Raw genomic sequence first — 288,358 nt, 5'->3', positions numbered from 1 at the left:
CAGTGACTTTCTATCTGAAGACCCATGATCAACTCAAGAGATATGTTAGCTCTCTCATGGTGTATATTCCCAATACACAATGGTAGTCCAGAGACAGGGTAACCCCAATAGACGGTGGTCCTCTTCACAAGGGAATGAGAGGCACATAGCAGTGTCTGTTCCATCACAGTTTTAAAATTTAGCACCACATTTTGCCAGTTCCTTGATTATGGCCCAGTCTTGCTCTCTAGGAGGGGTTTTTTCATGGCTCTTTGCTCTACCTTCTGGGTTTTGCCAAAATCATTCTCCCTGTTGTATGTAGCCCATGTTTGAAGCAGAGTAGTTCTGCCAACCTGCTTCCTGCCTAAGTAGGTTGGAACTGAAAGGCATTTTTTTCATTTTGAACTGATTCTGTTCTTTTTTAGTCCAAGCTCATAAAATTCCTCTATAAACTTTTTGGGTTTCTTCTGTATTAATTTATAATAAACTTCTTTGGACAAAAGCTATACCTTTTCTTTCTTAGGTCCTTCTCTACTTTCAGCTCCCTCTGAGGCTGCTATGGGATAACACCCTTAGGATTCTAAAAAGCCCTAGTGCTTAACTGAGAAGGTCTATGAAGTCTACCTTTTAGATTCTTAGAAGTTCTCTTAGGCACACTTTTAAATACTTACGAGGTGTTTTTTTTTTTTTTTAATAATTTTACTTATTTATTCATGAGACACACACACACACAGAGAGAGAGAGAGAGAGAGAGAGGCAGAGACACAGGCAGACGGAGAAGCAGGCTCCATGCAGGGAGCCCAACACGGGACTCAATCCCAGGTCTCCAGGGCCTGAAGGCTGCACTAAACCACTGAGCCACACGGGCTGCCCTATTTCTGAGGTCTTAACAAATGATCTTGCAGCCATGTCTTGAAATCCTTACCCTGAAGTCTTGATTTACTGATAATACCCTGGGCTTGATCTCTTGCTCTGAAACTATTTCCTTGAGAAGATTTTGCTGGGAGAGATTGAAACAATTTTTATTTTCAAACCAAGCAAGTTCTAGTTTCCTCCTATTTTCTCTAACTTCTGCTTGAAAACCTGAGAGTTCTTTTAAAAGTTCACCTATCTTTTCTAGTATGTTGTGATTAGGCATCTAGAAGAAACATGGCACTCTCTACTTTCTGTCTGGTAATCTCCCTGCCAGACCTCATGAGTTCATTAGATACTTTGTTTCCCACATGACCATAGGCACTAGCATTGCCAAACTTTCTATCACCACATATTATCTTCCCTACTTCCTTCAAACCCCTACCAACAGGTCTTCCTAGACTTTTTGAGCTTCTGCTTGTTGCCTAGTTCCAGAGCCAATGGCACATATTTTACCTTTGTGTTAGCATTACATTTCCTGGTACTAAATTCTTACATTTCCTCCATATTTATTGCATAATCACTGACATCATTCCCTTATACTTATTTCCTTCCACGACTTGATAAACTCTTTCTACTGTACATACACACAATTTTAAAACAACTCTTCTTATTTTCTCTACTTTGTCTTCTGCTACAATGGCCATGTCTTTGGAATATTCAAATTGGGTTAAGATTTATGTGTTAAAGAATCCCTAAGTCAAATAAAATTGTTTACACTCAAATTATTTCTTAGGATTGCTTTCTTCAATCTCTTTTAATGCTGCAACTTGACAGGAAAAACTTGAAAAAAAAATGAAAAGAAATTAAATATAAGGACCAGAGAAAGGTCAGAGGCAACTACTTTTCTTTTTTTTTTTTTTTAATCTCTGGTCTAGTTTATGTAGTACTTTGAAAAGTGCTTGGTAATTAAATATATCATTATAAATAGCCATCACATGGACTCTCATTCCTTTTTTTTTTTTTGGTTCTCCAGTCTCTCGCATCTTCCAACCTAATAGATAGACAAGACTGAGACAATAGTGGGTAAATGTGGATTGTTTGTCGAAACAGCCAGTTGTTTTTGGGTTGCAGATACTATTTTATTTCAGTAAGTTTTGTGTTAACTTAATTCACTGCCACCATTTTTCTCAGGCCTAATAAGGTGGTGTTTCTTGGGGAGGGTTTAGGATGAAAAAGGTAGGGAGAAAAGAAGTAGAAGGAATTAAAAGTGGTGTGTATATCAGAAACAATATCACCTAGAAAGCTTTTCCCAAAGTATACATACCTAGACATCTTGAAAGGAATCACTGGATTAGGGAGGTTGTTGTTCTATCAATGGACCTTTGTAGTTTGAGAGACAGGATAGTAGTATTTTCTTCAATAACTGGACTTTTAATTCTACATTACCAGACAATTGCACCTGCTTCAAAACTTTTTCAACTTATGGTTGGGCACTGGATTTGTGATCAGAAAAACTTTCTAGTACAGAACTTTGAACAACTTACTTCCACATCTTTGGGGCCTCATTTAGTACCCATCCTTCTTATCTTACAGAGGAATTTCAAATACCATAATGAATGTAAGTAAAGTACCTGAAAACTCTAAAGAGCCCTGAGGGTCCTTTCAAAGAGCCTTTGAAAGGCTTTCCTCTGGAAGAAGAATTGTCCATGTTGCCTATGTTCCTATAGATATAGCACAATTTCAAATGAAATTATATCAATTTTACTGTCAACTTCAGCCCCAAATGTGAGTGGCCAGCTACTCTGTATTTGAGAGTGAGGTATTAAACCATCACAAAAGACTTCTAAGGTGGTGTTCAAAGTCCAATCAGGCAACTGTTAGCTTCTTTTTCTTATCAAGGAAATAGAAGGGTTGAGTTGGAGTGTTAAGACGATTTTTTGGAGAGAACCTTTAATATGTTTTGAGTTTCCACTCTCTTGGTGACATGGAACAGGAGTAAAACGAGTGTTTTTCTCTCTTCTCAAGTCCAGGAAGAGGAGCTTCAGTGGACCCCTGTGAAGAACGAGACATGCTTCTCTTGTCTATTTATTACTGAAAAATATCTTCTTGGCTGATGATTAGGGCCATCTGGCTATGACTGTAGAGAGAAAAATGGCAGTAACCAGCTCATAATTTGGGATTTTAATGCTATTTGGCCAGACTGTTGCACTTGCTCATCCAGTATTTGTCTAGCTAAGGGTGCAGGAGTATTTCTTCTGAATTGGTTGAGGTCATATATTGAGGGATCAGAAGAGTGTTATATTGGGTCTTGCCCAAGGCAGTCATAAGAGAAGGATATCGGGTGTCCTTCAATTGCATAGAGGCTGAGAGGACAGTAGACGTTCACAGCTTTCACTGTATCAAGGGAATATCCAATGATGGAATGCAAAGGGGCTTCAAAGAATCTACAAAGTGTGTTATGAGAGAAAAGCCCAGTTTTAAACATCTGCCAAGCTCAACAACACCAAAATTATATTACTATAACCTCGAGGAGGCAGAGGTAGCTTACTGAATGGCTGGGAGAAGTGCCATTCAGGAAAAGAGAACATGATGACCATATCATCCCCCTTTGCCACTGCAGGCTGCTGGCCCAAAGCAGGACAAATTGTAGCAGGGGTTGGAGGGAGCAGGGAAAAAAGCTTTAACTCTAAATGAAGCTGTAAGTTTCTTCTTACTATACAAGTATACATATATTATATCAACACCCATATAATTAATATATACTATATATTATATAATATATTATATAATTAATATATAAATATATGTTAATATACTATGATGTATTATATGATGTGTGTGTGTATATATACAGATGCGTGTGTGTGTGTGTGTGTGTGTGTATATATATATATATATATATATATATATATATAGACAAAGGTTATGAGGATCTACTAGGTGTTTATAGAGACAGGAAAAGGAAAGTAGCAGCCATTCAGAGTAGGCTTAAATGGGTAGTGGGAGGAAAGAATAAAGTTCTTTCCTATTATACCTTGAAAGTCTTACTTGTTCAATATACTATTCTCTACAGTTATGCATGGAGGATGGTACTAGGACCTATGGATGGAAGCTGTAGGGCTTATTACTAAGAAGACATCTGTAACTCTGAGAACTGTCCACAAAAAGTTGCCAAGCTTTCTTTGACAATTATAAAAGCTGATGATTACAAAATCAGGTCTAAAGAAAATGTTATATAATAAGTTTGTTCATTGTCAGTGCTTGTCAGTTCTTTTTTCCCTCACCTTATTTTGTAAGTGACATCAGCTGAGGCTAACATGAAGTGCCACGTTATTCCACATTATTTTCTGGTCCTACCTTCATGGATGATATATTGGTTTGGCTACTGAGGTGTTTTTCTAGCTTTCACATACATAGGCAAAATTTGGAAGCTATATCTCATTTCAGGGAGCCTACCAGCTCTTTTAGGGAGTGAAATCATCCATGGATAATGAGGGCAGAACCTTCTCCCATGCTCTGGATACTTTTCAATTCTCAGTGATCATCTGATTAATCCTCACCTAACACATGTGGACAGTGAACATGATAGTCTTCTCACATGGCACAACTTCCTCGAGTAGGTCAAAGTAATGATCTCACATTCATCAGGACAGAAACTGATACAGTCTGTAGGAAATAACTTTCAGAGACTATGAAAAGTCTCTTATTTTGAAAGACTCTTCTTTGTAGCTGTTTCCAGGCACTGAATACTGCAAACAGTTTTCCAACTGAACTCAGCTGATTACTTGTAAAAAAAGAAAAAAAAAATCTAGGAGTAGAAAAAGAGATGTAGAATTATTTTCCTTTTTTTTTTTTTTTTTTAATGATCCTGAGCTTTCTGGAATGGTTTTGGGCTTTTTCTTTTATTACATGCCAGCTTTCCTTAGAGGAAGGAAAAGGTGTGCTGATGTTGAAAATCAATATGGACACCACACTTTCCTGTAGAGTCTCCTTAGCCCCTGGTGTTGCCATTTATAATGTGGCTTTTCTTTTCTTTAAAGGGACTGCAGACAAATGATTCCTTAGTTTTAAAATAATCCTGTCTTACTAATTTTCTTCACAAAAATGAATGTAAGTTTGACCAATTCTCTAACTTTATAGTCTTTAATACAAAAAAAGTTCACTTGAGTAGATGCATTTTTTAGTAGAGCATCTGCCCAATTCAGTGTCCTCTTCCTCTGATAGCTGCACTATCACCACCCACCTACAATGTCTTGCCCTTGGGCCACAGCAGACTGGACTGGACTAGGGTAAACTTCTAACTCAGCTGGGTCAATTTAGTTTTTTTTAACTGGAAATTTGGCATTGTACTTCAGAAATGCTAATAGTTAATTTCTTCAGTTGTCTTGCCCAAGGTGACACAAATTCCCAAACAAATGCTACTCACGTGGGTTGGCCATTTTGAATCTACTGATTTTCTGAGAAAAGAAAAACTAAGCCAACATCTGAGAGATAAAGAGATGAAATCACATGGGTAAAGAGAGTGAGAGCAAGAGAATGTGAGAGAGAGGCTAACGGTTAGTTATCTTGTTCTTTGATGGGCTTCCTTTTCCTGGTCCAAGTCTATTGTGATCCCAACAACAGGCCTTTGGTTCCATGGTCCACCTCAATAAATTCATAATATTTTGTTCTTTTTGCTCACTAGACTACCTGGGATTCTATTAATTACAACCCCAAACTGAAAATTTACTGGGATATCCAATTACAAAACCAAATTTTGATGGCTCAACAAATTATTTGGTTTCCATTAACAGTAGATGGTCGCTTAGAAATGTGCCTCTGAAGCCAATTTGGTAATCTCAAAGGATAGACTTTTCATATTCTCCTAATCTCCATTGTTGTTTATACCTATGTCTTGAAACCTCAGTAGAGGACACTCATTATTATTATAGGAAAAATATATCATTAACCAACATTCATTTCTATCACTGGCACCAGAGCTTCTCTAGACTGTCTTCTCCTGTCATCACCAACAAGTCAGAAAGGGGAAGGTTCAAATCCCACATTTTCTACTTACTATTGTGTGATCTGTGGTAAATTATTTAACATAAGATTCAATTCCTGCATATGTAAGATAAAAGTGAGATATTAACATCAACTCTAAGCAGGTTTGAGAAGAAACACCCTCATCATACCAAAAACAACTCTGGATTATCTAGCAGTATGCTAACTGGTTTGTAGAGTGAAGCCAGGATTTCTGTTACCAATGTGCATTTTCCCTTTCCTCTTTTAAAATATAAGATCTTTGTAAAAACACAGAGAACAAACTGATGGCTGCTGGGGTGACGGGGTGGGATGCCTAAAATGGGTAAAGGAAGTGGGAATCAGTTTCCAGTTCCGGAATGAAGAAGTCATGAAGATAAAAGGTACAACATAGGGAATATAGTCCATGATATTGTAATAGCACTGTATGAGGACAGATGGGTAAAGACTCACCTCACTTGTGGTAAGGACTACATAATGTCTAGAAATTTGAATCACTATATTGTACACTTGAAACTAATGTAACATTGTCAACTGTACTCTACAATGAAAAAAAAAAATATATAGGGTCTTTGTTGTTAGCGGGCTTATGGTCAGCTAGCTGAATAGCACATTTCTCAGCCTTCCAATAATGACGTTGTTCTTCTATTGTCCATGCTATACACAGGCATCATTTCAAGGAGTTTACATATATTACCTCAATTAATACTCATAACAACTCTGAGATGGTTAATCTTCATTACAACCCTGTGAGATAAGTACCATTGTTATTCTCCTTTTACAGATGAAGAAACTGAGGCCTCTGGCCTCTGGCAAAGCCAGCATTCAAAGCCAGGCCTGTGTCTTCACTCCTGAGTTATGCTTCCATAACTTCTATAACTTCCATCTTCACTGTAGTAAGATGATTGGGACTTCATAACCTCTGCCTTCCACTAGACATAGAGCAAAATCCAGCCTGCAGAGAAGAGGAGGAAAAGAATCCCCTAGGTTACTTGAAGATAGAAAATTACTTAGGTTTCAGTTGTTTTTGTTTTTGTTTTTTTTTAATTTAGAAAAGTAATCCATACAATTCCACCATTTGGAGAGAACCATTGTTCACTCTTAGGAATCTCTCTTCTGGTCTTTTCTCTACCTTATGTATAATATGCTTGCATCTGTAAATATAAGGCTTTTATGTTTTCTGCGAGATGCAGCTAATCCCAAAACCCCCATAATTTAAAACATAATTCAAGACTGATACTGACAAAGGATGGCATATAGCACAACATGGCACCTTCATGTGGCAGTAATATAATTGTGGTTTAAATTTGATCTGAAAAAAAAATTTGATCTGAAATTATGTACTCCTTAATAAATTTTTAATTTGAGGGAAATTAATATTATTTCAAATTATGTGCATAAATTGATACTTTATTAAAAATTTTATGTGACAGTATTCCAAATTCACTTAATTTACGTTGAAGTAAATTTATGATCTATACAGACATCTCAGAATATTATTTTTATGTTTTCTTCTTCTTAAATTTGTATTTACTTTTTATCTTCCCACTTTATTTTCATTCAATGTATCCATATTCTTCCATTGGTTTGAGTCAAAATTCTTAGTATTTTTTTCTTCTTCGTTCCTTTCTTAAAATAATAAAATCATTTGCTACCAGGAATTGTTCTTTAAACACAACTTTGGCAGTATCTCCAAATTTTGATTTCTAATATTCTGATTGTTTCACTTCATAAAGCATTTTGGCAGGGTGCCTGGGTGGTTCAGTGGTTCCAGTGACCAACTCTTGGTTTTGGCTTGGGTCATGGTCTCAGGACTGTGGGATGGAGCCCTGTATCAGGCTCCACACTTGGCATGGACCGTGCCTGAGATTCCTTCCTCCTCCTTCTCCCTCTACTTCTGCTCCTCCCCTTGCTCCCTTGTTCTCTCTTTCTCTAAAATAAATAAATAAAATCTTTAAAAAAGCAAAACATTTTAGCAGTTTTATTTTTCTTTTTACCATAGAAGTTATTTAGAGCATTTTAAGTTTTCTATGTGGTTGAGTTTTAAAAACTCACTTAATATTTTAAAAATTACTTTTTTGGTTTTTGCTCATTTGCTTCTATATTGTCTTTCCTCTTCCAGTAGATAAGCATGGTGAAAGCAAGGACTTTGCTTATCTTATTTCCTGCTATCTCTTGAATGCCTAATCAAGGATCTGGATATAATAGGCCCATAGTGAATATTTGTTGAATGGAAAAGTAATTTCTAGCTTTATGTACTATCACCATAGAATACGGTGGTCCAGTTTCTGCTTTGTGGAAATATTTGAGACTTTCTAAGTGGTTTATTACATGGTCTGTTTTCAAAATGTTTCAAGATCACTGAAAAAGATATATCCCCTAGATCACAAAATTTAGTGCATGTCTAGGAAAGCAATCCTATTAATCATATTATTCAGATTTTGCATTTATTTATTTATTATTTTCTACTGGTTTTCTCCGAGATTGGGAGTTATGTTTAAATTCATCCTATAACATTGAAATGCTCTTTTTTTCTTCCAGTTTTTCCCTTGAATTTCTAACACTTTTTATTTCTTCAACCAATATATATCAAACTCTCAGCATGTTTCAGGCCTTGTACTCGGCCCCGGCTATATAGTGGTAAACAACAAAGAAAAAGGCTTAGTCTTGCTTTAACTCAGGGAGGTGGGTACTAACCACATAAACAAGCACAGCAATCATTACCAATGGTAATTAGAGTTCTGAAAGTAATGAACATGATGAACATATGAAGATGTGGAATGTAACAAAGGAAATCCAGTGGCTAGGGTGGTCAGGAAAGACTTCCCAACAAAGATGATATTTCAGTCATTTTGGGGAGACTAAAGAAAGAAGGAAAGAACAGAAATTTGCCTCTGGGGTGTGTAGCAGGCATTTTAGGATTTGAGGGAATGGTAGAGAGCAGTAAACTTCACCAGCCCATATAAAAACTATGAGTTGGGAAAAAGCTTGGCCTCTTGGAATAACTCAAGAGATGCTAATGTGGAGCCCTTTCATAACAAATATTTTGCAGTATCACTTTTACTATCCTGAAATGAAGGTCACATATAATATATTTTTGTAAATAATTAAAAAAACCAATATAATGCCCTAACTGGAATACAAAAGAAAAACAAAAAGAAATAAATATATTGTAAGTTAATAATTTAATGTGTGAACTCTTGGCTCTAAGTATCCTAGGTGTTATAAAGTTGTCATGTTGTTTGTATCCAAATATCAAATCTCCATGAATGCTCCAGTTAAACTGCAGATTGATTTCAGAAGTATTGGTTGGTAACACATTCCATGAACTGAGTTGCTATTGATAATTTGATATTCCCACATGGTGAATAAATTTTGGTAAAATTCTGAACAAAATGAAATACTACTGCCCTTGATCAATGAAAATCATTTATATTAAAATCCTCCCCAAAATAGTTTTCTTGGATAAAATTTAATAATAAACTTAAAACAAATTGTTTTACCTACATTAATATCTGGTTGGTTATTCTAAAGTTGTATAGAATCTAGACTATTTCTATACTATGCTGGTCCCACCCATTAAATGTCAATAGTGGCCTCCAATTCTATGAGAAACAAAAATGTACTTCCCAGGGACTGTACCACACCTTTGAGAACCAATTGGAGTAGAGTACTGTGACTAATTGCGAGTGATGTTCAAGATGAGGTTGAAGAGATGGTCTAGCCTGGGGTATCCAGAAAGAATATAATCCAGTGGGATGGTTAAAGTGGTACCGATTCCTTCCTTTAAGATCTGGTAGGTCTTTGCATTAACTTTTTAACCTTTAACTTTTTTGCATTTTGGCCTTGTTTTGTTTTATGACTATTTCATATAAATGACATATTTTTTCCAAATAATTTTTAGTCCTAATTTAAGGGACAATATCTACCACTTGGTCTCTTGATTATGAAGCACTATCATAAACCCACAAACCAGAGCAGCGACAGCAAAAAGTAGTTGCTCAAGAGAATGTCTAGCAAGTGAATAAACTATTTTCTTTCCTTTAATCTTCTTTAATATTTTGGAAACTGTATATCTTATTTTCATTTCATATGTGATTATTATTAAGTTTTTCTGAAGCATTAACATTTTCCATAATTGTAAAAATCAAGAATGAGATAGTGTATTTTGAAACCTTTGTTTAAGAAGATTTCTATTCTTCCAGGGTGCCTGGGTGGCTCAATCAGTTAAGTGGCCAACTCTTGATTTTAGCTCAGGTCATGATCCCAGGGTCCTGGGATCAAGCCCCATCTCTAATTCCTTGCTCAGCAGGGAGTCTACTTAAGGATTCTTTTTTCCTCTCCTTCTGCTCCTTCTCCTTGCTTTTTCTTTCTCTAAAATCAATCAATCAATCAATCAATCAATCAATCATTTAAAAAAAGATTTCTAGCCTTTCCTCATTACCTCTCAGTCTTTGTTAATAAAATCTTGAATTTATTTTTTAATTTTATTTTTTTATTTATTTAAAGTAGGCACCACTCCCAATGCAGGGCTTGAACTCATGACCTTGAAATTAAGAGGCATAAACTCTACTGGCTGAGCCAGCCAGGTGCCCCTAAAATCTTGAATTTAGATATATATTATTACTAAGACTTTGTTCCAGTAAGAAATTTTCTCTTTTTGACATTTGCCTCTAGTTTTGTAACCAGATTTACAATTATTTAAATAATCTCATTTTAATTGGTCTCTATATTCACAGCCTATTTGTTTATGCTGACTTTTCTGTTCTTGAGATGTTAGTTTTATTTTTTCTCCCTGTTTGTCTTCAAAAATTTTTTTCAAGGATACAAGGGTAGTATCTTTCTAGAGACTGTATTTGATCATCTTTAGTGAAAGACCATTTGGATAAGTCTTGAAATCTGGGTAACAATACCTGACTCATTAGCTCCAAATTACTGAAAGTTGATTAAACACTATTCTTCTTTTTTTTTTTTTTTGATTAAACACTATTCTGAGTATGTCTGTGAAGGTGTTTCTGGTTAAGATGTGCATTTATATTGATAGATTGAGTAAAGCAGCTTTTCTCAATGAGACAGACTTCATTCAATTTATTGAAGGTCTGAACAGAACAAAAGGCAGAGTAGGACAGAATTTGCTTTCTCTGTCTGGTTGTCTTATAGCTAGGATATTGGTCTTTTCCTGTCTTCAGACTTGAACTTTTCTGGAACCATTGGCTCTCCTGATTCTCAGGCCTTGGGACTTGGACTAAATTTAAGCCATTGGCTTTCCTAGGTGTCCAGTTTGTTCACTGCAGATCTTATGACTCAACAGCTTCTGTAATCATGTGAGTCAATTCTTTATTATCTATTATCTATCTATCTATCTATCTATCTATCTATCTATCTATCATCTTTCTATCTATCTAGGAAATGAATGAGTTGAAGGATTTGAATTTGATAAAAATCAATGTCCCAGAGGCTGAGGAGTGGATTGTACAATCTCATAACCTAGACCTGAAGGGGTATTTGTATTAGGTATCAATGACTCTGGTGAATAATTAGCAAGAATTGCTTCAATGATGGGAAAAACAAAAACATGGAACCATATTGGAGTCTTTAAGGGTAGGGACAAACTTTGTTTATCTTGGAAAATTTCACAGCCCCTAGGCTTTAGTACATTTTTACTGGTGTGTACTCAATAAAGGCTGGTTCCATTGAGCCATATCCTTGATGATGGGGCATTTCTCTTCCTGTGAAGGTTTTTCAATAGCAATAGAATTGTCTAAGAAAAGATGAATGAGTGGTAAAGTGCAGTGTTCTAGCAAACTAATAAAGTAAGTTTATTTATATCAATCTCCTTACCCCAGGATAAACACTTCCTTGAGTGGCAGTGTTTTTTATTTCATAACTGGCTTGACTACCAGTAAGAAAGTCACAGCATGAAAATTCTACCTTGATGTTAAGTTTAGGAAAGTACATGGCATCTTTGCCTCTGTTTTCTTTTTTTCTCCCTTCAATTAAGTAGTATAATCATATTAATCAAAATCATCAGACTATTATGAAAAATATTTTAATAAAAATATCCCCATACCAGTGCATCCCTTTGTATATTAAAAAACTTGGCACAATGAGGTAGTAATCTTCAGCTCTGCAGGAGGGAGAGAACTGTAACAGGAAGATCTGGAATTTTTCAACCTCACCTGGGAACAATTAAAAATAATAATTGTAATAACAGTAATAGCAAAAAACCCAGTAGTACTTATCGTTTACATGATATAAGAGCCAGACATTCTGTGTAGAAGAAGGGTGACAATCTAGTTGGAAAGGGATGGGGAAGCTAGGGTATTGTCTTGAGGTTGCACCATGTTATCTAAGATTGAGAGAATGACAACTATCAAAAATCACAATTTGGATGGGGCAGGTGCAGGGAGGAGGGATAGTGGGGATGGGATGGTGTCAAGCTGCCTCACTCCTTGATGCTGGCTGATACACGGAACTTTGCCTTTTCAGAACTCAAAGTAATTTATTCATATCAATGTAAGTACAGTAGACAATCCCTGTGTAGTCTTTGTTCAAAGGAAGTGTTATTTGTTCTGTAGTTTCTGTTTCATGTCATTCTCTCACAAGATGATGCTAACCTGTTTAAGACTGAAGTGCCTAAGAAAGGCCTCCATGGAAGTTAATGAGATCCTTTCATGAGGTACACTTCACATCATACATGAAATTGTCTAGTATTAAGTAACAAATGTTTGGGTGACAAGGAGTTCATACACTTCCATTTATATAAAAGTTCAAAGCTTGAGTATTATACATCGGTAATGAGGGCAGGATAAAGAGGGTCTTGATCTGATCAGGATAAATGTGTTCTCTCTGCCCCAACCATTATGTCAACGATGGCTTTATTCTAGAACCTCCTAAATGGTTTTGAAAATTCCCAGTTATCATTCGTAGAAATAAAATATTATCTACTATGTGCATGAGCTCTTGAGAGCTTTCATAGCTGTAACTAAATATGCACAAAAGTACCAACACTTTTAACTCAAATTGCATGCTGGTTTGTTTTATCAAGCATTCAAAAAGGTTCAGATTAGTGATTAAAAGTGGATTAACAATTTGAGTCTCTTTCCTTAGGAGTATCACTCCTATTTCTTTAACAGAGTCTCTGAGACAGGCCTTGGAGCACATGCTCCAAGTGGCTAGATCCAGCTTAAAACTCCAGACTGAGCGTTACATATTAAATGTGAGTGTTTGTTTTTGGATTCTTGAGCTTTGCCTGGGGCACCCTCTCTAATTAATGATCCCACAGGTTTAGAAAACCTCTGACCAATCCTTTCTGATTTGTCAAAGGAAATAAGGAAGGTCTTACTCTGAAAAAGGCTTTTTATGATAGAGTCACATCATGTGTGGATTTTTAAGATTTAAATACATTTCTTTTTAAATGTGATAACTTTACCAAACTAAAAAGATGGGATGTTTGCATATACCTACCATTCATTCACATTTGGCAGAGAGAAAGCTTAATATAGTAAAGGAAAGGATGGCTATTTAATAGTTCTTTTATTTTTCATTCAGATCACATACACTTTTACTGAAAGAGGCCTCACAGCACGGAGTCTGATATTACAGCAGTGTTTTCAGGAAGCAGCAATAATTGAATACTCCTCATTAAACTGGTTCATAAAAGAATCCTATTAAAACCAATACAAATAATAAACCTTGAAAATGCTGCTTTAAATTCCAAGAGGGTGGTGAAGATATGCTACAGTTACAGTCTTCCTGTTCATAGGGTGATTTGAAAATCTTGTGTGTATTTTTCTGAGCCCAGCAGCCACCTCACTACTGAATAAAGGACCCAGGGAATATTTTAAATGTATTTAATCCAAGCCTGCTCCTTTTCCAGTCAGTCTTCTCCAAGAATTCATCCCTAATCCTGACAGGATACCCAACTGAAAGGCTAATTATCTTTAGTCACTTAATTAATAGGCAATTCTTACAAAGAGGCTAAACACCTGAACCCACCAAGTCCTCTTTGCATGGACGAATCCAGCTGGTTCAACGTACTAATTTCACTAAATTTGAATTTGGCCAAACTGTATATTGTTGCAAATAATGGTATATGTATCCAATTCAAAAATAATAATGAAAAAGTTATTTTTCACTCCCATTTTAATCAGAGTCAGCTGTGGAAAGCCCCAAATGCACAGGGCATATGGCTCACCTCACTACCCCAGACAGTGCTGCTGGCCCTGTCTCCTCAGTGTCCACTCTGGCAGCCTTCACTCTTTCTGTTGGCCGCCACCCCTTCTCCTTAGAGTTCTAGATGCACTGCTGCTTTATGCTGGCCCTTCTGAACAGTTTACCCTCATTTTCTGTCAGCGTTTTCTGTTCTTAGAGTTTTTAAAAACTTTTTCACTCCATTCCCAGATCTGTTTATAGTCTGACCTCTGAAGAAGATAAAAATTCATATGGACAGGCATTCGGGTCTTAGCAAAGAGTTACTAATGCATTTTTTGGTTACGGATCTCAGAGAACTGGGATGATACATCTTAGATGTTTATATGCTCTAGTTCAATGGTTTTTCAGTTTTCCAGATCTGGAAAGTATATAAGACTTATTTAGCTAAACACTTTTTTGTTTTACTTTTAATCCTCTGAGCCATGTAGAGATTGTTGTTAACAACAACACAATAGTCATTTAATAGAAAAACTGGAAAGTCTGTAGCATTTCTTCTTGCTCATTTCAATAGGTGTTGTTCTTTTCTGGTACCACACCCCCATCTGCCATAATATTTTAAAATATTTTTGTTACTTTTTGTTAAATCTTGTAAGTAATTATTGTTATACAAAACTCTTATTACTCTCAGTCTTTAGATTCTAGATCAGTGGTTCTCAAACTACTGCTTCAAAATAACTGGAGGGCTTTTATAACTCAGATTGCTAGACTCCATCCTTAAAGTTTCTGATTTAGTAGATCTGGGGCAGGACCAGGGAATTTGCATTTCTAACAAGTTCCCAGGCATTCTGAAGCTTCTGGTCCAGGAACAGCCCTTTGGGAACCACTGCTCTTGAGATAAGAGAAACTAAAGGTGTGTTTAGTTTAGAAACTAAAATGTTCTCGTTTGAGAGTCAGTGACACTGCCTCATATACCACCTTTCCAGTCCGGTAGCCTTTCAGTGGATAAAGCTCCCTAAACTTCAGTTTCTTCTCTGTTAATAATAGTTTAACAAAACATCCTTGGTGGGACTGCTAAAAGGAAGAAACGAGATCATGTTTATTAAGCAATTGAAAGAAAAGTGATTGTGATGGGTATTTTTATTTGTATTTTTAAAAAATTTTTATTTATTTATTCATGAAAGACACACACAGAGAGAGAGAGAGAGAGAGAGAGAGAAAGAGGCAGAGACACAGGCAGAGAGAGAAGCAGGCTCCATGCAGGGAGCCCAATGTGGGACTTGATCCTGGGTCTTCAGGATCACACCCCAGGCTGAAGGCTGCACTAAACCACTGAGCCACCCGGGCTGCCCATTTTAGTTGTTATTACTTTTTATTTCTTCTGTAGAACTCAATTTTCAGGACTTCTAATTGAATCATAAAGGATCTCTTAAGCATTCAATTTGGTTAGGGAAAGTGTGTATCTGTATAGAATATGAGAAAATAAAATCCCTTGGGATGACCTTGAAGAGATAATGATTCCAAAATTCATCTGGACGTGCACAGTAATAGCTAAGCGGGGTTTTGAAAAGAAGCTCCTCTTTTGATTGGGGTTTTACCCCACCAGATATCAAAACATATTGTAAAATCACAATAAACAAAAGAGCATGGTATGGGCTTAAGAAAAAGGAAATAGATTAAAGGAATTCTATCACACACAGACACACACCTATGTGAATATATGATTCCAAGTCTGAAGAAAACATGAGCAACTAAATGATGTTGGAACAATGAGTGACTGATTTTTAAAAACTGATATTTGCCTCATACCACATAAAAATAATTTCTGAGTAGGTTTCTAAATCCTGAAGAGTACTAAAATTTCTTTCAATATGTGTGATACAGTGTGATATGTCTATAATCTTGGGGGAGTGAAAAAAATAAAAGTAAAAATGTCATCTTTGAATTGACATAAATTTGAAACTTCTGTTTGAAAAGGGTATTTATTATGAATGAAGCTGAAGGACAAAACAGACTGGAAGAAAATATTTGAATCATACTATAGAAAAGGATTAATATTGAATTTTAAAACCACCTTTACAAAGTAATAAGAAAACAAAGCACATACAATGCAATGGAAAAAACAAACAAAGCATGTCAATAGCCAATAAAGATTGATAAGATTTAGTACTTTCAAGGCTATGGAAACCTAGTCACTGTCACCTAATGTTCATGGAAATATAAATTTATGGAAATTTTTGGCGAGCAAACTAAAAATGCACATATCCTTTGAAGCAGTGTGTCTACTTCTAGAAATTCACACTTTATACAACAGAAATAATTTCATATAGGCATAATAATATGTTCTCAGGAATTTCTATTGAGATATTACTATTAATAAATACTAAAAAATTAAGAATTTGCTAGAAATCTCTACCTGATAGCAAAGAGAGGTAAAAAAAGATACTTGTTTGTCTCAAAGTGGAATCTGGGAGAAAAAAATATAAAAGAATTCCTTCATATTTATATTAATCAGAAAAAGTAAAATAATCTAACAAAAATGGGAAATAGACGTGAAATTTGTGGAAGAGGATTTGTAAATAGCTGATAAATTTGTGAAAAAATGCTTAACTTCAATAGTGATTAAGAAATTACAATAAAAAATCAAAATGAAATATCTATCAGATAGGCAAAGATTACAAGTCAAAAAAATATATATTGTTTTTTTCCATTTGGGCTTCTATAACAAAATATCACAGACTGAGTAGCTTATAAATACCCAAATTTATTGCTTACAGTTTAGAGGCTGAGAAGTTGAAGGTTAGGGTGCCAGCATGGTCAGGTAAGTGCCCTGTTGCAGGTGGAAGACTTCTTGTATCCTCACATAGTAATGGGGCTAGGGATTCTTGGGAGCCTCTTTTATTAATGCACTAATTCCATTCATGAGGACTCCACCCTCATGATCTAAGTACTTACCAAATGTCCCACCTACTCAATACCATCACCTTTGAAGGTTAGGATTTCAACATATGAATTTTGGGGGAATAGAAACATTCAGATCATAGCACCTATTAGAATACCAGGACCTATATTGGAAGAACAATATGAAACTACTTTGGACAGTAATATGGCAATAACTAGATAACTTTAAGATACAATATCCTATGGATCAGCAATCCATTGCTACATTCGTACCTTAGAGTAGCTCCCATGGAAGCATATAAGATGTATTTGCAAGAATGATAATTTGATAATATTTTTAATAGTAAAAATTAGAAACAACCTAAATGTCCGATTAGAGAAGAATGTATAAATAAATTAAGGTGTAATCAAATAGTAGAATGGTTTGTTGCAGTGAAAATTAAGGAACTAGAGCAATATATATCCACAAGGTAATTCTTACAACATAATTTTGAATGAAAGGTGTAAATTATAAAGGAATACATACAATATGATACCTTTTCTATAGTTTAAAAACATGCAAAACAATACTGAATATTGCCTTAACAGCAATACATTTCTACATTTGTAGTAAAAAAAAAAAAAGGAGAAAAAAAAGAAGAAGGAAGGAAAGAAGGAGGAAAGGAAGGAAGAAAGAAAGGGAAAGAAAGAAAGGTATGTGATGATAGACACAAATTTTTTTTAATTTTTTTTATTTATGATAGTCACGGGGGGAGGGGGGGCCAGAGACATAGGCAGAGGGAGAAGCAGGCTCCATGCACCGGGAGCCCGACGTGGGACTCCATCCCAGGTCTCCAGGATCGTGTCCTGGGCCAAAGGCAGGCGCCAAACCGCTGCGCCACCCAGGGATCCCCTAGACACAAATTTAAAATAGCAGCTACCTTTGTGAGGAGGTAATATTGTGGGGGTACACAACATGGAACTAAACTTGCCTGGTAGAATGGAATGAATGTCGACACAATTCAAAATATTATTTCAATCACCCAAAATGACAATTAGGTAGATTACATATAAACCTGGAGAATGATTTTGATATGATTAATGAAAAACGACTCAAGCTAGAGGTCATAGGAGCGTGTGGACAAAAATTGAAGGGTAATGTGCAAAAATGGAAATAATTTTTTCATTTAAGTGGTATAACTAAGAATAATTAAAAATTAGTTGTCTTTATGGAGCCTGCTCCTCCCTCTGCCTGTGTCTCTGCCTCTCTTTCTCTCTGTGTCTCTCATGAATAAATAAATAAAATCTTAAAAAAAAATTAGTTGTCTTTAATATTGATATATAATTTTCTCATTTTAATCATTTTTAAGATTCACCTAAAAATTAAAGCAAAAACTCCAAGGGCTATGATACTACTGTGATAACTGAATCAGAATCTGAATAAGTTGTCACTTAGGAGAACCCCTACAGCTTGGAGCCAGTGAAGTATGTTAAAGTTTGAAGCATCTACCTTAAGGCACACATAATTTTTGTTATAGCTATGGTATATGTGGGACATCATATTATTTCTTTTTTTTGACATCATATTATTTCAGCAACTTTTGTATAAATTTGAAATTATTAGGGTACCTGCATGGCTCAGTGGTTGAGCGTCTCTCTGCCTTTGGCTCAGGTCGTGATTCTGGGGTCCTGGTGGAGCTTGCTTTTCCCTCTGCCTATGTCTCTGCCTCTCTCTCTCTGTGTCTCTCATGAGTAAATAAATAAAATATAAAAAGAAGAAATTATTTAAAAATAACATATAAAAATATTAGTGTGGAAAAAGTAAATATGCAGCAAAAATCCCCAAAAATAAGAGCAGTGAGGAGAGAATTATTGTTTATTAAAACATATTTAAAGCTTCTATATTAAAAGAATATGATACTGGGACTCACACCTGTCAGGATGGTTAGTATCAAAAAAAAAAAAAAAGCAAAATACAAGTATTTGTGAGGATGTGGAAAAACTGGAACACTTGCGTGTTGTTAGTGGGAATGTAAATGGTGCAGTTGCTGTGGAAAAGTACAGAGGTTCCTCAAAAAATTAAAAATAGAACTACCATATGATCCAGCAATCTTACTTCTGGATATTTATCCAAAAGAATTGAAATCCAGATCTTGAAGAGATATTAGCACTCTTATGTTTATTGTAGCACAATTCACAATAGCCAAGATGTGGAAATTACCTAAATGTCCATGATAGATGAATGGATAAAGAAAGTGTAGTATATACACACACAATGGAATATTCTTCAGCTTAAAAAAAGGACAGAAATTCTGCAATATGCAACAATATGGATGAACCTGAGGGACATTATGCTAAGTGAAATCTGCAGTCATGAAAAAACAAATATCTTGTAGTCTCCAGATATGAGGTATCTAAAATAATAATATTCATAGGCTTGAAGACTGGGATTGTGGTTGTCAAGGGTCTGAAGGAGGAGGCAATGAGCAGTTACTAATGAGTAGGCATAAATTTCTAGTGAAGCAAGTTGAATAAGTTCTAGAGATCTAATTGGCAACATTGAACCTATAGTCGACAACAATGTGTTACACTGAAACATATGAGAGCTTAGATATCAGGTGAAGTGTTCTTATCACAATAACATAAGGAATATGGACACCGACACATGAATAGATACACCATTGGAAAAGAATAGAAAGTTCAAAAACAGACCCAAGTATATATAGAAACTAGACCCAAGTAAATATAGAAAGTAAGTATATGATAAGGTTGTATATTACATTACTATGGTAAAGATGGACTTTTAAATAAATGGTGTTGGAACAATAAGATAATCTTGAAAAAGGGGAAGTAGAGTTCCTATTCAAAACATGCATTATCATAAACTCCAAACCGATCATCTATTTTAGTGAACTTAAGATTTTATTTATTTTTATTTTGTTTAAATTCAATTAATTAACATATAGTGCATTATTGGTTTCAGAGGTAGAGTTCAGTGCTTCAACAGTTGCATACAATACCCAGTGCTCATTATGTCTGAACTTATGATTTTCATTAATTCTCTTTCCTAGCTCTGTCCACTGAAAGGGCCAAGATGCAAGTAGCACCTTGCAAGCACTGAAATGGTAGTTTCTAAATACCATTCCCACTAATCAGAACCAAGACTTTTTTGGAGTATTGGGCGATTCCAGCTCTTGCACTGAGAGAGAGCATAAGATAAACTTTGAGCACCTTGTGTTAGAGATCAAAGAAGTGGTGAAAAAAGTGATGGGAACATGTCAGAGAACACAAGAACAACCACCTGACTGGCTAAATTTGAAACAGTATGAACACTTTAAAAAGTGATGGTGATGGGGTGTCTGGGTGGTGTCGCTGGCTAAGGGCTGACTCTTGGCTTCCACTCAAGTCCTGATGTGAGGGTCTTGGGACAGAACCCTATGTCGGGTTCTACACTCAGCACTTAGTCAGCTTGAGAATCTCTCTCCTTCCCACTCATGCTCTATCTCTCTCTAAAATAAATAAATCTTAAAAATTTAGTAATAGTAATGGATTATAGCATATTGAATATTAAATATATCTGATATGACAAGGAAACAATCAGACAAGTTCAGATTGTGGAACATTTCCTAAGACCTACTGTCCTGGACTCTTCAAAAAAATGTCACTGTGGTAAAAAACAAACAAAAAGAATATGTCTAATTAAGGAAAGTAGAAAGACATGAAAACTAAATGTACAATTCTTGATTGGATCTTGGATTTAAAAACACATTTAGAAAGGACATCTTTGTAGACAATCAGAGAAATTTGAATAGGGACTGTATATTAAACAATATTGTGCCAATGTTATATTTCTTGAGTGTGATAATGGTGTGTTTATGTAAGAGAATATTCTTGTTCTTAAGAGATGTATGTGATGTAATTAGTTGCAAAGGGTCATGATATCTATAATTTACTTTGGAACAGTTTTGTCAAAAAACTGGATATGCCCCTGTGTGTGAGAGAGGGGGAGGCACAAGACAAAGCAAATGTGGGAAGACTTGAACAACTGGTAGATCTAGGTGAAGGACACATACTGTTTATTAAACTATTTTTTTTTTCAATTTCTTATAGCTTTGCATTTTTTCAAAATAAAAAGAAAAGCAATAAAAGAAAATTCACCATCAATTCGTTAAATAGTCATTAGGTATACAGGGATATTTATGCAATTATTTCAAATTTTTTGTAAATTAAAGCAAACATAAGAAACAAACATACAAGTACATTAAGGAGTAAATGATGTAAATAGAAAGCATCTGTCTCTTTACTTGACAGATGAAGACACAGATCCACAAATAAATTAACTTCCCTAAGGTCACACTCTAATGTGTATAAGACTTTAGACTTTTTTTTTGAGTTTTAGACTGCAATTGACCATCAAATATGGTCCTTTGGATACTTGAAATTCTCTTTCCAAGCTATTGGCTTGAGGAAGCTCATTGTAATATACTTTATCACAGAGAACAGACCTTTCAAGGATTTTGTTTTTCTTCTTTTTATATCTGCTATGTTTCTCTCACATTTCAGCAGGGATTAAAATATCAGTAGGGATGCTTTCTATTTTAACCAAGTCCTTCATAAAATGGTGAAGGAATTGGAAGTCCATTAGATCTGTTGAATAAGGCAGTAATGATGCAAAAATGAACAATAAAGCAAGAGTGTTAAGAACAGATTCTAGCCAGGATTTTAATATTTTGAAAATGTACAAACTCTTCTGTCCTTCTGTGCTAAGCAAGGATTCATCTTTCAGCCATGGATCATCATGGATCATGATGTCACTCACCATTATTAATACCATCTGCCTGGACAAAGGAACTGACACATGGATTGTTTCTAAAGTGCTATTGAACTCCTGGGTACATATTCTGATCTGACCTCTATTGGCTGTGTGACTTTAGGCAAGTTACTTAGCCTCTCTGGCTTCAGTTTCCTCAGGTGTAAAATGGGAAAAATAGTATCTAATTCACAGATTTGTTAAGAAGATTAATTGAGACTGTTCGTAGGACGAGATCTTGTACAAAGCAAACCCCAGTTATTTTTTATCAAGCACTATTTTGCTAATTAGATATTTCTCAAATGACTGAAAAGTTTATAATAGTTTATATTTTACAGGTATCATTGACCTAGTTACTTTCATATTTACATATCATGATGACTTGACTAGAAATTATTACCCATAAACATTAGAAGTTTTAATTTTTGACATGAAAATACACTTAATGAAATAATCTATGTATCTGCTGTCCTTCCAGGATTTTTACTTTGGTCACATGCAATTCTTTAACATATATTTATCTCCAGTATATAATATTACCCTGGAAATATTACCCTGATATATAGAAGACAAAGTTAGTTTTATTTATTTGTTTGTTTGTTTATTTAAAGATTATTTATTTATTTATTCCTGAGAGACACAGAGAGAGAGGCACAGACACAGGCAGAGGGAGAAGCAGACTCCACGCAGGGAGCCGGATGTGGAGGTATCCAGAACCACACCCTGGGCTGAAGGCAACGGTAAACCGCTGAGCCACCAGGGCTGCCCCAAAGTTAGTTTTAAATGTTAGATTGAAACTGGTGCTTCAGTGATACTTTTGTTTTTACAGTTTTTTTCTATGAAGTCATTTTACATTTAACTGGCTTTTAGAATGTGTTTAAGGATTTGGAGTTAACATGGACATTTGGCAATGGCAATTTAGAGTTCAACAGGAATAATGTAGACCTAACTCAGCTTCAATTCCTGACCTCTTCTCAGCTCTTTATTCCATGCACATTGGTTCGTGTGTTCGTTCTTCTTTAAGTATTTATCAAGTGCCTGCTATGCTCAATGCTAGGAAAAAAAAATGTAAGAAATAGTACCTGTTCTCTAGGAGGAACCAATATAATTAGAAATATAGATCATACACATAAGAATGGGTGGTAGTATACGAATGGCTAAAATGAGTCATGTAGGTAGGTGAGGGTTAATAAAGCCAGGATCGGATAGAAAAACTCCCTTGTTTATGTTAAAAGAGTTGCTTTTTAAAAGATGGGTAGGAATTGGCTAGGAATGAGGGGAAAGGCTATGTGAAAGGAACTGCAGGACCAAAACTTAGAATGGAAACTAAGCTTGGTATGTTGTCAAAAGAATGAAAAAAATAAGTGATCTGGAATGTAGTGTAGGTCTTGGGGGAGAAATCAGAAATAGGTAATGTAGAGATCAATTATAGAGCATCATAGCTAGAAATACCATGTATTTTTCCCAGAAGGAAACAGGAATCTTTAGAGGATGCTCAGCAGTGAAATAACTTGATGAAAGAATATTTTATGGAAATTGAAGATGTACTGGGAAAACTGAAAGATGAATAAGAAGTTGGAAACAGAGATACCAGATAAAAATATGGCCTGCATTCAGTTTTTCTGCAGAAGATTATTTTGGACCTGTTGTATTTAACATCATAGTAGAACACACACACACACACACACACACACACACACACACACACACAGAAATTCCATACTGATTGTGGCCTTCAGATGGTTCTTGATTCTCATCATCCTGAGTGTGCAAGCAGATCAGCTTGCCTCCAGCCTTCATATTCCTGCCTTCTCATCTGTGAGCTCTGAAAGCACCTTCTCTTGGGCAACCCTGTTAGTTTGCCCTTGGGAGATGGCTGAGAGGACTTATTTTTTGGTAGTTCTGCATGGGCATTGGCTCACACTGTCTGTTAGGCTTATCTTAAGCATGTTCTTTATATATGTTTCATAAGTCCTAGGGAATTACAATGTGAAACACCTGGTAATTTCAACAAGGTTTTTTTTTTTTTTTTTTTTTTTTTTTTTTTAAATAGGCTCCACACCCAGTGTGGAGCCCAATGTGGGGCTTGAACTCACGACCCTGAGATCAAGACCTGAGGAGAAATCTAGAGTTGGATGCTCAACCAAGTAAGCCACCTAGGCAGCCCTCAACGAGGGTCTTGATGGACACTACGGAGGTGCCCAACAGTTGGGGAACAAACATTTAAAATGGTCTAAGGGAAAGAACAGCATTTAAGAAATCTAGTGATAGCTAGGTATTTTTCTTTGCCTTAAGCTATTTAAAGTCAAATGGCTTATGTGTCAAGTTCTCTTGAAGAACTTGGAGGTGCCAAAACAGATGAAAATAACCTCCAAGGCACGGTTTTCTAATGAATATTAAATCTTGCCATAAGCAACTTCTCTCAGTGGAAATACTGGCCTTGTGGAGAGGAGAACTTATATCTTGGTGTGAAAGTCAGGATGATTTTTCCTTTGGGTAGTTTGTTTCCTGGCCTAAGAAACTATTTGCGTATAAATGTGTAAGGGGAATTACGGAAGCAGAGCTAAAATTTACTTTCTCTGAGCATGTATTAATATAATACTACTAATCCAGAGGTCTGACTATCTGAACACATTAATAAAGTATTCCTAGAAGTCTCCATCTCAAAATTGGTCAATACTTATTAAAGTATATCTTTACAACAGAGCAAAGATGAGACAAATACCAGTGGAATGGTTTAACTGGTCCTAAGTGTGTGCATGTGTGTGTTCTCTACATATGCTTCCCTCTTAAGAAGAAATATATTTATTACTCTAAGGGAATGATGAAAGCAAATGGGAATGTTTACGTGTGATTCAAAATATTTTGTTAAATATTTACATCTCTGCCAATGGGTTCCATAAGGAAACAGAAAGAAAAAGAAAAGAATAAATTAGAATCAATGGATTTAGATGACTTAATTTTATTAAAGATTGAGAAATATATGATAAATTGTAAGCAAAACATGGTTAATTTAATTTTTGTTGTCTACAATGAGAGAATACTTCATTCCCTACTCTTGCTGTCTTAGAAGGGTATTAACTGCAGCGTGCAGCTTTCAGAAAGCAGCTGCAAGCCTGGATATCCCACTTACTTGCCAATATTTTATGACCAAACAGATGTGTACGCAAATCACACCTGTTCTAATTCCAGAAGCTCTGCTTCAGTCAATCACTTTAAAATAACTTCTGTCTCTAAGACATAAAATGTACTAAAGAATCTTGAAGGCTGGACAATGAAGGTGTCAGCAGCTCCACGACCAAGGGCACGGCTGAAACATATGGTCACATTTTCCATGCTTTCATGGGACTCTAGGGAGCACTCAATGACAAATCAATGAAAACTTCTCATGGATGGGAAAGTGAGAAGCCCAGAGAATGTGGTGGGGGTGGGGTGACAATATGGCTCATCTTGCTCTACAAATGCTTTCTTTTGCTCCTCTATTCAGAAAAATCTTGAAGCCAGTAATAGCCTTCTGTGAGGTAGTAAGAGCAGGTAAATCTTATTTTGAAAGTCAAACTTATCCTCTGAGAAAGGGAAAGGTAAAGTACTTGCCATTTAATTTTTGATTCCTCTTAAAATATTTTTGTGTTTATCTGGCACAAACCAGGTGTCATAACCCAGAAGAGCAGACTGACACTTTTCCTATAATGATATATTAATAAGGGAAGATTCTCCTGGTTCTATAATCCACATCCCCAGATACCACAGTTTAATTGGAATCCAGAGTGTTCAAAAAAAATTCTGAAGAGATTTTCTTTTTCACAGAGAAATAAATTGATTTTAAATGATGATGGGCATGTGTAAACTGTGTTCTGACCTAAGCCCCTGTACCTTTCCTTTTTTGCACATGGCCTCATGTTGTTTCTGCTTGGTAAAGGCAGGCTGTTGTATATATGGTCAAAAGTTACTATGCTGCTATATTTGGAAACAGCCAGTTTATTTTCCATTGCACTCCTTGCACACACTTAACCGCTAATTGTGGGAGCCACTGTGTTTGCTGTACCTGGTATTTTAATCCATAGTAGTCACATTTATGGTAGAGCCTTCAGTTTCTCAGCTGATTATCTCACCAGTAGGCGCTGTTACTAAGAGTTTCACATCCTTTTTTCTTCAATTGTCCTTTCCTGAATCAGCACTGCAAATTCTTTGGTATAAACAGAAGCATGCTCAGCTTTTATCACAAATATACTCCAATTTTATCCAATAAACTTTTATTGATAAATACTCTACATCATTTCTTCGGACCTCAAAGTTTGCACTAAAGATGAAATCTCCATCAATAAGCTTCTACTATGTGTTCTTGAGTCTTAAGATATAAAACTCCAATTGCCTTGGAAACAGATTTGGGCAGAATGCAGTCTGCAGAAAAGCTGCAACTTCAGTTTTACAGTGTGGGGATTATTGTTATTCACCATGTGTACCTACATCTGCACAGGAAACAAAAAGATCTCGAACAGTACAGGCTTCCAAATCCTGAAACAGTCTGTGGGACTTGTAGAATCCATGATGCTCCTGCGGTCTAGCTAGATCTCTTCTCTGTGGTATCATTTCCAGGAGCGTTGAGCAAGACCAGGGCTCCCCTTGTCTCTGGTCCCTCGTGTGGTGGCTGTGCAGTACAGGCTGGCAAGCAATTTTGAGGGTGAGAATGCTCAACATAATGTTGATATTACCACTGAAACTGTCATGAATTGCAAAGGAATGCTTTTAGAGGAGTTTTTTAAATCTTTATCTACTTGCTTCTGGCAACCGTCCTCACCATCATGGTCAGTTTCTTTGTCTCCTGCCCCTTTCGCATTTCATCTACAAATCCTGTGTTGCTATAGGTTTATAGAGTAATACACCAAAGTAAAACCATTATAGCAGTTTCAGCTAATGTTGTTATGAAGCACTGTGTTTATTACATGTATAAGTTGACAGACAGCCGTACATGCCATTCGTGATTCATTGATTTCTCTGACATCTGAAAAGGATTTGGGATTAGATCTGTACTGGAACACATCACTCACTTGGCTATATTCTGTGGTTACCGGGCTAGAGAAAATAGTATCATGCAACTGCACTTTGAGTTCTGAAAAACAGATAGGACACTATTTTGAAATATCTCAGACTGATTTAGGTGGTCTATTTCAATGGGGCTTGAGGTAACTGAAGGGAGATAAGAAAGTTCTGAGAAAAGGAGCAGACCAATACAGTGGACACCATTGCCAATTACAGGAAATGCCAACATGAGAAGTTACTATGTATGTCTCCTATTGATTTGAAGATACAGTTTTGCTTGCTAAAACACCAGGAAGGATGAACATGTATATAACAAAAACAGAAATGTAGTAAAGGCAGCACATTTTGAGCTTGTCTCTAAACACATCTCCTGAGTCCAAACTCAGAATAACTGTTGAACACCACAAAGGAATAGCTTAGGGAATAGTGCTTTCCCAGACTGCATTAGCATACTTTGGGAAAATAATACTCTTCCCCCCACTTTTCCTAGTCTCAAAATCAACTTTGAAAATAATTAAGTAAAAGGAGAAGAATCCCAGAAACTCTCCTTATCACAGCTGTTCTATACAGAGTCTTTTCAAGCTGAAAGTTACTGGCAGTGGGGGGTGGGGGGTGGGGAAGGGGACGGCAAAGTACGGGTGAAGGGCGTTGGGGAATGGATCGTCCAGATCCACTGGTGTGGAGCCATCACCATGGTTCATTTACCATGCCTGCTGGCATCTCTCCCAGCACGGCCTCTGCTCATTTTGCCATTCTCACACCTGAGTGTTTGAAGAGATCACTGGGAACAGTGATTACAGCTGTCAGGTTTTGGTGTGCCTGGTCAATAAGAGTAAGTCAACAAACATGAGCAAGCTTTGTCAGTTAAATATTGGAATTTTTTTCCTATAACTAAAGCTATTTTCTGTTCTATAACTTATCTGACTATAGCAAATTTATGGCTTCCCGACAAATTCATATTCCTCCAAAAAATCAAGGAAAAGACAGGGACATTGAATGTATTAGGTTTATTTTAGCATTGTTTTTCGTCAGGACCCTGGCTTCAGTGCTAGTGTATTTGTTCTGATTTGTTGTCCTAGTTTGTCGGCTTGAATTTGTTTTCAGTGTTAGGCCTTTGCTTTATGACTATTTTTCTTTTTTCTTTTTCTTTTTTTATGACTATTTTTCATTCAAATGTGAAACAGGCAAAACATACAGAATGTTTTTCATTCAAAAGAGTGGTAATATGAATTTTTAAAAAATTTGACAGGATACTATGGATCTGTGAGATTCAGTCCTGTTTAGTGACATAGATGATGATGTGTGGTTTGAATTGCTCTTTCCGAAGGTACAATATTTTTCCCTTTGCTGAGGGCCTGTCTTTATCAGAAAGTCCAGAAATGGGGCACCTGGGTGGTTTAGTGGTTGAGCATCTGCCTTTGGCTCAGGCTATGATCCGGGGCCCTGGGATCGAGTCCCCCATAGGCTCCCTATAGGGAGCCTGCTTCTACCTCTGCCTCTGCCTATGTCTCTTTCTCTCTCTGTTTCTCTCATGAATAAATAAAATCTTAAAAAAACTCCAGAAATATTCTTAGTGTAACACATGTGACATATACTTGTGTATAAATTTCTCCAGGTATTTTACGTTATAGAATATTATCATTTGGGATTCCCCAAACTCCCAGAAATGTTTTAAGCAGGATAAATAATTTTGACCTTAGCTAAATTTAGACATTTAACATAAAACACGTCATATGTGTTTTATATATGAAACTGAGTACATACATATGGTACAAAATTTGAAAGGTACAACACAGAGATTCAGTGAAATACAGGTCAGTACCCTGGCCATGTTCATATATAAATATATATAAAACATATGTACTATATCTAACTTATTTAATTGAGCTGAGCCCCTATTGATTATATATATAGGTTGTTTTCCATTTTTTAAAATGATGCTTTGATGATGTATGTTTATTTATATAAAGATGTATTTACTTGAGAGAGAGAGAGAGAGAGAATCTCAAGCATACTCCCTGCTGAGCGGAGGGCTTGCTGTGGAGCTTAATATGGAGATCAATCTCACAACCTTGAGATTATGATGTGAGCCCAACTCAGGAGTTGGAGGCTCACGCAATTGAACCACCCAGATGCTCCAGTGATGATGTGTATTTAGAACACTCTTCCCATATGCATCTATATCACTCACTTCCTCATTTCATTTAGATCTCTATTTAAATGTCACTTCCTTACTTATACAAAATAGCATCCTTCTCTCATTACTTCCTACCCTTCCTACCCTATTTTTTATTCATTCTACTGCTTGACATATTCTGTATTTATTTATTTACAGCCTGTCTCTCCAACCAACATGAGCTTCATGAGACTCTACTATGTTTGCTGCTCTATTCCCAGTGTCTAGAATGGAAGTTTACATGCAGCTAATGCTCACCCACTACTTATTAAATGAATAGATCATTTTGTACACTTGTGAGTGTATTTATAGGAAAAATTACTAGAAGTGGAATTGCTGTGTCAAAGGCTATGGGCACTTGTAATTTTGACATGTATTGCCAAATTGCTTTCCCCAGAAGTTGCAGAAATGTATACTTCTATCAACAATGTGCTAAAAATATCAAACTTCAATTTTTTTCCAAGTTGAAATAACCTGTGGTGTCTCATTTTAGTTATGATTTGTGTTTCTTTATTATGAGTGATGTGCAAATTGTCAAAAGCTTTTAACTGTTCATAATGACTGAATACATATCAAGGGTTTTCATCTGAGCTTTCTCAAAGACCCAAGGATCTCCCTGGCATTTGCATTCTGATACTAGAAGTTGCTTAATCTCTGGCCTCCTGGACTATAGGTATTTGGTAGTTCCTGGCTACCTCCATTATGTCTCTACTCACTGGCTCTGAAGTTATAACTTCTATGTATTAAACATTGGCTGATAAAAATCAGGCATTAAGCTTATTTCCTTAATTGAGTTTCCAAGTTTTCTTCTTTTTTTTTTTTTTAATTTTTATTTATTTGTGATAGTCACAGAGAGAGAGAGAGGCAGAGACACAGGCAGAGAGAGAAGCAGGCTCCATGCACCGGGAGCCCGACGCGGGACTCGATCCCGGGTCTCCAGGATCACGCCCTGGGCCAAAGGCAGGCGCCAAACCGCTGCGCCACCCAGGGATCCCCCAAGTTTTCTTCTTATGAAGATGTCCATTTCCCAGATATTTCCTGTTCTAGCCTTTAACTCTTAGGGATCACAGAGTTTCCAGCATCCAGAGAAAGCCTCTTCTCCCAACAACCCTTAGTGTCCTTTCCCTATAAAGTGTCCTACACATCATTGTTGATTGAACAGCCTGATAAGCAAATTTATATGTAAATTTTGGTAGTGAGCTTGACTTCTAGATTTCTTATTCAATAAAATTTATCTAATTTTCCTATTACCTTATGCCGTTTAATAATCTCCTACTTTTAGGCTGTATTTGGCAACTCAGTTTTTACCACCAAGAATACTAGCATCAAACAAACAGTATATCCTACTATAATGCTGAAGACACCAAGGATTTGATAAATAACTGGGTCTGAATAAAAGAGGGGTGTCAATTCATTGCGCTGCTTAATTAACCTTAGCCCAGAATTCTTTAGACTCTCCCTTTAAAAATATTTAGATGTACTAAGCCCACATATTTGGAAAACAATAAATAGTTTTATTGGCAAGCAAAATAGGAATTTCCTGTGGAAATCCATTCTTTGGCTTGTTGGATGAAATCTAGATGCATAAAATGCAGAATCCTCATAGTAAGCAAGAATAAAACAATGTCACAAAAATGACCTTTAGAACTGGATCCTCTTGCTACTGCAACTCTAATAATACCAATATTTGTAAAGGCTCCGCTTCCCTCCCCCCACCAAAAGAATAGAAAGAATGTATTATTTACCTTTTGTGACCTGTACCAAAACTGAAAAATGGTGCCATTACAGAAACACTGAGACAAAGACATCAAAACAATTTTCAGTTTTCCTGAAAACTTGTGCCTTATTTCTAACCAGAAACCAAATGCATCGTGTAACACGTGATTTTCTATTTCTGAGTGTTAGTCTAAAATCCTCTGATTTTACTGTGGTTTGTGCCACAGTAAATTTGCCATGTGATATTTGTTAGATAATACCTTCATTTCTTTTCCATTAGGTGGAGGATTATGAAGAATCATTGTTTAACACATAAATAGCTTGATAAGATCTAGTATTTAAACAATTTAGTAATATATCGACCAAAATACAACAGAAAGATCAGAGGAACATTTTTTCTCTAAAATTTTTTTTCTGAAATTCTCATATCAGTAAATGTGATATTTAAAAAAAAATCACACAAGTCATAAAACATACCATGTGTATTCATGCCACTAGTCAGGGGAATATGAGGTAATAAAGGATTTTTATTTTATAATGATGGGAAAATTTGCACTTATATTCATTTTACATCACCTTGATAAGAAAAATCTTTTAAAACACTGTTTTTATAAGCAGTAGCCATAATGTTAGGGACCAGTGATTATGAAAAACTATAGTGGCTAAGAGAAGATAACCTTGACACCATTATATAAAATCCCCGAAGTGTTATGGATGACTATGTTGTATAAATGTAACTTAGAAATGTCTTCATGCTGAGATTTAATACTTGGGGGTCAGTGTAGTGGTAAAGTTTGAAAAAAAAACCATATCAACTAAACAACCTTCATTATTGTGTCCACCAGGGAGTCTCAGTATGAAATCTTTCGCATCAAGAATGAATCAAAAAGCCTAAAGCATGCAGGAGACCAACCAAGCAATGACAGAATTTTTAAAAAGAAACATGAACTCCTGAACTCCTGCAATAAAGTTTTACATAAATGTACTTAACCATATAAAATTTAAAGATGAATTTTTCAGGTGTACAAGGATATATCTTCTTTGATCACTCACTCATTTTCCAAAAGGCAGCTGAGTTAATAAAAAAGATACAAATTTTAGTTTATAAAATTATCACATAAGATATGTATAAAAATTAAAGTGTTAAAAGGAGTTAAACAACTCATTTTCAAGGTGGTTTTTTGGGGGGCAGTTAAGCTATTCTGTACGATTCTATAGCGATGGCTACTTGTCATTATGCATTTGTCTAAAGCCATAGCATGTACAATGTCAATCATGAACAGTAATGTAAACCAGAGCATTAGGTAATAATAATGAGTCAGTGTAGGTTCATTGGCTGTAACAGATGTACTATCCTGGTGGAGGATGTTGATCATGAAGGCAGCTGTGCATGTGTTGGGGCAGGGACTATATGAGAAATCTCTGTGCTTTCTGCTTGAATATTGCTATGAACCTAAAACTGCTCTGAAAAAGAAAATTTATTTTTAAAATCTCATTTTCTTTTATTTATTTTTATATTTAAATGTCAACTTTTTTGGAGGTATAAGGGATATACAGTAAACTGAATATATTTGTAGTGCATATTTTGGCAAGTGTTGACATTTCATGCACCAGTAGAAGTATCAATGCAATCAAGGCAGTGAACATTTCCATTTCTAAAGGTTTCTTTATGTCCCTTTGAAATCCTCCGTCCTTCTCCTACCAGACCTCAGTTCCCAAATAACCACTATTCTGTGTTTTGTCACTATGGATAAGTTGGTATTTTCTAAAGCTGTTATATTATCTTTTTGTCTTCTTCTCAGAATAACTATTTTAAAAATCATCTATGTTGTTGCATTGATCAATATTCCATTTCTTTTTTACTCCTGAGTAGTATTCCATTGTATGGGTGTACCAAGGTTGTTTACCTATTCAACTGTTGATGGAAATTTGACCGTTTCTAGTTTCTGCGGTCGCAAATAAAGCTGCTATGTACATTTGTGTATGAGTCTTTGAATGGATATATGCTTTCTTTTCTCTTCAGAAAATACCTAGGAGTGAAATGGCTGAGCTATATGGTCATGTATATTTAACTTTTTAATAAAGTACCAGAATGTTCCCAAAGTGGCTGTACCATTTCACATTACCACTAGTAGTATGGTAATAGAGTAATAATAGGTAATAGAGTTCCAGTTCCTTCACATGCTTGCCAACAGAGACTTGGTATGGCCAGTCTTTTTAATTTTAGACATTCTCCTAAGTGGGTGATAGTTTATGATTGTAGTTTTAATTAGCATTTCCCCCTGACTAAAGGTGTTGAACGTGGTTGCATATACTTACTGCCATCCATATGTCTTCTTTTTTTTTTTAATTTTTATTTATTTATGATAGTCACAGAGAGAGAGAGAGAGAGAGAGAGAGAGAGAGAGAGAGGCAGAGACATAGGCAGAGGGAGAAGCAGGCTCCATGCACCGGGAGCCCGACGTGGGACTCGATCCCGGGTCTCCAGGATCGCGCCCTGGGCCAAAGGCAGGCGCCAAACCACTGCGCCACCCAGGGATCCCCATCCGTATACCTTCTTTGGTAAAGTATCTGTTAAAATCTTTTACCATCTTAAAATCTAGTTGTTTATTTTCTTATTACTGAGTTTTGAGAGTGTTTTTTACAGTGTAATGTCGATACAAGTTCTAGATCAGATCTAGATCTGAACATTACTCCTAGTTTGTGGTTTTACTTTAATTTTCTTGTGCCTTTCAAAGAAGAGAAATGTGCTATTCTTATTTTTGCCCTCCTATGAGTAATGTATATTTTTCGTTAGTTGCTTTTAAGATTCATCTTTATCACTGGTTTTAAGCAATTTGATTATGATATACCTTACTGTAGGTTTTTTACTGAAGTTTTTTATGCTTAAAGTTTGTTGAGGTTCTGAATCTATAGATTTAGTTTTTATCAAATTTGAAAAACTTCAGCCATTATTTTTTCAAATACATGTTCCACTTTCTTCTTACTATTCTATTGTTTGGGGACTCCAATTACACATATCTTAGGTCACTTGAGGTTGTCTGAGATCACTGATTTACTTTTCATTTAAAATGTTTTTTTTCCTCTCTGTATTTCATTTTGTATAGTTTCTGCTACTATATCTCTAAGTTCACTGATCTTTTCTTCTGCAGTGTAAATCTGCTTGTAATCCCATCCAGTGTATTTTTCAACTCCAGCATTGTAGTTCTCATCTATGAAGGTATGATATGGATCTTTTTTTCAAGATTTAAAAATTTATTTGTTTAGAGAGAGTGTGTACAAGTGTGTGTGTGGGAAGGGCAGAGTGAGAAGGAGAAAAAGAATCTCAAGTAGACTCCATGCTGAGTGCAGAGCCTGACTTGGGGCTTGATCACATGACCATGGGATCATAACCTGATCTGAAATCAAGAGTTGGCCACTAAACTGACTGAGCCACCCAGGAACTCTGATATGGATCTTATTTTAGATTTTCAATTTCTCTATTTAACTTTTGGAACATATGGAATAGTTATAATAACTGTTCTGATGTTGCTGTCTAATAATTCTAACATCTGTATCAATTCTGACTCAACTGATTTTCCTCATTATGGGTTGTACTTTCCTGTTTCTTTGCACGACTGATAATCTTGGATTGGATGGCAGCCATTGTGAATTTTATCTTATTAAGTGTTGAATGTTTTTGTGTTTCTATAAATCTTCTTGAACTTTGTTCTGGGATATAGTTAATTTGCTTAGAATTGATTTGAACCTTTCATCTTATTTTTATGATTTGTCATGTGGATCTGGGGTAATGATCAGTCTAGGACTAATTATTCTCTACCACTGGGGCAAGACCCTCCTGAATATTCTACCCAATGCCTCATGCATTTTGAAGTTTTGAAATCTGGCTGTTGTGACTAGGTATTACTTCCAGTTATGGGCAAACACCTGGAACTGTTCCGTTTAATTATTTCAGATGGTTCTTTCCCTGGATTTGGGTAGTTTTCTCACATACAAGTGATGATCAGTACTCAGCTTAATACTCAAGTGGGACTCTCTGAAGTTTTCTGGATTTCTCTCTTCATGTAACTCTCTCCTATCTGATATTCTTGTATGAGCTCTCTAGCCTCCTTGGTCTCCCTGGAATCTCAACCATGTCCTCTCAACTCAGAGAGATTATCAAGCTCAGTTTGGTAATTCCTCCTTCCTGGAAACTCTTTCAAGTGGTAAGCTGGACAACCCTAGGGCTTTCTTCACCTGTTTCCTGTCTCTCAGGGGCCACAGTTCTTCATTCCTTGTGCCATATCTTAAAACCTTGCTTCCTCTATTTTATCTATTTTTGTTTTTGTTTGTTTGTTTGTTTGTTTGTTTCAGGGAGGGCATTGCTTAATCTTGGCTAGAAGAGGTCTCCAAAAACGAATTTTCTAAACGTTTGACTTTTGAAGAAGAATAAAATAATATTTTAAGATATACATAAGGAGATAGGTAGATGCAGTATTTCTGTTTACATAGAGAATTTATCCTACGTACAATGTAAATAGTTTGGGCTTTCCTTTAATGTGTTCTGATATTGAAATGGTTATTATTTAATATATGTTAAGCCTTCTAGATATAGGTACTATAGCTATATTTTAATTAATCAAAGTCCTGCCTTGAGGAACTTGAAATCTAATGGCACAAAAGATATACAATATTAGAACTCAAACACAGAATTAAAATGTAAGTGGGCAAAGACAGCTAATGTGGAAATGCACAAGGCTAAAACCTTAATCTTCCCTTTTTAAAACTTTTTTTAAGTGGAAGAGTCAAGCCACAACATAATAATGAAAGGAATGATTATTGAGATTTATGAGAGAAAATAAGTTATGTAAATTCCACAATTGGAATATTATAGGATGATTTTACAGATATAGAAAAGATGAGATGGGGGATCCCTGGGTGGCTCAGCGGTTTAGCACCTGCCCTTGGCCTGGGGCGTGATCCTGGAGTCCCAGGATCAAGTCCCACATTGGGCTCCCTGCATGGAGCCTGCTTCTCCCTCTGCCTATGTCTCTGCCTCTCTCTGTGTGTCTTTCATGAATAAATAAATAATATCTAAAAAAAAAAAAAATGAAAAGGTGAGATGGACCTTGGAACAACCTCTTGAGGTATTTGGGAGGTATTACCTCAGTTTTAAAGAAGACACTGAAATCTTGTTAGAAAAATAGTGTATTCTTTAAAGACATGCCTCCCTGACTGCTGGAATGGCACTGACCACATCTTCCCTGAGGCCACCTAATTGTTTCTTTCTCATACAACTATGAGATCACATCAAACCTACAACTATAGTTCACATGATTTTATCCCTTACTACAATGTATATAGATTGGTCACATGGAAAAAAATACATGTTTGGGAATACACTGTGACTTGGAGGTGGTAGATATTTCCATGAAATGGAAATTTTATGGTTTTGACACTGTTGCTGAACTGTACTGTATCTTACCCATCTTCAAATCTCTATTACTTAGAATGACACTATATGTATAGTAAATGTTCAGTAAATAACTATGAAATAAATGAAAAAATAATATCTGAATTTTGGAATGGAGCTAAAGGATATTAACTTTAAACTTAAAATAGCACAATTTTCCTTTATGTTTTCTTAATATTTCTTTAAGTAGAGTCAAATATTTGCAAAGAAATGCAAGAGTCAGAATCTCCTAATCTCCTATCTTCAATGTTTGAAAGAGTAATAAAGGATATGTTTGATATCCTTTACTCTTTTTCATACCTACTGTTCCTTTTCTTTCCATCTGCATACAAATTAGAAACTCAGTCTAACCACTTCCCACCGTCTCCATCACTGCCTCTTACAGAAAGCCACCATGACCTTACCTGCATTTTAGCAAATAGTTTCTCTGTTTCTAATCTTGTGTTTAGATGATTTGTTCTTTACGTAGTAGCCAGAGTGAATTTTAAATGTATCTCATCATTCCCTTGGTTAAGATTTTTAATGCTTTTCCATCAAATTGAAAAGAAGTTCTAAATTTTATTTTATGGCCTATTAAGCCCAGTAGGGTGTGCTATAGCCCCTGCTGCCAATAGGCCTGGTTCTCCTAGCAAATCTCCCCTGTCTGGCTCTGCTTCTGTTGGTCCGGGTGCTCTCTAAACACTAAATGTATCTTACTTGCTTTCACTCAACTTGGAATGCCTTGCCCTATTTTATTCTGAAGTGATTTGGATAATGATATCCCCAATAGAATGGACATATAAAGCTTACAATGGGCTCCTCTGTAAAACAACACATATTTGTGCACATATGTTGTATGTTAAAGAAACAGCCACAGTCACTTCTAGTTGCAAAGATTTTGGAAATAAAGATGGTTTCCTCTCATTGTATAATAGGGATGGTTTATCAAGGGGAAGCCATTCCATGCCTCATGACTACTTTGGGAGGCTAGAATTACCATTTGAACCATGAATTCCCCAGCATCTATATTGGTAAAACAAACAGCTGTCATTCCTTCTATCTCCCTCAGTGAGTTGTCACCTCTGCAGTCAGCATTTTTTCAGCTTGAGAGTGTCCTTAGGGATGTAACACCTAACCTTCCCTCCAAGGTCAATTGCAGTTCAGTTGACAGGGATGGAGCTATTACAGCTATGTTACACAATTTGTTTTTTACGGAGATCCATTTTACACCATTAATATGGGCACTGCTAAAAAAAAAATATGGGCATTGCTGTTTTGCTAGAAAAAGGAGGCTATGTTCAGGGAGAAGAACATGAAAAATGACCCAGGGAGAAATAGGATCTTTCTAACAAAGAGATATATCAATGTAAGAACTTATTAAAAACATACCATTTATAATGCACAAATTGTAGTCATTGCAATGGCCATCATTGTTATTCTGAACTGCTTCTCCAGACTTTCAAAGGAGACCAGTGTCCTCAGACAGTCTCTTTTGTCAATGATGGATTTTTCTTTTTATGTTGCAGTACTATAGGATTTGTTCCTCTGCCAGTTCAAAGGGCTGCACTTCTGTTCATCCCTGTTTTCACCAATTTTCCTTCCATTTTGTCTCTTCTAAGCTGGTTACAGGAGTTAAGAATTTTTTTCCCTTTCCGAAAATAAACTGAACAAAAATTACTCTCCTGCTTTAGGGAATTTAAAACTTCCATTAAGATATTAATAAAAATATGATCCCTATAGAATTTCTGTAATAATCAATTCTGTTTCATATCAGAATGTTTTGACATCTTCTATTTTAATGTCTATGAGTATTATGCATTTGTATTACACTCAGGAAAATGACACATGTCTACCTCAAGTGGACTTTTTATATATCTGCATGAAGAGTTTTTGTAAGTATTTGGCTTCTCCTTTCCAGGGTAGAAATTGCCACTGGGGCATCATTTGAACTAGCTCAACTGGCATGTTGGGTAATCATGAACAAATAGTGGTTGATAGATTATCCTGGCAACTAGAAATCAGGAGTGGTATTGTTTACTTTGAAGGAAACATTTATACTGGTGTTAGAGCGACAAGTCCAACAAATAATAGTAAACTTAAGGAAGATAATATAAGATATAAAAAGAACTGTGGATAATATCAACTTTTTATTATATAACCATAAACTGAGGGAATAGTACAACTAGTGGCAATACTTTCCAGTGAAGAATACATGATGCCTAGAGCTCAAGTCATGCAAGGTGTTAAATGCTACTTATTTTGTGGATTTGGGGCTGTGATGGACTGAATACTTGTGTTCAGTTCTATTTGAAGCTCTAAACCTCAGTGTGATGGTATTTAAAGAGAGTGCCTTCGAAGTAATTGGGGTTAGATGAGGTCAATAGGGTGAGGCCCTCATGATGGGAGTAGTGCCCTGGTGAGAATAGATACCAGAAGAACTCTCTCTCTTTCTCTATCTCTGTGCACACAAAGGAAGGTCATGTGAGCACCTTATGAGATGGCAGCTGCCTGTAAGACAAGAAGAGAGGCTGCAGAAAGAACCAACCCATCAGCACCTTAATTGAGGACGTTCCAACTTCCAGAGCTGTGAGAGCTGTGTTGCTTAAACCACCCAGTCTATGGTATTTGATTATGGCAACTCAAATGGACAAAGATGGTGTGTGTGTGTGTGTGTGTGTGTGTGTGTAAATTTGGCATAGCAAGAAGAGAACCTAGCGCATTTTTTTTATATTAAATCTCTCTCATGTTACTAAGGTTGACTTCTCTCAGTCTCCCACCATGTAATGAGTTACAACTTGAAAAGGAGCAAATTATAAATCCTGCTCTCCCCTCAATCAGTGCCTGTTATTTATGTTATCTTGGATCTCTTTCTTGTTATTGAGATATCGGTTTTATTTTTGTTTTTAGAGTAATGGGGGCTCAGAAGATGAAGAACAACTCACCACTTTCCTATATGGGCAACTCTGATAAAGTTTTGGATTAACGGAAGTGATGTTCAGTAAGAATTAAGGAAAATCTTACCTCCTTAGGGAAGTTCAGAAATTAGGCAGTGGGTGATTGTTATTGAAGATGGTGGGGGTTGGGAGGAGAGGAGTAAATTGGTTCCAGGTGCTGATATTGGTAAAGTAGGTAGACGCAGGTCTTCTCCAGGCATGTTTTGTCTCTAGCTCCTCTGTGTTTGCCTGGCTTCAAGACTCAATCTTTTCCTTCAATTTCTTTTCCCTATCTAGCAGCTGTCACGAGCCACTGTTTTAATATTTAGCCCACTGGGGAAGAGAGTGCCACCAGAGGTAATCTACCTCTAGATATTTTAAAGGAGATGGTTGTTTTGTTTTAATGGTAGCTTTGAGTTACTCTCATTTCCCCACTACACATAAATAAAAATTAAAAGTATTCTATAGTAGACGTTTATTGAATATCCCCTATGTACCACACATTGCTTTAGGCCTCAAAGTACAAAGGTGCATAAGGGCCAGGCTCTGAACTTGAAATCCTTTCATTCCAAGGTGTTCTAGGAGAGTGGGTGGAGTAACGTGCTAAATAAATAATGATGATGATGATGATAATAATAATAATAATAATGTGTGATGTTTTCCAGTTGAGGAAGAAAAGCTTCTTTCAGGAATGGTCAGAGGGAGTATTTAATAAGATTTTACAGAGGAAGTAAGAGTTGAACTTGGAGCTTGAATAATAAAAGTCTACCAAATAGAAGTTGGCAATAAGAGCCTTCCAAAGCAGATAGGTATGAAAAGATTTGTGGCATTCAGAAGGCTGGCAGTCTGGCTGTAAGGACAATTAAGTGGGTTTATGGAACAGAAGGGGGCAGGGGATCAGCCAGGAAAGTTGGGTGTATCTGGGTTGAAAAAGGCCTTGTAAGACAGGGCTGGGAGGTTCTCCTATTCCAATTTTGGCAAAGGGAAACCACCAGGAGTTTTAAGTAAGAAGATATTTTGAGTGCTCATTTTCTGGAAAACCTACGTAGGCTGCTTGTGAAGGGTGGATTGACAGGGTTTAGGGAGATAAGACTAGAGCTTGTTTAGAGTGTTTAGAGTGTTTAGAGTGATGTTTAGAGTGATGAGGATGCCACAATTAAGGCAATGGGAATGGAGAGAAGGATCCAGAATTGCCAGAAATAGAATTGACAGGGTTTGATGGATCCAGAAAGGAAGAACTGTTGGTTGGCTGGGTTTGCCAATCTGTAAGAGTTTAGAACTAGAGATGTTAGAATTGGTTAAAAAAAAAAAAGAAGGAAATCCATGCCTTCCATTGGGCATGATGAAAACAAACTCTGATAGAATCATTTGTAGCTGAAGACACTTAGATTTATATGATTTAAATATGAATATATACAAATATTTCTATGACATAAAATATATGTAAATTTATGCCATAGGTCATAAAAAATCATATATATCAACAAAGTTGATAGTGCAATTGTGAAGAAGGATGATTGATTTACTTCTGTATCCAAATATTTTTAATGGGTTTTAATGGGTTAAGAACTATATAGAAGAGTAATCTGTGCCATATTGAAACACATAAAGCAAGTTTATGCCAAAGTTAAAATCTCATTTAAATTTAGCTTTCTTATGGAACTGTTTATTCAAAAATGTATTTGAATTAGCCATTAACCAAGGTATCATTTCAATAAATAGTAACCAAAGATTATACTTTAGAGCATCCATCCCCTCTCCAACCCTTTCTTATAAAAAATCTATTGTAATTTGACTTGTACACTTTCTAAAGAAAGAAATGTAACTTGGTAAGCATGCTTTCTTTGGGATAATGGGAATGAAACATACTTTCCAAGTTCCACTTAAATAAACAAAACAAAACATCTCTCTTTTAATTTTGAGAACTCATTAGTCATGAGTTCCTGAGGTTTTCATAAATTTCTGAGCTTGCAGATTCTCTTTGAGACACAAAAGAAAAACTTTATGACATCTTTTTCCTCAGTCTTAATTAAAACAACATAAAATTTTATTTTGTGTTTTAAAACACTTCTTTCTGGAATAACATTTAATTTCTTGCCAAGTATTTTCTTTCATAGGTCTTTATAGAAGCAAAACATGAAAAATAAAATAACATTTGTCTGGTAATAATATAAAAAGTCATGCATTTTATTGGTTGACAAAATTCTTATAATAGCTACCCAGCTACCTAGCCTTTTACTTCATCCCATTTTTTCCTGTTTCACTTTTTAAAAAAATTCATTTATTTTTCATTCATTAAATATTTATTGAATATTTACTCTGGGTCAATAAATTACTATATGTTATCTTCCTGTCTTTCTGTTGTTTGCCCTCCTTTCCTGCATTTTCCTTATTCTAGTCTCCCATCCGTTTTGCCAGGCAAGGTACTAGGGCTGGGGATAAAAATGGTGAATAAAGTATGATTTTTGTTTGAGTTCATGGGCAATACACTTACATACATAAATATTCGCGTTATTCACACTTGTGGTTTCTTTGTGGTCATGTAAAATATATTGATTTTTAAGACTGAAAGTAATTATTACATGCAATTCCAAAAAGAGATCTTGAGTATTAGAGTATGTGGATCATGTCTTATTTAAATTGGCAAAAGTCACATTCTCTGTTTGCTTAGTACTTTTCAAATAAAGAAAATGAATTTTCTTCATTATAAATGAATTTTGAAATTACAAAACTTTTAAGTCATGTACTGCTGGCTTTGAAGATAGATGCTTTGACCTCTGCTCCTTCTTAGACTCTTTTGTCTCCTTAATTCATCTTTTAAGGACTGTGATTTTATTGGGCTCAACTGGATAATCCAGAATGATCTCCTCATCTCAAGGTCCTTACCTTAACGCATCTGCAAAGTCCCTTTTGCCACGAAATGTAACATATTCAAAGATTTGGGGTATTAGGATGTGGAAATCTTTGGGGGTTCACTATTTAGCCTACTGTAATATATCTGAAGAAAATAAGAGTATTACGATGTGGTCATTTAAATTGTTAATTCAGGGCACCTGGGTGGCTCAGTAGGTTAAGTGTTTGCCTTTGGCTCAGGTCATAATCTTCAGATCCTGGGATCAAGCCCCACATTGGGCTTCCTGCTCAGCAGGGAGTCTGCTTCTCTCTCTCTCTCTCTCTTTCCCTCTGCCCCTCCCCAGTGCTCATTCTCTCCCTCTCAAATAAATAAATAAATGAATAAATAAATAAATAAATAAAATAAAATGGTTAATTCTAAAGTCAGACTACTTGAGTGGGAATCGTATCACTTAAACTTACTTCTTTTATGATCTGAAAAAATGATCTTTTATGATTAATGTAATTTTGCTAAGCTTATTTTTCTTATCTGTAAAGTAATAATATTTGTTCTTTATTCCACAGAGGATGATTTCAGGAAATAATAAGATAATCCATATAAAGAGTTTGCACAATTTGATAACTTAAGAAAATGTATACATACTTATAGACAATAAGGAATTCTTGGTAAGTACAATTATCTTATAAATACAAAATTTCAATAGAAGAATTGGAAGAAAAAGTTAAGGACATTTCATAGTATAAAATAAGATGATAAAGGGAAAATAGGAGTCAAAGTTCAGAGATACAGAAAGTAATTCCAGAAATTTCAACATATCATAATAAGCCTTCCAGAAAGAGAGAACAGATTCAACAGAGAAAGTTATAAATGGAGTAAAAGCATGTAGTTTCTCACAGCTAAAGAATGACATGACTCTTCAAAAGAAAGAGAATTAGTCAATACTAAATTAAATAAATATACGACTTCTCAAGGGAAATATTAGATTCTGGAAAGCAGTGGAGTATAGTGTTAAAAAAGGGCACAAAAATGAATTTCAACCTCAACTTCTTTTTGTTTTTCGATTTTATTTATTTATTCATGAGAGAAAGAGAGAGAGAGAAAGAGAGAGAGAGAGAGAGGCAGAGACACAGGCAGAGGGAGAAGCAGGCTCCATGTAGGGAGCCTAATGCGGGACTTGATCTTGGGACTCCAGGATCTCGCCCTGGGCTGAAGGCAGGCACTAAACTGCTGAGCCACGCAGGGATCCCCTCAACCTCATCTTCTATACTTAGTTAAACTATCACTCAACATGAAGAGAAAAGCCATTTTGAGACATGCAGGGACATTTTGTTTTTAATGAAACAAAATAATGAGGGAATGAAATAATGGAGGAATGTGACATTTGGGAACAAAACGAATCAACTAAGAAGAGAAATGCAGGAAGTGTCAGAATGACAGCTATGGATCAGGTTAGAGTATAATGAGTCTGAATTGGAGCAGGAGGAGAGAGGTGTCGTTAATTCAAGATCTTGTGTGTTGTCCTTATCTGTATGGTCCAAAATGGCTCACTACCATATCTGCATTTCATCCAGCAAAAGGAAGAGGGAAAGAGGAGGATCTCTCCTTAATGCAGCTCACATTATTTCTGCTCACTGTTGGCAAAAACTTAGACCTAGCTGAACCTAATCACACCTGCTGGAAGTGAAGCTTGGGATCTCAACTCTGTGTTTTCAACTCTTCCATTATTCCATCCTCTCTTGAATACTATTTATTAAATGCTCACCATGTGGCAGATGCTACGACAAGTTCTTAAATTAACTGATTTTTTCCTTACAAAAATAATCATAGTGGTATTGCCCTCTTTTTAACAAAGAAATGGACTCAGGAAGCTGAAGTTATTTTCCCAAGGTCATACAGCTATAAACAGAAGAGTTAGGACTAGAACTCACATCTATCTGACTCTAGTGTTAATAATCTTACTACTAAACTCTATTGGCTTCATCATAATTGTCAACTGATGCAATGAATTATGGTTCTTGACCACCAGAGCTGTACTTTTGGTGTAACAGCTGAGGATGTGCTGCATCCCTGCCCTGATATCTTATTGGGAGCTGTGGTCTTCTGAATGGATATAAAGAGACACTGATATTAAAGTTCCTTCAGGTAAAGAGCTTTTTTGCACAATGGGGATGGTGGGGAGTGACTCTCAGCTCTCTGGGATATAACTGCAGTTGCAAATGTATAAATTAGGGGTAATGGAAGTCTTTTCCACCTCTTATCGCCACATATGGAAGAGCTTTAGACATGACTCAGGTGCTAATCATTTCTCAAATCCATTAATTTGCTTTGTATTTAGAGATAACTTATTTCTCAAACTGGGTAATTCCTTCGTTGATATTCTTTTTTTTTTTAAAGATTTTATTTATTTATTCACGATAGACACACACAGAGAGAGGCAGAGACCAGGCAGAGGGAGAAGCAGGCTCCATGCAGGGAGCCCAATGTGGGACTAGATCCCGGGACTCCAGGATTGCGCCCTGGGCCAAAGGCAGGCGCTAAACCACTGAGCCACCCAAGGATCCCCATTCGTTGATATTCTTTATTTGAATTCACTTACAACTTTGAGTTTTTTTCTGTTTTCAAGAGTCTTTTAACTGGAAGGCAGGAGAAGGTGAATCAGGTCCAGCTATCTCCAAACTTGGAAATTTACCCAAGGCCAGTCATTGTGCTATTAAGGAAGCCCCTATTAAGAGAAAAGGATAGCTGAGCCATGGCTAATTTATATTCTCAGCAGATCTGAGCAGACATAATTTGACATCAGGGTGGGGAAATTACAAAAAAGGAAACATTTTTACAAAATGACAATGCTGTTTAGTGTGTACTTTCTCACAGAATTAATGCTTGCTTATGAAGAGGTCTCTATACGATTGTGATTGTGTATGTATTTGTGTGTGTAGGTAAGCAAATATTTCAATGGTTGGGAAAGTAAAAAGATGTGATTGGAAGTCACCTGGTGGAAAAATTTTGAAGGGCACAATGCTGGAAGTGTCCTTTGTCCTGGAGGACTTTGGAGTATTAATGTCATATTATATCTCATTCTTCACGCTTATTCTTCAAATCCAGAATGCCAAATACCACCACTGATCACATGGCTGAAGCCCTCCAAGACTTTATTCTAGGTCAAATTAATCTGATTCAAGGGAGTACACTGCATGGAAAAAAGAGATGAATCTGGTTTGAAAACAGTACCTGTGGGCATACAGTGGGATTTGCCATGATGTGGATCTCCAGCCACATGTGTGGCTGGGAGTGGAATGGAACGGAGGTGGAAGCGTGCACACCTCAGAATAGCAGAGAAAGGTTATGAGTGGGAAGTAACCAAGCAAGGAGTCCCAGGAAGGTTTATTTCTCTGGATGTTTTTCCTTTGGACTATCCAAAAAGTCTTGTTTACTATACACTTTCGGTCTTTTCCCATGCATAATTCTCTAATTTCTTCAACCCTTGAGTGAAGTTGAATACTCCTTCTTTGTATGTGGTAGAGCTGTTAAGGGTAAAGTGAGAGTAAAGGAAAATGTGACTTTCCTCACATAAGCTCCCGAGAGATATAACAAAGGAATAGCATCAATCCCAGGGGCCTGGGACGTGCCAGGCCGGTCCACTCTGGTATTCTAAGTGTCAAAAACAGCCCCTGATGGTGATAGCAACCGCGAAGCAGGCAGTACAGGAAGTCTCACAGAAGACCCACCTCTTCCCTCCTTATGTAACAGAGGGAAGTGATGCTTGCAAGGAGGGAGGATGACAAGGGGGGGGTATACTTTGATATAAAGTGCTTGTTTACTTGTCTGTTTTTGCATTGTCATGATTTATGAGCAGTCACCTTGTAAGATTAGAAAATAATAGCTAGATCATCGTGGTGATCATTTCACAATATACACAAATATCAGATCATTATATTGTATACCTGAAACTTATATATGTGTATCTTACCTCAATAAAAAAGATTAAAAGATAAGAAATGGTTTCTTCTGAGAATAACTACCATAAAAACTTGCCTAGGTAATATGTTACTTTTCTCTATATATGTTCTGTACAAAGAAATACATTTCCTATGAGGACATTTGTACCTAGAATGAATGTTCACATGTTCTTTCACAAGTACAATTCTGGTTAAAAACCAATATGCTTAGATTAGCACTTATACTATAATTTGAAGGTAATGATATGTACCTAGCTTCCTATGCCTGCCGAGAAACAGGCTTGGGGAGATTTTGTAAATAATTTAATAGTCTTCAGTAGTGTAGGCTGTGGAGCATCTGGAGTCTTTTCCTCCTTTTTTGGATTGCATAATTTCAGAGTTGTTTTGCTATCTTTCCTGTTGTTTTGCTTTTTTTTTTTTTTAATTCAAAACTTCCCAATAAGGGACGAATTAAAATCTGAAATGCGCTTATCCTCCTGACTGCTTTGTTTCACCCTTCTGACTTCCCTGGCACCAGCTTATAGAAGGATGTTTATTCTCATCATCAAGACACACTGGTCCTAGGGAGAATTCATTCTCAAGGCTAACCTCTTATCGATGCCCCACTGTCAGAAGAGTTACTTGGCACCATTAAAAGCGATCTTGTGTTTTTTTCTGGCTACAGCTGCTGCACAGAAATGAGGTAATGAAGGTCTTGGAGTCATTTTATGGTCTACTTTTCCTTGTTCTCTGAGTCAAGAAATCTCTGGGTCTTGATTAAGATGCTCTCTCTTCTACCCTTAGGATCCAAATTGTAGTTTTAAAGTGCACATTAGATGATATGATGAAAACCTTGGAAATTCCTGCTGTGTTGAAAGAGAACAGGTGTTGTCTTGACTAGGGAAATCCATATTGTAACATTTACAAAGGTCTTGTCCTCGTCTATCACATTTGAGGCTCGTGTGGGAGACAGTGGGTAGCAGCAATCAACATCTTTCCCATGTGGCCCTTCAAGGAAACTGCCCCTTGGTAAATGTATTGTGAAGCGCTCCTGTTGGGAGCTATGCCCTTGCACAGTCTTGTTCAATGGGTGGAGACTATGAATCCACACTGAGACCTAGAGAGTTAGAGATTTATCTGCCCTCTTAATTTTGTCCTAAACCAGCAGAATTTTTACTTTTGCAGAGAAAGAGAACACAGAGATCTTTTCTAGAGTCATCTGCTTGTTTGAATACTGTTAAAAGTTATGTGAGTTAGTGTAGCGTCACAGGCATTGATAAGGAAGATATTTTGAGTGATTCCACTATAAAGTAACATACTTCCAGTTTGCATGTCAATGATTAACTAAAAGCACACTGCTATATTCATGATGGCCTTTGGGTCTTCCAGGGAAAGTGATACTAGTGGTTGCAACAAATAATCTTAAAATCTCTGTGGCACTGCATAATAAAAACTTATTTTTCACTCACATAAAGTCTCTTAGGGAAGGATGAGCTTTGTTACATACTGTAGTTCAAGAATTCAGGCTTCTTTAAATTGTGGGACCAATATCTTCAAATATAGCCTCTAAAGTTACTGCAGAGCGGGAAGGCAGAGAGACTACAGCAGGGTTGGTAGACTTTTTCTGTAAAGGACTGTACAGTTAATATTTTGCATTTTGTGAGTCCCATCGTTTTGTTGCAATTATTTAAATTTGCCATGATAACAGAAAAGCAGTTATAACTGTAGCTTTGTTCCAATAAAACTTTATTTACAAAAATATATAGTGGGCTGGCTTTAGCCACCAGGCTATAGTTTGCTGACTGCTGGATTAGTCTTGTGTGGACTATATTTATGACTCAGGCACAGAAGAGCCTATATTTCTCTCACTCATACTGTTGGCCAAAAGTGAGTCACATGGTCTTAACCAAACTGCAAGAGAGTCAAAAATATAGTTTAGCTGGATGCCCAAAGGAGAAGAAAAGGATATTATGGGCCCCAGGAGTCTCTGTTACACTCTTCAACAGCTTAACATGAATTAGCTCTTCCAGGTAAACCAGGATGTTAGATTATTTAAAGTTATATATTTTCTGCTGTAATTTTTTTCTTTTTCTTTTCTTTTCTTTTCTTTTTCTTTTTTTTTTTTTTTTTTACAATTTTACTTATTTATTCATGAGAGACACACAGAGAGGCAGAGACATAGGCAGAGGGAGAAGCAGGCTCCCTGTGGGGAGCCTGATGTAGGACTCGATCCCAGGACCTTGGGATCATGCCCTGGGTTGAAGGCAGATGCTCAATCACTGAGCCACCCAGGTGCTCCTCTACTGTAGTTTTTGTTTGAAAAGCCACAACAATGATAAAGCTCTAGAAAAGAGTCATTCTACAAGGTACACTGAGAATTGCATTATTTTTGTGATCTGGGTCTTGAAGTTTTACAGAACTAGAGGAAAGTTGCCTTGGATTAAAAGAAAGTGGATGAGTGCTGTGTCAATCCACTCTGGTTGGATATGGATCAGAGGAACTCTATAGTCAGAGGTTTTCGCAGAGACTCAACCTGAGGAGGTTGTCTTAGTATGTTTGAGATGCTATAACATAATATCACAGAATGGCTGGCTTACAAACAATAGAAATTTATTTTCCAGTGTTCTGGAGGCTGAGAAGTCTAATATTTTGGCACTGGCAGACTTAGTGTCTGATGAAGACCCACTTCTGGTTCATAGAAAATTACCTTTTCACTGTGTCCTCACATAGCAGAAAGTGGTAGAGAGCTCTCTGAGGTCTCTTTTATAAGGGCACTAAATCCCATTTGTGAGGGCTCCACCTCATGACCTAATCACCTTCTAAAGGCATTACCTTCTAACACCCTCATATTAGGGGTTAGGATTTTAATGTGTGAGTTTTGAGGGGGACACAGTCAGTCTGTAGCAGAGGGCTAGGAGAAGCAGGGTAATTCTAATCGGGCCTCTCTCTCTTGTGGCTTTTTGCACAGGGTTGGAACACCCTTGTTTATATTATTTTTATTTCATATAATAATTAAGTCCCCAAAGACAAAGTTATATTTTATTTCTCCAGAAAACTTTGTTTCTTTTAATCTTTTAGAGGCATCATTCTCCACCAAGTGGCTAGTTCTAAATGTGTTTTAAATTTAATAAGCTAATAATAATCACTTAAGATAGCAGAGATGTAGAGGACAGCCCACTAATTTCCAAATGCAATCTAAATTTGCCTTGAGCAATTGATGAGATTATTATTATTATTATTTTTTTACGTTTTAGTAATATCCTCTTTTCTCTTGCTAAATTGAGGACTAGATCTTCTCCCCAGTTCTGAAGACTGGATCTTCCCCCAAGGCTAAGTTACCTATATGAGAAAGGTAATGTTTGTTACAAATAATGCAGAAAGAGAATAAGATAATGGCCCATTTTTAAAATGCAAAATGGGATTTTCAAGTAAATCTTGAGATCCAGTAAATCTTGAGATCTTGAGAAAACCACTTTTACAAAATTTATCACTTGTTATAAAATATATAATAACCAAATACGAAAGGCCCCTGTGCATAGAATTCTGTCATAGTTTACCATTTTCATCAATGACAGAAAAAAGCACAAGTCTTGTTGCTTGATGGTAGGAAGGTGAGGCTAGAGGAGATGTTTTCAAAGAAAAACGTAAGGGGATTTGTGGAAGAGGAAAAGGTGAGCAAAACGGGAGTTGATCAGGTATGTGCTCCAATTTCCCTTCCTTGGTTTTTCTGTTTAGATTCTGGAGATTTCAATCTCTCAAATTCTAATTTCCCAATTTACTCTTGGTTTCAGTATGGCATAGTTGGATATAGAAGTGGCTGAGAAGTGGGCCAGGGCAAGGAGGGCTATAGAGTAGATCATCTGGGCTGAGGCCAACTGGGAGGTCCAGTTTACTTATTTTAATTTTCTTAAACTTTTATAGAGGTATACTGATATACAAAAAATTATACATATGTAATGTATACAATTTGATGAATTTGGACATATTGCATATATCCCTGAAACCATTACCATAACTACCACCTCCAAAAGTTTCCTTGTGTCTCTTTGTTTTTTCTTGTATGTGTGTATTAAGAATACTTGAGATCTACCTTCTTAATAAATTTTAAGCATACAATAAATACATTATTGTTTACTACAGGTACCATGTTGTACAGCAGATCTCTAGAACTCATTCATCTGGCTACTGAATCTTTATATCCATTGACTAACAACTCCCCATTTCTCCTACCCCTTTGGCAACCGCTACTGTGTTCTGTGCTTTAATGAGTTTGACGATTTTAGATATCTCATGCAAGTAGAATCATGCAGCCATGTGACTGGCTTATTTCACTTAATACAATGTCTGGGAAGTTCAGTTTAGACCTCAAAGGAGTCTAACCACTAGTGCCAGCTGCGCTGAGGCTGAACCACCCCAGGAACACTACCAGGCCCTGACCTAGAAAAAAATAAACTACAGCTTATACCTGACACAGAGTCGTCTTTAAATACAGAAGGTCCAATGTCTAGTCAGTTAAGGGATATCCTGGTCCTTGACACCAAAAGGACCAGAGTATGATGTGATACAAAGACTCATAATGGATCCAAGAACCACAACTATACGTAAAGCCAAGAGATTCCATGTCTTGCTTCACCCCCAAACTTGAGAGGCAAACTCAAGAAGCAGAGGAGGGAGAAAGCCTCTGAGAAGCACTTTTATCCAAAAGAAACTTAGTGATCCTAAAAGGCACTATTTTAACTACAGGATCAGACATTAAGTAAACAGATTAGGCATGTAGGTTATTTATTTTTTTTCCTTGCCAACCAGCTTGAGAGGAAGTCTGATTAATTATAGACAAATCAAAAAATTACATTTTCTCTGCACATCTGATTTGTGAGTTAAATATTTGCTATCCTGGTACACTGGCTAATGAATTAAAATGAAAAGAAAATCTAAAAAGAAAACCATGTAAAAATTTTATTGCATTTCAAATTCTTAGTTACTTGGAAAAAAATTTGTATTATCCAAACATGTGTGTGAATATATTTTCACATCCACTTATCCTGAAAAAATCAATTATGATAAATAAAAAGCACTTTATCTTGGCATTTGTCCAAGAGACATAACTTGGATATTTTCTGAGCTTTATAATAATATACTTCATAGGCCGAAACACATAATATACATATAATAGTTTAATCTACCTCAAAAATCGAAACCTATCTTTAAAACATGTATCACTATAGGAAAGTTGCTTTCCCTTTTATGAAACTGATAGCATCACAGAAAAAAGGCAAAGGACTCCCTATTTTTGTTAACAGTGACTAAAGTCACATGCCATTCTCTGCACTTAAACTTCCTGCCTATTCTCCATGTTATGACTTTGTGCTCAAGATGGGAATTTATCCTAAAAATAAGAGCCGTTCAGCCTCGCTGAGCTGCCTTTTCGGAGATGGAGCCCCGGCTGCCCGGAGGCCCGGAGGCCCCGGCGCTGTTGCGGCCGCCCCAAGCTGGAGGAGAGCTGCCCGGAGCTGGTGCAAAGGCCCAGCGCAGCCGAGGCCGCCGGCCCACAGCCTGGCGCCGCCTCCCTTGCTGCCCCTGCCGCTGACCACCGTGGGTTGTAACTCAATAGAATTCAAATCTTTAGCTGCCTGGAGCAGCCAGGCAACGCGCCCACAGGCCCTTTCAAATCAGGGCTTTTTACAGTTATTTTAATCCCCTGGAGATGCCAGCATTTCTCTGCCTCAAAAAGACGGGCAGAAACTGTACAGAGAGGCTGGTAAGCTACAACGTCTTGAGGAAGAAGTTGAGCCAGATTCCCTTGGAGAAAAAAATGAGAGTAAATCCATGTGCATATTGTTCATTGTGCTCATCTACTGTCTATTTTCAATTCTCAGGGACAGATTCAGGTAGGAATGATATAATACACAAAGGATGGGAGAAAGTATATGCAAACACACACCATTTCGTGCTACAAGCCTGTAGCAGGCACGCTGCAGATCAGATGACTCTTATTCAACTGAGTGAATATTATTAAAGTCACTTTCTCTTCCTGTTGGATTAAGCTGGACACTAAAGTGATGGTTACAATGATTTAACTCTCGCAGGCCATCCGATTCAGCTCAGCACTAGTTCTACTCAGGGATGCTGAGGAGCGGTACATGCTACTTGGCCTTGGAAGAGCAGTGTATCTTGGTGGTCACAGCAGCACAGACTCTAGGATTAGGCTGTCTGAGTTCAAATCCTGCTTTGCCATTTACTAACGATGAAAATTGGGGCACATTTATGACCTCTTTGTGCCCTCTGGGATGAGAAAAATGAATCATGGCACCTGTAATGAGGATGAAATGAGTAAACATATATGAAGAGCAGAAAGCAGTGTCTGGCACATGGATAATAATTCAGAGTGTGGTCTGCAGACCAACAGCAGCAGCAGTTTATTAGAAATGCAGATTCCCAGGCCCTGTTCCAGACTTATAGCATCAGAATCTGAATCTCAGAAAAATTCCTGTTGACATTAAACATTTGAGAAGCATTGCTATATAAATGTTGGTGTATGTATTTGAGGCAAGCTTTAGCTAGGTTTAGTGGTAAGGTGAGAAGGTCATCCCTGCTGGTTTGCCTTTCCCTTACCAGGCTCTGAGCTCCAAGAAGAGACTGTCCTCTCTGACACTTGCCTCTGATTATCCCAGCTTTTTGGTGGCCGTGAACTATACTCCTATAAGCCTGTGTCCTATATTATCCTCAACCTGCATCCCGACCTTGAATGTTTATTTTGCACCCAGATCCTGGCGTTTTTGACTCCACCAGCTTATTTAACCCCAAGTCTCCATTAGTACCTTTGCTTGTCAGTTTTATTGAATGTCTTAAATTATAGACTGCATCCTGATGCCTTTGCAGTTCAGCTGGGTCTGTGCCTAATCACCCTCCCTGAACAAAACAAGAAAAATATTAGGAACATGTTGAAAATGTTAGAATTATTTAACACTTCCCTCCTAGGCCCACACTATACAGAAACATTCCGTTTTTATAGTTGGCTCCAAGAGGCAATTTTCTAACAGATTTTTATGGCGGAGAAGAGAGCTCAGCCTTTAAAGAATGCAAAGGTCAACAAAGCAAAATTTGCTCTATTTATGATATGGGTGTGACATTTGGACCTCTTAGCAGCCAATATTCTTTTGGCTTTAGGAAGGAGTTCATTGCCACACCTGCTTGCTTTATTTCACATCAAATGGTGTTTAGTAAAGAGGTTTGGAAACAGAGACCTTCCATAGGCATTCATGCCAAGCTTATTACAATTCCATGATGCTTGGCCAATAGTGCAATGAGAATGGATGACACCAGGATGCCAGGGCCCTTGATGTGTGGTGAATTGAAGGGATATAATTGTATGTGAAATGGACAGAAGAAGTGCTTCAAGGGCACACTGGCACCTAACTTATAGTAGCAGAGCAGCCCTGTAGAGAGGCAAGAATTCACAGCAATACACTTTGTATCCTGCTATGGATCAAATTGGAAAAGAGGAGAGGTTAGTTGTTTGTAGACTGTGAGATTAATGTGACTCACAAACCATTTCAATTGTGGATGTCATAGCTTCTGGGGAGGACTACTTGGGCATCCACAATAACTGATTGCCTCCACTGTATATAACTAAGAAAGCAGCCAAGGGGCAAAAAGGAGAAATACAATACTTCTTCCCTCTGAAAAGCTTACAGTCACATGTGGGAAATACATATACATATATGAAATGGAAATAAACCAACGAGGAATAAGTTGAGGACTCTAAATTGGTATCAGAGGAAAAGTTACTTCTGTCCAGTCTAGAGGTTTAGGACAGCCTCAAGAAGGTGTGGCTGGAGCTATCACTTTGGAGGATCAATTTATATTACAACACATACATTCTTGTAAACATAGAGAAACTTGTGACCCAGGTAAAGCCTAGATGGTAAAAGAAGACATATTTTAGAAGCCCAACAAGTAAACCTTTTTTTTGCTCTCCCAAATATATTGAAAGAAAAACATAGGATCTAGGGACACTTGGGGAGATTATCATCTTTTTTTTTTTTTACCAACGGAAGCTCAGTTGGAGGACATAAGTGATGTGTGGCTGCATACATTTTAATACTTTACTACTGACATAGGCAGACTTAGCTGCCCATCACTAGAAGGCCACACTCCACAGAGACAGCCTTATCACATGGCAGAGAGCAGACAGGATGCACCTTGGCTGTAGGTAGACAGCTACAAAAGAGAACCTGAAGTATCATACCACTCTTTGCACTTTCTTAGCTCATGAGTCAGAAAATCCATTTCTCCTCCCTTGGAAACATATTCTTTCCCCTATCCATCTGCCCAGTATCATCCTCTAGGGTTTATTCTATTTTTAAAAAAGATTTTATTTATTTATTTGGGAGAGAGAAAGAGCATGAGCAGGGGGAGAGCAAAGGGAAAAGGAGAAGCAGGCTCCCCGCTGAGCAGGGAGCCCAACTTGGGGCTCAACCCCAGGACCCTGAGATCATGACCTGAGCTGAAGGCAAAGCTACCCAGGTACCCCAAATTTATTCTGTTTTTAATGGACTCTTTAAGTTGATTTTAATACAACTAACCAAATTAACAAACAATAATATTTATCTTTCTTTTTTTAAAATTTTTATTTATTTATGATGGTCACAGAGAGAGAGAGAGAGGGGCAGAGACACAGGCAGAGGGAGAAGCAGGCTCCATGCAGGGAGCCCGATGTGGGATTCGATCCCGGGTCTCCAGGATCGCGCCCTGGGCCAAAGGCAGGCGCCAAACCGCTGCGCCACCCAGGGATCCCAACATTCATCTTTCTTTAAGTCTGTACATTTGTGTGGCATCAGTGTATATACATATTGAATGTATATATTGGGTTTTTTTTCTTCTTGTTAAACTAGTTTTTCTGTGTTTGATACAGTACTATAATTTTGAAAAGAAAGCATTAGAATAAAGATTGTATTACTTAAAAATTATGATCTCTTTCCCTGGCTAGTAATTTTATTACACCCTCCTAATTCCATTGGGTTCATCGTCCTGAGTGTCTCAACATAGATGATTGCTGAAGAGTGCCTTTTCCATCAGCCTGATCGAGATTAAAGAGACTCAGCATGAGAAGACAAGAGAGAAGACTTAAGAGAAACAAGAAAACTGCAGTGTTTGGACTATTATGTGGAAGGTACATGAGATTTACTCTGAATGGCTTCATTGCGTGTAACTAAGAGCAAAGACTACAAGTCACGTGGAGATATTTTGCATACACATAAGAAAATTTTTCCAACAATGTGAACCACTTAACTATTGAAGATGGCTGTTTTTGAGAGATTATGAATTTCCTGTCTCTAGGAATTAACAAACCAAATGATAGGGATTTTTTAGAGGTTATTTTAAGCAGCACATGGACTGGTTGGCTTGATCAGAAGCTCCTGAAAACCTGTTCTGAAGCTAGTGGCCCACTGACTGTGTTAGATTAACCCAGGGAGTGTGTAAAATATAAAGAATGCTGTATAGAGATTCTGATTCACAGAGTTTTGGGAAATCCTCATAATGTAGATCATAGCTTCCCAATGGGTGTCATGAATGGGCTTGGGTCAGGAGTCCCCAAAACTACTCTTAGGCTCATAAGTTGCTAGAAGGACTCACATGATTCAGGAAAGCTGTTATATTTGTGGTTATGGTCTATTATGAAAGGATACAGATTAACATCAGCTAATAAAAAAGGCACATAGGGCAAAGTCCAGGAGAAGCCAGGTGAGCATCCAGGTATCCCTTCTCAGTGGAGTTAGATGGGAATGCATTTAATTCTCTCAGCAGTGATCTCTGACAAAATGTGTGAAGTATTGCCAAACAGGTAAGCTCACTCACGCAAGCCTTGGTGTCCAGGTTTTTAATTGTGGGTCAGTCAGGCATTCAGCGCTTGAGTGACTGACCTTACCTATTTGGTTTCTAGGTGCCTAGAGATCAAACTAAGGCATGCCTAGGGGCTCAGGCATACAAAAAAACTCTTATCAGGTAAGGAATTCTAAGGCCCAAGAGGTTTTTTTGTTTGTTTTTGTTTTTGTCCTTGAGTCTATATTTTAATAATATGACTTCTAACCACATAACATAGCATGCATTTCTGATGATAAGTAAAAAATACTATTAGAGAACAGTTTGTGGCGTGTCGTTGGAAAATCATGTTCACCTCAATATGACCACTTACTCCTCTGAAGTATTATAAGACAGTCTACAGGGTAAGGTTCCTCTGGCAGCCTCCAGCCCTGTCTCTACCTTACCCCCCATCAGTTTTAATAAAAGGTTTCCTTTGAATTATTTCACCTCTTGCTGTTCTGGTAGTTGGATATCACCCCAGCAACTCTATGACTCTGCTTCTAATATAATGTCTCTGTCTCTATATGACCCAGACATCAGTCAAAGGTTAATTCTTTCTTTAGAAAGCTCAGTGTTTGAGCAACACAGGCTTCCTGAGTTAAGTCTTCACTGAACAGGGCTAGCCAGGTGGCTTGAGATATTGATCCCTACAGGCCTCATGAGGCCAGTGCTCGTAGACATGCCATAGACATGAGTAATCTCTTTGAAGCTCTGTAGGCTCTGATGCAAGTGGGTTAGGAAAAAGCTGAGAAGCACTGATAGATAAATAATTCCCCCAGGTGTTTCCCATAAGCAGTAAAGCTTGGCGTCTTTTGGTCTAGATGATTTCTAAGGATTTTGAAACCATTGGTTTCTATGATTCTTGGAGCTAAAATTCCCTGTGGATGCCTGCTAAGTGTTTTTTTTTTTTTTTTTTTTTTTTTTCTTCTTCTTCTTTCTCTGGATACTAATTGGATTAAGTTTAGTTTCTGGCCAGAGATACTACATTTTGGAAACATTTTTCCAACAAATGCAATGGCCCCTTGAAAATCAGAAGTGGTTGTGAGAAGAAAGTATCTCAATCGCCAGAGAAGGTGTTGGGAAATTATCAGTTTAGGATAGGAAATTATCAGGGGGTACTAATGTTAAGAGAGAGTGGAGATGGGACTGTCTCTCTGATAGGCTTTTACAAATAGTTTAGGACGAAAGAATCTTATCATTGAAAAACAGTGTAATGAAGGGATATGTAACAAATTGTTGAACAGTGGAGTTTTCAATTTTATGGGATTTCTGTTTTGTGGGGACTCTCCCATGTTACATATTTCTAGGTTCCAGTTGTCTTACTAAATGGATTAAATGATATTATCTTTGCATGTTTATAGTGCTAAATATAAAGAATATTTTGAGACATTTACAAATATAAATGTTAACTAATTACCAGATTAAAAAATTGCAGTCCCTAAGGCTAATTTATAGCAGATGATATGCCCACATAGGTTAAATATGTTCTAGAAATAAATTTGCATTTCGGTGTCAGCTTTCTTCTTTGCAGTTTGCTACCAGCCTGCATACTAGATCTCTCTTTCTTTGTCTCCTACACATCATTGTATTCTCTCTTGGTTTTGAAGATGTGTCTCTTTCCTGGGTCTCTTCCTTTCCTCTGATATTTTCTTGTTCTTGTTTTTGGAATCTCGACTTTTGCCTGTCTTTACATATAGTTGTGCCCAAGTATATTTATAAGATTCTCCTTTTAGGGATCCCTGGGTGGCACAGCGGTTTGGCGCCTGCCTTTGGCCCAGGGCGCGATCCTGGAGATCTGGGATCGAATCCCATGTCGGGCTCCTGGTGCATGGAGCCTGCTTCTCCCTCTGCCTGTGTCTCTACCTCTGTCTGTCTCTCTCTCTCTCTCTCTCTGTGACTATCATAAATAAATCAAAATTAAAAAAAAAAGATTCTCCTTTTAATGCCTTATTTTTCTCTTTCATGCTCATTCCTCAGAAAAAGAGTTATATAATAAAATTTTATTGAATCCTACGATATGCCAAATAATGTGCAAAGCACTAGGAGCAAGGTGGTCCAAGGCAGAGGCTCCAGACTCTAAGAGTTCGGTCTCTCACTAATTCGATAATCATTTATCTTCACTTCCTCTCCTCTGCAGTCCCAGCCCCAAATCATATACTTAGCATCTCTGCTTGGAAGTCCTGTAGGCACTGCACACTGGATATGGAAGAAACCAGAACTCATTATTTTTCCCTGTAACCCTACTCTCCTGTGTTCCCTTTCTCTATTAAATAGCATTGTCTGAAGCTCTCATATTAGCAAGTTTATCATCCTCTCATTATCTGTTTAGCTGCCACTTCTTGTTTACTTTGCCTCTGATATGTCTCTCAGGTCCATTTCCTTCTCCCTCTTTCCACTGACTTGGTAAAGGTCTCCATCGGCTCTCACTAGCACAGCTAGAGTGCCTTTTATTTGTGTCCCTGCTTCCAGGTTACCATCTGACTCCTGAGCTGTCCTTTTACTCACACTTTCCTGCATCTCATTCTCTTGCTTACTTTCAGTGAAGCCCATAATCATTCCCCACATGCCCTAACTATTCTCCCGCCATTTTTACCCTTGTGCTCATGCCCTAGCAGCACCAGACTAGATGAATTCCTCCCACACTCCCATGTCTTGCATGCCTTAGTGACTTGGTTGACTCCTGGGCCCGCAATTTCCTTCCTCTCCATCTTTGCTTGGTGAACTTCAACCTTCAAGGCTTAAATTCTTTTGGGGATGATTCTTTATCTGTGAAGCTGTCTCCACATCCCCTGTTCTTTGTTCATACTCTTAGAACACTTTCACATATTATTTTATATTCCTGGGATCTTCAATGTTTGGCACATGGTAGATAATCTTTTTTTCTTTTTTTGGTGGCTGCTTAATAAGTAAAATGAAATTTGTTACATTTTTATATCTAAAGCTCTGTCTCTATGTGATCCATAACAACTTATTTTAGCAAAAGACTGGGCTGTTGAACAGTTGATATATTTAATGATGTGAAGGCAATTGTGAAATGCAAGTTTTGATTTACTGAGTTTACATTTAACTTGAAATTACATCTTACTACAAAAAGAGAGTTCATTTTTTTTCATATCTTTAGGCTTTTCTTTCTTAAAACACATTCTGAGGGAGGAATTGTACCCGAAATATTTAGATAGTCCAGTTTGCCTCACTTAATTTTAGCAGATGGGTTGAAGAAACTGAAAGTTCTCTGAGATTTTGCAAAGCATCATTGCTTTAGATTCTAGGTCTACATTATTCTCAATATTGTACTTTGCACTTTAATGATGAAAATACTAGGTAGTAATATGATTTCTTTTTCTTCTCTCATTGATTATTGGGAATATAAATGATAAGAAGGCATATAATTAATTCCATGTATTCTATTAATATATTTATTCATAAGCTAGTTATATAACTCATTATCATTATTTTACATAGTAAAATTATTGAGTTCAGTTATTACGTGATGCTTTGGGTTTTTCCTTTAAGTTCTAGGTATTATAGGGCAATGAGTAGGTTAGTTTATTATTGCTACAGTCTGCTCTAGGAATATCTTCCTAGTAATCTGATTGTCTCCACAGGGGGGATTCTGCAGATACACTCAACTCATTTACAGCTCAGGATGACATGAAAGCTGAGGGACAACAAAAATTTAGTAATGCTATTGGTGTGTTAGGCTGCATGTGGGTATTTTCCCAGGTTCTTCTTGGATTTTTTTTTTCTTGGATTTAATATTATTTCCAAGGGATTTTCTTTTGCAGTGTCTAATCTAAGAAGTGTGGCAAAAGAAGACTTAGGATTCTCTTTTTTAAAACATTTAAATATAAAATCGTTTAGTACAGTAGAAAGCAGAAACAAAAATTGGGAAAAGTGTTAAACTGACTCTGAACATTAACTGTTTTTAGTGATTGGATGGTATACAGAGGGATCTATCAAAAATGGTACTATTAAAACAAAAGTGAGTTCTAAATATCTTTTCCCCCAACCAAGCACATACTATGTTATGGCGCTTTAGCTATTACTCACATCAAACTTAGATCTGTAGCTATCAGAGAAACAAACCACCCTCTAACAACTTGCTAAATAAAAGGTTTTATTCTCTTTTAGTCTTTACTGACCCAATCCCATTTGCTGGAGTCTACATAATTCAGGCTGGTAGTAAGTGTTCCTGATTCTAAGATGTTTCCTATTATCACTAGGCTGGGTTAGGTACCTGTATATTGCACATTTCTATCACTGTATTTTTCCATCCCATCTTTATTATGATTTGTTTCATGTGTCAGTCTCCATCATTAGCCTATGAACTCCTTGGGACCAGGGGCTATTCTTTACTTATCTGTGCCAAACACTGTGTCTTCAGTGTAGTAGTGAATACCGTATGAATGTTTGTTTGTATAATTAATAGTGAAATCAACTCTCAGGGACTGGAATTTTCATTGAGGGACAGCACCACTGAAAGATCTTATTTGAAAAACCGGATTAAATATAATATCACTTAAATTTTAGAGACACATCTGAATCACTGCATTAAACTGCTGTGTTTAATTTAGTTCTAAAATAAAAGCAGTATCTCTTGTCCTCCAGTTATTGAAAGGGTATATTTTTAAAAGAGAAAGTAGAGGTGAATTAAAAAGCATATAGAAAGTCATAAGTGTAAATTGCTTCCTAATATAATCTCTTGAGTTTATGTTTAATAAAGATAAGTTACTCAATCAACAGTTACTCCATGTGTGGGGTATTTGTACATAAATCACTTAGTTTGGCTTGGATCTAACATTGATAGGACATAATTGATCTTTAAAAGTTTTATGAAGAATCACAGACTGTGAAATTAAAGGCAGTTGTATTGCCTAACTTTGTCTTTCCATCAAACAGACACCTGTTTTCTTGGTAGTAGAAATCTTATTTTATGTGTATTATTGACCAGTCCATCAATTAACTCTGTCTCACAATAATTAACTTCTAGTTTATATCAAGAAAACCTACTAGAGTTTTTTAACCTGATAAATTTCTAGCTATTTTTTTCCCCCACCTCCTCAAAAAATGTTCAAAGCAAGCATTAAAACCTGATATTATGTTTCCTGACTCATGATTTGGTAAACCAACTTGTCATTTAGGCTTATGTATTGCAAAATGTTGTTATGTGTGAGAAAAGTTGAAAAATATCCAGTAGGTAAGTTTTATTTTACTTTTCTTAATCTGTAACAAGCTTTCCTTTGAAATCTATTTCCTTCCTTCCTTCCTTCCTTCCTTCCTTCCTTCCTTCCTTCCTTCCTTCTTTCCTTTCTTTCTTTCTTTCTTTTTTTCTTTCTTCTCTCTTTTTTAGAAATGCTACTTCCTGTCAACCTTATTTCTATTTTCTGTTTAAGAATCTGTGGAAGAATAGCTTAGGGCCACTCAGTGGTTATTTTTATTCATTCAGTGACCTGAGCAGTGGGGGCTGCAGACCAATCCTCAATGGCAGCCTGAGTGCTCCAGTCTTCAATAGGGAACTGCTGAATAGTCACAGAGGTCACTTGCGTGCCTTCAGACAAGTCTGCAACCTCGGGTTGAGTAGCAGTAAATTTGGGAGCTGCAGTAGTCCATTTGCTCTGAAATTCCTCCTTGGTCACAGCCTTTTCAACAGTGGTCTACTCTTCCTTTTCAATCTCTTCAGGATTTCTGTAGAAGGAGAGATCAGGCATGTCCTTCCATGGGTGTTCACAGGAGAAGGTGCCATGCATGTGCAGAACTTCCTGGGCCAGCATCCACCACATCAGACCAACTGAGTGAGCTCCATGTTGTTGTATGGGATGACAATATCCACTAGCACAGAGAAGAGTCTGTGTTTCACAGAGCAATGTAGGTAGGTTAACATAAGATGTCTCTCTGCGAGGCTGGTGGTCAGCCCTGGATCAGTAAAGACCAGAGGTCTCAGCTCCTAGAACGCTTCCATTCCAGGATCTGGTTAGTGGATGTCCCAGGAGTGAAGCAGCCAGCAATAGGAATGGCTCCAGTGACAAGCCCAAACTTTAAGCACTGGCTAGTATTCTTGGAGCATATGACACTCACATTAACTGGGTTTTCAATGGCAACCATGGCATGAGATACTGGCAAAAGCTTCTCCCAGATTCTCTTCAGATTTATGATGTAAATACCATCACTTTTCCTTTTGTAGATGGAAGTCAAGTTTGGTGCTACTTAAGTGGGTTCCTGCTGCAAGCAAATTGAGGACACCTTCTCTTTCATTTGCAGGACATCAAGGACTCTGGACATTGTGAAAGTTTCCTTTTAAGTTAGAATGGAAACCCAGAGCAACACAACACAGATCCTTCTCCGGATAGCTTGGAAAGGCTTTACTTTCTGATAATTCATAAATACTATCATTACCCTTGGAAAAGAGAATAGTTGTGGTAAACTGGATAGTACACAATAGTTAAAGTTTGTAATTAAAATATTTGGAAGTATTTTGTTGTATATGTATTTGTCTCATTCATTAAATTTCGTGGTCCCCAAGGTCATCTATATTAGTTTCTTAGTGCTGCCATAACAAATTACCACAAATTTACTGGCTCAAAACAGCACAAACTTACTATCTTACAGTGCTGGAGGTCAGAGTCTGAAATGACTTTCACTAGGCTGAAATCAAGGTGTTGGCAGGATTCCTTCTGGAGGTTTTATGAATGAATCCACGTCCTTATCTTAGGTAGCTTCTGGAGGCTGCCTGCCTTCTTTGGTTCATGGCTCATTCTTCCATCTTCAGAAACAGCAATCACACCACTCTGACCTTTGCCTCTATTACACTGGGCCCACTTAGATAATCCAAGACAAGCTCCTCATTTCAAAGCTTTTAATCACATCTGCAAAATCCCTTTTGCTATGTGTGTTTTGGGTCCTCCTCAGGTTTGATAGTTTGATAAGAGGACTCAAAGAACTCAAAGCATATAGTAATATTCACAGCTACGATTTATTGCAGCACAAACAACAATCACAACAACAAAACAAAGCCAAGTCAATGAAAGGAAAAGGCACATGGGGCAAATTCTGGGGGAAAGCAGGTGCAATGTTTCAAGGGTCCTCTCCCAGTGGAATCACATAGGGTGTGCTTCATTCTTTGGGCAATGAGTTGTTACAGCACATGTAAAATTTTGCTAACCAGAAAGGTTCATTGGGGATTCAGTGCTCAGGGTTTTTATTGGAGGTGGTTATGTAGGCATACTTTGTCTGCCGTGTGTCAGAATCCCAGATTCCTAGAAGGAATGCAGATGTTCAGCACAAACCATATTGCTTGCACAAACATTTTAGACACAGTAAGCCATTCTTACCAGTTAATGGTGGAACCCTCCAAGATCCAAATTCCTAGAGGCTAGCCAAGCGCTAATTTGCAAGGTCTTTTCAAGGATAGACATTTAGAATTGCAAAGCTATGTTAACTCTTTTCTTCATACTGTGTAAGGTAACATATTGCAGGTTTCAGGGATAAGGATGTGGACGTATTCAGAGGGATCACTATCTGCCCTATAGCATATGTATTTTACTTAATTTTGTATTCACAGCTCTAGCCCCAGTGCTTTGCATTCAGTGAGTATGTGGGAAATGCTTCTTGTTTGTGCATTGAGTTGTGGATCATGATTTGTCACATTCCCTGTGTCTCCATCTTTGTAAATAGCATTACCATCCACCTAGTACCTGAATAGAAAATCTATTTAACTTCTTCCTGTTTCTTGCTCTCCACCTGCAATCGATCAATGAGTCCTACTGATTCTGTTCTCTGTTTCTTGATTCTGTTCCATTTCCTTCAAGTCCACTACCACCATTGTAGTCTGGGCCACTGTAACTTCTGGACACTCTTTTTCTATAAACTGTGGACTGGTTTCAAGCTTCTAGTTTGCTTTTCTCCAATCTATTCTTCATATAGAAACAAGAGTGTTCTTTTAAAAACAAAAATCTAATTGCATTACTGCTCTATTAAAAACACACAGTGGTCTCTGTCTACTCCTCCAGATTCAATTTTTACCCTATTTTATCTTGCATATCTATACATCTTACAATCAACTTGAACTCCTCTTGTTTTTTCAAGGAAGACATATTCCCTCCTTACCTCCAGGGTTTTACATGACTTTGTTCCTATGTACCAAATGTTTTCTTCCTTCTTTGCCAAGTTAATTCTGATTATCCCTTCACTTAACTCTCAGCAAAAACATTTCTTTCTCAGGGAATCTTAGCAGGCATCTAAACTTGTTAGGCTCCTCTATTATCTGGCCATTTATATCCTGTACTTTGCCTCTCATTAGGCTTATCCCAGAAGTTATGATTTTGTCTATCTTCTCTGCTAGATTATAATATGGCAGAGACTCTGTTTTGTTTGCCATTATATCTCTAATATAAAGCACACGGATCTGGACATAGTAAGTTTCTAGTAAATGTTTCCTAAATGAGTGAATGAATTAATCCTGAAAGTTTTTAAGAATGATTGCCTGGCTGCTTTGGAAAATGGTCTGGCAGTTCCTCAAAAGGCTAAACAAAGAGTTACTGTGACCCAGCAATTGTCCTCCTACATATTCACCCAAGAGAAATGAAAATGTAACTCCCACAAAAAATTATATATAAAATTTCATAGCAGCATATTGCCAGCATAATAGCCAAAATGTGGAAACAACTCAAATCTCCATCAACTGATGAAAGGATAAATACAATGTGGTGTATTCATGCAATTGAATATTTTTTGGCAATAAAAAGAAATGAAGTGCTGATATATGCTACAACATAGATGCACCTCAAAAATATGCAAAGTGAAAGAGGCCAGTCACAAAAGACCACATACTGTATGATTTTTGAAAGGCCCAGAATAGACAAATCTATAAAGACAAAGGCTAGATTAGTGAGTACCTAGAACTGGGGATGTTGGGAAGAAATGGAGAGAAACTGCTAAGGATTGCCAAGTTTTCTTCTTGAAGTGATAAAAATGTTCTGAAACTGATTATGGTGATAGTTGCACAATCTGTGAATATACTAAAAAACATTGAATTGTAATACTTAAAATTTGTGAATTGTGCAGAATGTGAATTACTTAATATTATTAAGACAAGATTAGAAACTTACCAATGTAAAATTCAACTTTGAAAGAGAGTTAATGGTGATTATGATTAATTCACACTAAGAACATTAAACTCAATAAGTTTTCATTCATTAAGTGAATGGCTTATCATTCTCTATTGACTGAAATGCCTGGCCAACTAGTTCTCCTCACAACTCAAGCAATCACATAAGTACTTTTCTTTGAGGCAACCATTGCATTTTGCTATAGAGCAGAAGGGTTTCATGTATATTTTGTCACTCAAAATGTGTAAAAAGAAGTGAATTTAGGAATTGAGAGTTAATTTTATAAGTTAATATTTTTCACTGATTCATCAAGGACACTCTTAAGCGAAACAACCCTTCCACTCCACTTTTAGGTACAGAAAGATGCAATGATGACTCAAGTCAGTGGTTTTATTCTCTCTCTCTTTTTAAAAGATTTTATTTATTTATTCATGACACACACACACACACACACACACACACACACAGAGGGGCAGAGACACAGGCAGAGGGAGAAACAGGCTCCATGCAGGGAGCCTGATGTGGGACTCAGTCCGGGGCCTCCAGGATCATGCCCTGGGCTGAAGGCAGGCGCTAAACTGCTGAACCACCCAGGGATCCCCAGTGATTTTATTCTTTAACTCATTATTGCTTTTGCACTGTAAGTGCAATGTCAACCCAGTAGAAAAGGCAAATAGCTGCTTCTTATTGTTATAAAAATAGTTTTGACCTAATATTTCTTCTGAAAAGATCTTAAGGACTCCTGGTGGATCTGTAGATCATACTTTGAGAGTGACTATCCTAAGTAATATAAAATCACAGTAGTCTTAGCAACCAGGGTCCAGCATGTATATACAGACCTTCCTAAATTGTGCTCCAGTGGTCCTTCTCAGGGTAATAATCATCTCAATCAAGTTGGAAATTATTTGGTCAAGTTTCTCCTTAATGCGGTATACTTCTAATTAAGGGAACAACATCGCTAATTGTTAAGTGATTAGCATTTCCTTGCTTTTCACTGTCAGGGGATGCATTAACAACAATCACCTCAACCTTATCTTACCTTAACTCTTAATTTTTTTGTCTCTTCTCTGCTCCTTTATCAAGAATAGCCAGAAAAGGTACCAAAGAGGTGGAGATAGAATCAGAGACTCTGTGACAAGTAACCTTCCAGAAGTTCACAAAACTCTTCTCTGAGTATCTTTCCTGGGATGCTTTCTGGATGTTTTACGGTAATAGATTGGAGGTGGATTGAAACCTATTCTGGCTACCCTACATCTGGGAACTGAGAGGACAGCCACCAAATTCTTGATTTGAGTTTAAAAGATGACATTCGGAGTTTAGTTGTGGGCATAGTTAGCTTCAGCACATGAATAATTCTTCCAGGAGAAACTGCCAAAATATTCTATAATTTGGAGTTAGGTTTTCAGATTAAGCAACCATGATCTGTTACAACACTGAAGGTTAGATAATGTGCCAGTGGCAGGTTAGAGTTTTGCGTTGTGTTAACGTTGTCTTTGTTTAGCTTTTGCTATACCTTTCTTTGGGGAACACTGACATTCTTCTTTCTGTTGCAGAAGATTCCTCAGCATGGCCAGGTGGCATTTAAAGAGCCTAATGAGAAAGATGACTTGGCTCCAAGTGGCAATGTCAAAAGACACTTCACAGCTGCCCTGTCACAGAGGTCTGGAATGAGACCGACATTCTCAATTACTGCCCAGTGTTGTGCTGTCACTACCCCCTTCTCAGCATCCACCTTCTCAAGCTGCATTCGTGCCCTCTCTTCATCTGTTCAAGTGGGTGCTTTGGCATGAAGAAAGCTGTGCTTTATCTCTCTAATGCATCTTGCTGTCTTTGGCACATTTGTTGTTTGTTGTTGGTAATGCCAGGTCTCAGCTGTTACATGACAAGCTTTGATAGAGTGAATCAATTGTTGTTGGTTTTTTTCTTCTTGAAATACCCACCAGATTTTGTACTTCCCCTTTAAAAATGAAAGCTCCTTCATAATAGTTACTACTATTGGGAATAAGAAAAATATGACACAAGAAATTTATATCATTTTCACATTTGATCATGTCGGATGAATTGTCAGGAGAAAAATAAGTCTTGCTTTTTCACAGTGTTCATTTAGAGGGGAACAAATGCCAGATGTCCCAGAAATCTCCCTTCTGGAAATACAATATGAAGGGTATACTGATTTAGCCTTAACTTTTAAAACTCCTTAGAAAGACAGAGAAAGAGATATAATTATTTTCAGCTTTCCTCTATCCCAGAAGGGCAGGAACCCTCAAAAGAGTACTTTCTGGGAGTCCAGGAGATTGCTTTTCACTTGAGTGTTATTTGAAATTTCCTGTGGATGGTGAATCTGAAAAACCTTTGGGTCAGGGTTGAGGATTTGTGATCTAAACATTCTTGACCCTCCTTCCTATAAAACCACAAATTGATATTGCTAGGACTCATCGCCACAGGATAGCTATCCAGCTGTCCAACATCCAGATAAAATTGAGTAATAAATTCAGAAAGTCGAATGTTCCCTGTTTTTGAGCAATTGAGTTAAACCTTTTAAGCGCTGTTATTATTAAAACCTGACCCTACTCTAAATTTAAGAAACTACTGTAGAAAACAACTTTGTAAAGTTTTTCAAACAGTGTTTAAAATATTGCTGACCCTAATTTATGGTTTAATTTATGGTTTATGGGGGGGGGGGACTAGAACATATTCATGTCCTATCTTTGTCTGTGGTTTGTATACTATGAGGAAACTTCCACAGCACCGTGCAAACAGGTGTGTATTGGAAAACAGAAGCTTCTTGAGGTCAATGGCTCTTCTTAACTGTACTAAAGGTCAAAACTAGCAACCAGCCAGTTTTATGAGTTATGTGACCTCGGACAATGTCACTTCTACATACCTTGGTTTTCTTAACTGTGAAATGGAGATAACTGTAGTGCTATAGAAGTTTATGTAAAGATTAAATGAGTAAACATAATAAGTATAATAAAGCACTAGAACAGTGCCTGGCACATAACAAACACCATCTAATTGGTAGTTTTGTTGTATTGTATAATAATTGTATAACTGTTGTAGTTGAGGTAATGTTAAGTGTCCAAGAAAAAAAGAGAAGTATAGAGAAGGAGAGAGGGAAAGAGGGAAGGCAAGAGAGAGAGGGTCTTTCTCCTGATGAGGAAGGGGAGAGAGGTTGGTGGATCACAGCCAATGTGTTCCTTGGTACTCCTCCATGGAAACAAACTCTCTGAATGAGTGGAGAGTTTTCTTGAAGGTTGCATGGTTCACACCGGGAGCCTTCATTTTGAGCACAGAGCCTTCCAGCCTTGCCTAAGAATCCCATGTCTCAAAGAAGGGATGATCTCAGCCAGATCTCAGCAGTGATTGATGAAGATGGATGAACCAGGACTGGGTAGTGAGAGAGAGTTCCCTTCTACCCTTGGTGCTTTAACACATACAGCTTTTTTGTGTTCTGAAGGGAAGGAAACCTCAGTAGGCTGGGTACTGGGACTTGGATTTAGCTTATTTAATGTTTTCTGTGCACCTGGATTACAGACTGAGCTTATCCCCACTGCAATAATTGGCTCTTATGGTATTATTTGTAGATATACTCTTTGAATATTTCACACATGTCCTATTTTCCAAAGTACATTATATCTGATAGCAAGGATCATTTAAAAATATCTGTCATCATAGAGTCATTTGGATATTCTTATACAAATTCATGTCATCTGTGAATAATAGCAAGTTTACTTGTTGCATCATTTGTATGCTTCTTAAATTTTCATTTTGCTGTATCATATTTGATAGTCCTTCAGCAAAAAGCTGACTAGTAGGAGCGGTGGTCTCGGCTTTATCTCAGTCTTGGTCCCTGAAGGAAAGATTTCAATTTTATCCCTTTAAGAACTGTATTGACCTGGATTATTTCAAAATACACTCTTTATCCAATTAAGGAATGGTATCTCTATTTGTAGTTTTCTAGGATTTTGTCATGAACGGGTGTTGAATTTTATTGAAAGCTTTTTTTTCCTGTAAAAAAAAAATATCTGTCATCATGTTCCATGTGCTGGAACATCATGCTCTGCACATAGTGAGTGTTTAGTAAACATTGATCACTGTCCAGGGCCCCAGGGCAGTGATTTTCATCTGATGTGCTAGATAGATGTGTACCATATTCCTTCACCAAATTACATGACACAAGATTTTATAAAAATATAACATTTTTGTCTTTGCTACAACTGAATACCGTCACTCAGAACTCTATGAGATGTAACAGAGCAAATGGGTTCCATGATGCAGTTTAGTCTATATAAAATTGCCATTGAAGAAGGAACATGTTTATTGGAACATGTGAGATCTTTTGCAACTTGAGGATATAAGAGAACAGACGACAAGACAGTTTTATCCAAACAGCGATACAGAAAGCCTTATAGGGAGACTACATGAAGGTTATGAATGAAGCCATAACTAGGGAAGCTTTTATAGAAACTGTGAGATGTTGTTATATTATGACAGTGATTTCCATATTATTGTTAGTAGCTTTAATGATGATGATTTTGGTATTTAATCCCTTCCCATATGCTGCCAAAATTCCAAAATTTAAGAGTGTGACAAATTCCAAAATGATTGAGAACTACTCCTTTGGAACAATTATATCTTAAAGAAAATAGTGTGAGGCACTTGTATGAGAAGTTCTTAATTCTTTTAACATCATTATGTAGGGCCAAAAAGAGGTATCTCAGCTGGATTACCTAAATATCTCCTGTCCACTGTCAATTGGTCAAGCAGATCCTAATCCACAGTGACTAATGCAGTTGCTACTTCGAACAGCCACATTTCCATAGATTCCTTTGGTAAAGGGACAACAAGTTAAAATGTGTTTAGACAGTTTATGCAATGACTTAATGCTTACATCAATTTCCCCCAAATTCCATGGATGGTATGGACGTGGTCCCAGGGTGATACTGTGCACATCTGTCACAGATGAGGAACCCTGAGATTTTAAAAGCCCCTATGCTTCTAATGGGCTGCTGACAAATCTGCCCAATGTTTGTTCCCAAGAAGACATTATTTCTATTACCTTGGACTACAAACAAATCTCCTCTGAGGAAAGCAGGAAGACTTTTTTTTTTTTTTTCTAATCTTGGAGTGAGTAAATAGATCTGCTCTCTGACCATGAGAGTGACATTCTCTCTAGTTTCTGTGGCTGTTGGTTATGCAAACATCTTCTAACAAAACTGTTATCAAGCAGCCATCTATGTACAATACACTGGGTTGCATCATGCAAGAAGCATCATGTAAGAAGTATCAAGAAGCAATAGAGCCCATTAGATCTGGATTTGAGTTTGAGTTCTGCTATTTACTAGCTGCATCATCTTGTGTCAGTTATTTAAAATCCCTGTAAAAAGGGTGATAATAATTTCCTCTTTGTAGAGCTACTGAAAAAAAATTAGATTATGTTTTTATAGCACTTAGCGCTGTACTTTGATAATAGTAACACATTGTTATTAGGCTGCATTAGACTGAGAACAGAATACTTAATCAGCAGTAGCTTAAAAAACTAAGGAGTTTTCTTTTCTCACCAAACAACAAGACCAGAGATAGATAATCTAGAACTGGGTCAGTTCCTCACTAATGCTGCCTGTCCCAGGCTTGCTCTGCCTTCACGCTGCCTTAAGCATGTAGCTCTTATCTTTATGGTGGCAGATGGTTGCTGCTCCTCCAGGCCTCTAAATCTGCAGTCCTGAAGAAAGAAGGTGAAAGTCTTCTTCAAAGTCTTCTGCTTGCAAGCTTTGCATTTTTATTCCGGAGGAAATGTTCTTCTTAGGGACTTCATCCACATACTAATTGGCAGGTTCTGGATTACATGGCCAGTCTTCACTGGGAAATTGGGTATTTTTAGTTGGGTATACAGTGGCCCCAAACAAAACAGGAAGACCTGGAATGGGTACTGTAGTCGACTGGCAATGTCTGCCATAGACATGATCCCTGTGTTCAAGCTGTTCTAATATGGTGCTTCAGTGAGCAATAAAAACTTTCCTTCTTGGCAGTCACAGACTGTGGTTGGTGTATGCTTTTTATTAGACATTTATATTTAAATTTGAAAAGGTTAATTCTGTTTGATCCAGTGGTCAAAGGACAGATATATTCCCAGCTTCCAGATTTCAGACACTGTGAATAGCATATTTAGTGAAGCCTGAAATGGAACAGAATGAAGATATTACAGTTAATTAGGCCTACTGGAAAGCCTTATTGCCCCTAACATAGGTAGCCTAATTACTTTATATTTTAATTTCCTCTTCTTCATTAACAGGTACTAAGGGGCATCTTCAATGAATTGGCTCTCAGCATTTTGGCTTTAAGCTTCTGTTTCCATCTTTATATTATGAAGAATTGGTCAACTGGGTATCAAGTCATTCTGTGTAGCCCCGTTTTTTGGATGTGAATTAAAACTATTAAGTTCAGCATTATTTATTTCAGTGATTTTCTCTGCTATAAATGTTACCAAAAAGGACTCAGAGTCCCTAATGAAAGGATACTTACTGTAAATCATTTATCCCAACTTTGATGGTTCAGAATCACCTTTGAACATCAGTCATTATAAAATTTTATAGTTATATACATTGACATAAAACCCTTTTCTTGCTTTTTTTCTCAGAAAATGAAGACTGTTTCACTGTCAGACTCTTTGGGATGGTGCAATATACTCCCTTCAAGAGACTTCATCATCTTGAGAGAAGTTATCAGTGCTTTCACTATTGATCCCTTTGTTTTTGACTTTTCATCCCTGTTCAAACAATTGTTATTTATAATTATATATTTAATAATTCTACAGTTGGGCCACAAGCCCAACTTGCATTCACCCTCCCTTCTGACTTGTACTCATTTTATTGATGTATTGAGAAGGGAAATCTCTCTTACCCTTTCAAAGAATTTTAGAGCTGCTTCAAGTGGGCTTACTCCAAAGTAGAGGTTTGCAAACATTTTCTATAAAGGGCAATGAGTACATATTTTAGTCTTTTTGAGCCATATAGAGTCCCTGTCACATATTTCCCCCCTTCTCCTGTCAAAAACAGGCCATGGATCAGACTTGGCCTACAGCTAAATGTTGCTGAACCTTGCTTCAAAAAATAGTTCTTCACCATTAAAGCAAAGTTTCCAAAAATATTTTGAAAGTTGATCTTTATTATTAAAAAATCTTTGGGAATGTACTCAGAGTACAGGCATTTATTTTTATTTATAAAATGTTTATATGTTTTTATCTAACTGATATTATGTACATCATAAAACATGTACAAAGATAGAAATTAAAAAGCATCAGATAAAATGTGGATATAAATAGAAGCTCTAGAAGTTCTTTCTGTGCTTTGAAAATCATCTTGTCCACTTCCTAGGGAATCTGCATTTTGTCTTGTAGTTCTCTCTGTTAGAGGAAAAAGATGACACTTCTCACATGACTCTAGCCCTGCAATTTTCTAGAAGATCTTAATAATATCAGCTTTTACCTTGAGTCTACTTAAACCCAAGGGAACTTGATTCATTGGAACCTGCCAACGTAAAGGTCGAAAAACATTACAAGAATAGACTTGAAAAAAAATTGGTTCTCTAAAACTATTCAGAGAATAGACTATGATCAAAAAGAAGCTCCTTAAGACTATGAAATTCTCCTTCAGGATCATGATATATTAACTGTTTTTCACTGGTGAATATACAGTCTTCTAATGTGATATCTCACTTGAAATGCCCACCTTTCAGGAAACAGTACACAATGCAGGTACATGCATTTACTTATAAAACTGCATGGACTTTCTAATGAGTGGTAGCCTGGGACCCAAAAAACTTTCAAATTGTTTTTTGAGAGCCATTATTGAACATGTCCTGCATCAGACACTGAGATTCTTAATCTTGGCTTCATGGATTCTGTAAGTGGCTGTAAATGAATTTTAGTGTATTGATGAACATGTTAAAACTTTTATGCAAATGCAGAGTATGGACGATATAATATGACTTATATCTGGGAATATGGCTATAACTATCTATTTAGGAGACAGAAATCACACCAGCTATTTTATTAGAGAGAATTTAATACAATGAACTGCTAACTAAGTGTAAAATTATTAACAAGGTAATTGAAAAAGGCAAAAAAGGGAATTCCGCGTTATCAGAGAAGTAGTGTATCGCAGGAAGCTGCTGCTATTCCAGAGTTGGAGAAAGAGAGGTCAGGGGCTGGGGGAGCCGCTGTTCACATGGTGCTGGGAACCCAGGGAGGAACACCAAACACCTGGTGCGGGGGCTCCAAGGGGGCACAAAGAGGCTGGTTCTGAGCGTGTTGGAATCTCTTCCCTAGACTTTACTGCGGTTTCCTAAACAAACTGTTTCTGCAAGGGAGAGAATGCATTGCTTGGAGTACTGTTCCCAGGAACCACAAGCGGACTGGAAGCCAACGAAGTACTCCCTTCCTTTTCCAGTTTCTCTGAAGCGCCTCCTAGTGGTGGACTCTAATAGGCATCAGTTGACAAAGCAGAAATGTGGTTGGTGGTTATTGCAAAGCTGGATGGATTTAGAGCCCAGAGGTAATAGCTTCATCGCTGAACCAGTGGCCCATAGATTTAATGAAATTATTAAAGGGCACTGGAACTCCAAAGGTTAAAATAGGCTCTGCTGTTTATTTCTTTATACTCGGGGAAGAGGATTATTTTACATATGGAGGTGTTGCTTCCCAGATGAAGATAAATGAAAATCTGAATATTCTAAAGTATTTCTTATTTCTGGTATCACATAATGCAGACAAACTGGTATTTAATCTATCATGAATATTCTGGAACTAAACTTCTGAAATTGTGTGCTGAGGTCCCATTTCGTTTCCTTTCATGTTTTGCATCTTCTCTTTGGAAAGTTATATCATTTCTAAGGACGGTGTAGCGGATGTGATCTCTGGTGGTAACTGGCACCATGATCCCCCAGGGATCTGTGTATGCTGCTCCTATGCCCTGCTGGCCATGGTTAATGCAGAGGTTAGAGAAACTGGGAGAGCTAAGCTAGTCAGGGCACCTCACCCTGCCAAGTTAAATAAGTGGTCTGGGTTTAGCAAGAGGGGATCTCTCTCAGGTGGTGAAGTTGGGAGGCATGAGCTGAAAGCTGCCTGGCAGCTCTGTTCCTCGTGGTGATGAGGAAGCCCGTTTGAAGAAAGAGGCAACTGAGCCAACCCAGTGAGAAAAGCAGGGAGGAGTGACAGAGTCCTATAACTTTCCAGTTGTGGTGCCAGTGTCCCTGAAACAGCTACACGCTTGTGAACACATTTGGCTTACATGAATCACGTCTACCTTCTTTTTCCTTTCTTAAGCTTGTTCAAATTGATTTTCTATCACTGGTACCCAGTAGAGGGCTGCCTAAAGCAGCGCTGCTGTGCTGTTTTTGTGTGTACCATTTAGACAATGGTAATCTCTCAGGAACTCTGCTGCCATAGTGGTAAAGGGGCGATGGAATTTATCTCTAAGATTGTTTGAGACGTAAATGAAACATTTAAATGGTGCCTAGCATGGTGCCTATCATAAAGTATACATTAGAAAAAATTGTTGTGGATTCAGTATTGTATCATTAATAGCCTAGCTTGTCACTAGACTGTGCAGGATATAGCAGTTTCTCCCTGCACCTCTTGTGCTAGTCTACTACATACAGCGTTTGATTTGTCCATTTCATAATACCCTGACACTGTCAAGGACCAACATGGTTCAGGGAGATAATTATTAACCCACAACAGCAATGCATCATTTCTTCAAAGACATTCACCTAAGTTTAGGTAAGTGTCTGTGGAGGCAGATGTCCCTTTAGGCTTTAAAATCATTTAATTTCTCTTTTTCTTCTACTACTTCTTACCATCAGCTATTGAATCCCAGTTGTTATTTCTAATGGCTGAGGTCAAGGCCATCCGCTTGAGTCTGTTTTCTCTTAAGCTCTTCCTTTTGTTATGTTTCTTCCAAATCTTATTACATCTCTTTTGCTTCTTGGCTTTTTTTCCCCCAAGATTATTTATTTATTTATTCATGAGAAACCCAGAGAGAGAGAGAGAGGCAGAGACATATGCAGAAGGAGAAGCAGGCTCCATGTAGGGAGTCTGATGTGGGACTTGATCCTGGGACTCCAGGATGACGCCCTGGGCCAAAGGAAGCGCTCAACCGCTGAGCCACCCAAGTGTCCCTGCTTCTTGGCTTCTCATGTGAAAAGTTTTGTTATGTATCTATGTATTGTATTTCAGAGGATCAATTCAATCATTTCTATGAGAATTATAACATACAGTCTAGCATATTCTTACTGGAATAAGATAGGAAGCTAAATGATAATCAAAAGATTGCTTGGTGATCTAGGAATCAGTGTAAGAGACATGAGATGACCCCCCCCTTCCGATACAGCTGTTTGATTCAGCCATTATTTTTACAGGATAAAAGTACTTTGTTATTCAGAAATTATTTTTGAATTAATATCAAACCACGCAGCTAAAAATTTTGGAATTGCTGCTATTCAAAATGAATATAATTTAAACATAAAAATAGAACAAAATTGTTTTATGCATCTGAGCAAATATCTTTGCCTCTTAAATACAAAGAAATGAGGATATACTCAATTCCCAAATAGAACAAAACAAAAACAAAAAAATCCAAACCAACAAAGCATGTGGGAGTAAGTGATGCCTGGGACAATTTCTTATAACAATTATTAAACAAATTATTATTAAGAAGGCAAATGACTTCCTTTGTCTAAGCTCTACCCAGCTTGGTCAAGTGTAGCATTATCAACTTAATACTTTCAGGCACATAGTCAACTAATTTAAATGAGTTGGTCCAAATTGACCTTCTTAGATGACTGAAATAACTGCTGATTGTTCAGCTATTTGAATCACATAGGCATGATTTGAGACAAATTTCAAGATGTCTTGGTGCACTGAGACAGGGGGGTGCAATAATAATCTACATTTCTGTCCCATGCCCCAACTTGCCCATGCTTTGTAAGCTCATACATTCAACTTGCCCATGCTTTCTAAGCTCATACATTCAATTGCCCACTGGGTAGTCCACATAAATGACAAATAGATACAACAACCATAACATATCCAAAACAGGATTCTAGACTTTTTCCTGCAAATCCTACTCCTCACCTTCCCTTTCCCATTGCACCAAAATTCTGAGATAGTCTTGACTTCTCTAATTTGTTCACCTCCTACATTGACTCCATCATCTGGATGTTTAAAATATACCCCAGTTCCATAAATCCCATAAAACTAAGTCACCTCATTTTCCCCATACTCAAAATGCTCAAGAAATATTCAATACATGCAAAATAGCACCCAGGTGATTTTCTTATTTTCTTATTTACATTTTTAATATTTCCTATAATTACCATACACAGTTTTTACAACCTAAAAAGCAATTCAGTTTTATAATTCTGCTTTTATAAGAAATATGGTGTTTTATATACAAATTAAAGAAAGCATTTCTTGGTACAGCTTTGCTTTCTTTAATCACTTGGTTTGATACACATATTCTGATACAAATTTCAGAGGCTTCCTTTTGTTTTGGCTATTTCTATTGCCAGTTTGATAAAAGATAAAAATACTCAGTGACACTAGGAGACAGCATAGTGGAGTAGGAAAGATGTAGATTTTAAACCACAAGACCTAGGATCTAGTTTATCTGACAGTAGATTGGCCAAGTCATTTTAGCCAGTTGACTTAAAATTTCTGTCCTTCATCTTAAAAGAAAAAAATGGAACGAATACTATTTGGCTTACCTACCACATAGAATTTTTGTGATGTTCAAATAACTATTTAAAAATGTTTGAAGTGTAAAACACTCAATAGATGTTAGTTAGAAATAATGGAATTACTTGATAGTCAAATGGTGAGTTGTAAAATCTACAGATGGAGTGATGAATAATCTTAAAACACCAAAGTAAATTAGGGTTCAATTGAGTATTGTAGTTGTCATATGCTATTTTAACCCAATATCCATGTGTGTAGAGGATGGTTAGATTAGTGGATGTCAAATGTTAACTGACTAAAAATTAAAATGACAGATGTTGAGTTGAAGCAGCCCTGCTCATCAGAGAAGACAGCTATACACAGCTTAGAGAAAGGCTCTGCCTTGTTAAGTGGATGGATTTTCTTATGTATCTTGAGAGAGCACCTAAGAGCTTAGATGTAAGGGTGGAAATAATGCTCAGATCTGAGTGGGGAGAGAGACTGCACTTGTTAGCCCTGTTAGGACAGTCACAGGTTCATCTTGACAAAAGGGGCCCTAATCTTAGCTGGAGGATCTAGGAGAAACTTTGTTTTGCCAGTCCTGGAGCACTGCAGGTAATGGTGATAAGGCTTAAGGGAAATAAGGTCTTAACCCACTGGGAAAATTTAGAGTTGGGGCCTCAGAACAATGAACAAGAGGAGATTTGAGATCTTTACTCAGTTTAAAGCAACCAAAAACTTACTGAGTACCAGGCACATTTTCCATAGTTCCTTTATTTATATGTTATAATATTTGTTCCCTAGCAAGCACTTTTAGATAGGTATTATTATCAATTTACAGATGGGAACTCTAGACTCAGAGGGATTAGATAAATTGCTCAAGATCACCCTATTAGTGACCAATATGAAATTGAAATCTGCTTCTGTTGGCTGCTTGAATGCTGGTGAACTTCCACATAGTAAAGGCCTTGACTCTGTTCATATTAAAGATTTTCAGAGAGTGAGTATTGGCAGAGTCTTTGATACCAGGGAATAATGTCATTGGAAGCAATGAATCCTGGTGATATGTAGAGCTCTTTTCTTCAAGGAAGGACACTAAGATTTGTGGCTTAGCATCTCTGAAAGATTATCATGATTTTTTCTAGACAGATATTTTCTTTTTTTAAAATTTTTATTATTTTTATTTATTTTTCTGCTTTTCAATATTTTCAAATTTCTTTTTTTTAATAAATTTATTTTTTATTGGTGTTCAATCTACCAACATACAGAATAACACCCAGTGCTCATCCTGTCAAGTGCCCCCTCAGTGCCCGTCACCCATTCACCCCCACCCACCTCCTCCCCTTCCACCACCCCTAGTTCATTTCCCAGAGTTAGGAGTCTTTATGTTCTGTCTCCCTGATATTTCCCACACATTTCTTCTTCCTTCCCTTATATTCCCTTTCACTATTATTTATATTCCCCAAATGAATGAGAACATACACTGTTTGTCCTTCTCTGACTGACTTACTTCAATCGCATAATACCCTCCAGTTCCATCCACGTTGAAGCAAATGGCGGGTATTTGTCATTTCTAATGGCTGAGCAATATTCCATTGTATACATAGACCACATCTTCTTTATCCATTCATCTTTCGATGGACACCGAGGCTCCTTCCACAGTTTGGCTATTGTGGACATTGCTGCTAGAAACATCGGGGTACAGGTGTCCCAGCGTTTCATTGCATCTGAATCTTTGGGGTAAATCCCCAACAGTGCAATTGCTGGGTCGTAGGGCAGGTCTATTTTTAACTCTTTGAGGAACCTCCACACAGTTTTCCAGAGTGGCTGCACCAGTTCACATTCCCACCAACAGTGTAAGAGGGTTCCCTTTTCTCCGCATCCTCTCCAACATTTGTGGTTTCCTGCCTTGTTATTTTCCCCATTCTCATTGGTGTGAGGTGGTATCTCATTGTGGTTTTGATTTGTATTTCCCTGATGGCAAGTGATGCGGAGCATTTTCTCATGTGCATGTTGGCCATGTCTATGTCTTCCTCTGTGAGATTTCATTTCATGTCTTTTGCCCATTTCATGATTGGATTGTTTGTTTCTTTGGTGTTGAGTTTAAGAAGTTCTTTATAGATCTTGGAAACTACCCCTTAATCTAATATGTCATTTGCAAATATCTTCTCCCAATCTGTAGGTTGTCTTTTAGTTTTGTTGACTGTATCCTTTGCTGTGCAAAAGCTTCTTATCTTGATGAAGTCCCAATAGTTCATTTTTGCTTTTGTTTCTTTTGCCTTCGTGGATGTATCTTGCAAGAAGTTACTGTGGCTGAGTTCAAAAAGGGTGTTGCCTGTGTTCTCCTCTAGGATTTTGATGGAATCTTGTCTCACATTTAGATCTTTCATCCATTTTGAGTTTATCTTTGTGTATGGTGAAAGAGAGTGGTCTAGTTTCATTCTTCTGCATGTGGATGTCCAATTTTCCCAGCATCATTTATTAAAGAGACTGTCTTTCTTCCAGTGGATGGTCTTTCCTCCTTTATCGAATATTAGTTGACCATAAACTTGAGGGTCCACTTCTGGGTTCTCTCTTCTGTTCCATTGATCTATAGGTCTGTTTTTGTGCCAGTACCACACTGTCTTGATGACCACAGCTTTGTAGTACAACCTGAAATCTGGCATTGTGATGCCCCCAGCTATGGTTTTCGTTTTTAAAATTCCCCTGGCTATTCGGGGTCTTTTCTGATTCCACACAAATCTTAAAATAATTTGTTCTAACTCTCTGAAGAAAGTCCATGGTATTTTGATAGGGATTGCATTAAACATGTAAATTGCCCTGGGTAACATTGACATTTTCACAATATTAATTTGCCAATCCATGAGCATGGAATATTTTTCCATTTCTCTGTGTCTTCCTCAATTTCTTTCAGATGTGTTCTATAGTTTTTAGGGTATAGATTCTTTACCTCTTTGGTTAGGTTTATTCCTAGGTATCTTATGTTTTTGGGTGCAATCGTAAATGGGATTGACTCCTTAATTTCTCTTTCTTCAGTCTCATTGTTAGTGTATAGAAATGCCATTGATTTCTGGGCATTGATTTTGTATCCTGCCACGCTACCAAATTGCTGTATGAGTTCTAGCAATCTTGGGGTGGAGGCTTTTGGGTTTTCTATGTAGAGTATCATGTCATCGGCGAAGAGGGAGAGTTTGACTTCTTCTTTGCCAATTTGAATGCCTTTAATGTCTTTTTGTTGCCTGATTGCTGAGGCTAGGACTTCCAGTACTATGTTGAATAGCAGTGGTGAGAGTGGACATCCCTGTCTTATTCCTGATCTTAGGGGGAAAGCTCCCAGTGCTTCCCCATTGAGAATGATATTTGCTGTGGGCTTTTTGTGGATGGCTTTTAAGATGTTGAGGAATGTTCCCTCTATCCCTACACTCTGAAGAGTTTTGATCAGGAATGGATGCTGTATTTTGTCAAATGCTTTCTCTGCATCTAATGAGAGGATCATATGGTTCTTGGTTTTTTGCTTGCTGATATGATGAATCACATTGTTTGTTTTACTAGTGTTGAACCAGCCTTGTGTCCCGGGGATAAATCCTACTTGGTCATGGTGAATAATTTTCTTAATGTATTGTTGGATCCTATTGGCTAGTATCTTGTTGAGAATTTTTGCATCCATGTTCATCAGGGATATTGGTCTGTAATTCTCCTTTTTGGTGGGGTCTTTGTCTGGTTTTGGAATTAAAGTGATGCTGGCCTCATAGAATGAATTTGGAAGTACTCCATCTCTTTCTATCTTTCCAAACAGCTTTAGTAGAATAGGTATGGTTTCTTCATTAAATGTTTGATAGAATTCCCCTGGGAAGCCATCTGGCCCTGGACTCTTGTGTCTTGGGAGGTTTTTGATGACTGCTTCAATTTCCTCCCTGGTTATTGGCCTGTTCAGGTTTTCTATTTCTTCCTGTTCCAGTTTTGGTAATTTGTGGCTTTCCAGGAATGCGTCCATTTCTCCTATATTGCCTAATTTATTGGCGTATAGCTGTTCATGATATGTTTTTAAAATCGTTTGTATTTCCTTGGTGTTGGTAGTGATCTCTCTTTTCTCATTCATGATTTTATTAATTTGAGTCTTCTCTCTCTTCTTTTTAATAAGGCTGGCTAATGGTTTATCTATCTTATTAATTCTTTCAAAGAACCAACTCCTGGTTCTGTTGATCTGTTCCACAGTTCTTCTGGTCTCGATTTCGTTGAGTTCTGCTCGAATCTTTATTAACTCTCTTCTTCTGCTGGGTGTAGGATCTATTTGCTGTTTTTTCTCTAGCACCTTTAGGTGTAAGGTTAGTTTTTGTATTTGAGTTCTTTCCAGTTTTTGATATGGATGCTTGTATTGCAATGTATTTCCCCCTTAGGACTGCTTTTGCTGCATCCCAAAGATTTTGAATGGTCGTATCTTCGTTTTCATTAGTTTCCATGAATCTTTTTAATTCTTCCTTAATTTCCTGGTTGACCCTTTCATCTTTTAGCAGGAAGGTCCTTAACCTCCACGTGTTTGAGGTCCTTCCAAACTTCTTGTTGTGATTTAGTTCTAATTTCAAGGCATTATGGTCTGAGAATATGCAGGGGACGATCCCAATCTTTTGGTATCGGTTCAGACCCACCCGATTTGTGACCGAGTATGTGGTCTATTCTGGAGAAAGTTCCATGTGCACTTGAGAAGAATGTGTATTCAGTTGAGTTTGGATGTAAAGTTCTGTAGATATCTGTGAAATCCATCTGGTCCAGTGTATCATTTAAAGCTCTCGTTTCTTTGGAGATGTTGTGCTTAGACGATCTATTGAGTATAGAAAGAGCTAGATTGAAGTCACCAAGTATAAGTGTATTATTATCTAAGTATTTCTTCACTTTGGTTATGAATTGGTTTAAATATTTGGCAGCTCCCACATTCGGGGCATATATATTGAGGATTGTTAAGTCCTCTTGTTGGATAGATCCTTTAAGTATGATATAGAGTCTCTCTTCATCTCTCACTACAGTCTTCGGGGTAAATTTTAGTTTATCTGATATAAGGATGGCTACCCCTGCTTTCTTTTGAGGACCATTTGAATGGTAAATGGTTCTCCAACCTTTTATTTTCAGGCTGTAGGTGTCCTTCTGTCTAAAATGAGTCTCTTGTAGACAGCAAATAGATGGGTCCTGCTTTTTTATCCAGTCTGAAACCCTGAGCCTTTTGATGGGGTCATTAAGCCCGTTCATGTTCAGAGTTACTATTGAAAGGTATGAGTTTAGTGTCATCATGATATCTATTCAGTCCTTGTTTTTGTGGATTGTTCCACCGGACTTCTTCTTAAAGGGGAATCTTAAGAGTCCCCCTTAAAATTTCTTGCAGAGCTGGTTTGGAGGTCACATATTCTTTCAGTTCCTGCCTGTCTTGGAAACTCTTTATCTCTCCTTCCATTTTGAATGAGAGCCTTGCTGGATAAAGTATTCTTGGTTGCATGTTCTTCTCATTTAGGACCCTGAATATATCCTGCCAGCCCTTTCTGGCCTGCCAGGTCTCTGTGGAGAGGTCTGCTGTTACCCTAATACTCCTCCCCATTAAAGTAAGGGATTTCTTGTCTCTTGCTGCTTTAAGGATCTTCTCTTTATCTTTGGAATTTGCAAGCTTAACTATCAAATGTCGAGGTGTTGAACGGTTTTTATTGATTTTAGGGGGGGATCTCTCTATTTCCTGGATCTGAATGCCTGTTTACCTTCCCAGATTAGGAAAGTTTTCAGCTATGATTTGTTCAAATACATATTCTGGCCCTCTGGCCCTTTCGGCGCCCTTGGAAACCCCAATTGAACGTAGGTTTTTCTTCCTCAGGCTGTCGTTTATCTCCCTTAATCTATCTTCATGGTCTTTTAATTGTTTGTCTCTTTTTTCCTCAGTTTCCCTCTTTGCCATCAACTTGTCTTCTATGTCACTCACTCGTTCTTCCACCTCGTTAACCCTCGTCGTTAGGACTTCTAGTTTGGATTGCATCTCATTCAATTGATTTTTAATTTATGCCTGGTTAGATCTAAATTCTGCAGCCATGAAGTCTCTTGAGTCCTTTATGCTTTTTTCTAGAGCCACCAGTAGCTGTATAATAGTGCTTCTGAATTGGCTTTCTGACATTGAATTGTAATCTAGATTTTGTAACTCTGTGGGAGAGAGGACTGTTTCTGATTCTTTCTTTTGAGGTAAGGTTTTCCTTGTAGTCATTTTGCTCAGTGCAGAGTGGCCAAAAACAAGTTGTATTGGGTAAAGGAGAAAAGGAGAGGAGAGAAAGAAGGAAAGAAAAGAGAAAAAGAAAAGAAAAAAGCAAGAAAAAGAGAAAAAAGGAGAAGAAAAAGAGAAAGAAAAAGAAAGAAAGGGAAAAAAAAGGGTGGGGGAAGCAAACAAATCAAAAAGCAAAAAAATAAAATAAAATAAAATAAAATAAAATAAACACGGGGGAGTATCTTCTGATTCTGCATACTTTAAGTCCCTTGAGTTCCCCTGGAAGTTGTCCATAGTTGGTCTTCTGGGGGAGGGGCCTGTTGTGAATTTCAGGTGTTAGCACTTGGGGGAGCTGCTCTGCCCCTGCCTGGTGCAGGGCTCAGTGGGGGTTGTTTACCCCGTGAGGCCCCTGGAGGAACAACCACAGTGGCGGGGCCAGCTCTGGAGCCCTGGAGTCAGCCCCCGCAGGAACTCTGGAGCTCTCCGTCTGCAGGGCCTGCAGGCTCCGGGGCGGGGCCGCTGATCTGCTCAGCTCGGGGCAGGAGCGTCCTTGCTGTCCTGGGCCCTCCCAGCCTCTGCCTGTCCCGGGGGAGGCCGGATCCTGGGCTGTGTCCCGGCGCCCTGTGCTCCCGGGGCCTGCGCTGGTGGATTCGCACTCCCGCCCCGCAGCCCCCTCCGCGGAGCCGCCCCCGGGCCCCCCGAGCTGCTCCCGCCCCGCAGCCCCCTCCGCGGAGCCGCCCCCGAGCCCCCCCGAGCTGCTCCCGCCCCGCAGCCCCCTCCGCGGAGCCGCCCCCGAGCCCCCCCGAGCTGCTCCCGCCCCGCAGCCCCCTCCGCGGAGCCGCCCCCGAGCCCCCCGAGCTGCTCCGGGTCCCGCCGTGCGCGCTGCAGCCCTTAGGGAGCTCGGCGCACTCTCCCGGGGCGCAGGTGTCTGTTAGTGTCCCCGGGAGCCCGAGGGCATCCCCGCCCTCCTGGGTCCTGCTCCACCTCCCTGCGAGCCCCTTTCCGCCCGGGAAGGTTGGTGCAGCTCCTGCTCCTCCGGGACGGGGCTCTCCTGTCCTGGGGACACTCGTCCCGGCCTCAGCCCGGCTCCTCGCGGGGCCCCTCCCCCTTGGAGGCCTTTTGTTTCTTTATTTCTTTTTCCCCGTTTCCTACCTCGATAGAAGCGCGAACTCTTCTCACTGTAGCATTCCAGCTGTTCTCTCTTTAAATCTCAGGCCGAATTCGTAGATTTTCAGGATGATTTGAAGGTTAGGTAATTTGGTGGGGACAGGTGATTTGGGGACCCTACTCTTCCGCCATCTTGCCCCCCCCCCCCCCCAGATATTTTCTTGATAAAGAAACATTTTCCTATTTTTTTAATTTTTTTTTTATTTTTTATTTTTAATTTTTATTTATTTATGATAGTCACAGAGAGAGAGAGAGAGAGAGAGAGAGAGAGGCAGAGACACAGGCAGAGGGAGAAGCAGGCTCCATGCACCGGGAGCCCGACGTGGGATTCGATCCAGGGTCTCCAGGATCACGCCCTGGGCCAAAGGCAGGCGCCAAACGGCTGCGCCACCCAGGGATCCCTTCCTATTTTTTTTAAAAGTAGGTTCAACACCCAGTGTGGAGCCCAACGTGGGGCTTAAACTCACAGCCCTCAGATCAAGAGCTGAGCTGAGATAGAGTTGAATGCTTAATTGACTGAGCCACCCAGGCCCCCCAAAACATTTTTCTATTTTAAAGATGGCCTTTACAATATCCCCCAAAACCTTATCAAATCAGTGTATATTAATGTAAGAAACAGATTTTTAGCTACTCCAAGAGCTCCAGATGGTTTCATTCAGCTGTAGGTAAATGGCATAGCTGCCTATAATTCATGACCTGCTTCATGGAGTCAGAGATATTATTTTACAAGGACACTGCTTCATTATCACTTTTCTGCTCCAAGTCACAAAACAGACATAGTTTCAATGAGATCTTTTCAGTCAGGTGCAGATTCTTTTCAAGTGCTTCAAGACAAGACTTTCGTGTTGGGGCAAATCCAAGAGTTAGTAAAACCCCAGCCTTTTCAAATCCAGTTTTCTTTTCATGAAGATTCACATTGTCTAATGTATCATGGACAGACATAAAATACTCCTTTGACTTGTTGGTTTCATGTTTTTATTGGAAAAGGCCTTTAACACCTAAAGCACTGAGACTTTATGTTCAGTTATAGAAGTAAAATCTAAAATTATAGAAAATTTATCATACTTTATTTTCTTTGGTATTTTACAGCTAAGTTCTAGAAAATAATTTGTAAAAATCATATGTCTATAAAAATAATTGCAGTTTAAGATTTCTTTTATTCTTTCTAAAGGAAAATTATTTTATATATCTTAGCAAGAAAACAATAATGGATATAAATTAAATGACCAGATAGTGCACTGCTATTCTATATTATCTAGAGTCAAAAATGCTTTAATAACTTAGTTTGTTATAAATAGAATATATATCACAAAGTCTTGCTTGACTCTTATCTCAAATGTACCTAGAAAAAATTAAAGAAAAGAATTTGACATCTGCTTCATGTGGCTCCTGAAGTCAGTCCATGGACTCCAGGCCACGGTTTAAGAAATGATGTTTGGGATGCATGAGTGGCTCAATCCGTTAAGCATCTGCCTTTGGTTCAGGTCATGATCTCAGGGTCTTGGAATTGAGCCCCAGGTTGGGATCCCTACTCAGCAGAGAGAGAGTCTGCTTCTTCCTCTTTCTCTGTCCCTCCCCTGGCCCCTTCCTCCACAGCCTGTGCATGCATGTGCGTTCTGGCTCTCTCTCTCAAATAAATAAATAAGTCTAAAAAAAAATGATGCTTTAGGGAAAAACCTAATATTAAATTTAGTATAAGAATAGCTAATTACTGTCATCTGTAAGATGTTGCCCTTTCTATTGTAAGAAATCTTAATTGTGTGATTCAACTGTGTAAGTCAATTGCCTTATCTGGTTGAAATCAAGGATAGCAGACTCCCTATTGTATGACAGAATGAAAAATGCCTTTATTTAGAAAATAATTTATAGTTTGAATTGTGTTTTCAGGTAAATTATTTTGTATGTGCTAAAGTTGTGTTTCAGTTATCTATTCTGTGTAAAAAATACCTCCAAATTTGATGGCTTTAAACAGCATTGGTTCTCTCTTGTGGTTCTGTGTGGATTTCTTTTGCTGCACATAGTGTTGGCTGGGATCACTCATACAGCTGCTGGGACACTTTCCTTCTTCATATGGGCTCTCTCTCCAGCAGGATCGCTGGGATTTCCTTACAGAATGCAGCAAGGCTCTCAGCCAAGAGGATGAGACCCAATCTGTAAACTTTGGCTTGCATCATGCTTACTAATATGCCAGTGGTCAATGTGAATCACCTGGCTAGGTCCACACAGGAGGAAACTTTACATGGATGCCCTGGGAAGTGTGGTTTATTGGAGGCTGCCAATGTCAGAGTCTCCTATAGACTGTTATTTATTTCCTAATATCTTTTCACCGCTGCCTTTTTCCTAATTTTTAACAGGATTCATGGCTACCTAGAAGAAAGATTGCTTTTCCTACACTAACACTTATCAAATTGTGGTTGGGAAGCTACATTTTTGGACAATGGGATTCAAGAAGTATAAGTGTTGTGCGTAGACTTTTGGATAGTGTCTTTATCATGCACCTATTGCCAGGTAACAAATTATCCCCAACACTTAGCAACTGAAAGCAACAAACATTTATTTTCTTGCACAGACTCTGAGAGTCAGGATTTGGGAGCAGCTAATCTGGATGACTTCGATTCAGAGTCTCTCATGCGGTTGAGAAGGGTTACTGTCATATGGAAGTTGACAGGCTGGAAGATCACTTTCATGATGGTCACTCATATGGTCAGAAGCCTCAGTTCCTCACTGGCTTTTGGTGGGAGGCCTCAGTGTCTCATGATGTGGTCCTTTCCAGAGGGCTGCATGAGAGGCAGCTGGGCTAGTCTCATGTCATGGAAGTTAGCTTCCCCTAGAGCGAGACAGAATGGGAGAGAAGGAAAGGAGGATAGAGGAACCAAAATATGTTTTATGACCTAGCTTTGCAAGTCATGTTATAACTTCTGTATTCAGTTGGTCACACAGATCAACCATGGGGATGGAGGGAGCTACATAAGAGTGTGAACACCACGAGTCAGGAATCTTTGGATCTCCCTGAAGGCTGTCTACCATAGTGTCGTTAAAGGTAAGGTATGTGTTTCTTCTTATTTTGAGCTTCTAGTATTTGTTAATGGTCTAAGCAGTTATGTGAGACAAAGCTGAGAAAATAAAATTCTATACAAAAGGTTCTCCACAGCGTAGCTAAGCCCCAATTTATTTGTATTCTTCATTCTCATTAGGGAGAAAAAAAACCCCAAAGAAATCATTTCTTAAAACTAAAAACATTTATGACAATATTTACTGAGAATTCTGTTCTCTAACCTGCTAGGAGTGTTTTTGGATTGTTTGAAAACAATTTAGAGAACATGGCCTGAAACGGAAACATGGCTGTCTTATTCATATTCATTGCAAAAATAATTACAGATTATTGTTGGCAAACTCATCTTTTTTTTTTTTAAACAAACTATAAATGAGGCAGTGTAAACTATGTGGTATAAAATGAATTTTTGTATTGACCAGTTGTGCTATTGCTTTCCAGCTCTACTCATGGTGGAGCTGTTGGTTAAATCCTATCTTTAACATGTCCAAGAAAATATGGATACTGTTTACATAATTATTAAAGAGAAAGTCACATCCCTTATGCTGTTTTTCCCAATGTAAATTTTGATGATTTGATTTTAGCAGTGGATGAAAGCATTGACTTTAGGTAAGATATTCATAGTTTGGTCTTTTCCAGTCTGGCCTTTTCCTAGCCATGTATCTTTATATGCTCTAATAGGCAGTTCCCTCATCTATAAAGTAGAAATAATAATGCATACATCATAGGGGGTTGTAAGATACACAAGGCTTATAGTGAAGACACTATAAATAGAAATATTATTAGCTAAATGTTCTTTAAATACTTATTAGATTGAGTGAATATATTTGGCTTTGGTGATTATTACCATATTTCCTATAACCAGACCTTCCTTTAAGGCAATTTCTTGTGTGCATGGGTGTATGCATGTGCATGTATTTAAAAAGAAGACATTAAGGCATTAAGATGAGCTAGGATTAAGACAGCATGTCTCTTCTGTGGGAAAAGTTCTTTTAACAATTTGAGTTATGTTAATAATAGGCAAATAACTAGAAAACAACAATCTATCCATTTATCCATCCAGCCAATCATTTAACCAATATTTACAAAGTATCCATCATGTGGTGAGCATTAAAAATGCAAAGAATAAGATTTTTTCCTGCCTTCCAGAATTTCACAAACTAGTTAATATTTATATTAAAGTGAGATATAAACAAATAATCAGAGCAATATATCAGTTTTTGTATTGGTAACATATCTGCTGCAAGCTACATATAATACTAGTTGTTTGCACAGGAAGGAAGAAGCACTTAACTGCGCAGGAGATGCTTCCTGAGGGGATTGATGCTTCATTTGGATTTTGAAAGATAACAAATAGTTCCCTGGTTGGCTAAAGTAAAGACTAGGGGTGTTGGGAGGAGAGACAGAATTTTCTGGGCAGAGGCGATAGCCAATGAGAAAACAAGAAGGAATGGAAGAGGATGGTATCTTCTGAAGAACCTTTGTAGTTTACAATGTCAGGACTGTGGAGCGCTTGTAGCGTTGCAGTCAAGGTAAAGCCAGAGAAGCAAACAGGCCAGATCATAAATGAGCTCACATCCCATGAGAAGGAATGTGAACTTTACCTTGTAGACATGATCATGTTAGCACTTCCATCCTGGTGGCTGTATAGAAGATATAATATAGGGACCTGGCAGCAAGCCAATACAAGCATCCAGAGAGTCATGACAAGGGGCTGAACTAAGAGGTTGTGGATATAGCAGAAAGAAAATATGTCTGACTGGACTTTTAGGGGGTGGGGAGGGGAATGATGGTAAGGAGAATGGAGGGAGAATTGGGTTTTGGTGTGGGGTACAGGGGTATGGTAGTGTCAGTTCCTGAGAAGGAAACATAGAAAAAAGAGTAGGTATATGCAGCAGCATATGCACAGCATTGACCTGGCTTTTTTTTTTTTTTTTTTTTTTAAGATTTTATTTATTTATTCATGAGAGACACACACATACACAGAGGCAGAGACACAGACAGAGGGAGAAGCAGGCTCCACGCAGGGAGCCTGATGTAGGACTCTGTCCCCAGACTCCAAGGATCACGCCCTGAGCTGAAGGCAGGTGCTAAACCGCTGAGCCACCCAGGTGTCCTATCATTCATCTTTTATGCCAGCTACATCAAACAATATGCAGTGTTGTGGTTTCATGAATACATCATGCTATTCCAACTTTAGTGTGTTCACATCTGTCTTTACTGAATTTTCTTCTTTTCATATCTAATTAAAATTCTACTCAATCATTACTTCCTCCAGGAAACCTGCCTGGAATCCTGTCCTTTTTGGATAACTTCGTATGCACTGCTCTTACGTTGAAGGGCATGACCAACTTTGTATCATTCTAGGACAATATAAGTTTCCCTTGCTATCCAAAAGTAGAGCATCTTTATGAAACATTTTGAAAGCTTAAGTGGTATAAAGTGAAGAAGCAATTGCCATTAATTTTTAGAAAAATTCTTGAGTGTTCCCAGACCCCAAAATTAACCTCTCTTAGGCTTTTCTGATACCTTAGGACACATATTGCTAGGATTCACAAAAACGATCAAGATAAAGCACAGATTTTAATCAACATTTTTTATGAACCCTGATAGAGTTCATAGCTGAGGGGGCTTGATGCCGAGATGCTGAAGTGTAGTTCTTGGGAGAAGCAACGTGGTGGAACCACTCTTGCCATTCAGGTATGGGTGAAAGCTGCCTCTGTAATGGCTCTCTGCAAAACAAACACTGAACGCTGTTTTTTTGCTTTTTGCATTTTTTTTTTATAAAAGCAAAAATCTTCTTGAGATTTCTTTCAGTTAGTGAAAATAGGTACTAATGTAGGGCTTTCCTAAAAAGAGAAGTGGTGTAAATATGAACTTTTGAAAAGTGGGAGTTACCTATATTTATAAATATATATTGTGAATTTAATGTTTTATGTAAATAAATTTACTTGTTGACCACTGATAATATGCCATATAAATGATTTACCTGCAAATATTAATGGAAGTAAACTGTACTTACCTTTCAGGCCCACTTTCTTCAATCAACAATTTTTCATGAACATTTTTTATGTTACTAAATACATGGCTTCACTCTTCTGTAAAGCTACATGGTATTTTGTTTATTTATGCATTTATTGTATCCAGTGGTTTTCTAAATAGTACTGATTTCCCTGTCCTTCAATATTTAAATTTACTTCTCTTTCCTTTCCTACAGATTATAAAATCCTTGCTAGTAGGGGGAAACTTTTGTTGGGAGACAGTTCTGCATGGATTGCTTGTTTTCTATATACATTGGGAGTGATGGCACTGTCAGCCTTGATCCTGGCCTATTTTTTTAAGGATGTGTGTATAGCGAACTGCCTTGGAAGATAGAATGTCTCCCTCTGGAGCACAGGGCAGGTCTGATGACTGATTATAGAAAGGGTAATAGCCCCCTCCTGAGTGAAGGTCAGGCAGATTGGCTTGCAGCCACTACAAAAGATTTGAGTTTCTTAGGCTCGAAGTTTCTGGACTATGAGACAAAGCTCATGGAACTTGAGGAGTGAGTGGAAGTGATGTAAACAGAATATTCAAGCTTCTCACTGTGCTGTGAGTAGCAAAGTCCATTGTCTCTGACAAAGTAGGATAGTGTCCTTTCCCAGTGTCCATGGCACTGGCAGGATGGGTTGTCAGTGTGCAATTAGGGTTAAATCTCAGACCATCCACAGTTTTTCTCTAGCACTTACTGTTATAACTATTGTTAACAAAACTGTTTACTAAGCGCTTACTATGTGCTAAATATTACATGTATCTTTTCTTTCAGTTGTCATACAACCATGAATAGAATGTTATTTCCCCATTTTTTAAATGAACAAGCCAGGAGATATAACTTGCCAAAGTTCATCATCAGAAAATGACTGAGTTAGAAGTCAAACCCAGGTTTACCGTTGCATGTCATTACAGAATAGAATAATGTATAAATCATCCTAGAAACTTCAATAATGTAACTGAGTTAATTTATTAACCCAAATCAGTGAATATTTTGGCTTAAAGAAAATAAACACAGGAGAGGGGCGATATTTTTGAGTAAGGAGGCCTTCCTCACACTTCTCAAATTAGATGACAGGAGACAAATCCTTACTATGGTTGTTCAGCTTAGCTTAAGGAATAGAATATATGTGTTGGACATAACCGTGTTTTCAAAGATCTTGTAGTTTTGTTTGGGAGGTGACATTTGCCCAGAGGAAGCAATTAGTAGGTAAGATAGTATTTAATTAAGCTCTGCATTGAATGGTTCAGGCAATAAGCAAATTACAAGTTGAAGGAGAAGAGAGATCAATGAAAGATTCATTCAGGAGAGACTTAAGAAGGAGGCAGCATTTGAGCAGAGCCTGGAGGAAGGGAAAGTTAGTTCCAGGTTGGGTCAAAAAGCTGAAGAAAAAAAAATCAGGAGAAAGTAACACACCTGATATGTGCTCCTGAAAAAAAGTACTTTCTGTGTCTGCTTTTCTGCATATATGAGAAGAACCATTTGCAGTTTTGTATCTTTTAAAAAACCACAACATACAATCACTGGAAAAAAAGTTCAAAATATACTCACACAAAGAAACAAAACCCACCATGATATTTTCTCATTTGCACTTAACTCAGAGTTTGGGGGCCTTTTTTCCTGGTGTGGATGTTGCCACAGGCTCCTGACATTCTTAACTTGATTGGATCCCTGCAGTGCAGTCTACTTCAGACTACCTTTTTTAGACCACTTGAAAGTTTTTCGATTTATTCAGCAGAATATATCAGCCTGTCAGCTTTGGAGAGCTGGTGCCTGCAGAAGATATATCTTTCCTCTGCAGGTGGCACTGGCTGCCAATTTTTCTTTGGGGTGAGCTCTTGTTCCAAAGAAGCCCTCTGTGGCTTGAGCACCAGTTACATTTGAGTGGATCTCCTTTTCTGTCTACCGCTTTATCTGGGTAATGGCTATACCTGCTGTGTGTGAGTGGAGAGAGGAGCCTATTGTGTTATTTCTTTACCTTGTGATTAGCAAATTACTTTTTGCTTAAACTGGGTCATCCTATCTCTTTTTTTCTTGCCTGAGCAATTTATCTGCCTCTATCATTTCCTAGATGTTGATATCAATGTCACTTTGCTTCAGATGGTGTCCCTTGAGTCCTTGAAGTTCCTGTTATCTGTCTTCTCTTTGATTATTCACCATCCACTGTGCAGAATCGCTTCGCTCTCCTCCTGCTGTCCATCCTCATCACATAAGCAATCTGGTTCAGCTGAACTGCCATGAGCCTTCTCCTCTGGGCTTCAGTGAGGAAGCAGAAAGATTTCCTCTGGGATTGTCAGAGACCTCTAGAAGGTGCCTCCACTTACTCTTGATAGCACACGACTGAGCCTGAAAGTAAAACATACCCACTGCTGTCAGTTTTACTCACTGAACTTTGTAAGGTGACACTGACATCAGAAGTAATAATGGATGAAGGAAAGTACCTCTCTTTTGTTTTTGGGTTTTCCTCTTCCAACCTTTCTCTGTCCTTTGTGAATGTCAATTTCCTTTTTTTTTTTCTCCCTTCTGTACAGAAGTTACCAGGAAGATTAGTTCATTAAAAACTTTTTTTTTGTTCAATGAATTAAACTATGGATCATTGACCTACAAAAATGACAGAAAGAAGAGACACAGTAGAAAATATGAAGTAACCCATATAGTATATATATACACACTATTGGGATATGTTTTACTGTTTTCATACTTACTCTGAATACGAGTGTGCATTATATTTTGGGAATACACACCAAGCTAAAAATAATAAGTCCCACACTGAAGATTTGACTCAGAGCTTAAAAGTTCTAAATATCCCTTTTATCTTCCTTTCTTCAGCACATTTCTCCATTGCCCAACTCAGACTAAATAAGGAACTACTCCTGAGGTGTAAAAAAAAAAAAAACAAAAAACAAAACCCAAACCAAGACAAAACAAAACTACAGCAACTTGAGCTGCAATACAATTAGGTTCTCCTCTCTGGTTCTGATTTAAGAAAGCCACATTTATTTAATCCCAGATTAAAATATGCCCTGAGGAAATATGGAAGTAGTAGCAGGAAACTATCTCTGTACTAACTTTACTGGCTATGCTTGAAATTATGGCCCAATCCATCATACCTGGGGTAGAGTGAAGGAGTTTTCACTAACATTAGTACCTCTAAGGAAGGTTGAGGTAATGGTTGCCATTACCTGACAGAAGTAAAAAGATAGTATAACTAAAAGGTCAAGCACTTCAACTCCAGAAATAGCAAAAAATGCTTATCATAGAATCCCAAACTAGACACCTACGAGCCACTTGTCACCCAAACAAAAGTCTTATGCTTTTATAGAAGTTAAAATATTCTCAGTGAGTTGACCTGTTTACTTTACTATGAGTTTCCCTAAGGGTAAATCTTTAGTAGAAATAATTTGACTGAGGGTTCCTACTCCAAGGGTGGCAAAAACCTAGCTTTCCCTTGCATATGAAAGCTGCCTTTTCTTATTTCCTGTAATTTTAAAAGATATTTTAAAAATGTTCCTGAGATCAGACTTTATGTGCAACATGTCACAAGAGAGTGAATATTTATGATCAAATTGCTCTTCTAAAATGTATCATAAAATCAGGTTTATAGTAGATGTTCTTCAGACCATTAGCCACCATAATTCTCTAGTCCTTTTCTTAGCTGTTTTATTAATAGTGTACAATCCTCATCACTACTAACTGGTACTTGTTAAATACAGAGTCACCTGCTAAAAGCCAGAATCTCCTCCTGCTCCCTGTTTTACAAAACACCTATAATAAATAACCACAAGACTCATCTATCTAAGATTCTTGAGGGCACTCCCTCCTAGGAACAGGGGAAAGACGCTCAACAGTCTCTTCAGGACTTTTCCATTACTAGAACTTAATAAGCCTCAAAATTTGGCTTGGAGTTATAATTCATTGGGTAAAAAAAAAATTTTTAATGAAATAATCTTCCGGTAACTTACTGTACAGAAGGAAAGAAAAAAGGAAATTGATATTCAGAAAGGATAGAGAAGGGTTGGAAGAGCAAAACCTAGAAACAAAAGAGAGGTACTTTCCTTCATCCATTATTACTTCTGATGTTAGTGTCACTTTATAAAGTTCAGTGAGTAAAACTGACAGCAGTGGGTATATTTTACTTTCATTAAGACTGCCAGGTCTTAATTTCTCCTAATTTTCTTTCTTATGAAAAAAATAAACAGAATTTTAATATTTTCTTCTCAACTCAAATGGATTGCCTGAGTACCCTCTGGTAGGAGTGGGGAACACCATCTTGGAGACCATTTTTGATAATGTGATGAATTGATAATATAAAAAAAAAGCTGTCTATTTAAGGTGAGTTTTGCTTTATTTTATAGTAATAAATGTAAAGACAAATGTCATACTCAAAAAAGTAGCTACAACTCCTGACAACTATTTAAAATCACCTCATTTAACTCCACTACTGTATGAATTCCATTAAGGACAAGTTTTTAGGGAAGAGAAGTCCAGCAATTAAGTTCCAATTAAGCTGTTTAAAGTACAGGTTAACTCACATATGCATTTGCTGAGGAATAGTGTTAAACCCATTAAGTAACATCTATGAGAAATGCTATCAGTCTCTTAGAGATCTAATGTGTTCAGGTAAAATAAAATACCCTAGAACTGAACTTGTGAGCTATAAGATGGTTCTAATGAAGATACAGATACAAATGCTCTGAGACTGTTGGAGAGCTGAAACATTTACTAATGTAATTGATCTTAAAAGACTGTAAGAAAAATGGACATAAAAGAGATTAAAAGTGTTATTTTGGAGAGAACACTTAAAACAAAACTTCTGATTACTTCTCCTTAATTTTAGATTGCTAAAGGGACTTGTTTCTTACATAAGTTTGGAAATTACTATTCTACATAGCTATAGCATTAGAACTAATTTCTTTGTAAGTAGTTTCTTAAAACCTCAGGGTATAATATATTTAACTCTGGGAAAGATAGTAATAGCTTTCCTTAATCCGGGGGTAAACATGATACAGTCTGTTTTCTGTATTTTTTTCCTCTAAATATTTTATACTTGCCTTCTAAATTTTGAAGCATAAGCCATAGTAGAAGGAGTGACTATATGTTATAGAGACAACAAAAGTTCCTCCTAATATTATTTGCAGGAACAGTTGATGTTAAAACCATCTTCAGATTATGGCTTAGGAATTTTTGAGATGTATCTGAACTATGCAAGTTTATTTGTTCAAAAGAGGCTAGCATGAGGAGGTATAACTTCTTATGATAGAAGTCTTTTACATTTTTATCCTAAGCCTCTTTTTGTATCATTGTGTAAAACCAGCAAGTGTATTTGGGAATAGATACAATGAAGACTTTTTCTCATCCTTAAAAGCTTCTTGATAATAACATCCTCATCTTTCTGACTTATTTTGTGAGGCTTAGCCATTAAAAATGTTGGATATATTCCATTCACATATCATATATCCCTTGGACATCAAGAGGATTTTGAATTCTCTAACAGTGTGAGAACCACATATTTTGTTTTTGTCAAAGTGCTATTCAGCTTTTGTTCCTTTAGCATTTTAGAAAATGTAAATCAAAATTTATTAATGCTTACTCTGACCTTCCTACAGATGAAAGTAAGGCAATAAAAAAATTCCCCCCCAATCAATTCCAATTATTGTTATGAAAGTACTGTGTGAACTACAGTAGGAGTACGTGTTTCACTTTCCGAAAATTAAGCCTTAATTAATAGGTTTATATTGATTATTGATCAGTAGCAAAACTTTAGATGTGTCCATGAATCCTCATATTCCAGAAATTGCTGGAAATGTGGGGGAGATTAAAATTGAAAGTATTACAGAGGATTCTCATTGTCTATCTCTAATATTTCTTCTCTGTAGTTTATAACCTCTACAGAGACTCCAATTTTATTTTTTTATTTTTATTTTTTTTTTTTTTTTTTTTAAAGATTTTATTTATTTATTCATGATAGTCACAGAGAGAGAGAGAGAGAGGCAGAGACATAGGCAGAGGGATAAGCAGGCTCCAGGCAGGGAGCCCGATGTGGGATTCGATCCCGGGTCTCCAGGATCGCGCCCTGGGCCAAAGGCAGGCGCCAAACCGCTGCGCCACCCAGGGATCCCCGAGACTCCAATTTTAATGATAAAAAATAGTAGTTGCCAAGCATACTTGACCATTAGAATTACAGCAAGTAGGGAATAAGATCCCCAGCTCCAGCATCGGAAATTCTGTCTCAGTGATCTACTGGTGAGAGTTGGGAGGGCAGGAATCAATATTTTAAAACTCTCCCCATGTAATTCTGGTAATAAGCCATATTTATATTTAACTATAGAGGTGGTCATATTTCCTACTTTAGCAACTAGAAAGGGAAGAAAAAAACCAACTTCATGAATTTAGAGGGGCAAAATTTCAAGCAATTATAGTGTCAATACATGTAATAGAGGACATTTGCTTCAATAGGCCTGCTGCTTATTGCAGTATTCCTGGCAGAAATACTATGGCTTTGTTCCCAGGTAACAACACCTGATAGTCTTAATGAAGGAGAATAAGAAGACAGCGGCAGCCCCTCAGAAAAAGAAGTAGAAGAAAACACCACCCCCTTCCCTTTCTGATCCTAGTGGGTTATGGGCAGGAAGACAGGGGGGAGAGATGGGAGAGTCAGTCAACAGGATGTCTGATTCCCTCCCTCCCGTCCTTTAAACTTTGATGTGGAGTAGCTTTACTTTGGTTTGACCAAATAGCGTGGGAAGCCCAGGGCTATTGAAGTGTTTGGCCAGCTTCTCTGAATTTATTAGAAAGACTACAAGAACTTAGGAGAAAATCAGCCTTCAGCTTAATGCCACAGCATAGCATAACAAATGGGGGGATGGCATGAATCAAAGAGAAGAACAGTTAGATGTGTAAAAGAAAGTAAAATTCAGGTATTGGGACTCCCACAAATAGAAATTATGTAAAATTCTAAAATGAGATCCTAGATTACCATATACTGAATTTACAAAAGAGATGGAAAATATCAAATTTTACATCTCATGGGCCCCTCATCTACATCAAGATCAGGAAAAAGGTAGGGAACGTGTATATAAAGAGATTATTGAGGAGGAAAGAGACGTGCATATGTGAGTATGCATGCATGTGTCTGGGAAGGGTGAGATGTTTCTATCTCCTTTGCTTAAGGCTCAGTTTGGGAGGTAGCTTTAATGGGACCACTCAGAGTTTGAAATGCATTCCTAGCTTTGGGTTTTGTAAATAGACTTCAATTTTAATGATAAAAAATAGTAGTTGCCAAGCATAGTTGACCCTCAGAATTACAGCAAGTAGGGAATAAGATCCCCAGCTCCAGCTTCAGAAATTCTGTGTCAGTGATCTGCTGGTGAGAGTTGGGAGGGCAGGAATCAGTATGTCTGTGACAGCAGGATAGAGGTGGCAGTGTGAGAACTGGCTAACCCTCGCTAGAGTTTGTTGGGACAAAGGATGTATGTTCCTGGTAGTAGCCCATATGGAACAAGATCTTGCCCAGGGTTGGAAAGATAAGGGATCTTTTAGTGAGAGTCCAAATTGAATGAGACACTGAAAGTTAGGGGCTTAAAAATGACATCAGTCCATGGGACAGAGATGGAGGTTCTCAGTAAAGGCAATCCCCAAGGGGCACATGTACTCCCCTGTAGAGTCAGTGTTAAACATCTTTCCCAGAAGACTTCCTCACCAGACAACAAACAATGGAGCCTGCTACTGTTTTTAATAATTTCTTCCTCTGGGCTCAACCCTGAGAGTTCTAAATTTTCCTTACTAAACTTGTGGAAGAAAAGGAGTAAGATTAAGCAAGGAAAGATAATGATCTCAACCCTCTTTTCCCACTGCAAGCGGGCAGCTCAGGCCCCAGCAAAAGGGAGGAGAGGAGATGCTAGTTAAAGTCATGTTTTGAGTTTTGATTACTATATAGAATAGCTTAAATTAACCAAATTAGAAAGTTTCATGAGTTGCAACGACTGAAGGTTTGTTTCTAAGTGCAGGGGAGAAGAAGATTTTCTTATTCTAAAAAAATGTTTAAAGAAAAAGATTTTTAAAAAGTTGTGTTTTGATCACATTGGATTTGTTCAATATCCCAGTTTCAGATAAACTGGTTACCAAAGGGACCTGGAAACATCTGTGTGCCCTGGGGAGAGCTGTGGAGGTACAGAGTGGTAGAGTGGAGATAGTAGCATTCAGATACTATATGATTAGAGGCAAATGGGTGAGCTCAAGGACTTCAGTGATTAGAGTCAGCAAGTCATCACTCACACCAAAAAATAAAAATAAATGTGATTAAATATTTGAGTAGTGCAATCCTGGCTCCCTTTCCCAATCTCTAATGCCTTGTATGTTACACCCCTCCTCATTCACCTGATGCCATCTTGAAGAGGAGGAGGGGAGGGATGAATGGAACATGGAAGATTTGTTGGAGTCATAAAAACAGAGGCTGAATTACATAAAGAGAGAGCCTAGGTTATCAGGGGAAACTAAGGTTAATTGCATTGGACTAAATTTTAGTTTTTACATGCTAAATAGTTACCGGTAGTTGTGGTGTTAGTGACAATGGTAGTGAAGAGTGGGTGTTATGAAACAGGTCAGAACAAAGTAGATGGTAAAGAGTTAGCATAGTGTGATGAATTTTTTGCTTTTCTCCATTTCTGGTTCATTTTTCTTGTATTGTTTTATTTGAGGAAGAAGCTGCCAGGCAGTGGTAGAAACTCAATGCTTATTACTTTCACTGATTTTACAACAGTGTTAGGAATTTACATCACTGTGTTTCTTTCTTTCTTTTTTTAAAGATTTTATTTATTTATTCATGAGAGACAAAGAGAGTGAAAGAGGCAGAGACACAGGCAGAGGGAGAAGCAGGCTCCATGCAGGGATCCTGATGTGGGACTTGATCCTGGGTCCCCAGGATCACCCCAGGATCATGCCAGGATCATGCCCTGAGCTGAAGGTGGCGCTAAACCGCTGAGCCACCAGGGCTCCCCATCACTGTGTTTCTTGGGGAAGAGGAGAAAGAATCCACATGAAGGAGAAGAAAGACTGTATAGGCTGCCCCATCACTGTGTTTCTTGGGGAAGAGGAGAAAGAATCCACATGAAGGAGAAGAAAGACTGTATAGGCAAGAATGGAGGAGAAGTCATAGAATTTTTGTTTTTGTTTTTAATACTAAGCAGTCAAAAATAATCAATGGTTCCTTTGAATTAGCTCTGTTTGGACTGGGTCAAGGACTACGTGTATTTAGCTTTCACCATCACATGTCTTTTCAGAGAGAGAAAAATAGAAATATATTATCATATGGAAAATAGTTTTCCTTGATTTTATAAGAATGGAGGCAAAGGTATTGATTTGCAAAAATACATAGTATTTTTAAATCATTTGTATTTAGCACTTCCATTTTCATAGTTTTTCTTTTTCTTTTTCTTTTTTGAAGGGAAAGAAAAGGACTGAAAAGCCTCAATCCACAAAAAAAGGTGACTACTGAACTTCTTGGGTTTCCTGAGAGAACCACAGGGATTCAAGTACTCTGAATGACCTCAGAAGTGCAAGCTACCTTGTAGATGGCTGTAGGATGGCAGGATGTCTATAAGAGCCACAGATATGGATTCTTTTAAGAAATCAATCACTTTGGGTGATCAGACTGTATTACAACAGACAAGGCATGACCTTTCTCCTGGTTAACCTATTTATTTTTTCCTCCTGTGTTTATTAAAGAGTCTATTTTCAAGGTGGGGAGGGTGATAGAAGCATATAATTTAGGCTGACAAATGGGTAGTAATGTGGCTCTTTTTCTAGAACATTTTGATGGATTTTTTTGGTTTAAATTTCAGATTTATTTTTAAAAAAGAAGAAAGAGGAAAAAAAGAAAAGAGGAAAATTACTGTGTGAGCTTATTGGGACATTGTGATCTTGCATCCACTTGTATCTAAAAAGCCATTAAGCATCCTGATTAGTTTAGGAGGTGGTGTAAAGATTGTTACATTTCCAGTTGCTGTAACTGAACACCAGATGTAGTATTTGTCATGGTGAAATGCACCTATCAGAAAGAATGGGAAAATTATTATATACTGCAATGGTTGATTTGGCCTAGGTATTGGACATAATGAGATTTATTTTAAAGGAAAATATTTGAAAAGATAGATACTATAGAAGGGATGGCAGCTCAGTGGTGGATATGGCCACAAAGGAAAGCATGGAATTTCCTAGGCAACATGTCATTTCCTTACCAAATGGTCACACTTTGCATTATATTAATGACTTTCCTTTCATCTATAAAGTGAGAAAGCACCCTTAATGAGTTAAAAAAAATGAAAACAAACCAAAAAATCTCTTCCTTAGTATGCTAATTGACATGTTATGTATTTTGGAAAGTTACTTTAACTGTAAAATTTAGATTAATTCATTATGCTCTGAAATAAGGATAAGATGATGTCACTTGAGTCAAGAATGCACATGTGTATCATCAAATCTTCCTAAAAGAGCCAAAGTGGGCTTTCATTGCAAGCTGATGTTTTTTGGAGGTGGATTCAATGTGATATACTCTGGTACACAACGACTGCTTATTTCAACCTTATTTTTCTACTTGCTTACATTACTCCATGGCATCTTTGAAAAGCTATTGAAAGGATTTCTGACCAAAAAAATGGCCCAGAAATCCAGCTATCAAAACAATACATGTGATCTAACCATGCACTGGGTTAGCAAAGGCACTTGGGAGGCAGGACTTGAGGAGACAAAGATGGGTCCTAGAAGGCTCTCATAGGCTCTGTCCAGGCTCCCTGGCACCTTGGTTTTTGAACTGAATAGGATTAAGGATCCTTATAGGGTGATAGAGGCTAGTTCTATCCCGGGAGTGATAGTATGCCTCAGCTGCTTTGTTACCCAAATGAATGTGAGGGATGTTGTGATTTTATATTTGAGGTTTTATTTCATGCATTTTGGGGACAGAGGGAGGCTAGAATTATTGCCTTGAGTTCTACACGCTTGAATCAAGGACCATGTATTAGGAGATTTTTGAATTTAAAATGAGGATCTTCTTTAAGTTTTGTCTGAGCAAAGAGCAGGTAGGCATCAATCTTGCCAGATGGTAATAACATGAACAGTGGCACATATTTATTTTGAATATATTTAAGCATCAGATATTTTAATAATATTTTAAAAATAACATGATATTATTTATAAAGAATATATATGACATAATTATAAAGAAGATGATTAGAGGATTCTAAATTCTCACCTCACCTTATAACTTATAAGAAGCATACCAAGTATATTAGGATGAACACATACAGTGATTTTAATGTTTGAACTGTGGTATGATTCCAAAAGAATGGCCTAACCATGCAAGGATGTCTTGTTGGAATTTCAGTCATTTTGTTGGGAAATGTAAGCCTAAAGGTGGAGTGAGGTGTTCTCCAGGTGTGGAGATTAGGGAGCATAAATGACGTAGCTAGTCCCAAGGAAAAGTTACATATTTCTTCCATCTTTCTCATATTCTATCTCATACACTGTGTTCACCCACTCCCTCTGGTAACCATTGTTACATGTTTTTAATGTATTTTTTTCTGTGGCAGATTGTGTTTCAAAAGATGGCCACAACATGTACCTCACCTTCTCTTTTGCAATGTGACATTGCTACTCCCCCGTTAAGAGACAGAATCCATTTCTCCTCTGGGCTGCCCACTGTTATAAGCTTTTTATAGGAATTAACTCATTTGAGTTTTACTAAGGTTATATGAGGGGGTACAATTATCACCTCTGTTTTAGAAATGAGACAATCATAGTTAAAAGCCAACAGGTTACTTAGGAGCAGCCATTCATAAAGTTGAAATTACAATATAGACAGAAAGAAATAGAAATTTTAATTTACACCACAGTCTAGTCCATGATGAAGAACATTAACAAATTGAAAGGACTTGAGAAATGTTAATTATAGTTAGATTTCAAGTATTTTATTTCTGCTCTTTTGTGTATTTTAATTTTTTTGTCTTACATTTTTTCTAGTTCTCATAGTATTTTGATTGTTTCAAAAATATATTTCCCATCCTACTGTTGTAGTTTTACTATTATTTACTTTTTTTTAGTACTTTGTTCTGTTGCTAAACCTGAATCCTACATATTTTTACATTTTCTAGTTTAAATTCACATTTAAAAAATCCACTATCTCTTTTGCACTCCTTTTCTTTTTTTATTCTATTGGCATAGACTTAACATCTCAAAGTTCATGTCTTATTTCAGTATTTTTAACTCTTAATATTTAATCCTAATTGTGAATTTAATTTGTCCCTTTTAAAAAAGTTCTTTTACCTATTTTTTTATTGTATCTTATTATAACATAAATATATTTTTAATAAATTCCCCCTTTTCCCCTAGTCTTCATGGTGAGAGTTCTCAATAAAGTTCCTAATTTGTCTCCCTCATTAACATCATCTAGTACACAACAATTATTGCCAGAAGCCTATAAACTTCTACCTTGAACTGGATGAGCTTAGCTTTTAAGATCTAGGACAAAATTCTGTGCCTGGGGCAATGAATTAAACAGATTTTAAGCTACCTGGTTATATATATAAGGAATGTATCCAGTTGGGGTCATAAAAGAAATGACACACTAATGTAATAATATTATTAGAGTTTTTATATCATACAACTATAAGAGAAGATAAGAGGTTATAACATTCAGTTCTCCATATTCACTGTTTTGGGTTTTTTACTGTTTGTGATTGCAGGTAAAAAAGTTGGCTGAGATTAGGATTGGGTTTGCTGTTGAGATCCTTAGTTCATATGACAGGGATTTTTCTTAGCATTTACCACTACAGTCAAGGTGCATTCTGTATTCTTGGCACGCACTGGTTGTCTTCTTGATAATAATTTATTTATTTTACACACTTCTCTGTATTTGTTGTCACTGGTCACTGATTACCAGGACTGATGTAAAAGTAAAGGAGCCATTTCCTAGAGTGGTTGCAGTGGGTCCCATCTCCATGGATCTTCCCTTTTACAGGAAGATGTAAGAACAGTAATAGAGACTTTAGCCACATTTCCTCTCTGAGAACCAGCAATATAGATAATTTAATGTTAAGCCTCTCTGCCTAGATCTTCTTAAGATGGATGCTTTGTACTAAATATCAAAAGACAATATCCTTTATTTTCATCTTAGGAAAAAAGCCAAACAAACCAGAACCAGTATTACTCGGTTAGATTAATGAGATTAGAAGGCAGAGATGACTAAGACAAACAAAAGGGGGCTTTAAGATATATTGGTTCTCCTGCTGTTCTCACAGTCCACAATTGTAGCTTAAAGAGAAATTTCCTATATCCTGTCAACAGTTTGATAACCTAAGGGTGTTTTAATATACATGGTATCCTAGAAAATGTGGAAATCACCTTTTTGCTTTGACAAAGGCTTTTAGGTAGCAAATAAAACAAAAACAATACAAAACACAATAAAACAACAATAAAGAAAGAGTGATTGACATATAAAACAAAAATCAGAAGCATCTACTTGTGATTTTATTGACTTCAAATCCTAAAACCCTTTAAAAAATCTGGTAAAATAAAACAATATGGAAAGCGCCATCAAACTGAGCAATAAGAATGGATTTTGAAATATTGTTACTAGAGGTAGAATTTTGGAAAGTGAGGCAGAGGATTGGTAGATTTGTGACATGTTTATATTTGCCAGCTTTATAAAAGGAAGATTACCTGCCTTGTATTTTGTACTGAACCATTTCCCTATGCCTCCTCATATTCTATCGTGGATTTAAGAATTTAAGTTATTTGTGGGAGGTTTTATGTCTTTTGAATTATTTAGACTTCAGGTGGTATTTTCCAATCCTTGTCAATTTCTTTGTTTATTAATGCAAGATTTTACCTAAATATAATCCATCCTTTTGTTTTTTAGAGGAAAAATTATAGACCTGTTTGTGTGTAATAAATTCCTTTGACAATATAGGCCATGTACTTCTTGGTGAATTGCAAATTTGATTTCTTATGTTAATGTCCCTCCTAAGAAAACAGGGAAGATTTAAGCATAGCTATTCTGTTATTGACTTACACTCTTTACCTCATAGAAATATGTCTTTATGGTAATACAAGATTGTTTGCAGTTTTGACATTGTAGACAATTAATTGGCCTTCAATTTATGGACAAAACGAAATTGATTTCTCTCCCAGTTATTCATGCTTATGTTTAATTTTGCTTTAAATATTATCAGGGTGAATGGACTGCTCCAGCTCCTGCATTCACTGCTACTCAACCTGAAGTCGCAGACTGGTCTGAAGGCATGCAGGTACCCTCTGTGACTATTCAGCAGTTCCCTACTGAAGACTGGAGTGCTCAGCAGGCCACTGAAGACTGGTCTGCAGCTCCCACAGCTCAGGCTACTGAATGGGTAGGAACAACCACTGAGCGCTCTTAAGCTGCTCTTCTACAAAGGCAAAGAAAATGGAAATAAGGTTGGAAAACAGTTTCTAAAAAAAAAAAAAAAAAAAGAAAAATAAAAAGTATTGTGGTGAGAGCTGGGGTTATTCATAATGATCTTTTGATTAATCAGATAACAATTGATTTTCTGCAGATAAGAGGGACAGAGTTCTGATTCTCAGTAATTTGTAACATAATATCTTGATAGCTATTTTGGATTAGAGAAAACCATATCCTCACATAAAAAGAGACATGATGATGATGGTAATGGTGGCAATTTTTGTGAGGGGTATTTAGAATATTGAAGTAAATGAATGACATCATACTTTTGTACTTGCTCAACAAATCATTACCTGATCTAAAGTAGTAACATTTTTTTAAAAAAAAGGGTTAAAACACTGTAACAATAACAGAATAGTAGGCTAGCATTTATTGAACACTTCACATATAGGAGGCATTAGTCCTAGGGCTTGACATAAACTATCTCACTCAATTCTCACAGCAACTCTTTTATTCAAATATTATTATTTTCATTTTTAAAGTGAGGAAACACAGGTAGAGACAGATTAACTATACTTAATGTCACACAGTAAGTGGTAGTGTTAGAATTCAAAACCCAGACAATTTGACACCAGAAAGTAAATACACAGAATGTGATAGAAAGCTAAGACTTGCTAAAAGCTTAGTGGAAAATTAACTTACTTCAAATAAAAATTTGTGATAATTTCATTAAGAGATTCTTACCCTTATAAGAAATTTTTTTGAATGATGAGGTAGTGCAGGACCTCATTAGTAACAGCATCCTTTAGTTGGAGGTGCTTAATATACTATCAGGTTTTTGTTTTTGTTTTTTTTTTTAGGTCCAGTGGAAATGATATGGCTCTAATTTCTTCCTCATCAAAACACTGGAACTATGGTTTATTTCAAAGTCACATTTTAGATTGAAATAATACATTTACAATTTTGTTTTCTTTTTGTACACACCTTCCTTTGATGTTCCCTTCATAGGCAACACATCTGCTCTTGGCTTCTTGAAAGGAAATTTTCACAGACAAATTAGAAACATTATTTGGTATGTCAATGTTAGTAATAATAATTTCAAATATCATATTTGTAGAGGATCAGGCCAGCTTGAAAAATTAATATATTATTCTTCCAGAATAGTTAACTTACTTCTTTCCAGTTATTCCAAACTCTATCCTTATTCTCTGCAGGCTTATTCTTAGCCTTTGATAAATGGGTGTACCATCTGTAGAAATATTATCCTAGTTTTCAGACATTGCACCATTCACATTTAGTTAGGCTAGAAGTATATTTTTTTAAAGATTCTTGAGAGCCAGAAAGAGAGAGATAACGGAAGAGAGCACTAGCATGGAGGAGAGGGAGAAGCAGGCTCCCTGCAAACAGGGAGCCGGAGGAGGGGCTAGATCCCAAGATCCTGGGATCACGATCTGAGCCCAAGCCAGCCACTTACAACTGAGCCACCCAGGCATCCCCAGCCAGAGGTATTTAAAGTAATATTTAAGGGATCATTTTCCAGTTCTTTTAGCTGTATCTCAGTAAGATCTCGAGAAAAAATGACAGGCTCTATTTACAACCAGAAGAGTGTTATTTGTACACTTCCACGATTTAAAATGATACCTTCAAAGGAATTTCCAGCTTAAAGATATTAGATCAACTAAAATTTCCCGAGATATCACTTAGGACATTTTAAAGGTGTGTTGGCAATAGAATGATCAAACTAGTAATTTTATTCTTGCTTTTCTTGGTCATGTATATGTGTTTAACTCTGAATCTGCCAGAATGCTTCTTACTTCATGCTCTTCTCCATTGGTTCTTTTTATTCAGTGCTACCTTTCCAGAGGATGGTGCTTGGGAAGAGCATTCCAGATCATCCAGTTCATGAGATACGTTTTCTCTTATGTTAGTCCTGTTATTGTCATCATCTCTGGATAAAATGACTGAATCCTTAAGTGCAACAAACTTTTGGATCAGGGAGACAGAAGAGATTGATTGATAGGTACTATTGTGCCCAAGATCGGGAATCTGAGAAACCACCAAGGAGCTGACACCGATGCAAGCACACGAGGGTTTATTTACAAGCTCGAGCTTGGGTCCAAGTATACCCGACACAGTGGAGCAGGGACTTGGACCCCAAGACTAAGAGGCTTAGTAGCTTTATAGGGGCCAGTGGCCAATGGGATACGTAGAAAGTTGCACAGTCATGTCCGTCCACAAGCAGGTTGCCGATTGAATTACATTTTACCCTAAAGTATCCATTTGAACTGGCCTATCACTGCGCCGATTTCTGATAGGTGTGCCAGCGCCCTAAGCAATGAGCAGGTCATTTGGGGGCGATACAGGAGGTGGCGGGGGCAGCACAAAATGGAGTTAGTCCTGCTCTGCTTGTCCAGGGGTAGGGGATTTTTGTCAAATTTCCTGGGTCCCGCAGAACTTCAATGGCATTTCTCTTCTTTCCTCTTCATTTCAATGTTCAGTCACGATTTAGACTCGCGTTTTGTTCATTACATGAACATCATCCCCAGCACCTTGAGGCCAACTTAGTCTTACAGGAGGATTCATTTTTAGACAGAATGGGTATCCTCGAGCTGCTGATTTTAATACTTGTATCTGTGCATTAGCACGATGAAAACATCTTCCATGAACGTTCCAGAACGTAATGAAGCATTTGGTGTAGTTTCATTTAGTTTCTAATTCTCGCTCTATTATGTTGAGCAATGACGTGTGGCCTTCCAAAGTCTTAAAATTTCCCGTCCTGTGTCTGTCGTCTCGCACGTGACCTTCAAGATGAAATCACCCGAAACACTGACAAGCCTGGATTGACAACGTGCTTTCCAGGCAGCACTCCCCCGGCACCATCGTGGCTCGTGTGGGCTGCCATATTGCTCCTGCCGCAGGCTCCTCTCTCACCGAGGGGCTGGGTAGGCCCCGCCCTCCTCCACCCGCGGTGGTTGTTGGGAGCAGGGGTGGTGCGTGGGGGAGGGGAGCTGCAGCCGGCTTCCGGCTGCCGGCTTCCGGCCTCCAGCATCAGGGCTGACCTACAGGCGAGCAGGCCGGGTGCTGCCGGGCCTGTCCCCGGGCTGCCCGCGGCGGGTTTCTCGCGGCCCACTCAGCCCGCCTGGGAAGCTTCCCCCGCCCCCCGCCATGGGCTCCCGGAAGGGAGGGTGAAGGTGAGGACACCAACAGGCCTTTCTGTGTGCACCGGAAAATGGCCACGCGGGCCGCTGGCTCGTTTTGCAGCTGCCGCCACCGTGGCCCTGCGCACCCCGCCCGGGCGTGACTGCAAGCCGGCTGCGCCTTTGCGACTGTCGCTGTGCACCGGGCTGGGCCTCTGCTGCGAGCGCCTTCCCTGGATCTCCCACATCTGTTGGGGCCAGGCGGGAAGGGAAACTCCTCAAGATGGCGGATACGCCAAAATGGCTGAGGTTCCTGTCACCACCTCCACTTGGGACGACAGCTTGAGCAGACCCTTACACCTCTCCTTTGGACTTCCCCAACCGAACCCAATGCCCTTCAAACCCCAGAGGAGGAAGTCACCTTTGACTGGTCGAATTGCAATTCTTCCTTTGCATAGTGAGGGTCACTCTGACTGGTTGGATTGCAATCCTTCCTTTGCATATGAGCCAACCAATAGGAAACCGTTCTGCCTTACAACGTTATGTAAACCCCCGACCACCTTGTCTTGGCGCGACTTCCTCCACTCACTCTCTTTCCCCCGTGAGTCGTGGAACCTCGCCCGAGGGTGCCTGCAATAAAATCTGTTCTTGGACCCTCGCTTGCCTTGGCGGTCTCATTTCCATCTAGTTACTAAAAAACTTAACAGTATCCTTGGTATAAAACTGAATCTTCTTTTTAAAATTTTTAAATTTATTTATTCATGAAAGACACGGAGAGAGAGAGAGAGGCAGAGACACAGGCAGAGGGAGAAGCAGGCTCCATGCAGGGAGCCCGACGTGGGACTTGATCCCGGGTCTCCAGGATCACGCCCTGGGCTGCAGGCGGCGCTAACCCGCTGAGCCACCCGGGCTGCCCATAAAACTGAATTTGCCATGCGATTATTAACCTAGTAAGTCCAGGATTGTTAAATATCAGCCGGTTAAATATTGAGGAACCACCATCACCAATGACAGCCTTAGTTTTAGAATAGACCTGTCCTACTCTCCTACTCTAAAACTAGGGCTGTCATTGGTGATGATGGTTCCTCAACATTTAGCCGCTTGTATTTAACACTCCTGGACTTATTAGCAGCTTAGTTCCTTCAGCTACTTAGCACACACTTAGTAACTGGCTTATCTTTGATGAAAAAACAGTAAGTTGTATTGCTCAGCCAGGCGACTCTGACACCCAAGGCTCCCTGGCAGGAGCCCTGTGCACGAGCAGACCCACATCACATACTCATGAAAATGAAGTTTTATTTTATTTTTATTAATTTTTTAAGGATTTATTTATTTATTTATTTATTCATTCATTCATTCATTCATGATATACAGACAGGGGGGGAGAGAGAGAGAGAGAGGCGGCGACACAGGCAGAGGGAGAAGCAGGCTCCACGCCGGGAACTGGCCGCGGGTCTCCATCCTGGGACCCCAGGATCGCACCCTGGGCCAAAGGCAGGCACCAAAGCGCTGAGCCACCCAGGGATCCCCTAGAAAATGAAGTTTTAAAAACACCTTCCCTTCACTGGCACACTGCTACCTGTAACATCCACTTTTGTGACTTCTACTTTAGGCCCCTAAGAACTGTATCTTTGTGACTCTTGTCCAGTTATCTTGCATTGAAAGGCAGTTGAATCCCAATGCTTTAAAGGTTTGTAGGCTGTGCTGTTGCCAGGATAGGAGAAACTACTTTGGAGTGCAGGATTTGTATGGCAGAAAGAGAAAGAAGAAAGAGAGATTAATTAGGTTCATCTAAACCACCATCATTGCTTACCTATTCTTCAGTAATCACATCTACACCTTCCACTTTTGCCTCTCTATAATGCATCTTCCAAATCTTTATAAATCAAATGCTATTACTTACCTAATTAAAACTCTGTAACGGTTTCAGATTCTTCTTGATACTCCTGACCCATATCACCTTGTCCCATGGTATGTCTGCATCCTCATGAACATGATGTTCCTGCAGATTGGCCTTCTCTGTTCCTGGAGAAACCGAAACTCCTTCTTGCCTAAGGGTCTTGCATATATTCACATACTGTTCCTTTTCTTTGAAATGCTTTCCACCCAAATCCTCCATCTCTTTTTTTTTTTTCTTTTTTTTTCCCTCCATTTCAGTGCACTAACTCCTTCCTGTCTTCAGATCTTAGGGTAAAGCTCAGCTCCATGAGGAAGACTACTCTGACATCCAGGTCCAGATTAGGTTCCTGTAATACACTTTTCCATTCTTTTGAAAACTCTTAAATCTGTTCCCTTCATAGGACTACTAGAATTTAATTGTGTAACTTTTTTCCTCCAGTAGTTATCTATTATATTTCTTCCCTACAGATTAAGAGCTCCATGAGATCAAAAGTCCTTTCAGGCAGATCACCAGTCCTTAAATTGATGTCTGGCACAAAGAATGCAGTTGACTTTTTTTTTTTTTTTTTTTATGATAGTCACAGAGAGAGAGAGAGAGAGAGAGAGAGAGAGGCAGAGACACAGGCAGAGGGAGAAGCAGGCTCCATGCACCAGGAGCCCAATGTGGGATTCGATCCCAGGTCTCCAGGATTGCGCCCTGGGCCAAAGGCAGGCGCCAAACCGCTGCGCCACCCAGGGATCCCTAGTTGACTTTTCTTGAATGGAACAATGATTGTGTTGCTCAGCAATGCCACTCAGATGGCCTAGAGAAATGCATGAATGAAAAATGCCACTAACCAATTGTGTGATCTCTGGCATGTCTGAGTCTCAGTTACTTTATATTTTAATTGAAGATGGTAATTCCTATAAAATAGCTACTTTATAGACTTTATAGAATTCTTAGAAAGAGCATTTAAAATTACACACACATACACATACATACCTGGAAAATATTATTTTGATTACTGATAAATGTTTATGTCTGTGCTGTCAAATATGTAGGTATAGCGATAGTTTGGAATGAATATATATATTACTTAGGGTGAACTATTAGTGAACTGAAGTGTGTTTAAAAAATACCGGGATCATTACCTCTTTTAACAAGAAGTCCGTTTTTTGGGAAAGCTCCAGGTGCAGGTTGTTAGGACTCTGGCTCTGCCTCATTGTCATTTATCCTGTTTCACCTTCCTCTGTGGGTAAGCCTTGTTTTCAGACCCACAACGTGATGTCTGTAGCAGTTCTAGCCATAGTATCTAGACTCAACAATATCTAGAGAAAGAATATCTATTTCTATGAGTCTTGGAAAGGAGAGCAGGCTTTCCCAGGAGACTTCCTCTCATCAGAATTGCATCACATTCCTGGCTTAAACCAACTCCAGGCCGGGGAATAGGATTGTCATGATTGTCTTCATTCAAATTGACTTCAACTCTTGGTTGGTATTGGCATCAGTATTCCTTTAATCATGGGGACCTGTGGAGAAGGGTAGCTAATAGAACAATATTATAATTGTTTCTGGAAGGAGAAAGGAAGGATAAAGGAGATGGATTTTTGGGTAGAAAAAAATGTGTATAACAATAATTCTATTGTCTGTTATATACAATATGTTAAATACCTATATTTAAATTTATTTTTCTTATTAATGGAGATCAGAAGATCTAAGACACATAGTGTGGAAAGATGAAATATTGTAGTATCATGCAGTATTTTCAAGTACAGATTATTAGGATTATTAGCAAATGATATCACTAGCAAGTCAGCCTACACTGATATGCAACAATGAAGAAAGTTTCTCTACTGTGTAATTAAACACCATGTCTGATTATAAGGTAGAGGGAAATATCAAATAACAAAGGATTCTATAAGCAGTGACAGCTGTCAGAGATAACATGCCTATTCTCTACCCACTCCCGTGCTCATTGCAGACTTAACTAGTTGATTGCAACAATACTCTTTATTGAGAGTGGACATGATTTGGAGTCCTTTTCAGACAGTTCCTGACTATGCACTGGAGTTGATCCTTCAAAGAAAGCCTACCCACTATCTATGGCATAGGTATGTTATAGAACTAATTTTTTAAAAAAAGATTTTATTTATTTATTCATGAGAGAGACAAAGAGAGAGGCAGAGACACAGGCAGAGGAAGAAGCAGGCTCCACACAGGGAGCCCAACGTGGGACTCGATCTGGGGACTCCAGGATCACGCCCTAAGCCAAAGGCAGATGCTCAACCGCTGAGCCACCCAGGCGTCCGCTAGAACGAATTTTTTATACTAGGATGTAAATCAATATATGTGAAGCAGAATGAAGAAATTTCAAAGTAATTTCAAGTGAAAATCAATAAGGATATGGACCAAAAGCAGAAGAAATAGAAATATGAGTAGTAATTGTATGCAATCTTGGCTTTTGGTATAAGTGGCCTTTCAGTTAGGCCCTGCAAGATGCAGAGGTTTTATGCATCGTGGATGAAAAAAGGAAGAAAAAGAGGAAACAGGTCAGGGCATTAGCAAAGACAGGTAGGCAATAAGATCAGTGATACTAAAATACTAAAATGAAAATTTGCATGCTCCTAAACTTCTTTTCTCTTGCACCCTTGTCCTTCATCCCTTAGCACTTTATCATCCTGTTTGCCCTCAACCAAATCCCTTGGTCAGCAGAAGATCTGACAAACTCATTCAGACTAAACAGCACATGATTGAAAAGGCTCAATGAGAAATAATTCTCTGATTTGTTGTGAATATTTGTTAGCAAAGCTTTAAGCTGAAAGTATGAAGTTAATAAAGTATGATTTCACAAGGTAGTGAAATAGGAGTAGGGCAAGGGCAAGAGATCAGTTCGGGGACAGTGAGTCCTCCCCCCATATCTGTGCAATCACACCATGGAGTAAAATACGGAGTAACAATAAAAAGAAATATTTTGGGTAAAGACAATTTTTTCTGCCTACAGTGTCCAGTGCTTTAAAAAAATAGCTTTTTTTGAGATATAATTTATATGCCATACAATTCAACCATTTGTGTACTTTTCAGTTTTTAGTGTATTCACAGAGTTCTGTAACCATTGCTTCTTTGTAATTTTAGAACATTTTCATCACTTCAGAAAGAAATGCTGTTCTCATTAGCAGTCATTCTCCATTCTTCTTCCCTTCCTGGCAACCAGAAATCTACTTTGGATTTTCCTATTCTGATCATTTCATGTAACTGTAGTCACACAATATGTAATTTTTTTGGACTGGCTCCTTTCACTTAGATGATGCTTTTAAGGTTCATCCATGTTATGGCAGCTATTCATATTTCTTCCTTTCCATTGTTAAGTAATATTCCATTGTATGGATGTTCTGCATTTGGTTTATCCATTCATCAGTTGGTTGGCAATGTAGGTTGTTTTCACTGGCTGTTATGAATCATGTTGCTATGAATGTTCATGTACAAGTTTTTGTGTGGACGAATCGTCTCTCTTAGGGATATACCTATGAGTGAAATAGCTAGGTCCTATGGTAACTCTAAGTTTATTAACCCTTTGGATAAACTGCCAGACCATCTTACAAAGCAGCTGTACCATTTTAAGTTTCTACCAGCAATGTGAGGCTTCCAGTTACTCCATAGTCTCACCAACACTTGATTTTATCTTGTCTTTGTCTTATCTTTATCTTTGAGTATAGCCATCTTGGTAGTTTTGAAGTTGTATCTCATTGTGCTTTTTTTTTTTTTTTTAATATTTTTTTTTCAATTTTTATTTATTTATGATAGTCACAGAGAGAGAGAGAGAGAGGCAGAGATATAGGCCGAGGGAGAAGCAGGCTCCATGCACCGGGAGCCCGATGTGGGATTCTATCCCGGGTATCCAGGATTGCGCCCTGGGCCAAAGGCAGGCGCCAAACCGCTGCGCCACCCAGGGATCCCCTCATTGTGCTTTTGATTTGTATTTTCCTGATGGCTTGTCCAACACCTTTTGCACCCTCCTTCAACCCCTGGTAGACATGTTCCATTGTTTTTGTCAAGTGAAATTTCTTTTTTTTCCCTTTTCTAACTAACCACCAATAGAGATAAACACAATGGATGGTGGCTTCCCTTTAAATGATACTGATCCTGTTTATGATTTGGAAGGTTGATACTGAAGATATATTCAAGGAGTACCTGGCTGGCTTAGTTGGTAGAGCACGTGACTCTTGACATCAGGTTGTAAGTTCGAGCCCCATATTGGGTATAGAGATTACTTAAAAAAATCTAAAAGACCGTATTATTTAAGAATATATATATTTTAAAAATACACACACACGCACATATTTTTTCAGGTCAAGAATAGGAATATTGTCCAAAAATGAAAATGTAACTTTGTGTGTGAGAGGAGCAGATACCAGTGAATAGAAACTGAAGATCACAGCTCTGCTCCACATGTCACTTCAATCTTAGTATATTGCTAAATGGCCCTTTGGTGTAATTTGAAATTGTGGGAGAGCAGTGACTATCCTAAAAATCTTGTGGAAACTGAGAAAGATGAATAGTCTACTCTATTTCCTTAGATCTTCAGAACATTAGTAGCATTTCAGCATTGCAGAAAATCTTCATATTGCTTTCATTTTCATTTATCTCCAGTCAGAATGAACTCAACTGTGAAATGATATCAGAACCCCTGGTGCAGGAGAGTCTCTGTTTCCTGAAGTTTGCTTGGCTGACTTCATTGGGCCATTATCCCTGAAGTGTTTGCAGAGGCCAACAGCTCTTAAGGACATTAGGTAAGTTTTTATCATATCTGTTAACTTTGAGGAATTTCATTTAATTTTGATTATTGTTCTTTTTGTATATTATGTGCATTATGCTTATTAATTTTATTATAATCTTAATAGCTTTCTAAGAAGTGTTAAAGTACAGGAAGGAATCTTTATTTTCGTATTGATATCCTAATGTTCAGAACGGTGCCTGGTACAAAGTACTCATAAATATTTGTTAAATGGATAAATAGATGAACTGAGTGTTTTTTATACCTGGCACATAATAAATGCTCAGTAAATGTTAGCCGTTATTTTACAGTGCAAGTTTTTGGTTAAGCACTTTACAGTGGATGCTCATGTAATTCTACCCAACCAAGAAAGAGAAATATTGTTATTGTAGTATTAATTTTACATATGAGGAAAGGAAGAGCTCAGAGAGTTAAGTAATTTGTTCAAGGTCACACACAGGACTGGTAGGTGGCAGAGCTGTGGTTGGAACCCAGCAACGCTCATCTACTGAGCTTGTGCCCTTATTCACGGTGCTCCTCTGCTTTTGCTATTGAAGTATAAACAATCAAAGCCCTGTGCCCTTTTATCATTGCCTGGCAGCTCCAGAACTGCCGGATGTTACGATTTAAACAGAAGACGAGTGCCGTTGTGTATGAACCACCTCTCCTTGCTCTGCAGCAGACAATCCTTTGAAGTGGAGAGAACAGATATTCAGGGAATAGAAAAAGGAAACTTCAGACTGCTTGAATTTCATATGAAAAGTTGTCAGTTAGTATTATTGATCCACCCCATATGTAGCAGCTGGTAAAGGGTTTGTTTTAACTTGCTTTTCTCCTGATGTTTGGAAGTTTTGTTGCACTCTAGTCACAGAATTGAGAGACTGCTTAAACTCAACCTAATACTTCTGATGTGTTAAGAATTTATACTAATGCTCCCTTCTATTAATAATAGCTATTCCCAAAGGGTGAAAAGAGGAAACAATGTGGTGGCTTCTTCCAGGAGGAAAAACACCTTTTGTGAGAGTCAAGAAAAACACAAAAACAAAAATCAGTGCCGATTTGTAATTTAGAGTTTCTTGGAACTACTTCTATGCTAATAAGTCTCAGTGACTAATTATAGCCAAGAAAAATATGTGATATATGCAGATTTGAGGAAATTAGGCCAGACATTTAAAAAATATATGAGGCTATTGGCAAATGAGATTTTTAATAAAAATTGAGAACAGTTTCAGTCACAAATCCTGATCTGTCTAGAAGAATGATTAGAAATTTGTGGGTTAGTACAAGGATTTTTTTAAAACTTGAAAATTTTAAGGACATTCAGCAAGGCCAAATCTAGTCAGTATTCTTTGAGTAATAGTAGATTTTCTGGGACATGTGTTCCCTAGCTTCATAGACAACTGGGATGAAGTTATAGTGAGTGCTGCATGACTAAAGAAAAACAGAGTATTTAGCAGTTACCAAGATAAAAAAAGCAAAGCTGGAAGATATTTCCCTAAATTCATTTCTTTATCTCAGTTCATTTCCCATATGGTTTTTCAAATGGGAAATCTGACAGTAGTGAACATTATTGTGAGCCTGGCAGGCCTCCATTCCTTTAATTATTATATTTTTGTTGGTGTTGTTATTGTTATTATAATTTTTAATGCTGACTGGATGTGGTTGAGTTTGGCATGCAGCCTGAGCCAATCAGTATAGCTTATATGCTCCAGGCCACAGGCATCAGTTTAGGAATAGGTTCATGACTCCGTTTGGGCCAGTGAAATCAGGGTCCAGGACTTTTGTCCAACCTGTTGGGTGAGAGAAACCCTTCTTTTCTGCTTTGTTTGAGAAGAAAAGAATATGTAAATCTGAAGCTGATGGCAGCCATTTTGTCCTCTGTTGTCACTGTGATAGGAATGGATTCCTGGGGGTGGATTAAATTATCTCAACAAATCTTTTCTCTTCCTTGCAACCAAAGCATACTGATTGATTTGTTGATTTAATTTAATTGGCCTTTACCAGCCCTCAACTAAAGATTCATACACATACTTACACACTAAGGCTATTTACAATGGACTTTTTTTTTTTTTTTTTTTTTTAACAATGGGCTTTATAGCACAATCCCAATCATATGTAAAGGGTATATCTTTTACTTCTAGGTTTCCAATTAGATATATTATTTTATCTGAATATTTGGGGGTAGGTTTTGTTTGTTTGTTTAGTGATTGAGAGAGGTAGAGGAGGGGCAGAGGGAGAGAGAGAGAGAGAGAGAATCTTAAGCTGTGTGCAGAGCCTGACAGGGGCTTGGTTTCAAAACCCTGAGATCATGACCTGAGGCAAAATCAAGAGTCAGATGCTTAACTGACTGAGCCACCCAGGCATCCCGGGGGTAGGTGTTTTGTTTGGAAAAATGACGTGGTGCCTAGGTAACAGTATCCTGATGTAGCTTTATTATATATAGGTTTTCATTTGGTGGCAAATTAAGTAAGTGTGCAGTCTTTATTTTTGGGTCTCAGAAAAACCAGGATGTTCTTATGTCCTGTCTTAGGGCCTATCATTGCTTTGTAGACAGTAAGTATTATGGACTAGATGTCTGTGTGCCCCCCAAATTCATATGTTGGAATCCTAACCTGTGGTATAATGGGATTAAAAAGCATGGCCTTTGGGAAGTGACTAAATGAGGGTAGAGCCCTCATGAATGGGATTAATGTGCTTATAAAAGGGATGGCAAAGATCTCTCGTCTCTTCTGCCATGTGAGGACATGGTGAGAAGACAATCTTCTGTTAATCAGAAAGTGGGCTTTCACTGGACACTGAACCTGCTAGCATCTTGATCTTGGACTTCCTAGCCTCCAGAGCTGTGAGAAATAAATGACTGTAGTGGAAGCCACGTAATCAATGGTATTTTTGTCATAGCAGCCCAAGTGGATTAAGACAATAAGAAATCCATAAATATGTGAATAATGGTTCATTTATTCTTGTTAATTAAAATATGACTTATTTTCTTCTCTCTGGGAAAAAACATATTATTAGTGAAAGAAAATTCAATGTCAGCACTGTCAGAATATTTTTTCTGTTTGTGCTTTGATGTAAACAAAAGATAGGATAACAACCTTCCTTAGCATTTTCTTATTCTTTAGACAAAGATTGTTTATTAGGATTTATGCCCTGCTACTTTATTTTGTCTTTGAAACTATATTTAATATATTTTAGTAAGTTTATATTTAAAAAGTTACACTTTTTTTTTTTTTAATTAGTTTCAGTGATTGAAGCAGAACCATTATGGAAATGAGAGAAGGGGTTTATCAGAGGAGTTAGAACTTACAGAGTTGTGGGAGGAGCTGGGAAACAGAAGGTCCATAAAGGAAATTGAAGGATCAGAAAAAAAAATCAACTAGTTAATATGAAAATCCAAAGTTGTCCAGCTGCCAAAATAAGACTGTGAAGGGAAGGGTCATGGAAGAACCTGTGGGGAGCTATAACTTTGGATAGCAAATGTCTCTGTGCGTCCACTGCCAAACTTCTGTAGGTGGGCCTAGGGATACTGTTGAGAGGAAGTGTCTGTGGAATTGAGGACAGCCAGGGCAAACTGGAACCTCCTGCCAGCTCTGCATCAGTATATCTTTATATTTAACCACAGTGGCTGTCAGAGAATCTTGGCTAAACCTGACTTCCACTTCCTGCTTGTGAACATTCATCTTTAAGCCAACTCCAGTCTGTAAAGATACAGGGCAGGGGATTTAGCAAAGCATAATTTCTAGCTTTATCACCACATTTGTTCTTAACATTTTAATTTATGATTAATTTGGATTTGAATTAATTAAAGTGTTGTGCAAAAGGTGGTTGCAGAAAGGAAACATTGATACAAAGAAATAGCATAATGGTTAAGGGCAGGGACTTAGAGTTAGATGGACCTAAGTTTAAAGTCCTGGCTTCACCATTTTCTAGTTGGACAACTAAAAAATCTTTTCTCTAAGTTTCAGTTTCCTCATCTGTGAAAGGGAAATGCTAATCATATCTACTACATAGAGTTGATGAAAGAATTAAACAGATGTGTTGGACTTAGCATAGTGGATGGCAAATTGCAAGCATGTGTGAGTTTTTGTTATTTCAAAACAAAATTTCAAATTTCATAGAGGAGCTGCAGAAGGCAAGAATTTTAAATGGCAGTAGTCAATTTGGTTGTGGATTCTTCCTCAGTACATCCTACTCTCACATTCTTAATTTACTGATGATTATTCTTGTTCGTTTTGGATTTCACAAAAACAGTGTATGTGTGCTTAACTCATGATAAGCCTCAGGTTTTGTTTTCCAAGTAAGCCTTTATTCATTTTTGTCTTGTACTAATAATTCTTCTCCAAGGTATGATAGTTTAATACTTTAATCAGTTTCAACAAGTTTGGGTAACTTTTTTCCCTTCTCATATACATACAAACATTGTATAATTCTTCCTTTTATATTTAAAGATTTTATTTATTTATTTGAGAGAGTGAACAAGAGAGAGAGAATGAGCGGGGGGGATGGGGAGCAGAGGGAGAGGGAGAAGCAGACTCCCCGCTGAGCAGGGAGTGACAAGGGGCTAATCCCAGAACCCTGGGATCATGACCTGAATCAAAGGCAGCCACTTAACTGACTGAGCCACCCAGGTACCCCTACAGTTCTTCATTTTTAGTGTTTTTGATTGGCCTGTTTCATACATTTTAATTACCTTGGCCACAACTGATAACAGTCTCTTATATGATGGGAACAGGTCTGTAACACCATGGCAGTATTTTGATTTTATTAGATTTATCTGTTGAACTGCCATTTCTTTCTTCTTCATAACTAGCTAATAGGTTTTTTCAAGTCAACTGCTAGTTAGATATACTAAGCTAACTACATTGCTACAGTTGGGGAGAACATCCATTTAGTTCATATGGTTGCTATTATTAAAGTAAAATTTAAGATAAGGGGCTGGAAAATGGTCATATTTCATATTGTGATGAGTTGAGATTTTATTCATCTGAGACTTTCTCTACGTGTTTTATTTTAAAACACATTTTTTTTGAATAATGAAATAGAAGTAAGTTATAGAAGAAAAAATTGGAAACTACAGAAAAATACAAAGAACAAAGTAAAATCACTTGTAATCTCGTTACTTGGAGAAAACTACTGTGAATATTTTGCTGCTTTTGTTTCATTCTTCAGACTTCTGTTTTCATAAATAAAAGTTGATCATGCTATTTGTATATGTACATACAAGTACACAAAAACTCACATTACTGTTATTTAGTTTGGTATCCTACTTCATATTATATCATGTGATTGTTCCATGTTAGTAAAAATTCCTCATTCCCTATTTTTATTTTTTATGTCATTGTTGTATATACACATATATAAAACTCCCATCATAAGGCCTGGGACATAATTAGCATTCAAATGGTAACTGTTATAAGTAGCTCTATACCTAGAATTGCCTTTATTTGTGAAAGTCTTTGGACTTAGAATTATAAATCCTTTAGTATTCTTAACACAAGTTGTCAACTTTTTTTTTCAAAAAAAGATCTTTCTTTTTACACTATAACCAGGAACAGATGAGTATTTTTAGAGAGTTTATTCTCATTTTACAAGGAACAAATGTTCTCTTTCCTTCTACGTATTGTTTAAAATATCTGTGTATTTTTATGTTTACATTAATATGGTCTGCCAGAACTTGATGTTATGAGCTTCACAAATGATTGCGTGCCTATACATTTCTCCTGGTATTTCTTAGTTTTTATTTCACATATCTCATCAAATGAAAGTAAAAAGGAGAGAGGGAAACAAGCCATAGGTGACTCTTAATGACAGAGAACAAACAGGGTTGATGGTGGGAGGTGGGTTGGGGATGAGCTAGATGGATGATGGTTATAAAAGAGGGAACTTGTGACGAGCACTGGGTATTGCATATAAGTGATGAACCACTGAATTCTGCTCCAGAAACCAATATTGCACTATATGTTAATTAACAAAATTTGAGTTAAAAAAAATGAAGTCAGTGCCAAAGAGCTGCTACCAAATGTCATATCCACAAAAAGTTAAAAAAAAAAAAAAAAAGAAAAACAAAGTATATTTCCTTTCCTGTGGATTAGATTTTTAAAATGACCATTTTTGCCTACCTAATTTGAATCTTAAATTTGGCTTTGTCTAAAGTTAATATGCTGCTCCTGGTATTTTTTGTTTTTGTTTTATTTATGCTTCTGTTTTTATTTTTTATTTTTTGGTGTGAGTTTGGTATCTTTCCCATCAGGCTTTTTACTTTTAACCCATTTTAATCATTCTAATTTTAGTTTCTTTTGTAAGTAGTATGTAGTGCCTTTATTATTTAATTGAGAAATTTATACCTTTCACATTTATGGTCTAAAGTGTTTGATCTGTTGTCATCATATTTTATGGTTTACTTTTTCTTACTATGGTAGTATTTTCTTTTATGACTTTTTCTATAGAAAAAGTTGCTTTTTTTCCCTCTTCCAATGATTAGAAGATATATAAGAGGTTCACTGTGGGTTTTTTTTTTTTTAAGATTTTATTTATTTATTTATGAGAGACACATAGAGAGAGGCAGAGACACAGGCAGAGGGAGAAGCAAGCTTCTCACAGGGAGCCTGATGTGGGACTCGATCTCCAGAGCCCAGGATCACGCCCTGAGCTAAAGGCAGACGCTTCAACCACTGAGCCACCTAGGCATCTCTCAGTGTGTTTTTAAAAACAACTTTCCAGGTACATTTCAAGTCTTTATTTTAGTAAGAATTACATAGCATTTTAAATGTCTCTATATGTCACTTTTATTTTGACCCATTATTAAATTCTTGATCTTCATTAGTTTTATCTTGGGTTGTATGTCATATGAGTAGTTAGAGTAATAATTAGTACTTCTTACATTACATATGTTTTATGTAATTTTTTTGAGATTTTTATTTCATTTTGTAATTATGTTTATAATTTTGTATAGTCAATGATTTGATTTCAGTGTTCACCACCAGTACTTTTATGCGGTAATGTTTTTTAAAATGTTGAATTTTTAATTTTTTTAAGATATTATTTATTTATTCATGAGAGACAGAGAGAGAGAGAAAGAGAGAAAGGGAGGGAGAGAGAGAGGCAGAGACACAGGCAGAGAGAGAAGCAGGCTCCATGCAGGGAGCCTGATGTGGGACTCGATCCCAGATCTCCAGGATCATGCCCTGGGCCAAAGGCGGTGCTAAACTGCCCAGCCACCTGGGCTGCCCTGAATTTTTAATTTTGATGTCATTCTTAGTTGACTGCCTTTGAGGTTTAGAAGAGCCTAACCTTCCATTTCTTTTTCTCTCCAAGTTCTAAAGAATTGATAACAGACACAAGGAGCCAGGAAGGATCAATAATGCCTAACGTACTTAGCTCTTTGGCTCTACTAGTAAAAGTTTAGTTCCAGGGAATTCGGTAGCAGAAAAATGAATCTACTCCTACTAGTTTCAGCAGGAAAAAATTGTAATGTATTAAATAGTTTATGAAATATCAGAAAGGCTGAAGAAACAGACTTTAGGTTAAATGCACAAGAGCAAGTCCTAGGCCACAGTCCAGAATTAGTCTACTTAGAAAGCTTCTCCCTCTGTTATAATCAGGAAGCAGGCAGCTCCAGAGTGGTCCTTTCATGGCTGTGATCAGGAAACTGCTCCTATTGCTGCTGACTCTACAACTATGTCTCACTTGTTACAAAATGTGCCAACAAAATGGATGGCTCACGAAGCTAGGGACTGGACTGCAAGTGCTCCCCCAGGAAAACCAAAGGCTTCCATGATCGTGCTTGTCAGCAGAAATAGCAGCAACAGCTGCAGAAGATGGCTTCTGCAACACTAAGCTTTTTCACATTTCTGGTAACTGCATTTGACAGTCCAAACCTAAATCATACCTGGAAACTTGAGCTGCAAAGGAGCCTACAAATTGAATTGTTTAGTTTTCTAGTCCCAACTTTATAGGAGTATTCTCTATAAGGAAGATAGAATTGATGCCCAAAGGCAAATCTTATCTACCACAGTATTATAGCTGAAGAAGCTGAGGATATCTCCCAGAAATGAATTTATCTGTTCAGTCACAAGCACAGATGTACTGCATGCATCCTTTTCTCAAGCCTGGAGGCTCATACTGGCGGCCTACCACTTAAGGACAGGAAGAAGAGGAGAGCATGCTTCACCTGATCAGGCAGTTACAGTGGAGTCAGAGATAAGGATCAGAAAGAATGGGTGGGGCCCATTTATTGCTTTGAGGCACAAGGAATTGTCCCACAGCATTCCCTGGAAAGTAGACATTGAACTGAAGCAGGAGTATGGTTTTTGTAGTTTGAGATGGAAATGTAAGTGAAGGAAAAATGTTCTACCAACCTAACTGCTCTTGATCTTTTAAAAAATAATGGCAGGTATGTTTTCTGAACAAATAAATCCCCTTTGTAGTTGAAAATGTCTTTTTACTATCTTCACACGAGAATGACAACTTGGCAGGGTTACAGTCTTGGGTTATAGCTTTTTCTCCCTAAAAATATCATTGTTTGGTCACTAAATATTTTAAAGGAAAAACATCCTCAGGCCAGACTAATATTTCTTGGTAGAGAAGCCAGTTTGTTTTCTCTGCCTAGAGCTTTATTGGACTTTGTTTTAGCCTATTAATTGGGTACTTTAATAGAATATGTAGATATTTGGTCTGTTAGTTGAAATTTACTTGGAAAGTTATTGGGCTTTTATACTGAGTATAGTATCTTTTATCAAATTAGGCAAGTTTTCTTCAATTCTGTTTCTGACTATTGTTTCTGTTACATGTTTTCTGGTTACAACTTGAGGAAAAACTAGTTCTCAATTTGTTCTCCACTGATTGGCTTCCATTCCTATCATATTTTCATTGTTTTGTATCTTTTATCATTTTTTATGAGTTTCAGATGATCATCTTTTCGATCAAGTCTGTGGTCATCCTACAGTTTTCCAGGAACCTTCTTCTGAAGTAAGTGGATAGATGTTCCCTGCTTGACAATGACTCAATGACATTGTGTCTGTTACTTAGAAATTTCTTTTCCCACATCACCTGAAGCTGAATTGGGCAAGACCATCTACCATGCATCATCAGAGCTTTACTGACCTCTGCCTCCTGGGGATAGTACATCTTGGGTCACCTACAGGGTCTTCATTGTGGCTGAATTTCTTGTTGAAAAATTTGTCTCCTCAGCATGTAAAAAAAGACAAGTACTCACTGAAGCTGCCTCAATAATTATTCTTTTGAGGTAAAGGAATAGTTCTCCAGTTTGCAGGTCAACAAAGATCTTTAATGAAGTGGGAGATAATGACTGGAGAACAAATAACCTTTTGTGCCTATTTCAGGGAGTCAAATTGCCCCTTTTCTAATGGCTAAGTTAGCATAAGACAGCCTGTGTTTCCCAGTCCAGTTCCACTGACCACCTGATGACTAATAAAGATTTTTCCATGAAATTAGTCCTAGCTTTCACTGCTATTGTGTATAGTCTTTGTCTTTGTCTTCAGGGAGATAATTTAGTGGGAACTTGGATTACCCCATTTTAGGAACTTCTAACTCAGAGATTCCTTTTTAACTGAAAGCTAGTAGTACTATATGATACAAGCTTTAAATATGTGATGATACTTAGAATCCATTCTGCAAACAATTTAGTTCATAGGCAGTTCTTGAGATGAAAGTTGGTCATAGAGAGTATCTAGGAAAATAGTAGTCTATAATTTGGGTAAAATGAGGTGTTTCTAAAATTGGGATTGATCTTATTTTTTGTTCTTTGGATATTATACTTGTAAAATTATACTTATGTAGATAGGCTGGTAGAGATGACAAAAAAACTTTTTGAAATGTATGTTGTCATTGAATTCCAACTATGAAAATCGTAGAACCTATAAAATATGAGAAAACAGATGCTAGAACTGGATAGGAGAGTGAGTTGCTGTCTAAATGAAGAGTTGAATACTGTTCTCTACAACACTGTCTTTAAATCTTCATTTATTGGTGAACTCAAATACTGTTGGTTTTTACTGCAATGTATTTTGGGAGGAGTATTTAAAAGTATCTAAGATTATGGACTCTTGGTTTTAGCTGTGTTTCTTTCCTAAATAACCTTTTAATTTGTGAATAAATAAAATATTTATTTTAGAATATTTAAAAATTTACAGAAGAGCAAAATTGATATAAAGACTTGCCATATAATCCTTTAAAAAATGTCAGTAAAGTCAGTAGATAAGAGAATTAATATTTGTCTAATCAGACTATTCACATTTTAACTGATTATTAATATAGTTGGATTAAAATCTATCACATTTGTATCTATTTTCTTGCATTTTTCTGTTTCCTCCTTTCCCTCTTTTTCTGCCTTTTCTGGTTTTAATTGAGCATTTTATATGATTTCATTTTATCTCGTCTTTTAGCATATCAATAATTTCTTTTAAAAATTTTTAGTGCGGGATCCCTGGGTGGTGCAGCGGTTTGGCGCCTGCCTTTGGCCCAGGGCGCGATCCTGGAGACCCGGGATCGAATCCCACATCAGGCTCCCGGTGCATGGAGCCTGCTTCTCCCTCTGCCTGTGTCTCTGCGCGCCTCTCTCTCTGTGACTATCATAAATAAATAAAAATTAAAAAAAAAAATTTTTAGTGCTTGTCTTCTGGTTTATAGTACATAATTTTAAACTAATCTAAATCTATCTTCAAATAACACTATACCATTTCATATGGAGTACAGTTACCTTATAACAGAGTATTCTTAATGCCTTCTGTTTGTTGTGGCATTGTTGTCATTCATTTTATTTATTGATATGTTATGATCAGTAATCACTCAGTGTACTATTATTGCTTTAAAGAAAGATCTTTTAGGTCAATTAAGTAAAGAAAAAAAAGATTTTATTTTACTTTCATACATTTCTTCTTTAAAACACTTCCTTTCTTTATGTAGATCTTGATATATCATTTTTTTCCTGCCTGGATAACTTCTTTTAGCATTTCTTTTAGGGCTGGTCTGTTTGTGATGAGTTCCCTCACTTTTTTGTTTGAGAAAGTCTTTATGTCTTTTTTATTTTTGAGGGATAATTTGCTGGATATAGAATTCTTGGGTGGTGGTTTAATTCATTCTACTTTCCTCTTACTTGCTGAATTCTGACAAGAAGCCTGTTGTAATTCTTATCCTTTATTACTCCATGGGATAGCCCTCCCCTCATTCCTTCTGGTTTCCTTCAAGATTATCTCTGTCTTTGGGGTTCTACAGTTGGAATATGATATGCTGAGGTGTGCTTCTTGTGGCATTTATCCCGCTTGGTGTTCTCTCAGCTTCCTGTATCTGTGGTTTGGTGTCTGTCATTAAATTTTTGAAAGTTCTCAGCTGTTATTACCTCAAATATTGTTCAGCTTTGTTCTCTTTCTTCTCCTTCTGGCATTTTAATTACATATGTTATATCTTTTAATATTGTCCCCTAATTCTTTCATGTCTTCTTCTTGTTGTTTTCTTCTTTTCTCTTTGTATTTCAGTTTAGGCAGTTTCTGTTAACCCTTCTTCAGGTTCTCTGATTCTTTTGTCAGTCACTTAAAGTTTACATTGAATTCTCTGATGGTGGTTTTCATTTCAGTTACTGTATTTTTTATTTCTAGGATTTCCTTTTGATTCTTTTTTAGTTTTAGTCTTTCTGCTTACATTACCCATCTGTTCTTGAATGCTGTCTAATTTTTCTAATATACCCTTTTCATATTAATCATAGTTATTTAAAATTCCCTGTCTAAAAATTCCAACATCTGTGTCCTTTCTGAATATGGCTCTGATGATTGCCTTATTTCTTCAGAGTGCTTTCTCTACTTACATTTGGCATATAATTTTTCTCTGGAAAACTGGATATATTGTATTGGGTAATAGAGGCAAATAGATCTTTATCATGATGATTTATGTTAATTTGGCTATGATTTGGATTATGTTTACTGTTTGTTATAGCTGTAGTTACTAGAGGCCCCAATTCCTCTGGTATCCTTGTTTTTGTCTCTCCTATTGTCTTTAGTCAGTGTTTTACAGTTCTTTCAGCTACAATCCACTGTTAATACTGGAGCCCTGTTGTCATGGTGGTAAGGTCTGGGAAAAGGAAGCATTCCATAATTCATTCTTTTTGAAAGTGTGTGTTTTGGGGCCTTCCAGTGTTTTTTTAGTGTAAAGGAGAACTTGTCCACTACCCTCTTCTCTGGATGAGGTATTTCTGGTCTGTATCCTTGACGTCTTGGCCCCTATTAACTAGGGCTTATTCCCCGCCCCCCTCTTATGTGAAACAGCAAGGCTAGAGCTGGTTGGAAGACCTGGGGTGAGGAGGCCCTTTGCTTTGCCTCACTGGGATAAGGTTTTAGAAATAAACTATGAAAAACCCTTTTCCTTGGAGAGCAGGTCTATTTTATAAAGAAGGCTTTATGGTTATTTTTCCTTTCTCACTGCTCAAGCCAATTGGGGATATTTCTTGGGTCCCTATTGTGAGGGCCTGGTGGTATTCCTGGAGAGAAAGCCTATGAAAGTGTGGGCCTGGTGGTATTCCTGGAGAGAAAGCCTATGAAAGTGTGGTGGTATTCCTGGAGAGAAAGCCTACTCTCCTACTAGTCCACTCTTAGTCTCCAGTAATTTTTCAAAATTTCCATACAAGTATTCCTACCAGTTTGTAGCTTCAGTGGCTACTGCTCCAGGTAACCAGATCTCAGTTGCTTTATCTCTTTGGATGTGCCTATCACTCTGGATTTTGAGGTGGTTTATTCTGTACCTTTAGTTCTTCGAAGGGTCCAAGAAGAGTTACTGGTTTTCAGTTCAGTTTTTTATTGTTGTAAGGGCAAGAGTGACCACTTTTAACCCTTTTCCATGTCAGAACTAAAACCAGAAGTCTCCTGCTGAATTCTTCTCAAGTCTTATCTTGCCAAATTTCTAAAATATTTTTAATTTTCTGGTTGTCTTTGTCAAATCAATAGATAGGAGAATGAATCTTTACCCAGTTATGATGTGGTCAATATTTTTGTATCCTATATATAATATCTTTAGGTATAATTGGAGGATGAAACCACTAAGAGTATATGAATAGTGCTTTAAATTTTTTTAGCACCCATTAATTACAGATATCTATAAGCCGTCATCTCTAGATTAGTTAGATTAGATCTTTAGAAACACTGATCTTTCTACTTTATAATTCCATTTATTCATGTGAGTAGTGGACATATTATGTGATATCTCCTCAGTTTATCAACCCCTTATCATAAGAGAACTTTTTCCCTCCCACCCCTTACACACAGGGAAGGGCCCTGTCAGTCAGGTGTGTATCCTGTGATCCTGTCTTCTGGATCATAGTTACTTTAGATGAAAAAAGCTTAGCCAATTGGGTTCTTCCTTCTAATTAAGAACTGGGATTGAGAGATACCTAAACTCCATAGGTGGGTCACTTGATTTAAAGATAAGTAAACTTGACAGTTGTTAGGTAGAAATCATCTGTTGTGTACATGCTGAATCAGAGAAAGGTATTCACTGAAGAAGTGGACATTCTGAGAAGTAGATGTGTGAAATCATATAGCCTGAGAGAGACAGAGAGAGTAAGAGTCTTGGGTATCAATAACATTCGATGTCTGTCTTGGACTCTGAGTGATACCTGTATTTTCTTATAATAAATTCACCATTGTTGCCTAAACTAGCTTGAAAGTATATTTTTTACTTATGGCCAGGGGTTATTGAAGAGACAGTAGTAATGGGAATCAGAGTGAATTTCAGAGAAAAAGGAAACGTGTATTTGTTTTGAACGTTACTCTTTTGAAGTGAAAAGACACAGAGTCATGTTCAAATGTTTGTATTAATTATTAAATAACACTGGTCTTTTGGAATAAAGATATAAATAAAATTTTTATATTATTCCATGTTGGCTTCCATTCAATATTTTAAGATTAAGATGGCAAACTAATTTGATTCTAATGGATTCAATTGTTGACTCTACTTCCTATTTTTAAAGATTTGATAGAATCTTGTTAATGAATTACATATTTCTGACTTGACTAAAATTGTTGAATTATGAGTTTCTCTACCCAGAGAAAGCTTCTTTGCAGCTTGAGTCTATGGGCTTTCTACTTCAGCTGTCCTAAGGAAGGAAGTCATTAAATAGGAAGGTAGATATATAGAATGATGACAGTCTTTGGAAAAGAAGAACAAATTTGGGTAAAAGATGGGCTGATGATGGGAAATTTTTATTGAGGGTACAAATTTCTGTTAGCCCAGTTCCTAGGCTTTGTGTATATATGAAGTTGTCAGCTTCCTTCAGAGTAGGCCAACAGGACCATCAAGGATAGAGAGTCTAAAGATATTAACAGAGTCTGTTAATTATTAGTCTGTGGCACTAATTTAAGGTAGGGTTTGGATAATTAAGGTCATCCTGCTGTTTTAGTATTTCTTACTTATTTAAATTTTAAAATAAGATGTTAATTATACATAAGAGAAAACATAGAAAATATTAGCAACTTTAGGATTAGCAAAGATTTCTTAAATATAACACAAAAGCACAAGCTACAGAAGAAAAAAATCAATACACTGACCTTAATCAATGTTAAGCCATTTGCTCTTTAAAAGACACTATTAAAATGAAAAGTCAAATGACAGACTGGGAAAAAATATTTGCAAAGCTAGTCTGACAATGTATGACATATGTCATATATCCATAAAATCACATACTATTCTTACAACTTAATGATAAGAAGACAAATAGCCCATCCAAAAGATGCACAAAAGATTTCAACAGATACTTCCCTGAAGAAGATATGCAGATGGGGGCACCTGGGTGGCTTAGTGGTTGAGCATCTGCCTTTGGCTCAGGTCATAGTCCTGGGGTCCTGGGATGGAGTCCCACGTCAGGCTCCTCACGGGGAGCCTGCTTCTCCCTCTGCCTATGTCTTGCCTCTCTCTCAGGGTCTCTTATGAAAAAGTAAGTAAAATCTTAAAAAAAAAAAAAGATTTGCAGGTGGAAGGTAAGCACATGAAAAGACACTCAGCATCATTAGTCACAGGGAAATGCAAATTAACCCACAATGAGATAGTATAATACACTAGAATGGCTAAAATTTAAAAGACTGACTATACCAAGTGTTGGCAATGATGTGGAGGAACTGAGACTCTTGTACATTGCTGGTATAGTGTAGAATGGTAGTCATGTACTGCCATTTTGAGAAATAGCCTGACAGGTTTTTTTTTTTAAGTTAAACATACATTAACCATGTGGCCCACCCATTCCACCTCTGTATTTTTACCTAAGAGACATGAAAGTATACATCCATTTAAAGACTTGTATGTGATTATTACTAAAGGGTTTATTGGAAATAGCCCCATACTGGAAACCATTGAGATGTCCATCAGCTGGTAAATGGATAAATAATATGTAATGGAGTACTACTCAGCAATAAAGAGGAATGAACTATTGCTACATATAACCACATGGATGAACCTCAGAATAATTATGTGGAGTGAAAAGAGACAGATAAAATAGTATATAATCTGTCACTCCATTTACATAAATTCTAATATATGCTAACTAATCTATAGTGCTGGGAAATAGATCAGTGCTTGCCTGGGGAGAAAATAAGAACAGAGATGTGAAAGGAGGGGTGTAATAAAGGGACATGAAGAAACTTTGGGTAATGATGGATATAGTGAAAATAAGGGAAACCTCATTTAAAATAGAATAAGGCACCTTTGCAGGGGGACCTCTCATGTACTACTACTCACTATGAAAAGCATAGCTCGGGGCAGCCCCGATGGCTCAGCGGTTTAGCGCTGCCTGCAGCTCAGGGCGTGATCCTGGGGACCCGGGATGGAGTCCCAAGTCGGGCTCCCTGCATGGAGCCTGCTTCTCCCTCTGCCTGTGTCTCTGCCCCTCTCTCTCTCCTCTCTGTGTATTCTCATGAATAAATAAATAAAATCTTTAAAAAAAAAGAAAAGCATAGCTTGCATTCCCCAACAGGAAGACACTCTTCCAGCAGGAAGAAGGAAGAATTTCTCCTTGCCCAACAGCAGCTCAGCCAATGAAAACTCAGTGAAACAGCCTCTTCCCAGCTTCTTCCTTTCCCCTATAAAAGGAAGCCCTTTTCTTTTGCTCTGCAGACTTGCCTGTGGTTTGCCATAATTTGCTCATCCTAAATCATAATTTCTCTGCTATTCCTGAATAAACGAATTTTGCTGATGAAATAACTGGATCTTTTGTTTTATTAAGCTCAATAGTATGTTTATTGTCTTGATGTGTGGTGATAGTTTCAAAGGTGTATACTTATGTCAAAACTTAACAAATTGTTTACTTTAATTATGTGCATTTTATTGTATGCCAATTATACTTCAATAAAACTTTAAAAAGAAAAAAATTAGATAACATCAGCTAAACGTAAATGAATAAAATAGGCATAAACCTGATATATAAGATGTTTAGCATTAATCATTAGAGAAATGCCTATCAAAACCACAATGAAATATCACTTCACATCCATTATGATATATATTATCCAAAAAAAAGAATAAAGAAAGAAAAAGGGAAATAAAAACCCAACAACCCAGAAAATAAGTATTTAGTGAGAATGTAGAGAAATTGAAACTCTTTATATTGTTGATAGGAATGTAAAATGGTTTAAGTACTATGGAAAATAGTATGGAGGTTCCTGAGTAAATTAAACAGAATTATCATATGATTTAGTAATTCCATTTATGGGTGGGTACACAAAAGAATTGAAAGTAAGGACTTGAAGGGGCACCTGGCTGGCTCAGTTAGAAGAGCATGCAACTCTTGATCTCAGGGTTGTCAGTTCGAGCCCCATGTTGGGTGTAAAGATTACTAAAATAATTAGATAAATCTTAAAAAAATAAAAAAGATAAAATACTGAAAAAAAAGAAAGTAAGGAATTAAGCAGGTATTTATATACCAGCATTTATAGCAAAATTATTCATGGTAACCAAAAGGTAGAAACAACCCAAATGTCAGTTAAAGGATAAATGGATAAACAAAATGTGGTGTATATATATATATATACACACACACACACATACATATATATACACATATATACATATATATACATATATACACATGTACATATATATATACATATATACATATATATATATATATGATGAGATATTATTAGCCTTAATAGGAAATGAAATTGTTACATGCTTGCAAAATGTATGAACCCTAAGGGCGTTAAGTGATACAAAAACAAGTATTGTATGATTCCATTTATATGAGCTAGAATAGCCAAACTCAAAGAGAAAGAAGAATAGTGGTTACTAGGGACTTATGGGAGGAGGGCAATGGGGAGTTATTGTTTGATTGGCACAGCATTTCATTTTGAGAAGATGAAAAATTTCTGGAGTTGAATAGTGGTGACAGTTGCCCAAAAGTGTGAATGTACCTAATGCCACTCAACTTTACACTAAAAAATGAGAAATGGTAAATTTTATGTTGTGTATATTTTTATCACAATAAAATAAAAAATACCTACTATATTAAATAGGATCCCTAAGGAGCAAGCAATTTTTTGTGTCTAAACTTAATGACTTTTGTAAGAATTAGAAGATGCCCCAGGAAGAGAAGGTGCATTCTGTTAGGAAAACAGTTTTCTGAAAGCTGGGTTGAAGAGGTGAGCACATATCACTTTAGGTATCATCTCAGGCTAAAGGCATTATAAACTAAAGAGGGCAAGGAAGGTTCATGTTGAAATGAAGGTTCACCTAACAGTTCACTCTGTCAGCTTGGGGTACATATTAAAGCAGTATCTTCTCTTCTTCTGGCATGTAACTGAGTTCCTCTGTTCTTTTGGAGCCCTGTTTTCCATATTTGTCATGATATGGTGACAGTCTGTTCCCCTACAACTTTATAGTGTCATTTCAAGATAGGCTAAAATTAAATAAGCCTATAAATTGCCTTTAGTTCCTCAGAGACTGAGTGGTGTTATTTCTGTCAGCTGCTCAGCTCTTGTGACTACAGCATTAGTCATTAGAGTCCTGCTGCTGTTTACTACCCAGTGTGTCAAGACAACAGTGACCTATGACCCAGATCATATTTATCAGGGGTTGGAGCTAAAAGCTTTTTCATTTAGAGTAGACCTCATCTCTACAATTTTTTTTAAAGAAGCATCTTAAAAGCAACATACAATAAATATGTCATAGCAGAGGCAGTCTTAAAGTTATTCATGATTTCTCCCCATTTTCCTGCATCATTTCATTACTATAAAAGAAACATACCAGTTTTCTGGAGGGTTTTCCTAGCTTTGGTAAAGGATAAAAATATGATTTTAATTGTGTTTAATATAAGTGTAGGAAAGGAAAGAAACTTTCCTGATATTCTCTTAAGTTCAGTGAATGAGGCTTATGAATTAAACCAACAAATGAAAATTTCATGGGAGGAAAAGGTTGTTATGCATGCACATAGGAGTGTTACAGAAAAGAAGTGAAAACTCTAAAAACATGATTTTAGGTCCAGAACTTATGTACCATTTTAATACAGGGTGATGAATTGTGGAAAGGAGACAAGACGAAGGAAAAGGGATTTGGGATTCCAGGGACAGTAAATTGTGGGAAGGCAAATATATGGAGGAAAGTAATGAAAGTTAAGGGTTATTTGAGTAAGGTTTATGCAGACCTCAAGTCAGTGATAACACCAGAATAAGAGTCATGTCTTCTTTCTTGAAAGGGAAATGGAAAGGGAAAGGGAAATGGAAAGGGAAAGGGAAATGGAAAGGGAAAGGAAAGTTTATGCCCTGTTTTTGGCAGAAAGGAGGAAGTAGGGACACCTGGGTGGCTCAGCGGTTGAGCATCTGCTTTCAGCTCAGGGCATGATCCCACAGTCCCGGGATGGAGTCCCACATTGGGTTCCTTCCACAGGGCCTGCTTCTCCCTCTAACTCTGCCTCTGCCTCTCTCTATGCATCTCTCATGAATAAATAAATAAAATCTTTAAAAGAAAGAAAGGAAGGGGGGAAGCAGAGAGTTCCTCTTGTGTCTGTTCCTTTTTAATTGCCTTCAGCTCAAAATAATGATTTTGAGTTACAAGTTACAAGTCACAATAAAATAAAAAATATCTGCTACATCAAGTAGGATCCCTAAGGAGCAAGCAATTTTTTGTGTTTAAACTTAGTGACTTTTATGTCTCATATAAAATAGCTTATATAAATGGATTGTAACTTGATTGAACAAGTTACAGTCATGCCAAAGTGGCATAATTGGGGGGCATATTCTGATTCCCTTCATAATAAAGAGAATGTGTTTTCTTCTTTCTACATTAATTTTTCCTTATATTTTTAACAGAAGCTAACTTTGGATTATCCACAATTTAAGGACTGTTCCAGATAGCTGTATGTAATTTGCTTGGATATTGGTCTCGATGAGTAACTGAAATCCTTTTTTGTCATTACTTACTTGAAAGTTTTCAAATTTCTCCATTTGATTGTTTGAGAACGTGCATTTATCTTTTATAGCCCCTTGGGTGACAGGCAGCTTTGCTACCTTATTGTGACTAGGTGGTTTCACAGTGGTGGCAGGGATAATTCTCAGGGAAATAAACAAGAAGCATGGTAAAATCAGTTTGGAAAGGTTACTCCTGCTGGTGGTCTTCTGGGAAGGCTGGGTTTTTCTTCTTTCTAAAAACTAGGGTTTCTGGAAAGAGAATCTGTTCCATCCTTCAGAAAATGAGAATTAGACATAGTCAAATCAGTGGTTGGCTGGAATGAATCCATGACCGGAAATACTTTACTGGGAAGATGGCCTTAGAATATGTGAACTTGATTCAGGAGGCATTCAACAATCAGGGATAGTGAAGTTTCATGGCAACTGAATTAAACAGCATGGGAATAGCTTAGAAGAAAAAAGCAGGGGAGTAAGGAAAGCAGGAGCCATATAGCAAATGCATGAGAGCATGCACAAGCAATTAGAGAGAGGTGTTGCTGATTAGAACAGGAAATTTGTAGGGGAAAAGGAAAGCATGTCACAGGATTTATGGTTGAAAGCAAAGACCCTGTGTTGTAAAGAGATGTTTCATTTCTCTGAAGGCACTTGTAAACCTTCTTTAATAATGGAAAAGAAGGAATAGAAGAAGAGTTACCTGATAAAGGGGGATTGAAACAATGACTGTGGTATCCAATTTATAACATTTCCTTTTCTTGAGGAGGGCTTAGGAGGTCAAAGGTAAATTCAACTTGTATAATATATTTGCTACTGGGTTGAAATATCTCAAAACTTGTAATAATGTCATTCAGTCATCCATGAAAATTTTATTCTCACATAAACATGCTACAAGTTGATGTTCTAGGGTCCTAACAAAACAACAATTATACAAACTCATCCTTTACCCTGTAGCTCTTGTTATCTATTTAGTCCAGGCTCTCATGATCTGTCTCTATTTGAGTTTTTGGATTTGTGGCCTATAGAATGTAGAGGAATGTGGATTTATCTTGTTTTTATAAGGAAAATAGCAGTGATAAATATTTTATTACACACTTTTTTCATACTTTTCACCAAATTAGCAATTTTTAAAAAAGATTTTATTTATTCATGAGAGACAGAGACAGAGAGTGGCAGAGACACAGGCAGAGGGAGAAGCAGGCTCTCTTGCAGGAGCCCGATGTGGACTCGATCCTGGACCTGGGATCTGGCCCTGAGTCAAAGGCAGAGCTCAACTGCTGAGTCACCCAGACGTCCCAAATTAGCAACTTTGAGAGTTGTCTTACCTGGATATTTGTTAGTGAAAGAGAAACGGGTACTGGAATCGAGATTCATGCTGACTGTAAGTTTGCCTGTCCTTGAAGAGCTTATGCATCTACTTTTTACCATATGGTCTCTGAAAATATGATGATATTCAGTGTATGTGAAGGATATTTCCAAAATGATTTGGCTCATAAAACTGTCAGTTGATTTCATACATCTAATAGAAATATTTTCCATCTAAGATAGGGCAATTTGCAGAAGTGTCTCTCTAGTTTATTTACATTGCATATTCCCATAAAGCAGCAGGTTTGCAATAAAGCATTTGACACCCCCATGGTATTTTGGAAAAACAATATACAATCTGGCACAAGTTAGCACCAGTATGAAATGGCAGGCTGGGGGGATATCTTAAACAGCAGCAACTTTCAAGACTAAATGAAGTGTCATCTTAAGGAGTCTGCTGTTAATGCAATTTAAATTACTCACCTGAAATTAATATTCTGCTGAGGGAAATAAAGCAATTTAAGGGACTGCATAATATCCGATCACTTTAATGACATTATGTGGTCACGGATTGCTCTCTTATCTAATATAGTAACATTCTAGTTCCTTTTTAACACTAAACACATTTTTCCATTTAAATTACTTGGCTTCTGGAAAAAAAAAGATACACTCATTCCCTGCAATTGGTTAACAATTTGGGATTTATGCTTTGCTTCATTAGAATTAGGTAAACATGACCTTGACATACTTATTATCCTACCTAATATTCATTCCTATAGAGGAAAGTGGAAATCAAAGAACTGTGGCCTATTGTGTGAATTCTTCAAGCCTTTTAAGCCTATACAAGGCCAATTTCACTTTTTTCCCTTTTCTAGCTAGAGGCAGTTTGAAACCTGTACCATTTTACTTCTTCCCTTTTTGGCCTATGAAAATGCTAATGGAAGAGAGCAGTTTCTATAATTAACTGCCTATCTCTCTTGAGGAAAGAAGAAATGCTGGATTCTTTCTAGATGAGGGAGAGATTTGAGGTTTGTAGGTTTCTAGATTGTTGGGTTGATTGGATGAGATAATGAAAGGACAAATGTGTTTGTTTATACATGTTGGAATTGTTATTGTATCTGAGTGAGGATTAAAGGAAAAAGAGCAGCTCTTATTTTAGAGTTGGCTTGAAAAAGAAAGGATGAAACATAGCTAAATACATTATGCCTAGTGAATATCTTCATTTGTTAATTTTTCTCAAATATTCTTTGCGTTTAATCCCATGATTATGGAAGCCTATGCCCTCAGACAGGAAGAAAAGGGTATTACGCTGTTGAATCCCAGGGGTGGTTTTCAGTCTTGGCATATGAGAACTTCTCCCTTACGCCAGTACCCATGTTGCATCTACGAACAATTAAATCAGAAGCTCTGAGGGTGAGATCCAGGCTTTGTATATATGTTTATTTATTTATTTATTTATTTATTTATTTATTTTTCAAAAAGATTTTTATTTTGTGATCTGTGTCAAACTGTCTCATTCTCAGTGCAGGTGATCCCTCCTCTCCAGGAAACAAGAATGGGAAGAGGGGAGTCTTTCATGAGGTCTCAGCTCCCACAAGGCCCCAGGGAAACCCCACACAGTTCTGAGAGTTGATGGGAATTCCAACAAAGACTAGGGTGGGTGAAAGGAAATGACGAGAGGGGTGGTGGTCACCAGTCAGGAAGCTGTGGGTTGGAGAACCCTGTTCTTAGCCCTGCTCAGTTCTGGGGCTGCCATGTACATGATGGAGAAGGAGGAGTGAAAAGATTTCCCTCCTATCTTGAAGCACCCCTTGTCCAGGCATGGCTTTGATTCCGTTCGGGGTCCAGTGAAAGGAACAGGCAATAGTTGTAGGCTGGCTACTTCATAAGATGTTGCTGCTGGTGCTCTGGAGTCCAACACCACTGACAACTGCTCCAGCAGGCCTCCAATAGCACCACAGGGACTGTATGCCGCCAAGAAAGCTGAACGTACTTCCTGCAGGTGAGTCTCCACTCACCTAGGGCTGCAAGCAGACAACTGTTAGGGAGCTCATTGGGGAAGCTGAAAGGGAGAGAGGAGTCTGTGTGCAGGACAGCCCATTCCTGAATACTGCCACAGTCTGTTACCATCTGCCAGCTGCCAAAGTCTGTGGAGAGAGGATCCGGGCAGGGGATAGTCTACTGATCTGGGCTTGGGGACCTCCAGGAGACTGCTACCCATCCTGGTTCGAGGATGAGGAACTAGAAGACTTGGCTTCCCCCAGCCCCTGGTGGGAAGGCAGGCGGTCCTCTGAGGGCTGTGGCTGGTTCCAGAGCACGCTCTGTGGAGAGAATGAATGGCTCTTCCTCCAAGATGCGAGTCTGTGCTCCTGCAGGGAGCAGCTCCACGGCCTCATAGGTGAAACTCCCGGTGGCTCCTGGGGAGCTCTCCATGACCAAAGAGAAATCGCTGCCAAGGCTGGTGGTGCTGCCTCAGCCCTTTCGTCTCAGCATACAGATATCTTCCAGAGTGAAGCCTGCATCCCGGGCTGGCAAACTCTTCCTCCTCTGTGTCTTCAGAGCAGAGAATTCCTCAGAGATGATATGCTTCAAAAAATTGAAGCAGAAGAAGAAAATCTCTCCTTTGCTGAGCCGATCTACCAACATGTGCCCAAAGAGGAACCAGTCATAGGCCACAGTTAGGTAGAGGATCTCAGCAGGCTTTAGGGATGTGTGGATAAGTCCATCAGCCCACAAGGAAAGGCATAGGAGAGACCTGAAGAGGGGGGTCTGATCCCAGCCTGAGATACAGTGTACCAGCAGCCCGCTGTCATCATCGCTGTTAATTATGGAAAGCAGCAGTTTCGGGTAGTTTTGTGTTTGTTACACCAGGTCCCAACTCTGATGCTGGCTCCAGTCAATGTTCAGAGAGCAAGTCAGGAAATCAGGGATGCTCAGTGGGGCATCGACATAGTCCTGCTTCCAGTTAAAAATGAGCCTTTCTGCCATGTAATCCCGATCCTTATATTCCTTGAAAAATTTACAGCCTGGATACGGGATGGAGAGGAGAGTGAAGTCAGCATAGCGCTGGGCTTTGTCCACCTTCTCAGAGGAGGTTACATTCATGCCAAACTTCACCTTCTTGTTCTCCACCATCAGGTCACAGATGTATTTGACTGACAGGTATCGAAGCAGCTTGATGTCATAGCCTCTGAGCACAGTCCTCCTCTGGGATGTCCTCTGAATCTGCCCAGGCATCGTCTGCACCCCCTGAGAAGATATAGTTGTAGCCAGTGCATCCAAACAGTTCTCCCCATCCAGCCAGGGTATCAGACCTGCAAATGTGCTTGCCGTTGAACAGGATCACTGGACAAACCGTCCTCTGCACCTGGCCGTCCTGCTACAGTTGACGAGGTGTTGCAACTTGCTCACCTGCACAGTGCTCTGAAATGTGTCTTTCTCCTTCTCAGAACTTTCATACTCCAGGAACAGGATGTGCTGGGGGTAGTGGCCACAGATATCCCCATTCACATTTTGGATCACACTGTAACAGTAGTCTCGGCCAAACAGCTCCAGACATCTCTCTTCTCCATGCGCTCAACCTTGGAGCCACCTGTCCCGTTGCAGTCCTTGGCCCTGTCCTGAGTCGGGGAGAACTCCTCCAGCAGCTCCCTGAGCCCAGGCTCCCACGGTGGCAGGCTGCCCGAAGAAGCCCACCATGGCCCAGCCCCGCATCCCCTCTGGTGCCCTGCGTCCCCCTCAGCGCGCCTCAGCCCTGCCCATGGCACCTGGAGACACTGACTTGGAGTCCGGAACCCCCCGGACAGCCTCAGCCGCCCTGTATATATGTTTTAATGCTCCGCAAGTGATTACAGGGTGCAGCCAAGGTTGAGAACTACTATGGTATAGAGACTCTGCTGAGGGCAAAGATACCAGTTTCTAACAGTGACTAGCAGATAGTGATTGATTGATCGATGACTATTTCCAAATAAAAGCTTAGTCTCTCCATTTAAGTTTATTTTGATGGAAAGTATTATTGTCATTCAGGGACCTTGGTAATGGAGCATATAAAATAAAAACATTTAGGAAGAGTATCCTTCTCATTTAGTATTTACACTCACCTAAGGTGAGTAAATAAACTTCTTCATTAAAACAATATAGAAATATATTTCCTAAAATAACATCACAATGAGGTAGAATAAATTTTCATTAAGTCACTTCAATGAAGTTAACTTTTGCATTTGGAAACTGTGTTCAAACTAATCAGTAATCTAAGCTTTAAGTAGGCAAAGGTCATGTGATTAAATAAAAGAATGAATGAATGACTTGACAATACTGCAGAGAATTAATATCTTTCTAGGTACTATGATTTTATCATATACAGGCTTTATACATTTAGCCATTTAATAAATGATTCCAGCCTATGTATCTCATGTGAAAATAATTTCTAAGCATCTGAAATATAACTTTATTACAGAATGTGGCTTTTTCTTTAAATTTGTTCTGTCTGGGCAGCCCCAGTGGTTAAGCGGTTTAGCGCCGCCTTCAGCCCAGGGCGTGATCCTGGAGACCCGGGATTGAGTCCCACCTCAGGCTCCCTGCATGGAGCCTGCTTCTCCCTCTGCCTGTGTCTCTGCCTCTCTCTCTCTCTGTATCTCTCATGAATAAATAAATAAAATCTTTAAAAAATATAAAAAATAAATAAATTTGTTCTGTCTGTCCATCCATCTATTCATCCATCCATCCACACACTTACCCATTTACCTACCTATTTATTGTTACCAGAGATTTTTCCTTCACCTTTTTATCTACAATTTCTGCTGAATTCTACTTTTATTTTATACATTAGACTGAGATCTTGGAATCACGTAGCCAAAGATATCCTAGGTTCCTATCACACAGAGATTTCTGTGAAAGCCAAACACTTAAGAAATAAATACAGTGCAGGTTTTGATAATTTTTTTAAGCCATTGTCAGAATATATTGGATAAAATTAGTGGAAACTATTAAATATTACCACTGTGCATGAATGAAGAGACATTAAAGTTATTTTTCACATAAAATTTGAACTTCAAAGAGCAATGTTCAAATCATAATAAAAATAGAGAAAATAATACTGTGCTTATGTATATACCACTAAAATTAAATATATGTTAATAATTTGCCCCTCTTTGCTTCCTCATTCCCCTCCCTTCTTTTCCTTTCCTACCTCCCTCTCCCATCTCCATTCTTCTCCCTCCCCTTTCCTTGTCTTTTTCTCTCTCTTTCCTTCTTCTATTCTTCTTTATCATCATCACAACCACTCTTAATAAAAACATTGCAACTATAGCTAAAGTTCATACATTCTCTCTTGCTCCTTTTTTTTGTCATGGGTGTCACCCCACGTCTGAAATTGATATCTATATTGTCTCTATGCATGTTTTCTGCTATTTACAAATGCAGGTATATGTGAATGAAGTAGATACTATTCTTTGGATATTTAAAAATACATAGAAATAAATATTTTTTTTACAGTGGGTTTTGAAATTTGTTCTTGATATACTTACAGCCATTCACTTAAATGGTTGTGTAATATTCCATTCTTTCTATAATTTACAATTTATTTGATTCATTCCCTAATGAAAAGCTCTTAGGAAAAGAAATAACCATGGAAGGTTTATATGGAGATGAGGTTTGCATTAAATCTTGAAAGAAAAAAAAAATCCTGAAATAGGTGAGTAGGGATTTTCCAGAGAAACACAAATATTCCAGGAAGAAAGACAAATCAAGGCTTAGAAATGAGTCCTGGTTAGCTTTAAGCAGCACATGAAGATGTGGATGAAACTTATCATCACAGGCTTCTATTAAGAAAATGACTGGTAACATTCATATGAAGCTTCAAAATAATATTAAAAATATTTGAAGAATATCTTAATGGAAATATTCTTGGAATTATTTTTCAATAATCTCAATCTCGATATGAGTGCAATAAAGCCATGATACTGTAGATAGCAAGATACCAGTCTTATGTATTATTTCCCTTCACTTTTAATAAGAAAAATAAATTTGACCTCTTCCTTGTAACTATTTGTGCAGTGTGTTTTTACTGAAGTATAATTGACATATATCCTATCAGTTTCAGGTGTACACCATAGTGATTTGATATTTTTATACATTACAAAATGATCCTCACATTAAGTCTAGTTACTACTGTCACCATATAACTTTATTACAATATTATTTACTATGTTCCCTATGCTGTGTTTTTATGTCTGCAGGATTTATTTATTTTATAATGAGAAGTATGTACCTCTTAATCCTTTTTACCTATTTTTCCTACCCACTCCTGTCCCTCTACCCATTCCCTCTCTGGTAACCAAATTTGTTTCCTGTATCTGTGAGTCTTTCTGTTTTGATTGTTTTATTTTTTAGATTCCACATATAGGTGAAATCATACAGTATTTATCTTTCTTGTTCTGACTTCTTTCACTTAGCATAATATCCTCTAGATCCATCCACATCACTGCAGATGGCAAGATTTCATTCTTTTTTCTGGATGAGTAATATTTGATTATATATATATATATATATATATATACACACACATACACTCACACTACATCTTCTTTATCAAGGGACATGGGCTAATTCCATAATTTGGCTATTGTAAATAATGCTGGAGTAAACATAGGGGTGCATATATCCCTTCAAATTAGTGTTTTTGTATTCTTTGGGTAAATTATCTAATAGTAGAATTACTAGATCATATGGTAATTCTAGTTTTAATTTTTTGAGGAACCTCCATACTGTTTTCCATTTGTGGCTATACCAGTTTAAATTCCCACCAATAGTGTATGAAATTTCCCTTTCCTTTATATTATACCTTGCCAATATTTGTTATTTTTTGTCTTTTTGGTAATAGCCAATTATTACACTTGACATATGTGCGGTGATGTCTCATTGTGGCTTTGATTTGCATTTTCCTGATGATTAGTAATGCTGAGTATCTTTTCCTGTGCCTGTTTGGCCATGTGTATGTCTTCAGAAAAATGTTTATGCAAGTTGCCCATTTTTTTAATCAGGCTGTTTTTTAAATATTAAGTTGTGTAAGCTCTTTATGTATTTTTGATATTAACCCCTTATGAAATGTATTATTTGCAAGTATCTTCTCCCATTCAGTAATCTGACTTTTTGTTTTATTGATAGTTTTCATCACTGTGCAAAAGTTTTTTATTTTGATGTAATGCCCTTTGTCTATTTTAGCTTTTATTGCCCCTGCCTGAGGAGTGGGTCCAGAAAAATGCTGCTTAGACTGATGCCAAAGAGCTTACTGCTTATGTTTTCTTTAGGAATTTTATAGTTTCAGAGCTTCATGTCTTTAATCCATTTTGAATTTATTTTTATACATGGTATAAGATAGTGGTCCAGTTTCATTCTTTTGTATGTAGCTGTCGAGTATTCCCAGCACCATTTATTTAGGAGACTTCTACCAACTTTGGATTTTGTTTGTTCTTCTTTTTCTAGTTCCTTACGTGTACAGTTAGATTCTTTATGTGAGATTTTGCTTGCTTCTTGAAGTAGACCTGTATTGCTATGAACTTCTTTCTTAGAATTACTTTTGCTATGTCCCCTAGATTTTGGAAAGTTGTGTTTCCATTATCATTTGTCTCAGGTATTTTTTTATTACCTCTTTGATTTCTTCATTGACCCATTGACTGGTAACATTATTTAGTCCCTCTGTGTTTGTGTTTTTTAAGATTTTCCTCTTGTAATTGATTTTTGGTTTCATATCTTTGTGGTTGCAAAAGATGCCTGATATGATTTCAGTCTTCTTAAATTTATCAAGACTTGTTTTGTGGCCTAACTTATGATATATCCTAGATAACATTCCATGTGTACTTTAAAGAATGTTTATTCTTCAGTTTTTGGATGGAATGTTTTGTATATACATATTAAGTCCATCTGGTCTGATGTGTTATTTAAGGTCAATGTTTCCTTATTGATTTTCTGTTTGGATAAGCTAACCGTTGGTGTGAGTGGGGTATAAAGTTCCCTGCTCTTTTTTTTTTAAAAGATTTTACTTATTTATTTATTCATGAGAGACAGAGAGAGAGAGGCAAAGACACAGGCAGAGGGAGAAGCAGGCTCCCCGTGGGGAGCCTGATGCAGGACTCGATCCCAGGACCCCAGGACCATGCCCTGAGCTGAAGGCAGCAGACACTCAACCACTGAGTCACCCAGGCATCCCAAGTTCCCTACTCCTATTGTATTGTCAGTTTCTTTCTTTATATATCTTAATATTTGCTCTATTTAGGTGCTCCTGTATTAGGTGCATACATATTTATGAATGCTGTATCTTCTTGTTTGGTAATTTTATTATTTATTTATTTATTTATTTATTTATTTATTTATTTATTTATAATAATAAATTTATTTTTTATTGGTGTTCAATTTGCCAACATACAGAATAACACCCAGTGCTTATCCCGTCAAGTGCTCCCCTCAGTGCCTGTCACCCATTCACCCCCACCCCCCGCCCTCCTCCCCTTCCACCACCCATAGTTAGTTTCCCAGAGTTAGGAGTCTTTAGTTCGTTATTTTATAATTGTTATGTAATGCTATCCGTTTTCTTTCATTATAGTCTGTTTTGTCTGATAGGAATATTGTTTTTTCAGTTCCCTTTTTGTTTCTTTGCATGGAATAATATTTCCATGCCTTCACTTTCAGTCTGTGTATGCCTTTAGATCTAAAGTGAGTCTCATGCAGGCCGCAAATAGATAGGCCTTATTTTTTTAATCCATTCAACCACCCAGTGTCTCTTGATGGGAGCATTTAGTCCATTTACCTTTAAAGTAGTTATTAATAGGTATGTACCTACTGCCATTTTGTTAATTGTCTTCTGGTTGTTTTCGTAGTTCTTCTCTTTCCTTTCTTTTACTCTTGGTCTCTTCTATTATGGTTTGATGGTTTTCTTTAATGTTATGTTTGGGTTCTTTTCCCTATTTTTTGTGTATCTGCTGTAGGTTTGGTTTGTGGTTACCATTAGGTTCACATTTTTCAAACTGTATACATAGCAGTCTACTTTAAGCCAATAGTCACTTAAGTTTGAGCATACTCTTTTTTTTTGTGATTTTTTAAAATTTATTCATGAGAGACACAGAGAGAGAGGTAGAGACATAGGCAGAGGGAGAAGCAGGTTCTCTGCAGGGAGCCTGATGTGGGACTCGATCCCAGGACTCTGGGATCACGACCTGAGCCAAAGGCAGATGCTCAGCCACTGAGCCATCCAGGTGCCCCAAGACTGACCACATTCTAAAAGCGCTACATTTTTACTCTCCTCCTTCACATTTTATGCTTACCATTTCATATTCTACATCTTTTTATTTTGAGTATCCCTATCTACTTATTGTAGTTATAGTTGATTTTTGGCATTTTTGTCTTTTAATTTCATATTAGCTTTTTTTTTTCTTTACCAATGAACATTTTTAATTGTGATAAAAATAACATCAGTATAAGGTGGTTGGGGAATAATGGAAAGGAAGGGCTCAGATGAGGAGATATAGCATATTCATCAGGGGGTGGGGTCTTTAGTCTCCTGCCCCCCCCACTTGGCCTTTTACCATGGTATCCAGCACCTGGGAAGAACTTCTCCACACACTATTTCTGCTCAGGCTGTCACTAGTTGACAGGCAGGGGACAGAGAAGCAGCCAGTGGGCCTAACTCTCCTTCCCTTCGACCTTGAAAACTGAAGATGACCGGGCACATAACTCATGGTGGCCTGGTGTCGCTCCACTGCTTTTACTATACATTTGCCATTACCAGTGGGATTTTTCCCTTTCATGTATTTCTTTAATTTTAGTTATGGCTTTTTTTTTTATGCTTAAGAAAACCCTTTACCATTTCTTAGAAGGCCAGTTTAGTGGTGGTGGATTCTTTTAGTTTTTGCATATTTGGGCAAGTCTATTTCTCCTTCAATTCTGAATGATAGCCTTGCCAGGTAGAGTATTCTTCATTCTACATTTTTATCTTTTAGGACTTTAAATATATCCTGTCACTCCTTTCTGGTTTTGAAAAATTTTTTGCTGAAAAACCAGCTTATAGGCTTATGGGATGTCTGTTGGGCGTGACTGTTTATCTCTTGCTGACTTTAAGATTCTCTTTATTTTTCGTTTTTGCCATTTTAATTATAATATCTTTTATGGATACCTTTAGGTTCATCTTGTTTAGGACTCCGTGCTTCCTAAACCTGGATCTTTGTTTCCTTCCCCAGACTAAGAATGTTGGTATGCTTGATGTTGTCCCAGAAGTCCTTCATTCTGTTCTCATTTTTAAAGATTATTTTTTCTTTGTGCTGTTCTTTTTTTTTTTTTAATAAAGGGTTACTTATTTATTTTAGAGAGCACATGCAAATGTGTACACAAGCAGGGGGAGGGACAGAGGAAGAGGGAAAGGATCTCAGATTCCCCACTGAGTATGGAACCTGATGCAGGGCTCAATCCCACGACCCTGAGACCATGACCTGAGCTGAAATCAAGAGTTGAACACCTAACTGACCGAGCCACCCAGGTACCCTTCTTTTTGCTGCTCGAATTGGGTTATTTCCACTATTCTGGTCTGCAGATGGCTGATTCATTCTTCTGTAACATCTGATCTGGTATTGATTCCTTCTAGTGTTTTTTTCATTTCAGTTATTGTATTCTTCAGCCCTGATTGTTCTTTTTTTCTTATTTTTTAAACTCTTGCTGAAGTTCTTACTGTGTTTATCCATTTTGTTCCCAAGCTCAATGAGGATCTTTTATGATGTACTTTGAACTCTTTATCAAGTAAATTACTAATCTTTTTCCATTAGGGATTTCCCCCCCCCCCTTGGATTATGTCTTTTTCTTTCATTTGGAACATATTCCTCTGTCTCCTAATTTTATTTGGCATTTTCTGTTTGTTTCTATGAATTAAGTGGAAGAGCTCCCTCTTCTAGTGTTGAAACAGTGACCTTGTGTAGGAGCATTTCCTGTATAGACTGTGTATGCCTGGAGGCTTTGGCAGAATGGCTGGAGATGGAGAAGGTTATGGCCAGGAGTCTTGGAGTAAATCATGCCATTACCTCCTTGGCAGGATGGCTGCAACTGGAGCAGGTATAGGTTAAGCTGGGTTAGGGGGCCCCAGGTATGCAACCCTGGGTCTGCTCTGGTGGGGTGACTAGATCATGTGCAGCCAGCTGGGGTTCTGGGGCACTTTACACCGTGGCCATTTTGGTAGGACTTCTGGCTCAGGTGCAGGCCAGGTTTTTTCCAGGCACATGGCACCTAGGCTTCCATTGTAAGATGGCTGCATTGGGCACAGGCTGATGGTAGGGGTGGGAAGAGGTGTCTTGGAACACAACCAATTTTACCAAAGTATGCTATATACTATTTTTTTTGTATTGTAATGAATTTTAACTTGTATGAATTAATTTACTGTAAATAATGAAATTGCCATTTGCAATTTTTTATTTGAAAACAGTAAAGTTTCTTTCCTGCCATTCAATAGATAGGAGAGCAAAAATAAGACTAAACTGGTAACATTTGAACTCTGTCATTATACATATTAGAAGCATATATAATTACACATTTAAAAAGCCATTAAGCTGATAACGGGGTCCATAATCTTGAAAGATTAGTACAAAGGAATGAGTTCAATTCATTGAAATGTTATCATAGCATGGGTTAATGATGTACATGTTTTTATATACTACTAAAAAGGAGTGTTATTCCTCAGTGTGTTATAATAGTCATTTCCCATTTCTAAATTTTGTTTTCTTCCTTTGAAAAAAATGATTGCTGAAACCTTCCACACTAGTAATTATCCCTTGCTCAACCTCATTACTGGATGGAATAAAATAAATCATAGACTTGATATCCAAAGGAAAAGCTTGGTTAACCTTCCTCAAGGTTCATGTGGTTGCGTATACACATATATTGTCTCATTAGGTTGTTTAAGATTTCATAAGAGCACAACATATGTTTAGTGCATTATTAGAACTTTTGAAGAGTATTTAAGACAGACATGTATCAGACAAAGGCTAATTGCTAAATTTTCATTCTACTGTTTTTAATTTAGGAATTTAAAAATTCTGAAATGTTATTCTAGATATTGACTTTTCAGGAATGAGCATTGGAAATGAGTACAAATAGATTCTAGATTTTCTATAGATTCTATAGATTTCACAGAGTGAAAACCTAGATATTCATTCAGTGTTTCCAGTTAGATTTTTATCCCACTTTAATTTAAAAAATATTATTTTGAATTGTTTGACATTGTGATGCTATTACAAACTCCTCATCAGGTTCTCTAAGGAGTATCTGCAGATATTTCTGTATTAATTTCCCAAAGCTGATGCAACAAAGTACCACAATCTGGGTAACTTAGAACAACAGAAATTTGTTGTCTTAGTTCTAGGGTTTGGAAGTCCTATATCCTAAGGTATTGGCAGACCATATTCTCTCAGTAATCTGTAGGAGAATCTTTTTTTTTTTTTTTTTTACATTCCTAGCTTCTGGTGGTTTTCTGGCAATCTTTGGTGTTCCTTGGTTTGTAGATGCATCATTCTAGTTCTCCATTTTCCCATACCTCTGTATTTTCACATGGTATTCTTTTTTAGAAATTTTCCCTAGGAACTCTAGTCATATGGAATTGGGCCCGCTTACTCCAGTATGACCTCATCTTGACTTATTACATTTGTAATGCTCTCGCTTAAAAAAAGGTCATAATGTTGTGAAGTACGAGGGCTAGGATTTCAGATATGAATTTTGGGGGAGGGGCACAGTTCAATGCATAGCAATCTTTTGTTCAGGTAAAAATTTGAATGTGTGTCTTATTTCCAGATGAACTTATTCCAGGATGGTACCGCCAGCTAGAAATGATTAGTGCAGAAACCCTGCTTCTCTGGTGAGAAATGGCAGTCACTACAAATATATCAAAACTTGAGCTCTTTCTTTCTGCTTTCAGGAAGCAGACATCATTGTTTGTCTAATATTGTTATTCTGTATGTGGACAATTCATATTTTACTTGTCCATCCAGAAGTGGTCAACATCAAAGTCTGAACTGGTTGATAGGACATTTGCTTCTTGCTAAGCATAATTTATAATTATTTAAAAACTTGTTTTTTTCTAGATACAAAATACTAGCATTTATTAGAAAAGATAATATACAGATCTTTATCTTTAGGATCACTTCCAATTTTATTGTAGAAAAGGGTTTTAGATATTAGGAGCATCTATTATATTTAGGAGATAATAAACATTGGTTTTCTTATGTAGCTTACAACCATCAAAATAAGCTCAATCAGTTCAGTGTCTGGAATACCAAAGGATTTGACTTTCCTGTTCTTTATTAGTAATGAGAGATTTTGTAATTTTTTCTGCTTTATGTTATCTCTGGGCTGGCTGTATTTTATCTCAGTAATATTGATCTAAGATAAAATCACAGAAATCTTGCACACAAGACAAAACATATTCTTTTCAAGTATACATTTAGCATCTATTGGCTCACAAGTAGTCTCAACAGATTTCAAAAAATATGTATCATATGGATTATTTTATGTCATCCTAAAATAACCCGATTAGAAATTAACTATAAAAGGAAAATGGCATAAAATAATACATGTGTTTGGAAACTAAAAAACATATGTATTCCCAAATAACTCCTGGGTTACAAACTTTTAAGAATGGAACAGTAACAAAAGTACATATCAAAACTTGTGGGATCAGATAATGCGGTATTCAGAGAAAGAGTTTATGATCTTAAGTAAGTTATTAAGAAATATTTTATAGATTTCATGTTGGCTGTTTTCTACTTCTTAACCTTTTGAAAGAGGTGCTATTTATCTAGGCTGTTTTTCATTAGACAAGATGTTGTATTATCTTTTTTAGTCTCTATTCATGTGAATCATAACTGAATCCACTTCTCAGATTCATATTTGGAGGTCAGTTTGAGAAAAAAAAAAAACCATTCTCAGTCTTCCATTTGAGGTCAAACTGGTTAATATCTCTTGCTTTGTGGAGATTCTTTCCAGATGTTTGCTTCAAGTTGTCTTAAAACAATCCTAAATTTTAGATGGTGTGTTTTCATCTTTTCCTATGTGTTTATAAATACTTTGGTGAAAATTAGGAGAGGCAGCATTAGGGGATGTTAACAGATGCTGTTTTAATTAAGAAATCCTCATTGTTCCTTTGCTTTTGAAGAGATGAAGTTATGAGCAAGGTAAATTAGGAATTTACCTGTGCTATACTTTGATCAAATTCAGACAGAATTCAGGCAGATGTCAAGGTATTTGGTAATCACTGCTTTACTTGCCTCTGTGCTGGCTTTGTTATTTGCTTATAGAAGGAGCCCAAGCTCCTTATTCTTTGTGTGCCTTAATGACATATACTCCAACAATATAATTTTCTTCTTCATTTTACTTGAAACAAATATACTTTATTTGCTTCCATTCCTAGGCTTACAGATTTCTTAACAGGTTTATTTGCTAGAAGTTCCAGTAGGCTCTAAGACAGTTTCAAATAACATACTAAATAAAAGCTGAAAGTTTAACCCAGGAGCTTCCATGTTAAAAATGAATATAGGTACATATTAATAAATTCTGTCTCAGACTTCTGAATCAGAGTGCTGGGATTGAGATTTTGGCACCTATAGTTTTAAAAAGTGGTTTTAATCCATGACTGGAGAAAGATGACTAATTTGTTATATACTGACTAATTAATATGGTGGATAGGTTCTAACTTATATTACATCTGACTTCATTTCTCCAACATGTATCATTGCAGTGCAATTAAAAAAATTTAGGGGTTGGACAGGACTTGGAACAAATCTCACTCTGCCTCTCTGTACCTTGGGCAAGTCACTTAACCTCTCTGAGCCTCAGTTTTTTCATTTGGAAAATGGGGATGATATCATTTATGACAAAGCGTTTGCTTAATGGGTTACAACCTTGTTGTTTAAGAGTCTTGGATGGATCCTCAATGCTAAAGGTAATAGGTGACAAGATCCCAAACATTCTAAAGAGAATGACTTGGTAAGAAGTGGCCAAAGTCATCTCGATACACAAAGGCCACATATAAAGAGAAAATCTGCAGGCGAACTGATCAGAATAAAAGATTCATTTGAAGGGGTTACCTTAAATGCATGATCCTGCCTTCCTGTTTCAGTACATCCCATACAGATTCTCCCTGATGCTGTGGCCTCAGCCTGAGAGGTGGTTTTTAAGTGGTTCTGTCTTACGTTCTGCATGTCAGCGCTGGTTATTAGGAGACTGTTTGTAAAATAGGAGCTTATCTCCACTGTAACCTACCAACAGGGATGGGAGATGCAAAGAACAGATTGAAAGACAATAGGAAGGAGGGGAAAAAGACAATTTTTAGGTGTATCTTCCTGAATAAGCTTATTTAACACTAGTTATATATATTTAACTCCTATGACTCATTGTTTCAGATCTGGGTACATCTATTATAACATCTCATTTGAGTTCCCTTCTGTCCTTTAGCCAAAATCTAGCATTTTCTTCTTGAGCCTGCCAAAGAACCCTGGGATCTTATTTAGTTCAGAGTGGGAAATGGGAGGAATTAATCTTCTATGTGCTTGAACAGAGAGAGATTTGGAGTCTGACATCCCCTGCTGTCTTTGTTTCTCAAAGTTGGTGTGCTGTTGCCTGGCACCAAGATTATAGATCTTTCTTAAACTTTGTACTCTGTGCTTAGCCATTACTCTCCAAAGCCCAGTGACTTTTACTAATGTATTCAAATGACCTAGTATAATGTCTGATACATCATAATCAGTCAGTAATGAGTAACTTCTTAACCCACATTTATTGGGCTCTGATGCATGTAGAGCTGTACATGTGTATGTTGATAATATGGGACATGTAACTGAAGGGTTTAAAGTTTGTCCTACCATAGGGGATCTCAGTCTTCTCATCTGGTTGATGCAGTTGGCATTGCTCACTGATGTAAGTTCTTTGGGACTAGTTACATAGAAGTGGCTATTTGTTCACAGACTTCTGATGTTGGAGTTACCAAGACTCCATCTCAGCCTTACTTACTTATGTATTTACTTTTCTTCTTTCTTTCTTTCTTTCTTTTTCTTCTTTCTTTCTTTCTTTCTTTCTTTCTTTCTTTCTTTCTTTCTTTCTTTCTTTCTTTCTTTCTTCTTTCTTTCTTTCTTTTTTCTTTCTTTCTTTCTTCTTTCTTTCTTCTTTCACTGTACACTCTCTTTTGGTCATCTTGTGTGGTTTTATGGCTTTCAATACCACTTCTAGGCAAATAACTCAATTTTTTAAAAAAGATTTTATTTATTTATTTATTTATTTGAGAGACAGAGAGAGAGAGAGGCAGAGACACAGGCAGAAGGAGAAGCAGGCTCCCTGCAAGGAGTCTGATGCAGGGCTTGATCCCAGGATCCTGGGATCACAACCTGAGCCAAAGAGAGATGCTCAACCACTGAGCCACCCAGGTGCCCAATAACTCAAATTCTTATCTCCAGCTCAGTTAGCAGTTCCATGGTCCTGATGCTTATACTACACTTCATATATATTTTCGAGATTGAACTCCTGAGTGCCATCTCTCAAACATGCTCTCCTTCCATTTAGTAATTGGTACTATCTCCCTTCCCAGCTTTTCACACCAGAAAATACCCTTATAAAAACCATCATCAAAAAGAAATGAACAAACAAATCACCATCATCTCTTGTCTACAATGCTCATCTTATTTCCTTCTTTGCCTACCTCCGTCCATTTTCCACATAACAACTGGAGTGATCTTTAAAAAAGAAAAAAATTAACCACTCCGGTTTAAAACCCATTAATGATTTCCAGTGGTACATAAAATAAAATCAAATAGCTTGACAGTAGCCTTAAGGCCCTGTATGATTTGATCTCCGAGTATTTATTCAACATTATCTCTATTCTTCCCCTTTCAGATTTTCTCCAACTACTCTCTCTGCTTACCTTGCAGACACTAAGGCACTAAGCTTGTTTCTACCTCAAGGCCTTTGCACTTGTTTTACTTTCTGGACCTCCTGCAGTTACTAGGTGGGTACCCTTTGGGAATGTATAGGTTGCTTTTTGTGCTGTGTTGGGGCACTTGAGTTAGAGGCAGGCAGACTCAGCATGTATATACTTATGACTCAAGGTAAATTATGAAATTCTCACTGTAAAATAATATGTATTTCAGAGATATCTGATGTATCATTGTAAATACATAGAGGCATAGAATATAATGTTCAAAGAAACTAGAAATGATGTAGAACAGCTTATAGCTCAATAAGAAGATTCTCTTTATTATACTCTACTATGTCTCTTAGTTATACTTCCAGTGAAAGGAAATTGAGAACTTTTTAGGATATTTTGCTAATTTGCTTTTAATTTTATTAGAATTTGATAATATGCTTTACTATCTGATAGTTTACACTTCCCCTGATTATTTTTGTGTTCAAATTGGTCTTGGCTGTTTTGTTTTTCTGGGTCCTTTAATCTCTTAGCTAAGCTTCAAAATCATTTGGAGAAGTTCTAAGTTTGTACATTGATTTAGGGAGATTTGAAATCTTTGTAATATTCTTTTTCATTCAAGAGCAGGGTTGTGTCTATCCACTTTTTCAAGTCTTATCTATCCCTCCCAATAAAGTTTTGTAGTTTTCTTTATATAAGTTCTGTGGACTTCTTGTTAGTTTCATATCTCATTCTGTTACTGGGATCTTTTTCTATCTTGTTTTCTAAATATCTCAATAATATATGAAAGCTATTAGAATTCAAGTAGTTGTATTAAATAATTAATTTTATGAATTCTAATAATTTTCTAGCTATTTTTCATATTCTATCTGGATAGAACATCAAAATATTTAAAAATAGTGATCATTTTTTCTTTTTCAAAAGTGAAGAGTTTTCAGCTTTGTTGCATTGATTGGAACTTTTGAAACAATTAAAATAAGGCATTATCTTTCTAATAAATATACCACTCACTTCTACTTTCTATGTTGTGTTGGTTAAAATATTCTCAGACCACATTGCATCAAATTTTGTCTTCCTTGTTTTGAGGTAAATGAATTTCAGGACTCTTTTTCAACTGTCTTACTGAGGCCTCTACCTATTTTATTTCTCCTTATAAATTTTTCAAAATTACTTGGATTATTATTATTGTCATTGTTATTGCTACTTACAAAACAGTAAGATGAGAGGAAATTAACTTTGGAAAAGAGAATAAACCAACTATAATTCCATTACTCTTACATATTAACAATTAGAGTTGGAGGGATATTTCTTTTCTGTTTTTTTATTAAATGCACACTTGTTTTATTTATATATATACATATATATATTTAAATATTTTATTTATTTATTCATGAGAGACACATGGAGAGAGAGGCAGAGACATAGGCAGAGAGAGAAGCAGGCTCCATGCAGGGAGCCCAACGTGGGACTGGATCATGCCCTGGGCCGGAGGCAAACACTTAACTGCTGAGCCACCCAGGTGTCCCTATATATTGTTGAATTTAAATGTTCTTTAATGTTTAGTGATTGATTTAATTTTTATAATTGCAAAACTTCCTTACAAGTACAAAACCTCTCACATTATCTGAAGGTATCTAATTTAAAACTCTAGCTCATTTAAGGTACACAGAAAAGGGATAATATATTACAGTGATATTACATTTTTATCTAAAAATTGAGAGATGATTATAAATAGTAACACCTTATACTTAATAAAAGCACATTGCGTAGAGTAAATATTATAAAAGTACTTTAAAGTATCTTGATTTTATTTTAAAATGTTTTTCATAAACCTTGTTTTTGTAATATTAATTATGACCATAGTTCATAATTTACAGTAGAAAAATGAGTGTAAATATTCTCAAGTTTTATGTGATGTGCCTGTATAGATTGACATTTTGATTGTTACTTTAAAAATTTTGTGTTTGTATGTCATTGTCTTGGGTCACAGGTTATATTCTGGTTTAAGTGTTTATTTGTAAATATACACATTATAGGATAATGCAGTATGTACAGTAATGATGTCTCAAGCACAGTTGAATGAATAATCCACTTTAAATCTCAGGAGATGGGGAAAACTGGGATTTTTCTTTCTTTCTTGACAGACACATTCATCCTATCTGGCATTCTCCTAGTTCCTGTGGTGTCTCCAGGCTAATAGTACAGTATATGCAGACTTCAACCTTGGATGGGAGAACACAGATTATATCAGTTTTGATGTAATAGTATGAGTTCACGAATAAGGAAGATAAGGGATGTTTTTGTGTTACTGAAAGATCATTATCTATGTATTTTAACCACATATACCTATTTCCAGATATTTTTTCTGTGATGGATATTCAGTTCCCACTTATAATTTTTCCTTACTCTTCCTTTTCATTTGTCTTGTCTGTGAAGTTTAGATAAATCTGTCAAGGTGGGGTTGACTTTATGTTTTATGTTGAGTCTGATGTATGCTTGCTTTTGTGATCACCGTGATTACTATTATTGCCACCATATAATTTTAGTACTAGATCTTCCTTGCTCTGTAAAACTAATTATTTTTATACCAGTTCTGCCTGGGAAGTTGGATTATATCCTGCAGAACAGACTTGAGTAGTACAATTGCAGGCCTACCCTGAAAATAAATAGTGCCTATATAGGGAAGAAATGATCATAGCACACAGAAGGCATGAATTTTAAGGGTGCTTAGCTGTTCATGGAAAGCAAGGAAGTTCTCTTCACTCTCTCCTCATCTCTGGTTGATAGCTTAAAAATTTTTTTTATAATAAAAGCTTCATTTCTTTTGGTTTAAGGTGATTTTATATAAAAATCAATTCCCGTGCCATCATATGACTGTGATAGATTTAGATTAGTTTTTTAAAAATTACATTTATTAATCCCCTCTATGTGTTATGAACCAGAGGTATTGCACTATGCCCTGGATATATCTGAATAAATGAACTGGTATCCAAGTTCTTGAGAAATTCTCTAATGGTGGTTTCAAACACTAGGCACTAACTATCTCATATAAAATGTCATAATTCTTTACCAGAGGGAAAGGTCTCAAAAATAATATTATAAGACTTAATATAAAAATAGGTTCTCAGTAAATATTTTTCATAATATTAGCTGTCTTTGTCTTTAGCTTTGATGAGCTGCTTTTCATTAAAGAGAGAAAATCACTACTTAATGCTTAAAATGCCTGCAATTTATTGATTTCTTACTTTGTGTTCAGTACCTTACACAAAATTTTTGTACTTTTTTCAGTTATATCAGTTAACGCATGCTTACTGTAATAATTCTGGAAATTTTCATGCAAGTATAATGAAAACCACAAAATCACCAATAATTCCATCATTCAAAATAATATTTTGGCATAGATCTTTCAATTACTTTTTCAAGTATATTCTATATGTATATTGATAATTTAAATGAAATTAGCACTGTATTCTGTTTTTCACTGAATCAGTTAATCATTTGCTTATTAATTTACTAAATATTTATTGAAAATCATCATGGGTTTAGATATTTTTCTATTACATCTTTAGTAGCCGCATGGTATTCCATTCTCTGAAAGCATGGTGAAACAATCAAATACTGTTGGTCATTTTTGGTGATTACACTTAGGGCCACCATAAATATTGCTGGGTGATTTTCTGAAATTGGAATTTCTCTGTTAGAATGTGCACAATAGGGCAGCCCCGGTGGCGCAGCGGTTTAGCGCCGCCTGCAGCCCAGGGCGTGATCCTGGAGACCCTGGATAGAGTCCCGCGTTGGGCTCTCTCCATGGAGCCTGCTTCTCCCTCTGCAGGGTCTACCTCTCATTCTCTCTCTGTGTTTCTATGAATAAATAAATAAAATCTTTAAAAAAAAAGAATGTGCACAATAAAATATATTGTATATGCAAAAAAATAATTATTCCCTGTGTATGTGTGTGTGTATAAAAGCATAGTTGATCATTTTTTATTTTTTCATATTTATTACATTTTAAATATTCTTTCAGTGATTTACTTGATCATAGTTTATACTTATTTTTTATTGAGTTATTCTTCACACTACTGTGAAATTTCCTGTTATATTAAGTGTATAGCTGTCTTATACCTCTAGCTGTATACCTGGGCTTAACTTTTTCAGTTTATAAGCTTTTGGCTTTTGATATTTATGTATACAAATGAATTTTTGAAAGCAAAATCTATTATCCTCTCTATGTTTTCCACCTTTGTATTTATGCTTAAAAAGTCTTTCTTATCATGAAATCAGAATAATAGTAATGAATATTTTCTTCTAATACCTTTTTATTTCATTGTACATTTTACTTTTTAATATACTGGAAATTGATTTTGGTGTATGTAGTAGAATATTTTTTGTGTCCTTGGTATGACTGAAGAATACATTTCTGTTGACTTCATGTATGAATGTTAGCAGGATTAAGTGTAGACCTCTGGGTCAGACTTTTTTCACCTAAAATTCTGTAGACATTGCTTCACTGTGTCTCACTTTTTAATGAAGATGGCTTAATTCTCCTTTTCTTTTTTGAACTTTGTACATGAAATCTATTTTTTTAATTGAATATATATAAATCATTATTTACTCTTAAAAGTGAAATGTTTACTCCAACACAGTTTTGAATGTTGGCCTATATTCATTGTGTTTGCTTTAATTATGATGAATTCTTTTAAATAATAGATTTATATGTGTTTTCTATAAGTTTAGGAAAATTTTCTTGTATTACAACTTTTTATACTACTTTGCTTCCATTTGTTCTTTCCTCCTTTTTAGTAGCTCTGATTATATGTACTGATGAATCACTTTCCTACATATCTATTTTCTCTTATGATTTTTTTATCTCTTAATTATTCTTTCTGTGTTATAGGTAAAATTCTAAAGCATTTTTTCCAATTAGATTTTCTGCATTGTTGACTCTGATCTTTAGTGCTTTTAAGACATTTAGTTTAAATTCAGTGACTCACCTAGCTCTTCTGCCTTTTTTCAGCAAAATAACCTTTTGGTTTAGACTTTTTTTTTTTTTAATCAATCTTTAGACTCCTCTCATTTTGCAGTCAGTTACATTTAAGAAAAATTGAGGTCATTAAAAAAACACATACTTCTGTTTTCTATGGCATGCTCATCTTTTTATTTTATGTTACTAAATATTTTTATTTGTTCTACGTTTCCCCCCCTTGTCTTAAAAAAGGAGAGGTATATCCAGGGCCAACATATGCTCCAAATGGTCAATAATAATACAATGTGAATAATAGAGATATCTCAATTTCATACCATGGAAGAGATACACTTAACCTAAGTGTCAGAGATACACTTAACCTAAGTGTCATTTCATATATATATGAAATTATGTTGTTATATAACATATTTATGTATGTTCTCCCACTTCCACTATTGTTTACTATCATGAAGTATCTATTCTGATTTGGGTGTTTTACTTTGTATTGTAAGGTGTCAAGTACTCTCTACCTAGGAGGTTTTAAGATTTTTTCCTTCATTTTTGAAAATTTGGATCATTTGTAACAAAATTAATAACTGTACCAGGATGTGGTTAAGTGTATGTCAAACATTTATCATGTTTGGTGAGCTGTTTTAATTAGGAAACTCAGGTTTTTTCTTCAGCTCAAAGAAATTTTGTCTGTTCTCTGTATCATTATCCCATTTAATTTTTCTTTATTCTGAACCACGTATCCTTTGTGATATGCACTTAAAGACCCTTAACTTTTTCCTGAAGATGTTTGTTTTTAGATATTTGTCCACCTGGGAGCTGAATTAGTGGCCCAAGAGGCTAAAAAAAAAGGGGTGGTGGTGGTGGTGGTCCATCTTTTTCTTAAATTCTTTACTAAATTTTTAATTTGAAAATCATGTTGTGTCTTTTGTCATGCTGAATTTAAATCTTCTCACATCTTCTTGTTCTTTTTTGGTTCAGTAGTCATCTTTTCCTCTGGCAGTGCTACTTCACAAGGTAGCCCATGTCTGTTTGGTCTGTGGCTGCTGGTATGTGTTACGGGCAATGGGTGGGTAGTGGGGAGGAAGGCAGTGCTGCTCTGCTAGGGTTTGGAATTAGTAGTTGCATTGATCTCAAGAAGGGGGTGGGGGTAAACAGGAACTTCAAGCTTTCCTAGAATTTTACACAGTTCTGGCATTGGACATGTCTGTTTGTTATTGGTAGTATAAGTATTGTAGGTTTCATTGTAGGAATTATGTACCATTTCTTAATCAGAAAAATTCTGTAGTTTTTACTTAACAAGAACAAACAAAATCAGTTAATGTTTTTCTTCACTTTACTAGGACTGTTTTGCAGTATTTTGTCACCTAAAATTTATTTAGAATAGTGTTAGAACCTAATGACTTTATAAACACTGACAGGTACTATTTTTGGTAGTGAAAGTTTATAGCATAATTCCATATAACCTGCTGTTGTTCACAAATTTTTTTTTTAGTTTGTATTTATTTATGATAGTCACACACACAGAGAGAGAGAGAGAGAGAAAGAGAGAGGGGCAGAGACACAGGCAGAGGGAGAAGCAGGCTCCATGCACCGAGAGCCTGACATGGGATTCGATCCTGGGTCTCCAGGATCGCACCCTGGGCCAAAGGCAGGCGCTAAACCACTGCGCCACCCAGGGATCCCAACCTGCTGTTGTTCAAATACTAATGATTTGTAAAAACTAATGGGGCATGAAGAAAAATACATATTTTACCTAAAAATTACTTTTTATCATCTTAATTTCTATATTTTGCTCTCTGTACTCTATAGATGAGTGTCAGAAGAATAACTATTCCCCGAAAATGGAAACAGTCTTCTTCCAAAGGCATTTTCAAGGCACCTTAATAAATCAGCAAGGAAAGGCACAAGAGTACAGTAAATCAGTACCCTGGGGTTTGTCTTCCTTTCATTATGCATTCCTAACAAAGGATGATAAAGTTATATTTATAACCTAAAACAGGCCTCCTATATGAATGTTTGAAAAAAAATGTGTATTTTTGGCTTGTTGGAAACTTTAGGAATGGGTTTCAGCTTCTTATACCTAAAAATATATTTCTGTATGCATGTTTGGACTACTTGGTACATGAGTACATATAATTGGCCGATATAGGTCTCTTTCTCCTCTCATTCTTTCTCTTCCTCTTACTAGCTGATATGTGTTTCATATCAATTCAGTTTATATTCATTGAGTAATTTCATATATTATAAACATTGTAGGTTCTGGAGATCTAGAAAAAAATATAGCACTGTCCTGTCATGCATATATAATTTGTTTGTAAACACATAGAATATAATTCTGACTAAAACATTTGGTATACTTATCAGGGCACAATATTTTTAGATTGAAAATACCACATAAATCTGGTATCTTCATTAAGTCTTTATAGAGGTAACATGATTTTATAGTTGGGCCATGTGTAGGTAAATTATATAAGACTCTGTACAGATGGGTAAATAAGAATTCTTTTTTCATTTTATCGTTTTACCTTGACCAGCCACAAAAGTCAGTTGTCTGTTTCCCTGGCAAGTTAAAAAAATATCCTAAGGCTCAAAAGGATCATTCACCATGATCAAGTGGGATTTATTCCAGGGGATGCAAGGATGGTTTGATATTTGTAAATCAGTCAGTGTGATATATCCATTAAGAAAGGAAAGATAAAATCATATGATTATCTCAGTAGATGCAGGAAAAGCATTTGACGAAATTCAGCACCTGTTCATGACAAAAAGTCTCAGCAAAGTGACTTTAGAGGAAACATGCCTCAATGTTATAAAGGCCATGTATGAAAAATCTAACACCAATATCAGAATGGTGAAAAATTGAGACCTTTTCCCCTAAGGTCAGGAATAAGACAAGGATATTCATTCTTACCACTTTTATTCAATAGTATATTGGAAGTCCTAGTCACAGAAATTAGACAAGAAAAAGAAATAATAGGAATCTATACTGGCAAGGCAGAAATTAAACTGTCACTACTTGTAGACAGCATCATATTATACATAGAAGCCCCCAAAGACTGCACCAAAAAAACTATTAGAAATAATTGATGAATGTAGTAAAGTTAGCAGGATACAATATTAATACCCAGAAATTGGTAGTGTTTCTATATAGTAATAGCAAAGTAGCAGAAAGAGAAATTAAGAAAACCATCCCATTTATGTTTGGACCAAATAAAATAAAATACCTAGGAATAAACTTAACCAAAGAGATAAAAGACCTGTACTCTAAAAACTGTAAAACACCGATGAAAGGAATTGAAGATGCCTCAAACAAATGGAAAGCTATTTTATGCTCATGAATTGGAAGAATTAATATTGTAAAGATGTTCATACTACCCAGAGAAATCTACAGAGTCAATGCAATCTCTTTCAAAATACCAGCAGCATTTTTGACAGATTTAGAACACTTAATACTAAAATTTATTTGGAACCACAGAGGATTCCATATAGCCAAAGCAATCTTTTTTTTTTTTTTTTAATCTTTATTTATTTATGATAGTCACACAGAGAGAGAGAGAGAGAGAGAGAGAGGCAGAGACATAAGCAGGCTCTATGCATCAGGAGCCCGACGTGGGATTCGATCCCAGGTCTCCAGGATCGCGCCCTGGGCCAAAGGCAGGCGCCAAACCACTGCACCACCCAGGGATCCCTAGCCAAAGCAATCTTAAGAAAGAATAATAAAGCTGGAGGTATCATGGTTCTAGATTTCAAGATATATCACAAAGCTTGTAGTAATCAAAATAGTGTGGTAATGGTACAAAAATAGACACATAGATCAATGGAAGAGAATATAGATCTCAGAAATAAACACATATTTATGTGGTCAATTAATCTATCACAAAGGAGGCAGAATATACATTTGGGAAAAGATAATTTATTTAACAAATAGCATTGGAAAAACTGAATAGTTATAGGCAAAAGAAAAACTGGACCACTTTCTCATACCATATACAAAAATAAACTCAAAATGAACTAAAGGCCTAAATGTGAGACCTGAAACTATAAAGTTCCTAAAACATAGGCAGTAACTTCTTTAACATTGTCTGTACCAGCATTTTCTAGATATGTGTCTTGAGGTAAGGGAAACAAAAGCAAAAATAAACTATAGGGGCTATATAAAAATAAAAAGCTTTTTCACAGTGCGGGAAACCATCAACAAAACAAAAAGACATCCTACTAAATGGAGAAGATATTTGCAAATGATATATCCAGTAAGGAGTTTTATATATATACATATATATGCATATATAAGTATATATAATATATGTTTATATAAAATGCATAATATATGAAAAGTATATATTATATAGATATCTCCAAAACATATAAGAACAAGTCAACACCAGAAACCCAAATAATCTAATTAAGAAATGGGCAGAAGACCTGAACAGACATTTCTCCAAAGAAGACATACAGATGGCCAACAGACATATGAAAAGATGTTCATTATCACTAATCATGAGGAAGATGCAAATCAAAACCTCTGTGTGATATCATCTTACATCTGTCAGAATGGCTATAATAAAAATACAAGAAATAACAAGTGTGCTGTTGAGGATGTGGAGAAAAAGGAACTCTCATGCACTACTGGTAAGAATGTAAATTGGTATAACCACTATGGAATACAGTGTGGAGGGTCCTCAAAAACTAAAAATAGAACTACCATATGATCCAATAATTCCATTAGTGGGTGTTTATCAGTAATTCAAAAAAATATATGCACCTTTACATTAATGTTGCAGAAACATTTATAATAGCCAAGCTGTGGAAGGAACCTACACGTCCATCTATAGATTAATGGATAAAGGAGATGCAATACACACACATACACACACACACACACAATGGAATGTTATTAAGTCATTAAAAAAATGAAATATTGCCATTTGTGACAACATGGATGGACCTAGAGAGTATTTTTCTAAGTGAACTAAGACAGAGAAAGACAAAATAACCACATGATTCACTTTTATGTGGAATCTAAAAAAATAAAATGAATTTACAAAAAAGAATTAGACTTGTAAATACAGAGAACAACCTGATGGTTCTCAGAGGGGAGGTGGTTGGAAGGATGGGCAAAATGGGTGAAGGGGAGTGAGAAATACAGATTTCCAATTATAGAATGAATAAATCTCAGGCATAAAAGGTACAGTATAGGGAATATAATCTTTGGTATTGTAATAGTATTGTATGGTGACAGCTGGTAGCTACACTTCTGTTGACCATAGTATAGAGTTGTGAAATCACTATCTTTTACACCTAAAACTAATGTAACATTATGTGTCAACTATATTTAAATAAAAGAGTAAAAAAAAGAATTGATAAACAATAATCTCCAGCCATGACTGTAGGATCATTGATGATCTTTCTATATTGAGAAAATCCTTAGGTATAATACATTTTGGCAGTAACAACTGTTTTAAAGTATGTATTTGCAATTCCTAATTGAGAATAGGGTCCCAGATATTCCAGATAAAACAATCTTCTACAGCACACACAGGTAGGCAAACTACAGCCCATGGCCAAATCCAGCTCAGCACCTAATTTTGTAAATAAAAATTTTTTGGAACACAAAAAGCTAACCAAAATATCGCAAGGCTTTAAAAATAGTCATTAGTCCTTTCTATGTTTCATAAAATTATATCTAACTTTAAAAAACATTTGTAGTTTAACGGGTAGCATATTATAGTAGGAAAATATATACTAATTTAGGAACTTAGTCACTTAACCCCACTAAAAACTCAAAATTTATTTCAGCTATTTTATGTAGAATACATCTCAAACTTTAATTCAATGGAATGGAAAATCTACTTTTATAAATTATTTAAATCACAGGAAAGCTTTTAAGAAATTTATCCTCTTTGTAAGCTAGTTTTTAAGAAATCAATGTATAACCTATGATTCAGTTTGTTACCTAAAATGATTCAGAGACTGTATTTGAGTTTATAGCAAAAGCTGAGTTTTAGAATCACTATTATGTGTAACAGATTTTCTAAGCATATAGTAATTTTAAAGATGTACCTGTAATCTAAAATAATAATTGAAGTTAAGGACTTTGTTAAATAATTTTAGAAACAGAGTAGCACGGGTAATCTTGTTCAATACTGATATTATTCAGCTTTGGTAAATCAAAGCAGATAAATGACACAGAGTAGAGCAATATTTAGGGATAAAATACCTTTTAAGAGAATAGTTTATAAAGAAAATACTTATAAAACTTCTTATATTATAAAAATGATAAAGAAAGCTAAAGACCTTTGTATTCCAGTCTTCAGAAGACAACAGGCATGTCCATGAACCTTTCAATATCTAAGTATCTGTCTAGACACAAACCTGTCAGGGAGCCTATTTTGAGGTGATCTGTTCTGATAAGGGATAGTGAGGCAGTGCCAGACTCATCAGGCAGACCCTGGCCTTCTGGGAGCTTGTATCTAATTCTGGTCATAAAACCCAGAATTCTTCATTCTAATAGGAAAAGCTCATATCAGGAGAGGCAGGATGTGTGCTTGAGCCATTTGCAGGGACAGAACAATATGGATCTTGTGTATGTGTGTGTGTGTGTGTGTGTGTATGTGTGCTTTTGTATGTATATATGTGTGTATGTGTGCATGTGTGTGCATGTGTGTGTTTGGAGGAAGATGTCTTAGATTAAGGGTTATTATAATATGAAGTATCTTGTATGAATGCTTCCTGTGGTCCCATGTGTAGCTGTGGCATGAAGACGTGAAGTGGGAATGTCATTTTCCAGCACTCTCAAGCATCAGCCAAGAAAGAGCCCAGAGTAGATGAAGACTTGAATCAACTGGGAGGTAACTGGTTTGTAATTGTGGTTGAGGCCAATGATTTAACAGTGTGCTTGTTCAGTCCATTGGTGAGAAAGACAACTGATTAGACTGGGAATGGATTTGCAAAATATTTTACTTTCAGTATTTATCTTAGAAATTTTTTAAAAATTCAATTAGTATGATTTTGCCAGGCTTTCTGTATAACTGTACAGTCACCGCTAAAATTACTTTAGATTTGTAAAAAAGATTTCAAGTTTGTTAAATGGGAAAATAGATTGTGCAGTAATGTATTTTGTTAGAGTTCTTTAAAAGAAACCTCACAAATTATCCATTATAGTATATTTTCCAGTATTTGGGCATTAAGTTATTTATCCAAAATCATTCTTCATAAATAAATTGTGTTTTAGCTTAAAGAATAAGTTTTTTTTTTCACTTTAAAGCCAAATAACTGGGCTGTATTTGACTTAAACTAATTAAAATATTTGAGTCAGAAAAGCGTAGTTTTTTGTGTATTAGTTTGATGAGGGGCAGCCAAGTACTCATCTCTATTGACCTTTCCCCACCTTTTTTTCATGCCCTTGGTCCTTTGTATAACATACCAAATCATACCTCCCTATTATAGATCCAGAGAGTTGTTAGTCTCATTCAGAAAAGATATCAGGCATTTCCTTTCTCAGATTTTAAAATAAAGAGCCCCAATATTTCCAGAGTGAATTTTAAGGTTTATGACTCTGAAAATTGCAAGTTAAAAAGCACATTAGCAATTATTTCTGAATTACACCAAAAATTATGGACCAGTTCAAAACAGATTGTTGATGTTCTAATGTCACCGTTGGTGCAACAAAACTCCTTTGCAATAGAGATTTTTGTTTATGACTATATCCGTGCCCTGTATCCCTTTTCTGCAACATCATTGCTTTTTTCCTTTTTAACAATTTTATTAAAAACAATTCCCTAGGATATAATGTGGTCTGCTGCTTAGAACAGGTTAACAAAAGTGGAAAATTTTATTTTCTATTTCTGATCTTTGTCCATAGCAATTTAGTAGCAAGTTCAATATCTGGGTCTCCCCATTATAAAAAAATGGAAGTTTAATTATTATTTATCCTTGAAGATACTTAATTATCAGTAGAAAAGACTTGATTCTCTTTAGCGATCTTCAGATCAAAGTAGTATAAATATGCATCATTTTAACAGCATACAAGTATAAAAGCTAAGAAATTATCTTTAGTGTGAGGTTAGTCTCCCTACTTTCCATGATTTTGCTCAAATTGCTTGGGTAACCTAAATACTAAAGCTAAGATATACATCCCTTTGAGGAAAAGGAAATTATTTCTTTTGCCTTTTGTTTTGTTTTCTGCATAAAAGGAATTGTAGATGTTTTGTAGATGAAAGGTTTTATTTATCCAAAGATTCCTTTGAACTCAAACTATTTTTTGCTGAAGTTATTCAGAAGATTGTATATGCGGGGAAAAAAACAACAGTCACACTGTAACTGGAAAAGTAGTCATTGTCAGTAGCACTTAGAGGACTGTAAAATGGACTGTAAAAAGATATAGGCCTACTAGTTAGAGGACAATAAAATGGACAAAACATAGGCCTTAAAGTAGAAATAAGGTGCTTGCTTTGATGAATAGTTATCAATGGCTTAATTGGGTATTTCATCATGTGCTATGATGGGCTTAGGTTATTTATCATGTTCATGTGTTCTCTTTTTTGAGTTTTCATACAAATGAAAGACTTCTGAGTAAGTGTCTTTTAAAGGAGAATTCAAGTTGGACTTTGAACAGTGTAATCAATTGTTTAGCCAATAAATATGTAAAAATACAGGTATTGTAAATAATAGTTTGCCTCTTGTTTTTGATCTCCCACTTTATTTCATCTGTTAGCCCTTTAGTGCTGCAACACCCTGTGATTGCTTCTGCCCCAGCCTCTCACAATCATTTTGCTCTACCTACTTCCATTAGTCATTATATTAGCTCAACAGCATATAACTACAGCTTTCATGGTCGATTATTAATGAAAGTTTCATTTTATCTGTAGTATTACTTTGCCAACAAAACTGCTGTGAAGTTAATTACCTGGCAGTTTTTTAAAGGATAAAATTGAAAGAAATGGCTTTTGCTGTTAAATTGTCATGCAGACCTACTTTTGTCATTACAGGATAACAACAGATCCCTTTGATAACTAAGCCAGGTAGGTCAGCTGCTCTCTCTTGTTCAAATGGTTGATGAAATATTCACAAAACTGAAATCTGGTGGGGTCTGGAACCTATGGCTTTGCAATTTGGATGACATTTGATTATGTCCTTTGTAGATTGTTCATGTTCTTTGAACTTGGTTGAAAAAAATGTTTATATTTCAACCTGCTGAGCTCCTCACATTTAAAAGAGAATAAGTGGCTTCTACAAATCAAGGCACCCCAGGTAGCAAAGGCTTGCCTCACAAACAATGGCTGAGAGAGCCACCTGACTGCAGGCACATCAAGAAGCTGCATTGTTAAGCCAGCTGAATTGTGGAGAAGGGATGTTCAGCAAATGACAGTTCTAAAAAGTTAATGTACTTATAGGCTAAAGATTCCTTTCTGTCTTGACTCAGTTAAAAATTACTCTCTGTGAAAATATTGAGGTAATAGCTTTAAGACTTTTAAAAAAGTTTTTATTTTAATCACCTGGTGCTCATCATAAATACACTCCTTAATCCCCACCATCTTTCCTTTCCCCCAGCTACCTCCCCTCTGGTAACCATCAGTTTGTTCTCTGTAGGTAAGGGTCTGTTTCTTGGTTTCTCGCTCTTTTTCCCTTTGCTCCTTTGTTTCTTAAATTCCACATATGAGTGAAATCATATGATATTTGTCTTTTCTCTGACTTATTTTGCTTAGCATTATACTCTCTCGCTCCACCATGCCATTGGAAATGGCAAAATTTCATTCTTTTTTATGGCTGAATAATATTTCATTGCATATCTATCTCTGTATCTATCTATCTATCTGTCTATCTATCTATCTAATCTATCTATCACATGTTCTGGTTCCATTCATCAATTGATGGACACTTGGGCTGCTTTCATATGTTGGCTATTGTAAATAATGCTGCTAATAATAAACATAGATGTACAGACATCCCTTTGAATTAGAGTTCTTATATTCTTTGGGTAAATACCAGGTACTGTGATTGCTCAATCACAGGGTAGTTCTATTTTTAACTTTTTGAGGAACCTCCATACTGTTTTCCAGAGTGGTTGCACCAGTTTGCATTTCCACCACCAGTGTATGAGGGTTACTTTTTCTCCACATCCTTGCCAACACTCGTTTCTTGTGTTGTTATGCTTAGCCATTGCGACGGATATGAGATTGTGGTTTTGATTTGCGTTTCCCTGATGATGAGTGATGATGACCATCTTTTCATGTGTCGTTTAGTCATCTATATGTCTTCTTTGACATAGAAGTAGAAATATCAGTGCATATCATCAGCGCATTTTTTAATTGGATTAATTAGGGTTTTGGGTGTTGAGTTTTATAAGTTCTTTATGTATTTTGGATACTAACCTTTTATCAGTTATGTCATTTGCAAGTATCTTCTCCCATCCCATAGGTTGCCTTTTAATTCTGTTGATTGTTTTCTTCATTGTACAGAAGCTTTTTATTTTGATATAATCCCTATGGTTTATTTTTGCTTTTGTTTCCCTTGTGTCAGGGGACCTCTCTAGAAAAAAGTTGCTACAGCTGCTGTCAGAGAAATTACTGCCTGTGCTTTCTTCTAGGATTTTTATGATTTCAGGTCTCATATTTAGGTTTACACCACTTTGAATTTATTTTTGTGTATGGTGTAAGAAAGTGGTCCAGTTTCTTTCTTTTGCATGTAGCAGTCCAGTTTTCCCAACATCATTTGTTAAAGAGACTTTTTCCCATTGGATATTCTTTGTTGGAGATTAATTGACCATATAATTATGGGTTTAGTTTTGGATATTCTATTTTGTTCTGTTGATCTATGTGTCTATTTTTTGTGTCAGTATCATACTGTTTTGATTATTACAGCCTTGTAATATAACTTAAAGTGTGGAATTGTGATTCCTCCAGCTTTACTTTTTTTTTTTCTCCCAAGATTGTTTTGGCTATTTCAGGATCTTTTGTGGTTCAAAACAAATTTTAGAATTGTTTGTTCTAGTTCTGTGAAAGTTTTTTAAAAAAGATTTTATTTATTTATTTGAGAGAGAGAGCACAAGAGAGCACATGCAGCGGGGAGAGAGAAGCATAGGGGCCTTGATTCCAGGACCCTGTGATCATGTCCTGAGCTGAAGGCAGGGCTGCCCAGGTGCCCCAAATGCTGTTGGTATTTGGATAGAGATTGCATTAAGTGTGTAGATTGTTTTGAGTATTGTAGACATTTTAACAATATTTGTTCCAATCCAATCTATAAGCATGAAATATCTTTCCATTTCTTTTTGTTGTCTTTAATTTCTTACATCAGTGTTTTATAGTTTTCAGAATATGGGTCTTTCACTTCTATGAGTAGGTTTATTCCTGGGTATCTTATTGTTTTGGTAAATGGGATTATTTTCTTAATTTCTCTTTCTGCTGCTTCATTATTGTTATATAGAAATGTAATAGTTTTCTGAATATTGATTTTGTATCTTGTATCTTTACTGAATTCATTCATCAGTTCTAGCAGATTTTTGGTGGAGTCTTTTGGGTTTTCTATATATAGTATAATATCTGCAAATAGCGAACGTTTGATTTCTTGTCAGGTTGGATGGCTTTTATTTCTTTTTGTTGTCTGATTGTTGTGGCTAGGACTGTGTTGTACTGTGTTGAATAAAAGCACTGAGAATAGACATCCTTGTCTTATTCCTGGCCTTAGGGGAAAGGCTCTCAGTTTTTCCCCAATGAAGATGATGTTAGCTGTGGGTTTTTCATATGTGGCCCTTATTATGCTGAGGTATGTTCCTTCTAAACCTACTTTGTACAGAGTTTTTTTTTTTTTTTTTTTTTTTTTTGCACAATGAATGTTTTACTTTGTCAAATGCTTTTTCTGCATCTATTGAAATGATCATATGGTTCTTATCCTTTCTTTTATTATTTTTAATTAGGAACTTTCTGTGTGCTAATAGGGCAAGTATAGGTATGATCTCCATCACAGAGTGGCCAGATTTAGTGAATAAAATTACATGCCCCCCAGCTAAATTTGAATTTCGGAAAACAGGTGTGTGCCATACACCCTGTATTGTATCTGGAAACTCTACATTTGAGTTCTATTTTTTAATTTTTTTAATTTTTTATTTTTTTGAGTTCTGTTTTTTTAAATCTAGCATAAAAATTACATTTATTCTCTTGTCACAGATAATAAGAAATCATGAAAATAGCACAGATGATATTCAGATTGATATGATAATGTTATTTTGCCAAAATTTCGTATAATTTAGTTTGGAGCAGTTTTGAGATTTTTAAAAAAATATTTTAAAGTATTTATTTACAAATTTGAGTACTTAGTAGATTCTTGCTTGGAGAACTGATAAAATCCATTAAAGTATGATCAAGATGGCCCTAACATTTCCCCCTCAGCTTGGCTAAACTTTAGAAGGGCTTCTTCTGATTATGGGTCCCTGATCTCCCTTTTCTTAGAACATTTATTTTGGTAAAATTGCAATTGTAAATTTTATCTTTGCCCTTTTAGATGTAAAACTTATTCCAGCCCCTTGCCATTTTTACAAAACATTAATGTTTTTCTCAAGAACCTGGGAGCAATTCCTTTGAGATGTAATAAGGGAAGAGAGTGTCCCTGTCTCCCAGTCTCTGTTTTAGGGTAAGGAGCCTACCTTCAATAATAGACAATTAGCAAACACAGGTGCTCTAATCACATTGACCAGTTTTTTTCAGTACTTTTTCACTAGCCCACTCCAGTGCCTAAAAACCCTCCCATCATTTGTTTCAGCAGAGTTGAGCTTAGTCCTATACTAAAATCTCTCTCCCTTACTTGCAATAGACCTAATAAAATTGCCTTGCTGTTTTTGTTAAGTATTCAGTCTATTTTTACTTTGACAGGTGGGACAAGTCCAGGACTTTTTTGTTAAGTTCCCCAGGTGATTCTGATACTTATCTAAGTTTCAGAACTATTTTATTTTTAGTGATATATTATAAAACACAAGAAACAAATTTTATTAGATTCCTATACATTATGGTTTAGATGAGAAGACCAATAAAAAAAAAAAAAAAACAATGCAATGGTTGGTATTTGATAAATACTTGGACCAAGATATGACCAAATGTTTCTTTCTACTCTACTTCTAATGACTGTTCATTCTCAGAGATTTTAAAATAATATTTGCTTTTTAAACAAAAAAGAAACAAATGTCACTGGAGTGCCTGGGTGGCTCAGTAGGTTAAGAGTCTGCCTTCAGATCAGGTCATGATCCCAGGGTCCTGGGATGGAGCCCTACATTGGGTTCCCTCTGACTGCTGCTCCCCCTGCTTGTGCATGCTCACTCTCTGTCAAATAAAATCTTGGGGAAAAACCCCAAATGTCAGTATTTATAATTGTCAAAACTTGGAAGCAGCCTGACCAAGATGTCCTCCAGTATGTGAAAGGATAAATATACTATGGTACCTCTAGAAAATTGAATATTACTTAGCACTAAAAAGAAATGAGCTATCAAGCCATGAATAGACAAGGGGCTTATTACTAACAGAAGCCAATCTGAAAGGGTATGTACTATATGACATTCTGGAAAAGACAAAACACATGGAGCCCAGAGCATTTTTATGACAGTGAAAATACCCTGTATGATACTATAAGGTGGATACATGTCATTAAAATTTTGTTCACACCCATAGAAAGTACAACACTAAGAATGAATCCAAATGTAAACTATGGACTCTGGGTGATAATGATGTGTCAATATAGATTCATCAGTTTCAACAAATGTACCACTCTGGTGAGGTATGTTGATAATAGGAGAAGCTATTCATTCATAAAGGCAGAGGGTATATGGGAAATCTCTGTGGCTTCCTCTTAGTTTTTTTTGTTAACCCAAAACTGCTATGAAAATAAGCCAATTAAAAAAATCTTGATAAAGACATTTACTTTTGGTTGACTTCTACTCCAACTCAGTGTTCTAAAAAGAACTTCATTATTTCTTCATTAATTCAGGAAGGATTTCTTGAGTATGAACTTCCTGGTAAGTTGTGCCTAGCATCTTGGGTGCTTATGGTTTTTGCGGCATAGATTTACCCAGACACTGATCTGGCCTGAAGTAGGTGACCAGGAATATGAAAACCAGCACTGTGCCCTTTGTATGATAATATGGAACCACAGAAATGACCAGGCAAGCTGAAATAGTACAAAGCAACCATGTTAAATCATGTGGACTATAAGATTCTGAATGAAGACTTCTGAATGGATTTGGAGTAGGAGATGGAGAAATGGGGAGGTAAAAGGGAAAGAATATTCACAAATTAGCATACATCCTTCATGGACTAAAAGAAGGTTTCTTAAACTCAATACTATTGACATTTTGGGCCAGACACTTCTTTGTTGCAAGGGGCTATCCTGTGCATTGCGATATGTTTAGCAGCGCCTCTGGCCTCTATATGCTAGGAGCATCCTCCAGGTTTGACAAAAATGTGCCCAGATAGGGTCAAATGTTCTGTTTTAGGCAAAATTGCTCCATATTGACAACCATTTTACTAGAAGAAATATTTACATGGACCTCATTGAGATGAAATCACAAAGAATCATTATATTTAATCATCATTTAGAATTTATTGGAATATTTTACATTTAAGCACTGTATTTTTTTTTTTAAGATTTTATTTATTTATTCATGAGAGACACACAGAGAGAAGTGGAAGGAGAAGTAGGCTCCCTGAAGTGAGCCTGATGTGGGACTTGATCCCAGGATCACGACCTGATCCAAAGGCAGATACTCAACCACTGAGTCACTCAGGTGCCCCAAAGTACTATACTTTTTACATGACCAATAAATAGTTGAGCTTTTCATACAAGGGGGAATAAAGCAAGTGTACTGACAATTTTGAAGAGTATCATCTGCTCGTTGAACAATTCACAAGGGTACATCTGTGTTCATTTAGTCACTATAACATTTATGGAAGGGTTATGTGACAGGAATTTATCTCTCATTCCCAATTTGTTATTTTATTTTCATCAGGTTCTATATATTACCTCTAGTCTTATCTCCAAGTTTCAGGCTTATAGAGTGTAAGACTAGATTAAAAACAATGTGTAGATGTGTTTGTGTGTATTTGTATGTAAATATGATATTTCCACAAGTTCTTTTTGAAACAAGCTTCTTTATAGCAAAGCCTGTGTTTAAAAGTAGTAATAACAAATCTTTAAAAATCATTCAGATGGAGTTGTATACATCTCTAGCTGAATATAACAGGAAACATCTTGACACAGTCTCTTTTTCTGGTAACATGTAGTTTCTTTCCTGCTCTCCAGTAGCTCATTTTCTGGATCCATTTCCACTTTAGTAGAGACTTTTTCATTTAGGTTTTCTTGTGTCATACCTTCCTCCACACCATACCTATAGAAGTAGATACCTTTCCTAGATGCTAGTCGCCTGCCTTTGAATCAACTTCCCAAGCATACTCATGTTAATTTTAATAATCAAAAGAAATACTCTTCCTCCATCCTGATTTCAGACATCATTATGCATATGATGCTTATGATGGTATGGTAAGGTAATACTATATGGTATTACTAATATGGTAAGGTAAGAAGGGTTCCTTGTAACCAAATGTTGGTGCTTTCTTTTAAGCACTTTTATAATTTTGTACAGAAGTCTGATTCTGAGATGAGAAATGTGCATAAATTTAATCTGTATGGATTCTTCATGAGACTTTCTCACAAGCAAGACAGTTAAAAGAACACCTTTACCTCCTAGGCTTCTCTGTGTGCTTCTTTTCACATGAAGCAAAGGATGATAACATGGAGCTTGGAAGGAGATGTTCAGTTTTCCCTGGTAGTTCTGACCCAGTGGGTTCTAGTGGAAATCCCTGTGGTCATGCCTGGGAGGGAGATGGTGTAACATGGTGTAAGGATGGAGGGCATGAATGGGAGAAGATGTTGGATGATTGGAAGCTGAGAGTGGGAAAAGGAAAGTTAGGGGAAGTGAGTGCTGTCCTTTGGAGCAGTAAGGATGGGGGCAGTGAATGGTGAGAGAGGATTAACCCAGATGTTTTGCTGTTCATTAGGAAAGACTTTTGGCCTTTTCTCAGGAGACTGCATAGGAGTTGGCATGCTTTTAATTGCTTTTAATTAACTTTTGTTTGCTGGACATTCCTTAATTAGTTTCTCTAAGTGGAATATGGACAATTATTTGTGCCCTGTTGTAGAATTTATGGGCGATAGTGGGACCTATACCTATTTATCAGTTCTGCCATGGTATAGCCCTACAATGGATTCTCACTCTTTTCTGGGAAAGGACAAGTGGAAGATGTCTGTTACTTATCCTGAACATTTTCTCTTTGCTTTTTGGTATGATTTTTAGGACAATGTGTATTTTTAAAGCACATTAAAAATTTTTTTAATGTTTAATACTTTCTTGACCACAGACTTGTACCAGACTTCTTATCTGGTATTTATTCTGTTGTCTCAAATTGTATCAACTTCTGCTTCTATTTATAAACTTCCTAATAAGTAGTTCATTGAAATATTGTCATTTTATTTTTAGATACAACATTTTAGTCAGTTTTGATGCAAGCATGACCATGAGGTCCGTTTCCTTTTTGTTCTAGAATTCTGGACTTTACAAGTCATATTATTTTTTTATAGTTCCTTGAAACTCATCTTTAATAAAAAAGGCCCACAGTCTGCTTTTTTATATTGTGAATGTCTTGATCTTACTATTTTTTTTTGTTTAAAAATAACCTGTTTTTCCCAGAAAAATATTTAGCTACTTTCTAAGATAACTTTCCTTTGCAACTGTTTTCATTTGGAGGACAGATTTTTAAACTTTTGTAGCAAATAAATATTTACATACTTGAATGGAACCAATCAGTGAGAAATGTTGCATTTTGAATTGATTACTGTTGAGTCCATTAATCTGAATGAAAAAAAAAAAAAGACTGTCTTTAATTTTGGAGTTATATGTAAACTCTACTGTTGAAAAAGACACTGGAACAAACCTTTCCTTATCCCTGGTGAATTTGAATATATATGTAAATACATTATACTACATAAGAGAGGTAAGAAGAGGTTTTCTTCAGTGTGTGTTACACACATACACACAAAGCTACCAAAATTTTTTGAGAAGTTTATATTTTTAGGCTTTTGTTTGGTTGTTTCTATACATGCATATATGCATGTTTACAGTACAATTCACTTTAGTAATTTCATAATTTGCCTTCTAGTAAAGTACTTCTTTCTGTTTTAAACAAATTACCTTGGTCTTTTAAAAAAGGATATGGGGAAAATAATGATTTTTTTGTATTTTATCCCCAAAGCTCATTCAAAAGCTTTAGAATTCTCACAGAAAGTAGCAAGCATTTACTCAGAAAGTAAATCCAAAGAAAAGAGGATTTATATGAGACCAACTAACCAAGCAGGCAGTGAATTCCAAATTCAGAGAATAAAAAAGGTTTATTAAAATGTGTCAGCTCATCACTTCTAGGCTATGCTTTTGAAATAGCCAATGGCCCTCTTTTAGGTAATTTCAGACAGTGGTTCATTTTCGTTTAGTTAATAGGAATGAATAAATAGAGAAAGAAGTATTTCTGGCTAATATTTAATCCCTTGATGCTGGCATGTACCATCATGTTATATAACTATACTTCTGTTTATGATTCAAGTTTTTGTTCTGTTACATTTAAATTATAGAAATAATTTCAATCTGTAACCATTTAAAACGTATCCTAGCTGAGCTCAAATAGACAATAAGCCTCTTACTGTTCGCTGAGCCAGTATGCTGGTGACGCATGAGGACATCTGTTAGCATGTATTGATATGCCTAAGAGATTTTGTTTTAGGTTAAAGCAGAAAGAATATATATTTTTTTTATTTTTTAAAACGATTTTCTTTATTTATTTGAGAGAGAGAGATAAAGCATGTGAGCATGAGTGGAGGGAGGGACAGAGGAAGAGGGAGAAGGGAGAAGCAGGATCCCTACTGATCTGGGAGCCCAACTGGGGTGGAGGGCTTGATTCCAGAACCCTGGGATCATGACCGGAGCCCAAGGGAGATGCTTAACCAACTGAGCCACCCAGGCATCCCGAAAGAATTTCTTTTTTAATTGCAAAAGCACCTCAGGCTGAGGTGGAAGAAATATCAACCAAGGAGGGAGCAGAATGGCTACAGCACATTTGGAGTTTTGAGCACTGATAGAGTGAGGTGGAGGAAAAAGCTGAAGGAGCTGCTTTGATGAGAAATACTAGGTACTTGCATGATACCTGTGGGAAGAGCTAGGCTTCTCCAAGGATGATGATAGAGCACTGGATAGAACATGTGGGAAGGACTTCTTTCCAACCTCAACAATAGGCAAAGCTCTGAGTTTTCAGGGACCCACTACTTTGGAACACAGGAAGGTGGCACCTTGACCTGGGCACAGACATTTCACAGGGCACATGAAACAATGGCAGTGACTAGCGATTTTCATGCTGGAAGGCATCCCCCTAGAAGGAAGAATTGGGAACAGATAATGGCAGATTTTTTCTTTGCCTTACAAGGACGCCCACAAATTCCTGGGCAGGGGATCTTTCCAGGGACTGGAGTCCTTCCTTCATGAGTCAGTAGGAATATTGACCCAGAAAATTTTGGATGTCTACTGTTAATGTACTAATGTCAACTGGAGTCATCCATATTGTCTTTTTTTTATCATGTTTCAAAATTACCATGATTATCCTCTTTAATAAAAGATCTTTCTAATTACAGACAAATAAAAAAACTCCACAAACCTGATATTTTCTTTCTTTCTTTCTTTCTTTCTTTCTTTCTTTCTTTCTTTCTTTCTTTTTCTTTTTTTTTTCTAACTGATATTTTCTAATATAGTTTTGCTTCTACAGTCTGGGTTCATTATAAAACATCTGAAATGTCTTTGTACATAATAATGAGTTTAATAATTAGATGAAGAATGCATAGTTCAGGAACAATTAGTCAACATTATTAAAACACATCCTATAAATTGTATCTATATTTATTAGAAAGATTGCATTCTCAGTTTGAGAATTTAAGAATTGTATATTAAATTATCAGATAACTTATTTGATAGCAAAATTAGGATTATAATTCTATTTTTATTTATTCAGTGCTAGGACATAGCATTAAACTAAAGTACACGTTATTTGAATATGCTGTGCTGAAAAATGAAGGTTGTTAGCTAGACAATGAACAATTTTCAACATACCCTATGCTATGTTCTTTTACTTTAGAACTTCAAAAAACTTCAGATTGAGGAATACTATTGCTATACTATGGGATGTTGTGATTCAATATTAATATATTTAATATATTTAAGTTTCATGCTTCTACTCTATTTTATAGTGATTGGGGCTGTGTGGCTCAGAAAAATTTACATTCTGTCCAAAAATATATATTCAAGAGCTGTTTATTTCATTTGCATTCTTTGACTGCTGAAGCAACAGTATGGTCTTCCACTTATTGACTGAAAGATATTAAACAAGTCATTGATTTCTCTTATAGTCTCAATTTTGTCCTACTCTATAAAGACCGGATAAAAGAAGCCCTAATAGTGATGCATTAAGGAACTGAGATATGCTGGCTCCCAGCATCTGGTTGTTGGGCATTCTCCTTCCTTCTTGCAATGCACTTCTTATAAACAGCAAAGTCTTATCCTTAACTTTCAGTCAGTGGTCTTTTTTTCTACTCAGTGTTTTAGGCTGATAATTATATTGTCTTCATATTATAATTCTATATTCTTAGGTTTGCTACTGTTAATGAAACGGGAGAAAATATATCTATTTTTAATTCTAGTAAATCTCCAATTCCATTATTTTCCTTTGAAATGTCTTTTATATTTTTTATTTCTCTGACCTTTCTAACAGCATAATTCTAGTTTGGGTCCTATCCTCCTCATGCAAGGGTTACTGAGCAACACTAGCAGGCATCTATCTCTAACAGCAGATTCCCCCCATTTCTATTTGATGTGCATTATAATGCCAGAATAATTTTTCTTAAAAATCATATCATTCCCCTCATGAACAAAATAAAATTTTAGCAGATTAATAAACATTTAAATATATCATGTCCTAATTTCTTTTCTAGCTTTGATGACTTTTTATGGCAAGAACATCCCCCCACTCCCATTCCCACTAGCTCTCTTTGCATCTTCTCTTCATTCCAAGGAAGAGGATTTTTTTCTTGTGGTGGTTTATTCCAGCTTCTCTGCCTTTGTGTACACTGTTCTCCTTATTCCTCAGTCTTCTCTCCTTCTTCACCTATTCTTCAGGGATCATTTAGATTTTTCTTTGCCATTGAAACTTCCAGTCCAACTTATATGAAAACTTGTAAAATGCTTATGTGTCTAGGACTTCTTTACCAGTGATTTATATACACACAACTTATGGACCCCTGGCCTTTTTTTGTTGTGGTGGTAAAATATACATAAGATAAAACTTACCATTTATCATTTTTGAATGTACATTTCAGTGGCATTAGGTACATTCACATTGTTATGCAACCATCACCACCCACTGTCCATCTCCAAACTGAAACTCTGTACCTATTAAACAATATTAAGTCCCTGTTCCTCTCTCTCTCAGCACCTAGTCACTACCATTCTACTTTCTTTTTGAATTGGACTATTCTAGGTACTATATTTAAGTGGAGTCATACATACAGTATTTGTATTTTGGGGTGTGGCTTATTTTTCTTAGAATAGGGTTTTCAAAGTTTGTCCATGTTGTAGCATGTATCAAAATTTCATGCCTTCTTAAGGCTGAATAATATTCCATTGTATGCATATACCAAATTTTGTTTGTCCATTCGTCTTGTGATGGACAGTTGGGTTGCTTCTGTATTCTGGCTATTATGAATAATGCATCCATAAACATTGGTGTTCAGATTATGTTTGAGTCCTCGCTTTTAGTTCTTTTTTTTGTAACTATCCAAAAGTAGAATTGTGGATCATTCTATGATTAATTTGTTGAGTAATTGTCAGTCTGTCTTCTATGGTGGTTGTACCATTTTATACTCATAGAAGCCATGTACAAGAGTTCCAGTTTCTTCATATTCTTTGCCAACACTTGTTATTTTCTGCTTTTTGGATAACAGTCAACATAATATCATATTGTGGTTTTGATTTGTATTTTCCTAATGATTGTGAAGTCCTTTAACTTTTACTTGCTTATTGGCCATTTTTATATTTTCTTTGGAGAAATGTCTATTCAAGTCCTTTGTTTTTGAATTGGATTATTTGTGTGTTATGGTTTTTTTTTTTTAAACTGATGAGGACCTTTTAAACAGCATATATTCAAAAAAGTATCTTAACAGGTTTGTGAAGACTTAAGTCATCACAGGGAACATAAACTAATGCTCTGTATGTATAATGCACTGTAAACCACTGAGGAGGATAGAACTTTCCATTGGCCTCAGATTCCTTGCTTATTAATTTATTGGATATGTTATTTGTGTTTTCTATTGATTCCTTTGTTTTTTTGTTTTTTTTTAATTTTTATTTATTTATGATAGTCACAGAGAGAGAGAGAGAGGCGCAGAGACACAGGCAGAGGGAGAAGCAGGCTCCATGCACCGGGAGCCCGATATGGGATTCGATCCCGGGTCTACCAGGATTGCGCCCTGGGCCAAAGGCAGGCGCCAAACCGCTGCGCCACCCAGGGATCCCTGATTCCTTTGTTTATAGCAGTTGTTCTCTTTGGTGTCAGCATGCTTGTCTATAAACAACTTTCTTTTTAACTTGATATTTTTCTTGGAAACTATATGATCCAAATTGTTAACAGTTATGCATAAATTTAGACTAAATAATTTCTCACAGAAGCTTAAGAGAGACCCATCTATGGGTAAAGAGGAGGAAGCTTTATAGTATGAAATTCACAATGTCAAGCATATAGCCTACTTTTGTTTCTTATTGATGGAGCTAGATAAAAGTTCTTGATTTTTTTTTTCTGTAGAAGTGAGATTTTGCACTATAAACTTCTCAAGTATAGCAGTTATATTCGGTTCTTACTCTCTATTACTATATTTATCATGTTGAATATTCAGTGGCTATCTAATGCACGTATTCTAGTTGCTTTGAGGTGGGTTCATTCAAGCTATATCATAGGGCAGTTTCCATGGTGATTTTAACCATTTTTTTAATTGATTAATTGATTCTAAAATTATGGTCATTATTGAGGAGAGACCTTGATATCTGTTTTGCCTTAAAAAAATCTCAATTTATCAATAGGATTTGCTGTGCTATAGATAATCTTAAGACTTAGAGGTTTAAAAAGATGTCATTAGCTCATTCACTGATGATTCTGTGGGTTGATAATTTGGGCTAGGTTCAGCTGGGCAGTTTTTTGAGTTCATTTCTATGGATGCAGTCAACTGTCAGTTAGGTTGGGATCTGGTAGCTTTACTCACAAGTGTGCCACTTGGTTTGGTGCCTAAAGTTACTGAGTCACTTATCTACCCTCTAGAAGACTAGGCCAGATTTCTTCTTGGGGTTTCAAAAGCAACAGGAAAGAGCATGCTACAGTGTGCAAGCTTTCTTCATGTCTCTGTCTCATGTTTACTAAGGGTTTCTGACCAAAGAACTCATGTGGCTAAGCCCAAATTCAGGAGAAAGAGAAAAAGATTCTGTCTCTACATGGAAGGAGCTGAAACTTACTCTGATCATTTTTTTGTTTTCTGTCTCAGGTTGTCAGTATCAACACATGGCCTTGTTTTTTTCATGTGGTATAACCCCCCTGTGAAAACTGTATTTTCAAAGTATAACATTAATATGTTTTAAAATAGATTGAAGCCATACATAAAGGATCTGAAATGGCATGAGGCTTGGATTTCTTCTTTGTTTGAATTTATAGTTTAAAATATTTTTCAACAGGTTTTTTTAATCAATTGCTTGCCTTTTTGTCAGGCTTTTTAGGGTATGAAAATTACAAAATACTAAAATCACTGTGCATTAATCATATAAGACAATTGCATTACAAAAATGTTAACATCAAATCACTCCCCAAAGTAGCTTTGTCCTTTTAAATTTTAATTTCTATACAATATCAAAAAAAGGAAGAAGGGAGTAAAAAAGCACATATAGAGTAAAATTGTAGTCATAAATCTATTGAAGTTACCTAAGTTATTTGGAAGCTAATTATGACTGTGTGCAAAGCAAATGATGTGAGAACTGAATTAATGAAGACTAGCTACCTCCCACAAGCTAATGAGGCATACTTTATACCAATAGTGCCACATATTGAAAAATTAAACCTCTTGGTGGAGAGAAAAAAGGAGCAGCCCAAGTTAAGAATAACATGCAAGGCCAAAGAAATCCTCAAAGGCCCTTTCTGCAATTAACAGTCTTTGCTTGCTTTTGTATGATATAGAATATGGAATATAAAATCCTTGAAATTCCCTTGTATTTTATCCTTGCTGCCCCTCCCCCTATAATAATTCATAGACACTGTAGTTTGCTTTAGCCCACAGAATCAGTGTAGTGCTAGCATTCAAATGCATCTCCATTTCTCAGGTATTGGCACTTACCATATATGAAACTATATATATGAGCTTATTATATATAAATTCAAAAGGAATATACATTTGTATATTTCTACATATTTATATTTACATATAATGCAACTTGCTCTGAAAACAATCTAAAAGATTGGCAGAATAGATATTCCACAGTTTTAAACAGAAAGAGAAGGCCAAATCAAAAAGGATAGAAGGGTCAGAGATACCATTGGACACCAAATCTCTAATGTAGTAACCCAAGGTGTCAGGGATATACAGGCACAGAGATCCTCCCTGGGTGAGGAGATCAAGCTCCATATCAGGTACCCCTGGCCCAGGGGATCTATGCTGGGAAGATGAACCTCCATAATGTCTGGCTTTGAAAATCAGAAGGGTTTAACTCTCGGAGAGCTAAAGCACTTTGGGAAACTAGGACTCTATAAAAGGGCCAACATGCTATATCACTGGGTCTGAGATTCAGCATTGAAACAGCAGCTTTAAAAGCATCTGGGTTAAATGTGCAGGAGTATATTGAATAATTTTAGGGTATGTACCAAAGGATCAGGGACCTGTAGGAACTTTCTACAGGAATGGAAGTGCTGGAAAATGCCATTTTTTCTCTCCCTTTCAACCTAGCTGATACTCTGACACTCTTCATCTTCTTTGCTAGCACCATTTACTTTGCCTTCTCATTCTCCTGCGTATCTGTCCACCCTGGCAGGTGCCTCTCTGAAGTGACTCCTACTTGTCATACCTGGCAGACAAACTTAGTTGGGACTGGCATCTCTTCAGAGTAGCTACTATCCATCACACTAGATGGGCACCTCTGGCCAGGAATGATATTCCTCCAAAGTGACTTGAGCCCTGATGTGGAGAAGAATCTGTTCCACTCAATAGCACACCGTGGCAACTGTGGCTAGGCCTCTCAGCTACTTGTGCTGGGGGCTAACCCCACCCACCAGCAGGCCTGCAGCAGTTACAACCTGCCCTCCCAGCCACATGCACCAGGAGCAAACCCCCACCTGCTAGGAAGCTGGCAGCGGTGACAGCTGGGCCTTTCAGCCAGTTACACTGGGGGCCATTCCTGCTTACCAGGGCTCCTGCATTATTCATAGCCAGTCATTGCTGACAGCTAGGCTGAAGGCCAATGCCACCCACCAGTTTACCTGCAGCAGTTGCAGCCCAGTCACAATCAAAGGATATGTACAACCCACCCACAAGGACACCACTGGATGGCCTGGTTCTGGTGGCCTGGGGGCAGGGACCGGGGTGGGGGAGCATATTGCACTACTGAGTCCCATAGGTAGTCTTCCACATAGGCAGCTACTTTCAAGAGCAGATGTTGCTGATCTACTTAATATATAGAAAAAAACATGGAAGATCAGACAAATGAGGAGACAAAGGAATAGGTTCCAAATGAAAAAAACAAAACCTCACAAAAAGTTAAATGAAACGAAGATAAGAAAACTACCAATAAAGAGTTCAAAGCCATCATCATAAAGATGTTCATCAGACTTGTAAGAAGAGTGGATGAACTCTGTGAGAACTTCAACAAAGAGAAAATATAAAAATGAATCTGATGAAAACCAAAATAACTGAAATGAAAAATACACTTGAGGGGGTCAACAGCAAATTAGAGGATGTGGGAGGGATCAGCAGTCTGGAAGATAGGGTTGTGGAAAGAAATTAAGCTGAACAGCAAAAAGAAAAAAATGAGAATAGATTAAGGGAACTCTGTGACATCATCAAGCATAAAAACATCCACATTATGGGGATTTCAGAAGTAGAAGAGTGAAAGAAGGGGGCAGAAAATTTATTGGACAGAATCATAACTGAACACTTCCCTAATCTGGAAAGAAACAGACATCAAGATTCAAGAATCATGGAGAGTCCCTAACAAGATGAACCCAAAGAAGCCCACACCAAGATACATAATAATTAAAAAAGGCAAAATATAATGATAAAGAGAGAATTTTAAAGGCAGCAAGAGAAAAGAAAACAGTTATGTACAAAGAAAATCCCATAAGGCTATCAGCTGATTTTTCAGCAGAAATTTTGCACACCAGAAGAGAGTGACATGATATATTCAGAGTGCTGAATGAAAAAAACTGACAACCAAAAATACTCTGTGCAGTAAGGTTATCACTCAGAAACGGAGATACAAAGACTTTTCCAGACAAACAAAAGCTAAAGGAGTTTATTATCACTAAATAGTGGCCTTACCTCAGAGAAGGGGCAAGATGGCAGAAGTGTAGGGTCCCCAAATCACCTGTCCCCACCAAAGTACCTAGATAACCTTCAAATCATCCTGAAAATCTACAAATTCCGTCTGAGATTTAAAGAGAGAACAGCTGGAATGCTACAGTGAGACGAGTTCACGCTTCTATCGAGGTAGGAAGACGGGAAAAAAGAAATAAAACAAAAGGCCTCCAAGGGGAGGGGCCCCGCGAGGAGCCAGGATGAGGCCGGGGCGAGTGTCCCCGGGACAGGAGAGCCCCGTCCCGGAGGAGCAGGAGCTGCACCGACCTTCCCGGGCGGAAAGGGGCTCGCAGGGAGGTGGAGCAGGACCCAGGAGGGCGGGGATGCCCTCGGGCTCCCGGGGACACTAACAGACACCTGCGCCCCGGGAGAGTGCGCCGAGCTCCCTAAGGGCTGCAGCGCGCACGGCGGGACCCGGAGCAGCTCGGAGGGGCTCGGGGGCGGCTCCGCGGAGGGGGCTGCGGGGCGGGAGCAGCTCGGGGGGACTCGGGGGCGGCTCCGCGGAGGGGGCTGCGGGGCGGGAGCGCGAATCCAACAGCGCAGGCCCGGGAGCACAGGGCGCCGGGACACAGCCCAGGATCCCGCCTCCCCCGGGACAGGAGAGGCCGGGAGGGCCCAGGACAGCAAGGACGCTCCTGCCCCGAGCTGAGCAGATCAGCGGCCCCAACCACGGAGCATCCAGGCCCCTGCAGACTGAGAGCTCTGTAGTTACTGCAGGAGCTGAATCTAGGGCTCCAGAGCTGGCCGCCGCCACTGTGGTTGTTCCTCCTGGGGCCTCACGGGGTAAACAACCCCCTCTGAGCCCTGCACCAGACAGGGGGCTGAGCAGCTCCCCCAAGTGCTAACACCTGAAAATCAGCACAACAGGCCCCTCCCCCAGAAGACCAGCTAGACGGACAACTTCCAGGGGAACTCAAGGGACTTAAAGTGTACAGAATCAGAAGATACTCCGTGTGTTTTTTTTTTCTTTTTGATTTCTGTTTGCTTCCCCCACCCTTTTTTCCTTTCTTTCCTTTTCTTCTCTTTTTTCTCTTTTATTCTTCCTTTTTTCTTTTTTCTTTTTCTCTTTTCTTTCCTTATTTCTCTCCTCTCTTTTTTCCTGTTCACAATACAACTTGTTTTTGGCCACTCTGCACTAAGCAAAATGACTATAAGGAAAACCTCATCTCAAAAGAAAGAATCAGAAACAGCCCTCTCCCCCACAGAATTACAAAATCTGGATTACAATTCAATGTCAGAAAGCCAGTTCAGAAGCACTATTATACAGCTACTGGTGGCTCTAGAAAAAAGAATAAAGGACTCAAGAGACTTCATGACTGCAGAATTTAGATCCAATCAGGCATAAATTAAAAATCAATTGAATGAGATGCAATCCAAACTAGAAGTCCTAACGACGAGCGTTAACGAGGGGGAAGAACGAGTGAGTGACATAGAAGACAAGTTGATGGCAAAGAGGGAAACTGAGGAAAAAAGAGACAAACAAAAGACCATGAAGATAGATTAAGGGAAATAAACGACAGCCTGAGGAAGAAAAGCCTATGTTCAATTGGGGTTCCCGAGGGTGCCGAAAGGGCCAGAGGGCCAGAATATGTATTTGAACAAATCATAGCTGAAAACTTTCCTAATCTGGGAAGGGAAACAGGCATTCAAATCCAGGAAATAGAGAGATCCCCCCCTAAAATCAATAAAAACCGTTCAACACCTCGACATTTGATAGTTAAGCTTGCAAATTCCAAAGATAAAGAGAAGATCCTTAAAGCAGCAAGAGACAAGAAATCCCTTACTTTAATGGGGAGGAGTATTAGGGTAACAGCAGACTTCTCCACAGAGACCTGGCAGGCCAGAAAGGGCTGGCAGGATATATTCAGGGTCCTAAATGAGAAGAACATGCAACCAAGAATACTTTATCTAGCAAGGCTCTCATTCATAATAGAAGGAGAGATAAAGAGCTGCCAAGACAGGCAGGAATTGAAAGAACATGTGACCTGCAAGAAATTTTAAGGGGGACTCTTAAAATTCCCCTTTAAGAAGTCCAGTGGAACAATCCACAAAAACAAGGACTGAATAGATATCATGATGACACTAAACTCATACCTTTCAATAGTACCTCTGAATGTGAATGGGCTTAATGACCCCATCAAAAGGCGTGGGGTTTCAGACTGGATAAAAAAGCAGGAACCATCTATTTGCTGTTTACAAGAGACTCATTTTAGACAGAAGGACACCTACAGCCTGAAAATAAAAGGTTGGAGAACCATTTACCATTCAAATGGTCCTCAAAGGAAAGCAGGGGTAGCCATCCTTATATCAGATAAACTAAAATTTACCCCGAAGACTGTAGTGAGAGATGAAGAGGGACACTATATCATACTTAAAGGATCTATCCAACAAGAGGACTTAACAATCCTCAATATATATGCCCCAAATGTGGGAGCTGCCAAATAGATCAATCAATTAATAACCAAAGTTAAGATATACTTAGATAATAATACACTTATATTTGGTGACTTCAATCTAGCACTTTCTATACTCGATAGGTTTCTAAACACAACATATCCAAAGAAACGAGAGCTTTAAATGATACACTGGACCAGATGGATTTCACAGATATCTACAGAACTTTACATCCAAACACAACTAAATACACATTCTTCTCAAGTGCACATGGAACTTTCTCCAGAATAGACCACATACTGGGTCACAATTCAGAATAGAGAACCCAGAAGTAGACCCTGAACTTTATGGTCAACTAATACTCGATAAAGGAGGAAAGACTATCCATTGGAAGAAAGACAGTCTCTTCAATAAATGGTGCTGGGAAAATTGGACATCCACATGCAGAAGAATGAAACTAGACCACTCTCTTTCACCATACACAAAGATAAACTCAAAATGGATGAAAGATCTAAATGTGAGACAAGATTCCATCAAAATCCTGGAGGAGAACACTGGCAACACCCTTTTTGAACTCGACCACAGTAACTTCTTGCAAGATACATCCATGAAGGCAAAAGAAACAAAAGCAATAATGAACTATTCATCAAGAATAGGGACTTCATCGAGATAAGAAGCTTTTGCACAGCAAAGGATACCGTCAACAAAACTAAAAGACAACCTACAGAATGGGAGAAGATATTTGCAAATGACGTATCAGATAAAGGGCTAGTTTCCAAGATCTATAAAGAACTTATTAAGCTCAACACCAAAGAAACAAACAATCCAATCATGAAATGGGCAAAAGACATGAAGAGAAATCTCACAGAGGAAGACATAGACATGGCCAACATGCACATGAGAAAATGCTCTGCATCACTTGCCATCAGGGAAATACAAATCAAAACCACAATGAGATACCACCTCACACCAGTGAGAATGGGAAAAATTAACAAGGTAGGAAACCACAAATGTTGGAGAGGATGTGGAGAAAAGGGGACCCTCTTACACTGTTGGTGGGAATGTGAACTGCTGCAGCCACTCTGGAAAATTGTGTGGAGGTTCCTCAAAGAGTTAAAAATAGACCTGCCCTATGACCCAGCAATTGCACTGTTGCGGATTTACCCCAAGGATACAGGTGCACCCCGATGTTTCTAGCAGCAATGTCCACAGTAGCCAAACTGTGGAATGAGCCTCGGTGTCCATTGAAAGATGAATGGATAAAGAAGATGTGGTTTATGTATACAATGGAATATTACTCAGACATTAGAAATGACAAATACTCACCATTTGCTTCAACGTGGATGGAACTGGAGGGTATTATGCTGAGTGAAATAAGTCAATCAGAGACGGTCAAACATTATATGTTCTCATTCATTTGGGGAATATAAATAATAGTGAAAGCGAATAGAAGGGTAGGGAAAAGAAATGGGTAGGAAATATCAGAAATGGAGACAGAACATAAAGACTCCTAACTCTGGGAAACGAACTAGGGGTGGTGGAAGAGGAGGAGGGTGGGGGGTGTGGGTGAATGGGTGACGGGCACTGAGGGGGGCACTTGACGGGATGAGCACTGGGTGTTATTCTGTATGTTGGCAAATTGAACACCAATTAAAAATTGATTTATTATAAAAATAAAAAATAAAAAATAAAAAATAAAAATAAAATACTGGCCTTACAAGAAATGTTAAAGGGGCTTCTTTAAGTAGAAGGAAAAGGCCATAACTGAAAGTAAGAATGGTATGAAAGGAAAAAAATTAACAGGTAAATGCAAATATATAATAAAGATAGTTGATTAATCACTTATAAAGCCAGTACAGAGTTTAAAACACAAAAGTAGTAAAATCAATTATACCTACAAATATATCAAGGGATATACAAAATAAAATATGTAAAAATATACTATGAATTGTACATATAAGGTGGAGGAGGAAGTAAAAATTTAATGCTTTTAGAATGTATTAGAACTTAAGTGATCATCAACTTAATATAGACTGCTGTACACATAAAATGTTACATATGAACCCAGTGGTAACCATAAATCAAAAACCTAGAGGTAAACGAAAAATAAAGAGAAAGTAATTCAAGCATACCACTAAAAGTCATTAAATCACAAGGGTGGGAGCATGAGAAGAAGAAAGAAACAGAGAACTACAAAAACAACCAGGAAACAATTAACCAGATGGCAACTGTACATCTATCAACATTTACTTTAAATGTCAATGGACTAAATTCTCCAATCCAAAGGCATGGGGGAGTGAATGGATAAAAAACAAGACCCATCACTGTGCTGCCTATAAGAGACTTATTTCAAACCGAAAGATATGCAGACTGAACGTAAAGGGATATAAAAAGATATATCATCAAATGGAGGAAAAAAAACATGACAAAACAAAAAACAAACCACTGGGGTGGCAATATCAGGCATAATAAACTTTAAAACAAAGACTGTAACAAGAGAAAAAAAAGGCATTACATAATGATAAAAAGATCAATCCAATAAGATAACATTTTAAAATATCTAAGCACCCGATATAAAACCACCTAAATATATAAAACAAATATTAACAAACATAAAGGAAGAAATTGACAGTAATATAATAATGGTAGGGGAATTTAACAGCACTCCACTTACATCAATGGGTAGATCTTCTAGACAGAAATCTATAAGAAAACAGTGGTTTTGAATGATACACTAGTCCAGATGTACTTGGCTGATGTATATAACATTCCATGCAAAAACAGCAGAATACACATTTTTCTTTCAAGTGCACATAGAACATTCTTTAAGTTAAAACAAATGTTAGGCCATAAAACCAGTCTCAATAAATTGAAGAAGATTAAAAATATAGTAAGAATCTGTTCTGACCACAAAAATAGGAATCTAGAAACCAAATACAAGGGAAAAACACACACGTGGAGGCTAAACAGCATGCTACTAATATCCAATGGGTAAATTTGATTTTAATCAAAGAAGAGATAAAAAAATACCTTGAGACAAATGGAAATGGAAACACAGCAGTTTAAAACCTTTGGAATATAGGAAAAGCAGCTGTAAAATGAAGCTGATAGTGATACAGGCTTAGCTTGAGAAACACGAAAAATCTTAATAAACAATCTAACTTTATACCTAAAGGAACTAGAAAAAGAAGAACAAACAAAGGCCAAAGTTAGTAGAAGGAAGGAAATAAAAGATCAGGGTGGAAATAAATCAAATAGAGACTAAAAAAGTAATAGGAAAGATAAATGAAGGGATCCCTGGGTGGCACAGAAGTTTAGAGCCTGCCTTCGGCCCAAGGCATGATCCTGGAGTTCCAGAATCGAGTCCCACATTAGGCTCCCTGCATCGAGCCTGCTTCTCTCTCTGCCTGTGTCTCTGCCTTTCTCTCTCTGTGTCTCTTGTGAATAAATAAATAAAATATTAAGAAAAAAGGAAAGATAAGCGAAATTAAAAGCTGATTCTTGGAAAAGATCAACAAAATAAATAAACCTATAGCCCTATTCATCAAGAAAAAAAGAGACTTAAAATCAGAAATTAAGGAAGTTACAATTGACACCACAGTAATACAAAGGATTTTAAGAGGCTGCTATGAAAAATTATACAATAATGAATTGGACAACCTAGAAGAAATGAATAATTTTCTAGAAACTTGCAGTCTTCTAAGATGGAATAAAAAAGAAATAGAAAATTCCAGCAGACTGATTACTAGTAATGAAATTGAATTGGTAATCAAAAAACTCCAAGCAAACAAAAATCCAGGACCAGATGGCTTCATAGGTGAATTCTACAAAAAATTTAAAGAAGAGTTAATATATATCTTTTTCAAACTACTCTGGAAAACAGAAGAGGAAATAAAACTTCCACATTGATTATACAAGACCAGCATGACACTGATAGCAAAACCAGACATAGACAATACAAGTAAAGGAAACTGTAGATCAATATCCCTGATGACCATAGATGCAAAAACTTCAACAAAATTTTAATAAAGTGAATTCAACAATACATCAAAAAGATCATTCGCCACAATCAAGTGGAATTTATTTCAGGGATGCAAGGATGGTTCAATATTTGTAGATCAATCTATGTGATAACACTACATTGATAAAATGATGGATAAAAATTATCATCTCAATGGATGCAGAAAAAGCCCTTGACAAAATTTAGCATTCATTCATAATAAAAACAGTTAACAAAGTGGATATAAAGTAAACATATTTTAACATAATAAAGGCCATATATGACAAACACATAGCAAGCATCATACTCAGTGGTGAAAGGCTGAAACTTTTTCTCTAAAATCAGGAACAAGACAAGACGGTTCATTCTCACTTTTTTTCAACACAGTACTGGAGGTTCTACCACAGCAATCAGACAGGGAAAAGAAATACAAGGATAAAATAAAACCATCACTGTTTACAGATGACATAATACTATATGTAGAAAACTCTAAGGATTCCATCAAAAAACTATTGGAATTATAAATGAATTCAAAAGAGTCATAGGATACAAAATCAATATATAGAAACCTGTTGTAATTTACAAAAGTAGTAATGAACTATCAGAAAGAGAAATAAAGAAACAGTACCATTTACAATTGCCTTGAAAAGAATAAAATATCTAGGAATAAATTTAACCAAGGAAGTGAAATATCTGTACTCTGAAAACCATTGCATTGATGAAAGTAATAAAAGATGACACAAATAACAGAATGATATACCATCCTTATGGATTGGAAGAATTAATATTATTAAAATGTCCATACCTACAGATTCAGTGCAATGCCTATCAAAATACCAATACTATTTTTCACAGAACTAGAACACATAATCCTAAAATTGTGTGGAACAACAAAAGACACTGAATAGTCATAGCAACCTTGAGAAAGAACAAAACTGTAAAGATATCATAATCCAGATTTCAAACTATACAATAACATTGTAGTAATCAAAACAGTATGGTACTGGCACAAAAATAGGCACATAGATCAATGGAACAGAATAGAGAACCCAGAAACGATTGGTATACCATACCATATGGTATGGTAAATCTGCAGCAAAGGAGGCAAGAATATATACTATGGCAGAAGACAGTCCCTCAAATAAATTTTGTTGGAAGAATTGGATAGCTACATGCAAAAGAATAAAACTAGACCACTTTGTTACATCATATACAAAAATAAACTGAAAATGAATTAAAGATCTAAATGTAAGATCTGACGCCATATAACTCCTGATAGAAAACATAGGTAGTAATCTCTTGGACATTGACCTTATCAATATTTTTCTGGATATGTCTCCTCAGGCAAAGGAAACAAAAGCAAAAGTAAACAATTGAGACTACATCAAAATAAAAAGCTTTTGCACAGAAAAAGATGATGGCTTCATCAATGGAATGAAAAGGCAATCTACTGGATGCTCATGCTTTATTTTCTCTCAAATAAATAAATAAATAAATAAATAAATAAATAAATAAATTCCTTCGAAAATACTCTATCCATTTTTACCATTTGTTTATCTGGGTTTTCTTTTGTCTATCTGTTTTTATAGTGCCTTTTAAGCACCTATCATTTATTTTTTACCATTTAATCCTATACAGGCTGTTCTGTTACATGCTAATAATAATTATTATTTTTTGAGTGTAGTTGACACACAGTGCTAAATTAGTTTCAGGTATATGGAATAGTGGTTCAACTTCTCTGTGCATTGGGCTTTGCTTATCTCAATTGTAGCTACCATCTACCTGTCAGCACTATTACAATATCACTGACTGTATTCCTTGTGCTGTTCCTTTATTCCCATGATTCACTCATTCTGTGACTGGAAGCATGTATTTCCTACTCTTCTCAACCCATTTTGCCCATCCCCTCAGCTCCCTTCCCTTTGGCCATTATCAGTTTGTACTCTGTGTTTATAAGTCTGATTCTGATTTTTTTTTTTTTAAGTTTCCACATATAAGTGAAATCGTGGTATTTGTCTTTCTCAATCTGATTTATTTCACTTTGTATAATACCTTCTAAGTCCACCCATGTTATCACAAATGGCAAGATCTCATCCTTTTTATGGCTGTGTATTATTCCAGTGCATGTGTGCATGTGTGTGTGTGTGTGTGTGTATCATATTTTTTTATCCATCCTACTATCAATGGACACTTAGATTGCTTCTATATCTTGGCTATTATAAATAATACTACAATAAACATGGGGGTGCATATATCTTTTAGAATTAGTGTCTTTGTTTCCTTTGGGTACTCAGTAGTGGAATGATTGGATTATATGTTATTCCCATTTTTAGTCCTTTGAGGAACTTTCATACAGTGTTCCACAGTGGTTGTACCAACTTACATTGCCACCAACAGTGTATGAGGGTTCATTTTTCTTCACATTCTTGCCAACTTTTATTTCTTTTCTTTCTGATAATTATGTTATTAGGAAAACCTGTGAAATAAAAAAATGACATAATTAAATTAATAGGGAAAAGTGTGTAGAAGATCTCATTTATAAACTATAGTTTCAGTGTCAGATTTTTAGTGGTACATTTCAGTAACAAAGATATAGCTATAACTGTACATGTGCAACCTAAACACTATGCAGTCAACCCAGTATTTGATTACATCCATCCCTTGCTATTATTAACATAGCATTTCTTAAACATTCTTATCTCTTGTATCTCCTCCTGTGGTTAAGAGAAACAAAGCACCGAAGCACTCAAATGAAGGGTTTAGGCTTTTAGTGTTGATGCTGCTTCTGAATTTTGATCATCCATGACATCTGGCAGGATGCAAGTTTTTACCCTAATTAATGCTTTACCAATATTCTTTGGTAAGTTGTCAAAATTCTTGCTCTGACTCAGGAGAAGTGTGGATATAGTATACTTCTAAATTGTGTACATTCTATTAGTTACTATGAATATATTTTATCTTCAGGGAATGTTGGGAATCTCCTCTAAAAGGCTGAGCTATTCATGATTTCATTAAATAGCAAGAAAGGGAGAAGTGAACTGCTTCTTGACGGCAATCTATAGCTATCTCTCATCTACCACAATTCCTGATATGGGTAGGTGTGTCATAAGCAATGGGTGTATGTGGCATGTATTGTTATTGCCTCCTAATGTTTAACACCAGACAGCTGATGTAACTAATTGATCAGGAACTTTATATATGGGCATCCCAGGTTGGCTCAGCGGTTTAGCGCCGCCTTCAGCCCAGGGCCTGATACTGGAGACCTGGGATCGAGTCCCACGTCAGGTTCCCTGCATGGAGCCTGCTTCTTCCTCTGCCTGTGTCTCTGCCTCTCTCTCTGCATGAATAAATAAATAAAACCTTTTTTAAAAAAAGAATTATATTTCTATGCCAGAAACTATTCTTAGCAATTTATTTATATTAACAACACTATGAGGAAGGTAGTAAAATCATCCCCACTTATAAATGAGAAAACCAAGGTACACATAAGTTAAATTATTAAACCAGGAATACATAGCTAGTAAACTATGCCATCTGGTTATAGAGCCCACATTTTTAACTACTATGCAGTATTCCATCGCTATATGTAAAATAGTCTGACTCATTTGGAAGAGATAGATTTAATAAGTACAAAAGAAAAACAGTAATATATTGGGCCCAATTCAACCATGGAGATAAAATACTTTCTGGAATAATTGAACATTAGTTTTAAAATGAGAAGAGAACAGCTTAGATATTATCTTATTCATTTAATGGTTGTGTGAACTTGTTCAAGACACTTCAGATAAACATTTCAACGAATGCTGTAAGAGTTTTATATACTTAATTGCATGATAATCCATAGAGAAATACTAAGTTTTTATTGCCATTTATAAAATAGAGCACTGCACTATAAATTGGAAGCCAACTCTAACTCTTATCTTGCAGTAGTTGATTATGATTGGATAAATCATTTAAAATTTTATCTTATTTCTCCATTTATAAAATAAGAACAAAATTTTAACCTTATCCTCTAAAATTATCACAGGGATGTTGGAAAGAAAAATGAGAAAGTAAATGGAAGTACTTTGAAAAGGTAACCTATAAATCCTAACTGGTGGCATTGCTACAAATAGAGCTTAAAATATTAAGTTCTATGTGATATTTAGATCCTTCTTAGGGTCTCTTTTATTTTCAAGTAGGGGTTGGTATGGAGAAAAGTTGGTGGTTATTCAAGTCATAGAATTTCTGTTTTGGGTGGGAGGCTATATGATCTGTTTTATGTACTTTTTCTTTATCATTTACATTAACTTTTCTGAAGTTTCAAAATAGGAATCCAGCCATAATAATGTTTTAAAACATTTTAATATATTTGACATATATATGTATACACATTACACATATATGTATATATATACACATTTGCAAATAGATATTTTCACCTTTAGAAAAGGCACTTTTGGAAGTTGATTTGATTCAAACCCTACATTTTGTGATTGACAGTAATATAACTTGTTGTCATTTAAACACTATTACAAGGTGAGGATAGAACCAAATATTCTCAAATTGAATCCAGGGCATTTTCCACAGTCTATGGTAGTCTTTATATTTTCTATGAATGTTCTGACATACTATTTTTTTTCTTTGATTTTTACCCTTTCTTTTCACTTCCTCCCATTTACTCCACTCCTTTTTTCATCTTTAAATTTCCCCTCTCCCTTATTGTCATAATAACTTGCAGGTCAGAAATTTTTAAAATGCAGTCAAAATTAATCTCAGAAAATGAAATTTCCACCCCATTCAAATTTTGGGTAAAAATATACCATAAAGAGCCCAGATTAGGTTTCTTATGTACTTGGGAACATCTATGACTATGAGGCAAGTAGTGGTTTCCCCATGATAGACATTGCAATGCTCTAGTTTAGATTTTTATTAAGAAGTGCATAGAATCCACATGTCAGCTTCCAAGTAGATAGATCACTTATGGATATAGATTTCCCAGGAAATCATGGTCTTCTTAAAACCTGTATTTCCCCATGACCATGAACAATGAGCCCTTTTCTTAAGTTCTTATGTCCAACTATGGCTAGAGAGGTTACTTTGTTTAACCTTCCGTAGCTTTCAGCATTCTTTGAACACAGATGGATGACAAGATTTGATATGCTCTAACATCTAGCCTACTGATAGATATAATGAAAATATTATATTTCTCTTATTTTAAAAGAAGTTTGTATAGGAGTTATATGAGGACAGGATATACACCCTCTTTGGATTATTTTCCTTCTATTTTAAAAGTTTAAATTAGTGTAGTGGCTTGTTAGATAAGTAATAATTTTATTTTATTTTTTTAAGAGTAATAATTTTAATCAATAGTTTATTTCTTATAATTTCACTTTAAAATAGAACCATGATAGGAAGGGATGGATAGAGATTATGATTAAGGAATTGGATGGGTGAATATAGACTTATTTGCCAAATTACATGTTAGTACTACAGGCACTAACTGTAGTACCTTGAAACTGTAATAAGGAAAGTACAGGACCAATAAACTGAAGTTAAAAATTTACCTAGTGAGTAATTTATTGAGGTCACAGTTCTGGTGAACTTTGTTACAACGGCTAGGCCAGGCCTTTCTAAATTACATGATACTTTCTATAATGATTTGACTCCATTATCAGTGACTGAATATTAAATAGGATGACCAAGGGCCTTACCTGGTAGGATAATCTGTTACTTTTTCATAAGGTTCATAAACAGGCCTGGCTTCTATGATGAACACTGGTAGAAAATCTACTTTTGAGTAAGACTTCTTAAGAAGAAAAATACTTGGGATCCCTGGGTGGCGCAGCGGTTTGGCGCCTGCCTTTGGCCTAGGGCGTGATCCTGGAGACCCAGGATCGAATCCCACGTCGGGCTCCCGGTGCATGGAGCCTGCTTCTCCCTCTGCCTGTGTCTCTGCCTCTCTCTCTCTCTCTGTGTGACTATCATAAATAAATAAAAAAATTAAAAAAAAAAAAGAAGAAGAAAAATACTTGTGGCGTAGGTACACTTTTGAAAGGGAAGTGACATTAGCAGTGCTTATCAGTTTGTTATGAAAATTTAATGGAACTTATGATATAAAATGAAATATTGGATGAACTTCTGACAGGTTGTCTTTAATGACAGTCAGGATACAAATAGCTCATTCTAGAGACCATTTACCTAAGGCTTTTAAATTAAATTTTCTAAGTGCCTTGCATGTTCAACTGTACATTTAAAGCAAGTGGTATTCCAATTCAGGGAAATGAAACCACTTATAGCCATAAAATAATATATTCAGATTGGCCTTTCAATAAAGGGGTGAGTATGCCAAAAATTTGAAGGGTATTACTGTAAATAAAAATCTTTATTAAGAACTAAAGAGTGCAAATTGATGTTAAAGGTTGTCGTCCTTGCTGGCACATGATAAAATACAATAATGATAATATGAAAATACTCTTTAGGAAGGAGGATATTCTGAAATAATACAGAACTCTAGTCCTGTAGACAAGAAAATATAGCTCTATGCCTTTCATGAGGATGGTCTAGTAGATTAAAGTGATGGGTTATTTCAGTTGTAGGGCCATGTGAATGAGGTCCAGGCGTGAAGGCCAAGGGTCAGCAGTTCACTATTAGGTTTATCTGTTCTTTCAGAAATATTATTTTTAACTCTAGAAAGGACTTTTTGTTCACAAAATATTTGTACCTAAGTCAGTTGGTTAGTGTTTATTGCCCACAGAATGTTTTGGCAAATATACTGCTGGATCTAAGGAAAATTGCTTATTAGTATAGATGAGATTAGTATTCTTCTCTCAATTATTTTCTGTATCTTTTCTTCCCTTTTAATTCACCCTTCTTCCTCCATACCCATAAACACTAGTCCTCTGATTTTCTCTTTTCTCTCCTATAATGGAATTAATAGAATACTAAAGCAGACCTAAGGAGTTAGTGACTTTAAGTGACATCTGTTTCTCTTCATCCGTCCAGGGATACTGGCCTTTTAAAAGAGCAGTCAATGCTTTCCTTGAAAGAGAACAACTAATAGTAGTATACCCATTTTCTGTATTATAAAATTGAACTTGATGGAGAATAAACCACTTATTCAAGATCACACAGAAAATTGCAGAGCCAGAATTTGTACACACAACCAATTAACTCCCAGGCTCTTGAACACTAAGCTCTGTTATCTCCCAATCTCTGGCAGCTAGATTGCAGGAGATTCCTTGCATAGGAAGATGAGGAAGAGTTTCTAGTCTCTCACAGACTTGTACTCTGTACCCACCAAATTTGCCTGCATATGAGAGCCATTCTTCTTTAAATCTGCAGCAAGCCTTCATCCTTATGAATTTGACTCCTCTGCATTCCCTAATTCTTGTCATTCTCTTAGGTTATTACTCTCTTGGGGTGACCCATGCCCCAGTTTTACCCCTTTGGTTTAATTACCCTGCTCTTACCTACTTGAGAAATTCTGAGGGTACAGCAAGGACAGAAACAGAGTGTGTAGAAGATGCTTTTGCATGAGTTGTTTGTTCTTACTGATGAAATTAAACACTTCAGTATCCAAGGAGAAAGTATGATATATGAGAATTTATAACTTGGGAATCATTTTTATCTGTTTTTCTCTATGTCCCATGTTCAGCTGAATCCAAGGCTTTAGTTATTTTGGACAAGTCACAGTAACCTTTAATGAAGGTTTCTTCCATCATAGGAGGGAAGAAAAAGTCCTCTATAGAAGGAATAACCTTATAAAAATGACTTCAGACTTTATTTGCTAACATATTAGTCAGGGTTCTCCAGAGAAACAGAATTAATAGGATGTATATATACATGTCTTTATATATACAATATCTTTTATAAAGAGACTGATTATAAGCAATTAACTTATGTGATCACAAAGGCCGACAAATCCTAAGATCTGTAGGTTGAGTCAGCAAGCTAGAAACCTAGGAGAGCTGATGGTTTACTTCCAATCTGAGTCTGAAGACATGTGAATCAGGAGAGCCAATGTTTTAAATTCCAGTCCAAAGGCTGGCAGGCTTGAGACCCAGGAAAAGCTAGTGTCTCAGAGTCCAAAGACTGGAAAAGGCTCATGTCCCACTCAAGGCAGCCAGCCAGGCAGGAGTTCTCTTCTATTTTGAGGGGGGTAATCCTTTTAATTCTATTCAGGTCTTCAACCAATTGCATGGAGCCCACCTATGTTAGGGAAGGTATTGGCTTTACTCAATCAACCAATTTAAATGTTAATCTCACTCAATAACCCTCATAGAAACCCTCATGGAAACCGTCATAGAAATCTCACGGAATAACCTTCATAGAAACACTTAAGATGGCTGAACAAATATCTGGGCACCCTGTGGCCCAGTCAAATTGACACATAGAATTAACTATCATATGTAATATTTCCATAAATGAGTAATGTTTCTTCATTTCTATGTTCTGCCACTCTCATAGCTATAAGTAGAATGAGCATTTATTTTAGTTAATGGATTCAGTAATGCTTGATTGTTCCATTAGTAGTGTCTCCTTTTTTTAAAAAAAAAAGATTTTATTTATTTATTCATAAGAGACACACACACACACACAGAGAGAGAGAGAGAGAGAGAGAGAGAGGCAGAGACACAAGCAGAGGGAGAAGCAGTCTCCATGCAGGGAGCCTGAGGTGGGACTCTATCCTAGGTCTCCAGGATTACAGCCTTGGCTGAAGGCGGCGCTAACCGCTGAACTACCCGGGCTACCTATAGTAGTGTCTCCTTTTTCTTGCAAAAGCCTGGGTAATATAAACACCCTACTTATACAGGAGTTTTCCAGGGCTTAAGCTATTTTTTTCTTTTACAATATGTAGCTTAAAATAATTTTATTTTTCTCTCCAAGTAAATCTACCAATATTTCTCTTGTCACATTTGCAGTTTTGTCTCCACTCTTCTCTGAGTTTATTGCTTCTGACCCCACTTCTATTTTTGATTGTGGACTTTCTTTCCTTCTTTCTCATTCTGCATGTACACATCCATTTAATCATTTAATCAATGCCTGTGAACTTTAATTGGCTGCCAGGGGATTGGTTTCCTTCATGTCTATCAATTAATGCCAGTTATAATTTGTCATATTCAATCAATGCTAGAAAAGTTTGAGAAGGTGAGATTAGCAGGCACATTACTCTTAACCAGATTTTTAAAATATATAATGCTAATTTTATAGCTTTAGCTATTACAGAAAAGCATCCACATTTATCTTTTGTGGTAGTGGCTAAGCTGATTAGTGCACAGAACTAATGAAATCGATAGCCTTGTCTCCCTTCCTAAGGCTGTCCATTGTCCTGGCCTTATCTCTAGCCAAGGCCTGTGTCTGTAGTCCTCCCTCACATCACCAATGAGAATGTGGTTGTTCACAGGGGGCTTGGGTGAAAAAAGAGAGGATCAACTTCTTTTCTGCTACTAACTAAACAACTCATGGCAAGCACTGGGGGAGGTGGATAGGGCTCAGCAGGACAATCTTCTTATGTTAAGGTCGCAAGTTATTAAATATTCTCCATAGGAAGGTGATTGGATTAAATAATTAGTGAATGTAAAGTGCTTAAATTGCTAATTATTATGCTTTGTGAGTCTACTTTGCAGATGATCTGTAGTCAGTGAATCTATCATGAGGCAAGGGGTTCATGATGATGTTCTCTCTCATTTATCTCCACTCCCCCATGAGTATTTATAATTATATCGTGGATGGGTTTTGGTACCTTATAGCATTTACAAATGTAATATACCATTGTGACTTCTTAAGCTTTGGTACCTAAGAAAAACAGGGCAAGATAGCTAAGGAAATCTTTTCAGGGGAAAAGGGAGATTAGAAACACCAGATAGCAGATTGCTCACACTATTAATCATATGTCACCATACCAATGTTAAGAACTATGAGCTTGTGCTGTATAGGGGTAAACCTAGAAATAGGGCTCAGCCACTGATAAGTCTGTTATGGGCTACTTGTTCCAAAAATTCAACTTAATCTCCTGTTGTAGCATGGAGATTTGAAAGGTAGAAAAGCAATTAATCCTGTCCTGGAAGATCAGGCTCTTCTCCATTAAGGAATTATAGCCAGCTCTAGAGATGATTTAAGAAGCTATCTGACATACACAGTATGTAAAATTGAATAATCCATAGCCAATCATATTAGTGTGGTTTTCAATAGATTTTAAATAATTCATCTTTGTTAATAAGTTTACTGTGTTTAGTAGCCCCGCCCTTACTGTGCAAGCCACAAAGAAACATGATAAATTTTAAATAATAGCACTCACTCCAAAGTTGGCATGGAATTAATAAAAAGCACTTGATACTACTTTTAAGTAAAGATCTTTTGAATATTGGTAGGAGAGGATGATGAAATTAAAAGTATGACATAGAGTGTAGAAACGTCACTATATTCCTTTAGCCTGTCATTACTCTACCTCTTTCCCATGTACAATTTGAAAAGGAAAAAAAAAAGGGTGGGTAAGCCAGTGATGGGTAAGCCAGTGAGAAATCATTTTGTATGTCTGTGCTGGCTCAAGTCTCAAGAAAGCTCTGATTCTGTGTGCAGAATTAGGAGAAATGGACTCTTGGGGTGCCTGGGTAGCTCAAAGTGTTGGACTCTGGATTTCAGCTCAGGGTCATGAGTTCAAGCCCCACTTTGGGCTCTGTGCTGGGTGTGGAGCCTATTTTTTAAAAAAGAGACAAACTATAAGAGACTATTAATCATAAAAAAACAAACTGAGGATTGCTGGAGGGAAGGGGGATAGGGGGACTGGGTAACTGGGTGATGAACATTAAGGAGCCCTAGAAGACTGATGAATCACTGACCTCTACCTCTGAAACCAATAATACATTATGTTAATTAATTGAATTTAAAGAAAATAAAAAATAAAAAAAGCCAAAAATTAAAAAAAGAAATTAAAAAACCCCAAGAGATGGACTCTTGAGAGGGGGAGGGGAAGGAAAAGAGGGAATGGGAATGGAGCAAGGAGGGAGAGGGGAGGAGAAAGTCTAATTAACTTTCTGCATCTTAGCTAGAGGAAAGAGAGCAACATCACAACCTCCTTAGGCTATTGGAAAAGGTAGGAGGGGCTAGACTAGAGCTGGAAGTAATGAGGGTGAATGTGGCTCTGAGAGGCAGTATATTCAATGGTTGAAAGAAAGCATGGAATCTGAATCCAGACTGCTTCAGGTCATGAACCGAACTCTCACAGGTACTAGCTATATGTCCTTAGGTAGACTTATTTAATCTTCTTGGGCCTCAGTTTATTGATCTGTAAAATGGGGATGGTATTAGATTGCTATGAAAATTAAAGTACCTAGAATAATATATGGAACATTATAAGCACTGTATAAATGTTTGTCTTATATAAAAGTAATACTAAGATTACTCTTGCTAGTAAAATTAAATTGTTACTAAATAAAAATATAAAAGTTACTATTATCAAAGACCATGAAAGATATGTAAGATCTAATTTCTAAGAGAACTAGTGGACAAATTAACTGTGCTTAACAATTAAGCAATTAATTATTCCCTAGTTAACTTTTTGGAAAAACAATGTGGTACAGCGGAAGGAGAACAGCTTTAGAGACCAAGCACCTGAGTTCAGATAGGGACTCTGCCATGGGTATGTTCCAGATTGGAGCCCTCTTCTCCCACAGACTTACTTTTTCTCTCATAGACCCCTTTTCCTCTTCCCTTCCCTTCCCTTCCCTTCCCTTCCCTTCCCTTCTTCTTTTCTTTTTGAAGTAGGGGAGGGGCAGAGGGACAGAGAAAATCTTAGGCAGGCTTCAGGCTAAGCTGGGAGCCTGACATGGGGCTTGATCTCAGGACCCTGAGATCATGACCTGAGTTAAAATCAAGAGTTGGACACTTAAGCAGGTGCCCCCTCATGACTGTCTTTCAATCAGTAGTACCAACTGTGATTTTCATTTCTTCCTGAATTGAGCTCTAGTCAGGTGGAGCCAAAGTGTCCCATGAGGAACCTCATCGTGCACTGTTATTTCACTTGAATGGAAGATCTGATATTCCTCTGTTAGATTAATTTTCTTAAAGCACCGGTCCTTATGATTCTGTTTCTCTTGTGTTTGACAGTCTTCAATGTCAATTGACTTTTGACAAAAGTCAATTTTTGAAGGGTGCTCCAGACTTTTCATGATATGCTTTCAGTTTAACTCCTCAGCTTTATTATGTACCTTGTTGATGCAACCAAACTAAGCCAAATTAAACTCCTGCTCTCCCCATTGCTCATGCTTCTCTTTTTCTCTCCTTGCCTTCCTAGTCTTCACCACCCAGTTATATATTGGCCTTTCTGAAGTTTTTGCTCCTGTTTCTGATTTTTCCATAGTTCTAAGCTCCCTTAAGATGCTGTATACATTTTAGTTGATCTTACAATATGGCAATTATTATTATTGTTTTTAAAATTTCTTATTTATTTATTTTAGAGAGAGAGTATGTGTGTATGTATGTGTGTGTGTGGGGGGGGGGGCGGAGAAAGGCAAAGGAAGAGGGAGAGGGAAAGGGAAGAATCTCAAGCAGAATCCATGCCCCAGGGCCTGCTGTGGGGCTAAGTCTCACAACTCTGAGATCATGATCTGAGCTGAAATCAAGAGTTGGATGCTTAACTGACTGAGACACCCCAGCTCCCCAGTACAGCAATTATTATTATAGCTATGCGGGCAAATGTCTTGTCTCTGCTACTTGTACCTAAGTCTTACATGGTTAGGCTGTGTTTTTATCATCTTGGTATTCCCTGAATTTTTTTAAGGTTGTGCCCTAAACTTAGTAGGCCCTCAGATATGTGATGACGAAATACATTAATGAGTAAATGCCATTAATAGTGTGACCTAGAAAATCTCATTTTTAGATTAAGTTTTTTATTTACAAAATAATAAAATTGAAGGAAAGTCTCCAGCTCATTTTTATGTTTCCTTCCATCTTATGAAGTTTATGATTCTAAATCATTCCATGTCATTGTATAAAGAGAAACTGCAGGATGTTGGAAATAAGCACAAAAATCTCTTTGAATATAATTACCATGTCAGTTTTCCCAGCTTCACACTTTTATTATTTTTAATTCCTTGCTAATGTTAGCATATTAAGCAAAATTCCATTATTGTTCATAATGAAATTAATAAAAAAAAGTTTTGTCAAATAAACAAATGCATAATGGGATTTTCAGTGGCTGATAGAATCTGTTTATACCAATGTTTTCATGCTCTGACAGATATTACCAAAGTTTTGGGCTGTTCCTGTGTGTTAAGAAGTTTGGAGCTTATGTATTTATTTTTATTTCAGTTTTAGATTAGTTGATTATTGTTAGTGGTGCTTTCCCTTTTTAAATATCTTTAGTTTTTTCATCCTATATTTTCACTGTTTTATTACCAGCTACGTCCAATCTCCTGCAGAGATGTACTAGTTCACTGTTGCTGCTGTTGTCCAGGACTAGTGATGGTACCTTACAGAGTTTTCCATGTTTATAGTGAGTGTGATGCACTCTGTATCTTTGAGCACATAAGGGATGTGATGAGATCTGGAGAATAACTGAATCTGTGGAATAGCAAGTTACTTTCTAATGACATTTTATTGTATTTTTAAAGAATATTATGATGGGATGTCACTTTGAGTCATCATTCAGTTAAACAGATTACATGCATTTGAATTCTTGACTTGGTATGAAAGTTCTATTTCACTTGGCATTTCACTGAATGTTTGAATTTAAAAGTTTTATTACCTAATGTACAAGCAAAATCATTCGTGCTTATCTTGCATCCTACCTGAGAGGGATGATAGGAATTTCTGTAAGTGTGTTTGTGGCAAGAGTGATATTTTGAGATCATTTTATCATACGAATTGACGTTTATGTATATATGACTCTCCATGTATAGGAAATTATTATGTTTTATCAGGAAAGAATTGTCATTGATGATTCCAGTTCCTTCAGAGGTTGGAATAATTCAACATTCACCTTATAATTGCTTCGTTTTCTTTGCTTTGCATTATAAGAATTGTTCTCTTCTAGTTATAATTGTAAGGCTGTTTTGCCGTTCTTATAATTTCTGAACACTCTTAAGCATATATAAACATCTTATGTATTTTTTAATATATAGGGAAGAGAATAAATATTTAACCAATTGCTTAAACTTTAATTCTTAGAATATTATGTTTATCTTATATCAATTATTTAAAAACATTATTTGTATTGGAGTGCCTAGCTGACTCACTCAGAGGAGTATGTGACTCAATCTCAGGGTTGTGAGTTTGAGCCCCACATTGGGTATAGAAACTACTTAAATGAATACACTTAAAAAGTATTAGAGGGCAGCCCTGGTGGCGCAGCGGTTTAGCGCCGCCTGCAGCCCAGGGCATGATCCTGGAGTCCCGGGATCCAGTCCCACGTCGGGCTCTCTGCATGGAGCCTGCTTCTCCCTCTACCTGTGTCTGTGCCTCTCTCTCTCTCTCTCTTTCTGCATCTCTATGAATAAATAAATAAAATCTTTAAAAAAATTAAAAAGTATTAGAAAATGATTTGTATAGTCAAGATCTTTTCAATTCCCAAGCTCATTGACCCTATATTTAATAACAAGAGGAATTCTGACTTTACTAACATTTGTCACTTTTCAAAATAATCAGGGAAATTCTAGCTGGTGTGTTGGGGCTCTACTCAATAGCATGCATTGGAGGAAACAACTCTATTTTTCTTTTCACTGTCTTTAGAATCACATGGTTGAGTCTCCCTTTCATGGCTTTGAATGATACTGTGGCAAATTTCTTAGCTTTTTAGTCACTTTGAAATACAGAATAACCTTTTTTAGATATTGAGTAACCTGTGTAATCCAAATAAAAAAAATTCATTTCATTTACCGTTTAAAGCTTCTCCTCCAGTGTTCATGCCCGCCAACCCCAGTTAGGTATAACCCAGGTTCCATAGCTGGCAGCAGTGAGGGAAGGGAGTAAAGAATAGCCTGCTCCATCACTGAGTTTGTCCTACTTTTCCATACACTTGTTAACTGTTACTTCTGGTTCCGTAAGTGGGCAGGGAGGAGGAACTGGAAGGAAAGGGCAAGATCTTACTTGGTTGTTGCTGTTAGAATCTGGCATTGAGGCTCTCACTGTGGCAGATATTTAAATGCTGACTCTTCTTCTCAAAGGATGCTTTAGTGGACTTTATAGAATCCTTCCCTCCATCCTCCTCTAACTTTCTCCTGGGACCTGTAGTCATGTAGTTTTCTCTACTTTCTGGCTGTCCTGAATGAACATCCATTCCTCAGTTCTTGCTCCTAAGGGTGTCCTCTGCACATCTTTGTTCTGGTAGGTGGTTTGTGTGAGTCTAGTACTGGTCACATGTGTGAAGCCCAGATACTTTCTTTCAGCCCCCAAGAAAACTCTGCACCTTCCTCCTTGTATCCTAACCTTGGACATGGAGTGAGCATGTGCCACTATAGCTCTATCTTTAATATTTGGTATCACAAACAATTAGAGTTGCCCTGCTTTTTTTTCAGGTGAGAAAATGCAAATGAAGGTCTCAAGAGAATTCTCTTTAATATTTCTGATTTAGTACTAACATTAAATGAACCTCTGAATTTTTATATCTGAATAAGCATGGGAGCTGGGGGCAAAGAGAGTGAGGGGAGGGGGTTTAAGATGTCATCTCTTTTGAACTCATAACAGCTGAGGGACAGCTACACCAGAATATAAAACAGTATTTTTAGGTACTAGCACCTATTTACAGTAGAGTACTTCAGATTTGAGGGAAGAAAAATTTTCTATTTAACATTTTGAGATAAACACTAAGTATATATACACATACATACAGAATAATCACAAATACACTAATAGTAAATGCAGACTGATACAAAAATGTTTTGTCTTGGTGACTCAAGTACTACTGATGTCATTGGTAGTGTGGTTTTCTATTTTATTACATTTCTGAATAAGACAAAGTGTAGTGATCTTGAATTTACGTGAGTTGCATTCCTAGAAAACATGGTGCATTTCAGAACCACACTGGATTTTCATTTCCAGCTATGACTGACTAAATTGTGGCAGTTGAAATTTCCTACCAAAATCCAGGTGATGAGAAAAAACTTTTCAAAAGCATCTCAGAAGTCACCAAGGGGGCCGGACTGAAGAAGCAAGATCCTGGAGAGAAGGGAATACACTCTGTACTACCTTCCCCCTCAAGATGTCAGTTAACTCATGAACAGTGAATAGTGAGATCCTAAAAGGCTGAGCACAAACTGGCTGCCAACAAACTGAGAAACTAAGCAGGACTTTGGGAAGTCTCATGGTGATTGGGGGACAAAAATTAGAGTTCCCCAGGCTCTCATTTGGGACCCTGAAAGACTATTGTCTAGAAATAACAGAAATAAATCAGATCTTATAGAGAAGTGATACTTAGTTTTAATTAACTGAATACCTGATTTAAATCCTAGCCAAATGCTAAAATAAATCGTCTCTGGAAAAAAATAATATTCTGAGTTTCTATAGACTTTCAATCTTATGTCCAACATTCAATAAGAGATTATCTGGCATACTGACAAATGGGACCAAAAGAAAAAATAAACATTGAAGCCGACTTACAAGTGATATAGATATTATATATATATATATTTTTAAGTCTTTATTTATCTGAGACAGAGAGCACATGTACAAGTAGCAGGGAGGGACAGAAGGAGCAGGAGAAGCAGACTCCCTGCTAAGCGGAGAACCTGACCCCGGGCTCCATCCTAGGATACCCAGATCATGACCAGAGCCAAAGGTAGATGCTTAACTGACTGAATAATCCAGGTGCCCCTAGACATACATTTTAAAATAAAATAATGTAATCAAGAAAATGGAAGAAAAGATGTAGAGTTTTATCAGAGAACTATGCCCAACACACACACAGAGGCACATGCAGACATATACATACACACCCATGTATATTTGTATTATTAGTATTTTATAAAACAGAATTTCTAGGATTCTATAAACATAACCACAAGCAAACAGGTTTTATACCTATATGAATGTCTGGTGGGTATTTGAAAATCTTGTAGGATGTGGAAATATTTCTCATCATGTAGAACTATTCTGAATATTATAAACTATCTAGTGTCTAGTATCCCAGCTTGTCCAAATGCAAAATCACCTGACAATCATAGTGTCACTCCCATAAGTTTTCCAGATGCACTTTAGGGGAAGTATTGCCTCTATTTGAGAACCATGGTTTAGATGCTCAGTCCAGCCCCTTTCAAATGGGAGGGGTTCAGGGGTACATCCCAGAGAGCTGTGATTGCTATCCAAATATATACAGGTTATACAGCTGGTTATTTGAAGAGGTGAGGTTTGATCCTGGACTTCCTAACTCTTAATATAGTGCTCTTCTACAAATCTTCTGTTTCATGTAAGTATTATAGTTCTTGGGAGAACTGGCTTCGATTTCTGTGACAATCAGCAACTTGAAGATACACACACACATAGACATACAGATTAATGATACAGGTTACTTAAAAATCACTAATAATTGAAAACTATAAGTTGTTTTAAAACTCCCTTTGTTAAAATAATGCAAATTCCTTTCCAAAAGTTTGAAGTATGCTGGGACTTCTTGCTGAGAGTTTAAAGGCCTCAAAACACCTTACCCTGCTTCAGCTTAGGAAAATCAAAGGAATACTTCAAAGATCTCAAGTTTGAAAAATATCAGAAAGTCCTACTTGTAGAATAGTTCAAAGCAATCATAGGTGAATCATGAGGGATTTGAGCGGAAAGTTAGTATCCAAATATATTTTGCCTCTGACATGCACATAGGCTTCTAAATTCAGTTGTATTAGCATTTTTATAAATTCTCTCACAACTCCACAGTTCTTCAGCATCCCCTGAAATCATAGCCTCTACTCCAGCTTTAATGTTGGGATAGCTGTCATGTCTCTCAGACTTCTGAGATATCTGGTTTCTATCCATTTGCTTTTTGCTTCTCTTACAGGTGGAAAATAGAACTTTTCTAAAAGATTTTATTTTTCTCTGCCTCTGTTTTTATAAGAAACTTCAGATTTGCATTTTTATCATTCCTCTCTCAAAACATACTGAAATTGTTGTCAATGATGGCTCTCTATTGGTAGTTCTTAAAATTAGTGCATCATTATTTATTGTTCTGGGTAGGTTTGTATGCAAGCTCCACTCTATTTCTTTTTCTTTTTTTCCTGGCAAAGTAGATTCCTACTATCAATGAGTGAGATATATGTATGTATTTGTATGTGTGCTTGTGTGTGTGTCACTAGTACAAAAGTCCAGTAATGAGCACCCATGTCTACAGAAGATAGTTCCAGAGCCATTAATTCTCTTTATAAATGTACACAAAGTGAAATGGTTCTGTATCTATCACAGCATCATTGAATTCTGCCTCAATGAGTTCTTGCTATGGAGGCACTGTACCCTACAGAGGGATCAGTTCTTATTTGCTGCAACTCTGGGTGTGTCAGGAAGGCTTAGGAAACTGTGAACACAGATATCCCCCTTCAGCTCCTTACCATTTAGCAGTGTCCTAGGCAGTATTCTGTCTCTAAGATTTAATTTGTCTTCATTCTTCTACTCAACAAATATGCTTGAACACTTGTCTAAATATAAAAGGCTCTTCTACAGGCATATATATGAATATTAGGTTTGTATTCAAATATTTCAGTCGTTAGCTTTTTAGATGCTTTTTGGAAGTCTGTACAAATCTTATTTCAGTCCTAATTCTTGGCCTAAGCCCTTTTATGTAGCTGTAGCACTGAAGTGAACCACATGTTCAAAGCAATTGTGAAGATGATAGAATTTAGGAGTATTGTAAAGGTCTCTGACTTCCTTCCTGCCCTACCTGCATTTCCCCCCCTCTCCACCAGTCTCCACATACTTCTCTTACCAGCTCATGAATATGATTATTTTGTTACCTTGAAATCATTTATTTGACTCAAATTTTTTTTTTTTACTAAAAATTTAAGCCTATTATTTCATTGCCTGTTGCTATGACTTTGAACTTTCAGGAGAGCTTAAAGATTCTGGCCTCTTTGAGGAAGAATACCTCTTGGATAGGGAAGAAAGCACTGCTGTGGGAGGAAGCCAGGGGTACCTAGGCCATCTAGAATAGACTGTACTTATCACAGCATAACAAATTGTTGGTTTAGGGAGCTGTTATTAGAACTGTGGTTCTCACTTTGGGTTGGAAGTTATCTCAGGGAAGAGAGAAATATGTGGTCTGACTTCTTCATTAGGTTGGCTAGACTTCTAGTGTGTGCTAGTTCAGGCTAAAGGAAATTACCTAGAACACCAGATTCAACAAGCTTTTATTCTTTTCAGAATATGGAGTGAGTGGTGGACACAGTCTGTGGAAATAGAAGAGTAATGCATTTTTGCTCACTTTATCCTTATATTTTTCATTAATTATCTCTCTGTGTGGGATAGTGTTAGGTGATAGGTATAGACACTAGAATCATGCAGCCTGGTTTCAATTCCTGGCTGTGCCCCTTACACATGGTGTGACCTTGAACAGACTTGCCACATTGTACTTTAAAGCACTTCTAAGTACTGCCTCTAAAATGGGGAGTAATAACAGCAAAAGTAATTTTGAGAATTAAGTAAGAAAGTATATGGTCAGCATTTAGCATAGTTTGTGGAATAATGTTAGGTGTTAATTATATTCAAGTTTAATTTTCCTTTATAACTTTATTTAATTTCAAAATGTGTTTATTCGACATTGCCTTAGGCATTCCAAACATTTTTGATGGCTATTTATTGCAGTATTTTCTTAATCTTTTCACAACCTAGTGTATGATAACTGTCTTTGGGATTTATTGGTTCCAGTGAATTACTTGCCCTTTCAGAGAACTTGCTAGCAACAGCATCTTAACATTACTTACTACCAACATTGTACAGATATACTTTGTGTTTTAGTTGTTTTGTTTTTATCAACTGCTAATCTTATGTTCTTTAATTTAAAAAAGATGAAAATGGTGACAAAAGCACAGACTGAGTTTAGTTTTCCAGCAAATCTTTTCTTTTGACTTTCAAATACAAAGTGTCCTAAAACTCTCATTAAGTGCACTCATCTTCTATTTTCACTAAAGTTAGCTTTACAGAATATATCCTCCACCAACTCTTTCTTGGACTATTTTGAGTTATTTATTTTTTAAAAGTTAATCATACCTGCTCTTCTTCCAAATACATCCACATTTATTAACTGAGACCTAGTCTCTGAACCCTCATTATCATTTCTGGCATATATTTCTAAAATGATGTGATTATTAAATGGGTTTGTGGTAGACCCAACTTAGTTTGGTTGCTTTACTATGGTGACTTCCCAGCTTGTCATGGATATGCTCCTGTCCTTGTTCAGGTAATGAACTCCACTCCTGGCTACAGGTGATCAACCTAGGCCAATCATAGTGCCTCCTACGGCCCACAAGTAATTATAGTATTCAAGAGGTAGTAATAACATCCAAATCTGACCATTCTTGCCTAGAAACTTTTCAACACAAGAAATAACTCTTATTTTTATTTAAAAATTTCTCTTTTCAGTAGCGTAAGATGTTATCTTAGAGCTGCCTGCAGTCATACTTCTCAGCCCCCTGGTGACAGCTGGCCCCAAGAGAAACAGATGAAATTTACAGAGGATGAGAGAGCATCTGGATGGCATTTGGGCCCTTGGAGCCACTGCATGAAGCCAGATCCATTTCTTGTCTTTTCACCCTGCAAATGTTCTGTTTAGGCTTAAGCTTAATTGGGTTGTTTACCGTGTAAAAGTAAAAAATTCTCACCAATACAATTCCTTTAATCTTCAGCCTCACAGTCAAAAAGGATCTTGATATTTTAAATTTAAACGTTAAGCAACTTATGAGTAAAGAATGCTATGTTCAGCTATCCAGGGACAGAGAGAATTTATAAATTTTAGGAAATCCTTTTCCTATTAATTGTGTAAACTAAGTGTGGCAGTAAATGAAAAATTATGATGAGCTGAAACATAGCATGCATCCTTGCTGGGGAGTTGTGCGTAGTATCCTGGACCTAGGTTCAGATCCTGATAAGCAGATCATTGCCTCGGTGGTCTTGAGCCCATCATTAATGGTTTTACTCTGTAAAATGAGGTTTAAAATGATCTCATAGTGTGGTCATGAGAAGTAAGAGAAGATGAATAGAGTTTTTTCCCTAATACAAATACAAATGTATCTTGTGTCTTTCTTCCCTTTTTGTTGGTATTTGAGTTTTGTTTTGCTTCTTATTCTGCTGCAAATATGTATGCATGGGTGGGGGTTGGGGTGTGGTGAAGCTGATCTTGGCAGCAGACCATAAGAGCTTTTATATACCTGGTCTTTTGGTTTATGGAGCTCTCTCTGTTATTTCAGCTCTAAGTATCTAAACCAAAATAGTTGTCCTGATTCTTCCATCTGCACATACGCCCCAAGACCTGCTTTCCATAATACTGTACAACTGCTGCTTATACAAGTAGTGTTTCACAAAGAGATAGAACTGCTGAAAATGGGTTTTCCCTTAGCTGGAACCTTCTCTTAAGCAGTACAATTCTTAGTCATCACCTTAGTTCATCTTGTCGTTTTCCTTTGTTATTATTTGTCCCTCATCAGCTCTAAATAAGGAGTTTCAATTTTCCTTGCCTTTTCCACAACTAGAACTCTTCAGTCAATAGGAAAATCCACTTTCCCTCATTGTCTGTCTTCAACTACACCAGACTTCCATTATTAGTAGATTATATTCAATGGTTTGTTTCCCTTTGATGCTTTGGATCCACTAGGCCTTGACACATTTTAAACACTGAATAAGTGGTACCTAGAATGATCATTTTAATTGTGATGCTTACCATATTTACAAGTGCTAAGGTGTAGGACAACTGACATATAGCACCTCATTGAGCAGCAGATTCCATTCTTTCTTCTAACCTGATTGTTGGGGTGGGCATTTTTCTTCTTCATACCATTTGTGTCTTATTTTAACAGTTCCCTCAAAGAAGAATTCACTAAAGAAGGATTATCTTTCTTCATAGAAGAGAACCTTTTTTGGACAAAAGTATATGAGTTAAGCCTTTTTCCTACTGAAACAGCCAAACTAGATTTTGCAGTTCCAATGCTGTTGTAAGTATAACAATTAAATTTTCTTGCTACTGAACCTGAATATAGACTGTAACACAGAGATGCTAGTAATAAGCGTATAAATAAATTCTTATGTGTTTTATGTTCTTAATAAGAAAGATTAACAGTCAACTATGGTATTTCTCCTTGAAAACATTTCTCATGTTCAAGAATGGTTTTATTATTGCCTTTTTAAACAAATTGAATATTTGGATGAATAGGCAACTAGTAAAATGTCCTTGCTCTAATGCTAACAGACTTTGAAGAAGCTGCTTTGAAGGATATTTTTTTCCTGCTGATAGCTTGTAAGTAATTCAAGTTGTAATTTCCACTGGTGCTATGGCCAAGTTATCGCTTTAGCATGAAGGAGAAAAAATGAAACAATTGATGAATCATCTATCAGAATAAATAGTTGCAACTGTTCAGAGGGGAAGCAGAAGAGACTAAGAAGAAGTGATTTTGCTGTCAATTATTCTGTTTTTGATCTGAAGTAATTACATCTAAGGAAGAACTGTGTTGGACGTTAGGGTCTCTGACCTTCCAGACATACATTGCCCCTGACCTTCTAAGCCTTTCTTTGAACTTAACCCTAGTTGTGAAAAGTCGGCATTATATATGAATTACCTTAATGGTCACCACTTCATCTATTGAGTTGAGGAATGTGTTAGCTATGATAGGAATTTAGGAAAGATGCTTCATGGTAAGCATCACTTTGAGCCATAGAATGTCAAAATAAAAATAATAAAGAGAAGGATGTGATATTGTAGTCAGTCTTGGAGACAACCAGAATACCTTTGGTGGTGAGATATTTTGGTGTCACAAATTGGTTTCTGGACCAATTTATCAGTCTTTCTTAGCACACCATTACTTTGAAATTAAATTGAACAAGGTTTATATGAAGCACTTTAATGAAGATTAAGCCTATTTGTCTTGTAAAAATCAGAGAATGAGGTGATACAAATTTTCTGATTCCCCTTCCTCCAACTGAGGGTCCAGGGAAGATAACTTTCTGTGTTGGTTTTATTTCCTCTGATGGATCTAGATTTCAGTAAATATGATTTTCAAGACTCTATGGATATTCACTTCCATCCTGAGGATAGAGATAGGACTGAATTTCAAGTTATCATTAGTACGAGATATATGTAATGCAATACCAGCAGCATCAGTCTTTGAAGAGGCTCAATCCCTTCATTATGTTTCCCCTCAGCTGCCATTTACCTCTGTAGGGGTAGTGTCTCACAGGTCTATTGTTTCCCAGTTCACTTCCATTAAAGTGTGGGCAGGGTGCTTATCTTTAATTGGCTTATTTTGTCTTAATACCTGTTCATGAAATGTTTGTGGGAGACTTAAAGTCATTTTGTATTCTTTGTAGTCATGTTTCTCAGGTGCTCTGATGCGCATGCTGTATTACAGTCAACTATTAGACAATTTGAGTAATAGTTTGCTTTAAATAATAGTGTATAAATACTTTTTTGAACTATAGTTTGAACTCTCAAATAATTGTGATGTCCAATGAAACTTAATACAAAAGAATGAACAAATGTACAAAGATTCCCTGAGTGTCCTAACTTAGGTTTCTGAGGAAATTGACTAAAAGCGAAGGCAGTTTCCTTTCTAGTTAGCAAAATGGCGGCCTAACTACAACTAGTTGATTCTTACCTCATGGGAAATTATAGCATAATTTTAATAAGTTGTAAATAGCTTCCTGTGGCTGCTATAAGAATTACCATAAATTTGTGGTTTTAAACAGCAGAAATTCAATTCCCTCATATTACTGGAGGCCAAAGTCTGAAATCAGTTTCATATGGTCAAATCAAGGCTGCACTTTCATGAGGCTTCAAGGGACAGTCTATGTCTTGCTTTTTCCAGTTTTTGGTAGCTGCTGGCATTCTTTGGTTTGTGGTTGCATTATTCCAATCTTTGTTCTGTGGTCCCACTGCCTTCATTTCTGTCTGTGGTAAAATCTTCCACTGCTTCTCTCATAAGAATCATGTGATTGCATTTATGGCCCACCCTCATAATCCAAGATAATCTCCCCATCTCAACTTCTGCAGACCGCCTTTTTTTTGTCATATAAGATAATAGTCATAGATTATAGAGATTAAAATGCAGATATCTTTTGGGTATCCATTATTTATCCTGTCACTGAAGTGTTACCAGGATGTGTAATATTTAACAGACAAATAACATGATCTAAATTACTAATAACAATGCTTTTCAAGGATTAGCAATATTTTTCTCTAAGAATTTAGAGAATCTAAAGTGGCAAATTTGGGGACAGCTTGGTTTACAAACCACAGCATTGCAAAACACAAGGATGAAACTTGCAGACTTTGTATAGATTCAGGGTTTTGTGGAATTACATATTAGAGCTTGTATAAGTTTTAGATTTGGTGTTTGTTACCATTGCTTGCCCATACCTTTGGATTTTTCTAAAATCTGGAGTTTGTCTGCTATGTCAGTATTTTCTGGTCTGCATATATTATTGCAATGAGGATTTTAAAATGGAGTTTCTTTTTTATCAATACATAGAATTTATAAACATTGGCATATCCTGGAAGCTATGAAAGAACTACATAAAGCTTTTTTTTTTTTTTTGCCCCCTCCATATAAAGGGTCTTATCTTTCATCAGCATACAAGACTTTGATAACATGAAATTGATCCCTGGATCTTATATTGATCCCAGGCTCTCCTTTTCAGATAATCATACCAAAGATCTGACACACAGTGGTAATCACTGGGTTCTCATGTAAAATCAAAACTTCTTTCCTGGCCCCAGTTGTTACTACATTTCTTCTCTATTACATATTCCCCAACTCTGACACTTTGTCTTATGATTTGTTTCTTGTAGTCCTGAATTGCTCTCACCATTGCTTTTCTGCTGACCATAAGCCTAGAGATGGACTTCTTATAGGTTTTCTACAGATATTCCTGGGCAGTGATTGCTTTCTATTCTCTAACCACTCTGCTTGCCCCAGGTAACTTCTGATATGATTATGCTTCTACAATTATGGCATAGTAAAATATAATAATGTGAAGAAATCCAAATACTATGGTCAGTAGCTTGAAAAGGCTTATTTTCCTTAGCTGAATTATGAGAATGAATTGTTCAGGCTGTAGGGTTCTAGTATATTGACATGCTAAATGGAGAATACAAGAAACAATGATTTTACTGACCCATGTTTTGGAAAATACTGGCCCACAAACATTGATTGATTCATTCAGTCAACAAGATTTTTTTTTATTGGCCAAGACTTTTGCTAGGTAACAGGGATAAAATGATAAAAACAGACTTGCTTGGTGTCTTCTTGGGGCTTTCATGATAATGGGAGGAGTTACTAAATCAAATAGTCATAAAGAATTGCAAATTAAAATTTTGAATGATAAAAGGCTTATTCTAGGAGAAGTCAGAGCATATATACCTAGTTGAAAGGAGGCATTCAAAGAAGGCTTCCAGGGATCCCTGGATGGCTCAGTGGTTTGGCGCCTGCCTTTGGCCCAGGGCGCAATCCTGGAGTCCCAGCATTGAGTCCCATGTCAGGCTCCCGGCATGGAGCCTGCTTCTCCCTCCTCCTGTGTCTCTGCCTCTCTCTCTCTCTGAATAAATAAATAAATAAATCTTAAAAAAAAAAAAACCAAAAACAAAAACAAAGAAGGCTTCCATAAATAAGCAAGGTTGAAACAGGAAGTAATTTCAGTACAGTAATGTTGGGAGGGTAAGAATCAGATTATCTGCTTTGAGGCATTTTAGAAATTTACTCTTACCAGAAAACCATGGGAAAGTATTGAATACTCTAAGCAGAAGTATGTGTGATCAATTTTTGTTTTAAAAAAGATACTTTACTGTGTAGAGGTGAGTTTGTAGGAAAGGAAGAATGAATATAAGACTATTGTAAAAATAGAGATGAAAATGGGTCATTCTGTTTTCCCACATTTTTTGATTTTTCCTTTTCTGGCTTTCAGCATTGTGCTTGGATCACTATGTATTTTTGTTTGAAGAACAGTAAAAGATTTATGAATGAAAAAATCCAGCTATGGTTTGGTGTAGGAGAACTTGAACCAACTGTGCTGTGTTTGTTTGATATTTGTTGTTTGTCACCAATGATCATGCCTAATCTGAAAAACTCAAAAGCTCTATAGCATCATGGAAATACAGAGTTCAAAATGTCCTAAATAGGGGTGCCTGGGTGGATTGGTTGGTTAAGCATCTGCATTTGGCTCAGGTCATCATCCCATTGTCCGGGCATTGAGCCCCAGGTCGGATGCTCTGCTCAGTGGAGAGTCTACTTCTCCCTCTCCCCCTGCCTGCTGCTTCTCTCCTGCTTGTTCTCTGGCTCTCTCTGACAAATAAATAAATAAAATCTTAAAAAAATTTTTTTAAATGTTCTAAATATAGTGAAACACTCATTTATGCATTAGGAAAAGAAGTTAGAGGAGTTCTAAGGATATAGGGCAGACATCCCATATTTCAATCCTTGTGGACCAGAAAGTTATTAAGCAAAATTAAAGGTCTGATTAAGACTGCAAAGGGTATAGAGATTCCTGAGGTTCTTGGTAATTATGCAATAGAAATTTAATCCAAATTGGCAGGAAATTAGTCTTTGAAGGATAAGAAGATGATAACTAGGTCACTTGACAATATGGTGTGAATATTTTGTCTGAGCTTAAGAAGACGTCATTCTAACTACTTCATTAAGACTCGAATGTTCTATTAAAATGAAGATATTCTAAATATGTCAGGCCTTAGAAAAAGAAATCCAGGAATTACAAAGAGATATCTTAAGTTGCAGGTGCTTAATGTCCATCCAACAGTTGAATTAATTGCCACAAAAATATGAAGTAAATATTTCTGCTGTAAATTTTCTCAAATGTACACCAAAAGCATTAAAATATTATGAGTTAAAATAAAGCTGAAGCTTTGAGGCTTTGAAAATGTTCTTAGTTGGTTTTAGGAGTTGAGCTCAATGAGGTCAGGGTGCCTCAGTCAAAAAGCCTAGTGTGCCCTACTCAGTGAAGGGCAGAGGTGCTGCAGCAGCACAGCAAGGACCTGCCTTAATTGGCTTCTAAAGGGAGACTAGTATTTTCCTTTCTTAATTTTTCTTTTTTTTTTAAATTTTCAGAGATCAGATCCAGAGCCTGACAAATTTATTTACCGGGAGAAGTAGATTTTAGTTTCTAGAAGAAAAGATTGAAAACACAACCTGAAGTAAAAGGGTAATCTGATGACACAGATTATCATTGATTAAGCAGCCACTTACCTTACACCCAGTACAAATTCTATGCTTCACAGTAGAATTTTTCTAACCTTGTTGAGAAAGGAAATAGCCTGGCAAATAATACCCAGGGCATTATTTCTGGGGTCTTGTTAACCAAGGATAATTATTTATCTTACCACAACCCATTTGTAGGGCCCACAAAATTATAATGTAGTATATCAATACATAGGCTTTAGAGTTCTACAAATGTGTCAGATCCTGGCTCTACCAGTTATTTGCCATGAGACCTTGGTCACAGTACTTAACTTCTCTAGGCCTTATTTTCTTATCTCTAAAAAGGGAGTAATAATACTATTTACTTCATCAATTATTGGGAGGATGAAATTACTTTATAAACACTAAGAACTTAGTATAGTGAATGGCAAATAATAAACTAAAAAATTATAGCAAGTACTCTTATTAGGAGGCTTTTCAGATAGTTTATGGTCTTAATCTAGTTATCACAGACAGAAACAAAGAATGAAAATTTTTTTTGTAGTGTATCATGCTAATTATGCAAATATAATGAATATTCTACAAAACACAGATTCTCAGACAATTTTAGGGAAAACATTATTTTGAAATTGGCCACTAAAGCATTATTATAAACTTCAATAAAAAATTGTCTTCCCCATCAAAACATTTACAGTATTCTCCCCACTATGAGAGCCATGGGTGGAGAAGTGTTAATGGCATATTGTATGAGTTTTTCTTATATTCAGATGTAATTTATTCTGGGAAAAATATTAACTGTTTAGGAAAATTCAGGAAAAGTTAGTGACTAGTGGGAATAAAATTAATGCACACATTGGATAAAATATCCTAGTATTTTCTTGATTTGTTCAAATGGGAGAAATCATGTAATTTTTTTGAAAAGTGCAATTTATATGAAAATGTAATTTCTAGACATTCAGCAACCCATTTACAGGGTAAAAAACTGTTGTCATCAATCCTCAAAAATGCAATTTTACATTTTTGTGACTGTTTATCAAAATGAAATATTTTCTGCAGGCATGATAGACAACTTATTATTATACATTTGGGGTTTTTAAAGACTCATATTTTGTTTTAGAAACAGGCTATTATTTCTGACTGGCTGCTTTGGATTTTAAAACCAATATTGTCATTAGCAAAGTAGCACACCAAGTTACATAAGCAAAAACAAAATCAAGCTATATTTGAACAGCACCTCAGAGGAAGTTTCTCTAGGAGTCATTTAGGTAATTTAAAATGTATTTTTTTCCTCTGATGTTCTGATATGCTACATATAGATAAAGTTTAATTGCCCTTGGGTGATTATTTTTAAAGGAATCACAAAGCTCAATCGTAATCCCTTAATTTCTAAGTACCTCACAGTGTTTTTCTTGTGATCTTCTGGTTTACTGCTTTTTCCTTAATTAATCCTAGAGAAACTCCTCTAAGAATTTCTACTTACTCTGTATATAAGTATACAAGTATCTGCTGCTGACGGTATTTTGAAAGAACCATTTTATACATTAGGGGGGCATCTGCCTCACCCACAATCTTTTTTTTTTTAAATCTTTCTCCTCTACGTGATTGAACACTTATAGCTATTTTTTATCACATGATGCCCACCGTCTGAATCAAGGCTCAGCTATTAAGATTCTCTTTCCTATTACTTGGATTTCTGAGCTGGTAGCCAGTTGCAGTCTTCACTGGTTGCATTTTTCTATAATAAAATGGGGAAGCACTGATCTATAATATTCTCAAAAAGAGGGAAACCTAGTTTTCAGAGAGTGAGAAAAGAGTGGACAGTTCATGAAGTCTCTATAAGTCAAAGAGAGTAATTTGTGTTTCCTAAAACTTTTCAGTTTCTGGTTCTATATCCTCACGAGAAACACTTATCTATGATTTTCATAAGCTATTCCCATGTTTTTATAACATTCTATTTCATTGAAGTAGCTCATGTAAGTTTCTGCTATATTTATTTTATTTTATTTTATTATTTTATTTTATTATTTTATTTTTTATTTTATTTTCTGCTAACTGCAACCACAAAACCTCTACTATGGAAGTAATTCAAATCTATGGACTTGTGTAGGAAAAAAATGATGGTCATGGTGGTGGAATTTTTTCCTATGAAATTGTGCAAGTCTGAATTTATACATCCTGTAAAAGCATTGGAATTCATTAGTAGCAAAATCTATGAAAAACATGTAATTTCAGGGATTCCTATCTACTAACAAAAAAGTAAAACATGATTACTTCATAGGCCAGGAAAGCTTTTTGTCATCTTTGAGGAAGAACTTAAGGAAATAATTTATAAAGCACAAATAAAAACTTACATGGGGATTTCCAAGAGTAATTTTTACAATCAGGAATTTTTGCTTCTGATTTAGACTCTTTAGATTCCTTCCACTGTATGTATTATCAGAAGGAATTTAAGTAATTCTCCTAAAGTCATGATAGGTGTATGCCAAAACTGAGATCAGTTCCAAGACCATATTCTCCGCTATTCTGCTGTTTTGCCTCCTGAGGTAATCCTACAATTCGGAGGTTGCCAAGCTTAACCTCCCCAGGAAGTACATTTTCCAATTAGAGATGTGTACAAAGGAAAGATATGAAGAAAGGAAGCTTTTGTTATTCCTTTTTTATATCTCTTACTACTTCTAGGTATTCATCTTTACCTAACTCTGCTTATTCCCAGATCCAAGCACACTAGAGAATATAAGATGCTTGAATATTACAATTATTTAGTAACATGCAACTACCAGTCACTCATCTTTATTGCCCCTGCCTGGACTTTTCTTGTGATTTTATAGGATTAGAAGTCATATTTAAGATCTTAGAAAGCAAGATATTGGCACCAAGAATCTTCCAAGGAGAAGAGGCTTCTACTGTAAGATATTTGCTTCTTTATATACTATTTAAGTAATGCCTTTAAGTATTGATGTGGGTGAATGACCATCTTTGTCAGCTATCATAATTTAAAATTGGGCCCTAAAGACCTAATAGTTCTTATTACTTTGAATAAAGTTGATAGCATCAGATGATTCTAGTACAATTTTATTTTAAGTGTATTTAGGTGGCTATCTATAGTTGACAGTGACAAATGAGTATGGCTTAAGGCTCTTTTCATATGCATTGATCCATGCTAAGAAGACCAATACAGCTCTTATTGCAATATGTTGTGTGTCTGAGAAACAATGGACAAATTTATAATGAATCAGTTACCCAACTATAGCAAATTACATTAGCCTTTAAAAAAATTAATGTAAAAATAAATGCTGTGGCTACTATAAAAATGACTAAAAACATCTCTGATAAAATTACTGTAATTTTTTTCACTTAGAGAAATTCCATGCCATGTGATTGGGGGGGGGGGGTCATATTTATAGTACTAGAGATTGGTTTAGATGGAGAGGTAACAAGCAAGTTGCTTAAGTTATTATTGCTTCCATGAATCTAGCAGGAAAAAGGAACAACATTAGGAATAAATGATAGTGAAAGGATGAGGGAGATAAAAAGAGATGGACTGGGAAGAATTTAATGACTCTTTGTGACTTTACATCTGTCACAGTTTTTGTGCTACATTAAAGTTTCATTATTTTCACATTTCATGTTTTCATATTTTTCCATCCTCTTCTTTCTGCTAAATTTACCAAGTAATACAATGTAGATAATGGAGAACTATTTCTACAAATGTCATTGAATGTGTTACTGAAAATGAATAAAGTGTTTCACTGATGCATTTCCTTCAAAATACATTTTCAATTAGCAGCAGAGGATTTGTGTACAAAACATAGTCCTTTAAAAATTACATAAAAATAGACCATTGTATGACAAAAATGCAAGCCTAAAATGAATATTTGTATTTATGTTCAATTTTAGTGGGTCAAATGGTTGTGTTAATCTGCTTTTACAAACTTCATTTTCTTTTGATATTTGGTGTTTACCCAGAAATGCACTCTACCTCTCAGTTCCTTGACCTTTCATTTACCACAGGATATATTTTAATAGTAATTTCTGTTAATTTCATCAATGAACTAAATATATTTTATGTGTAAATATCTGAGAGCAATGATTGAAATGATTTTCATAATCCTGTATTAGCATAATAGGTTTTTAAAAGTAATTCTTCATTCAGAGTTAAGACAGAAACCATGATTGTATTCTCTTTCCAGTCATGCAAGAACTTGTATTTTTGGTGCTTTAATTAAGTAGAAGTGAAAAGATTTTAATATTACCCTAGGCATATACTTTCTATATCTATAGATATGGAATCCTATGGAGGAGGGCTATAACTCAAGATGCCACTATTTCAACTGAACTCTGAATTTCTGTATCAGTGCTGCAGAAGGACACATCTTCATTCACCATATATTTCTTTCACTCCCTATTTTGCAGTGTACACAACCATGCTTAGCTTTGGAAATCATATAGGATTGAGTGTCCTCAGGTGAATATAGTCTGTCTTCATAGAGCTTCCCTCTCCCCTCCTTTCTGGCATAGGGAATATGCTTGTCCATGCTTGTTAAATGTGTTTTTAAATACCACTTTTTAAAAAGTTTTTATCTATTTGAGAGAATGTGCACATGTTAGCACTATGAGCTGGGGGACGGCAGCGGAGAGGGAGAAGCAGAGTGGCTGCTAAGCCAGGAGCCCAACTTGGGGCTCCATCCGAGGACCCTGAGGTCATGACCTGAGCGAAGTCAGATGCTTAACACACTGAGCCACCCAGACACCCCTGAATACCACGTGTTTTTTTAAAGATTTATTTATTTATTTATTTATTTATTTATTTATTTATTATAGAGAGAGAGAGAGAGAGAGAAAGAGAGAGAGAGGCAGAGACACAGGAGGAGGGAGAAGCGGGCTTCGTGTCGGGAGCCTGATGCGGGACTCCATTCTGGGACTCCAGGATCGCACTCTGGGCCAAAGGCAGCTGAACCACTCAGGGAACCCCATACCACGTCTTTTAAATTCAACTGTTTGCTTGTCTTCATGCAAGACATATCTAAAGTAGCACCAACCACACAGTGTGAGTGTTGTTGTTGCTAGTAAAAGTATAAGAATTCCTGATTCCATTGCCATTTGTCTTACTGAGCTAGATCAACATCTCTTCCTTACTTGTCCATATGTTGTGTAATGACAGTTGGAGATATAGTTTATAGAATTAAATGTTGGAAAAAGCTGTGATATTCTGATGGGGAATTGAATTTGTCCTCATCAGGAAATATTGCTAAATTAACATCATTACTTGAAGCATATTGTATTTCTTGAGGTGGGTTTTCATTTGTAGGTAATTGTCTCATTTTTTGGACTGCAATAGTATTTTTTAGTAAGTAATATTGTTAGGACAGTCTGCCTCCTTTAGAAAATCTAAGTTGTATATTATGCATTTACTGTGATAGCTGAGCAAGTTGAAGAACAGTTAAGAATAAAAATGCTTTCATTGACATCTACTCATTGACATCTATATGATGTATTATATAATATCAAGATAGTTTGCTGTGTTCATATACTTGAGCTCATTCAGTTAAAATTTATTATAACATTTCTTTTTGCCATAGAATCCGTGTATAAAATGATAAAACCGTAGCTAGAGCTGCCAAGGATGAAGTGTGCTTTGTGGCTGCCACCTTCATGTACAGTGGTCGCAATCATGTGTACCTGTGCTTGAACTTTCTAAGAAGCTCTTGTGAATGAGGAAGAAATGCAGGCTTAGAGCTGGAAAATATGAGTTCAAATTCAGGCTTTGACTCTTTGCGGCTTTATAGTTTTGATTAATCCCATTTTCTTTGTTGAGCTTCAGTTCTTCCTTATGTCAAAAACAGACAAATTTTGTGAGATAATGCATGAAAGCATTTGTAAACTCTAGAGAGGTTCCCAAATTTAAAATGTTGGAATTATTATAAAATGTGTAGGCAGGTATTATTATGGAGCAAATGAAAAGCACTTTCAATGAAAATGTCATGCCAGCAGGGACTTTGCCAGAATATCTTACCCAGGGCTCCTTTGAAAGCTGGACTCAGATCCTTGATTGGCAGTAACATGCTTGGAGCACTACATGGCCCTGCTTCAGTGCTCCCACTGTGTTTTCACAAAGCTTGCTCATTGTTAATTAAACTGAGCCAAGAGTGTCAGCATTTATTAGGCTAGACTCTGGACAAGCGTGGAACTGTGAAAGCAAAAAAGAATTTAAAATTTGAGAAAGGTTATTGAAAATATATAGGCTTTGAGGTTTGCATACCTTGTCTTCTTGTATATTATAATTTAAAAATAGACATTTGAATCCAAATAAGGAAAATGCAAAATAAATGTCCAGCTGCTAATGCTGATGGACATGTGGGTCTTTTAGTGCCATTGAAGCATTTAGATTTCTATCCCCAAGAGGTGTGCAGTCTTCACTCAGCTGGAACAAGTGGAAAAGGATCTCAAAGATAACAATGTTATAGCTAGAATGTCTAGAGTCATTTTCATCTGGATGATGCATTTTACTTTCTACATCTTTAAAATAGAAAGAAAAAAAGAGCTTCGTTCTTTTTTTCCCCCTAACTGAGAAGCATAGCTCACATTTTGAAAAGCTATTGACAGACTCCAATTTCTCTGATATATTTAACCAGAAGGAGCTCTTGATGATGAGTGATCATTTACAGGTATTTTTAAAGGCAGGAGTATATGGAAGTGAGAATAAAGGGAGAAATTATTCCTATTCTTTACTGTGTCTTCCAGTTAAAAGATTTTTAGCCTTGTCTGGAGGAAACCTGACTCATTCACCTGCCTGGTGATTATCGATGAATACTGACTTATATCTTTACCATGCCAGCATTAAAATGTCCTGTTTTTTCTTTATCTTTGAGAATACTTCCTTCTTTGAGTCATTAAAGTCTAAAAGTGTTTTCTCCCACTCTACTTTAAATAAAAGCATAGTCAATTTTAAGGAGTATGTATAGAAATAAATTGTAATTTGATGCTTCTCTAATAACCAAAAGAAAAAAATGGAACAGTGTTCTTGGAATTAAAGAGGGCTGTGCTCACATTTACCAGTATTTATATGGAATGAAATGATTCTTAAACATATTAATACTGATCAGTGACACATAAGCATATCCCACTGTATCTGAAATTATGGCCAGGTACTCCTGTGTTACTGTGTGAAGGTATTACTATCAGCTACACATTTTTGCCTATCAGCAGCTCCAATTTGTACACATTTTCATGCTTATTTTTCAGAAGATTTGTTGCATATATAAAAGATATTTTAAAATTAGATTGCAGTTAACTATAAGTAAAAAATTATAATGATTGAATTCGTACACATTAAATGATATTAAACATAATCTCCCTTAAAAATAGAAACAAAAGCTGCATAATTGTTTTGCAATTTTTGCTTAATTTTATCATAAGTTAATTTGAGATAATTCTCTTACATTTGGTTTCCTGCCTTACATAAATCAGACAAGATATTAGTTCTTTTCAATGTTTCTAATTTTCAAAGTAGTTAAAATTTCATGTTTCATTGTTATAATTTTTTTAAAGATTTTATTTATTTATTCATGAGAGACACACGGAGAGAGAGAGAGGCTGAGACACAGGCAGAGGGAGAAGCAGGCTGCATGCAAGGAGCCTGACGTGGGACTCGATCCCGGGTCCCCAGGATCACACCCTGGGCTGCAGGTGGTGCTAAACCGCTGCACCACCGGGGCTGCTCTCATTGTAATAATTTTTAAGTACTCAGTCTATTTATAACAATCATTGAGAGAAATAAAATGGATCTTACGAAGAAACATCCATTAATGGGGATGAGAAAAGTCTGTCTGAATCACAAGGCAGAGATGGCATTTAGTATCCAAGTCCACTTCCAGACAAAATTAGCAAAGGCTGCAGTGAAGTTAAAGCCTGCTGGTTACAAAATTGGAAATTGGTTTCCTGGGGCTCTCTGTAAACTCTTCATTACTTTACTCAATCATGGTTCATTAGCAAGTTAACAGACAGAAGACCAGTGTACATTGGGATATATGTAGAGCCATTCCTTCCATCTCCTTGAGCATCACTTAAAACCTGAATGTCACAGTAGATTAGACATTGCATCAAGCTGCATTTTTATACAATGCTGTACATGGTCAGCCCACAGATCATATACACTTAAACTCTAACTATTGTTAAGTGTTTTTGGTCTATCACACATTCTGTAGGGCAGCAAAGCTTTTAAATCAGACTCTGATGGAACAAAAAAATCTCAAAAGGCATCTGAAAAAGAAACAACTTGAAGAAACTCAGTTAAGAGATTCGACTAAAGTAGATTTAATGGTTCCCATTAACTTGGATCTAATTCACTGAAGAGGAAAAAATCCATAGGGACATTAGGGCATTTAAATGTGCTTCTGAAAGTGGTTGGACAAACTGTCTCTTGGCTCATGAAATAGTTTTGCTCAACCTAAGCAAATGGCTTTGACTCTTAGACCAAAACAATTCATTTTTGCAGTTCATATTCCAAGAATGTATTTTTGTAGTGTTGTAACTCTTGAAAAACACTAATTAGGGAATGTACATAACTCCCCAGGACCCACTAGAAGTTATGGTATATTTCTATTTTGGACTCATAGGTATTTGTTTGTGTTATTCAGAGGATGTTATTAGTTGCTGTCTAGACTATCCATTATTCAAATATTATGTGTATTTCATATTCTGAGAGTATTTAATATTCAGAGAGTAGGCCTAATTATCAGATGAAATAAAGTGGGATGAATATTCAGTTTAAGAAGGATTGGCTTACCTAAACAAGGATGCCCACTGTCACCACTGTTATTCAACATAGTACTGGAAGTCCTAGCCAGAGAAATTAGGCAAGAAAAAGAAATAAAAGATAACCAAATTGGAAAGGAAGAAGTGAAAATTTCCTTTTTGCAGATGACATGATATTATGTATAAAAACCCCTAAAGACTTGACCAAAACACTGTTTGAACCAATAAATTCAGTAAGGTTGTAGGATAAAAAATTAATATACCAAAGCCAGCTGCATTTCTATACACTAATAATGAAACATCAAAAAGAGAAATTAAGAAAAAATCCCATTTATAATTACATCAAAAGTATAAAATATTAAGGAATAAATTTAACCAAGGAGATAAATGCCCTATACACTGAAAACTGTAAGACACTGCCAAAAGAAATTGGAGAAGACCCAAATAAATGGAAATATATTTCATACTCAGGAATTGGAAGAATTAGTGTTAAAATGTCCAAGGCAGTTTATAGGTTCAGTGCAGTCCCTTTCAAAATTCCATTGGAATTTTTCACAGAAATCGAATAAACAATTCTAAAATTTGTATGAAACCACTAGAGACCCCAGGTAACCAAAACAATTTTGAAAAAAAAATAAAGCTAGAGGCATCATGCTTCCTGATTTCAAACTATATTACAAATCTATAGTAATCAAAACAGTATAGTATTGGTATAAAAATAGACATATAGATCAATGCAACAGGATAGAGTGCCCATAAATAAACCTAAGCATATATGGTAAATTAATTTCAAAGAGTCAAGCATATACAGTGGGGAAGGAATAATATTTTCAATAAAGAATGTTGGAAAAACTCGACAACTACATGGAAAAGAATGAAACTGGATCACTATCTAACACCATATACAAAACATAACTCCAAATGGATTAAAGACTTGAATATAAGACCTGAAACTGTAGCACTCCTAGAAGAAAATATAAGTAACAAATATAAGTAGTAACATTGATCTAGGTGAAGATATTTGTAAATCATACATCTGATAAGGGGTTAAGATCCAAAATATATAAAGAACTCCCACACTCAGTAGGAAAGAAAAATCAACCCAATTAAAAAATGACAGGATTTGAATAGACGTTTTTCCAAAGAAGTCATACAAATGCCCAACTGGTACATGAAAAAGTATGAAATATTACTAATCATCAGAGAAATGCAAATCAAAACCACAATGAGATATTACCTCACATCTGTTAGAATGGCTACCACCAAAAAGACAAGTGATAACCAGTGTTGGTGAGGAAATGGAGAGGAGGAAAGCCTTGTATACTGTTAGTACACAAGGGAATGTAAATTGGTGTGTCTAGTATGGAAATGAATATGGAGGTACCTCAAAAAATTAAAAATAGAACTATAATATTATCAGTAGTTTGAACTGGATATATACTTTGATATATACCTTCTGGGTATATATCTAATAGAAATGAAAACAGGATATTGAAGAAATTCTGCACTCCCATGTTCATTGCAGCATTATTCATAGTAACCAAGCTAAAAACAACCTAAGTGTCCATCCGTGAATAAATGGATAAAGAAGGTGTATATATGTATGTGTGTGTATATATATATATATACATATACACACACACACAATGGAATATTATTTAGCCATGATAAAAAAGGAAATCCTGACATTTGCAACAACATGAATGAACCTGGAGGGCAGTATGCTAAGTGAAATAAGTTACGGAAAGACAGATACTACGTGGCATCACTTATATGTGGAACCTAAAAAAAAGGTAAATTCATAGAAACAGAGAGAAAAGTGGTTGCCAGAGGATAGTGGTGAGTAGGTAAAAGAGAGGTTGGTAAAGGGGTACAATTATTCAGCTATAAAATAAATGAATTCTGAAGATTTAATGTTAGACATGATTTCTGTAGTTATTAACACTATAATGTAGAATTGAAATTTGCTAAACAATATGACTTAAATTTCATTTTCATACAAAAAAGGTAAATATGTGAGGTGTGGGATATTAATGAACTAGATGATGGGAATTCTTTTATATGTATATGTGTATCAGATCACCACAATGTATACTTTAAGTACAATTTTATTTATAAAAAGAAAAGAAGGATTGGGTTTGCTAAAAGGAAATATAAACCTAAAGGTGGCTTGTACATTTTTTTAAAAAAAGATCATTCTTCGGGCCGCGCTCCTGAAGCCGCCACCTCTGCCGGAGGCCGCAGCATGACCCACGCCAGAACCATGTTTCGCAACCAGTATGACAACGAGGTCACTCTTTGGAGCCCTCAGGGCAGGATTCATCAAATTGAATATGCAATGGAAGCTGTCAAACAAGGCTCAGCCACAGTTGGTCTGAAATCAAAAACCCATGCGGTGTTGGTTGCATTGAAGAGAGCACAGTCAGAGCTTGCAGCTCATCAGAAGAAAATTCTCCATGTTGATAACAATATTGTATCTCAATTGCGGGACTTACTACTGATGCTAGACTGTTATGTAATTTTATGTGCCAGGAGTGTTTGGATTCCAGATTTGTATTTGACAGACATCTTCCTGTGTCTCGTCTTGTATCTCTAATTGGAAGCAAGACCCAGATACCAACACAACGGTATGGCCGGAGACCATATGGTGTTGGACTGCTTATTGCTGGTTATGATGATATGGGCCCTCACATTTTCCAAACTTGTCCATCTGCCAACTATTTTGACTGTAGAGCCATGTCCATTGGAGCCCGTTCTCAATCTGCTCGTACTTACTTGGAGGGACATATGTCTGGGTTTATGGAGTGCAATTTGAATGAACTGGTTAAGTATGGTCTGCGTGCCTTATGAGAGACGCTTCCTGCAGAACAGGACCTAACTACAAAGAATGTTTCCATTGGAATTGTTGGTAAAGACTTGGAGTTTACGATTTATGATGATGATGATGTATCTCGGTTCCTGGAAGGTCTTGAAGAAAGACCACAGAGAAAGGCACAGCCTGGTCAACCTGCTGATGAACCTGCAGAAAATGCTGATGAACCAATGGAGCATTAAGTCACAAACCAGTCTATATGTGTATTATCAAATATGTAAGAATGCAGGAGCCCTTACTGATGACAGTAATCTATACTTTGAACCAAAAGATGCAGCGTGGTCTTCTGGTATGTTTTAGGAATCGGTCCAGATGTGTTTTTCCCAAGTAACTTGTCTGAACCATATAATGGTGTGCATTTTTCTTTGAGAGGGCCTATATAATCATTTTCTAGAAAGTATAGTTATCTGTACTAATGTTTTTAGATGAAGAACATAGTGTCTTTGTGGTTTTAAAGACAACTGAAATAAAATTGTTTCACCTGCCTGTGTAAAAAAAAAAAAAGATCATTCTTCAAACATTAGTAACAAAATAAAAGTAGTACTTTATTAAACATTTACTTTAAATAGGAGGGAAAAAAGAGGACACTGGTTTATCCTCGTTTAAATTTTTTCTTTTTTGATAGGGGAGTTTCCATTTTTTTCACTTTCTTTTAAGTTCTAAGTTTCTTGCATTTATTTATCAATTTCTAGGTCAGCCTTCCCTACCTCATTTTCTTACTTTTTTTCATAGAAAAGTAGACTTTTGTGAAATGCAGCTTGTATATGGACAGGTGAGGACTCAGTTATCTGAGTATTACACTTATCTGATAGATCCAAACATATTGATTGGAATGAGAGGTTCACCATGATTTTTAAAATCCTTGTAAAGTTTGATTTAATAATAGGCAATTGAATTATGTGTTTATTTATATTCAGGCTATAGGATTTCATTGTCTTTTATTCTTTCTTGACACTAAACCTTGTCATAAGGTAAAAATTGCTCTAGAAAATTAGGCTTATTTTGGCCTTCAGATAATTAGGCTTATTTTGGTTTAAATTACAGAGAATAGATCTTGCCCAGAAGGAGTCCGTATTTGTCAGATAATTGGGAGTCTGAGACTCTAGGGACAAGTTAGGGTTGTCTTCTGGTTTATGCCTAGTGGGACACATGGATATTTTATACTGACCTCACATTAGCCTCAGTTCTGAGATAATGATACAGATTCTGGAGGGAGAGAGATTTGAACTGGCCTCAAAACCTGTATTATTAGATATATTTGCTTTATTTTGTTAGGCCTTAACTCTAAGAAAGATACAACATCATGCATTGACATTCTGTCTTCTTCTTTTTTTTTTTTTTGCAATCTGATTGTATAACTTGTTATTCCCAACTGTCCTCTACTTTCCTTTACACCCCTTTCCTAAGGGAATTCAGTAGCACTATGTTACGACTTGAAAATATTCTCAAATAGTAAAATAAAACTATTACAAAAAATCTGCCTTGCATATATCAGGCTAACTTTTTAAATTTTATGCCCTTGGCACTATTGTTTTTAGATCATAAATTCTTAGCAAGCAAGGGCAATGTAACGCTTGGTTAGCTTTTGTCCAATGCCATGTGATTAAACCTTAACATATATTGACTATTTTTATCCATTACTATAATTTTGTTTACTCAGATACATTATTTTCTTTTTTATTTCCTCAATATATGATGTACAATAGGAAGCAAGTAGGAGTCAATAGGAAAACATTTTTTCTTGCACTTATTTTTTGGACAGTTCTTATTATATCAGTATTTGCCCTCTCTTTTTTCATTTTTAGACAGGGTCAGATATTTTCTCCAGTAGCAAAAATATTACTTCATTATTTTCAGCAGGATTATCTCTCAGGTTGCCTTTTAGTTATTAACTGATTTGTTTACAATCATCTCAAGAAATACCATTCCCTTTGTTCAGAAGTGCACAGTCCTTACCTTACAACTCAGTGAAGAATGTGAATGCCATTGCTCTGAAGTTTCTTAACATAATAAATTTATCAGTGTATATATCCCTGTTTGTGGGGCTGTGCCACACTTTGATGGAGTCTGACCTGATTTCTTCAGTGAAAACCCATCTGCAGAGAAATATTTTTATCTTTTTCCCAAAGAACAGTTACCTAATGAAACAATCACCTTCTAAATCAAATGCAAAGATTTCAATTAACAGGGATGAAGAAATGGAAATTATAGGTGCTATATCCTGAGTAGGAAAGTGAGTACGGTATAGAACTAGTCAAACTCGGGATCCCTGGGTGGCGCAGCGGTTTAGCGCCTGCCTTTGGCCCAGGGCGCGATCCTGGAGATCCGGGATCGAATCCCACATCAGGCTCCCGGTGCATGGAGCCTGCTTCTCCCTCTGCCTGTGTCTCTGCCTCTCTCTCTCTCACTGTGTGCCTATCATAAATAAAAAAAAAAAAAAAATTAAAAAAAAAAAAAAGAACTAGTCAAACTCATTGCACAGGCATTGGTGATAATAATATGTTCCAAAGAAAAGAATCAAGTTGCATTCAGAGTAAAAGCTGGACTTGAATCATTAAGGTGGAATGCAGAATAGAGTGAGAAGTTCATCATATACAGCCTTCCCATGTTGGGATGCAGAATGGAATGAGAAATTCTATATATAGAGAATCTTTTTTTGTTTTGTTTTGTTTTATTTTAAGAAAGCCTGTATCTCAAGATGCATATGGTTTAAAATACTAAATTCTATTATAACTCCTGAACTTTCTTGGTCCTGTAAGTGATTGTTTTCTCATTATTGATAGATGGGCATCTGTTAATTGTTTCAGCTCCCAAATGACAGGAGAACACTGTCCAATGTGTCTGTATAGTTAAAATTGGGTAGAAGGACTGATGGCTAAGAGGCAGAAACAGAATAGAGGAAGAGAAAGGCCTGGTAAAGAAAGTGGCTTGAAGAGGTAGAGGATTGAAGATGGGTGTGAGTCACAGACAAAAGGTCAGTTTTAGATACAAGAGTAGAACCAAGAGTCATGGACTATGGACTTGGACTAGGGTGAGCCTTGAAGGATTGCAGAAAGTATACTGGACTGAGACTTATAGACCTAAGTTCTTGGTCTTGTGACATTGTTTATATGATTTTGGGTATATCCTTTAACTTAACTGGTTCTCAGTTTCATTATCTGTAAAATGAATGGAAGGACCATATAGTGTCTAAGTTCCATCACAATTTAAAAATCTGTGATTCTCTGATATGTCTTATTCTGAGCCATCAGATTGTCAGAAGGAATGGGGCTACTTATAGAACGTTAGAATGAAGTTGAAAATGAGCACTCTAGATCAATTCTTTTGACACTGATGGTTGGTTAGTAGTTTAACAGCCACAGTTAGCAAATGACTTCATGAAAAAGATAAAGAGAACATTCACCAAATACACTCTATTAAGAAACTCTGCTTTATGCGATGACAGTAACAGTAGATTAGAAAAGTTACTTAAAGAAGGTAACTTCTGTATTTAAAAAGGTATTTAACAGAGGAATGCAGTGATTTTAGATTTCATTTACTTTCTATTAATAAAAAGCTATACTTGCACATAAAATATTTAGAAAAAACACTAAAAATTTTACATTTTTACTTTTACCTACAAAAGAAATCATGTTGAAATCACATTGAAATTCTATTGAGGGCAGCCTGGGTGGCTCAGCGGTTTGGCACTGCCTTCAGCCCAGGGCCTGATCCTGGGGACTCAGGATCGAATCCCACGTCAGCTTCCTGCATGGAGCCTACTTCTCCCTCTGCCAGTGTCTCTGCCTCTCTTTCTCTCTGTGTCTCTCATGAATAAATAAATAAAATCTTTAAAAAAAAGAAATTTCCTTTATAAAAAAAAAGAAATTCTATTGAATGTGAATAAGGTACATGCACACTGTTTCTGAAGGCATGTGTTGGGATGTACTTTATCTAGACACGAATCTCCTAGGTATTTTAACAAAATATGAATAGAGAGAAAACAGGAATTACTCAGAGGAAAAATTGAAAGCTAACTTGTACTATACAGCACTGAGATAGCAGAAACAGCTGCACAGCAGCTTAATCCTTATGACAAGCCCAGAACTCTACAATAATGGCTGGCACTGTCTGATGAAATTGCCAAGGAGCAGATGCCACAGCTGGGAATATTATCCTTGTGTTTCTGATGAAACTGATACAGCAAATGGTACTCCACTGTTAACTCCTTGCTATTCATAGAAGCTTTCTACAAAGACTTGAGATCTCTTATAAAGGGTAAGTTCCAAAGGATGATGGCAAGGAAAATAATTTATTAGAGAAAAAATCTGAAGAAGATGCTGTAAATATTGCCCAAAGAAGAAAAAATAGAAAAAAAGGAGTGACTTTTAAATGACAAGCTGTAAAGGGTTAGAGGAATTGTGACAGTATCAGGTTGACAAATGCTCTAAAAATTACAGCGCTATTTACATTTTCTCTAACGTAGGTATAGTACTATTTTTGCCAGGGACAATGAGAAAAACAACAGGGGGAATATTTAACCTAAACAGATTATGAGGAAATTTTTCATGATAATGTACTAAATAATATATAAATGTTAACATTTACAATGTGTTTAACTTTGTATTAGCAACTTCATGGACCTCAAGGAGTCTATAGGTAGAATAGTATAGTCTACAGTATAGTCAGTATACAATGTGTAATATTTTATAGTTTATAGTTTATTATCTCGTACAAAGTACGAGACCCTGTGAATTACTGGATGGTTTGAGTCTGTGGTGTATTCTCATCTATAAATATGGCATGTTTTATGTGATGAACTAATAACCCTCATGTCCTCACTATATTCAAATTCTGATTCCTGGAACATATAAATGTACTAGCTTACATTGCAAAAGAGACTTTGCATAATGTGTATGGAATTTGAGATGAGGAGTTATCCTGAAATATTTGGGTGGGCCCAATCTAATTATATCAGTGCTTAAAAGCAGATAGCTTCTGTGGCTATCTTGGCAGAGAGATGATATAGAAGGAGAGTTGGAAGCATGGGAGAGGATCAACTCATCATGGCTGGTTTGAGGTTGGAGTAAGAGTCCATGAATCAAGGACTTCTAGAAGCAGTCCACGAGTCAAGGTAACTTCTACAGCAGAGAATGGGCTCTAGGTGAAAGATAGCAGGGATCTCAGTCCCTCAACCATAAGGAAATGAATTCTGTTAGCCAACTTAATGAACAAGGAAATTGGTTCTTCTCTATACCCTCCAGAAGGGAATGCAGCCCTGGTAACACTTTAATTTTTGCATTATGAGACCTGTGTAATAAGGAATATAAAATAACAAATTTGTGTTGTTTTAAGCTGTAAAGTTTATAATAACTTGTTATAGGAGCAATAAAAATGTAACCCATAAATTATTAATTTTTAAAAAGGGGGGAACATGGCTGTATAAATAGTGTACATTGAAATGATCAAGTCTGATTGCCTACTGAGTTAGTAATTAGTTAGTAAAAGTTAGGGCAACTTTTTTGAGATCCTGTAGGACTCAGCTGGACTGAAAAGTTTTTATAGGAAAGAAATTAAAACAGACTTGGAAGGATATGTAGACTTTGTTGAAAATAAAATGAAGTCTCTGAACATTATGTGTGGGAGAATGACAAGAGAAAACTTTTATTTGTAGGAAAAGTATGAGATATTTTTTGGAAGAAATAGGTGAGGGCCTTGGTTATTTATATTTAAGAGTCATAGAACAGTAGGGAAGACTGGGTTTGTGAAAGATTGTAGAAATTGCTTAGACTTTCTTGGAATGCCAGGAAGACTCTGGCTTATGTATGTAAATATGTATATGTATGTATGTATTTTTTCCAGTAAAATTAACATACAGTGTTATATTAGTTTCAGGTGTACAGTATAGCAGTTCAACAATTCTATATATTATTCAGTGCTGTTTTGATTACTATAGCTATGTAGTAAATCTTGAAATCTGGGACTGTGATATCACCAGTTTTGTTCTTCTTTTTTCAAGATTGCTTTGGCTATTCCGGGCCTTTTGTGGCTCCATATGAGTTTTAGGATCATTTATTCTAGAGGAAGATAAAAAGATTTCCCATATGCAATCTGTGTTTTCACATACAGTGTCCTCCTTAATCAACATCCTCCAACAGAGTGGTACATTTGTTACAATTGGTGAAACTATTTTGACACGTTGTAATCTCCCAAAGTACACATTAGGGTTCAGTGTTGGTGTTGCGTATTCCGTGGATTTGGACAAACGTATAATGACATGTAATCATCATTATAGTAGCATGATGAGTTTTTCACAGGCCCTAAAAATTCACTGTACTGTGAGTGGAATCATATAGTATTTAGCCTTTTCAGCAGTTGCAGCCTTTAATATTTATCCAAAGGTACTGAAAAAACCTGCACATGGATGTTTATAGTAGTATATGTTTATTAATAATTACTAAAACTTGAAGGCAACTAAGAAGTCCTTCAGTAGGTGAGTGGATAAATAAACTGTGGAACACCTAGATAATGGAATATTATTTAGTTTTAAAAAGAGATGAGCTATCAAGCCATAAGAGTCCATGGACTAATCTTCAATTCATATTACTAAGTGAAAGAATCAAGCAAAGTTTTCAATTTTTCATTCTTTCTTATATCAAAGTAACAATGGATATTGTAGAAATAAATTTGAATCCAATGTAAGTTATACTAAATGTGACAGCCCTCAAATCTACACACCTACCCTGCAATACTATGTTCAGAATTCACCTTTTAAACTATTTCTGCTTTTAGGTCCTTAGATTGTTGCCTCCATATGATGTGCCTTTAGGTCCATGAATCAATGAATCAACTTTAGATTGTATTTATTGGTCATATACTATGAAAGATGAAAATTGTTAACTCTCCAATTTAAAATCACTTGCTTATACTTCTATTTTCTGTTCCAATATATACAGCCAAAAGTTCCATACCCTTTTAGAAGAATACGAGTGTCCTACCACCCTTCCCTCTACCTTTTCTCTTCACTTTCACCTTCCAGCTTGTTAGCTACACTTTTACTTTGTCCAGGAGCTCTCCTCTTTCTTTTAGGCATTGACAAAATGTAATTGAGTAGAAAACAATTCAGTTGAAGGGCTGGAAAATAAAGTTGGAAGACTTCTCCCAGGTAAAAGGGAAACAAAACAGATCACACAGTGGCTAATCCAGCCAGTCTTTTATCTGTCCAATAGCATTACAGAAAAAAATAACATTGAAAATATGCCTACTACACTTTACTCATAGATTTATTTCTAAAGCTGGTAACCAATAAATAGTAACTACATTATGTAGATAGTAAATATTATTTACTAGAGAACATTTTTCCCCCTTAAAGTGACTCAATTTCCTAGCTCTTGAAGTTATTGCTAGCAGAGGTGAAATGAGCCCCTTTATTATTCTCAAGGATTTTAATTTTATTTATTTTGATTTTACTGCGTAATAATGGACAAATATAATTTTATGTATTTAAAGTGTACAGTGTGATTCTTTGATACACATTTATATTATAGAATGATTACCAGGATCAAAATAATAAATACATCTATCGCCTCACATACTTAACATAGTTAACTCTTTGTGTGTGTGTGTGTGTGTGTGTGTGGTGAGAAAGCTTAAGATCTACTCAGGAAATTTTCAGTATACAGTATTATGTTATTAACCTTAATTTTTTTTTTATGTTTTAAACACTTCAGTCACACGGGTGATTTAAAGGATTCCCCTTTTGATTTCCGCAAACACATCACCAGGGCCTTTTAATCTCTTGCTCCAGTCTGAGTAGTTACTCAGCAACTTTTGGCTTCTGGACATTTAGAACTTCCCCTTGCTGCTCCCAGTGTTGAGTTCACTCTTTCCTGAATTCCACTTCTTACCTTTTTTTAGGGGGGGGGGTTCCTTGGCTTCTAATGACTTCCAGTAATTTCCTAAACAAGATTGAGGATGGGAGATTACAGTTGAAGGTTAACATTGTGAAGTTCATGCACACTTGAAATGTTTTTATTTTTTCATTTAATTTCATGGATATACCTGCATATTGAATTTTAGGCTCCAATATATTTTCTCTCAGAACTTGAAAACTATTGCTCCATTGCTTTCTGAGATGCAACTTACTGAGATATATTATGTTAAAATGTTGCCCATTTCTTTGTAATACCTTTTTTTCTCCTTCTTGAAAGCATTTAGGACTTTATCTTTGAAATTCTAAATTGTTATAAGGTCTCGATGTGGATCTTTGGTCATCGATTGCTCTGGAGATTTTTGAGTCTAAAACTTGTATACAACATTTCTTTAACTTTTTTTTAATCATCCCTTTCTTTAGTCTTTTCCTTTCATCTCTCTATTTACTATTTCTGGATACCTATTGGTGTAAAGTTGAATGATCCCTAGAGAAAATCTCAAAACAGTAAAAAAAAAAAAAAAAAAAAAAAGATTAAAAATAAGGACAGGAAAAGATTTATTAGGAAATCATACAAAAATAAAGCAAGTGGGACATTATTAATTTTAAACAAAATAGAGTTATGTTTAGGAAGAGCATAATGTATAATAAAGTTATGATAATGTGTTTATATGTACAGAAAAAGATGCATATATCTAAAAATTTGAACTATTGTATATTAAAATAGAAGTAAAAACTACAGTTATTGTGGAAAACTACATGCAGTTTTCTGAGCATATTACTACAGTCCAGGCTAAGAGTTTTATATGCATTAATATTTAATCCTGTAAAAATGCTGAGGCAGATACTGTTTTTCTCATTTTCTTTATGGAAGAAAACGTTAGATATTTTAAGTAATGTGCCAAGGGTTAAATAACTAGGAAGTATGTTGTAGAATTGGATTTCAAGCACAGGTTTATCTGATTATGGAGTCTAGGGTTCTAATACTTTGCATTTTGCCTTCTTTCACTCCCTTCCATAGAGGAAGCAAACAAAACTCAATAAAACATAGGGACTGTGAATGATGTTTATTTGGTTTGAAAGATATATGTGTCAAACTTCTAGCTCAGTGAGTGCTAATAGAGTTAGATTCTTTTGTCACAGTTATTCTTTGTACTGTAAAGTTCTAGGTTTGACAGATGCACAATGTTATGTATCCCCCACTATAGTACTATACAGAAAGTTTTGTAGCCCTAATAACCATAGATTCACCTGGTTAACTTCCTACCAACTCAAGCCCAACTCAAGCCCATGACAACCACTGATGTTTCCTGTCCTCATACTTTTGTCTGTCAGAATTTCATACAGTGTATATCATTTTTGAATCTTCCTGTTTTCTTTTAGGCAATATCCATTTAAGCAATAGTATATAACATTTATCTATGTTGTTACATAGATTAACAGCTTATTCTTTTCTTACTGAATAATATTCAGTAGTATCCGTGTGCCATAATAGTATGCTTATTCATTTGCCCATTGAAGAACAACTTGGTTGCTTCCAGTTTTGGATGAATCCTGATTTTTAAAGGTTAATAGTGAATATTCACATTCATAGGTCCTAAGTAGAAGACATGACAGGACTTGTCATACTATACTATCTATCACTGGTGTATTTAATTTTTAAATTATAAATGAAAAATGATTCAGGTCATTCAGTATGCATTTTAAAGATGCAATAAATCATGCTTTGTTACTAAACAAGGAGGTATGAAAATAAATGAGCTGAGCATTTAGGTAAAGAAATTAGAAACAGAGAAACACACAAGCCAATAGAAAGATGAAAGGAACTGATGATAAAAACAAACATGGACATTACTAAATTGGGAAATACAATATAGGAGAAATAATAAGTAATTTAAAGAGATTTTTACTTGGAGTAAATCCTAGAACATAATACAACTTTAATATGTTTGATCAAGAAAAAGGACAAAGTTTTCAATGACATAAAAAATTATATAATATTGGAATGAAAAAGATATATGCCATGTAAGTGGTTTCAGAGTGTAAAAATGTCTATAAATTACCCAGATAAATTTTATAAAGATAAAATGACACTAGTAATATCTTTTTTAGACCTTCCCCCAGCTATAGAACAATCTAATTTATTTTTGTCAAGAAAACAAAAGCTTACTGGCAAATTAACTTCAACTAGTTATTAAAGGAAATGGACACAACTTAGTATGTTTTGTCCTAGGAATGCAAGGACAGGACTAAAACATACATTTATTTCAGTATGTTAAAGGAGAGAAAAATTATAATTTTTAAAGATTTCCTGAAGGTATTAATTAATAATAATTACTAGCCTTATTAAGTTACAATAATTTCTCATATTCATTAAATGCTTAAAATGCCAGGCACTGTTCCAAGTTCTCCATACACATTAGCTTATTGAATGCTCAAACCAACAAAAAATAAGTACTGTTATCGTCATTTTACCAGTTTGACAGAAAAGGAAATTGAAGCACAGATAGCTTAAATAACTTACTCAGTGCTGAACAACAAAGAAATAGCAAAGCCAGAACATGAACCCAGGAGATAGGACTTTAGAACTGTGCTCTTATCCACTGGCATACAGCTTCATAGAACTTCTGATTCAAAACAACTATGAAAACCATAAAACAATAGCCATTACCAAAGAATCTGCCACGACTCACTACATACCACAACATAAAATTTGGAATAGAAATATATCGTAATAAAGAGGATCTATTTCAACCTAAGAGTGAACATTATAGTAAACCATGAAACACCAAAAGGAGGAGGACAAGTATGCCCTCTCCTCATGTTATTTTACACATTTCCAGAAATTCCAGGCAATTGAATAAGAAATGAAGCAATCACAAAGAAGTGTATCTTTTGGAAAAGAGAACATAATTAATAATCATAATTTTCATATGATTAAATTATCTAGGAAATCCCTTGAATTATTAGAAAGCCTATTAGAAGTAATAAGAGAGATCAGTACATTATCCAGATGGAGAAAAATGGAAAAAGGTCGTTTTATTTGTTATGTGGTAATTTTAATAGAAGGAAAAAAGCCATTCCCAATAGCTAATAAATTATAAACTATCTATGAATAATATATAAGGCCATACTAAATCCAGCTATATACCTTGCTGAAATCTCTAAAAAAGAAGATATGAAATACATAATATTGGATGCAATGGCTAAATATAAATTATTTCAGGGGTACACTGGTAAATTGGCTTTCTGTGATTTTGGAGTGAGGGAGCCATGATATGTAGCTTTTGCTGATTTCTGTGGTGTAAAAACTCCCATCATGACTGATTTCAAGATATCCAGAGTGTAAAACCACTTGACAAATTCCAAAATAATTTAGTAATTAGCTTTCCCTGAGTTGTTAAGAGCTGGTTCTAGAACACAACTGAATTACTACTAATTTAATGTGTATGTTTAATGTAATTACATTCTAAGCCTCATTATTATGTTTTTTGAAGCCAGACAAAAGTAATGAGTAGGCATGCAGTATTATATGGGGAAGTATGTTATAAACTACAGTAACAAATAATGTTGTAGGTACAAAAATCAGATTCATGGCTCACAATAGGCAAGGAATGGATTCCAGCATATGCAAAAAATCATTGTGTGGTAATAGCTAGCTACTTTTAGTTGTAGAACTGCAAACTCCACTTTTTATAACTTAAAAAAGCAGTCTTAAGTGTTGATATTCAGTGTTAAGACATAATGTGATAAAATGAGCACATGTACATTCTATGTGATTATAAGTTTTTTGCAACCTTCCTGGAAACCAATTTATTAATAGATACCAAAAACTTTAAAGACTATATACCTTATAATATATAGTCCATCCTTTTAAAAACATATATTTTACATATATTTTCAAGTTAATGAAAAATTAGTAACAATTTAAATATTTCTTCTCATTTTGGGTCATTTTGATTCATGTATCTGAAACTTACTGTAGCTAGCTGAAGAAATGGGAAAAGGTGATTTTTACAGGCATTCACAGTTCCATTTCATGGAACATAAGAGTAGGAAGTACAGTTGATTCCTTGAGAGCCCAAACAGAAACCTAAAAAAAAAAAAAAGCCACCAGTATCCGGGACAGCCGTGTTCTTTATATTGGAATTTGATGCTCCATGATCTCTTGTCTATGCTTGGTTTTTGTGGGGCTGTAGAGAAAATAGTTTTTTTTTGTTGTTGTTGTTGTTTGCAGTTAGGGATTTTTCTGAGCAAATTTTATTGAAATCTGGGACCTGGCTTAAAAGAGTAGAGGTAATTTAAAACTGAGAACTTCTGAGAGATTTACCTAATTTCATAGGTATGTATTTGGATTTCAGGATACAAAGTGAGATCTGGAATGTGGAAATATCCTTAAGTTGAAGACATTGGTTTTATTTTACCTCTGAATGAATTTATTTGCATTCCAGAGCATTTGAATAGGAACTTAGGATCCTTTCCAAGAAGCAAGGCTTTTTTTTCCTATCTGGAGGGAAAGGGGACAATGTGTATTTTAGCCCTTGGAATCATGATTTTGGCTTTCTTGCCTGTGATATATACCTTATGTTTGTGTTGGGTAATGTCTAGCTTTCACCTCACTGCCTTAAGAAATTGAGGCACAGAGGAATCACGAGGTTAATTGTCATAAAGTAAATAATAATGAAACTACCCTGTTCCAGAAACCCATGTATGCCTTTAAGATAATATTAATAAATATGGATATTAAAAACTTAACACCTTCTCCAAGTTCTCTCTGTACCTTTGCTGATCAGTATGTAGAGCTCTAAAGTAGTCCCCTGGGGGACCTAGCACCTAAGGTAAGTAATCTATTTTTCTTAGTCTTTCAGTTATAAATTTCCTGGAGAGAGAACCAAATCAGGCTCTGCCTTACTACACAACGAAATAATGCATAGACATCTGAGTGGAAAAGAGGAAAAAATGAGTGACTTCTTTAGGACAGCCTCCAATACTAGGAAAAAGGATTAGGTATATCTAATATCATGAATTATTATGCATTTATTAAAACTGATTTTTTGAAGAATCTTTAATAATTCTGGAATGGTTCATGATATGTTTATGCTCTTGAGGGACAGTTGTCTATTTTTTCTTTTCTTATGTGTCTAGTTTTGGTATTAGAGTAATACTGGCCTCAGAAAATGAGTGTTCCTCCACTTCCAGCTTTCTGGAAAAGAACGTATAGAATTGAAAATATTTCTTTCTTAAATGTTTGGTATAATTCACTGGTGAAACCATCTGGGCCTAGAGTTTTACTTGATGGGAGCTTTTTTTTTTTTTTTTTTTTTTTTTAAGACATCACACGTGAATGGTGACAGGAGGAGAGGAAGAGAGATAATCTTAAGCAGGCTCCACACTCAGTGCAGAGCCTGACACAGGGCTCAGTCTCACAACCCTGAGATCATGATGTAAGTTGAAATCAAGAGTCAGATGCTACATTGACTGAGTCACCTTGGAACCCTGCTGATTTAATGGACATATGATTCTTTTTGTTATCTATTTCTTCTTAAGTAAGTTTTAATAGTTATGTCTTTCAAGGAATTAGTACTTGATGGATATTTTTAAAAGGGAAGCAGCTTTAGAATACAATTAGGTATCATTCTTAGAAATCCTTAACTTTTTCTTTTAAAGTTTAATACTGGTCAATAAAACATTTTAGTAGAATTTTCTTTTGTAAATTCCTTGTGCCTAGACTTTCCAGATTCAGTGTCAAAGCAGCTGATATTTTCTTTTCTCTCAGTTGTGGCATGGAATTTTCAGCTAAGGAATTGTTCTTGCAGTCACCTCTTCATTAATTTACAAAAGTAAATCAGAGAAGGACAAACATTATATGGTCTCACTCATTTGGGGAATATAAAAATAGTGAAAGGGAATAAAGGAGAAAGGAGAAAAAATAAGTGGGAAATATCAGAAAGGGAGACAGAACATGAAAGACTCCTAACTCTGGGAAACGAACTAGGGGTGGTGGAAGGGGAGGTGGGCAGGGGGTGGGAGTGACTGGGTGACGGGCACTGAGGGGGGCACTTGACGGGATGAGCACTGGGTGTTATTCTATATGTTGACAAATTGAACACCAATAAAAAATAAATTTATAAAAAACAATTTACAAAAGTATTGTCTATTTCAGTTCTATTCAACCAGATGAGCCTCTAAGGTCTTCTGCATGAGAAAGAAAGAAAAGTGAATGGAGGAGTGCATGTTGTTTCTTTGAGTAAAAAAACTAACAAATACCACTACTACAACCAACAAAATGTTTTTTTGATTGTTACACAATTTTTTCACTTTATTATTGGGTGGAAAATCTCTTCTCTTGCCTTTCAGTCTAGGAAATTGTTTAAATTAATTATTGTGCAGTGCTTAATTAGTTAACTAATAGGTCATAGTGACCAAGTTTGCCTTAGGAACAATTGACATTTATAACTTAGTTAAGCTGTAGCTTGGCGAGAATAATGCTCCATCATCCAAAATAGAACATTTTGGTTAGAAATGTTGAATTTCAAAATCAAGGTTTAAAATATTTCATCACACTTACTATGAATTGAACTTTAATCTTAGTCATTTCAACAACTGGAATTTTAAGGAATTTGATGAATTCTTAATCAAATTTTTCTTGGATGAGTTACTTTTTTTATTTTGTAAGTCAGATTTTACTGAAGGATAATTTATGTACTATGAAATTTATCCATTTTAGTATACAATTCTGTGGGTTTTGACAAACATAATTGGCTTGTGGAGTTGTCTTATTCCTCTCCTTTCATCCTCCTATTTCCCCTTTTATTACCATACTCCTATTATCTTTCCCTACCCCACCCAACACTCTTGAGAATATTTGAAATAAGTGAGTAGGTGCTCTTACAAATTTCATAGCACTATACTCAATATGAAAAGAAAATATTCTCTGGTAGATATACAAAGATGCCAGCTGCTTCCTTAAAACTTGATTATTAGTCTTGAATATGTGGAAGCTTTTTCTTTTGGATTTGTTGGAAACAGTAACATTTCTTCTTAATGTTTATACTGTAATCCCTGAAGCTGCTGTATTTTATGTGAGTTAGTGATCTGTGAGCTTCAGTGCAGACATAGCTACCTCAGATGCATGTGATTCGTATAAACTATGGATCCTGTAGCTCATCTGTCCAGTGGAGGATATGGGGAAGGATTTTTTTTTCTATTTTTTTCTGATAGTGATATTTTCCTCTTTTCTTCTATGATATTTTCCTTTTGCTTACAAGACTTTTAGAATTTTTCCCTAGCAATTCTCTGAAGGCCTCTCTTAAATAGTCCTCTAAACTACTCTGTCCCTTAGTAAATTTGTCTTACAGCAATGTTATGTACATGACCCCAAAGTGAAGAGAATAGCAAGAGGAAAAAAATATTGACATGTACATTTAAAGGAGGAATTAGAAATGTATCATGTAGTGAATATTTTGTGCATGCATTTCCCTTCTTATTAAGCTAAACTTAAGCTTATCAGCTAAACTTGTGGAATTGCTGGATCAAAGAGTATTAGGTTTTTTAAATACATAACCTCAAATTTGTACTCCTGAGAGACTTTGGTGTAAAATTCCTATCGGTATATATGAGAAAAATATTTCTCAACTTTCTTTGCTTAATGTTTGAGACTTCCATGCTTATATAGCTCTGATTTGCAATAGTCAAGGATAAATGTGTGCTAAAACCAAGTTGAACTAAAAATATCTTTGCCAAGGACAAAGGCATGTAATTTAAGTTAGGATGCTCCTGTTATTAAGTTAAAAGAAGAGACAACTTCAAAATGAAATGGAGATTATCTTCCAACTGGTTACTCTACTATATAATAATAAAAATTGTTTAAAATGAAAATGAAAATCTTGTACTGTGCTGATAAAGAGAATGACATCTATAAAATATTAAAATAATGATTCCCACATAAGAATAAGAGTCTGTAAGAGTCTGGCACCATTTTACAAAAGTAATTGCTCAGACTCTGCCAGTCTACTTTTCTGTTTATTATCTCAGGTGTCAGTTCTCATTCATTTCTCTATTATGTGTATTTTGGGAGATTTTTTCTAACAACTGATATTATATCATTCATCGCATTAGTATTTCTCATAAATACACAGTCACCAAAAAAGCTCTATCCCAAAAAGAAAAAAATCGTAAGGACTGTTGAACATACTGAGAGCTTGCATATTTTATGAGCAGTTGACTAAGGACAAATATATTTGGTCGCATTTTGACAAGTTACTCATGTTTGGTATTGGTAGAAGGAAGCAGCCTCTCCAGCCTGCTTAACCTTACCTGCTAATTATACCAACTGAATGGCTAGATTCTTATTTATGATGAGATTTATATTAAGAAACGCTAGGAAGCAAATCCATAACCAGAGAGATGGCTAAATTATCTCTGATAAAATGAGATAATTTTGTCCAATGAGAAAAATCATTATAGATTGTAAACTTCAGCTGTGATTCTAACTTTAGTTGCATAATTGCATACAACATTTAATGTGAAAAATTGATTCAAATATCCTGAAAATTGGGACCCTCAATGCTTTGTTTAAATTACTGAAGTGAATTCATGTGAATACTGGTGTTTAGTGCCAGTTTATTGGATACTTGCTTCAGTGCTTAAATGTGTAAGTATATATGGAAAACTAGAGTATTGTCTTTAACTAAAGAATGGTATATAGAGAAATGGAAAGGGACTTTTATGGAAAGTCCAGTGTTTCAAAGAAAATCTGTGTGAAGTAACTAAGGTGAAACAGATTTTAAGCTTCTAGGGTCTATTTGCTTTAGTAGCTTTAGCTAAAGAGAATAAAAACCTGAGGTAAAAAGCAATAAGACTCCATCTTTAATGCTCAGCCAATCTAAGTATGGTTCTCTGTTCAGCTTGATAACGAAAATCATCTTTGTTTTTACCTATGCCAGACACCTAGCAGGAATTTCCCTTTGGAATCCCTTAATCTCACTCTTATGCATTCTCTTTTGTACATTGCTTGTTTGGAACAGTTATCTTTCTTCTTTGTAACTAGGTAACTTTCCCTAGGTGCTTTTATAATCGTAACTATTCTGTGAGTCTATTGCAGTGACAACCCATCAGAAAAAAGACTGATATTAAGCCAACAGTGAACAGTTAAAAACAAAAACAAAAACGGAAACAATGGACCCCTTGAGGTATAACCTCTTTACCTCAACTATGACTATTAAATCCATTTTATATTTTATCCAGATTCAAACTTCTAGGGGAGAAATAGCCACACTTGAAAAACTGCTTTAAAAAATAAATGGGAAAATCACACCAAAAAATTAGGTTGTGTGTTTGTTGCTATTTTCAACAACATAAATAATTTTGTAAATCATTTCACTTTTGTTACTAAGAAACATTGGCTCCACATAGCACATTTCACTGTCTTCATTATTTATATTAATTCTTTTATCTAAATTAAGAGCATGTGAATGGAAAACAAAATAGAACAAAAGAGTTGGTTATGAGTATAGGTAATTCCTGAATGTACCCACTCCTACCTATTCCCATCTAAGCCTGCTCTTAGGGTCAGAGACTCTAGTTTCCTCCATTTTCCATATGGTTTACTCTTTCTTTTCTTATCAGCTGTAGACATTATTGTCAACTTCCTCTAATAATACATCAGATTTAGCTCATTTTCCAATCCTTCTAACTTTGTTATCTACCTTATTTAATATTATTATATTAGTTCCTCAGTTCCCCAGTTATTTACTGTGTGATTAATAATACACATATTATTTACTTATCTTCAGTTTCTCGTGCCATTAACTATTGGATCCTCAGTTTGTTGCATGAAAAAATTCGTGCCCCTACTTGTGCTTCTGCCTCTGTTTTCCTCCTTCTACTTCCCACTCCTGTTAATTTAGTTTTACTTTTAAATTGGCAAGTTTGAAAAAAAAATTTTTTAAAAAATAAAGTAAGTTGGCAAGTTCAAAAACATTTGCTGTTTTGTAACAACAATTAGTATTTCCATATTTTGTCATTGGTTGATCATCAAAGTTGAAAGCTGGTAGTTAACATTCATATTATTATCACTATGGGAATACTCATTGCAAAGCCAAGTAGTGTGCTAGGATTCCTTTTCTTTCTTTATGGTTCTAGTATCGTGGCTTCTGTTTCAGTCAAAGATGATTGTTCAGATGGGTTCTTCTCCCCACTCTATCAATCATTCCACATTAGACTGTACTTCATATTTGGACTGTGCCTACCTTTACAGTCCCTTTTGACCTGGAACCCCTGCTGGCTTATCCTGCTGTTTTCTTATTAGGGAAAGAATCATAAGTCCTTCTCACCAGTGCATTTAGTTTCTTTCTAAAGATTTTATTTTTATTTATTTGAGAGAGAGAATATAAAAGAAAGCAAAGAGAATAAGTGAGGAGTGGGGAGAGGGGGAGAGGGAAGAGAAGAAGCAGACTCCCTGCTGAGCAACAGGAGACTTGATCCCAGGACCCTGAGATTATGACCTGAGCCGAAGGCAGACACTTAACTGACTGAGCCACCCAGGTGACCCACTTGCCTTCAGTTTTTGCTCTTTTTGTCTTTTGCTTAAAATCCATTGCATTTTTATTCTTGAAACTCATTGATCTTCTCAGAATTCAGATTAACTACTGTTTCATATTTCTGATATAATTTTATTTTAGTGTTTGGTTTTCTCATATTTGAGTTTTTTCCCATAGCATTTTGTGCTTTTTAAAATATCCTTCAGTTTCCAGGTTATCATTCTTACCATATAATATAGGTTGTCCCCTTTCTGCATATCTTCCTCTGGAGTCTGTTGTTTTCATCCTCTTCTCTGAACCTGGTGCTTCCAGCTATCATCTTGATTCTGTCATCTTCCTTTGCTGCTCTTCTAGTTTGCCTCCTCTGTTTTCTTCTTTAAAAATTTAATTAATTAATTAGTTAATTAATTATTTTTTGCCTCCTCTGTTTTCTGAATTCCATAAATTTTCCTATTATGTTTCACTTCCGTGTTTTGCTGGTGGGTGTTCTCAAGTAACTTCATCAAGAGGAATTCTGAAGTCTTGTGTATTTGAAAGTGTCTTTAGTCTAAGCATGCACTAAATGGATTCAGTAGCTTAAGGGATCTGAAGGTCAGCAGCATCCTCCCTCAGAATTTGGAAAGCATTTCTCCATTGCTCACACTGTCCTGCTCCCACCTCACCACTTAACTTCATCATTTCTTTCCTCTGAATCTAGATCCTCTGGAAAGATCTGTAAATTAAGCTGGCTCTAGGGAAAGAATTCCACAGAATGGAAAGAATCCCATTCCACAACCTTATCCTTTTCTCTCTCTGTGTTATAAATAGCCCATGATTTCCTCTCCTTAGCTTCTTTTGTCAATCTTCTTCCACTTACTTTCTATATTTAGAAAACTCAAATTTGCTGATGATTTCTCCCTGATTTTATTTGCTCTTTGGGGTTTCAGCCTTTAAAAAATAATTTACTATAATTTTGGGGAGGAAAAGAGGAAATAAACATACATACTCAGTCATCCTTCTTGAACCCTAAATCTATATCAAGATTTTTGAACACTTAAATTTTAAGATTTTAATATTAATATTTAATGATTGATACATTGGTTTATATTTTTTACCTTTAAACCTCACAATGACTCTGAGGTATTTTCCTCAGATATCAGATGTGGAAACTAGGGAATGGATAAGTTATTCAATTCCTTAGGCTTTTCTCTCTGGTAGTGATAGGTGATATTTACAAATCTAAATGTTTCTGATTCTAAATACTGTGCTCATGCACTCTGCCTAGCAGGTTCTTATGCTGCTTTTATATTGGTAACTAAATTTGCCTCTGGGAACCCTTTAAGAAATATATGTTGTATCAGCACAGATTTCTCAGAGTAGAAAAGAGAACAAAAAGCACCCCCCCTCAAAAAACCCCCAAAACTCCATTCCTCAGATGGATTAAAAGATAGTTAGAATCTAGTTGGGTGCATTGTTGCATCACTATGGTTTAGGATTATTTTAGATTTGGTGATGACCTCCCAGATCCCCTCACAATGTAAATAATGGTGGAGATATTATAATTAATCAGTATGTATCGAATACCTCATATGGGTAGAACATTATACCAGGTACTGTACTAAGTAAAAAAGTGAGAGCAGGGTATAATCTTTGTCATCTTTTAAAAGAAAGATAAATACAAAAGTAGTTATAAATGGAAATCAAGATATAAGCACTGTAAGAAAAGCATAATAAGCTATGAAAATTAAGGAAGGAGAGCTAAGCAAGGGTCACCAAAGGATAGGATGGAGAATGGAAGAATGCTTATGTAAGGCTTAATGGAAAAGATTGAGATGAGTTTTGTTAGATGGATAGGTTTTTAATAAAAGGGAGTGTATTCTAGTCTAAGGGAAAAATAAAAGCAGTAGTAAACCATGAACATATTCAGGAAAGAGGAATATCCATGTTTCTTGATTGTTTGGATAATGACTAACATAAAAACCAGTGCCTCACACAGAGTATGCAATGATTCAGTTAGAAAAATTTTTTTAAATATTTTATTTATTTATTCATGAGAGACATAGAGAGAGAGCAGAGACATAGGCAGAGGGAGAAGACGACTCCCTGAGAGGAGCCTGATGCGGGACTTGATCCCAAGATCCTGGGATAATGACCTGAGCCAAAGGCAGATGCTCAACCACTGAGCCACCCAAATGCCTCTCATTCAATAAGAAATTATTGAGCCCCTACTACGTACAAGAATTGATGGATGTGACAGTGAGCTAAGATGACATGCTCACTACTCTTTGAACCACCATCACATGAAGTAGACAAAATAAAGGAGTAAACACATAAAATGAGTATACTTTGTACCAGATGCCTGGAAGGAACAATGCTGATCTCATAGAGTTGTTGTGTGGATTATATATGCCTATATATGTAAAGTACCTGATGCCCTACCATTAGTACTTTCATGACCATTTAAAAAATATTATTAAGAAGTAAATAAAGTTTGTTACAAAAAATAACAAGGACTATCAACTTTAAATACAAAAGTTAAGAAAATTTTTCTGCTAAAATGGTATACTGATGAACTTGATATAAGAAGCCAGGCTATGCAAATAATCAGGGGAAAGAGTGATTCAGTAGAAAGAAAAAAGAGTAAATGTCCCAAGGCAGAATATTTTAAGGGAGGTTATAGGAAATGAATATTGCCTTGTTTGGCTGAAGCAGTTAAGGGAGAGGCTTATGAGATACAGTTGGAGAGGCAGGCAGAAGTACACTCTGCATATCTATGTAGGTCATCATAAAAGTTTACAAAGATTTGTTGAATGGATGAGGAAATGAAAGAATAAAGATCTGCTGAACTGTGCCATGGTTGCCATGTCTGGAGAAGCACCTGGGGATCAAAATGTGAAAAACTTGGTAGTTTTAGATAAAGTAGTCTCAATAAAGTGTCCAGTAAGTTTTCTCAGGTATTTGTATCTGTATTTCAAATTTAAGTCTGATTCTACAACCTGTGCTCTTTTTACTGTATTACATGGAGTCCTTTCAGCAAGAACATAAACTATGGTGTTTCTAGTTTGAGATATAGCTCTTTAAGTGGGTATTCTCTGGATCTGAATTCATTATCTTTCATTTATTCAACATAAATTTATCAGTGCTAACTATATGCCCATGCTCCATGCTCAGTGTTGGTGATAAAAAGATGAAAGAGATTATTTTCACAATTCTTTTGTAATGTGGTATTCAATAGTGGTGTCCCTCAAAAATGTAATTCATTCTAAAATGTCTTCTCTTCTGGACTATATGCTGGTGGATATATACCACTGATTTGAATTACTGATCCTAATATATTTTATTACTTTATACATACAGATATACGTATATGTGGTGTGGCAGCATAGTAGTAGTTAACTATTATAGAGCCAAACTCTTTATCACTTACTAGCTACACAACTGTGGGAAAATTGACTAGACTTTCCATACTTCAGTTTCCCTCAAAATAGGGATAATAAAGGTGCCAACTTTGAAGGACTGTTAAGAGGACTAGTGAGTAAAAACATACATTACCTTGAACAGTGCCTAGCAGACAGGTGGTATTCAATAAAGATTAACTCTTAGAGTTAGTTACCTACGGCACACAATATTATTTTAGTTATGCCCTAAATTTCAAGTCAGTAAATTTTATGGCCAATATAAAGAAAAGAGTAGATGGAAAGTCACAAGAAAAAGCAAGTTTGTGATTTTTAAAAAAATTAATTACGCGAACTAAGATAATGTAAGAAATTTTCAATGGAGGTATGGTAAGAAATAGTAAGTTGTTATTTTTAAACCAGTAAATCCTAAATAACCAATGTCTAATCTGTTAGTATTTATTCCAGTAGGCATTAGCATGCTCTTATCAATTAGTCAAATAATATACATGTATTTTACTCATGCCTCTACACATACGTATAAGTGCAGGCATATATTGGTTACTAAATCATCAGTGTAGTAAGTGATGATAATGATTATCCACATAATATTCTCAAGAGTTTTTCACATAAAATAAAATTTGAGAAATATTAGTAATTAAGCCATAAATTTGTGCTTGTAAACTTTATTGGAGTCATATACTGTGTACTTGGTAGTTATATATTTCTTCTGTGATATATTTTTTCTTATCTGTCTAGTTAAAATCAGACTATTTTAGTAAGAGCCAAGTTAGCAGTAGCATTATATGGCTCCTAAAAATAGTGCAATAGTGTTTTCCTTTTTAGGTCCCTTAAGTTGAAAAAGAATGGTTTATTTGCATTATGAATTTGTTTCATTGATTTTATCACAAAGAATAAAAATAATTGATTACATCTTTTAATAGTATTGCTGGGTGAGTCATTTTTAAAAAGCATATTCAAGATCTGTGGACTATTTCTTGACCAATTTTATTTTAGCTCTAATACTTTATGTTTTTATCTCCAGTATTAATTCATAAATAAAGTTATGATACCGAGCTTCCTTTCCGCATTTTCCTCTCACAGTTTCTTTTTCCTGGCATGTCTTGTTCTTCCTTCTCTGTAACCTTAGAATTTCCTTAATTACTTTATCCTGAAACTATTTCTTCTTTCCTGTATTTCTCAAATACTTTCTTTGGCATTTCTCTTGTAGCACTTACCACTCTATATCCTATATACATTTTTGGTGGTAAAGGCCAAACTCTGTATTTATGCACTAGACGCTATCAACACTGCCTAATTGAGAGTCTACTCTGAGGCTCATGGAAGTTCTTTGCAGCTTGTAAAGCAAATCTAGTCATGAATTGTTAATGTAAGTGTGTCAGGGGATTCTTTCCAACTTTTGAAACTTGGGGGATGAATAAAGGATAACAAAATGTCAAATTTGTCTTTATATGACAAATACTAAAACAAGGTAAAACCAAAAACAGCCTAGTTTAAAGAAAGAAACTATGGGTCCCCCAAATCTCTCTTCCTATTATTAAAAAATGATCTCCCTTGGCAAGATACAGATTGATCTAATAAAAATTAGTGGTCCACTTGAAATGAGAATTAATTAATTAATTAATTTATTTATTTATAAGATTTTACTTCTTTATTCATGAGAAACACAGAGAGAAAGAGAGGCAGAGAGGAGAAGGCAGAGGGAGAAACAGGCTCCATGTAGGGAGCCCAATGTGGGACTCAATCCCAGGTCTCCAGGATCATGCCCTGGGCCAAAGGCAGGCGCTAAACCGCTGAGCCACCCAGGAATCCCTTGAAATGAGAATTTAAATAAGCTATTTAAATAGCTACTAGAAGTAGATACTTACTTCCAGTGTCATCATCTTGGTGAGCCTTCAGCAATGATGAGTAGGTGAAGTTTGCTTGAGATTGCAGTGGTGGGCAAGGGTACAATGCATGCAAGAGGAATGGGCCCTGACTATGGGATTCTGAATGTGTCAACATGCAACTCCACCTCCTTGCTTCTGCCTTTTAAGAAAGCTCCTAGAAGTTAGGGCCCAAGAGGAGACAGATTCTGTGTCAAGGGCAGTCAGTACAAGCATACACATCATCAGCTCAACTGAGAGAACACCAAGCAGTGGATTATTATTTTTTTCCTTTCAAAGATCTTATTTATTTATTTATTTATTCATGAGAGGCACAGAGAGAGAGAGATGCAGGGATACAAGGCAGAGGGAGAAGCAGGCTCCATGCAGGGAGCATGACATGGGGCTTGATCCTGGGTCTCCAGGATCACACCTTGGGCTGAAGGCGGCGCTAAACCGCTGAGCCACTGGGGCTGCCCAATAACTAGGATTACTATTTTCCCTTTTGTTTATTGCTCTCAGTTAAATGGAGGTTGATTTATTCTCTGTTGGGAGCATGATGTACAAAGGGGGCTTATTAAGAATAACCTTAATCCTCATGGATTCAATAAGTAACCTGTTTACCCATTCTTTAAATCTTCTAATTCAGAGGACAAATTGAACAAGTAGAAGAAGGGACAGAGGATTATTGGGTCGGAAACATCTCTAGAAACTGAGGCAGAAAAGAAATAGCTGAGGAAACTGGTTGTTTAATCTGGAAAAGATAGGATTTAGGGAGTGTCTTGGAAACTTTTCAAATTATAAACTCTTCATGTAAGACATCTGTATATTTTTGTGTGTGTCAACAGAGCAAGCAGACCTAGAACTAACGAAATCCTAAATGAGGAGGTAGATTTTAGTGCCGTGGAAGGGAATACCAGCCAATCAGCAGCCAACTGAAAAACAAACACAAAGTTTTACCACAAGAAAAAAAATTGCTTTTTCATGAAGTAATGAGTTCTGGATCATTGGAAGTGTTCAAGCAGAGATTGAATGACCACTTTTAGGGAGTAGTGCAGAAGAAAGCCCAACATCTGATAATGGTTGAGTTAAATGACCTGTAAGATTCCTCTGAAATCTAACATTTTATGTTTCTAAGAATGTACCAGATTTTATGCCTTAGATATAAGGTTCAGGAAGCCATATTATTTCTACACAGTTTCTCATGTCCCATTTAGTAAAAAATAAAGAAATAAACTAGTTCCTGAATGAGAAAGGAATAGAACTGGGGCCTTATGTTTTTTCTGGTTAAAAAAGGCCTTCAATATCTTTTGTTCTATGGAATCTAAGAAAATAAAGCTCTAAATTTTAACACTTTCTCTTTAATATTTACTTTTATGAAAGCTAGTTTTATTTCTCACCTTGCAAAGGAGTCAGCTCTGAGGTTTACCATCTTTTATGATTCCTTTTACCTCAGAGAGCAAGGCACCATTTAATTCAGACTAACCTGTTGTACTTGTTTAAAATTTGGATTCCTAGTCTCACTCTAGCATGATGAATCAGAATCTTTAGGATGTACCCTTTGAATCCTTATATTTAACAGATACCCTTATGTGATTCCTATGCACATTAAAATTCAAGAATTTATTCAGTTGATCTTCATGATTGGTTTTAGTATATAAGCAGGGTTTATTTTAATGCTTTCAAATATCAAAAAACCTCTCCTTCTTATTCAATACCTTGGGAAAGGGAAAAAGCTTTAAAAGGGAAAGAACCAAGGGAAAAAGCCTTGACAAGAATAAATAATTATCTTCAAAAATTCTTTTTCTTTTGAATTTTTTAAAAATAAAACATGTAGGTACAGTATACACAATATTATGTTAGTTTCAGGTATACAACATAGTGATTCAAATTTTCTATATATTATGCTATACTTACCACAAGTATAGCTACCATCTCTCACCATGTAATGCTATTACAATATCAATGCTTATATTCCCAATGTTTTGCCTTTTATTCCCATGACTTGTTCATTCCATAACTGAAAGCCTATATCTCCTCCTCCTCTTTACCCATTTTCCCCATCCTCCCTCCCCTTGCTCTCTAGCAACCATCAGTTTATCTCTGTATTTTATAAGTCTGATTGTGCTTTTTGTTTATTCATTTGTTTTGTTTTTTAGATTCCACATATGACTGAAATCTTATGGTGTTTTTCTGTCTCTGCCTGATATATTTCACTTAGCGTAATACCTTCTAGGTCTATCCGTGTTGTTGCAAATACCACTATCTCATCCCTTTTTATGAGTGCATAATATTCCATTATATATATATATATACACACACACACACACACATATATGTATTCTATTGCATGTATATATTCCGTGTGTGTGTATGTGTGTGTGTACACACAAATCTTCCTTATTCATCCATCTGTTGATGGACACTTATGTTGTTTCCTTATCTTGGCTATTGTAAATAATGCTACAATAAACATAGGGGTATATATGTCTTTGCAAATTAGTGTTTTTGTTTTCTTTGGGTAAATACCTAGTGGTAAAATTACTGGATCATATGGCGATTCTATTTTTGAGTCTTCCATAGTGGTTATATCAATTGGCATCCCTACCAACAGCACACTAGGGTTTATTTTTCTCTACATCCTTGCCAATACTTGCTATAAACATACTTTTCTTGATATAGTCTTTTCATTTGCTTAAATTCATTAACTTAACAGCAAGAAAAATCATAACATATTTGTTTGTGCATCCAAGCTTATAATTTTAATCTAATAGGAGAACTGTGCCAGAGGATGACAAAAAGAACGAAAAAAAAATTATCCTTTATTTGTTCTTGTAAAGAAGTTGGTGGTAGATTAGCTTATTATTTATAACACCATTCTGCAGAATTCAAGGATATAAGTTGGATACCTACATGATCAATAATAGTGTTGTTTTGTTCCATGATTTTAAAAATTCATGCCCTTATGTGAAGAAATAACTGTGTTCTCCCTGGACTTGTATAGGTATATATGTGCACACACATATAATTGCTAGTGACAGACATGACACTCAAGAAAAAAGTTATAGCTTAAGAAAACAAAACTTCATGTAACTGGTAAGCATAAGAATGAACTCTAGGCATGTCTGGAGCTGAAGCTCAAATGATGTCAGCAGAAGTTTGTCTTGAGCTATAACTTCAGTCTGATTTTTTTTCTGGATTAACTGTATTTTGGTAATGATGGTGGCAAAGATGGCCAGCGTCAATGCTAATTTTATATCATTCTTCATTGGGTAGTCTAAGAGAAAAGAAAGTGTATTTCTTAAAATTCTCCATGCAAAACCCTGAAGGATGACCCTCCTTGATCCAGACTGACACACACCTATTTCTGACTTAATCACAGTGGCCAATGGAGTGAAGTACTTGGAGTTCTCTGTCTGTTCCTGGGCCATACATCCTTCTTTGGAACCATGGTTTGTATCACACCCATGGGAGTCTGAAGATATGTGTGATTATGGGTGTGGTTCCTTCAAAGGAGGAGATGCTGAGCAGAAGAAATTAGCTGATGTCCTCCAATAGAACCACTTATTAAGTCCTTTATTGATCATAGAATATTGGAGATGTAGAGTGGATCCTCATACTGACTTTCACTCCTTAGGCTCAGTCCAGTGGATGGGATTAATCTTTAACATATGCTATGTATGGTGGTAAGGACTATGGTGAGGTAACAATAAAGTTCTGAGAAAGCCAAGAGGAGTGTGCAATTAAGTAGGACTCTGTAATTTAAAGAGAAGATACTAGAATGGCAACTGAATCTGGAGAATGAGTGGAGACCATAAGGTAGATGCAGTGGAAAAGCAGCTCAGGAAGAGGGAACTGTAGGAACAAAGGCATATACTTTGAAATGGAAAGTAAGAGTATCATATTACTTATAAAATGGCTAGCATTTATGTTATGATCAAAATAGACTTTCCAAACAAGCAAGTTGAAAAAAAATTCTGACTCAGGGTAAAATTTGAGTTGTTTGTCCATTTTGAATGGGAGTCAGTGCAACTTACCCTAGGTAACTCAATTTCTGTTAAACTGAACAGTGTTTCCACTTGTAAGAAAACCCTATAGTGGAAATAAAGATTTTTTTTTAGGTCAAGTTGTTAAGATTAAATGTTAGAAAGCTCTTAAAGGCAATTGCAGTGAAGTTTAACAATTTTACTTCTTACTGAAGGAAAAATATACTATGGCAGTAATTTAGAAAAGGCATGCTTAAAATTCAGTGAAGTGGAGAAGCAGTAGAAGTTAAAATTGAAACTTTTTTAAAAAATAGATTTCTGTTGTTTTTAAGGATGACAATAATACCTATTGATCTGTATGCCATTGGTGATGATTCAAGTGTGGAATATTTAATATTGGTCCAAAATGTAAAGATAAAAGTGATTTTAAATATTTTGAAATGGGATGGAGAAAAGAGTACCTAGGGAAGAGAATATATAAAGTGGCACAATAAAAAAATAATGTTTACATACAGTTTTCACAGTGACTCTGTAGGAATTAGGTTCAACAATATAGTCTGCTTTAGAGAGATCAATTATATAATGATGATAAAAGTGATGATAATAAAAACATTGTTTTAAACCCTATCTATATTGTTGAATTTAATCCTTAGAATGACCCTTTAATGTAGGCCCAGTATCATCTCCATTTTAGAGATGAGAAAATAAGGCACAGAGAGGTTGAATAGCATAGTTAAGGAACTGGTGTTAGACTCAAGGTCCTAACTCACGTAGAATGATACTGAAGTCCCAACTTTGTACAATAACAGCTAATGTTTATTTAGCATCTACGACAAGCCCAGAATTATACTTGCTTCATCAATTCTTTCCAGATGTCCTATGAATAGATATTATTTTAAATCTATCTTACAGGTGAAGAAGAGCTCAAGACACTGAGAAATTTGTCCAAGTTAACAAATCCCCATACCTGGACTTAAAAATAGGTCTTCTAGACTTCATAGACTGTATTCCAGTCACTGCTATATATGATCTCTTTCTTGGGCTGGATGATAGTGATTATCATGAACAAGGGAAATCCAGCTTTTCATTTTTTTTTCATGAATCCATAGCAAGTGCCCATTTCATGACAAGATATTAGTCTCTGGAGACCTTAATAATAAAGAATCACTAGAGAACTTAAATGTGGTTACAAAAATAGATGATTTTAAACTAACCTGAATAATCTGTGCTATAAAAACTATGTACAATAATTTAGGATTTTGTTTTATTTGTGAAAAATTGCATTAAAATATGTTCCATATACTGATTCTTAATACTTTGAATTTTTTCTTATTTTTAAAATACCTCTTTGAATTTTGATACTGATTTCAGTTATAAAACTGTTACATTTTTAGTTAAGTGTACCTTATATATTTAAAAGGTTAAGAATTTTAGCACAGGATTATGTTTTAATACTATAGGTTCAGCATGTGCTGATATCTAGTGCTTTGCTCCAAAACTCATTGTAATAAGAATAAAAATGTAGAAATAGAAAGTGGAAGGAGAGTCAATGGTGTGTGAAAGTTTTATCAAATTTAATGAGAGGTAGAGAATGGGTAAAATAGTAGATACTGGTTCAAAAGATTAGAGGAAATCACAGCTTAGAAAATGCCTCAAAAGGGGTACCTTATAGACCTGGGGGAGTTGTATGCAATTTATAATCTACAGATAGAATAGTCAAAAGTGAGTGTAACCTTGAAAACAAGGGGGTGAATGATAAGAGATGGGGGATGGGAACTTATTGTTAAGGAGTACAGAGTTTTAGTATGGGATGATGAAAAAGTTTTGTGGATGGATGGTGGTGATGGTTGCACAACAGGATGAATGTACTTAATACCACTGAACTAATACAGTTAGAAATGGTTAAAATGGTAAATTTTATTGTGGTGTATATATACTACAATAACAAGAAAGAAAGGAGACTTCTTACCTATAGGAATGAAAATTAGAATACTTTCTGTGGGAATTGGCATCCTAGAGTAAAGTTTTCAGTGTTTCAGCATTCATAGTGGCTGACTTGCTATTGACTCCACATAAGATGAAACCTGAAAGTTGACAAACTTGCTCATTGGTACCAAGGACTCATGCAGATTTTCCATCGTCTTAAACTTAAATTCAAACAGACAATTAAGGATGACCAGACAAATGAAGAATGTCAAAAAGAAAGAGCCAAATTAATAATTTGCCACAATGGCCAGAGAGAATAGTTAATCCAGGAAACAGAAGAGAACTTTGATTGTCTCTGTCCCTGTTAGCTTTAGAGATATTTTAGAGAGATAATCATTTATTAAGTAATGATAGTATGCTGTAAAAGGAGGAAGACATAATCTAACTGATGGAAAAATTAGAAAAGTAAAGAAAAAAATAATGTAAATCACCTGGAAATAGAATAAAAAGAACAGAAAAGAAGAAAAGGGAATAGTGAGAATAAAAATTAAAGGCTTAGGGATGAATCCAAGGTTTGCTACCTAAATAGTGGAGGTTCCTAAAAGAAAAACAGAGGAAGGTATATAATCAAAGAAATAATAAAAGATGCAACTCTGTGCTAAAGTATGAGTTTTTATGTTGGAAGAGTTTTCTTTTTTTTTAAATTTTATTTATTTATTCATGAGAGACACACACAGAGAGAGGTAGAGACATAAGCAGAGGGAGAAACAGTTTCCTTGCGGGGAGCCCGATGTGGAACTCGATCCCAGGACCCAGGATCATCCCCTGAGCTGAAAGCAGATGCTCAACATTGCACTGAGCCACCCAGGCATCCCGGAAGGGTTTTCCATGTACTCAGCAAAGTGAGGAAATTATTTTCTAGGCATGTTACTGTGAAAATTCAGAATATCAAGATGAAGATGTTAAAATTTCCAAAAAGAGAACAGTGTTAAAAAACAGGTCACCTTACAATTCAATTATAAAAAGACAACCCAAATAAAAAATGGACAAAGAGGGACACTTGGGTGACTCAGCAGTTGAGCGTCTGTCTTTGGCCCAGCACGTGATTCCAGGATCTGGGATGGAGTCCTGCATCGGGCTCCCTGTGAGGAGCTGGTTTCTCCCTCTGTCTATGTCTCTCCCTCTTTCTCCATGTCTCTCATGAATAAATAAATATATTCTTTTTAAAAATGGACCAAGATAAACAAATGACCAACAAGCACATGAAAGATGTTCAGACTCATTAGCCATCAGGGAAATAAAAATCAAAACCACAGTGGAATACCATTTAACACCTATTAGTATGTCTGTGATCAAAAGACAGATAATAAAAAGTATTGGTGAGAACATGGGTGAATTGAAACCTTCATATACCACTCAACACCTCGACATGTAATAGTGAAGCTTGCAAATTCCAAAGATAAAGAGAAAATCCTTAAAGCAGCAAGAGACAAGAAATCTCTAACTTTTATGGGGAGAAATATTAGATTAACAGCAGACTTCTCCACAGAGACCTGGCAGGCCAGAAAGGGCTGGCAGGATATATTCAGGGTTCTAAATGAGAAGAACATGCAGCCAGGAATACTTTATCCAGCAAGGCTTTCATTCAGAATAGAAGGAGAGATAAAGAGCTTCCAAGATATGCAGGAACTGAAAGAATATGTGACCTCCAAACCAGCTCTGCAAGAAATTTTAAGGGGGACTCTTAAAATTCCTCTTTAAGAAGAAGTCCAATGGAACAATCCACAAAAACAGGGACTGAATAGGTATCATGATGACACTAAACTCATATCTTTCAATAGTAACTCTGAATGTGAACGGGCTTAATGACCCCATCAAAAGGCGCAGGATTTCAGACTGGATAAAAAAGCAGGACCCATCTATTTGCTGTCTACAAGAGACTCATTTTAGACAGAAGGACACCTACAGCCTGAAAATAAAAGGTTGGAGAACCATGTACCATTCAAATGGTCCTCAAAAGAAAGCAGGGGTAGCCATCCTCATATCAGATAAACTAAAATTTATCCCAAAGACTGTGGTGAGAGATGAAGAAGGACACTATATCACACTTAAAGGATCTATCCAAGAAGAGGACATAACAATCATCAATATATATGCCCTGAATGTGGGAGCTGCCAAATATATCAATCAATTAATAACCAAAGTTAAGACATAGATAATAATACACTTATACTTGGTGACTTCAATCTAGCACTTTCTACACTTGATAGGTCTTCTAAGTACAACATCTCCAAAGAAACAAGAGCTTTAAATGATACACTGGACCAGATGGATTTCACAAATATCTACGGAACTTTATATCCAAACACAACTAAATACACATTCTTCTCAAGTGCACATGGAACTTTCTCCAGAATAAACCACATACTGGGTCACAATTCAGGTCTGAACTGATATCAAAAGATTGGGATCATCCCCTGCGTATTCTCAGACAATAATGCCTTGAAATTAGAACTAAATCACAAGAAGAAGTTTGGAAGGATTTCAAACACATGGAGGTTAGGACCATCCTGCTAAAAGATGAAAGGATCAACCAGGAAATTAAGGAAGAATTAAAAAGATTCATGGAAACTAATGAGAATGAAGATACAACCATTCAAAATCTTTGGGATACAGCCAAAGCAGTCCTGAGAGGGAAATATATCGCAATACAAGCAGCCATCCAAAAACTGGAAAGAACTCAAATACAAAAGCTAACCTTACACCTAAAGGAGCTAGAGAAAAAACAGCAAATAGATCCTACACCCAGGAGAAGAAGAGAGTTAATAAAGATTCGAGCAGAACTCAACGAAATCGAGACCAGAAAAACTGTGGAACAGATCAACAGAACCAGGAGTTGGTTCTTTGAAAGAATTAATAAGATAGATAAACCATTAGCCAGCCTTATTAAAAAGAAGAGAGAGAAGACTCAAATTAATAAAATCTGAATGAGAAAGGAGAGATCACTACCAACACCAAGGAAATACAAACGATTTTAAAAACATATTATGAACAGCTATACGCCAATAAATTAGGCAATCTAGAAGAAATGGACACATTCCTGGAAAGCCACAAACTACCAAAACTGGAACAGGAAGAAATAGAAAACCTGAACAGGCCAATAACCAGGGAGGAAATTGAAGCAGTCATCAAAAACCTCCCAAGAACAAGAGTCCAGGGCCAGATGGCTTCCCAGGGGAATTTTATCAAACGTTTAAAGAAGAAACCATACCTATTCTCCTAAAGCTGTTTGGAAAGATAGAAAGAGATGGAGTACTTCCAAATTCGTTCTATGAGGCCAGCATCACCTTAATTCCAAAACCAGACAAAGACCCCACCAAAAAGGAGAATTACAGACCAATATCCCTGATGAACATGGATGCAAAAATTCTCAACAAGAAACTGGCCAATAGGATCCAACAGTACATTAAGAAAATTATTCACCATGACCAAGTAGGATTTATCCCTGGGACACAAAGCTGGTTCAACACCCGTAAAACAATCAATGTGATTCATCATATCAGCAAGAGAAAAACCAAGAACCATATGATCCTCTCATTAGATGCAGAGAAAGCATTTGACAAAATACAGCATCCATTTCTGATCAAAACTCTTCAGAGTGTAGGGATAGAGGGAACATTCCTCAACATCTTAAAAGCCATCTATGAAAAGCCCACAGCAAATATCATTCTAAATGGGGTAGCACTGGGAGCCTTTCCCCTAAGATCAGGAACAAGACAGGGATGTCCACTCTCACCACTGCTATTCAACATAGTACTGGAAGTCCTAGCCTCAGCAATCAGACAACAAAAAGACATTAAAGGCATTCAAATTGGCAAAGAAAAAGTCAAACTCTCCCTCTTCACCGATGACAGGATACTCTACATAGAAAACCCAAAAGTCTCCACCCCAAGATTGCTAGAACTCATACAGCAATTTGGTATCCTGGCAGGATACAAAATCAATGCCCAGAAATCAGTGGCATTTCTATACACTAATAATGAAACTGAGGAAAGAGAAATTAAGGAGTCAATCCCATTTACAATTGCACCCAAAAGCATAAGATACCTAGGAATAAACCTAACCAAAGAGGTAAAGGATCTATACCCTAAAAACTATAGAACACTTCTGAAAGAAATTGAGGAAGACACAGAGAAATGGAAAAATATTCCATGCTCCAGGATTGGCAGAATTCATATTGTGAAAATGTCAATGTTACCCAGGGCAATTTACACGTTTAATGCAATCCCTATCAAAATACCAGGGACTTTCTTCAGAGAATTGGAACAAATTATTTTAAGATTTGCGTGGAATCAGAAAAGACCCCGAATAGCCAGGGGAATATTAAAAAAGAAAACCATATATGGGGGCATCACAATGCCAGATTTGAGGTTGTACTGCAAAGCTGTGGTCATCAAGACAGTGTGGTACTGGCACAAAAACAGACACGTAGATCAATGGAACAGAACAGAGAATCCAGAAGTGGACCCTCAACTTTATGGCCAACTAATATTCGACAAAGGAGGAAAGACTATCCACTGTAAAAAAGTCTCTTCAATAAATGGTGCTGGGAAAATTGGACATCCACATGCAGAAGAATGAAACTAGATCATTCTCTTGCACCATACACAAAGATAAACTCAAAATGAATGAAAGATCTTAATGTGAGACAAGATTCCATCAAAATCCTAGAGGAGAACACAGGCAACACCCTTTTTGAACTCAGCCACAGTAAATTCTTGCAAGATTCATTCATGAAGGCAGATAAACAAAAGCAGAAATGAACTATTGGGACTTCATCAAGATAAGAAGCTTCTGCACAGCAAAAGATACAGTCAACAAAACTAAAAGACAACCTACAGAATGGGAGAAGTTATTTGCAAATGACATATCAGATAAAGGGCTAGTTTCCAAGATCTATAAAGAACTTATTAAACTCAACAGCAAAGAAACAAACAATCCAATTATGAAATGGGCAAAAGACATGAAGAGAAATTTCACAGAGGAAGACATAGACATGACCAACAAGCATATGAGAAAATGCTCCCCATCACTTGCCATCAGGGAAATACAAATCAAAACCACAATGAGATACCACCTCACACCAGTGAGAATGGGGAAAATTAACAAAGCAGGAAACCACAAATTTTGGAGAGGATGTGGAGAAAGGGGAACCCTCCTGCACTGCTGGTGGGAATGTGAATTGGTGCAGCCACTCTGGAAAACTGTGTGGAGGTTCCTCAAAGAGTTAAAAATAGATCTGCCCTACGACCCAGCAATTGCACTGTTGGGGATTTACCCCAAAGATACAGCTGCAGTGAAATGCCGGGACACCTGCACCCTGATGTTTATAGTAGCAATGTCCACAATAGCCAAACTGTGGAAGGAGCCTCGGTGTCCATCGAAAGATGAATGGATAAAGAAGATGTGGTTTATGTATACAATGGAACATTACTCAGCCATTAGAAACGACAAATACCCACCATTTGCTTCAACGTGGATGGAACTGGAGGGTATTATGTTGAGTGAAATAAGGCAATTGGAGAAGGACAAACATTATATGGTCTCATTCGTTTGGAGAATATAAAAAATAGTGAAAGGGAATAAAGGGGAAAGGAGAAAAAATGAATGGGAAATATCAGAAAGGGAGACAGAACATGAGAGATTCCTAACTCTGGGAAATGAATAGGGGTGGTGGAAGGGGAGGTGGGCGGGGGGTGGGGGTGACTGGGCGATGGGCACTGAGGTGAGCACTTGATGGGTTGAGCACTGGGTATTATTCTATATGATGGCAAATTGAACACCAATAAAAAATAAATTTATAAAAAAAATGAAACTTTCATATATTCCTGATTGGAATGTAGAATGGTATACCATTTTGGAAAAGAGTCTAATAGTTTTTCAAACGGTTAAACAGAGTTATCAATATATAACCCAACATTTCCACTCCTAGGTATCTGGTTAAGAGAAATGAAAAGAAATATCCACACAAAAGCTTTGTATAAATTTTTGTAATGATATTGTTCATAATAATCCCAAAGTGGAAACAACCAAACTGATGCATGGATAAAATAAGTATTCCCAACAATGGAATATTATCTGGCCATGAAAAGGAATGAAGTCCTGATACATGTCACAATATGGATGAACCTTGAAAATAGTATGCTGAGTGGAAGAAGTCAGTCACAGAAGATCACATATTTAACATTCCTTTTAAATAATATGACCAAGTATGACCAGAATAGGCAAAGCTATAGAGATAGGAAGTAGACTGGTGGTTGCCTAGGGATATGGGGTGGAGGGAAAATGAGGAGTAATTGTTCAATAATATGGGTATGAAAATACTATACAGTTTTGTGGGAATGGTTGCACAGCTGTATGACTATACTAAAAGCCACTGAATTGTACACCTTAAGTGGGTGAGTTGTCTGTGATGTGTAAATTATATCCCAACAAAGCTATTATATTTTTAAAATAGTGGTCTATCGCCTAATTTTGGCAGAAACTCAAATGTGAGCAAAGGAGTGGGAAAGCTCTAACGTGGAAAAAAGAGGCTCCAGGTATGCTCTGATTAGAGGCTTTTGGCCTGGCTAAGTAGAAGCCAGGCATCTTAGGTGAATGACTGGGGATGCATATTTGGCTTTTCTGGTTGATACTAAAGTGAAAGTGGGAACAAAAATTAGAGAAGCTGTCGGTTACTAATCAAATTCTGACTATTCTGGGCCAATTTATTCAGGGTTTATTGTTTGTTAGAGATCTTGATCTGGCTTCCTACAAGTAAATTGGCTTCTTGGACCAATTGCTGTAGACAGTGGGTTGGTTTCCTAAGCTGGTTACTGAAGATTGTTGGTCAGAGTTCTCTTTTTATATATAATGTGGCCATTGTCCATTTGTATGTTCAGTCTCTCAGCAAAAATGCTCTCAAGATTATGAAGGAATGAAAAAATGAATGAATATATATCACACATTCAAGGATTCATTAACTTTACTTCCTAATAAGCACCTTTCCTTAGGAAATTAATTGAAGATATATTCCAGAAAAAAAGGAAGAAAGGGAAGGATAGGACACCCAGAAAGAAATAATATAATTCAGAAAAGCAGAGACCTGAAGTTCCAGGAAGAGCTTGGTTTGGCACATCTAGAGAAGAACTGCTCAGGGTGAAGTGCAAGGATTAAAGATGCCAGCAGGGAATTGAATTCTGTGTGGGGAGGGGCTGGGAGGGAGTTCCTAAAACAGGTTATGTAAAGGACTGTTTTCACAGGAAACTAAGGATGTAATAAGGGCATGGGGGGAAAAAGGCAATTTAAAAAGGCATTAGTTACCCAGGAAAAACAATAATACAGTGCTCGCAGTTTTATCATTTTGAATTATTTTTCACAGCAGAGCCTGTAATTACAAAGCACATAATAATACAAGCATTACTGTTTTTCTGTAAACACCAAAATGTAAAGTCATTGATTGTAGCAATAAAACAGGACATAAATATTGTCATCCTTGATAAAGTAAAAGTATAGGCGACAGAAGTGGTGAGGTGGAAAGCAGGGAAAAGGTGAAAGAGAGGCAGCCAAGAGATACTGTCTATAGTTGATGGAACAAGAAATAAATGTGTCAGTTTATTACTGAGAACAATAATGCATTCACACACCAGCTGAGGAATACAAATTTTAATCTGAATTCTTCCTTAACAACATAGATGATTCTCTATGGTGATAAATAAATGATATATATTATCATTTGTAACTGCTCTGTGGCATAACATTTGTTATACTGTACCTATAATTGGTAGGTTTTTGCATTGTTTCTAAATATTTGCTATTGTAAACAGTGTTACAAAAATGTCCTCATTTGTGTATATTTATGCAATTTACCTATTATTTCTTTATAATAATTTTCTAAAATGCAACTCTACATCTAAAGTTAACTATATTTGAAAGTTTGAATCTGTGTCCAGATTGGTCTCCAGATATGTTTATTGACTTACAATCTCAATTTAGTAATAGATGATATTTCCTGTGTTCATACATCCTTACCAACACCCACTACTATCAGACTTTTCAGTATTTGTCATACGAGTTCATTGGTACTTAAATTAACATTGTTGGAGGACTCGTGGATTTGTACAAATTTTTATGTTCACTGCTATTTGTATTCCAGTCATTTCTTGCACTTGCAAACATGGTGATATTTCTTTTATTCATAATTAAGATTTGTATATAAGAAGTTTTGAAACTCTCATAAAGAATTAGTTACAAATTTTTAAAAATCATTTTGTTTGGATTTTAACCTTATTCATGCTGCTAAAAATTTTCAAGTAGGCAACTCTTATAAACATTTTCACTTTGAATTTAGGTTCATACTTCGCAAGTCCTTTCTACTTCAGGATTATAAAGGTATGTGCCTAAATATTATTATAGTATTGCTTTTCTTTTTTAACATTTAATTATTTTGTTCATTTAATATTTATTTTGATGTCAAATGAGACAGTGTTTTCTAACCAACTTTTCTCCTAAATGGCTAGTCAGTTCTTCTAGCACTGCTTCTATTTTTTCACTGGTTGAATATCACTGAATTCTTCTACATAAATATATTTTCTTAGTGTTTGTTTTATCTTCTTTGATCTATATGCACTAGTAAAATGGTGTCTTAATTCCTCATATTTTGTTTTCCCCTCCTGTGTCTTTTGGGAAAATATCTTTTATTGGTTCTCTTTTTCATATTGTTTGTGCCTGTTATTTCATAATTATCCTTCTAGATAAAATTGAAAACTCCTCAGTCAAAATTTTAAAATCACTTATTAGAGTTTTGATTAAAATCGCAGAAACATTTAAGGACACATGGAGTGGGTCTACTGCTATTGGAGAAACACTACTTCAGAAAATTCACACATCTCTGCTGAATTTTTTCACCTTCCATTCACAAACACAAACCTTTAATGGACACTCCACAATGCCCAGTGACCCTACCAAGTTGTCTTTCATTATGAATTTCTGAAGAGCTAGTAATTTTATCAAGGTATATTATGTGTTGATAAATTTTCAGAAAATCTGCTCATCATGAATTCCATTCTCTGCATGTAACTTCTCCCATGTACAGCATATAATGTTGTTAAAGATTATTTCTGTCATACTATACACTTCTCAGTATGTTGTCTTTTCAGTGCAGAAAGAAAGATATAGAGGACATTATCCTCTTGTACTGCCCTCCAGGAAATCCTTCTTTGTACTCTAAAAGTTCTTGTTCTTTTTTAGGAGTCCAGTGTGCTTGCTATCAGGTACAATTAAGGAGCTGGAGTTAGTATGAAGGATTTACCTAAATTGTACCTGATCTTGCTGAAATATATCTGCAGCTGACCATGAGAACAGAAACTGTCATGTGATGTTTTTCCTCAAACTCATTATGGGTTTTGGATTTGTTTTGAGTGTTTCTTATATTCTTTTGTTTTCCCTTTATGATCTTTGGGACTTTGGGACTATCCAGTGAATACTCCGCCATTGATAAAACTCTACAGACTTTGCTGGTGGTGGTGTGGCTATTTAATTTTTGTGATAGAGAAACAAATTCTTTATAAAAGTAAATAACAAAAATAAATGTTTCTGAGGCAAAAAACTACAAATTTCTTTGAAGCAGTGAAATTGAGATCCAGCAATTTACCCTCATCTTCTGTATCATAAATGTCCCCTCAACTACAAGAACAATCCCATGAGTATATAATTTCTTGCACCTAAATAAAGGCTCTCTTGTCCCTAAAGGCTTCTAATTCTACCATATCATTTCTCTGCTTCCCATTTCTCTAAGTAAGAGCAAAACCCCTCACTTAGCAGGGCAAATTTTTGTTCTTTCTTAAGTCAGCTTGGAGGGCTCCCTCATGTTCTTTAGATTTCTGTTCCAATTCACTTTCTCAGTAAGACATTCCCTGACCACCTTCTTTATTTATTTTATTTTATTTTATTTTATTTTATTTTATTTTATTTTATTTTATTTATTTTATTTTATTTTATTTTATTTTATTTTATTTTATTTTATTTTATTATTTTATTTTATTTTATTTATTTTATTATTTTTCTTTTTTTTAATTGGAGTTTAATTTGCCATCATATAGAATAACACCCAGTGCTCATCCCATCAAGTGCCCACCTCAGTGCCTGTCACCCAGTCACCCCAACCCTCCACCCACCTTCCCTTCTACCACCCCTATTTGTTTCCCAGAGTTAGGAGTCTCTCATGTTCTGTCTCCCTTTCTGACATTTTCACTCATTTTTTCTCCTTTCCCCTTTATTCCCTTTCACTGTTTTTTATATTCTCCAAATGAATGAGAACATATAATGTTTGTCCTTCTCTGATTGACTTATTTCACTCAGCACAATACCCTCCAGTTCCATCCACGTTGAAGCAAATGGTGGGTATTTGTCGTTTCTAATGGTTTAGTAATATTCCATTGTATGCATAAACCACATCTTCTTTATTCATTCATCTTTCGATGGACACCGAGGTTCCTTCCACAGTTTGGCTATTGTGGACATTGCTGCTATAAACATTGGATCACCTTCTTTTAAATTGCTTTCTCCTCCTTGGCACTCTATCTCTCTTCCCTAAATTAAGTTTCTTCATAGCACTACAACTATCTGATGTATTATAAATATTGCTTAGTTCTAACTCTTCTAAGGTGTAAACCTAGATCAAACTCTATGTTATTTTCTAGAACATGACACCCAAATCATAATTTTAGCCAGATTTAAAAGGGTTATTGTGATATTATGATTTATAATACATATGTATTTGTTCTTTGACCTATTTCTGCCTAAAATCCTTAGAATTTCCTGTGATAAGAGCAACACAGGTGTCTTTTGTTATGTTAGTGAGATGACCTTTGAAAAGCCCTTAGGTAAAGGGACTAGTTGCTGAGGGGGATCAACCTTGTGATTAGAGGGTTGGAACTTTATTTATTTTAATATTTATTTATTTATTATTTAAGATTTTTAAGTAGACTCCATGCCCACCATGGAGCAAAATGTGGGGCTTGAACTCAGACCCTGAGATCAAGACGTGAGCTGAGATCAAATGTGGGGCATTTAACCAACTGAGCCACTTCATTGCCCCAGAAGTTGAAACTTAAGTAACCGCCTCTCCTCCTTGCCGCCCCCACCTCTGGGCTACTGGGGAGAGAGACTGGAGCTTGAATCAAAGCCAGTGGCCAATGATTTAATCAATCATGACTCTGTAATGAAGTCTCCTTAAAACCACAGAAAGACAGGGTTCGAAAGCTCTCGGTTAGTGGACATATGGAGATTCAGAGAGAGAGGCACAACTGGTAAGAGCATGGATGCTCTGGGTCTTTTCTCCATGTCTTTCCCTATGCATCTCTTCTTGAGTTATGTCCTTTTATAATAAACTAGGAATCGGGTAAGTTGGCAGATTTCCTGAGTTCTGTGAGTCATGATAGCAAATTAATGGAACCAAGGGAAGGGTTGTGGGAACCTCAGATTTATAGCCAATTGAACTTGGACTTACCACTGGCATCCTGAATTGGAGGAGGTCTTTGGAACCTTCAATCTGTATCCAGTTGGTCAAAAGCAACAGCCTGGGGTTGTAACTGGTATTTGAAGTTAGGGGTGGGGGAAGGCAGTCTTATAGGATTGAGCTCTCAGTCTGTGGAATCTGATGCTACCTCGACTCTGGTAGTTTTGTCAGAATTGAGTTGAATCTTCAGAGATCTTGCTAATTCTGAGAACTGCTTGGTGTTACATGGGAAGCACACTGGAGTTGGGTCCAGGAACCTAACTTTGTTACCTTATCACAGAGTTAAATTTACTATTAAGGTAATGAAGTCTAAGCTTCAGGCCACTTGTACAGACCAGTGATAATATAGGAAGTTACTGTGAATTCTAAGTGTTCTAGTTGGGAGGAGAAGAACGGTTACTAGTAGGAACATTTCTAAGGCAGTGTTTCCAGTATATTGCCTTCAGAGAGATCAGAAGAAAAGAGATATAAATCTCCAAGAACTTTAAGGAGATTTCTGAATAAATGTATACTATGTCATTAACTTTATATTTTATTTTGTATTATTTTCATAAAGATGGCTTCCAAATTGTAAAAATCTCAGGCTCCACAGAAGCTACAATCTACACTGCTTAGTAAAATTAAGTTTGCTAAACATAGAACTAAAGAAAATGAAGTAGGTTTCCTTGATGCAGAATTTGGGATACTTGCCATGCAAATCTGCAAGTAAATCTCGTAGAGAAAGTTGAGATATGCAGTAATTCTAAAATGTGCACATCCACTTTTTTATAAAGCATCTTAAATGATCAGTATCCTGTGGAAAATACTTTGGAAAGCTCTGCACTGGAAATTTGCCCACTCTCTCTGCTTCCTATCTCATTTCCATCAGAAAGGGTTCTTCTTTAACAGCTTCACTAACCTACTTTAAGTGGCTGGAATGTCATTTAATGACTTTTATATTTGAAGGAAATATGAAGTAGATTCTTTCTGAGATTGATTGAACCCTCTATGTTTAGCATGACTCTGGATGAAATAAGAAGAAAAATGAAAACATTGAACACAATCTAAACCTACCCACAATAGTCACCATTTTAACCCTTATCAAACTCTTGTTGATGAAGGAGATTTTAGGTGCTTTCTTGAAAAGAAGATTACCTGTACCATGATCATATTTTCAGGTTTAATCTGCATTTTCAAATTCCCTCTGGAGACTGCCAGTAACCTAAAATGGTAATCTGAACGATGCCGAAAAGTCATTTCAATTCACTTGCCAATTGAAAGCTATTGCAACCTTCCAAGAATAGTTTTTAAAGAGTTTCAAAATGTTTTAAGTTGCTAAATATAAAATAGAGCCTTGATTTTTCATAATTGAATTAAACTAGATGAAACTCACTCTGAATTTTAGAGGATAGACTTAACAGTTAAACAATCTGTGTTAGAATAGAGAGTGTCTCAGATGGTAGAAGTGAAATTGTTCCTTATCCACACCAGATGTCATTTTAAATAATATTTTCCATGAGAAACTCAGTGATAAATGTGGTGTGTGTGTGTGTGTGTGTGTGTGTGAATTTATTAGAATTGTATCTGTCTTTGTATCTTGCTTTTTTTTCTGATGTACCATCCACTTTTCTAACTTTTCATTTGCGTTCGATCACATTTATAGCATCTGCATTCACAAGATTACTCACTTCCCTACCTCAGATTTCATGGCATTTAACAACTATAATTATACTTTTCAAGTGCTGTACCAATCTTCAGTATTACTTTCACTGGCAGGGATATTAGCTTTCAAAAATGCTGAAAAGATCGTAGACATTTCATTTATAAAGATGGGCTGTACTTAATTTTGATGACAGTTATCTTGTTCGTAACCACATTAAAAAGATCAATCTCATTAAAAGTATATTACAATTGGCAAATCTAAATGTAATGGCTTAAATTCTATCATCAAATTTGTAGAAATGGTCTTAGATGTGAGTTACTTGGAGTTTTAAGAGGACAGGTAATGAAAATAAAATTTTCTTACTTTCTGGGTAAATATTGTTCAAGTTTCAAAGATAGGGGGAAAATATATCCTGGCATAATCCCAGTTTATGCCTGCTGTTTTAGCTTAATTATTGCTATCTTCCCAAACTCTAAGAAATGTCTTGGTATAGATAATAAATTATATAGTTACCCTATTTATAGATTGTTTACTAAATTTGGGACAGTTTGATCTAATTCATTTAGTTCTTTCTCCCACCTTCCTTTGATGCCTACTGTGTTGTAAAGCTTGAATGGATTTATAATAATAGTTTTTTTATATGTATACAATAAGATATAAAAAGTCAGTTTTCAGTTGTACTTAAATGTGTATGTCCTTAAAATAGAATAAAGTATATAGAGTCACAAGGCAAATGACTGCATGTTATTTTTACACACTGCCTCACCTTCACATATCAGATAGAATGCGTATATATTGTATCTTGCTTATTATACCACCATGGATTTTAGGGCATCAATAAAGACAAAATTTCCTGCTGTCTAAATTAATAAAAACCTGTATAATATAAAACTTACTATAACTTTCTTTGCTGAGAAAAATCATATTGTTTAGTAAGGACAATTGAAATTTAAATCATACAACTATTCGCTTTTTTTGTCTTGTTTTGTTTCAAATTGGATGTAATGATAAAGCTTCAACACTAGCAGAAATAGTATGATTAAAGACTAGTAAGAGGGTTAAAATTTTTCTCCTTGCAAAATAACTTCCTTGATTATTGGTGATAGAATTCTTGGGACAATGTATCATAGTTTATTTTTCCTTTTTTTTTAACTTATAGAAATGTAGAACATAATATTTAAACGGCTCATACTCCCACCAACCAGATAACTAATACATGTTGATATTTAAATACCCTCCCCTCACTTAAAATTACATTTTTATACATGGTGCATTTGTTATTATTGTGATATAACTAATTAAAACAGAGATTTTTTATGATTTCCTAGTTCTGAGGGTCAGGAATTTAGAAATGGCTTAGCTGGGTGTTGTAGACTCAGAGTCTGTCAGAAGGTTGCAGACAAGTTGTAAGCCAGAGCTGTAGTCATCTACAGGTTTGACTAGGGCTATAAGATCTGTACTCACATGGCTGTTGACCAGAGGCCTTCATTCCTTGCTGTTTGCTGGCAGTAGGCCTTTGTTCCTTGTCATGGGCCTCTTCATAGGACTGCTTGGATGTCATTAAGATGTGTAAGTGGGCTTTCCCTAGAGCACATGATCCAAGAGATCCAAAAAGAAAACTGCAAAATGCCTTGTGTTACCTAGTCCTAGAAGTTATACACCATCACTTCTGTCATATTCTATTTATTAGAAAGAACTCACCAAATCCAGCCCACACTCAATGGAAGAGGACATAATCTTGACCTCTTAAAGTGAGGAGTATTAAAGGATTTGTGGACCTATTTTAAAACCACCACATATGGAAAAAATGTAGGAAGCTACCGCAAAGTGGGAAAACTGGAAACATTACTGAGAGAAGTTAAAGTCTAAAGAAATGGAAAGATACACTATATTAAAAAATTGGACTCAATACTGTTATGATATTAATTTATTTCAAATTGATTTATATATTAAGTATCATCACAATAAAAACACAGTAGTCTTTCTTGTAGAAGTTGACAAGATGACTCATAAATTATAATGGAAATACAAAGGGCCTAGAATAGCAAAATGATCCTGAAGAAAATTGGAAGGCATATCCTAATATATTTGAAAATTTAATATGAAGTTATAGTAACTAGGACAAGGGTGTTTTCAGCATAAAGAGACAAATAATTTGATGAAACAATAAAAAGTCTAAAAAGAGATACATATTATGTAACTTGATTTTTAGCAAAAGTGCCAGATAATTTAATTTTTGTTTCCTGGATCCTTATTATTATACATATTTTCCATGCTATTACTAATTATTTGAATATATCATTTTTATTGATGGTATAATATAATTTCATGTGGCTATTCTAAAATTTGTCAAATTCTTTTCTACCTGAAAATGTAGGTGGTTTCCAGTCATCTGCTATTATGGGTAATATTGTGCAAGCCGCTTGGCTTATAAAGGTGTGTGTGTATACATGTACACATGTGTGTATTCTTTCCCCTCTTTATTATTTTGCCTTATGATAATTTCCATAAATAACTATTGGGTTAAAGGGATTTAGTGTTGTTTTACTTAAAACTCATTGACAAATTTCTTTATGGATTTTTCTAATTTTCATTGCCATGTGCAGTGTAAGAGATTGAGTTTCTCTTGTAACTCTTCTTAGTTTTCACTATTCTTATTTGCATAGCTTAATTACATATGCTTGAACATTTCACCACATGTCAGTTGTCAGACTAATTTTAAAATTATGTATTCATGACTTTTAAAAAATATGCAATACAATATTATTGATTATAGTCACCATGCTGAACATTGCATTATCCATGACCCATTCATTTTATAATTGGAAGTTTGTACCTCTTGATCTCCCTCCTCTCACCCATATTGCCTACCCTGCATCACCTTCCCCTCTGGCAATCACCAGTCTGCTCTTTGTGTCTACAGATTTGGTTTTGTTTGCTAATTTTCTTTTTTAGATTCTACATATAAGTGAAATCATATAGTATCTGTCTGATTTATTTCAATTGGCATAATACCTTCAAGATCCTTACATGTTGTCTCAAATGGAAAGATTTCATTCTTTTTATGGCTGAATGTAGACCACATCTTTATGCACTCTTCCATTTATGGACTTAGATGGCTTCCATATCTTAATTATTATAAATAGTACTGCAGTGAACATAAGGGTACATAATTCTTTTTCAATTAGTGTTTTTGTTTTCCTTGCATAGATACTTGAAAGTGGAATTGCTGGATTATATGGCATTTCTAATCCTTAATTTTTTAAAAAAGATGTTTATTTGAGAGAGAACAAGCACAAGTGGGGGTGGGGGGTGAGAGGGAGAAGAAGACTTCTTGTTGAGCAGGGAGCCTGACACAGGGCTTGATCCCAGGACCCTGGGATCAGGGCCTGAGCTGAAGGCAGATGCTTAACTAATTGAGCCACCCAGGTACCCTCTTGTTTTAGATCTTAAAGAACAATCTTACAGCTTTTCACTGTTGAATAAGATGTTAGCTGTGAGTTTTTCATATATGGCTTTTAATATGTTGAAGTATGTTTTGTCCATACCCACTTTTTTGAGAGTTTTTAATCATTAATAGAAGTTGCATTTGTCAAATGTTTTTTTCTGCTACTGAGATAATCATATGGTTTTTTTAACTTTCATTTTGTTAATGTGGAGTATTATGTTAACTGATTTGTAAATGTTGAACCATCTTTGCATCCATAGAATAAATACCACTTGATCCTGGTGAATGATCCTTTAAAAGTGTGGTTGAATCCAGTTTGCTAATATTTTGTTGAGGATTTTTGCATTTATGTTCATAAGGGATATTGGCTTGTAATTTCTTTTCTTTTCTTTTCTTTTCTTTTCTTTTCTTTTCTTTTCTTTTCTTCTTTTCTTTTCTTTTCTTTCTTTTCTTTTTTCTTTTCTTTTCTTCTTTCTTTCTTTCTTTCTTTCTTTCTTTCTTTCTTTCTTTCTTTCTTTCTTTCTCTCTCTCTTTCTTCTTTCTTCTTTCTTTCTACTTCTCTCTCTCTCTCTCTTTCTTTTTTTTTGTAGTATCCTTGTTTGGTTTTGATATCAGGATAATGGTGGCCTTGTAAAATAAATTTGGAAGTGTTCCCTCCTTTTCATTTTTTTTGGGTGAGTTTGAGAAGGATAGGTATTATATCTCTTTTGAATGTTTGGTTGAACTCACCAGTGAAGCTGTCTGGTCTCAGACTTTCATATGTTGGGCAGTACCAATTCAGTATTCTTTCTAGGAATCAGTCTATTCAGATTTTCTGTTTCATGATTCAGTTTTGGAAGATTGTACGTTTCTAGGATTTTATTTATAACTTCATAGTTGTCCAATTTGTGTATAATTGTTCATACTAATCTATTATGATCCTTTGTATTTCTTTGGAGTAAGTTGTAACTTCTCTTTATTTTTTATTTATTAGAACCCTCTTTTTTTTAACATAAGCTAAAGGGTTGTCAATTTTATGTTTTCAAAGAACTGGCTCTTAGTTTCATTGGTCTTTTTAAATTGTCTTTTTATCTTTATTTCATTTATTTCTTCTCTGATTTTTGTCATTTCCTTACTTTTGTTAACTTTGGGCTTCAAATGTTTTCTTTTTCTAGTGCCTATAGGTATAAAACTAGATTGTTTATTTGAGATTTTTCTTGTTCATGAGATAAGCCTGCATCTCTATGATCTTCCTTCTTAGAACTGTTTTTACTCCATCTTAATAGATTTTGGTATGTTCTACTTCCATTTTCATTTGTCTCAAGGTATTTTTTCAATCTTCCTTTGATTTCCTTGTCAACCCACTGGTTGTTCAGTAGCTTGTTTTTAAATCTCCACATATTTGTGATTTTTCCAGTTTTTTTCTTATAATTCTAGTTTCATAGACCATTCTGGTCAGAATAGATGCTTGATATAATTTTAATCTTTTAAAATTTGTTGAGATCTGTTTTGCAGCCTAACATATGCTCAATCATGGAGAATGTTCCATGTGTACTTGAGAGAAATGTGTATACTGTTGCTTTTGGATGAATTGTTCTCTAGATATTTATTGTATCTATCTAGTCTAATGTATCATTTAAGGACATTGTTTTCTTATTGATTTTCTGTCTGTGTGATTGATCCAGTGGGAAGTGGAGTATTAAAGTTCCTTACTATTACTGTATAGCTGTTGATTTCTCCATTTAGGTCTGTTAATATTTGTTTTATATATTACATATTTCTTTGTAGGGTACATAAATATTTACAAATATTATATATTCTTGGAAAATTGACCCCTTTATCATTATGTAAATTCCATCTTTGTTTTTTTCATATTATAGTATATACTTTAAAGTCTATTTTGTCCTATATTAGTATAGCTTTCTTTTGGTTTCCACTTGCTTGAAACATCTTTTTCTATCTCTTCACTTTTTTTGCCTATTTGTGTCCTTATATATAAAGTAAGTGTTTCAACAAAATAAATAAATAAATAAATAAATAAATAAATAAATAAATAAATAAATAAAATGAGTGTTTCATAAGCAGCATACAGGTGGGTTTTGTTTTTTAAGTTGAAAACAATTAAATTAATTTTTATTTTATTTTTAAACTATGAGAAACATAGATGGCTAAAAGGATAAATAGGAGAATTTAGTCCTTTACTAAATTCCTATTACTTTAACATTTAAAGTAATTATTCATAGGTATATACTTATTGACAGTTTGTTGTTTTCTATGTGTTTTGTAGTTCCTCTGTTTTTCCTTTTTCTCTTGCTTTCTTCTCTTGTGATTTGATGACTTTCTGTAGTGTTATGTTTATATTTTTTGTCATTACCTTTTGTGTATTTATTCAAGGTTTTTGCTTGTGGTTATCATGAGGCTTACATATAATAGGCTATATGTATAGCAGTTTATTTTAAGTTGACAACAAGCTAAATTTGGAAGCATTCCATAATGTACATTTTTACTCTCCCTACCCATATTTTATGTTTTTGACATCACGTTTTTCATTTTTCTATTTTGTGTATTTCTTAACTAATTATTATAGTTATTATTTTTACTACTTTTGTTTTTTCTTCAAATTGCCTGCATATGTGATTAGTCTACTACCTACCATAATTACCTTTACCAATGAGATTTTTATTTTCACATATTTTCTGTTAGTAATTAGTGCCCTTTTTGTTATCTTAAAGAGTTGCCTTTAACAATTTTTGTAAGGCCCATTTAGTAGAGATGAATTTTTTAGCTTATCTTGAATATTCTATCATTCCTTCAATTCTGAATGATAACCTCGCTGGGTAGAGTATTTTGGTTGAAACTTTTTCTTTCATCACCTAGGTATATAGTACTTACTCTTTGTTAGCAAAGGATATGTTTTCTTTCTTTTTCTTTTTCTTTATTTTCCTTTTTCTTTTTCAGAGAGAATGAGCACAAGCAGGGAGAGCTGCAGAGGGAGATGGAGAAGCAAGATCCCCACTGAGCAGGGAGGCCGACGTAGGAGCAAGACCTGAGCGGAATGCAGATGCTTAACCGACTGAGCCACCCAGGAGCCCCAGCAGAGTATATGTTTTAAAATCCCTAGTGGATGCCTGAAACCATGGATCATACTGAACCCTATACTATTTTTTCCCTGTATATAAATACCTATGATAAAGTTAAAGTATAAATTTGGCATAGTAAGAGATTAACAGCAATAATTAATAATGGAATATTTGTAACAATATACCATAATAAAAGGTATGTGAATGTGGTCTCTTTCTCTCTCTCTCAAAATATTTTAGTTCTTACCCTTCATCATGATGTGAATTGACAAAATGCCTATGTGATGAAATGAAGTGAGATGAATGACATAGGCTTTGTAACATAGTGTTGGGCTGGTAATGACTTACTGATGATATGGCACAAGGAGGATCACCTGCTTCCAGACCAGGTGACCATATTTAACTGAAACTGTGGAAAGTGAAATTGCAGGTATGTGGAGGACAACTGTATCATGTCACATTTTTTGGTTTGCAAATTTCTACTGAGAATTCAACTGATAAGCTTATGGAGACTTCTTTGTATGTAACAAGTTATTTTCCTTTTGCTGCTTTTAAGATTCTCTCTTTAACTTTTGACATTTTAATTATGAAATGTCATAATGTGCGTCTTTTTTGGATTACCTTCTTTAGAACTCTTAACTTTCTGGATCTGGATGACTGTTTCCTTCTCAGGTCATAGAGATTCTTAACCATTATTTCTTGAAATAAGTTTGCTAGCCCTTTTCTCTCTCTTGTTTCTGGGATCCCTATAATGCAAATGTTATTCTGCTGGGTGTTACCTATTGGTCTCTTAAGCTATCTTTACTTTTTAAAAATTATTTTTTTTCTTTTTGCTGCTCTGTTTTGGTGAGTTCCAGTATTCTGTCTTCTAGCTCACTGATTCTTTCTTCTGTTTCATCTGATGTGCTATTGAACCCTTTTAGTGCATTTTTCAGTTTAGTTTTTGTATTCTTCATCTTTGTGACTTTTACTTGGTACTTTCTTATATTTTCTATATCTTTGTTGAAATTCTCACTGTGTTCATCCATTCTTCTTCCGAATTCAATGGACATCCATATAAACATTACTTTGATTCAAGTTTATCAGTAAGTTACTCATCTATGTTTGATTAAGGTATTTTTTTGTTGCTCTTATTTTATTTGGAAATATTTATCTGCTTTCTCATTCTGATTTATTCTCTCTGTTCCTATTCATTAGGCAAAATGGCTGTCTCCCCCAGGACCTATGAGTGTTCCAGAGGGAGAGATCTCAGTTAGCATCTAATTTCAGGCTGATTAGAAGCTAGGCCCTCAATCAGATAGTTTTAATGTATGCAAATAGATATAGTCATGTGCATTGCTGTTGTAAATCCTGGTGGCATCCAGATCAGTGAACTAGAGTTGTACCCTTGGTGACAGTAGTAAAAGTTGGGGCTCCAGATGAGTGTATGGGCTTTTTTCTGGGAGGTATTAGAGAAAGTACAAAGTTAGGATTCCTAGCCTGTATTCATTGAGTGTACCTTCATACTCCCTAGATGTGTGGTAAACCTGTAGCCTATGCCCAGGTTGAAGCTCCAGAACAAGTATATAGGATTTTTTTTTTCATAGGATGAGTGGGGATGTGTTTTGGTGGGCCGTGCCCCTTGGCACTAGCAGGTTAGAAGTAGAGTACAAAAATGGTGTTCACCAGCACCTTAGTCCCTATAGAGAGTTCTGACAGGGTGCTGCCCTTTAGTAGGGCCTTCAAGATTAGAAAATGAATCTCCTTCTCATGTGGTCTGGGTACTTTTCAAACTGCTGCTTTTGCACTGGGTCCTAGGGCAAGTGAGTCTACATGTGAGCCCTTTGAGAGTAGAATCTCTATTCCCTATAGCCTTATGGTTTTTTTTTAGATATGAGTCCCATTGATTTTCAAAGCTAGATGTTTTGTGAACTCATGTCTCTGCTGCAGTTTTCATGGGTTGATATGCTAGATGTGGGGTGCAAACCCTTTGTTGCTCAGGGAGGAGCTCTTGTTTTGTGAGATCCCTCCTGATTGTGGGTTATCATGCTAGGGATAGGACTTTTGGTTAAAATGAGTTTCTCCCTCTCTTACCCATCTAAATGTGGCCCTTTTGTTCTTTATTGTAGATTAGCTGTTTAGCTAGTTTTTAGATCTTTTTCAGAGGGAATTATTGCAAATGTGGCTGTAGTTTTATTGTGTCCTTGGGAAGAAGTGAGTTTAGGATCTTCCTATGCTGCCATCTTGAACTGCCTCCTGAATTCATGATTTTTGATCATTTATTTGAGGCTTTAGGATTTCAAAAATATTTCTCATTATGTTTTATAAAGGCCAGGTTGTTATGGATGCAGTCCATGGACCTTTAGCAGATCCACATCCACTATGGTATTTTCATATGATGTGCCTTTTTAAAAAATAAGCATTTTGCTTTGTTTTGTTTTTTTAATTTGAGTTGCAGTAGCTTTCAATCAACTCTCAAAGTAGGTCATGAAAATGAAGCTTAAGAACCATTAATTAAAAAAATGTAGTACCCATTTGTATTATTTTCTGTAAATATATTCTAATATATTCTTTTTTAAAAATTTATTTTATTTTTTATTTTTTTAATAAATTTATTTTTTATTGGTGTTCAATTTACCAATATACAGAATAACACCCAGTGCTCATCCCGTCAAGTGCCCCCCGTCAGTGCCCGTCACCCATTCACCCCCACCCCCCGCCCTCCTCCCCTTCCACCACCCCTCGTTCGTTTCCCAAAGTTAGGAGTCTTATGTTCTGTCTCCCTTTCTGATATTATAAAAATACTTTTCCTAATTTTTGGTTTTCTATTTATTTTTTTATTTTTATTTTTATTTTTTTTTTCTTTTTAATTTCAACTTTATTTGGTTGAATTTTTAAAATGTAGCCATAGATTTTCATTTTTTGATGAGTTTTCATTGCTTTTAAAATAAGAGTACCCTTACTTGTCCAGATAGTTAATAAATATTTACTTTCATATTTTTAACTTAAAAATTCACCCTAATGTGTAAGTTCTTTGAAGACACATGGAAATTGCATCACTAAGTTATGGTGATTTATTTTCTACTTAATTTTTGTGGAATAATTCATTAAATGGTTTACCTTCTAAAAGTACTTCATTTGTATTTAGGATGTACTGGAAGGATCTTGCATACTTTTTTTTCCAATTAAAATATTAGTGATTTTATTAGCTGATAACCCTGTTGTATCAGTTAATACTTACCTTGTCACTGTACTAATCTTCTTACTCAACTTTTTTTGTCAGGTAACATGAGTAACACAATTTGATATTCTCAACTTAAGTAATGATATTTATAAAATTATTATGAACTTAAAGGAAATGTGATTCCTTTCCTTGAATTTTTTTAATAAGTCCTATTGAAGGGGTATGGTGGTTGAGGACATACAGTGTAGTCAAGTGCATTAGTCAAGTAATGTGTAATCTTTGTTTTTGAAGAATTTTTAATATGATGATTTAGTATATAATGAATATCCCTGAGAAGGAGGTTTATTGGGTTTATATGAAAATATTGTTTTCAGAATGCACACTGTGGTGAATGTGTATCATGCAAATATAGTCATATATTTAGCATCACCTATAGTAGATTATGAGGCCATGTTTGGAAAATGAACTGCTCACAATGGCAAAAACAAACATTTTGAAACAAATGTTAGACACAATAAGTGATACCAGTTTTATACTTCAACTATCAGCCACATTTTCATAGCTTCTCAAATATTTTATTCAAATCACTGATGTGGAACTTCTTGTTCTGACCTAGAACAGAGTCATCATCTCCTTTGTTAGGTTCTGAACACCTAGAAGGCAGGGAGATGGCTTTTTGATCTTACTTGCATCATACCTATACCATCATTTCCTCATATTCAAATGTTTGATTTCCTTAAGATGGTGATATCCCAGAGGGAGGGAGCAGAACTGTAAGAAAAACTGCAGATTCTCTTGTGTAACTGAACCAGAGACTCTGAGATTAGCAATTAAAAGAGAATATCCATATGGCAAATGGATAGCTGGGCTAATTACCCTTTTAGGATGGAGTTTCTTGCTAAATCCTCCACCATCCTGGCCTCTGGGGACAAAAGTCATGGATTTGTTGGCCAACTATGCTTTTCCAGAGGAATATTCTCATTTTTGTCAATTTTAGAAGGTGAGGGTTAGTTTACTGAGTCAGTGGGTTTTCCCTTTCATGAGTCTATTGTTTCCCATTATAGCACTGGATTCACCCTTGTTAAGGTTTTTCAACTTTCACCTTCAAAATCTCTGCCTTCAAATTATAATTCTGTATCTTAAGCTCACTTAACAGAGAAGGCAAAACTGAAATTTAGAGATTAAATGACTTGGCTGAGGTTAAAAAATGGGTCATCTTGAATGTGATATAGAAACCAATACTTCTGATCATATTTCATGGGTTTCTGTCCATATGACTATATCATCTGTTCTCGGCTGATTCAATCCTGCTTTCCTTCTTCACGTTGTCTAGCAGAATTGTTCAATCATTCAATTTTCAGTGACAAGAATGCCATTTGTTCTTACCTGTAATGCTGCCTTTTACTTCAATAGATCTTTAGATGTTTGTTGATTTTTTGGCCACTGGCAGCCATTTTGTTGTTTAACACCGCATTCTCAATTTTACATAAGTAGTTTACTCCTAGTAGTATTTCTATTTTTAAAAACTTATTTGGCTATATAATTGACTTGTCTTTTGCCTTTACTTACTTTTATTATGATATTTGAGTCTTCTTTCAAAATGTCTTATATTTATGTCTGGTCCTTTTTTAAAAATCTCCATTAGTGCATTTGTTACCATAGACCTCATCAATTCCAGTCCATTCTGCACACCACCAAGTTAATCTTTTGACACAAACTTTTTATAATTTTATTCTTTGGTTCAAAAGCCTATAATTCAGCATGATACATGCTAAAGGATAAGATGTAAAATATTTTCAAACCTATTTCTGCCAATGCTTATGGAAGAAATAGTGGATAATAAAAAAGCTAAGGACCCCATACAGAGAACTTAAAACCTCTGGCATGGAATATGGTCCAGGTAGATGAAAGAGAAGAGGACAGGGCTAGGACACAGATGTTTCCTATTTTAACTATATATAAAAAACAATAGGAAAAAGTAGAGTGTTTCAGGAGAGATTAAGGAGAAACATACTGAGAAGATCTTAGCAAATTTTCTGCGATGCCAGAATGTTCCTACTGACATCCAATAAATTATCTCAGAAGTCATAAACATCAGATTTCTCCTCTGTGATACTGTCAAAGGATAATGAAATAATTCCTACAGAATTTATCAGAGATCTTATTGATTACTTATAAGTGATAGACACTGTTTAGCACTTTGCAAATATTATTTCATTTCTTCCTTATGACTATAAGATAGAATGATACTTTACCAAGGCACACAACTCAAGGTGGCACAGTTGTTCACATGTGAGGTAATATGTTGAATGTTCTTGACATTGTCCTTGACTCCCTCCTTCTCTGGAACCCCACAGCCAATATCTCAGAAAATCCTTTGGTTCTGCCTTCAAAATGTATCTGGAATCCATCTCCTTCTCACCACCTCCACTGCTACTAGTCTGGTCCCAACTATCATTACTTTTGCTTAGTTTACTGAAATAGTCCTTTAAAAAAAAAAAGATTATTTATTTATTTATTCATGAGAATATACAGAGAGGGGAGAGAGAGAGAGGCAGAGACAGGCAGTGGGAGAAGCAGGCTCCACGCAGGGAGCCTGACATGGGAGTCAATTCCGGGTCTCCAGGATCACGCTCTGGGCTGAAGGTGGCGCTAAAACGCTGAGCCACCTGGGCTGCCCCTGAAATAGTCTGACCAAAATGACCTTAATGTTCCCCTCAGCTTGACTAAACTTTAGGTGAGATCCTTTTATATTTCAGGATTAATGAAATTCCTAACCTCTTGTTTCTTAGACCACTTACTTTAGAAAACTTGTACCTCTAAATTCTCTCTCTGCCCCTTTGAAATGTAAATCTTTTAAAAAGTCGGTTGCTGGTTTTACCACCCAAGAATGTCTTTCTCAAGGGCTTGGGAGCTGTCTGTCTAAGATATAACTATCAAGGAGATAGCACCTCTAACTTCTACTGTTTGTGGTAGGGTAGGAACCTACCTTCTCAGTAGGCATCTTGCTCCAAGTTGTAAACCTATCTCCTGTCATGAAGACACTAGAAAGTTTACTATTTGTTTGGATGAAGTTAATAGGCAAACACAGATGGCATTAGAGAGCTCTTAAAAACTTTACCACCTTTTCTTTCAGTGGCATTGAGCCCAGACTGATTTCTTTTCTCTCTCACTTATTTTAATAGTCTTGAACTATTTCAGTAGTCCCTGCATATTGAACTTTGGTGCTATTTTTTTTTTTTTGACATTTCCTATCAGGTCTCCCTGCTTTTATTCCCTTAGCATTCTATTTTCAATCAACAACAAGAGTGATAAGATCATACCACTCTTCTAATCAAAACTACCCAATGGCTCCAATTCAAAGAGAAAAACCAACATCCTTATAAGAGTTACAAGACATGGCTCAAAATAACCTTTTATTACCTTTATGATGTCCTGTACTATGTCTCTCAAACTCACTTCATTGAAACCAATGGGCTTCTGTGCACTTCTTGAATATAGTAGATGTGCTTCTACTGCAGGACCTTTACTATAGCTGCCTAAAGACACACTTGACTAACCCATCTCCTCCTTTAAATTGTGGTGTGATTATTGCTTCCTCAGTGGTGCTTCCTGTGACTTCTTTACTTAATGCATGTGGTAGGCTGAATAATGTCTCCCCAAAGATGTCCATCTGTAATTCTTGGAACCTGTGAATATGTTACCTTACATAGCAAAAGACTTTGCCGGTATGATTAAATTATGGATTTTGAGATGGGGTGATAATCCTAGATTAACTTGGGGAGATCCAATATCATTCCAAGGGTCCTTATAAGAGGGAAATAATCAGGCCAGAGTGAGAGATGTGACAGCAGAAATATAGTATGAGTGATGCAACCATGAGTCCAAGAATGCAGGCAGCTTCTAGAAGCTAGAAGAGGAAACAGATTTCTCCCCTGGAGCCTCTGAAAGGAACATAGCCCTGCTCACACCTAGATTTTAGATCAGTGAGAATCATTTGAACTTCTGATCTCCAAACTGTAACATAATAAATTTGTGTTATTTTAAGATACAAAGTTTGTGGCAAACTAAACAGCCTGTAACCTGCATCCCTAACACTTTCTGACTTTAATCAGCTATGCTTTTTTCCCCCTGTAGTAGTTGTCACCTTTAACATATTGAATGATTGAATCTTCTATTCTATCAATTTATTTTGCTTCTTCCTCAAGAATATGTATCTTGAGTTTAGAGATCTTTTTGTTTTACTCACTTAGCGCTTAGAACAATGTGTGACTTAATGTAAGCACTTAAAAATATTTGTTGAATTAATTAAGAGAACGTCAATCTCATATATCTAAGGACCCATACAGTGAATTACCTTTGATCCATGTTGCATAATTTTATTTAGGCACACTGAACCTGACAAAAAATGACTCAAAATAGTGAAGAATACTGTCAAAGACCTTTTGGCTCATCCCTTACTTGGTTTGGTTCCTGTGGTAGAGACAGTAAGTGTGTAGTGAGTCATCTATGAGCTCCTCTGCTTCATTTCCCTTCCTCTTTTGCAGTTAGTTTTCATCAGCGGATTGTGAGTCACAGTGACATGTGTCACTTGAGCCAGTGCGCTCCCTCTATCTTTTTCTTCTGCTCTGTTATGATCACGAGGCTACATGTTCCAGATGGCAGAGCTAAAGATGGAGGAGGACTGCCTGAACTGCACCAAGCTTTACAGTAATTAGATGTAAACCTTAATTGTGTTCAGCAACTAAAATTCTTATGGCTTTCTAAAGTTGCAGCAGTTAGCCTTAATTAGGGAAGCAAATTCTGGAATGTAGTTGGATTATAAGGTTTTTAGCTCCTGCAAAATGGAAGAGAAAATTGTGCTTTGCATACCTCTTTTAGCTATTATGCATTTGTTTATGTTTCTTCCTCAGTACGAGAAGAAGTATTTCTTGAGACATGTCTTTTGGTGCACAGTTCAGATAAATCTTTTATCTCCATTGTTGACCATTTAAAACAATAGCACTATTGTTCTTTTACTGCGCTTAACTATGGCTAAGCAGTTGATCCACCTGAGAAATTTCTACATGTCTTTTTCTTCTTCTTTTTACTCTGCAAAATTTGAACTGCATAGATCAATATAATGGCCATTTTCATTGCTAGAGAACTTTAATAATGATTTTCTGTATCTTTGAAAATAATAAAAATAACCCTGAATCAAATATTTTTATAATTGAAAGATTAATAAAGCATCTGATGAGAAATATATTTGTTATTGAGTTCAGTACATACCCACATTTGTCAGCCTTCTTATGGGCTCTTATATTATAGTGCAGGGGCCAATACATTTTTTTTTGTTTGTTTTTATAAAGGACCAAGTAGTAAATATTTTCAGCTTTTGGTGTCACATAGTCACTTTTACAACTGCTTGATTTTGCCATTGTAGCATTAAAGTAACCTTAAATAATACATAAAAGAATGGGTTTGTCTGGATTCCAGTAGAAATTTATTTATAAAAACAAATGGTGGGGATGCCTGGGTGGCTCAGCAATCGAGCATCTGCCTTTGGCTCAGGGTGTGACCTGGTCCAGGGATTGAGTCCTGCATTGGACTCCCTGCAAAGAGCCTGCTTCTCCCTGTGCCTGTGTCTCTGCCTCTCTCTCTGTGTCTCTCATGAATAAATAAAATAAAAATCTAAGACAAAAACCCCAACAACAATGACAAAAAACAAATGGTGGCTGCAGTTTGTCAACCCCCGTTCTAGAGGAATACAGGATACTCTTTTTTGTTATAGTATCTTATTCTTGCCAGTAATTTTCAACCAAGGGCCCCAGAATATTCCAGGAGTAGGATGGTGAGTGTGTTGGAATTCTCTAAAAGTAATAGAACTGGTAGGATTTTATACACATACACATACACATGCACACAGTTGATTCTTGTTCTATACCAGAGTTATGTTCAGTAGAGTCTCTACAGACACTGAGTCAGTGAATAACGAACCATTACTCCATTAGTCCTAGGGGAAATACAGGGTAATTCCTGCAAGCCTCTGGTCACAACATTTTTGTCAACCAATCAATCTTTGTTTATGCATGTTTCTGTTAAAGACATCTTTTTAGATATATATTATTGATGCATTAACACAAACTCATGGTCAATAGCACTTATTACCACATGCCTGAACAAAGCTTATCTAAAACATATTTTCTCTATAAGGCACAGAGATCTAGTATTCCTAAGCCTGCTTGTGCTTAGGAATACTAATAAAGCACTTTTGCACTATACTTGTATGCCATTTTAAGCAGCAAAATCACCAACCTCTTGCACAAAAATGGAAAAAAGCCCCCCAAACAGAAACGTGGCACTAAGTAGATTTTGGAAAGGATATCTGCTAATAGTATGAGAGCTAAAACAAGAAGGTTGAGCTTTGGGCAGCCTGGGTGGCTCAGTGGTTTAAGCACCTGTCTTCGGCCCAGGGCGTGATCCTGGAGACCCGGGATTGAGTCCCACATCGGGCTCCCTGGATGGAGCTCTGCCTGTGTCTCTGTCTCTCTCTGTGTCTATCATGAATAAATAAATAAAATCTTAAAAAAAAAAAAGAGGGTTGAGCTTTGCCTTGTTTGATCTCAACTGAGAACCTCTGTGTCTGGTGACTCAATTTTTTTGCCGTTCTCTTCATATCCAGAAATGACGTCAAAATGGCATGAGTTGTTGATTTTGAGTTTACAAATGAATTTTAGTAAGTAAGCAAATTCACAAATACAGAATTTGTGAATGAGGAGGACCTACTGTACACACACAGAGAGTTTGGCTTACATGATTGTAGGGTCTGTCAAGTCTCAAATTTGTAGGGCAGACTGAAAACTAGGGCAGAAGCTACTGTTGCAGTGTTGAGGCAGAATTTCTTCCTCACAGAAACCTGTTTTTGTTCCTAAGGCCTTTTAACTGATTGGGTGAGATCCATTTTATCAAAGTTAATCTCCTTTATTTGAATTTATTTGATTGTAGATATTAACCACATCTACAAAATACTTTCACAGCAACACCTAGATCAAGTGTTGAATAACTGGGAACTATAGCCTAGCCAAGGTGATGGTATAAAACTAATCATCACAGTGAATATGGTTTGCAAAAACACAGAGACTATGGTGGGATAATGGCATTATGGTTATTATTTTTTTTAGATGATATCTTTTGAAGATACATGGTTAGGTATCAGCGAAAAGATAAAGACAAATGAACTAAACAAAATATCAAGAGTGATTACCTGGATCCAATTGCCTTCTCAGTGTTTCTTACACTTTTCTATATTTGCAAATTTATTACATTTCTTTTGTATTTATTACACAATTATGGTACTTCTATATATAATAGAAAGCATATATTTAATATATATAAAATGTAAAAATATGTACAAATTTTCTTTTACTACATAACAAATTACCACAAATTTAGCAACTTAAAACAACAAATTTATTATCTAGTAGTTTCCATAGGAGTCCAGGCACAGATTATAAGCCCTCTATTCATGCTCTCACCAGACTAAAATCAAGGTGTTGGCTAGGATTTGGGGTGTCTTCCAAGCTCACTGGTTGGTGGCTGAATTCAGTTCCTTGTGGTTCTAGTTTATATACCTATTTTTTTATAGGCTGTTGACAGTGAGTTACTCTAAACTCCAAGGCTGCACCCTCAGGTCAGCCTTCTGGTCATCTTATAATGTGGTGCTTACATTTTCAAAGCTGGTAGGAGACTTTCTCTCTAGTCTGCTAGGATGTAGTTTTTTTTTTTTTTTTAAGATTTTATTTATTTATTCATGAGAGACACACAGAGAGAGGCAGAAACATAGGCAGAGGGAGAAGCAGACTTCTTGCCAGAGAGCTTGATGTGGGACTTGATCCCAGGAACCCAGAATCATGCCCTGAGCCTAAGGCAGACGCTCAACCACAAAGCCACCCAGATGTCCCTAAGATTTGGTCTTATATAGCATTACCTAATCAGTGGAGCAACTATCCAGTCATATTCATAGTTCTGCCCAAACTCAAGAGTAGGGAATTATAAAGTATGTGTACACTGGAGACGCAAG

The 288,358-nt window shown here is 36.3% G+C and overlaps 1 long non-coding RNA gene and 3 pseudogenes across 1 annotated transcript; 2 read left to right on the top strand and 2 right to left on the bottom strand.

Annotated features, from left to right (window-relative positions):
• Window positions 1-61,057: 61,057 nt before the first annotated feature.
• LOC140636412 (small ribosomal subunit protein uS2-like) lies at window positions 61,058-61,925 on the bottom strand (annotated as a pseudogene).
• A 45,189-nt stretch (window positions 61,926-107,114) lies between these two features.
• LOC140636814 (proteasome subunit alpha type-1 pseudogene) lies at window positions 107,115-228,257 on the top strand (annotated as a pseudogene).
• LOC140636300 (phosphatidylinositol-3,5-bisphosphate 3-phosphatase MTMR14 pseudogene) lies at window positions 136,734-138,038 on the bottom strand (annotated as a pseudogene).
• A 4,543-nt stretch (window positions 228,258-232,800) lies between the features above and the next one.
• On the top strand, window positions 232,801-277,330 carry LOC140636815 (uncharacterized). The gene is made up of 3 exons (XR_012034046.1): window positions 232,801-232,918; window positions 265,817-265,857; window positions 277,012-277,330. It is a non-coding gene; the product is annotated as an uncharacterized lncRNA (long non-coding RNA).
• The last annotated feature ends 11,028 nt before the right edge of the window (window positions 277,331-288,358 follow it).

This window comes from Canis lupus, chromosome 7, assembly GCF_048164855.1.
Source record: "Canis lupus baileyi chromosome 7, mCanLup2.hap1, whole genome shotgun sequence".
Classification (NCBI taxonomy): Eukaryota; Metazoa; Chordata; class Mammalia; order Carnivora; family Canidae; genus Canis; species Canis lupus.
Note: the sequence above shows the minus strand (reverse complement) of the source record. Positions and strands in the feature narration are given on the sequence as shown.